The 256,042-nt window shown below is 40.4% G+C and overlaps 3 protein-coding genes, 2 long non-coding RNA genes and 1 other non-coding gene across 12 annotated transcripts; 2 read left to right on the top strand and 4 right to left on the bottom strand.

Annotated features, from left to right (window-relative positions):
* Positions 1-15,332: 15,332 nt before the first annotated feature.
* On the bottom strand, positions 15,333-50,193 carry MTMR12 (myotubularin related protein 12). The gene is made up of 16 exons (XM_075136897.1): positions 49,983-50,193; positions 40,698-40,752; positions 39,360-39,499; positions 37,472-37,544; positions 36,142-36,272; positions 35,390-35,483; positions 32,701-32,824; positions 31,434-31,509; positions 29,529-29,635; positions 27,235-27,359; positions 24,123-24,201; positions 22,414-22,484; positions 21,186-21,358; positions 20,289-20,456; positions 19,178-19,339; positions 15,333-18,140 (listed from the first exon to the last, which is right to left on the bottom strand). The coding sequence occupies exons 1-16, from the start codon at positions 50,040-50,042 to the stop codon at positions 17,565-17,567; spliced, it is 2,214 nt and encodes a 737-aa protein (XP_074992998.1). The 5' UTR covers positions 50,043-50,193; the 3' UTR covers positions 15,333-17,564.
* Positions 50,194-61,751: 11,558 nt separating this feature from the next.
* ZFR (zinc finger RNA binding protein) lies at positions 61,752-113,409 on the bottom strand. Of its 3 annotated transcripts, none has more exons than XM_075136894.1 (20): positions 113,225-113,409; positions 112,849-112,933; positions 89,534-89,816; positions 87,034-87,178; positions 85,977-86,195; positions 84,452-84,699; positions 83,249-83,440; positions 81,114-81,414; positions 79,985-80,178; positions 78,008-78,127; positions 76,884-77,029; positions 76,337-76,499; positions 74,532-74,737; positions 74,146-74,296; positions 72,641-72,782; positions 67,588-67,685; positions 66,672-66,767; positions 64,907-65,018; positions 64,699-64,796; positions 61,752-64,131 (listed from the first exon to the last, which is right to left on the bottom strand). In XM_075136894.1, the coding sequence occupies exons 1-20, from the start codon at positions 113,259-113,261 to the stop codon at positions 63,952-63,954; spliced, it is 3,216 nt and encodes a 1,071-aa protein (XP_074992995.1). In that variant the 5' UTR covers positions 113,262-113,409; the 3' UTR covers positions 61,752-63,951. The 3 variants fall into 3 exon arrangements, 2 of the variants coding, with proteins under 2 accessions (XP_074992995.1, XP_074992997.1); XM_075136896.1 differs by having other exon boundaries at positions 81,126-81,414; XR_012670899.1 differs by lacking the exon at positions 67,588-67,685 and having other exon boundaries at positions 63,985-64,131.
* LOC142076104 (small nucleolar RNA SNORA66) lies at positions 92,365-92,501 on the bottom strand. The gene has a single exon (XR_012671109.1). It is a non-coding gene; the product is annotated as a small nucleolar RNA SNORA66 (small nucleolar RNA).
* Positions 113,410-115,894: 2,485 nt separating the features above from the next.
* Positions 115,895-121,160, bottom strand: LOC142075674 (uncharacterized). Of its 3 annotated transcripts, none has more exons than XR_012670982.1 (4): positions 120,494-121,160; positions 119,015-119,240; positions 118,788-118,855; positions 115,895-116,222 (listed from the first exon to the last, which is right to left on the bottom strand). It is a non-coding gene; the product is annotated as an uncharacterized LOC142075674 (long non-coding RNA). The 3 variants fall into 3 exon arrangements; XR_012670983.1 differs by having other exon boundaries at positions 118,788-118,852; XR_012670981.1 differs by having other exon boundaries at positions 118,788-119,240.
* Positions 121,161-121,259: 99 nt separating this feature from the next.
* SUB1 (SUB1 regulator of transcription) lies at positions 121,260-136,247 on the top strand. Of its 3 annotated transcripts, XR_012670980.1 has the most exons (6): positions 121,260-121,355; positions 123,271-123,343; positions 124,982-125,101; positions 130,357-130,465; positions 131,937-132,040; positions 132,784-136,247. XR_012670980.1 is itself a non-coding variant. In XM_075137381.1 (5 exons), exons 2-5 carry the CDS (start codon positions 123,272-123,274, stop codon positions 132,861-132,863), a joined length of 381 nt encoding a protein of 126 aa, XP_074993482.1. In that variant the 5' UTR covers positions 121,260-121,355; position 123,271; the 3' UTR covers positions 132,864-136,247. The 3 variants fall into 3 exon arrangements, 2 of the variants coding, with proteins under 2 accessions (XP_074993482.1, XP_074993483.1); XM_075137381.1 differs by lacking the exon at positions 131,937-132,040; XM_075137382.1 differs by lacking the exons at positions 121,260-121,355; positions 131,937-132,040 and adding an exon at positions 121,840-122,384.
* A 90,096-nt stretch (positions 136,248-226,343) lies between these two features.
* LOC142075789 (uncharacterized) lies at positions 226,344-232,079 on the top strand. The gene is made up of 3 exons (XR_012671027.1): positions 226,344-226,513; positions 231,230-231,366; positions 232,006-232,079. It is a non-coding gene; the product is annotated as an uncharacterized LOC142075789 (long non-coding RNA).
* Positions 232,080-256,042: the final 23,963 nt, after the last annotated feature.

The following is a 256,042-nucleotide window of genomic DNA, read 5'->3' as shown; positions in this document are numbered from 1 at the left end:
GTACTGCACTCTCGTAATGTTTCTTTTCTTAAGAAGTGCCTTGTTTACAACCTATAGTATGCTTAATTTAATTTTTAGCCACAAGACCATGTCCAATGGCTAGTGCAGCCCCCCGGGAATATATCTCCATGTAGGTATGTATGTATATATATACTCACCAGCTAAGCTCCGGTGAGACTTCAGACTGAGGAGATGGAGTCCCTCAGCTCTGCTGTCGAGCATTTCAAACATCTAGCCCTTTTGAATATGGCACACCAAAAACTCAAAAAACTACTTACCAAGGCTAAACCCCATATATGTTTCCAAGTAGGGTATTTTATTGCAGAATAAAGGTGCTTGTGATGCAAGGATGGCCTTCACTTTTTAGTCCACAATTAGGATATTGCATATAGCCGTATTGAGATATATTGAGACATACATATATACTTTAGATAAAATATATAAAATATATGTAATATGTATCTAAGATAGAAACAAAATATTTATATAAGTACATATAAATATAGAAATACTTCATATACATTTGGTTTTTTTAGGTGCACCCTGTTTACCAAGAGCTCCAAGTCACTTTGTAAGTGCCTTTCGCCTCCGTTGTTTCCCACACCCGCAATTCTTGCAATATCTGCTAATGTGACTTGGTGATAATGCAAGATCGCTGATAAAAAAGAATAGCAAACCGACAAAACTGATCCCCGGAGGATCTGAATCGCTCACGCAAGTGTGTGCTGATCATTCCTCTTCTGTGTTTTGAGGCCTGCCAATTACTCACAGTCCACTTACTGTGTTAAACTCTGATTTTTGTTGTCTTTCTAGTTTTTTTAATTAAAATGTTTTGCTGTACGAGGTCAAATGCCAAACCAAAGCTTAAGGATACAACATCACTGTTACTTTTACCAAATAAACATTTGCATAAAGAAGAGGTACCACAATAGCATTACAAGATCTGGAAATGTTTTTTCTGAGTAGTAATTATACTCAAATCTTTATTAATTTAGTCATGTATGAGTGACTCAGATATTTTGCTGAGTGTTACAATCAAGATGACAGGCATGTAATTAACCTGGGTCATCCCTTTTACCTTCTTTTAACATAGTCACTGTATTAGCTTTCTTCCTGCTCTTTGGAACTCCCAAGATTTATTGAGAGTCATAATTAAAGATCAAAAAGAAGTTCCAAAAAGCTCTTTTAAAAACCTGCATGCAAGTTATCTTGGCTTACTGATAGAAATTACCTGGATTTACTACTGCTGTGTAAATTTCTGTTGAAGTACACTGTTAATGGAAAGTATTTCATGTTTGTCCTGTATGATAATATTTACCAATTTTCCCAGAATACAAAGCTGTTTATAAAACACATTTTTTAAAGTACTGTTAACAATTCTTACATTTCTCTTTAGAAAATAAAATAAAAAAGTGATATGATATTTTGTTTTCATTTCATTTTATCATTGTTAGAATTTGCCTTGCACCAACATTCAATTCCCTGTTTCTTTATGTTGGCATAAATTTCTCATTGTAACTTACATTTTTTTTAATTCCTAATTTAATTAACAAAGCAATATTATCTTCTCCTTTCTTATCAATACAATGCACTGTTCAGGCTGTGAAATTTATTTTCACTTTCCCACTGCACTAGTATGGCATTTTAACTACGTTTGGGTTTTGTCATGATTGCATTTTAAGAGTTAACTGAAAGTTCATTAGCAACTCCAATTATTTATATTTTTTTGGTTTGGGTCCTTTCCTCAAAGGCCTCAAAGGACTCATTGTTATTTTCAGTTTTGTGAAAATTGCTTTTTAAAAGTAGTAGCTAATTATATTACTGATTTGCCCACTTTTCTGTTTTTTTATTACAAAAGTGATCAAATTAGGATCACTTGTAGGCTAATAAGAATTTTTAATTTTGTTGATTGATTTAATTTGCATCAGGATGAGATGTACTATGAAGTTCCTTATACTTGGCAGTCACTTTTCTGACTTAGGAACTCAGGTGTTTGCACAAATTGAATGGTGTAATTTCAAACAAATATATTTTTTCATTATTAATTTCAGTTCTGATTCTTCATCTAATGAACCTAAACTAATAAACTCAGTGTGAATCAAATTAAGATTGCATATAATTGAATTTTGAGCCAATTAAATTATTTTTTTTTTACACTAGTGCAACGCTGATAGACAAAACCAAAGTTTGAATGAAAAGGATAGCAAACCAGACACATTTCAGCACGCGCTTTCGTTGGTGTTGATCCCTTCTACACAACTGAGAGCTGGTGTGTTAGCAGGGACCACTTGCCTTGTTGGATCTGCATTAGGAGATCCTAATGTACCGTGTCATAACCTTCTTACCTGCAATTTGTTTTACAGTACCAAGCTGTATTTGAAAAGTATTTCTGAGTCATATATGGCTTTATCAGGAGTTCAGAAGGCTGTAACCCCTGACACTGTGCTTTGTCACTGGCTGGTGCAATGCGTGCATCGTGTCATTTGAGTTGTCCCTGGGCATCTCACTGGGTACAAACTCTCCTTCCTCCTCCCATCCCAATGCCAGCGGCATCCAGTCTGAGAGCAGAGGCCCGAAATCTTTGAAACATTCTGTTAAGTAATAGTGCAAAAGCATGGGCTGTAGCCTATAAATAATTTTGTTTGGCTTGCAGTAAATTGACCTTGTAACGCATCCTTGTTTATTCTTAAGCCACATCTGGCAGAATTTCTGTTAACAGTTGCTGATGAGACTAAGTTATCTTTACTAAATGCAGTAGACTTCAAAAGTAGCTATGGTTTTTGAACTGCTGCTAGCCCACTGGAAGTTGAAATAAAAGGGAAAATAGCGAAGGCATGAACCTTAGACTCGTATTTTGTGTTGTGCTATTGGCAGTTGCCATGATTTACTTCACCATGGGAGCAGGGCTTACTTCAGTGATGACAGTAGAAAAAGTGATCGACAAACCGAGCGCAAATGTCTGTTGGGACAGCAGGTCAAGCAAAGAGTAACTTTATTTAACACCTGAAGCAGGAGGTCGCATGCTATTAACTATTGACAAATGTCTTGTAACTTGACATACAGCTGGTTAAAGCAAGAACTTGTAGAAGCCTCCACCTAACAGACGTGCCAGGCTCTGAAATTTAATATGTAGTAGACGAATCCTAGTGCTGCTGTCACAGCATCATAACAAGATACTGCTGGGCAGATTTTTCTCGTGAAGGACAATTAGATTAGTAGCATATGCATGTTTTGAAGTTGACAGGAAGAATACAGGAGTTGTTTTCTAGAAGAAGGCTGCTGCTTCTGGTACAGCTTCACCATCCCACGGTTTCACCAGTCAAGCTTGTTTACATTCCTGCCTGCGTCTTCCATTCCCTCCCAGTGAAAGTTTGCCACTACCAATTACGCCACTAAAAACAAGTATCAGATGGAGCTGTGGCCTGAATCCTTGTAAGGATCTGACTTAAAAACAACAGTCAAAAAAAAAGGTCACGTTTAATCTGTGTCATTTCAGGGATCTATTGACAGGGCAGCCTCACAAATAGGCAGCATATCATTACTGAAGGAGCACTGAGCTGGAGTACAAAATACGGAAACCCAACAGCCAGGAGTAAAGGGAGACAGGAATTTCTTAAGGCCAAACCATCTTTAAAACTATGTTGATTACAAATACGCTGCTTGAGCGCTAGAGTAGACATTAATGCCAGAAAGCCACTAGAAGGAAGAAACTGTTCTGAGCTTTGTTCTATCCAATATTATCAGCGTGATCTCCAAGAACAGCATTTTCACTGCCGGTGAGAATCCAGATGCTGAAAGGTACAGAATGACGAGAGGAGGAGGAGGTAAGAGATATGGGGACAAGAGAACTGAACGGACTAATGTGTGATACTGTAACTGGGAAGAAACCAGAGTCAATGATAACTGCCTGTAGAAATCATGTCTCGTACACAGTAGTCACGTAATATTCTCTCTTTTGGTTTCAGCTGCACCTGTTTTACTCGTACTGTTGTTCTAGTTACTAATAATAAATTTATTATTTAGTGCAGATCAGCTGGGATGTAGCCACTAAGTTAAAAATAAGATTTAACTTCAATGGGCTTTGAGTTAAGTGCTGCTTTTAATTTTCGTATATGCAAAACCAATAAATTGTCGGGTTTTAGTGACAGGCATTTTGGGAAGACCAAAGGCAGACATGTAAAGGTGTTATTCACAGATGCTCATTTCAAAAAGCTTTTCTTTGTTTCAAATATTTCCAGATCCTCTCTTTCACTCATCTCCTGCGGAGTTCAAATGATTGTTAGTTCCTGAAATCTTTGTATTGAATAACACCTTTCTCCATGTATCTGAGTGATACTATTCAGTAGCAAGAATCTGTACTAGTTATTTTAATATTACAATTATAGTTCTGAAATCTTAAGGACAAAAGTATCCGTTAAGGTGCTGTTTACAATATAAGGTGCTTTCATTTCTACACAGGTGTTCAGTTCAACCAGCATCATTAGGAAAAACGTGGAGCTTTCTTAACAGATGTTCATTGAGTGAATGAGTCCCATGAAGCCTCCACCAAAACTGTCACTGGCCTTTTGGCAAAATTTAAAATGTTTAATGCAGTGAATTTTATACAAACTTAGTTTTGAAAAATCTTTATTTCACTTCCTAATGTAACAAATGCTTTACTATCTGTTCCTTGTAAAGTATACAAATACTCATCAACTCATTAAAAAAATACATAAAGCCAGATGGCGCAAAGAAAATGTTTCCATGGGGTTTAAATTCACAAGATAAATAGTGATTAGAACAGCATTCTTGTTGTCTAATTAGAGAGTACTTGTGTTCATTCAGAAGTGTGTGTAGAATAAATGTCGATTACTTTTGGTAGGTTTACACCCTCTCGTTATGACTGAAGACCCACGCAAAGAGAATCAAATAATGAGTGGTAATTTTAGAACAGTAAAATGTGAGGCAAACAGAGCCATGTCAGTCAGGGAGAAAAATAAGGATTCCAGGAACTAGTGATCGTATCAATTCAGCAAAGGTATGTGAGCAGCTGGGACAGGGGAAATGGAAGAAAAAATCTAGAAATATTTGGCAGCAGCCATCTCTGAGCCTCTATAAAGACTGTTGTAAAGGAGATAAAGCTGCATTTTCGAGTTCCTGAGAAATCAGCCAAGTGCATTGCAATGTCTGTTCTCCTGGCAGAGGTTGCATACTCTGCTTGTGCTGAATGGTTTGTACTTCTGATGGCAGCCAGGAGGTTGTGATTACAGCGAACACCAGAAGGTTTTTAAGTTTGGCACAGATGATAATACCTTGCATATTAGCTTCTATCCAGGGAGCAAAAAACGTTCATAAACATTTGTAGATTAAACATGCAGACACCTCTGGGTTACGCTTCTCCCTGATTCATTCAAGACTCAAACAAGGATGGAAGCAAGTATAATTAGTTTATTACATTTAAAGTTGGCTTTGAAAACATGGAAGAATAAAATCCTGTGCGAGTCAAGTATTAGGGAGCATTGTGTCTCACTGTCTTGCTGTGAACTTCTTTGTATAGTTGTTGCCATCACGACCTGCTAGACACCAAAAATGGATTGATTATGACAAAGGGAGAAAATTCCAGAAGATGTATTTTGGAGGGGACGCACTTGCTCTTAACAGGGGGATTTCAGAAGTGAGACTGCTCACTCAGCAGCAGAGCACCCCACCGACACTGCCATTTTTCTGTTTTGACCTGTATTCCAGGTGCCTCCATTGATTGCAAGGCAGAAAGCTTGAGAATATTGTCCTGTGAACATTTTCCCATAGGGTTAAAACAAGCAAAATGTGGATTGATTTTCTTTGGGTTAATTCTGCACTGGATTATATCTGTGCAACAACATCTATCTCCCATATTGTAAAATGATATTATCACTAGATCATTTCTATGTGATGACTTTTAAAGAGATTTCACTGGCTAACACTTTACCATCCATGCAAACATTTATTAATACATTTGATGCAAAAGAGCTGTTATTCAAACTGAAAGCTCTTCATAGGGGAAATGCAAGGAATTTTTTGTTTAAATCTACACAGCAGACCACATTCTTAGTTCAACTTAAAAGTAATAATTTGAATTGTTGGGACAAAGACCACTTAGGATGTTACCTGCATAGTATAGATTGACGTGCGTTTGAGCATTATACACAACATTGTCTCTGAGGTTAGCCAGTTATTTAAAACCTTGTTGCTGTCCAGTTGAGTGAGTACATTTTCATAAGTACTGATTGCATTTAGGAGTTCATTAATGAACTATAAACATATAAGAACTCCTGCTATATACTTGTGTAGCACCAAACACAAGACTACCTGCACATGACTAAGTAAAGATGATGTACAGTATCTACCCATGAGACACAGAGTGTCTCCAGCTTTTTAATACTAGTATTTGTAGCAATCACAGCGGATTCAAACAGAGCAGAAACCTGACTAGTAATCAGGAACTATCAGAAAACTCATGATACAGCAAGAAGTTTACAGTCAACCTTGTACACCTATAGTATGCTCATGTTTCTAGCTTTTAGTGGATTTTTTTCTCCGTGAAAACTAGATTGAGGAAGAAGAGAGGGGATTTGGGGCTTCACTTTTGAAGCCAAAAAGAGCAAAAGCAGCACCAGAAATACACAGTATAGCTGGAAAGGTTATATGGCTTTTTTTCTAGGGATCCTGGAATGGGGAAAGGGGATTCACTAGACAAAAACCTCACTGACTCCTGCGTGAACTGGCAGCTGAGTACATTTCTCTGCATGCCCAGACATGCAGCAGCACTAGGAGAGAGCCAGTGAGCCTGACAAAAATAGCATTGAAAAACTTGGTATAAGAAAAGTTCCCCAAAATACTTTTCTGTACCTGGGAGGAAAAGGAAACAAAGTGTAAAAAAGTGCTTTCATCGCTTGTTCAGTTATGTGAACTGCTGTCTTGCTGATGGCCACTTACTTTTGCATTATCATCTTTTTGGTATTTTAAGGTACTAAGTTGTTGCAAAAGTTAGCTTTGAACAGGGCAGAAGAAGCTTCCCTTTTCTCTTGAATCCATCTACCATTAAACTGTAACTTCCAGCCAGGACATTGATAACTGTCTGCCTCAAAGCCTCACGCTTAGAGTAAGAGCAATGTGTGGCAAGTGACCATTAGATCGCTTTCCTGTGCCGATGCAGGCGGTTGCAGGACTAGCTACAAAACATAGGCTACCTTTTGGACCTTCCAAAAATCTGCCTCCCACAGCTACCGGAGGCAGTCTGATGCTCACAGCAATAAGCTACATCACTGAAGCCAGGATTAGACCTTCAGGATTCCGATGTCTTCCCTGGGGAGGAGAGAGAGAAAAGGATTAGCAGCTAAATTATCACCAGTCGCAAATTAAGATGGAAGTTAGAAACAAAAACTTAGATGAGAAACCCAGCTGATGGTTGGTAATAGAAATACATCCCGCAGCCTAAGAAGGTGGCCCTGGCTTGGTCCAGGAACCTCCAAACAACATAGATGCGTCTGCAAGGGAAGCCCTTGGCTGCAACAGGGAATGAGAGAAGCCGCACAGCATATCAGTATTTTCACCTGCATAGACAGTAAGTCAAGATCTCTGTCTGGTTTAGAAGTCATCTTTGGGAGAAAAAATAAATCTCTTTCTGCTCTTGCTGAGATACAACAAGTGACATCTGAGCTTTCCATATTTGACGCAGAATATATCACACTGATGAGTCAGCCATCTGTATCAAGGTGTTCTACGTTGGTATGTATAGTCTTTTGTCACTTGTTTTCCCTAATGTTTACTGAGGCACCAGCTTAATTCTCTTTGCCAAAGGATAAAACAATGATTTTACTTAACAGCTATTTATGACAGTTAAATCCTTCAGAGAGAAAATTAAAACAAAACAAAACAAAACCTCCTTAAAAAATACCCCAGAACTAAAACTAGTCTCATTGTTCATAGCCTAAGTTACGGAGCAGCAAATGCAACTCTTGTGTTTCAGCAGAACAAACACACGAACAGAAGACACTTAAGCTTTTACTGGCCTTAAGCGTCAAAATGCACCTGTGGCTGAAATCCAGCGAGGTGATCTCCCACTGCTTACAGTAGAAGAGCAGGACCGGGCACTATGCCAAAGCAAAGAAAGCACTCCCTATCCTGGAAGCATGGTCCTACTCTGAAATACAGCTCTGTAAAAAACAAATTTAGGACTTTCCTTCTTCTTTAAATCAAATGGGCTCTCTTTTCCTAGCTGCAAACTCAGCTTGGAACTGGAGAACCAACTTGGCACTTCACCGTGAGTCATAAACATCCTGCAGTCAAAACCAAAGCATTACTTACATCTGCACGACCCCAGGACTGTAAATTGGCCTCGGAGATGAACGTCATGTTTGAATACGTGTTCGCTAGTCATTGTTAAGACAAGGTTGCTAAGTGTTTCTAACATCCTGTTTTACGACAGGAGCTATTTCTGATGCTTCACAAGGCCACATTGCTCTTAGCTATACTACTGCAACGGAACTAAAAACTTCAGCAAATAATTTTTATGAAGGTGTACTCCAAGCTGGCAGTAGCAGGGACTTTATTTTGCCATTAACATCAGGAAATATGGCATGGAATACACAGGAGGACCAAAACTGGTTAACGAAGAAGATGCCATTTTTACCACTTTCCATTGGCAAGACTATATTGGAAAGATACAGTTGCACAAAAATAATTCTGAAATTTGAAAATACTTAGATAGATAAAACTACTTCAAAGTAGACTTTTTCACTATGTCACTTCAGCACAGCTGACAAAAATCAAAAAACAATCAAAATTCCTAATTCTGCTCCATCTGCCAGTTTCCCTTCCGCAGGAAGAGATCTTTCTTGATCTGGGCAGTTGGCCAGCTCAGAGTCCGATAGGTTACTCCAGTTAGGAATAAAGCATCTTTGATGCAGTTGGGTTTATTTACAAAAATATACAGCCCTGCTTCTTTGAGCACAGTGTAAATCAAACAGCTGGAGACAGTTTCTTTAAACACAGCTCTTTCAGCCAGCACCTGACCCAAGAGCCCTTTTGCAATGCTTCTCCTACCAGTTCTCCATAGAGCAATACATTTCATGCTCCTCACCCCCATGGAGTGTGTCTCAAAATCTAATTGATACCAGAATTACTGATGAGCTGTTAGGCAGCTATTGCCTGCCCCAAGGCGGGACAGACATCCATAGCTCAGCAGCAAAGATTTGGTGATAGCAGAGCTGAGATTACTCGCTTATTAATGCAACGCGTACCTTCTCACAGCAGGCTCAGGGAGACATTCAGGAGACCTGGGAAATAAGAATTACTGGGTGATTTTAACTCAGCAAGGTCTTCCTGCAAGTGTAGCTGTCTGGGTGGTAGCTACTGGCAAACCAAGAGTTAAACGAATTGAAGCTAATATAGATGCATGAAATACTTTTCCTACGCCTTTAAAACTCAGTCATACCTAAAGGGACTGAAAATCTCACTATAAAAGCTTTCCAAAAACTCACACAGCCAAACAGATGCTGGTAAAGGGTACAACTATTTTAAGTGTTTGTGGTGGGTTGACCCTGCTGGACGCCAGGTGCCCACCAGAGCCGCTCTATCACTCCCCCTCCTCAACAGGGCAGGGGGAGAAAATACAACAAAAGTCTCGTGGGTCGAGACAAGGACAGGGAGATCACTCAGCAATTATCGTCATGGGCAAAACAGACTCGACTTGGTGAAATTAATTTAATTTATTGCCAATTAACGTCAGGGTAGGATAATAAGAAATAAGAACAAATCTTAAAACACCTTCCCCCCACCCCTCCCGTCTTCCCGGGCTCAACTTCACTCCCAAATTCTCTACCTCCTCCCTCACAGTGGTGCAGGGGGATGGGGAATGGGGGTCGTGGTCAGTTCATCACACGTTGTCTCTGCTGCTCCTTCCTCCTCAGGGGGAGGACTCCTCACACTCTTCCCCTGCTCCAGCGTGGGGTCCCTCCCACGGGAGACAGTCCTCCACGAACTGCTCCAGCGTGGGTGCCCCATGGGATCGCAAGTCCTGCCAGCAAACCTGCTCCACCGTGGGCTCCGCTCTCCATGGTTGCACAGGTCCCGCATCCAGCTGCTCCGGTGTGGGGTCCTCCATGGGCTGCAGATGGGCATCTGTTCCACTGTGGACCTCCATGAACTGCAGGGGGACAGCCTGCCAGCCCCAACACAATGTTTCTTTTCCCTCACAGGTCCATGGAAAGAAGAGCTAATCCTCCTTTCCTCACTTAAACGAGTTCAGGTGTATTCAGGTGAATTCCTTTTCAGTCCTGTGATTAAATTTACTTTTTCAACTCCAGTTTGGTACACTCAGATATTATTTAACTGACTATAACTTTTCAAAAGAAATTCCTTGGCAGGGGAACAGCTGTATATAACGCTCCTCTGACAAGTGCAAAGATGTAAGTCAGCTTTTCCCTCGGAGTGTGCATCGCAGCTGCGGAGACATTTGCATTGTGAGGGTGGAGCTGGTAGGCAGCAGGTTGTATATTAGTAACTGAGAGGGAGAACGTTCAAGAAGGGGAAGGATGTCTGCCAGCCTAGACAGAATATTAATGTCAGCAGCCAGCACCAATAGGGCTATTATTACTTTAATAAGATCCAAAGATTATGAAGAAACATTTATGTTCGGTCATTTCCTGCTGCCCAAGTGAGTTTAGGTCCCTGGTAATTGTATTTCAGCTGTTTCCAGCATCCATTATTACCTGCAGATTTCCAGAGGCTTTGCATATTCATGCAACCTCTACTTAATACCAAGACATCAAGTAATGGTTTTACTATTACTGTATTTCATTTCAGTAACTAACCCTTTTTATCATTATCTCTGTCAGATAGCTATTCAGCTGCAATTTGAATCATAAAAAGGGCCACTGCCTTAGAAATGACACTAGGTGGATAAATTTCCCTGGAAAATTTGGGTCTTTCAATGAGAATGGAGAGAGCTCCATCGTACACCTGAGACAGATAATGGGCTGTGTATGGACAAAGCACATCACCTGCATTAAATCTAAATAAAAACAAGAAGTAAATAAGTAAAATATGCTAAAGGAGGGGGAGTAACCAATCAGCTTAGCTATGCATGACTGAAGCTTAGAAGAGAAAAGCAGGAATGCATCAGGAATCCAAAATCACTTTCTGAGCAATGGTTGTTTTCAGATTACAAGTCAGAACATGATTTTTGCTTTTCAACGGCTGCGCTCAATCACTGCTTCATCACAGCTTGGGCAGCATGATGGTATTTAAAAACTCTGCCAGTTGAAACCAAAGCAGCCTAAGGAACTACAGGCCTGAAGAGCATCAAAGTGTGTGGGGTGGCCATACATTGAATTAACTGTTTTTGTTTACCAACCTTCTTACTGTAGCAAACAGGTCAGATCCAACACAACTATACTTTAAATCACTGTGTAAGGCTTCCACGGGCTACCTCAAACCAAAGCTGTTTTGGGTTGTGGTTTTTTCTTCTTTGTCTTTTTTTTCTCAGAAGTGTTAAATAGCTGGAGTGAGCTGTGCATGTTATTTACAACATTTCAGCTAGCCGCACATTAGATGTGGTTCCCGGGACTTACCTCTTTTTCAACAACACAGCAGCTCAAGAGCTAGATTTACTGCACTTGTGGTTCCACCTTTCACCTTGTCTGCTCTAACTGGGGGTTGCCTATTGAAAAGGGCATCCCCAAACAATCTGCTCCTGTTGCTTCCTTGTGCACCCCCATGGGGTGATTTGGCTCAACAATCTGATCTGATAGAAGACTAATACACAAAAGCAAAATATGTGTTTTCATAAAATCAGCTGGTGGCTACATGCAACTAACAGCAAAGGTGGTGGGAGTGCAGCACTGGGCAGTGCAGGCCCTTTGGCAGCCGTCTGCGGTTGCCCCACGTCGGGTGTAACCCAAACCCAAACCCAAACCCTGCTGGGAGAACAGACCATCGTTCTTCGGTCGCTCATGACTCTCCGCTGCAGGCATCAGTACAGCGAAGTATGGAAAGCTACAGGAGATACACTGCACTAGAAAACACAGCTTGGGATTATCACCCTGCTTTTTCTTCGATGCAGTTTTCGTTTGTGAAAAATGCTGTGCAGGAGGATTTTACTTATTTAGAATAATTATTTTTTTATTATTATTATATGACAACTTCCAGAGCTGCCATGCTGCATATTGACAGGGAGGTGACGGACCTTGTACTTTGAAAAGGCTGCTTAAGTCATTTGTAGTGCTTCTTGTCTGGCCTTCAGATATTCCCACCACCTCAGGAGAACGCAAGAGGAAAAACTAAGTATAGATGGCAGAATGAATCTTTTCCAAACTTAAACAAACAGCCATCAGAAAAGCATCTCAAGAAAGATTTTTAAGAATGAACCCACAGTGGAAGGTCCGGAATGGGAACTGGAAAATGCAGGAAGTGGCTTGTAGGAGACAAACTGGGTTTATCTGTGTAGGGAATTTAAGGAGCTTGGTAAGGAGCATCCTGTTCTGATTTGTGAATTGAGGTCATAGTGAAAGTTGAAGTATCTTCTTGCACCATCACCAAGACATGAAGCGATGAGCACTTATGCCCTCTGCGTAAGATTTGCTTCTGTCACCAGCTTCATACATAAACATACTTTAAATCAATGCCTGTAGAAACACAAAAGGAGGTGAATCCCACTGACTGCAAAGTGAGCTAGTTAGTGAGTCCACAAAGCTCCCTAATGTTTAAAAGCTTACTCGTATTTATAAAATACTTGAAGATTTACACTTTTAGTTAGCAAAACTGTACATTAATTCTAGCTCAGTTAGCTGTTCTTAATTGGAAATTTTCTTCAGATGGGAATAAAAAGAATAAGGATTATAAGTGACCTTTCAGAAGTCATACAAATGTCAGCTGATTTCCAGGAAACACAAGAGTTCCCTAGCCTGAATTTTGGCTCCTACAGTATGATGAAAAGTTTATTCCAGAACACTAAACCAGACATTACCCAAAATCAAGAAAAAAAAAATGTTGCATTAAGAGAAAACTGGGATACCTGATCTGACTGTAAATAAGCAGATTTTCCTATCTGGGAGATGCCTTGCTTTTAGCTTGAAAACTGCAGATTTGAATCATGCCTAGTTTCATTCACCCTGATTTCATTAGTAACCACACAGGGCAGCTCGTCAGTCTCCTCTCGACCCACCTGCATCAAAGCTTTGGAAAGCCAATAGATAATTTTGATCATATTTGACAGAAAGATTTCAGAAGTTACTAGATTTCAGCAGGCAGTCTGGAGACTACATGGCGTGGCCACGCCAAGTCATGTCCATTTACTTGGTTCCTCAGGAACCGAGATACTGAATCTGGCTTGCCCAGCAAGTTTGTAGTGATGACAAACGGCTGATACAGCACCTGACTTAAGAACAGAGAGGAGATGGAGGGAAGACTGAAGGCGCGATGGTATGAGCAAGGGTAGGAAATGCCAGAAGAAAGGAGGAAGTTGAGAGAACTGTGGTATGGCCAGACAAGACAACACCATGGGAAATCAGTCTTCAGGGTTCTGCTGTTCACAAAATAAATTAACAAATGCACTTCCTTGGTGTATGTTATCTGCCTGCTTTAAGCACGCAGGCATAACATTAAGGGAAGTACCTATTTCATTTTACTGGATTGCTGAAATAAAAAAATGGAGAAACCAAATGCTCACTGGAAGTGGAGTAACATGCTGCAATAGAGCAACAGTCTTTACTGTTCCACAGGGTTTCCACATGAGGACAAGGTTTCACACTAGTCCAAAATGTGGCAGCATCAAGCATCCCTCCCCCATACAAACACTTGCCAAGACGTTAGCAGTCCTCTATTAACACTTTCTCAGCCTCCATAACGAGTTTAAAGCTAATACTCTAAGTCAAACTTACCTCCCAAGCAAGCCTCTTTGGGAGTCGGAACTGCTGACATTCTCTACCACATTATTCTAACACAGCCTGAACAACCCCATTTCTACTCCCTTTGTATTCAACACGGAGGTGCCCTCCCCACAAAATTGTTTCTCCAGCTCAGACTTCAGCTATCCTCACCTTCTGTGTCCCCTCCTTTCTGAGATAACTCTACTATCCCACCAGGTAAGAGTTCTGCCATCCTGCAAATGCTGACAAAAAGCATTTGTCGTAAGTTATCTTTACTATAAACCAAGATAAAGAACCTGAGACCATGACAAGAAGGGTTTTGCCCCTCCCATCCCCCCAACCACTAAATTCCTCCTGGAAGAGCACGTATAGTTCTGTACATAGCATGCTCTTTTTTAGACTCAAAAGAGTTCAGTAATCCATCCCCCCCATCCCAGAAAATGAAGTCCATCCCACATAATTTACAAATAGAGTTTTATGCAAAACTTAGCTCTTTTCAAGAGAATACCAGGCAATAAATACTGGATATGAAGTTTCCAACTAAAGATTAGAATGAAGATAATCTTTGGTGGGACAAAACCAATCCATCATAAGACATCTACAGCAGGAAGTATTCTACTACCTCCTGAAGAAGTTATGCTTCCATGCTTTGAGCATGAATGAAAAAAGCTTTAACTGGAGCATTCCAATATGTTCTACATCAATAACTAGTGAACGCAGTCTTAAATCAAAGCCAAGCGGTCGAAGTACACACGCTGATCTTTAGAAGATGTGGGTGAGACAGAAGCACGCCTTGTGTTACAAGGTGACCCGGCACTTCACAGCCGCTGCATAAGCGATTAGACTTCAGGAACAAGTCTGTCACAGTCTTGCAACATTCTCTTGAGGAATTACCCAAAGGGGCATGATTTTTGAATATGTGATTTGCACTAGTGCTGCTTTTGTACAGAAGCTAGTAATTTGTAATCTCTGGAAAAAAATAGAAGTTTTAAATTTGTACTCTACAGCTCACTGTGACCATCTCCCAATCCATGCTCAATACACACCTGGTTTGAGAAATACCCTGCTGCAGCGATTTCAAAAGTTGCTTAGTTTAATATTGTAAGAACAACATTCTCCCTTGGAATGGGGGAAGACACATACATTGTTAAGACCGAAATAAACAGTATTTAATAAACCCCCAAATACTGACATTCAGCAGACCACCTTAGTAACTTCACATAGTCATCCTCTTACACTGCACTGAAATTTCCTCTTCCTGAGCTGACAGCACCTCTCAATAAGTGTAACCAGGTCAAAACTGCACTGCTTCCTCCCCGTAACAGTCTGTAAAAACCCAGCACATAACTAGAAAAGCCTTGTCGCTGCAGATTGTCAGGTTTGCTATGATTTAAAGCATCATTTGCAAAATATGACCTTAAACATACATTCTCATTTCAGGACAAATTCGTCAAAGTATATTTTATTGACACTCTCCAAACAGCCCACTAGAGAGAAATGACAGTATAAAAAAAAACAAAATTGTAAAGCTTCTAGCTTGCATTCAGTGTAAAAACTTGGAGGTATAAACAGAAGCCTGGAGTAAAAATATTAAGTACATTTCCAATCCTACAGTGCAGAAAACCAACAACAATGGTATTTACTCTACATTAGAAGTCTTCTCATGTTCAATTCCACATATATGTTTCTCTTCTATATAAACTTCTGATAACTTATGTACAAATAAGATGTCCAACATCCATTCTTTAATATAAATATGTAATCTTCATGACTGAAACATTACAACAGTTTGATCAAAAGTATAGAAAAATCCGTTTAATTTTTTTTCCTAATGGCAGCGTTTAAAGAAAACCCCTTGAACCCAAATGACCTTAGAATGATAGGTATTTCTTTGCCATAAAAATGCATTGCTCATTCAACATGCAAAGTATTATTGCATACACAAGTCACTTGAACTACAATAATAATGTCTGAAGGACATGTGCTGGAGAGCCCATTCGAGCAAGTGCTAGCTGTAAGATCATATGTATCACAGAATAAAGCGTAAGTACTAGTGTATTTTTAAATAAAACGCTACAAACTCAAGTATTGTCCTCGTACTACTAAGACTTAAGGCAATCAAGAGCTGGGAAGCTTCAGTTTGGCATAGTTGCATTAAGCTCTCCCCCTTTCTCCATTAATAAATTTTAATATGTTAAAATAAATGTATTTTTAGAGGACTGCTGATAAATTTTTGCTATACATATTAATACAACTCAGTGTAAAGTGATTCATCAGTAAGTCAGTTTAATATCCCCGATTACACTGAGCTGATCCAATTTAAGCAACAGTTCCTCCACCACCTAAGTTTTCCAGCATGGATTTCTAAATTGGTATAAGAATAGAGAAAATATTCAATGTCTACCCTCTCAGTGTAACTGATTTTATGACTTGCATCCATTCTTGGGGTATTCTAGAATTTAAGGGTTCAAAATAGATTTGACAGTCAAATAATATTCAGCTTCACAAAGGAAGATTATTTGCAGTAAAAATGCTTTATATATAAACATACACACAGTAGATCAAAGTCAACAGGCATTTCTTTATGGCTTTTTTCACTGAGGTACTGTTATAACATCCAGCAACAGGATGCGAGTGTTCATATGGTATGAACGCCACATTCATAAGCTGTACCACCGACTCATGACAAGTGGCAACAGACTGCAAATCCAGCTTCACTGCAGGATTACAGAAAAAGAGTCTTCCCTTCCACGTGGAAGGTCTCAGTGCAAGCTACAGAAAGCCTCAAAGGCAACTGGGGAAAGTCAAAATGAAAGTCTCACTCTATTAAAAGGAGAAAAAATACTCATGACAAATTAGAATCTCACAATCAGGCCACTTCTTACAATTAAAAACAAGCAGTTGGGACTTAACATTCCAAGGCAGCAAGGGCGTATAGCACAGCAGCCACACAATAAGATTTGAAATGTGTAGTTAAACTCTTGCATCTGATCCTTAAGCTAAGTGCATGCACAGGCTTAGAGCAGCCAAGCTGCTACTATAATACCACGCAAGGTGAAGTGCTGCAAGCCAAACACGAACACTGTCAGAAAAGATGAGGGTGACAAGCATATGACATCAGTTGATGCCACAGTAGACAGAAAACCTCTGGTGACCACAAGTTTATTCCTCAGCTGTAAAAAGCTTATTTGTGAATGCACATGTAGTTGCATCTTTCCCTGTTTATTTTATATGGGGGGAAGGCAGATATACTGAGTTCCTAGTCACAGTACTTCCAATCCTAGTACTCTTAGCATAAGAGGAAGAGATTTTGTTAAGATAGTGATTGTTGCTGTATGTATTTAGTATTCCACCTTTACATCAGAAAATAATGGTTTTTTGTTGTTTCTTTTTGTTTTTTAAACAAAGCAGCCATATGGCTATTCCAGCCTAGACTTCTGTTTTTATTACACCTATGCTAAAAATGTGTTTCTGCAATAAATACCGTTAGAGTGAAATGGAAGTTCAAAATATGCTCAATTAATCATCACAAGTAGTTCTTTCCAAACAAGGCTTTTTCTTAACCCCCCAAACCCATTAAACAGGCTGCAGATGCTTGAGTGAATTCCTTCTTATGAGCACAACATTGAAAACTCAGAGCTTAGCCACACACAATTCATATTTTACTTTATATACACTTTATGACATATCACCACTTAGATCAACAAATTCATCATCCCTCTTGACCAAGTCATCTTCATCTTCCAAGTCTTTCCAGGTGCTAGTGGGTAAAGCTGGTTTGACAGACTGTCTCTGAAGTAAAGCAAATGGAAACAAGGATGACAAACGGGCAGAATTTCTCAGCACTGGAACAGAATGTACATCTCCAGAAATAGCTTGACTATGTTCTTCATCCATTTTCACCTGCAAGCTTTGCACTTCCTCCATCAAGTCCAAAATCTTGGCAGCTGTGGCTATTGTACCACCACCATGAAGCTGGGCTTCAGGAATCCATCGTAAATACCGTTGTGCCCAGACTTTGATTTCAGGGCCATCGATGCGAGGTAACAGAAGACCGTGGTAGTCAACAGGTTTACTATGCCAGCTATCATAAAATTCCCTGAAGCTATTAGGAGGTTCATCTGAAGAATTTATGAACTTGCCAATTCTTTTACCCAGAATGTTTTTAATTAAATGATCTGTTTCCTCCCTGAAAAATCCTCTCTTCGTGGAAGATTTTGTTTGCGTCAATGGCAAAGAAAGTTGCCGTTGATGCTTTAAGAGGAAAGAAAAGAAAAATATACTGAGATAAATATTGATGGGACTTTAGAAAACATCTCAAGAGGAAGAAGAACATAACTTGTATTCAGAAATACTTACAAGTAACAAAATCACTTAAACACAGTCACTGCTTTGCTATGTAGTCTAAAACTATTACTCTTCAATGGCTAATACACCAAATACTTCACACAGCATACTTGGTACTCCAAGATACCTTCCCTACACTGTAACTATAGCAATGAAGTAACACTGAATAAAGCATTTTTCTTTAAAAAAGGAGAATTCTTTGCATATATTGAAGTATTACAGACTTCCATGTTTAGTTTAAGCTAGCCACACAAATCAAAGAGCACTTGATTTAGAGGTTTTTATCCAGTGGTTCCTCACTGCACCCCACTGTGTAAGAGTTCTCTGATTAATGCTGTAGATCATACTGACAGCGTCTCACTTGAGAATGCGTTGTACAGAACAAAATTTAACCAACAGGGATATTGCAACTGAAAGAGGCTACTCCAAACAAACGTTTCTTACTGAATTTGTGCTACTTTCCAGTAATGAGGTGGTCCACCCATAATCCTTCATACCCTCAACAGTTTTTGTTGTTGTTGGTCCCCCTCTCCTTCCAAGTGCACACACACACACTCCAATTGCACTCAGACAAAATTAGGGAAGCAGTTATAAACCTGCTACGTATTTCAGTTAGGTACTCTGTGGAACAACAAAATAAACTCACTTCAAACACGTCAGTGCAACTCACCTGCATGTTAAGTCCCATGAGTTATCACTACACTTGCACAAAAGTACAAAGAAAAAAAACTAAGTTCACAGCTATGCAGAGCAACTGTAAAACAGTGATTTATAACTGAGGTTGGTGCAAACTGTATTCTTAAGATCCAGGCGAGTCTGAGGTGTACATGTGTTTTGTCAATTAAACTTTGCACCAATACTTCCATTGTGACTACGTTTGAAGTACGAGTTGTGCAAAATATTTTTATAATTTAAAAAAAATAGTTAAGCAGCACATATCTTACTTTGAATCGTGCAGTTTTCCGTTGACTTTTATCTGGTTTTGGCTTCTCTGCATAAAGAGGGTTGTTCAGGAAAGCCTGGGCCTTGGGGTCAAACTGCACAGACCAGTCCCACACAGTAAGAAGTCTGAAAGGACCACTTTGTGTCTTGAGGCTTTCACCACTCTGCCAAAACAAACAGGTCACAATTAATACTGCTAGAAAGGAATTCTGGCCAAGTCAAGGTGAAATTAAGAAACTGGCTTTTCACAGAAGAGGCCACAGAGTTGCAACAACACTCATGATTTCTATGTATTCAACAGCTCAACAACATTATTAGATGCAAGTACGTACAGACACAAAGGTTATCTATATATTATTCTCTGTAACTTTGGACAGTATATTATTTCAACAGTGCTATTAGACAGCTCCAAGAATGCATTTCGCAGTTGAAAATAAGATCAAATAATCTAAGGAAAAAATACAGTTTTGAAAATTGGGCAGGAGAGAGATACTTGAATTCTTCAAACACAGGGGGCATGTTAGGATTGTGGAATAAAGTCCTCCAAACTTCAAAAGTTAACTGCAGTTATGCAGTGCTATCAATTTCAATTTTATGATCAATGCTTTATTTATGTGCAAGATAGTGATCTTTACTTTTTTTTTAGTCTCTATGCAGCCTTGCAGAGGATACTCCCATTTCTTCTAGCTTCCTAGGCTAGAGAAACGCATGAACCAAATGTAAATCAACGTTCAGGAAATGTTGATTTTGGAATACAACAGAATATACTATACAAGAATTTTGTAGATAACTGTAGATAATTCGGCAGGACAGCAGGATATTTCTCTTAGGTTAAGGAGCTCCATTTTCATAGAAAAGCAATAAATATGAACCTATAGCCACACATTAGAAGTAATACATTCCTGAGTTATTTTCCTTTTGTCATCATAAAATCCTAAGTCCTGAACTTGACTCCTTACACCCAAAGTTGCACTCATTCACCCTTCAAGGCACTACCCTTCAAATAAGTATGGAAAACCGTGCTGCTAGGGTACTATTTTTTCTGAGTTTTCCTTGCTTGTTGGTCAAACCTGTTCTCCAACACCTTGCATCCACAGAATAACAAACCCTTACCGTATTAGTGTCTTTTTGATGTTGCGAGTTGAAGAAGAAAGTGCTAAAAATAGGCACATAGAGGCTGTCTGACAAGACAGTTAAGTAAGTTTCTGTGAACTCAAATGCTGGAGGATACTGTTGTACCAACTGCCAAACACAATTTAGCAGGAGCAGAAAAACAGGAGCCTAAGTAAAGAAAATATTGCATCAGTTTCAGAAAAAAGCATGTTGCACCATGCAGACTATTTATAGTATTTAGTGTCTCCAAATACAAATCTTAAGGAAAGCAATTAACTACAGAAATGCTGCTGCCTTTAACTTTGGCTGAACTCTGAAGTATCATCTGAGCTACCCTTGGCCAACTGTCTAACCTGCATTTGCACACATTAACTTGCTATGAAAGTTGTTGCTACGCAGCCTTTTAAAGTTGGCAAAGCAAAACTAGTTTATAGCAATTCTTGATGAGAACTAGTCAGTTTACACTTATGATTTCCATTCTGTATAGCAACCTGATCTACTCCCAAAATATAAACAAAAATGGAGAGGTGAGACTGCAACATTTAGCAAGATAGTATAAAGTTAAACTCTAGATGTGACAAGAATAGGCAATTCACTTGAGCTATTTCTATGGACGTTACTGCCATTTAACACAGTTTGAAAGGACATGAGATGCATGTCTTTCAAAAGACTCCAAGATTGAAAGGGAAATGTTACATTTGTTCTCTTTAGTTATAAAGACGTTACTGACTCTAAACAGCAAAAATAGTGACACTGTACAAAACATCAACCCATAAAACAAGACATAAAATTAAAGATCCTCACAGTAATTGGAACTTCTGGACTGACATCTCAATCCCTCCTTATGCCGAGTAAACTTTTAAATAGTAAGTAAGGAAAGTAATAAAAAAATCATACCTCCTCTTTGTCACTTTTATGTAAGTGGTTACAACGATCCAAAAAGCCATGTCCTCCAATTACCCACTCCTTCTGGATAAGGCTCTGAAACCCTGACTTTGTTCTGCTGTATGAATCCATCATCACTTGAACCAGACTAGAGATTACACAGCACAGATCAGTAGCACTCTCTTCTACAGCAGAGAACAGAAACCACATTGTCTACTAAGCCATTCCTAAAACTTTGGGTAAGAAAGCAAAGTATTGCTAGCTTCACATAAACAAAATTGTATTCCAAGATCAGAGAAGCGCACAATTTCTTGTGAGTGTTACAGCATCAAAGAGAAGTTAATCCATGTTTCCAATACTTCCCTTTGTAAAAAAATAGGGTTTCTTGTACATTTATACTAGGATAATACTTCAACAATAAAACCTGCAAAACCCAAGCTTTTACTACTATAACTTTCATGCCTACGCCTTCAGTGTCCCACAATGCACATACTGCCTGTCCTGCCCTATGCTACCAGGCCAGCTATCTGCCCCTGCCCTTCCTATTCTGCATGCATTTTTTCACAAGGTGTGAAATTGCTTCCTCATGCAACATGCATTCTTCACCCTTCACATGCCTTCTAGAAACATCTCTTCCCCAAATGGCAGTGTGTGGGGAAAAAACCCAACTAAATTACTAATCCAAAAATAGCTTAATGGTTTAACATTGACTTTGGTTTTCCATGTGATTACTTTACTTAATCTAGGAAACAAACAGCTTAAGATGTGTACAGTAAGTGTATTCTTTCATGTGTTTTTAACAAAGAGGCTACATAGTATTCAGTGTGTATCTAGAACACAAAAACGTCCTTTTAGAAAGTTTTCATGCTGCGTGTTCTTTGTGTGTAGGTGTGTCCCTCACACCCCCTTAAAAGTACAGCAAAAGGTCTAGGAGACCTTTAATAAAATAAGTTAGGAAACAGGAATGCATAAACAAGAAGTAGCATGACTCTCCTGCCAATTTATCAGCAGCTTTCTCATTCACAATATATTTCTCTTGGCCTGGAACTATGCTTACCACGTTTTTTTAACTACAGGAAGCTTTTCCAGAAGCGTGAAAGATTTAGGTGTCTGGTACTTTGAGTACTCTACGGATTTTACCAGCCTCTACCATAATTATAAACTTACAGCTTAAGCTACATCTAAAGAAATTCAAAAGAAATTTTAAAAAATATATAGGATAATATCATTAAATTCTTACCTATAAGGAGGACGTTTGTATGCTGTCTTTCCAGACACTCAGCAACTTCTATTGCTTTCTTCAGGACTCGCCTGTTGTGGTACAGGAAGAGATAAATGAACTTTTTCATTACATTAGTTACCCCTAAAAGGGGTTAGAATGTCATACTGAAACTTGACTACTCCTTTAAAACAACAAAAACCATGCTCAACTTGTGTAAATGAAGAACTGTTCAGCCTCAAGAGCAAACTTTCAAGAGGTATCTTTATTTGGCCACTGGTCATGCATTTCCAGTTGTTATCTTTGTACATTTGTAATACAATACTTTATTCTGGATCAGTAGCAGCCATCACACACACACACACACACTAAAGTATTACAATAGCTAAGAGCCAGATCTTTATCCTGGAAAGAGCCAACATCACCACACTTATGTTCTAATCTACCACATACTATATTTCTCCCATAATCTGGTTTTAAGAGGCAGAGGGAAGGATCAGCAATCAGATCTTGTAAACATGCAGGCAAAATTTATTCAGAGATTATCATAACACAAGGAAGACCGAGTGGAATTAAAGATCACATAAAACCAGATGTAATGCTGTTGGTTTCTAGACCTAAATCTTCATAAAGTTGGTTATTTTCAGCAAAAGTTCGCACAAAATTAGGCTTCTTGCAACTGCTTAGGTCACTAATACAAGCTGACAGTTTATTTTTTAAGTGTGGAGTTGTCAGATTCTTTGTTCTAACACCTAGAACAGCTGAGAAGGCATTACCACTAATTGCAAGAGCCAATGACAGCCTGATCCAGGAAGCAACTGGATCCAAGTATGGAAATGACCAGTCTCAAAACGACGTAAGGATAAGAACTTGGGGTAGCATTTACTTTAAACTACTTGTAATCTTGGTTATGTCAATACCTTTCTCAACATACGATCGTCACTAGAACCTCTCACTCAACATACATTTGAATTCTGGATTAAGGAATGAATAACTATCAATACTTATGGATTGTTATTAGGACTAGAAAGAACTGAAGCTGACTGTAGAAGACTTGCAGAAGCACTTCATGGTAACAAGCTGATCACAGAACAAACTGGCAGACAATAGAGCTAGCACAAAGTAACACTGAAAACAAATAAAACCCCTCAACATTCCACTATAACAAGCCTTAAGTTAGCCAACACCATTCGAACACTTACTCACTGTGAGAGAAGAAAAAAGAACTTGAGGAACAATCAGGAGAGGAAGGGGACAAAACTGAGAACAACTGTCATTTTATAAATCTTTGGTGGGCTAACATCTTGAATACTGCAGTTCATCCCGTCCTAAAGGATATTACAGAAGTAGAGAGTACAGAGAAGAACGGCAAGGCTAGTCAGAGACACGGAGTAGGTTTCATGCAAGAAACAAATAGGATTCTTCAATTTGGAAAGAAGGTGACTAAGTGCAAGAGGGAGATTACTGGGTCTATAGTTTTAATAGGTTTGCTGGAAGAGTGTAATTGGAATGATCTGCTGCTTCTCACATCCTTTAATGTGGGAGGCTTAACACAAGCCTGCACTGTAAAAATACTGTCTCAAGTTTTAGAAATAAGATATATAAATGGGACCATAAGTCTGTCTTAATTTTCTTTCCTACTGGGGGTCATATTTCAAGAAACCAGCTAGAAAACCTACTACAAATGCATTTAACAATTTTAAACCCAGAAAGTTACAGATATAGCAAACCTGATTATTTCCAGCCAGTTTGTGCTCTCCAGTAATGAAAACCATTTCACATCAGTTGCCCAGAAGTCTGTACTGTTATCTGCAAAAAAACAAAACCAAAAATTGTTCACATCTATATAGTGCTAATTAACAGCCATCCATTGTATTACTCTTCAGTTATGAGCCGTTATAAAACAACCAATACTAAGGAGTCAGTAAATCCTAATCGCTGTTAAGGTCAACACCCTATAACTAAATGAGGAAGTGAAGTAGTCCTACAAACACCAGTGAAGATTTATAGTACCATAGCCTTTCAGAAAAAGTATGCTGTAGGTTTATATAGCAACCAAACCAAGTAAATAAATCTGTTGACAAAATGGGAAAGGAAAAGAAAAGAAGTTTAATTAGAGGAGATGATTCTTGCAAGTTCCAGTTGCCTTGACTGTAAAGCATCACCTATATAAAGCTTAACATAAGGAGGCTGGGTTTTGAAAGTCATTACCATTAGAACCAGAAACACGAACGGGTTTTAAAAGGGGGTTACACAAATTTATGGGATGTAAGACTACCTGAAAAAGGTTTTAAGCAGTTTTCACTGCAACTGAAGAGGAATTAAAATACATCAAAAAGGCAATAGCTAAGATAAACCAGGAGGCCAAGTACAATACCACAAAGTCATTAAACTCTTATGGATTTCACTAGGATTTTTGTAGCTGGTTAAATGCAACCTAAATATCTATTGCTTTTATTTCTATCAAAGCCAATATTCAGAAACTGGAAAGCTCTCGCAAGCTGATACGGTCAATTAAAACCAGAACAGATTACCTTTACTGCATAAGACACAAACGTTGAAGCTCAATGGCTACAACAGTTCTACTATTAAGAAACAACTGAGATACATCACCCTTCCCTCCTTCCTTACTCTCCTTCCCCCGATAGCTTCAGTTCTGCATGTTTCTGTACATGTCTCTCCATACGCTGCTTCCAACAATGCTCACTTCTGTCTTGTTTTCTGCAGCTTGCATCTATGATCCTCAAGTGCAGTCATTTATCTATTTTGTTCCTGTAGCTGTTCTGCCTCCATGTCTGTTTATGCCCCTCATTCTGTTCATACACATTTAAAATAAAAAAATCTCTTTCCCTGATTCATTTCACCCTGGCCGTAGAAACTAGTTCTCCACAAAATAAGCATTAAGAGTGCATCTTCAAAGCTCCCTAGTCAGTTCTGTTCATATTAGATGCAGTTTTCTCCAATCTTTTCTGATTAAGATCTTCTAATTCACTTCCAACCTTTAAGTATGATACCCTTTAAAGTATGTACCTTACAGTACTTCAAGAAAGATACCCTTTACTCCCCAGTTTACCCTCTTTCCATCCGAGTTTTAGAATATCCCCTTGCACCCAAATCTCATGTTCCATTTAGTCTGCCATCACTATTTGAAAAACCTCTGTCCATTCTGAATCAAGGCAAAATTATAGTACCAATTTCTAGTCCTTCAGAACCACCCAAAACCCATGATACCAAGCAAAAAGGATTTCTGTCTTTTTTCCTGTAGAAATAACAGGCTTTCTTCTATAGTGATAACATTTATATTCCATACTGAAGTTTTCTTTAGTTCTCTTACATTATGGACAGCATAGAAGAGTTTTACTCCAAAAAGTTGGGTAGCCACATTAAATGTGGCTGTTTGGTTGTTTTGTTCAATCATGCTCAACCACAATTAGACTCAACCACTTGTATGCAGGCCTCTACAAACAATTGCTTGGTCTGGCAGTTCTTCCCCAGCCAAAGTCATCTCCAAGTCAAAACAGGAGGCACAACAAAACACTTGCAGCTTGTTTACTGCTTAATCAAGGTATTTTGATGCATCAATATATTTTCTAGGAGGATGTGGATCTTCTTGAAACCTTGTAATTTTATGCGAGCAGAAAAGCATAACACTTTTAAACAAAAGCCTTAAGCCTTTTTGGAGACAATGGCAATGTTATTACGCCTATGATCTTGCCCAATATTAATGATAGACATCATACCACAGATACAGAGTAGCTAGGCAAGCTGCTTTTGTGGTGCATTTTCACAAGCAACTGTTCTTTGAGCCCTTTAGGTTATAATGCTTAAGATAAGCTAGGTGTATCTTAACGGTGACAAATGCAGGGTGCAGGGATTTATAGGGTTTAGCCCATTTTGCCCATTTTTCAACTGTGCTTGAAAGCCTGGGTTTGCCTTTAGCATGTGTTGGGGGCCACATTTGGATAAACAATCCCCACACACATTTGCAGCATCTCATGCTCCAGTAATTCCCACCCAGGGGTGATGATCACCTCATTAAGCGAAGTAGGTAGCTGCTTGAAAGACGATTTTGATGGGGAAAGCTTGGATCCTCAATGATAATCAATTCCATTATGTCCAACATCAATAGCGATATGTTAACTGCTCCAGCGTTCAGCATGCCACTAGACAGAGGTTATTGCAACATTTACAGTTGCAAAGTGGTGTGGAGCTTTTTTCTGGAGGTGAGGTCAAAGTACTGTTTCATGACAGCAAAATAGTTAAGAAATCCCAGAGAAGAGTCTGAAAGCTTAGATTATATTTTCACATGGCTCCCATTTTTACTCCTTTCAAGTGGACTCACTATTTACAGCAGTCATGTTTAGCCCTACAGCCAGAATGACAGAATTTTAAGCAAGCTCACGCTTCATGTTTTGAGATGTGACTAGTTTGTTACAAAAGCTAAGGCAAAAATTAATTAGCATTTAGTCTCAGCTCTTTACATAGCACAAAGGCTTAAAAGGTTAACACTTAACATTCAATTTCAATGGACCACAGAATTGAAAAATCTCTCCCATAAATTTCAATCCAACTAAAATTTGAACTCCATAGTCACTCTCTTTAAAAGTCATTTTCAGATACTGTGACTGCTTAGCAAGAGGTAATAAGTCTAAGAACTACAAATCTCCATTAACACACCAGTCATAAGCACAGCCTTCCGTTACATATTTAAAAGTCTGCTTCTAACCACTGTCAAAAGCAAGACACCAATCAAGACAAGGACTGCATTCATGACATAAACCAGCATTGTTATGCTTTGCATCTCAGTCACTTTAGAGACAAAGAGACTAAAGTTTGACTTACCTATCAAAAACAGCTGTTTAAATCTTGTGTATGCAGTCTGGATATCTTGCAGAGATGGAAGGCTGCTTGACAAGTCATCTGTCTTCAGGAGTTCATAGGGAGGTTTGCTAATTGTCTTATAGATTCTAAATCAAATCATCGAGAGATTAAAGCCTTCTGCTTCACAAGTCAAATAGTGCACCAACTATTATCATTGAAAACAAAGTTAATAGGCATGGTTTGGAAAACAGCTGTAAGACGAAAAGATACACATCCTGGAAAGCTAACAGCCTCCATGCATTTTTAAATACTGGCTGGAAGCTGGCCTACAAGCTTCTGACAAGTTTTGCTGCTCTTAACTGTTACACTGATAAAATGCTATTTGTGCATATTTGTGCAGTGATGAATATTACAAGCATTACTTGATTTTTACTACTGCTTCTTTAGTATTGTCTTCACTAGACACACCAAAATTACTTTACTAACAGGCTATTTAGAGGTGAATCCGGAAAGAGGAGATGGATAGAAACACCCAAACCTCCCAGCAGACACTTATAATTTTTCTTGACTTTTATCAACCAAATTACATTCTGATACCTAGCTGCCAAGTCTGGTAATGAAACACATGAGTAAAAGAAAGAAGAAACAAAACTCAAACAAGACGGTATACCTGCCTTGTACTTCCCTATGTATCTGCTATTTTTTTCCCTAGGAGGAAAGTTAAAAATACCAGGCCAGATGAAGCTTTGGTTTGGACCCAGAACGTCCCTTCTCATTTAGGCTCCAGAGCTCAGATGAGCATCAGCTTAGTAAGTATCTCTGTTGTCATGGTGGCTTTTTATTGTCAAGATTTGGGAAAAGCTGCTCTACCTCAAATTTCAGAAGTGAAGCCTAGTGGGCACTTGCCCAGACAGGTCAAGATTACTTTGTTTCCTGTATGTTGTAGCACAGAAGCCTGCTTTAAAGTGAGAACTACAGGAGTCCACATCAGAAATGCAGGTTACTAGACCTACCGGAAAATGCATCAGATAAGAGAATTGAGGGAAAGCAATCATTTGTCAATTACAATATTTCTTCCAAATTGAAGTAAACAATTTGTGCTAGAAGATCTGGCTCTAAACAACTTTTTCAATAAAAGAAGCTGTTAATTGTAAACATCTGCTGTGTGCTGGAGTTCAGACTAATACAATGGCACGTTAACACACCCTTATGGACAATTTGTAGATATATTTTTAAATATTTGTGGTTAACCACCAGTAGTCTATAGCAAAGAAAACCGCCAATACTGCCCCAAGTCCAGATGGCCACAGACAAGAGATCAAAATACCAGCTGATACCTTGTTACAGCTTACTGCTAGTTCTACTTACTTTCACACTATGAAACAGCATTACAAAGAGCTGTAAGTCATGTAAACTTCCCATTTCAGGGGAGAAACGTTAGAGGATTTGCAGGAAGGGTCAAAAGCCTTTCCCATGCAAGTATAATTATTTTTAAAAACAAAAGAGGTTTTAAGAGCATTATCAAGATATTTCCTGTTAGTTTGGTGTGATTAACAGGTTCTCCACCTGTGAGGAGAAAGGAGGTAGCGGTGAAGCAGTACAAATGGCACATACTAGCCTGATCTAATAGCTTGCTGCTAAGAGAGAAGTTCTCTCCAGGACACCCAAAAAAGAGAGCAACAAGTCATTGCCATAACTCTCAGCCAGGCAGCTGTGCTCTTCCCCTTATGTTAACTTCAGCATTTTTCAGACTGCTGAGCTAATTCAGCTCACTAAGCTGAAGGAAAGTCCTGTCTGTCATCACAGCTGAAAGTACTAGCAGTGAACTGCTAGATTGTCTCAGTCATTTTAGGTCACTTTATCTAAAGTTATTTAAGAATACAAATCTAGTTCTGAGAAGACAATAGATTTCAGAGAGATTTAGAATTTGGCTTGCAATTTCATGTTTAGAGATGGAGTCTAGACTTCACTTCCTTGCAAACACAATGAGCCCATCAGCTAATGATACTTTAACTGTACTTTAAGACCTACAGGCTCTGGTGCTGCTTTCCCTAATAACAAGCCACAGTTTGTACAGAGATTCATCTGATATATATACGTATTTCCGCAAATAAGCCTTCAGTGATGTTACAGTCCTGCACAACTGACCGATGCTGCTAGGCCACAGGCTTTAACCCATTCCACTACAAAAAACTACTTTTAGATCTAGAACTTGTTTCCTGATGCGTGCAAGCTTAAAGATATAGCATATATGGAAAAAGAGAAGCAAGGTCCATACCAAGCAAAGTGTTGTGGACAGAATAGCTATTACTGACCCATCCAAGAAGGCTTTTTGCATTTGTGAAGTGCTGTCATCCTGTTCTTTGGGAAATGCAGACATTTTGAGAAGAGCAGCACCGTTATGGCAAGACCAACACCAAATCTGCAGAAAGACATATACCAGGTGATAAAAATTGGTAAACTGTTCTGTACAAAGTATTTGCTTAAGTGGCTGAGTGATTACAAGAAATTTTTCTACGCTGTGCTTTATTGAATTTTTTGGTGTATTCAATGAACCCATCAGTAGAAGCAAACTTCTACAACTGCACTGAAACTACATGCCTCAGTGTTATCACTTGCGAGTTTTAAGTTAAGCTTTATACAGGCACGGGGAAATATAAAATGTTAGATTATATCAGAACATTACTTTCTCAACTGTGCTTGTAGGTGAAAAAAATTGATCAAAATGTCTATGGCCAAATTATGTTGGAAGATACGCCACAGCAAGACAGCTCTTTTAAGTCATATATTAGCCCTCAGTTTCCCCACACAGATATAGTAGTGTTCTTCTTATAGTTCAGCCTTGAGATAACTCACAATATATACACTGTCACGCCTTTCCATGTGAGCTACACATAAAGGATCATCTAAGCATATGAAATAAGATATTAAACATGAACTCCACAACTAAATCAGATTGCGTAGTTAGAGGTATTCCTTGTAGCATGTCAGTCCTCAAAGCGTCTTCCTTCCCTTTACATGTAATTTCTTGACTCACACCTACTGCTTGAAGCTCTGAAGTTGATTTTTAAACTTGCTTTGAAACTGGGAGTCAGAATCATTTTCATCACGAATATTACACAAGTCAAATCAGGAAGTTAGAGTTCTGCTACCAATTTACAGCAGCCAAGAGGTGCACCTCAGAAGGATGCAGAAACATCACAATCATCAAAAGTGGAAAAATTGACTACATTGTCCTTTCATTGCCATCTCAAACTCATTTAATATTTTGACAGTAGCTCCCCAAAAAGGATTTGGAAATAATTAGAAGAGTTATACAAGGACTCTGAACAATGCAAGATGCAATTAAAAAAAAAATCACTTCTCTTTCTGTGTAACAGCCACTGTAATTTATCTGGCTGACTATCTGAGAAAAAGGGAACCAAACTATTTTGAAGTTCACTACCTGAAAGGACAAATTGGGCAGGACAGTACAGCACTGTCTTCTCCATGGAGTGAGTAATTTAAGAGCATGAAGTGAATATGGTTTTCCTTGGCAAACTTGATGGACATGGCAACAACTAAGGTAAGACCTCATAAGCGAGGTTACTTTGCTCCTTGTTTCTAATCTACTCTGTCTTACTGGTTCTTAAACTCTGGTATGAGGTAGGAAGCCAAAGCCAACTTGCTACAGGGCGCAAAACAGTGTATTTAACTTCATTTTCTGTTGAGACTGGTAGAACTAGTTTTTCTGCTAGGCTACTTACTTGGCTTTGTAAAAATGCTGCATCACCACAGCCATACTACTTACCAGTACCCAAAGCTAGGCAACTGAAGGTATTCAACTATACCTGCACATTCACCATCTTCACTTCAATATCCAAACAGCATTTCCAGCCCTACATCCTGCCCCAGCTAGGTGCCAGTCAGTACTCAGTCTCATGAAAAACAGGCTGGTGGGTAGACAGACTAGTATATGAAGACTACAGGACATTAGACATCTGATATAAGTAAATTGGTGTTGTGAACCCCCATTTTGCTTTACATTGTTTAAGGCGAATATAGAATACTTTGAGCACCTCTCCTTCCAGCATCTATTTCCCTTTCTATAGATGACTATGTATAAGTGTGAGCTGTTAAAAACAAGTTCTAAAAATAATATGCAGTAACATCTGAAATGCTCATTGAAATTATGGCTTCTCAATAAGATTTCTTACCCTCAGTCATGCATATATACTTACAGGAATGCCTCTGCCTTCATACTTCAAGATACTCTCTTCAGAAACGCATATGGGAACAACAAAATACAAAGGCAGCCTAAGATAACAAAAAAAGTTTCTTGCACTTAAAAACTGAACAAAGAGCAATCTCCAAGCTCCTTTTAATGACGGTGAGTGTTCTAGCCCACAAGCTGATTATATATTCACTCTTACAGCTACAGTAATCCTTCCTACTAGATAATTATACTGTCCTCAACACCCTCCCTTTATTTTCAGCTGGATAAAGTATTTTCTTCCAGTCTTGACTGTTCATTATTTTCACTGCAACATTCCCCTGCCTTTCCAATTAAGTCCTACATTTAATTGTAACATCTAAGACTGATTGCTAAGACTGCCTTGGTTCTCTCACTCTTCACTGTTTCAAAAGATACCCTTGTACTACTAGATAACCACTTCTGTTTCCATACCTTGCAAGCAGTTTGCATCACAATTCAAGGGTGTCATTTAATATACCATGAATTTCCAAGTATCAGCCAACACTATTTGTGTTCAAGGCCCACAGAAGCAACAAAGATAAGTACTTAACCTCAGCTTGGGTCTCTCAAGACAGAGTTGTAGAATAAATAGTTAAGGCTTCTTTGAAAATTGGTGTTTGTTTCCAAGGTAAAACATTTCAGGATTTGACTATTAAACAACAGTAGTACACAAAGCCTTGTATACATCCTAAAGGGTTCACCGATAGATACTATTTAGCTAAACTGGTACAACTCTTAATCTTCCACTAAAGGCAATGCAACTTAACTTCCACCAGCACATTTTGCAGACATACTTTAAACCAGTTACTCTTTCCCCACCCAGTCCCCCAACCAAAACAACAGAAAATCTCAAGTGCGTGTAACTGGAAATTTTACCAGAGTAAAGGTACAGGACTGAGAAAATGTTGTCCTAACCAGTAAGTATGACAAAAGTGTAGGTACCAGACCTACATATTTTCTATTCCATTTTAAGGTGGTTTATTCTCCACCCCTAGAGCTATTCAAAGCTTGACTGACCAAGGTCCTGAGTAGCCTGACCTAATGTTGAAGTTAACCCTGCTTGAGCAGGGGGTGTGTAAGATGACATTCTGAGGTCCCAAATGAAAGTATCCCATAAATCAAAATGGAAACCAGATCCTAAAAAAAAAAATCCTAAACAATTGTGCAATGCTCAGCATCAAAGGTAGCACTGATTTTTGCAAATCTTACTGAGATGTATATCCAAAGCTCACTATTAACCAGGGCAAACTTACTTTTCAGAGACTCTGTAGCCTTCGTTGGTAGTCACTGCTTTGTATTTCACATTCCCTTTGGTCCGCTCCAACTCATCACGCCAGTCCTCAAGGGTATCAAACATCACAGTTTGGTTTCTTCCATCTGTCAGACATCAATAATGTTAAGTTTGTAGACTATCAGGAATTCTAACACAAAAGTATTCCTAAATCAAGTAGTCAGTTTTCATTAAGGTAAGCAAGCAAAACCTCTTGTGCACAGAAAGGCTTGAGTGAAAGATAAAATGCCTTTGTATGACACACTGCTGCTGTCTGATCTTTAACAAACCTTCGGTCAAATACTGCTTTAACTAATAACTTCAGGTATAGTTTCTCTTACAGAAACTAATCAGTTCTTACAGAACTTCCATACAATTGAGGCTGTCCTCACATCCAGCCTAAACCCCAGGATGCTGTGCAGCAAATACCATTGTATACTAGTGCAGCTGACTGGCATCTAATAATATAGACTTAAAAGTAGAATTAAGAATCATACCAAAAGCCTTTCTGCAATTCAGATATTGCATTTCATTTGAAGTTCATTCTTTCGTCATGGATAGGAGTTTTGCACTGAACAGAACATTTCAGGCACTTGATAAGAGCAGAAAATTGATTACAGCAGAAAATTGATTACAGCAATTCAGTCTTAATCATTTCAACTGAGAACTTTTCCTGCATTTCTATTTAGCCACCTCAGCGACAGTTAAAACAGCAGATGGATTTAGCCTCAGATCCTGTATAACCACCATATAATTTACGGAGTAAGGCCAATTGTTTTAGACACCCGTCAAAATTAAGCATCCTGCAACATCAGCTAACGCAGAAATACCAAACAGAGCTAGAATTTCCACAGAAGATACAATGACAAGTTGAAACTCTCCACTGTAAGAAGATAAGGTAGATGAAATTATTTACAGCTGGAAACAGAACATTATTAATGAGCTCTAAGGGACAAGTTAAGATTTTTAAGAGTATCAGACCATAAGAGGCATAAAACCCAATTTCTGAAGTCTACTTGGTTTGTCCTGTAACAACTTCATAAAGAATGAGACCTGGGCATTTATTATTAAAGATAGTTATTAAAATATGAAAGAATTCTGGCACAACACTTCGAAGTTGCTATAAAGACTAGGCTTCACATTTGCTTAATCTCTACCTGGAAAAGCTTACAGTCTTTCTGATGTTTGTAGTTCAAACTGAAGAGCAGTTACAGATGAAGCCTGCAGAAACTACCTGAGCCAGCAACGTGTCCTTGCAGCAAAGGCGGCCAACGTATTCTTGGGCTGCATTAGGAAAATTATTGCCTACAGGCTGAATGAGGTGATAGTTGTTCTCAGCTCAGCACTGGTGAGGCCATGCCTGGAGCGCTATGTCCAGTGCTGGGCTCCCCAGTACAAGACAGGGCCTGCTGGACTAAGCCCAGTGAAGGTCCATTAAGATCATTAAAGGGCTTGAAGCACCTGATATGATGAGAGCCGGGATCATTCAGCCTGCAGAAGAGAAGGCTCAGCAGGGGCACACAGGAGCAAGAAATCTCTCCAGTGTGTATAAACACCTCACCGGGCACGGAAGCAGAGGAGGGGAGTAAAGAAGATGGATCTAGACTTAGGGATACCCAGTGACATGACAAAAGGCAGAGCACACAAGCTGAACTACAGCAAATCCCATTTAAACATCATAATAAACTTTTTCACTATGAGAATGGTCAAATAATGGTACAGGCGGTCCAGAAATGCTGTGGAGTGTCAGTCCTTGGAGACATTCAAAACCCAACTGGACAGGACCCTGGTAAGCTTGCTGTAGTTAACCCTACTTTAAACAAGCAGAGATGGACAGGAACACAACTAAACGATCTCCGGAGGTTTCTTCTAACCTCAATGATTTTGTAATTCCATGACATATTTTGATAAGATTAATACCTTGGGTACATCAAAACTTCCCTCTGTGAAAGGAACAAGTGTTCCCGGTACACTAAGAATCAGGTTCCTAGTTCAAAACAGCGCTATTACTTCAGTTGAAGTCTGAACTATGAAATGCTAGAAAGTGCACTGACAACTTTTTATCTTCAATTTTGCAGCTTACTATATTATTCAGCCAAGTTTGATCAAGTGGGGAGATTATGTAATAAATTAGCTATAAGAGGAAGTCAGATGTCCACTAGAATCTTGCTATACAAACCTATGCTTTTTCTGCAGTTGCCCGAGAGAAGCAGACTGCTTGCAAATAAGAGTAAAAAGGGAAATACTGTCAGATACCACTGAAAATGTAATAATTTAAGAATTAAGAGCAGGAAGTTTGGTTCACTGCAATAGTACAGAAAAAACATTGATAAAATAAGCAAAACATTTTCTAGATGAGAGCACTCTAGTCAGAAGCACATGAAAAGCATTTGCACATATTGATCACAGTAAGTTTTCAATTCAGTGATGGTATTCTTGCTTGGAAAATTTCTGTGCAACTACACTGAGGGACACAGAAACCAGCAGCAGACAACGTAGAGATTTTTAGCAATAAGTCTAACAATGCATAACAAGAAAAAAATGAATCTTCTGAGGCTATCTGCCAGCAGGGCAGAGTCACGAGCCAAGCACAAATTCAGCTAAGTGTCCCATACTGTTTAAGGAACTAACAGTATGCAACAAATATAACCCAAAAATAGAAAAACATTTACCTGTGTTGTTTGGTGCAGCTGATGCATAAGAGAACAGAAACAAGCGTTTAAGCAGCTTAGGAGTCTGGCTATGATGAACTATACCACTGACGATCTAGGAAAGGACCAAAAATTAATCCAAAGACAGACTAAGACTCTCAGTGTAAAAAACATGATTTTTTTACCCTCCTCTCCCAGGTTTTAAACAAAACTGTTCAATGGGTTCTATTCCCAACAGCTGAAAACTGACTTTTAGAAAGCCTTCTCCATTGTCTGCAAGACACTATACCTATTTGGCTTAATGAAAAGTATTATACCTGTTCAACTTTCAGAATTACTCTTATTATTTAAATAAAGGTGGTAGACTCCTAGTTTGGAGTTCAGATTAACCTGTGAAAAGAACCCAATTTATCAGGAAAATAACTGCTTTCATATGAAAAAGGCTGAAGTCTAAAATGTAATAAAATTGTATCACAAACAGAACAGCTTTACAAGTTTGCCTGAGCCGAATCTAATTTCATGTAGTACTCTCAAGCTCCAGTTTTCTTCAAAGAGCCAGAGCATCTGATCTTTTAATTGCTATACATAATGATATTTAATGAGTAAGGTTAGCTAGAAATCAAAGTCTTACTTTCTCTCTCCGTTGGGAATGATCAGAAAACACTTCAAGTTTAAGGGATCTCTCAGGGTGAATTTCATCCTTCCCTCCTCCCCACAACTAAACACCCAACACTAAGCTTAAAAAAGAAAACAAATTAAGTTACTATACTTACCCTTTTCACTTCCTCTTCTTTTGTGTATCTCAGGCAGAAATGAAATACTCTAAGGTCTTTACAGTAGATAATTAGCTTCTCTGGGTATTTTCTCAGTTGTCCAGTTAGAAGCTTCTTTTTCTCATCATAAACTACAAAATTAAAAAGTAAATATAAAACAGAACTTTGCCATCAGTTGATAAAGCTACCCCTGCTTGACTTTTCAAAATTCTCAAGAAACTAATTTAAGCCCAAGTTTTAGTAAGTCAAAACAAGGATCCTACAACTGACTGGCAAGCTCTTGTGCTAATACACTCAACTTTTTTCTTTTAAACCCATTCAAACTACTTCCTGCAAGGTAGAAACCAAACTTACAGCAAGCCAGCTGCTCAGTGATTATTTCTGTTCACATGCTGACTGCACAGTAAGTTCAAAGTTTTGAGATGCATAAAGAACTTAGCTTAGTAGTTTTGCCTGAGGGAAAGTCCCCAAACAAGATCATTCTAAGGTCCTAAAAAAAATATTTTTTTTTTTTTAACGACCATAAATCCCCCAAGAGAGCCCTTTGTTCACTTCTGTTTGAGGATGTATCTTTTCACAACTTCAAGTGCTGCCAGTTAGGCCATTATATATGAAACTAAATCGTGTTTCATAACCAAACTCCACTAGTCTGCCCCTAGTTCACTCCTTCATGAATCCACACCACCATTCATAAATACTCTGAATACTCTAACACTAGTCCAAAGTCAGGCTTCTCAATAAAGCCTTCCCCACTACTTACAAATTACCAGCCCCATTCTTGTTTACCTTTTTTAGCAATACAGGCATACCTGTAAGCCCTGCTGCAAAACACTCATTCATTTACTTGTAAATTAAAACCTTGTTTTCTCTCTCCTTTGATATTTTGAAGACATCATGAATGTCATAAAGCAAAGTTCTCTTAGACAAACAAAAGGTATTGTTTGGGAATTTGGTACCCGTACTGCCCTGCAGTGCCACTGCTCAAATGAAGTGAATACCTCCGAATTTATAGAAATAGTTGATACACTGGAAGATCTTTGTGCACCAATCTTAATCAGAGACTTTTCACAGTACACTCTGCTTTGAATCATGACATTAATTAAGATAATTAATCAAGCTTGAGGGATAAGACTGGGTTCTGATAGATCTCTTATGTCATTTCATCATTAAATATAACTGCAGCTGTTTTCTCCAGACTACCCAATCCCAGTTTCCAAAGTGACAAATCTATCAGTTTTCTAAAAAGGATGTACGTGTACAAAGAGCACCAGCACTATAAGACACTTAAAAGTGTAAGGCATGTTAAATGAAGAGGAGAAAGCTGACCTACCTCCATAGATTTGATCTACACATTGCAGAGTTATGTCATTTTCTCCTACAATCTTATTCTGGAATTGTGGCTCCTAGAACAAAAAAAATTATTAGAAATCTCACATTACTAAGCAGTAGCACCTTCTCACAAGTAAAGGATGTATTCAGTACCTATCTTAATATCAGGGTTACTTCTTATTCTTATAAGCTGTGTAAGGCAGAACACTGAAGAACAGTTACTAAAATACAGACAGCTGCAGGTTACACAGGCATCGTTTATAAACTGCAGATCCAGTTTTATTTCTCAGCCATGCTTGAAATGTAGATAGAATTTTTACTTTTCAAGTAGCTCCAAAGCATGCATTTCTATTCAGAGTCACTTTTCAAACTAGAATCATTGCAGTAAACAGGAAATACAGTAACTTGATGTAATCCAAGCCCTTTTATGACAAGTTTCCTTGCTATGGGAACCTGGCAGGAAATAGAAAGTCTCTTAAAAGAACAAGTATCCCAAGAATATTCCAACATAACAGCCAGATTTATCACTGGGTAAAATGAAGACACAGACAACCCAATTCTTTTATCTACTGTTTGCCAAACTGGAAGTGATTTGGGGCTCCCTTCACTTTTATCATTCCATGAGTTCACAGTTAAAAACTACATTTGAGTGATGCCACAATCAAACATGGTTATGTTAAATATTATTACCAGAAGGCTGATCTACACTACATCAGCAAATTACATTTTACATGAAGACAACTGGGAACAGAGTTAACCTCATTCAAGTTATTTCCAGGTCTGCACCACTCTGAATCAGGTGGCTAATACCGAACTTCTGTTAAGAGAAATATAGTTGACTTGGCATGCTATAAAGATTTAAAGTTACTGATGGAAGAAAGATTAGCATGGTCACCATTAACTTTAGCATAAATCTTACATGATCTGTGGAAAGGGCAGCTTTGTCCCAATTAATTCCAGAAGGTCCAAAAATCCATATTTGGCTGCAGAAGCCTTACTTTAACATTTAAACTCCCTGAAATTTTACTCCAAGAAACTTCCAACTACAATCAATGTGTGTCAAATCATATACTTCTCATTATTCTTTACTGTCAAGATCACCTTGCACTCGGGAGCCATATACTAGGCTCTCCTTCACTTTTATCACCTAGATGGACCAGACTGTTTCAGATACTTAAGCACAACAAAAAAGGTGTGGCATTACCATTCCCCTTTGACAGCTCAATTTGAGCACCTAAAACAAAGGAAATAAGATTCAACTCACTTCTAAGATTTGGGAACTTTTTAGCTTTTTTAAATCTTTGCAGTCAACATCTGACTTTGAATGGAATAATTCAGAGCTTTACTGAGCCACACAAACAATTACCTAGAGCATTTCCACTGAATATCACCTTACTCAGTCTTGTGCAGCCCTGAAATGGTTCTGCAGATGTAGCCCAAGGTCAAGCCAGGCAGATGTTATACAACATTAGAAGTACATTTGACATTCACACTTTTGCAATTGCTACTAGACAAGCAGTCAGAAATTGGGTTCAAACAAACTGCTAATTTAATTTTCAAAACAACTCATTCTTTTAACTTAAGCGTCACAAAATTACCAACTCACAAGATACAAAGACTTATAAACTATGTCTAATATAAGTGTCCACATACAGGCTTGCACCATTTTTACTTAAATTGTCATTAGAGCTTGAGGAAGGATCTGCATAGACCAAGCAGATGCAGACTGATTAAAATTAGTCTGCAGCCATTAAAACTTATAAATCTTATATAAAACTTATATATTCATTTTGTATCCTTATAGAAGGGAAAGACATGATTATTCAATCATAGATCACTATATGCCTTCAGAGCCTGTTTGGTCATAATTAGAAGACTTGTCTTCCTACATTATCATCTGAAGCAGAATCATCATCAAGGAAAGCAATCTTGAAGTTCGTGCATACAAGCTTCCCATAGGTGCCACGATTTGACCCATCTTCTTGTATATACTTGTATACCGTGCTTGCCTCGCAAAGCAGCAGTTCACCTGTATAAAAGAAACACAGACTTGCAACATAACTGACATTTGTAATTGAATTATTTCAACTTAAACTGAGTTATCTTAAACTCAGCATTAGTTTCCTGACAACTTCTCAACTGTATGCCTGAAGATATTTCATCACTGTTATACCAAAAGACTAAGAAGCAGCTCCTGGAATCAGTACACTGAGAGCCTTCCAGGTTATTAAGATTACTCAAGATGGACTGAACACTGTTCAACTACACACATTTAGGAGTTCTGTAACCAGAAGTACCTGTATCATGGCTTACTCTAAGCAGCAGGAGAACAACACGTGGAGTTGCAAAGAGCAAACATACGAGTGTGTACTTGAAAAAAACCGAAGCCCACTGAAGAGTAGTTAATACAGTCAAATAATTTGAAAACTGTCCCAATTTTCCTTACTGCTAAATTCTAAGAATGCTGAAACATTTGAGTTGATTATTACAAGTTCATCATAGTTAATTTTTCATAGCTTTGACTGGGGATGTTGCTTATTTTACAGGTCCCATGGCTATTTTAAAGTTCTCAAACACAAGTTTGCATAAACAATGGTCAATGAATTCCTAATCTTAAAATTAGCAGGAACTGAACTTCAAGTTTAAGAAAGTAAAAACAGGTTTTAATAGGTATAATCAGCCGACTCTTGGTCTTTCATATAAAGTGCAGAAAAACCAACAGAACAATACTAGTTTATTCTAAGCTTTTACTTGTATTTTATCTTCGTAACATCATCTTTCCCAATCTTGGAAAACATTTTTTAAAAAGAAAGAATTGTAAATTAAAAAAAAAATCTTAACAGTGAATGAGGCATCAAAAGACCTAAGTAACTCATAGTAGAAGCAAAGCAACTAGAAAGTAAGTTTCCACTGGTTCTTGGTCTTCAGTTCCCAAACAAACAAAAAACCACACAACTTTATATTTTAAGAAACAGGGCAAACTGAAGTATAGACAGTTCTCCACATGCAGCTTACCTGCAGATACCGTACAGGGTTCAACAACCCATGCAGATACAGATATTTAAAATATTTCAACCTGTGTGGGTTTTTACACCAAACCCTCTATTTTACTACTTGGAACACTGATGTCACATGAGTGTTTGCTGCAGACATGAGAATATTTAAATATTGTTTACATGATTAATTTTTTATTATTTAATTCTAATAATACAATATACAACAGTTACCTGGTAATAAGCGAGGATTTACTTCCTTTTCTATGGGTTCCTTTATGTGTATTTCCTAAAGAGAAAAAGAGTAATTATTACTTTGCAAAGATTGTACCTTCAACACATGCTGTAAATAACAGCACCCTCCCTCTTAAATTCCTCACATTCTAGCAAATAGGCAGATTAAAATTAAGGAAGAAACTTCCTAAACTAAGGAGAGTAAGTTTGCAATGTGCTCCTACTGACTAAAGGTCAGTAGTCTACTAGCTAAATAATTAAGTCCATGGTTTGACACCCACAGTGTCAGTTACATGCAGCCGTGAACACAAAAAAGGAAATGCGTTATTTGCGTTAAGTAACAGACAGAAATAAAGCATTACCAATACTTTTAAAGTTCTCTCAGCATATGTAAATGGATAAGCATAAACTTGGTATTATGACACCATATCCCAGAGTTCATTCATAAGCTTTTCCAGGTATGACTTAATATTTGTTTCTAATGTACCCTTCACAGTTTTTCAAGCTTCATCCTTCACTATCTGTTTCTGATTTTCTTACATGTATTATTGCAATCAAAGTACGAAAGTTACTTAACCAGTACTACCAAGATTTTAGGGAAAGGGATTTCAGAATCTCAAAGCCAAGAGGTAAAACCAGTCACAGGATATCCTTTAGCTTGGACCCAAATCGCACAAAACAAACCTATTAAATTCTCCGTATCACTTATTCTAGCCTGGAGGCACTGATAGTTGGGCTAAAATCTCCAGCCGAAAGACTATTAAACTAGAGGACATGCTACACCCTTCCTGCTCAGCCAGTTCAGAACTTCCTCCTCCAAGTTCGAATCACTTCACATATTGGAGTCCTTCTGGAAAACTATTAGTTAACTGGAACCCCCCCTGGGGCCACAGCAGTAAGCAAGCCAATTTTAGTTTGTCACTAACATCCAGAGTCAGATATTGCAAATCAAGGCAAGCAATCAAAAGGAGACATAAGCAGTAACAGTTTTGCTGGATTAAATACAGAGAAACAAAAGCCCCTGAGAGCTATAAAAATAACCCTCCTTTGCCATTCATATAAACATTTGCTCTCAACACTCAGAAGACCCAAAACAAAGCTTGAAGGCTGCATAGCAAAACTAAAACCATCAGGAAACCATGTCATGAGAACAGCAGAGACAGGTTGAAAAGAGACAAAGGTTATAAAATGAAAGTGGTGGTGGTGTGAAGAAAGAAATCTGTTAACTACAGCTGGCAGCTAATGCAGAAAACAAAACACAATTTGCTGCCTTTGACTTCTAAGTCTGGATGTTCTACAAGTAAATTTTAATCAAAGTTCATGCTTGTCAGCTAAATAAGTTACTATGCAAACATGGCTCAAGCCGAACACTGCTGCATTCAGAGCAGAAATGCATACATGTTTTCCCAATGTTGACTCTTCACCACTGGTAGCTCTAAGCTAAACTTTGGATTTACTCGTGCCTTTATAGCTATGCCTTCTACTATCACTATTTGTGTGCAACTAAATGCAACATGGTTTGCTCACAAACTACATGCCAACAATCACTGCTACAGAACAGTAAAGCAGTATACTAACTAGGTGTTTTCCCCAGTAACTTTTACTTTGGAAGATATCATAAGGCATGTAATAACTACTGTTGATGCATATATACACACTGCTTGAATGTTCGTACTCATTGCTATGAGTATCAGTTTATGCTAGTGTTGGCAGGTAAGACCTGAGGAAAAAAAAAAAATTTGACCCCAAAGAAGTTCTTTGAGCTTACACCCATTTGTTAAACTGCAATGAAGCTTTTATAGCAGGTGTCATAGAGGCAAATAATTTTGAACAAGTGGTTTGGGTTTTGGTTACAAGTTAAATTGGTTATCTTCCAAAAGGAATTAGAATTTTAATTAAACACCATCACAGCAGAAGAGAGACCTCAGTCAAACACTGAGATCAGCTTGTAAAATCCAGTTTCACTCTTCGTTGACCAAAACCCACAGACATTGAAGTGCTTACTATAGACAGAATTCCTATAACACACAACAGCTTCCAAGAGCTGAGCCTCCAGAAGAGTTCTATTTGAAAGTCAACATTTATATTCTTGTAATAACATCATAAATATTTTAAGGACAGTTTTCGTACATATGCACTAGGGATAGCCAGTGCTATGAACATTGCTATCCAAGCCATGAACATTGCTGAAGAATCCATGCTGCTGTGCTCATTTTCCAAGGGAGGATATTAAAATACATTAAATTTTACTAATGTCACATTTTGTATTTGCTCTTTTAAGAGAGAAGGCCAGATGTTTATGAAGAAAAGTTGTTAACTCACCATGAGTCAGTGCAAGTTGTATAGGAACCTGTAAGTTTAGCTAGCATCTCCACTCTGTTTCAACTTTATTTTTCTAATGGATTTCAGTTTTGGGGCAACACAGTCTTAGGACTAAATTAAGAACCCGCTGACATTAAAATGCATGCTCTTCAACACCCCTTTAATCAGTCGTACTGATACATACATACCCACCCACCCACTCCTCTTATCCCTGGATTTGTCTGGCTACATGGTGAGGTAATTTGGTTCATAAGATCAGCTGGAAAGTCTGTACTTGTGCTACATTTGGTTTTGTTGTTACTGCCTATTGTTAGCAGAACTGGCTCATCAACAGGTCAGATGAGCACAGAAACGAAAGGGAAGCAGCAAAAGCAAGTCCCTCCCTTTCCACAAGCTACTAAAACCACTCAGACCTCAGGAAACTTCACCCTCTGACCATTTATTGAAGTTAAGCACGCAAGCACTTTCCATATATGACCATTGAAAGCCACGCACACCTCTAGATAGATACTTCTTCATCTGTAGCTTCCCTGTTCTGAATGCCCCAAGCAGCATCTTGGCACTTCTTACTCAGACAAAACACCAAAAAACCCTGCTACCAGCAACAGCTAAAAGCACATACCCGTAGGACGCCATGCAAATGAGGAAAATTAACTTTGGATTGCCACAGAAATGACAGAAACAAAGACCTCAACTTTGCTGAAGGTTTTAGAAACTTCTTACTCAGAGATGCTTCCCACCTGTGCACTTACTTACCTTGTGCTACATTCCTTTTGCCAGGTTATCAGAGTGAACAGTGGTAAGCAATACAGCAACATCCCAAAATTATCAATTATAACAGTACAGAATACCATACCAAAACTGCAGGCTGACATGTCACACTATACTAATTCATAATGCATCATCCTTCCTGTTAGTTCAAATCGACTTCAGCTGGTAGCACTATGAAACCATGAAGTGCCAGGGAAAAGAGACACCATGCTCCTTGCGGATGCTCTGCTTCAGTAGTGGGGAGACAACACAACAGAGAAACTGTTTTTCTTAAGGGAAGGCTCACCTCTTCTTCTTCTCTTCTTCTTGGTCTTTACCCGAGTATAGGTAACAACTGCACAGTTTGCAATATCCAGGGACTACATTCAGCTCTGCCCCAAAAATATATTTAAAGGGGCTAAAATATATTCCCCAAGTCTGTCTGGGAAGACATGTCTTCCCCAAGTGCTGAAGCATAAAAGAGCCACCACATGTGAGGCAACATCGAGTTTAAGGCAGTAAGGTCAAGTAGCAGTTATGCTACATTAACAGGGTCCTAACACTTAGGGCAGGAGAAGGATCCCAAATGATTCCTGCTCTAGGACAAAGAGCTCTCACCACAATTGAGAGCAATTCCTTACCTCCCACTCCACAGGGAGGTAAATGACTATGGACAGAAAATGAGTAAAAAGTGAAAAACATTCCCTGCATGCTAGAATCCAGATTATTCTGACCTTGTCACAGAATTTGGATTTTTTTCAATCAGCATTGCAAAATATGTATAGAGGCCTATTGATACTGGACATTGCTCATCACTCGCAGGAGAGAGACAGTGCATAATCTGCTGCTGCAAATTATACGCTGTAAGCTCTGAACCTACCTTACCCTACAGTAATGTTTCTGTTTATCCATAGCCAGACATTTGTGCTAGAGGTAATCCCAACAATGAAAAACAAGACTTTTAGTAAACATACTGGGAAAAACATTGTTTATTAGATTCAAGTTATGAAGGAACCAGTTATCACTTCCACGGTTTCAAGAGCACTGGCTGAAACATACATTCTTTCAAGGCTGACAGAAAATAGTAGTGCTGTGAGAACACAGAATATTTTAACACGGTTATATAGTTTTCCACAAGTAACCTCTCCACAGGAAAGCTCTACATCATGGTGAGGCTTGCTGTGAACATCCATTTTTTCTTATTTACTTATACTTCACTAAAAGACTAACAGAGGGCTGAGATAGCTTTCTTAACTATACATTTATCTTTATCCGTTGTAAAAGTCAAACTGTATACTGAAATATTTGCAAGTTAGTTGTGGTGCTCCAACAAGTGAATACAGTATTCCTAAGTAAAATAAATCAAACTTATGTCTTAACAGTTCCACTGGAATTTCATGCAAAAGAGGAAATACCTGTGCACATGTTTAGCATATACTTTGTATTCAGAAACGAACCAGAAAACATACTTGGTATTTTCTGAAATACTATTTCTTGATCAAACAAGCTTAATCCCATGTTGTATGCCATACAGTCCAGAGGTGTGCTCCTTTTGGCTCGGATAGAGTTAATTTTCTTCATAGAAGCCAGTATGAGGCTATGTTTTGGATTTGTGCTGGAAACAGTGTTGATAACACAGGGATGTTTTAATTACTGCTGAGCAGTGCTGACACAGAGTCAAGGCCTTTTCTGCTCCTCACCCCACCCCACCAGCAAGTAGGCTGGGGGTGCACAAGAAGCTGGGAGGGGACACAGCTGGGACAGCTGACCCCAACTGACCAAAGGGACATTCCATACCATATGATGTCATGCTCAGCATATAAAGCTGGGGGAACAAGAAGAAAGGGGGGGGATGTTTGGAGTGATGGCGTTTGTCTTCCCAAGTAACCGTTACGCGTGATGGAGCCCTGCTTTCCTGGGGATGGCTGAACACCTGCCTGCTGATGGGAAGTAGGGAGTGAATTCCTTGTTTTGCTTTGCTTGTGTGCACGGCTTTTGCTTTACCTGTTAACCTGTCTTTATCTCAACGCATGAGTCTTCTCACTTTTAGCCTTCCGATTCTCTCCCCCATCCCACCAGGGGGGAGTGAGCGAGCAGCTCTGTAGTGCTTCATTGCCAGCTGGGGTTAAACCATGACAAGAGGAGATACTTACTACACTTCAATTAAATAACAGTGCTGAAAATAATCTCTCAATGCCTGTTTTCCTTCCTTTCACAGCTTCATTATCCAATAGCCCATTAGATCATAGTGCATGTTTTCCATGTCCATTTCATCTTTTATCCTTTCCTCTTTCCTTACATTGTCCTGTCCATCTCCTCTGACTTCAACGCCTGGCTTCCCCCACGTCAGCCCAGAGCCCAGCTGTCCACTTTTGTAACTCGTATTCCTTATGCCACTCTTCAATTCCATCACCCCAATTTAGAAGGAGCGCCATACTATTTTAAAAGTGATCACTATAGAACACACAATATTGTACCAAGATTTACAAGCAACAAGTATTTGCAGTGGTTATGAGTTAACAGCAATGCACGATTTGAGAAACAAAGCAGAAGAGGTATGAAAGTTCCCCTCACCTCTCAGCAGCTTGAGGTGCACTCCATATTTCAGGGACAAGCAGGATAAAGCAGAACAAACTCCTAAAATTTAAGGGCTAATACAAGAACTAATATCCTGTAAGAATTAACATGAAGTATTTAATTCTTAAGAACGCACACACAAAAAGAAACATTAAGCTTCAAATCAAGTTTAACACCTACATTTTTATTCAAATTAAGATTTTTAAGAAAATTATGATCCAGCTTGTTAGCCTTGTAAATGCTTTCCGTTTTAGAAATCATGAATTAATTCACTGGTTCTTGTTTCTATGTCTCCATAGACAATATTCCTAGTCTATGATCAGACATGTCAAAACATTGACTTTATACCCTAGTATTCACCCCACTTCCTGCAGGGTAGCCAAGTCTGTCCTGAGGGGAAGTGTGTCACTAATATCAACATCCTACGGTCTCGCTCTCAACAGACCATTGATTGATCTGTGGTTCCATATAGCGGAGCATAACTAGGTTATATTTAGTCAGATGTCAAAAACGCTGCTTTTCCAGACATTCTGGGGTTTCACAGCGGAAATCACTTCTGTTCCTTTAATAAACAGCATTTTCTGTTCACTCCTTACCTCTATCTTGCCATATATTAACATGAATAGAGTTCCTGTTTCTTTTCATATTCAAACAAACAAACCTTACAAGCAGTTTAAAGCTTACTTCATTTTATTTTTCTGAACATTACCTAGTGTGTCCCCTATTTTGAGGATGGACTAAACAAGCTGGCGCTAGAACAAAACTCAGCTCTGCCTGCTGCACTTTCTTATTGTAGGGCTCCCCTAACCTAGAAGCAGCAGCTAACTCAAGTTTGAGACTCACGGTCTCAAACAACTTTCCAGGCAAACAAGGACAAGCCCAAAGAATCTGGAGGTTGCAAGCAAGGGGGACTACAGCATAATACTGCTATATTGCTCTGTATTGCATAGTGGTTGACAGAAAATCTTACTGCAAGTCAGAAGCATAAACAGCTTGAAGGCAAGGCTCCACAAGTCCACCGACAAGTCCATCATTAACTCAAATGTTACCTAGATATAACCTCAAACTCATGAAGTCTCTGAACTGCTGTTTCCCACCTTTTGATAGGGTCTACCAGAGGAAGTATCACACTGAACATACCTGTCGCCTATACTCTTCTCCAGGCATCTGCTACTAAAAGAGACAGGATATTAGTCTGCCCTAGTATGGCAGTCACACTACCTTGATGAAAGGAAAGTTCCCAGTTGACCTAACTATTTTCCACATAAGGACTGAAGTATTTCCACTGTTCTATCGTCTCACCCCAATTTTAAAACTCAACTACATGGAAGTTAACAGGTACAGGAAATTTGTGTTCAGAAAGATTTTCGTCACATACAAACAGCATACAGTTCCTTGAGACATGCTCACTTCTGCTTATTTTAGGATATCTAATCAACATACTTTTTCCATATCCCCAAATAGCCTCACAGGTTTCATCATATGTCTAAGCTGTATTTTAAATCCTCATAAAAACCACTAAAGTCTTCAGCTTCCTGTGTAACCATCCCATTACAGCAGTCATAGGCTGTCAGAAAACAGCAATACCCAACAGAGCGAAGAGTTAAACTTGCTTTACTTGCTACTGGAATCAGACCTCAGTTTCACTGAGCTTTTGAAGCTGCAAAAGAGACATCAATTCTATGGCAGAAGTTGGCTCTATATTTCAAAGCTTCTGCTGCAAGAGCCCATGAAATTCTTAAATTTAAGTGCATCAAGGAGATGGTTAAAAGCAGCATGAATAAATAAAGACTAAATGACTGCAAGCTCTGGTGCATCAGGATATTTCATTAAGAGCTTCACCTTCCAATATTAAATACCTTCGTTATTCTTCCTGCAGCCATCAGGGGAGATAAGCCATACTTGAAGAGTTATATTACTGTACTTATAACCAAGTTAAAGGACTTTTTATTATTTGATATCTTACTGCCCTAGATATATTTGACTTGTACCTTTTCCCACTGGCCATTTTTTCCAGGAAGCTTTAATCATCCAGTATGCTTGTTTAAACGGTGAAGCGTCTTTCAGTAAGTCCAATAAGTGAAGTTTTTACCTTCACAAAATTCAGTTCCTTGAGCGCACACTTTTTTGTATATTTGTACAACATACTTTCCTAAGGTGAAAGACTTGACTTCACAGAGATCATAGAATGGTTTGGGTTGGAAGGGACCTTTAAAGACCATCTAGTCCAATCCCCCTGCAATGAGCAGGGACATCTTCAACTAGATCAGGTTGCTCAGAGCCCCGTCCAACCTGACCTCAAACGTTTCTAGGGATGGAGCATCTACCACCTCTCTGGGCAATAAAATATCTCCATTTTCACTGGGAAATACAAGGAAGATAGAAAGCTTTTGAAGTAAACTGATGAAACTACAAGTCACCAGGGCTAAACAACATATAAAACCAGAGTTGCTACTACAAAATAAGGACATACGTTTTAAACAGCACAGCTGACTTAAGACATAATATCTCTGCATTGTTATTTCAGATTCAGTGAAAAATAAAACCAGCAGATTCTCCAAGGTCCTATCAGTGACAAACTTTGTACTAATTAACAAGATAGACAAAAATCTCTTCCTTAAGAAGCTATCACTGAACAACTGAGAAGAACCAGTTTGACACAGATTACAAAAAAGAACTACGGAGAGGAAAAAGAAAAAAAACCCACAAATGGCTAGTTTTCATGAAGAGTGGTCTTCCTAGAAAACAACTGTTTACCGGGAATAAGAATGGAGGAATACTTAATAACAATACTGATCTAATACTATCCACTAACAATATGACCTCAGTAAACTGAGTCTAAAGCCACTTCAATCAAACTGCCAACAGAAGTTTCAATAAATAAGTGAAAGGACAACAGGAAGAACAATATGAAAAATGCACAGCCAAGAGTTCAACATCGAGCTGTTAGGGAAAGGGACCCAGCGCTTTACAGTGACAGAACTGAAAACACGGAGTTTGCAAAGACAGAGCAGATACTGAGAGCGAAGCGATGTTAAGGGACATTAAGAGGAACAGGTTCGGAAAGTCCGCCAGTCACAATGACAGCCTGACATCTGGTCACTGCTTACAAGAAACAATTCAAGTGAAGCACCAGAAAAATAATCAGCTTAAAACTGACCGGCCAACTGCATTTTTTAAGCTTTCTCCCGAAGGAAGAAGCAAGATGCTTCCCCCTCGTCCTGGGGGAAGCACCGTCCAGGCACCACTCGTGCGATCCCCGGAACAGCGCACCTAACCGCGCTCGCTCCAGCCACGCTCCCGTCCCCGTCCCACAGGCGCACCACGAAGCTCTTCACAACTCCCCGCGCAAAACGGCGAAACCCGAGCGAGGGGACGGGCAGCAGGGCAGGAGCCCATGCAGTTCCCCCCGGCCCCCCCACGCCGCTCCCGGCCGGCCCGGCGGCTCCCGCGGCCCTGACGAGACCCCCAGCCGGGCCCACGCCGGGGCGCGGAGGGCTCCCCGCCGCCCTACGGGCCGGGGTTGCGGCAGCCTGACAGCTCCCCCGCTCACGCCTCCCGCGGCCCCTTCCCTCGCGGCGCCTCCCCGCAACCCCCTCTCGCAGAGCGGCCGCGCCCGCCCCGCCGGCCCCGCACCTCCGGGCTGATGTAGGACACGAAGGAGGGCTTGGCCGCCTTCGCCCCGCTGCCCAACATGGCTCCGGCCGCCTCCCGTCTGCCCGTCGAGCCCGCGGCCGCACCGGCCGGCGGCAGCGGTACTGCTTCCCAGGGCTCCTCCTCAGGGGGGTCGCGGCGGGGGGGAGCCCGCGGCGGCGGCAGCGGCGGCGGCGGCGGCGGCGGCGGCGGCGGCAGCGGCAGCAGCGCGGGCGGCAGTATCCGGCGCACGTAATTGACCCCACCCCTAGCCCGGTGCCTGCCCGCCCGCCCCGCCGCCGGCCATTTCTAAGGCACCGCCTCCCTGCCGCGCCCATCCTCACTGGGCATAGCCGCTGTCAGTCATCAGCACGCCCTCCTCTTATTGGCAGCGAGGGGGCGTGCCTGGAGGAGGCGGGGCCGTGGCCGGGGAGGCCAATCGGGGCGCAGCCCCGGCCGCCGGGGGGCGCTGTTCTCGGTACCCCCGGAGAGCGGCGCGGGGCGCTTCGGGCCGGGGCCGGGGCCGGGGCCGGGGCCGGGGCCGCCGCAGGACTGGGAGCGGTGCCCCGCGGCATCGGGCGCTATTGGAGCGCCTGTGCCCGTGCGGGTGATGAGCACCCGCTTTTCGGGGCTTCGTGCCCGCGCAGAGTGGCAGCAGCGCGTGGGCGGGGGTGGGGGTGCAGCCGCTTCGCTGTCTCTGCCGGGGGGTATCCCCGCCGCTTTGCACGCTGCCGGCGGCCTGTGCCCGGCCAGAGTATCTCCTGCACGGCTCTTCCTTTGGCGTGTGGTGCACGGCTCGAGCTAACGGGGTTCCCACCGAATTTTCTCATTTCGGGGTGACCACGTCTTTTTTGCATCTCGCCTGCTCTCGCCTGTTCTTTGGCTGAGTTGTCCCTTTGTGTAAATCATCCATGGCACTGTTTCTTGCTCAGCTGCAAATGCTCGTGGTGTATCCATGCACGCTCCGGAGAAAAATCAGTGTTAAGTAAAAGCTGAACAAAGCATTGAGATGCCGAGGGCAGGAGATGTGCCAGGAAAATTACATAAAACGGGCTCGCCGTTAAAATAATCCTCTAAAAATCCTCTAAAACCTGACTGCTGATAGACCCCAAGAAGCCCTCTGCCCCACACCTATTAAAGTGTTACAGCCGTGGCCTCCCTGGAATGTTGTCTTTGGACACTGTATAATCAGAGCTGTAAATAAATACCAGGTTTACCAGGTATCTAGGTTACTTTTAAATGCTTAACTTTTATGCAGATACAGAACAATGCAAATACTGTGAACTGCCTGTGGCAATGCAGCAGGACTACCCAGTAATTTAAATGACGAATGGTAACCCAGACGACAGTTTGCGAACAGAATAGACTTTACGGAAATATTTTTTAAAGAATATAACATACTTTACAAATTTCAACAGACCATAGGATGTTAAAATCAATAGCTCCTTCAAATATTAGTGATAAGCACTTTTCATACCACTCCCCCTCTCTTGTTGTAATACTTCACTTTATTCACATTGCTGCAAACCCAGACCTAGGAAAACTAAAGAAGAAAGAAAAAGAGGTACATGTAGTCATAAGACAGCATTTATAAAAATAAAATGGAGGGACTGTTTTAATTCAGAAATAAATTAATTTCCCTATTTTCAGTCTCAAACTCAAGGAATGAGAAATCTTTTGGATTTAATCACCTTCTGCCTGAAAAAAAGAAAACTCAGAGATTAGGTTTCACTAGTAGTTTTACAACAAAGGCTATTCTGGTGTGGGATCCCATGCAGAAGAGCTTTCACCTTTCACTCCACAGCTGCTTCCACGTCATTCCTTTACATTGCATCTGACCTCAACTGCATAGGTCAAAAGTATACCCCACGAGATTACATTGGTGTAAATCTAGGGTGACAGGAAAATTGGGACAGCACCTCCATGCACTCCAGTGTACTAAAATACACAAAGAAAGAGAATAGCACCATAAAAAAAAAATATTTAAAGCATCTGAATTTACAGTGGCAACAGCAGGATTATCTCCAAGCACGCCCTGAAGTTTACAGCAGCGCAAGGCAAAAAGCAGCTCTTTACTGGCATAGCACATATCAGTGAGGAAGGGATGTTTTGACACCAGGCCAGAGTCTTAACTCCAATGGGAAGTGCAAAAGGAGCTTTAATTCCCACATAGCACATGGGAATTCATTCTTCAACATCTCATCAAAAAAAGCCCTACATCCCAAAAATCGGAATGTACTGCTATTCTGCATCAGCAAAATATCCGCATAGTCCCATGTCCTGTCCCTGGTAGAGAGGCAGTGCTCCTCCCTGGGGTTTGCTGCCAGGCTGAACCCATTGCGGAAGGGATTTGAAGCCCTTTTCCTGGAATTTGAGGGTCGGATTTGGATCCCCCCTTCATCAGTCAGCGAGTTCATCTTTTCTGGAAAGGATGAAACAAAGCTGCCACACATACAAGTTAACTTACCTCAGAAAAGTACATTTGCATCTGAAAAGGCCAGCTGCAACCCACAGGCACTGTGCCCCAACAGACTACGGAGCACCGAGGGCTTTGGTTATCTTCCCTTTCCCCAGGAAGACCTCTGTGCAGTCTTCTCCCTTTCTCTTTTAAAACCTCGAGTGCCTGTGAGGGGTACTCACAAAAGCCAAGTTCAGCCCAGCCACCTAATCTCCTGCAGACAGCGGAGGGAAATAGGATCTGTCTAAACGGGAAGTCTTGTTCCATGCTGCCAATGACTTTCTGTCCATTAAAAAAAAAAAGAGCTTATAAAATCATTTAATTTTGTTCCGTTTTAGATGTGTGTCGATGACAGTCATGCAAATGTAGAAGAGTAAAACTTTTTAAAAGTCGAGTTCTAGTTTGTCTGTGGTGGGTGAAGAACATACGGCATTTCACTGCCCCCATTTTATCCTGATATTTTGCATTCGTTCTAAAAATATAATCACCTTATTTACCTTCAAAGCTTTCTGCAGGAGGGAAAATCTCAGAGCAGCTCTGCTCTTCCCATGAACAGAGATTGCTTTGTTTAAAAAACTTACATGCCATAAATTTGAGTAATACTTCGGGCTGAATTCTCAGCTGTGCCCAGGCTTGGTGGGAACAGGTGGTGGAGGAGAGCCACAAAAGGAGCTGTTTGCAGCTTTCCTATCAATTTTCTTTCAGGGATCCTCTTAACTACAACAAGTTGTATCTTGTATTTTCCTTTGTGGCTGTCCTCCTCGTCAGGATTCACTTGGCTCTGGGAAATGAGTAGCCTTGATAGGGCATTATCCTAGGCAATATCTGGAGCACAGCTGGCAAAGATCACTGAATATGGCTTTATACCACATTTCAGCTTTTCTGAGCCTGGGGCTTTGTAAACCTCGGTGCTTTGGGGAGTCCCAAGGGTGCTTGGATGGGCAGGGGTGCAGGTCACTGTGTGTTGCTTTGGTGTAGGTTGAGCAGGCGTAACAAATTGTTGAAAGCCATTCCTGAGCGTTGAGCAAACTTGCATGACTACATCTGAATTTCTACTCCCTATTTCCTCATTTTGAAGAAAACAAAGGGAGGCTTTGCCCTGCCGTAGACCTGCAAAGGCACAGATGCATGCAGAACTTCCATTCCAGAGTGGTAAATGACTGGCAGGACTCTGCAGCTGTGCTACCCCTTTAACCCTGCACCACAGCTGGATCCAAGTCTGGAGGCTGCTTTTAGTAAATGCACTCCCAACAGTAAAGATTTTGAAGTAGCAGCTGGAAAGAGAATCCCACAGTTACCATTTGTAAGGTTTCCTGCTCCTCTTTTTCTGTCCTGAAAAGCTACCTGGGTAGAATTTGAAGATTTTTTCTTGCTTTACGCTTGCCTGGGCATTACCAGAACAATTGCTGGTAGGTGTAGAAATCTAGAAATTTCTATAGTGTATGCATAATTAGTTTGACATTTCCCAGAGCCTCACAGATGGCCGTGCATGCTCAGAAGGTAGCATGTTGGATTTACCCTGAGTATACAGAGATTGACCATGCATGCTGGGTCTGATACTCCCTGTTTGTATTGTTCAATTAAATAACTCAGTTTAGGGCTTAGTATATTAAACAGCATGAGACTATATTAAAGTATTTGAAATCAGTATGCAAGAAATGTGGAAGACTTAAGACTAAGCTGGAAGTCAGATTACTGGAAACTATCAAAGAAAAAATTGGAAATGAGGAAGGTACTGTGATGTCCTTTGGGAAAAGGTCAGCAAATCAGTCTGCCTATAAACGGCCAGCAGCTATCTCTGCTTTACAACAGGTTAAGATAATTTCCTACTAAAAGTCATGTATGTTAGCTTTATGCAAATTAAGACAATTCTATAAAAAAAAGATGATAAAAGCAGGGCTTTACTCTAAGATGGTGCTTTTAGCACTGGATTCACATTGACATTTTCATCTGCCAGTACTTTCAGGTGTCCTTTGGGCGTGTTTCAAAACTTGGTTCAGATTTAATCCTTTACAGCCTGGCACCTTTGTAGTGAACTCCAAGGTAATATTTAAAGCTGTGGAATATAACCATTTGTTTTCATTCTCATTTACTAAGTATATAGTCAGAGATTGTGTAATGCTGTCCTATATTAATTCTTTATCTTTTATCTTTGTTGCAGTGTTCTTTCTTTACTGACTGTATAGTGTGTTTCAATTTTTTCAGCAGGGTTTTCTATTTGTTGTTGTGAGAACCTAATTTCTTTGAGGAGGTTTTGTGTGAATCTCCCCCAGTAAAAGGAAAGCAGCTCTATCCCAGCTTCCCTCAGCTGAAGCCTCTGGCTCTGACTCCTGCACCATCCCGTGGCTCAGTCCTGGGACACGATGTGCCCAGTTCCTCACTGAAGGTGGTTGAAGAGATGCATTTTATTTCTTAAGTAAAGCCATCTGGGAGGTGCAACGTGGCCAGTTCATGACTCAGATGGCAAACAGCAGTTCCTTCAGCGGTAGCAATACAGACCATTGCAATTTTGTGTCCATCCCCTAATTACCGAATGTTTTTGTTCTACAAGGGCCTTCCAGAGCTAATGGGCAAACTGAAATTTTAAGTCTTGGTCAAGTGATAATCTAGATAGTAAAAGACTGTATAGAGGGGCCATGGGGGCACCTCACCACTTACCAGGAAGGTTCATCTGCCATTTGGGGCATATAGTGCCAAAATATGAATGCAGAAGATCGCAAGACTAAGTTGACAAGTACATAATGAAAAGTAGGACAGAGGCATTAACTGCTGAGAACACACCCTGCACCAGAGTGTTTACTTTAGTCATAGGGATGCAGCTGGGAATTACATGTCTTGAGAGCTGCGAAAACTGAGGGAATGAAGCACCTCACATCTGATAGCAAAACCACCTCATTTTCTCAGCTAGAAGGGGGAGAAGAGGAAGTGAGTAACTAACGACTCTACTCACCCAAGGAAGCATGGGTGTCAGAAACAAGAACACAGGAGCTAGGGAAGTTCTCCACCTTTTTTTAGCTCTCTTGAAAGCAAGCACAATTACTTGTTCATGGGCACACAGAGACTTCTTTGTTGTGTGGTGAACCTCTTCCTTTTATTCTCCAAAAGGCTGTGAACCCAAATTACTTCAGGCTGGAGACTACTTCTCCTTAACAGTACCCAAAGGGTGAGCCAAAGCCCATCCGTACCAGGAGGAAGCCTATGCCATGGCTGGATGTGAGGCAGAGTTAAATCAGGGCTCACCTCTCACCTTCAGTTCTTCTCAACCTGCAGTCCAAAGGGAGGTGCCAAGGGTCATGAGCTCTTAGAAAACAAGAATGATAAACAGTTATATGGTCCTCCTAATATCAAAGAGCTTAATTGACTCTTCTGTCTTGGAATGAAGCCCAGGAAAGAAAAGAGCAACATTCAGCTCCCAATTTGGATGCCTGAGTGGTGGAAAAAGCTGCCAAGGGGTCCTTGCTAGAATTACCGGGCGACACTGTTTTTTTCAGCCCAAGTAACTTCTCCAAACACAAAGCGGATGGCAAGTCCTTGGGGAAGATTTCCAGGTATCCATCACCAGCTGGGAGTCCGGTCCATCTAGTTAAATAGCCATTCCTTGCAGACTCTTCCTACTGGGCTTGAGGACTCTTGCTCTGGGAGAAGAGAAGCTAGTGAGAACCGTCCAGCATCCAAGTCACAGGGTACAGGACAGGCAGGTTCCAGCGTATCCATAGGGAGAAATACTCGGTATTAGGCCTAGAGAGTAGCCTCTTCTCTTTGTGAAGTACACACAGAGACTTGAAGCTTTTGCTAGCCTAGAGCAGTGTCCTATCTCTTCTGTTCTTTTCTTTCGCAGTGCAAATTGTGTCTAGTGCATGACTGCAGTAAGACATGTGCTTGTTTTACTTTGCCTACCAGGCCCTTGGCATACTCTTGGCTTTGATTTCTTAATGAAAAATGCATGTGTGAGTCACTAATCATGGATGTCGGGTATTGACAGAAGCCATCCAGCTAAATGCTCATGCTGTCATCCCCAGCTCCCATACAGCTGCTGTATCTAAAAATTCCAGCCCAGATAATTTAAGAAACAGGCACAAACCTACCCCGTAAGGAAAGCTACATGCTCTTTAGCAGAAGCTAATGGTAAAACACAAACGTGAGGCTAGAGGCTGGCTCTAGCTTCCCATTTTTGTCCCCAATTCCAAAAAGGCCTTTGTCTAAGGAAGGTAAACCTTTATTTGGCTAAGACAAACCACTCTTCGAAGCAGCAGACTTTGTAGAAGCAGCAAATCTTGTAAAAGAAATCTCACAAAACCATATATTCTCCCCCGTTAGCAACTGTCTTTGATTTGCTAGAACATTTTTCTCCAGAATTGCTGTGGTTTTCAACTCTGGGCCTTTGGAAAGTTTCTTGACCAAACTTTCTGGAATTGAAACATATTCGCGTTGATGTCTGCACGGGAGTTTGGCACGCCTGAATGTCGGATGCGTGTTTGGAAATGTTTGTCTCAGGGACTCCAGAACTCACCTGCGCTTCCAGAACTCCAGAAGGTTTTCCCAAGAAAATAAGTTATTTTAAATCTTCAATTCTTTTCTGATGTGTGGGTGACATTTGTAGAGGGACTGTTCCTCAGGGAGAATATATAAACCAGCAGAGGGTCAGTGGAAGTTTCTTGTGTGGACTTTGTTCCAAGCCCTTGGCTTTCAGGTCTGTTATTTCTCATTCTGCTTCACTGCTCCTTGGGAAACACTTCAGCCCTGGCTATCCTTGTAATAGGAGCTCTGAACTGGTCACACAGCTTGTGAATTGGCACATCTTATGCCTTTAGATACGCTGGAGAACATGTTGGGGACATTAGTTAAAGCATCCAGAATCCTGGTTTATGATTTATCACTGCCATATGAGGAATGCTTATCCTGAATCTATTGCCCTGAAATCACCCCTGGGAGCAGCTGCAAGAAGTTTCATAAGAAATGGATACAAGAAAGCAAAAATGCACACTATCTCCTCACACAAGAATTGCATCTGAAATGTCCCCCTCCTCCTGTTTTCAATGATTGGCCAGATATACTCTTGTGACTCACATTTTCTCAAATCTTCCTTTATAAACTCTTTCTCAGGTCACCCTCCTCAGCGGGCATCCTTACCTGGGAGGACTTCAATAGCTCATTTCTTCTTTGCAGCCCCCGCAGTGACTCTGGACAAATTGAATCTCTCTTCTCCCTTCTCCTATGCCTACTCCGAAATCTTTCATTTCTTTACCCCCAAAAGTGTTTACTTCTCATTATTCATGAGATAGTCCTGATTATGTTTCTAACCACTGCTCTGTTCTTATGCACTAGCAGAGACTTTATATTGGATTTTGCTGCCATGGCAACTTTGCTGCATCTTTTTTTTTAAATTTATTTTAAATTTTTTTAAAAACGCATTCTTTGGCAACAGAAAGGAACGCTGGAGTAGCTGAAACATCACAGTTTTCACTTTGCGTTTGTCCGAGCAAGGTGAAAATTAACTCTGCCTTTCCAAATGGAAGCTGCTGCTAAGGACACAGCGCTCTCTGCTGTTGTAAGCACACAGAGACCTTTCAAATATTAGTCCAGCTGAGCGTCTTGATTTGCTACGTAACACTGCATTTTTTTTTGGCTGTGCAGCATTCATTTTGATTTCCAAGTGTTTGGAGAAGTGTGCTCACGCACTCCCCAACACTCTCCTCTTCATTCACCTGTAAGGGAGCAAGGCATGGACACTAGATGTACAGTTTTGTCTGTGAGGTAGGATAGATGCACGAAAGGTCAGTCCCTTCTCTTCATCTTTCCCTTCACCTTTCCTCCCTGCTCATTTGCAGTGACATTTCATGTAACATTTATTAACACCTCAGCTCGGCTGGCCTCAACCATTTCAGTCTCAACCTCCTCAATCACCTGCCACTTCTTTTTTCTTCTATGTTTTTGTGGAGCACTGCAGTTGCTGCATGGGTGGCAAATCACGTACAGCACTGGGTCTTCCCTCTGCAAGAAATAGAGCCTTTCTCTTCATTTTCCCACACTATTTTTGTGGTGGACTGTTTTACTATTTGATGTAACTTTTCTTTCATTTTTGATTTAGCTTGGATTTGTAGCTCTCTAACGGCCTTCCTCATTTTATTTCTTCAGTTGGACCCATTTAATCAGTTCTGTTCTTCTTTCAAAAACCATTTTTCTTGGTTGTTTTTCCCTTCTCCCTTCTCAAAATCATAATTCACTCAGACTACTTTTCGCTGGAAAAATGCAGCTATTGAGATGATTGACCATCAAGAGGAAAAAGACTGGGAAGAGCAGACATTTTCCTGCTAAAATGTCTGTGCCCTTAGTTCTGTAAAAGACCACCAAAATCATGGTGAACTTGAAACAGGATACATTAGCGGAAACAATACATTTGCGAATGAAAATGTGTTGAGTGACATTCTTGATACTTATGGCCATAGAAAGCTGGTTGCTTCATATGAGAAATAAGGGGAAAGTCACATACACATTTGTGAGTTAAATATTTATAGCAGTGATAAATGTGTTTTGTAAATGATTAGAAATAATTAGTCCTCATGTGCTGGCTGAGCAGATTTCCTATACCGTTTCAGCAATAAGGACATGATCTGACCAAGGTAGCCACTGTATATTTAAAAAAGGGTTACTAAAATTGTTTGGTAGAGAAAGACATTAAGCAAATTCCTCCCACTTATTTGCAAAACATTGGACAGGTGCGAATCACTTACAAAACACGCTAAAAAAAATATTGAAGTTACTGGGAGAAATCGGGATGGCATTTAATTACCATAGGCACTTGGGCTTCCCCTCCGACTGTGATAAGCACACTCCATGGCTGACACCACAACGCTTCCTTCATGATTATCCCACCTTCTTGAAGTTGCAGTTTCACATGACTACATTGGCAACACGCTGGACCGCACTGGCTACAATTCTTAAAAGTTAAAAATACCTGCACTTTTCTCCCACGCATGTAAATAGATGTTAGTTACCGAAACTATGCCATTCTAGACGTCCTAAGGCATACTGAGGTACCCATACAGGGCTGGCAGCTACGGGCCTGGACCTCTGAGACACCCATCCCCTTTGGAGCAGCACGTAAAATGACAGTAAACCCCTGTCTTCAGGCACCTTCATCTCTCCCACATCGTTCTGACTTGCATTGTTAGCAATGCAGCCCAGCTTACTGTCGTAGTAAGAAAACATTAACTTGTATAACCAGCACATTTCTGGCAAATTTAAATGTATGCCAGACATTAAGCTTGTGATAAGGCTGTCTTACATATCCTGGACAGAACTTCCTAATCATATATGCATACAATTAATACAAACAAGACGCAGCATGCAGGAAAGGAAAGAAAAAAGCTTACTTAAGGAGCAAGGTTTGTGATTCTCATCTAGGAACAAGAGGCTCTTTGTCTCCCTTTTAGTGTTAAAGTAACCTTTTACTGTAGAAAAAAAGATTTATTTTCTCTTGGTCAGCTATTTCACTCTGAATCTTAGGTTTTTAAATATAGAAAACTTCAAAAATCCATAGAGGTTTCTTGATGCCATTCTATGTTTCTTCGGATTTAGGAGATCAACCTGAAATAGGATTGATGTAGAATGTATGTGAAAGTATTTAAGCTAGCCTGAGCCTCTAAAAGCTGATTGGCTTTAAACTATCCTGCAATAAATGAATCACTGGCTTCAGAATAAGTATTAATGGCCATGGCTTTGCAAAATAGTTTAAGAAAACACATGTATTAAAGATGACCCTTAATCATGACCCTTGCTAACACAGATATATTAAGGCTATGTTAAATAGGAAAGTGTGCACTGTGCAGGATAAAAATCCCCAGCAATAGCTGCCAATCATGTACCCATGAAAAACAATGATCTTTACCCTGGAACTTTACACTTGCCAAATATTATTAGGGCAGCATTTCTTAAAATGCAAACTGTAAAACATCAGAGAGCAATTCAATAAACAACAGCAAAATTCTCTTCGTACTAGGAATATATATGCACGTTTTCATAATCCAAGGGAGAAAGTGGAACAAAACGGGAGAATACAAATTAACAGATATTTAGAGAATGAAGCCTGATTTATTTGGATGTAAATCAAAACCATTGTGATAACTCTGTAGATGACACTCCTTGAGTTTTTTTTCCTCCCTGAAAGACTAGATGTCTTTTCATTTTAAAAAGGCTGAGAAATACCACACTGAAGGAAAAAAGAACTCTTGAGAAGATTTGTAAAAGAATCTCTCAGGAGAAATTTAATTTGCCAGCTTTTTTGGCTAGAAAGCTCTTTGGCTTACAGCTTTCAGAGAAAAAAAAAACAACAAACAGAAGGAAAACAGATGTTTTTGTTGAATCTATTACTGTACTTCGTAAACCTACAATGTAAGTGGAAAAAAACAGATTGCGAACTGTGCTTACTACTTTTTTCCTCCCCTCTATTATTAATGCTTTGGGTAGTCCAAACAAGTCTTTATTAAAGGAATGAATTCGGCATTGTGTGAATACTTAACAGACTAATGATCAGCAGATACTCAACCAGCAACAAGAATGTTAAATATGCACACAAATTGTTGTAGGAATATTTAAAGTTGATTCCAACTCTCAGAAATTTGCTAGGTACAACAATTTTAAGTACTATTAAATCACTTCTGAGTAGTGAAATAGATCTAAAAACAGAAGCAGCAAATGAACCCATTACATTCAATAGCTTTGTAAGATTAACAGTTCATCTAGAATTTCATAATAGGGCAAGAAGTTGATGGACTATGTCCAATAGACTTTAATTTCTAGCAATGCCTCTATACAGGAATCCATGTGAAACCACACTGCTCACAGACAGGACTTATAAACTAGGCAGACAAGTCAAAGTTCGAAAAAGCTTCAAAACAGAACAGCTCATATTTTCACAAACTGTTCCTCTAAGGTGAGCACTGCGGGGAAAATTCTTGCTGTGTACATTTCTCTTTCGCGTATGATGATTATGGTGTCTGGGATTTGAGAGTTAACACACAGCATTGCTGACTAAAAAAGGCAAACACTGCTTTTTAGTAAACCGCTAGCATTACCAAAATACAGGATATTAAAATGATTACTTGTTCATAAATTGATTACTTGGTGTCGTTTTTATCTTCCCAAGTGCACAGTGTAATATATAAAGTCAAAGCTAGCTCTGTACTTTTTAAAACCCTGTTTTTCCATTCTTCTTAGATTAACAAGAGTCAGAAGTTACCTAAAATAGCCCAGTAAAATGGGCAGGAAAACCAGAAACAAACTGCAAATTCATTCTTCACCACACAGTGCAAAAATCATGGTCACAGCTTCATATTTAATGTGGAATCACTTTAAGTACACAGTATTTCAAAAGATCCAGAAACTGGTTAAGAGTTAAAAGCCAGTAGAACAAAAATACAGGAAATCCAAAATACACCTTTGACTTTTTTAATCCTAAATTTTAGGGTCACATGCCTGAATAGACAAGTTTGCTTTATGAGGAAAGAAACTTTGGTATGGAGTTAAACTAGCCGCATGAATAGCACCTGTAGCTTTCAAAATAAATAGTAATGGCTAACTGGACACCATGGCAGCAAGATATCCTCTTAAAAAAAGACTAAGAACAATCACATGCTTGGAGCTATGCAACAAGGCTGGACAACAGAAACTAGTGTAATCCTTTTTTAAAATAACTTTAAAGCATTTCTGCTTTCTATATTTCTGATGCTGAAATTAGTAGGAAATCTTCCTACAATGAGAAAGCTTTCCTTTTATTTGCAAACCACTAATGATCACTCCCTTAAAAATTGCACTCTGATGCTTGAAGAACACTGTATTGAATTTTTTCTTTAAGTCTTTAGACTCCCTCTATTTTTCTAAAATATTGTATTTTTATTCCATAGGCCCATGCTGTTAGCAACAGGTGTTGCAAACAGAAACATCCCCCTACTCCAGGAGTTACTTATTAAAAGGTCAAAGGTAATTTCGACCTCAAAATGGAATAAAAGGTTTTTTTTAATAAATGTTACCAGAAATAACAAGTGATCTTTGTAATATGCGATACTCTCCTATAGCCATCGATAAAGTAGTTACCAGAATGTTAGTCTATGTTAATCTGTATTTTATGGGTTTGCAACAAAGCATAATACACATTGAACAGAATAAGTGAAACTTCAGTTTCCAGTGTATAATAAATTTTAGTCATTTAATAAATTTTAGTTTTTATTTGTGTATTCCACTGTAGTGCTGTGACAACAAATCACACCTGTGTACCAGAGCATACATCAACAGTATGATGTAACTTTACTTACACCACTGCTATATTTAGCTTTTTGAAAGAGACATAAGCATACACTATGGCCACATCAAATAATTTTCTGGTTTTTTTCTTTGATAACCTTCACTTTTTCAGTTATACTTCACTTTTAAAATTTGAATTGTTGAAAAAATCACAGAAAATTTATACAGGAATAGCTATAAGGAATAACCTCACAGGCACTGATATGACAAACATTTATTTTAAGGGCTGAGAGGCATTAATATCATATCGACAAAGTTGACTGAAAAGAACGACTAACTTTGTCTAAATGGGAAATGCCCGCTTTTGCTTCTATGTTGAGAAAAGAAATTCAGAAAGTTATTTTTTGGCCTTGCTATGTCACAAAGTCAATCATACAAAGACCTACGCATTTAACCTAAAATTATAGTTTTAAAAGCCCTTCTATTGAAAACAAAAACATCATGCAAAACTTTGATCAATTATGCAGCTGCTTTAAAACTGTTGCAAGACCATACTGTATATATTAGCTTTTATACTGCTAATGCACAACTAACAGCAAACTTGATTAGATTAACACAAATTTGTCTTAATTACACCGTTATATCACACTAAGTAGACAAATGCCACAAGATTGGCAAAAACATTTAATTCTGAGCACTCAAATGGCAGGATAATTATGTGTTGTAACCCCTTCACATTTAGGAAAAAACATAATCCTGCAGTCTCACTTTACAAAAAAAAGTTCTGTAAAATATTAATTGGGAGGGGAACAGTGTATACTATCTAACTCAAAGTAACTTATACAACTAGTGTCAAAGGCAAACAAAAAACCTTCTAAATAAAAAGTCAAAATACACATAGCAACAGAAACACAAATGCTGCATTAAATACAATCAAGGTAAGAAGACAACACACTTGTTAATAAAAAGGACAAAAACAAAAGAAGGAAAGTTACTAAAGTTAGCAACACATTTAAAGAAAATGCAACAAGGGAAAACTATTTTTTCCTATGACAACAGAGTTTCCATTTGCAGTCTTTCCATCCATAATTTGTCTGGTACAGTACATCCATTAAAATATCAGAATCTCGCAGAAGAGCTAGGTTGTTCTCTTCCAAATCTAATTCCCAAGTTGGTTTTGGATGTTTTAAACAGACATTATTATGAATGAAGTAAAAGCAAGGCAACAAATGGACTTTTTATCACCTTGGATCTTAGCACTGATGACAAACATTTTTAAAAGTTATCATAATCTTTTTTGTCTTTTTTCCCCTCTGCTTCAAATCCATCAACCCCATCACTGTCCCTTCTCCTTTTACGATTATTATGGATGTTGAAGCGTTGATTCATCTGTGGTAACGGATCCATTCCTAAAACTTTGTGTATTTGACGGAATGCAAGGAGTCTCAGTGCAAACTAGAAAAAGGGTAGAAAGAAGATATTTCTGTTAGAAACAAATGTCAATTTTGACTACTTTGTCAAACAATTAATGAAGAACATCACCAGCGTATGATATGATCCCTAGCTCTCATTATCCCCTCTTCCTTCCCACAACAAAGTCAACACAATAAAATGTGTTTGTCACATTTGCTGCTTCTGTACAAAGTATATCATCTTATCTTAAAAATAATGTACATGTGTTTTAGCTGCTGGATTTGCACTGAATCAGCCAAGGCTTGTCACATGTCCTACTACGAGTTAGTTATCTTTAGCAAAAGGATCAAATGAAGAGGTAGGGGCAGTAACCTCTTAAGCTGCAAGTGTGAATGGTCAATACTGTAAGTGGATACAATAAATATTAAAAATTAAACTTACACAGATTTATTCATAAAATATTAAATGCCAATGTAATAAGAAAGGAAAACTCATGTCCACCATATAGCTCCTTTTAAAAAAAAAACAAAATCAAAAACCAAACCAAAACAAAAAGCAACCCAAAAACCAGCCATCAAATTTAGTTACTTCACACATATGTTTCCTTACCTGTGCACTCGAAGTAATATCCTCTCGTTGCTGATCTGTCATTACAGCAAGTGTATCAAAAGGATCTTTTTCACAAGGGTCTAGAAGGCCAGGACCACCTACAACAGTTAGGCTAATTAGTAGCACATCTCTACCTTATTTCAACCAAGATTACAGATTTTACATTAGTTAAGCATAAGTATACAGACACTGATCAAATGCAACTTGCCTTTAAGGATGATTCCTGAAGATATACACTCAAAAACTCTTCTCAGTGCATCCCCAGGACTCTGTGGTCCAGTAGCGCTGCTAATTGCTTTTTCCACAAGCAACTCCATAGCCTAGAGCAACAATAAGAAAATCCAGCCAATTTAGAAGATGGATTAAAACAGAAAAAAGCTGCTACTGTTGTTCAATACAGAACTTTTAGGTTCTTTTTGAAAAGCTCTGGCATCTCTTTGGTTTGTACAGGCTTCTAGCATATAGGTTAGGAGAAGTTCTGTATCCAGAAAAATGTATTTCTTCAATCTATGAAATTCCACCTGTGACTGGCAGAAATTACATATATTTAAAATCACAATTTTTGTTCTGTCTTTGTTTTTATCAGCAAGACTTTGCCAATGGGCCAAAAGAACAGCTGACTACACAGACTTCAGTGTTGATTCATGTCACTGACAATGCATCAGGTACCAGGAGCAAATCAGGAATCACTTTTGGAGAGACCTGAGACACAGCTAGGCCTGACACACTGCTTCGTAACTCTCTTCCCTTCTGGATGTGCCTTAGAACAGATAATGTGAGAAATAAGAAACAATATTCCTTGTTCCTCATCTGTGTTGCAATGCTGTGTGTTGCAATAGTTCTAAGGATGCTTTTCTAAAAGTATGCAAGGGTTTATTCTTTGGCAACTCAGTATCATAGTGATATTAAGAGGGCACTTACATACTACTTAGCTTCTTTTAAGCTATATCTGTACCGTGTATCCTTCATGAAATGTAGCACAGAAACTGGCACTTTTTTTTTCACTTTAAATATTTAAAAACCAGAAATAACTGCTTAACATTTTTTCCAGAAGCAATAAATATTATCAGAAGTAATTTAATAAAGTTGTCTGCAGGCTTAGTACAGTTGTAAAACACTTCTCATTGAAGTAATGCCAACTGCTCAAACTGTCTTGACAATGTTAGTGCTCTTCCTGCCAAAACTGAAAAGGAAGCAGCACAGTGCAACAGGATTTGGTCTGTGAAACAAAACAGTCAGAGCTAAGTTTACTTCCACACTATACACGTCTCAGAGATTTTGTTTCAGATTAACTTTGTCTGGTCCACAGATTGAACATCTGTTAATATTTGGAGCACAAGCTGCACTCCTGGAGAGCATCATTTAAGATAGTCAATGCAAAAGGAATGCTCCAAGAACAGTCGGCTGTAAGAATTAAGAGAGGTAACCTGGTACAACCTAGAGATCTAAGTGACAGAGATTAAAATGCTAATGGTGACACATCCACAGACTGTACTGAAGTACTGTGGTATATCATCTTGTGGAAGGGACGTATTAATGGAATTACGATGATTTATTCTTTCAAGTAGCCTTTCTGTTATCACAGAACTATCTGGGCTCAGCTGACATTATTTTAAGTAAGTTGCATTAAACTTCAAGCAATTCAGAGTAGGTAGTTAGAAAAAATTAGATTCTTTTACACAGAGTAAAGGAAAAAAATGTTAAAATCTAGAATAAGAATGCTACCCACAAAGAATACAAAAGAACAAGACAATTCCTTTTGGGAAAAAAAAAATTCCAGCTCCACATGACAAAACCTCAGAAAATTAAATTTTTAGAGGGAATCTGGATTATTTGTTTGGAAAAAAACCCAAACAAAACCAGACATTACTTCTTGAAAAAGTCTAGATTTAAAAAGTGTAGTAACACTTTCCTATGTTTTACTTGCAGTACCATGTGTATTAAAAAGACTCGTTCAAAAGAACATTACTCACCCAGCTTGGAAAATCAGACCAAGTTGGAACTCGCTGACAGAGATCACGAAGAATACGTATGATAATCACACAGGACTGCAGACCATTAGCTCTAGCCTTAAGAGCAATACAAAATCAAATTAATTAATCCCAGCACCTACAGCAAATAGGACTTGTTGAAAGACTAAAACACCACTGTTCAATGGAAGCTCAGATACAAGATTGAAACAAATCATTCTACGACTTTATTCCATGAGCTGCCATTTACAGCAGTATTTTATACAGGGTTAGTAATTTAAGGCGGTAGAAGTCAAAGTGCACAGGTTATACAAGAATAACATTTCTTGATCCCCTGTACACTTTGACCTATGTTCACTTGTAACAATAAATACAGTATCTTTCTATATTAGAAATAAAAAGGATAAAGTAAAGATCTAAGAAATAGGTATAGAGACTGAAAGGTCAAGGGAATCTGTTTGGTTTCTTTATTGTGCCTTTGCCAGAATGCAAAGTCACTAAACCAAACAGTTGCTTCTCACCTTTCATTCCCTACACTTAATGCACTTAAAGAAATAGGAAAAAAAGTCTTAAATCTAAACACAAAGCCTTAAACACATATTCCATTATTTAAAGCAAAGTTACTCTGCAGCCTTATGGAATATATAACAAATATACAACATATGATCACCCCAAGCGAGTCAAGCTTTCAACATCGCCTTCTCAATGACCAGAAAAAAAAATCATGTCAAATGAGCAATAACTGCATAAAGCAGTTCCTCCATCCTCAACCTTCTACATTTGAATTTAGGGACCAGAAAAATATTAAGTATTATTAGCATGAACAACGCTGAGTGTTTTCACACAATTAAACATTTATATTGCAACTGAACTAATCTCTCATAAGGCTACAAGAAAAAAGTAAAATGATGTTCCGAACCTGGAACCACTTAGCGTGGCGTAGAGCAGCCAGAGCGTCAAGGCATTTTTGCCTGTCCAAGACGTCCGGTGGGTCTTTCACCATACCCGAGGTTACATCTAAAATGGATTGAATTGGCAAAATGCAGTGAGGAATGGGTGTTTGACCAGGTGAGCAAGACACTTCCTTAAAGTAGCTTCAATGTCACACATGCCATTTAAAGTTTAAACCCTTGAACAACAAACGTAGATGTTCAACAAAAGCCATTCAATTAGGATTAGGGCATCAACCCAGTATGAAGATCAAGAGCATATTACGCTTTAGCTCTGAAGTTATTTTCAAATGCATTGCGGATTATGCAATGCGTAGTACTTCTTTATTTAAGCTAACACTGGAAAAACACATATCCCCTAAAATTAAATACTGAAGGAAGGATGGTTGGACACAGTGCACCAGCACAGAGAACACAAGACAGAAGGAACACAAAAATCCACTTTAACCAAGTAGAAACATTCAAACTTAGTTTCTTGTAAATTTTAATGGTCACGTGTTATTTGGGACCTATTCTTAAAAGAAAAACTAAGTATAACAAATCTTAAAAGCACTAGATGTTTAGTAATGATGTTATTTTTATCATACCTTAAACTTGAAATTATTTTGCTTTAAAAATCTTGACTAAAGGAATGTGAAATGTTCTTCAATATTACAGAGTTCCGTTACTTTCTACTAACCTCTCTCTTACTCATAGAAGTAAAATTTGTCAGCCTATAACATATGTGCTCCAATATCATTTAGGATGCAAGGATGGATCTGAAAAGGGACTGCTTTACTTAAGATTCAGCAGGAAAAAGAAAAGCAAGGAATAGTTTAAAAAACAAAGCAGAATGTCTGACAGATAAAGAAAATATAGTATATCTTGTATATTTAAATGTTCAGAGAAGGATTTAATTACCAAGCTGATTGCTTTGTTGCCAAAAAGGAAGAGACCACAGGCCCTTTTGGAAGTGGTTTAATCAATGAAACTGGAACCACTGAACAATGTGAAATGGTATCCTCAGGTTACTTAAAAATTGTAGAGTTACAATGCAGGGATCAGCTTTAAAAGTTCTTTGTTTTACTAATTATGAAAATGGCTATTGTGACTAGTAACGAAGTATATCAGTAGCATAACTGGTGATACACCAGGTAAGATGAAAAAAAAAAGCCCTCACTCAATGGTACTCATTTCACAGGAGCTGGCTGTATGGAACAATACAGTTTACTCCAGCAAGATATAAATTTAGGTAAGTCAGATGATAAAATTAAAAAAAAAAAAAAAATATTGAGACTCATGAAACATGCCGGCAAGAAGAAGCTTTTAGGGATGCTGCAGAAAGACGGCTCTGAAACCACCTATTTTACACAAACGTAAAATAAATAGTAGGATACTTTACTATATAGAGAGCTAAAAAGCCATGAATGAACATGGTGGTACAACTTTGCAATATTTAATCTGAAGGACTACATTCAGATTTGAGTATTTTTTACAGGATAGTCCGATTGCTCTGCACAAGGCTAAAAGGGGGAGGATTTCAAAATAAGAATGAAGCTGAGAAGAACACAGGGATCTTCTCACAGATACTCAAACTTATGGACTATATGTTAAAGTGGAAAGATGAAAAACTGCACTAATGAGGCATGTACAGAGCAAATGAAGACATTTAAAGCGGTATTTCCTTTAAAACAAAACAAAACAAAACAAAACCCCAAACCTGAACCTATACAAGAGAGGTGCCAGGTAAGATAACTGATGAAACGAGTACAATCTGGATATAAGAGACAAGGAGTACATTTAGAGAAAACCCACAGCAGGGAAAAAAGTGGCAAAGTAAGGTTGAGAAATTAAAAATAAAAATATGGGTTTTTTGGCCTAGTAGCCTAATCAATCAATTATTTACATTCCTCTAAAACTAATATGCAAATAGGTGACACTGTGCAAACTTTTAACACAATAATTCATTACATAATTTGAAACTCCAATTAGTTCTAGCTCTGAAAAACTTCAATTTAGAAAATAATTTTACTAAAAAGAATTACAGTTTAAATGCACAGAAGAGAATCTTACTCAGTGCTGAAAATGTAGATCTAAAACGTGCTACTAACAGATATCATATGAATACCCTTGAAACTTAAAAGGACTCTGAAAGTCAGAAGCTGCCAAGGCACCTATTGCACTGAGAATACATTGAAAAAACGTATCAAGGAAACTCTTGTAATATTTAATCTGTGGATTTTTGCATCTGGTTCACATTTCAGGATTAACCCCTTAAAGACTATTTAACTAAATTCAGATGCCTAACCTACCACCCTGTTAAGCTAGGACAAAAAACCGAATTAATTTACAAAACACAAGCACGAATTCTTACCCTGTATAACTTAATTTATTACTAGCCTAAATATAAGGGGTTAATCTTCAGTTAGACATGCTGTGTCCACACTACCTCTTCATTAAAAGTTAACAGGTATATCAATTTCGGTAAGTTTTATTATGGGAAATACATTTTACCCAGTCAACTATTTCAAGACTAGTGTGAACACTGCTTAATTCTAGGAGAAAGACACAGACAAAAAGAAAAAAAACAAAACACAAAGTAACAGCAGATGCTAGGACTATGCATCCAAACCCCCTCCTTTGTAAAGCATGGCAGGTGTGACACTGAGCTTTAGAAAACCTTGGTCAAAAATCCTTCCGATGTCTTGGCAGCAACCCCTGACAGGAATCAAGTCCCTCTGCTAGAAGGCTTTGGACCGGGGCTGTTAGCTAAGGATAAAAAAGACACACGCGCACACATATATGCGTTCATAAGTATGTACACTTTGTTTGCTGAAGGAAAGATTCCACAGCAGGGGTTAGAGCACTTTGAATATATCAGATTTGGTAAACTGTCAAACGCACAATACTGTAAGGAACAGTAGCTATGCGGTTAACAATTTTATTCCACTGTATTTTTTTTTAGCCTTTTATCATGTAATGGGATTATTACACATCAAACATGATTCTACTCCACGTGCAAGTCTCAGTCTCATCTGTACTCAAACTGGTTCTTCCGGTAAAGCCTTCCTTATCACCTGAACTAGCTCCCCAAGCGGGCTAAAAAAAATGAAAACTTTAAACCATTGTTAAGACACAGAGCATGAGAAGCTGCAGTAAGAAAAAACACAAACACATACTGTTACTCTGCAGCAAATAAGCAGCAGTCTTCGTAATAAGGCCTTCTTTGCTGCAATAATTTGCAATTCAGTCTTCTGTTTGCTCTAGTTTCAAAAGTGAACTTTTCTGCACATCCATTTTATACTGCTCAGTGTCTTGAAGAGAAATCTAACTTGATTTTGCTTGCCTAGAGGCAGTACTGCATTCAGCAGTGAATAAACTCGCAATGATCATTTTAATTCAAGTGTGGGTCAGACAAAAATACAGATTTGTTTCCTTTAGGTGACATAAATTAAGGGATTGATGGCAATAATTTGAAATGTATTTTATTTTTAGTCCACATCATAGAATTTTAGGCCAGAAACCACTTAATTGAAATTGAGTATTGCAGCAGGAATCAATATTGCACTTTTGCACAGTATATTAAGAAATAGACATGGTGTTTAAGGTTAACTTCATTTAATGGTTAATCTAATTTAATAATCCAATCTTTTAAGTATTCCTTATAAGCTTAAATAACATGTGAAGTCTGTTTCAGCACAGACAAACCAAGCATCATATTACACTTAGATTGTTAAAAAACAAGTAAAATTGGTTGGGTGTGACAGTACATGTATAAAGCCTTTATAGCTAGGAATAATATGCACAGCTTAAAAATCAGGTACAAAGCACTCTTAAAGACTCTTCAGATGTCATCCAAACCAGAGAATGCATCTTGAAATTTGTCTTTCTGATTATGGAGGACGACTTTGTTAACACAGCTTGCTTACAATGCACTAGTCACAGCTACAGGACGTTTACTAATGCAATATAAAACCCTCAAGTATTTTAGAGGACATGTAATGATGAGATGAAATAAAAAAACCTCCGTGGCTTATATAAATACGTATATACACAAGCACATGTATACATACACACATACAATTTTTTTCAACCTGCATATGACAAATGTTAAGATTTTCTATTTGTAGGTTCACTGTCAAACACCAGAACCCTGTTTGCCATGATCTCTTTCCACTATGAAAATACAGGATTAAAAGGAAACAAAAGTTAATTTTATCTGACCCGTAAACAAAAAGAACCAATGTACTGCAGACATTAATCATGCTTGTTGGCTTAAAAGCTTTTGGAGCTTTGAAAGTGTTACAGAACAGACCCTAAAGCAACACTGCTGGCACCAGAGAAACTGTGGACTTCAGAAATGTAAATTGATTTACAAGCTCCACCTTCTGCTTCAGCTCAATGACAAAGCCATTTCTTATTGTACTAGTCTGGGTTTGCCAGTTGGATAGAAGACTGATTGTAATACCAGGAGCCTAAATATACTCAAAAAGCACTCCAGACCAAAAAGCAACCTCAGAGAGCTGGAAAAAATCGCATCGTCTTTTAAAGTTAGAAGCACTGTTACCATCAAAAGTATTATAAAAATGCATTTTAAGTGGTGCTGCTACTTGTAGTGTGTAAGTGATGGTAATACTGATCCAGTTTAAACACAAAAACCTGTGATTTGATTTTCTAAAATCATACAATCTTTCTCTTAGGGCAAGACTGCTCTAGAAAACCAGTTTATAGCCACTTGCTATAAAATACTTAGTTTTCCACATAATTTTAAAAGAGGGGGAAAAAAATAGTCAAGTTTGTACCTTTTCCAGAAAGCTGAGGTTGGACATAAAGTTAGAAATTTTAAAAATTAAATAAACGCGTCGTATAAGCATTTATTTTAACCAACTGTTCTCTACCAAGACTGGTTGTTGAAAAACAAGGTTTCGATCAAATACATGTGCCAGCATGTTGCCTTCCAGGACCTTAACGCCATCTTAAGCAGAATAGATAAACATAAAAACACGGGTGAGAAAGAAGTAACATCTTTAGCAACTTCCCAACCTCCATCCCTCATGTTCTCCTCCCGAATGACTGGAGATGTCAGTGTGATAGTAACTTGCATTTTTGGTTCCACACACGAATTTAAAATTATTGCTGCTTCTGGGACTGCACACTTGATATCGTATTTCTCAGGACTTATTACCTAAATATTGAGAAACAGAAATTTCCGTTAGCATGTGGCAAATAAAAGTATGGGGAAGAAAATGGATTTCACCATAGTCTTTTTAACAGTAAGACAGAAACGCAATATAATTATATGAAGCAGATACCTCTGTATTCAAAGAAACCACAGTAAACACAATTAAGATATATATATGGACTTGCATACTGTTTCCAAATCATTAATGAAAATAGCAGTCACCAAGCATAACAAGAATCTTGACAGTGTTTGAGACAAAGAAAAGCCTCAGTGCCACTTAAAATGTCAGCTGGATATGTTTCTTGTTGGAAAATAGGAGCCTTTAAAAAGCACAAAGATGCAGTGGTTGTTCTTCAAGCTTGCGCTTACAGGATGGGTAGTGCTAGGTACATTGTATACTTGGCTGTCACAACATGGTTAGAACAAAAGGCAGGATAAACAGCAGGGCAAAAAATGTAAGAGTAACTAACACGGTGGTTATTCCGAATTGCTTCTTGCAAGTAGATTTAATAATCCTAAATACCCAAACAGGAAGCTGTAGGCACCTCTGTCACCTTCTTCCACAAACTAGAGGGACAAGTGACTTCTCCACAAAGCCAGACCAAGATGTGCAGGTTTTAAATTTTCTTTTGCTTTTGTTACTTCAAACAAGAGCAAACAAGATTATTTTCTAATTAATCTGCTCCTGCTAAAGCTTCTACCATGCCACTGATTTTGCTGAACATTTTACCAGACAGTACTGAAATACTAATGCTGTGACAAGCATTCTATATTGATGGTGGACAGGCTTTGTTCAGCAGAGAGCAGAGACTTTACTCTATGCTTTCATTTCTTGTGGAAATACAGCAAATGGTTTATATGAATTCTGCTGAATGGCCTAAGACTGCATGTACTTTTTTTTTTTAAGAAAAAAAACCACACACAAGACAGTTAACATAACTACAAAGCACTGACACATACAAATTGGAAACAAGATGTTAAGTACAAACAGACTGGCAAAGAGAACTTAGACCTTCAGGAAGCAAGCTTCCTATAATACTGCACAAATTACCTCTATCGCTGCTGGTAACTGGATAATAGTCTTTCTTCTGTTCATTTCTATTTCCCAATTAAAGGAAATTTATTAAATGACGATTGATACTACACCGCTAGCGTAAACACCTAGACACTTGTATGGACACAATATACAGAAAGCAAAACATGCAGCATAATCCCTGAATTCAGGTGGAAACACTCAGAAAACGGAAAGAAACTGAACCTGAGCTATGAAACGTGGCACAGTGAGCCTTGCAGACATTTGACTTGAGGACAGACTTTTACAGTATTTTTACAAAAATTTAAATCCAAAAATTTAAACTTTACTTACTGCAAGTTGTTTGGGAAGACTTTCCGCAATACGACTGAGTAACGACTTTGAAGGCTTCTCAGCACATAACAAAACAAGATTGACGTTTCGGTCTCCACGGAGTAGCAAACCTTTAGCCAAAACGCCTACCCGTAAAACTCCTTTCAAAGCTCTGTGAATTACAGTTAAAAGTTACATTTAAAATAATATAAAAACCTTAAAACTAATCCTAACTGAGATAGAAAAGTGAAATAAAATAGGAGTATTACACATACTTTTGAGACCATAGTGACATATACTATATTAACACTCAAAGAGAAGAGAATCTCTGGAAGCACCGATAACAGCGTAAGGAAAAACTTCAGAAACAAATGATGAAGTTCTTAAAAAGTAATTAAAAAACACACCTGTCTTTACTGCCATCTTTTTTGTCATCTCCCTCTTTGTTCTTGCTTTTTTCATGATCAGTCATGTTGTCAGAAACAAGTTTCAAAGCACGCTCAGTAATAGAAACAATTTTTTGGACTGCTTGAAGTTCCTCCTCTGTTGGATATATAGCAGCATGTTTGGTCATCACATAGCGGTCATCAGAGGAGTCAGGGCGGCGTAGAGGCTAAACAGACGAAAAAGCGTATTTCTGAAATTTGGGTACACTTCCAAGTTCAAAAACGGTAAGTGACCAAAAACCAAACATGTGGCTAAACGACAGAATATTCAAATGGCAAAAACGCTGAAATGTAATAAAACATGAACTGAAGTGCCCTTAACAACTTATACTGGTCACAATCAATCATGTCTGAAAAAACATTAAATGTATCAAAATCCCAGGATCAAAAGTATCTCCCCAACATAAATATCTATTGTCTTTCTGTCAACTGGGAAATACTTGCATACTGCTGCAAAATAAAGTGTTCATGACTGCTTTCACAGAATCACAGAAGAATTCAAATAGGAAGGAGATCCTCTAGTCCAACCTCCTATGCAAACCATGGTCAGCTATCAGTTCTTGAAAATCGCCAAAGATGGAGGCTGCACAACATCTGTGTGAAAAAAGTTATTTCCTGTATTCAATCTGAACCTCTTTTGTCTCAGCTTAAGCTGGTTGTATCTCATCCTCTCATAACTGTAAAGAGCCTGGCTCCATTGTCTTTATAATGCACAGGTATTCGAAGGCTATTATGTCTCACTGAAGCTGTCTCTTCTCCAGGCTGAACAAGCCCAGATCCCTCAGTCACTCCTCACCGGGCATGCGTTCCAGACCCCTGACCATCCTGGTAGCCCCACACTGAACCTACGATGGTTTATAGTATCTTTCTTGTACTGTAAAGCCCAAAACTGAATGTGGTATTGCAGTTTCGGTCTAATGAAAGCTGATCACCCCCCTTCATCTACTGATTACGCTCCTGTTAATATAACGCAGGATGCTGTTGGCCTTCATTGCTGCCAGGGCACACTGTTGAACTCATGTTCAGCTTGCTACCTGCCAAGATCCCCAAATCCCTTTCAGCAGAGCTGCTACCCAGCCTGTCCCCAGCCTGTATCAGTGCAAGGAGTTATTCCTTCCCAAGTGCAGCATTAGGCATTTGTTCTTGCAGAATTCCATAAAATTCCTGTTGGTCCGTTCCTCCACTCTGCCTAGCTCCCTCTGGATGGCAGCCCTGCCCTCAAAGGTATCAACTATTTTCCCCACCCCAAACTGATTCAGTTTCATGCCAGCGGCAAACCTGATGAGCTGCATTCACTCTATCACCTTTCAAATCATTGATAAGGTGCTAATGAGACAAATCCCAGGATAAACCCATATGGTACTGCACTTGGTACTGACCTCCAGGTAGAGTACAACCCACCACTAATCATTATCCTCTGGGACTACGATCCAACCAATTTTTATCCATACATCTGCCCACAATTAGATAAATAATGTTGTATAATGCAATTAAATAAAATAAAAAGTAGTACACAAATCCAGAGTGACTTGTATTTCAGAAGAAACAATATTTGTCTTCAAGGCATCCTTTTGTCATTTCAGTGGATTTCTTTTGGAAGACAGGTCCACCTATACAGTTTCATTAGCATATTATTTCTTCGCTTTTCCAAATCCTTTATTAAGAAACACTGGAGACAACTGAAGTAGCACTGAATAATTTATTGTTCTTAACTGTGCCTCCTGGTAAGTATGATTTAATTTTTTTTCTCAAGTTAAGAAACTCACAGCTGGTCCTTGGGGCTGAGGAGGCATTCCTGGTCTAACTCCCAGCAGGCCTAGAGGTCCTGGAGGGCCATGAGGATATCCCCCATCCGGTATTCTGCGACGGTCATCCCAATGATGCTGTTCTTCCTCCATTCTCCTCCAGTACATGTCCTCTTCATACCGCCTGAAATGCATGAATCAAAGTGTTCTCTTTATATAGCAGTTACACTTGCAACCGTTCTAAATATATTCTTGTATGTCCTCACTAACTCATTTCTAGCAGTCATAAGCAAACACCAGTGAAGTCCAGAGGGAACTAAAATAAATGGTCCTTTTGAAAGTGGGTCTGAATTTATAGCAAAATACTTCTAATTAAGTCTGCATTCCTCAGAGGGATTGAACACTAACAAACAAAAACCCCAGAGGGATAATGACAACTTAATTTAAAACAAGACAGTACAGAGTTCCCAAAACAAGTATTGAAAATAAGTAACTACAGAAGCAGAGTTAATTTTAGATAATCTGACTGCAGCTTTGTCTCATTCATTGATAAAACAGAATGCATTACCTCATTTCCATCCTCCAGCGTTCTTCCTCTTCTCGCCTTCTCCAGTATTCTTCTTTCTGCATCTGTTTCCTCATCTTCTCTTCTTGAATTTTTCTTGCTCGAATACTGGGTTTTACTTCTACTTGTAAGTCTGGGTTTACTTTTTTCTAGTTCAGAAAAATAATACATGAAATGTTGTTTTTTCTCTTGTCATCTCAAGGTTACAGAGTTCTTCTGACACGTTTAACACACACTATTGTCTATGATATAATCAAGGGGAGTAAAATGCAGTTTTAGAACTGCATTGAATGGGTAGCTGAAGAAGGAAAAATCTGTGTCTGGTATTTTAAAGGAAAGAAATAGCAACATATTACAAATAGCATGAATTCCCTCTTCACTTATATCAGAACAAAGCAATTTAAGATTAAAATGTTACGTGAAATACTAAGTAATTTGATGTTCATTCTGTAGCAGGTTGACTACTCTACAGCCTGAAAAAACATTTCATCTGAATTACAGTGTGCTTCCTGATGCCCTGTTCCTGAAGGGTGCCTCATACAGGGGCATAATCATGAGTTGCTGAGTAAAATCTTCCGGCAACTTTTTCTCTTCTTGCATCCCTTTCATGATTATGGAGGTCCATTGTATCTCCTGGGACCACAGCAGATTTTTCCAATATAATCTTATAATAATCAAAATGCAAACCATATGTCAGTACAGGTATCTCTCCATTCATGACTAAACAATCTGCAACACTTGTTTCTCAAATGTCTCCACAAAGGGTTTATGTGGTTTATCCTGCCAAAACCATTGAGCACTACTATTTTACACTATTCCAAATTCATGGTAAACAACATAAAGAACCGACTGTTGCTTGCATATGTTGACTGTATTTTAATGTTGCAAAGATTGCCTGAAAGCAATGTTCAAAATGTTTAAAAAAACATGCAAACGAAAATGGAGTTTCACAGTCTGCATTACTTCTCTAAAGACTATACTACTTCAGAAATGTATTTCTCTAACTTTTTTAATATGCTGTTTACTCAGAGCACCTACTTTTGTCTAGTCTTTAAATGTAAGAACACGTAATCAGTCAGCTGACATCTGGCAGATTTTCAGATAGAAGCATTAGGATTTCTACTAACCTTATACTGAAGTCTGTGTCGCCTCCCTTTTAAGTGCATCTCCTTGGCATTAGGATCATTAAAACTGCATTCACAAAGTTTACAGTGAAAGCGGATCACCTTTCCTTCATCATTTCTTACCTGGAAAATAAAGTTATAACACATTTGGCTTTTTTTTTTTTAAAAACAGCTGATGTAAAAATTAATCTAATTCAGGGACACTGGATAATGTCTACCCATCTCAAAACATGCTAAAAACACAATAACTGAAAGAAGGCAGAGTAGAACTTTCAATTCTGACAGACACACCATTGTGCTTGGTAATGAACAAAGAACAAAGTTCTTCCATTCCAAAGAGTACACAGCTTTAAACTTGAGGCTGAACATATTGAGTTCAATTAATTACAAACCTGTGAATCATGAAAAAATTACATCAGGCTTCATCCACTTATCTCATGCCACCCACATGAAGAATGCCCCAGGGAGCATAAAAGAAACATGCACAATACAACAACGTAAACATACGCACAAGCCTTTCCAGGTTCAATGCCTTGTTATTCTTATCTTCAAGGAGGGCCCAGGGAATTACAGGCCAGTCAGCCTCACCCACCTGGAAAGGTGACGGAGCAGCTAATCCTGGAAACCACTTCCAGGCACATTAAGGGCAAGAAAATCATCAGGAGTAGTCAGCATGGCTCCACCAACAGGAAGTCATGCTCGATCAACCTGATAAACTTCTGCAATGAAATGACTGGCCTGGTAGATGAGGGGAGAGCAGTTGATAGTCTACCTGGACTTCAGTAAGGCCGTTGACACAGTCTCACCATAATATCCTCATACACAAGCTGTTGATGTACGGGCTGAATAAGCATACACTGAAGTGGATTGAAAACTGGCCTAACGGCCAGGCCCAGAAGGTGGTGATCAGTAGAATGAAGCCTAATTGAAGGCTAATAACTAGCAGTGTACCCCAGGGGTCAATACTGGGTCCAGTCCTGTTTAACATCTTCATTAATGATCTGGGTGATGAGGCAGAGGGTACCCTTTGCAAGTTTCCTGATGACACAAAACTGGGAGGAGTGGCTGATATGCCAGAGGATTGAGCTGCCATCCAGAGGGACCTCAGTGGGCTGGAGAAATGGGCTGACAGGAATCTCATGAAGTTCGACAAGGGGAAGTGCAAAGTTTTGTACCCAGGGAGGAACAACCCATGCACCAATATATGCTGGGGGCCACCCAGCTGGAAAGCAGCTTGGCAGAAAAGGACCTGGGGGTCCTGGTGGACACCCAAGTTGAACGTGAGCCAGCAATGCGCCCTTGCGGCAAAGAAGGCAAATGGCATCCTGGGCCGCATTAGAAAAAGTACTGCCAGCAGGTCGAGGGAGGTGATCCTTCCCCTCTGACTCAGCACTGGTGAGGCCACGCCTGGAGTCCTGTGTCCGGTTCTGGGCTCCCCAGTACAAGAGAGACATGGACATACTGGAGAGAATCCGACAAAGGGCCGCAAAGATGATGAAGGGACTGGAGCATCTCTTCTATGAGGAAAGGCTGAGAGAGCTGGGACTGCCTAGCCTAGAGAAGAGAAGGTTGAGGGGGGATCTTCTTAATGCGTATAAATACCTGAAGGAAGGGTGCAAAGAGGACAGAGGCAGGCTTTTCTAGGTGGTGCCCAGTGACAGGACCAGGGGCAATGGGCACAAACAGAAACACAGGAGGTTCCCTCTGAACATCAGGAAACACTTTTTTACTGTGAGGGTGACTGAGCCCTGGCACGGGTTGCCCAGGGAATTTGTGGAGTCTCCATCCTTGGAGATACTCAGAAGCTGTCTGGACATGGTCCTGGGTGACTAGCTGTAGGTGGCCCTGCTTGAGTGGGATTGGACCCCCAGATGACCTCCAGAGGTCCCTTCCAACCTCAACCGTTCTGTGATTCGGTTTCATGTTGAACAAATTTTCACTAAAATAGTTAAAAAAAAATACATATTTTCATAACAATACCTCCTCCACATAGTCATGGCCCACTGGCTGAACATCACTTTGCAAGGCAGCAAGAGTTGTGGGAGTCACTGGTTCAGCTGCTGTGTCTGGTTTTACTTCCTGTGTTTGTACTGTAGCAGCAGGAGTTGTTTTAACACTTTCAGCTGATTTCATTTCTTCCAGTTTAACTCCTGTTGTCTGAAGCTTATTGCCACCTATAAATCAAAAAAGTTAAATCATTAACTTTCATAAAATGAGTATGTGATTACACATGATGTGCAAACTGAAGACTTTATCTGCAAATATCAATGTTCTGGCCAAAGCATTATCAGTCTTTTAAAATTATTTAAAACTTAAACATATTTTAAATACAATTAAAGATTTTTGAAAATAAGTTTAACAACATTCAAGTTATTTAAACACTTAGGTTTTTATTTTAGCAAGAAAAACTTTTGCTTTATGTAATTGCAATTTTCATTATTCATTTTCATGCTTTTTCAAAAGAAGTGGGACTGAATGGGAATAACTCAGCAAATATATTTTAATAATCTCCTTTTTGACATCAGATAATTTTTTTTTTGTAAATGGATCCAACAAAGTACTTCAAAACCTTATAATGTTTTTACTAACAAAGGTAGTATACTCTCAGTGTTGCAACTGTGTAAGTTTTTTCTTCAACACCAGGATAGCTTATTGTGGAACAGCTGCTTCCCATCTCTAAATGTCTGTCATGCTCATTTCAAAAGTTTCCACTGTTAGATTTCACTGTTACAGGGATGTTTCAGTTGCCCAGTTATCAACTGCCAACCTACTGCAAGTTGCCTTAACAGCCCAGGCTGTAAACTGAAATTCGTACCAATTGGATTATAAACTGCGATCTCCAGCAGCTACTACATAAGAAACCAAGGGTGGGAGGCTTCTTACAAAGATGGGAGAAGCCTCCTAGAGAGGTCAGGTGGAGACAACTGGGCAGAAAACACCATAAATTTTGAAGCAAACCTTTTCTTTACATTCTTATTTTCACCTATCAGTAATTCTCTTAAACACAACAGAGTTATTCATGCATAAAGTTAAGTAAATACATCTGTATGTGCTGCACTAAGTCTTAAAAAAATTATAGAATAGGTTAGGTTTCAAAATAAAGACTGACTTCTGTACTTGCCAACAAAGTTTATTTTCGGTGTAGATATTTTCTTTACAGCTATATTAGCAGCGGTTGAAGATGTTTTGTTGTTGGACGCAGTGTTAAGTGGTGTGTTTGCCGTGGGAGTAAGAATTTTCACTGCAGAGGATGCAACAGAGGAGTTCACAGTACTGCTGCTAGTTGCTATATTTGAAGCAGAGGCAGTTGGTTTGGAAGCAGATGTGGATGTTGAGGAAGAAGCTTGGGTAACCACATTTGGTTCAGTTGAAGGAATGGGCTTGCCAAGTTTTGTGTGCAACTTTACTACCTATAAGAATAAAGACAAATTTACTACATTTTAGGAGTATTCATATTGAAAGAATTTCCAGGTTACCTAGCAAAACTGAAGAGATTCCTTAGACAAAGGTTTTCTTTTTTTTTCTTTTTTAAAAAAAAAGCAGATCTGCAGAGACAGTTAAGAAGGATGTGAGAAGCATATTTCACAGCTCTTTAAGAGGTACATGCTTATTCTTAGAAGTAATAAGCAGAGGCCTTTCTACAACATGTTTGAGATAGAATAATACTTCTTTTTGGTGATAGCTGACCGTCCCCTGAAAAAGCAATGCATGTAGTCCGTAAGAGCAAAACATGCAAAATCAAAACTAAAGACTGGGTTTGAAAGTAGCTGTAAAAAAAATACAAATCTGCAAGACATGCCTTTAATGCAAACACATGTACACAATCATGATATGCTCACAACTGTATACATACACTTGTTAGGTTCTTGTTCTTATTTTTTTAAGTATCTTCCCCATCAGAATATAGATATGTTAGTGTCACATAATACTATAAATTTAAGTTCAAGCAGCTCTTCAAAATTACTTTTTTCCAGTAGAATGCACAAGATTCTTTTGTGTACCACAGAAATAAATGGGAGTTCTTTGAGATTTCATTTTTACACTGATGACAACCTAAATTAGCAGTGGTTAGTGATTATCTATGAGGAAGAGAAAGCTACATCTAAATGTATAAGGATAACATATACCATACTCCGAATACTATGGTGTTAGTGGGCACAACCCAAAAATTGAATGGCTCAACTTATTAATGAAAGAAAGAACACTAGGCAAGTCTATCTAAATTACAATTTTTGCTCTTGTACTAACAAAAAATGATATTGGGAGAATTGTTTTAAATCTGCTATAAGATTTATTTATTTTAATAGGAACAATGTTACTGATACCACTTTGTACTGAGATGCAAAGACCTATAAAAAGTGAATATTAATACTGTATTTGTTACTGACATGAGATGCAAAGAGCTATAAAAAGTGAATATTAATACTGTATTTGTTACTGACATTAATCTTTCCAGAGTTATGAGGAAAATCTGTAATATCTAAACATTCTGAGATGCAAAGAGCTATAAAAAGTGAATATTAATACTGTATTTGTTACTGACATTAATCTTTCCAGAGTTATGAGGAAAATCTGTAATATCTAAACATTCTACACTGCCATTGCATTTACTATTGTATGGCCAAATTTAAAACACAGGTCACAGAGGTTCACAGTGCAGCCCACAGTCTTTATGCCAGAATGCCCACCTAACTGCACCCAAAGAGTAGGGAAAACATGCTTACCAAACATACTCGTTATAAAGTCTACTACAGGACATTGTTCCTTGCTCCCATATGCCAATTTTCTTTGCAAGAAATACAATGGAGTGATGGGGAACAGTCCTGTCCCTTGGCACTGACTTAGCTTACAGTGTTTCAAAGTGCACTGAAAGCTTCATGGCACCAGATGAGTAACACGAATGTCAAGAAAAGTCTTGAAAAGAGTTAAGGGGCACAAGCATGCTACTGCATGTCCTCATTGACTCTTTTCCCTATCTTACTCTACACCTTCTTCCTACAATTCACATACTTGCCCCAATACATCCTCTTCTCATAGATGCTGTGCAATATTTTTCCCCCTTTCTCCCAATGAGGCCCTTCTAAGAGTGAGCTTAAACATAAGTTTGAAACACAAAGCAGAACTAAACGTCTTCAAACAGAATAATTCAAATTATATTGTTTCTGTGTATTTTCTCCTCTGTAAGGTGAGAAAAAACTGATGGGAAGAAATATACGACTGATTTGAATAAGAGAAAACTCTTACTTTCTGATGCTTGGCTCCACGGATATGGGCAGCATAAGCATCTGCCCCCGTACAAGACACATCACAAAGCTCACAGCGCAACTGATTCTGAGTTCCACGAGCAGAAGTGCTGCTGTTATTGGTGTTCTGGGAAGCTTTTAAGGCTGCTTCTTTCTTTTTGTGTTTCTGGCCTTCTAAGTGTTCTTTATAAGTCTGTTCAAATAAACAATACACACACAATAAGCTGTCTTCATACTGCTTGTTCATCACTCATGTGAATACATTTAATACAGAACATAGCATAAAACACATGCTTTGTATAAATACTTCCTACACTGAACCTTTCTTCCACATGACATGCTTTAAGGCGTTAGCAGGCCGCTTTTAAGACCAAGAAATTTTCTTTTCCACCACCAGGATTCCACTTTTAGGTAACACAATATGGGCTTTTCTCCTCTAACTTCTCACTTCCTCAATCAAGTAGTGGTCAACAGCTACTACCATTCAAAACTTGATATGATCAGAAAACTGCAGTTTCTGGCATTGCATTCAATTATTCTTGATTTTGAATTTTCCTCAGACTACAAGACCACAGTGATTAAGTGTATCCAGAGAACTAAAAAAATCAATTCAAAAGAAGGTATCGCATAAATAAAGCTGTGCTGAAAATGAAATGCAGAAGTTGATTTTTGTTCCTATACCAACACTGGCAATCTAGAGAGCAGAGAGAGTGGGAAATAATGACAAGTTTATCTAAAGAGCAAGAACTGTTTAGCCAGACACACACATAAACACTCTGCATGAATTGGTATCTACTTTCTACACGCTTGTACCGACTGTGAAACTAAACTGGGATGCTGGAATACAATGGAGAATAAATTTTCAGGCTTACCATTCACAAAATTTATGTAATTCCATAGTTTTGAAAAAAGTATTTTCTAAGAAGTTTGCTATGCTAAAAAAGCAAATCAAATTCAAAGTTTAGAATATTTCAGAAGTCCAAAGCATAGCTGAAGCTTCTCTGTACAAGCTAAGGGGATGTATGTTTTTATCTTCTCATAGGAAATCTTATCTATAATAGCGCACATTTTCATTTAATTATTCCTTTAGCAGAAATATAGAATCAGATCTTTAAAAATTAAGAAAGATTCTTAAAGGGGTCAGTTTTTTAGCTAAAGAAATTATGACTAAAGTGTATAGCAGAATATTACATAATACAGGTACCTGTGGTCCAGCACAGCTGATCTTACAAACATCACAGTAGTGGATCTGGGGCGGTTTGGGAGGTTGTTTTGGTTTCAGTTGCTTATTTTGGAATGGTGCCTTTTTAGTAAAGGTGGTCCCTGTCCAAGCAGCTGTTGCAGCAGCAGCAGCAGCTGCTGCCGCTGCCTGTTTCTGTTGCTGCTGCTGCTGCTGGTAATAGGACGATGCAGCTGAATACACTGCGGCTTCATAGCCGGAATAAGAGGTACCTCAAAGATCAAAATAAAATAAATGTTACATCACTGTACATCATGTATCAATTACATAATACACTAATTCAAAACATGTTTCATAATAGAGTTGCAGGGGGCAGGGCAGGATATAAACGATTCATTGAGATCTTGTTAGACAGTCTGAATTTTTCTTGATGTTTCACAGTACGCAAATACATAGCTACCAATTGTATCAGGAATATATTTGATTTTAAACACATCTTTGCAGACACGCAGTTATGTTAGCTATATCAAAGCATCCCTAAAGAATACGTGAAATTTCCTGGTACATCTGGTAAGTTCGAGTATGATGTAACAAGAATTTTAATTTATCAAAGGCCACTTTAAGTAAGCAGTCTTCCAGAACCAGATTTACTGTTCAAGTTTCAAAATGGCAAGGAGGACAGACATTATGTAGAGGAAGGGGAAAAAAAATGAAGATAAAAGACAGAATGGCTAGTGCTATTACATTCTTTTTCACTGATTTAAGTTTTAGTGCAGAGAAGCTGCTTGCCCACTAAAACCTGGCTATGCAGTCCTTGATTTCTAGTATCAAAGTTGAATAAATCAAGGAAACTGGGCTTTCATACCTTTGAGCCAGTTTTCCCATAAACTTTCTACATCTACTGGTTCAACTATTTTAATCCTCTGACCAGGCTCTGTCTCAAGGAAGTCTTAAAATCCCTTTTTAAACAAAAAACAAAACGAAACAAAAAGTTCAAGGTAGCTATAATATGCCAGTTCATTACCATCTGGCCATAAAGTTAACATCTTTTTATCTTTAACTACTTCTTGGATTTCTAATGTTTGAAGGAAAGTCTTTTTTTCAGCACCCATTCTCCTCCCATTTTGGGTCAAGACAACCCAAACTTACAAGATTTATATTAGACTGCTCCTCCCTGTCTCTGTAACTGCTGTTTGACGGCATCAGGCTCTCTTCCAATTTCCCTGGGTAATATTTGTGTGGATGTGTTTCCTTATTTTTTCCATCCCTCATCTTTTCTCTCCAAACTTTAGAGTAAGTCACAAAACACCGTGCACGTAGCAATGCCAATGCTTTGTATATTCTCACATGTAGCAAAATAGGCACATACAAACATCAAACCTCTTTTAAAGATACAGCAAAATATTTTGCCGTTATAATGATTCAACTGGTTGATACTTCTCAGTAGACTATGATGTAATTGAACATGAACTGCTAAAATTCCGAGTATTTAAAGCCTCTCCTGTAACAACTGCAAAGATCCCAGCAACATCATATGCAAAATTCTTACCAGAGTAAGTAACCGCTGTTGTACTGTACGTTGCACTTTGAGTATAGGATGGCACAACGGTAGCTGCAGCTGCTACTGGCTGCACAGTAGAGGATACCGGATATATAGAAAACGTAGTTGTTGCTGGACTTGGGGTTGCAGGTTTTATAGCTGTCACTTGTCGTGTTTGCTGGGCTTGGGTATATTGAGTTGCCCCTTGGCTATATCCTGCTTTCGGAGCTAATTAGGATAGAAAATAAAAGTGCACAAACATTGATATGTTTTAGCTGAAGGAAATGCAAACCATATTAAGTGATACTTAATGACACGCTAGGGAATAAACGTGTAACAAGTGGTTTTTGTTTTGGTTTTTTTGTTTGATTGGTTTTGGTTTCTTGTGTTGTGGTTGTTTGCCTTTTTTACAGTCATGGTTATGCACTGTGTACCATCTACCACATAACTGTTTAATCATGTCACAGCTCACACTAGTAAGCCTCAGATTTATTTATTTATTTTTAACTGTGCTGCCATGTTTTTAAACAACCTTCTCATTTAATGGTTTTACTAGAGTACACTAAACGAAAGTAAACCTGAACTTTCCTATTATTTCTAATTAAAGTAAAAAAAAGTAAATAGCATTTATGCTTTGTAGCAATCATGATACCAATTACTAAAGTACTACATACATTATGTAACTAAAGAATTAAAAAAGGGAACCTTTCTAACCAAGTTATCATCTGAACCCACCACTGACTATTTGAACTTACTTCAGAAAGTTTTCTAGACAAATCAACAAGAATTTTGCCTAAAAGTATGTTTTGAGTGTATTTACTAACAATCCAAACCTCAGAGATAGCTACTTATGGCAAGGTCACAATAATGTTCAAGTTCTAGGTGCAGCAATTTTTTCTACACATTGACAGAGATTACATGACAAAACGAAAAAAAAACAAAACAAAACCAAAACCAAAAAAAACCCCAAACTGGATAACGTGAAATATTCAAAAAACTATTTTTAAGGTATTAAAGTAGTACACAGACTGTGTATAATGACAGCAGTTTTAATAATGCCACCCACCTGTCTGGTAGTACGATTCAGCTACTGAAGGTTGAGGCTGGGCAGCAGCAGCCACAGCAGCCGCAGTCGCTGTTGGCTGTTGGTAGTATTGTTTGCTGTCATAAGCTACAGCTGGGGCAGTAGATCGAACGTAAGAATAGGAATCCTAAAAATTCAAAATAGAAAAACGAGCAAATTTCTCCTTTAAGTATATATCTGGAGTAATAAAGTCATTAGCAGAGTCAAAGAAACAATTATTCTAGTCTACTAAAGTAGATTTAAAAAAAAAATTTACAGATACAGTATATAAAAATAAATGCATTAAAGAAATTAAATTTATGTTTACAGATACTTCAGGCCTGAAAACAACCCTAATGGTCTTTTTCAGACTTAATACAGGAATCAAAGTCATGCTATTAAATCATTTTCCCTACCAAATTATTTTTGTTCCTGAAAAGCAACTACTCTCACTAGTTTTTCATAATGACTGTATCGGATTACACTTCTGTAAAATATGAAGCGAAAAACCACCACAGATCTCCACAAAATATGAATTTCTACAAACCACAATAAATTCACAAGTTTACAAACATGACCCTACTCTAGCTTTAAAAATCCCATCATTAACAATATTTTCCCTGGTTATATTCTTTAGAGTACGAAAGTGATACTTTTAGACCTTCTTTACTTTTTGGTGTACCAACTAGTCCATTAGGGAACCACATCTAGTCTATAATGGCAAGGCAAGTAGCCCATTCGACACCTCTAGAATTCAGGAGATGGCTACTAAGCTTAGAAGGGGCGGGCCTGGAAGCCAATATATGTATGTACATATATTCTCTCATCCTCACCATATTTATAGTAAAGCGTAAAGAGTTGATCAACTGAGGGGTAGCAAGGCATGAACTACTCTAGCTGAAATGTACTAATGTATAAAAATTCTTTTTATTTGCAAGAAATATAACAATAAAATCTCTTACCCACCCAACCTGTGTAAACTGGAATTATTTTTATTTAGTTTAGAGGACTAACTTTTCTGCCCGAATGCATCTAATAATCGACCTCGTAATTATGAGTACATGTGCTACTGGAAAGCCTCCTACATTATGATTCATTACCACATGTAACACATTATAAAAGCTGTACAAAAGAATTGAGAACATGCAGCAATAGTATAGTCCTTTTAAACAAACCAGAATACTAATTAGAATCTAGATAATGCCTTGATAAGTTTAGGACTAAAAAGTTAAAAAATTATTACAAGAGACATACTATTTCAACATCCAAGATGAAAACAGACAAACAGTAACCTTTTGTAGAAGCCTGTAGCCACACAGGGTGTGTGGCTAGTAATCTCACAAAGGTAGTAATCTCACAAAGGGTACACAAAAACGATCCGTGCTGGTTTTGGCTGGGATAGAGTTAATTTTCTTCATAGCAGCTAGTATGGGGCTATGTTTCAGATTTGTGCTGGAAACAGTGTTGATAACACAGGGATGTTATCTTTACTGCTTAGCAGTGCTTACACAGGGTCAAGGCCTTTTCTGCTCCTCACCCCACCCCAGCAGCGAGTAGGCTGGGGGTGCACAAGAAGCTGGGAGGAGACACAGCTGGGACAGCTGACCCCAACTGACCAAAGGGACATTCCATACCATATGACGTCATGCTCAGCATATAAAGCTGGGGGAAGAAGAAGAAAGGGGGGGACGTTCAGAGTGATGGCGTTTGTCTTCCCAAGTAACCGTTATAAGTGATGGAGCCCTGCCTTCCTGGAGATGGCTGAACACCTGCCTGTCGATGGGAAGTAGTGAATGAATTCCTTGTTTTGCTTTGCTTGCACATGTGGCTTTTGCTTTAGTTATTAACCTGTCTTTATCTCAACCCATGAGTTTTCTCACTTTTACTCTTCCGATTCTCTCCCCCATGCCACCGGGGGGGGGAGTGAACAAGTGGCAGTGTGGTGCTTAGTTGCCGGCTGGGGTTAAACCACAACACTACCCAAAGGGTAGTTCCTCTCCTAGGGCAATCTTCTATCCTCCTATGTTTGGTACTAGAATGCCTGTGGCACCTAGGAATCCAACAAGGAACTATTTCTACCCCCACTGAAAATTTTTATTAGAACAGTCTTCTCAGCTACGTCAGTTCCATGATCCAGTTTACTGCATGCCACTCGAACATTTAAGCTAGCTGAGACAAAAGAGTACTCTTCTTTTCAGCAGTAGTTTCACAAAATTGCTTGGAGGGAAATATCAGTTCATTGCTTATTTTGTGAATGTCTAAATCTTAGCTCCTGCAGTACTAGTGCTGATAATCCTCTATACGGGCCATATGAGACTGCAGTCACTTCACATTCTATCAGTTTTCTACTAAGTTTGCTACTAAGTAATTTGAGTTGTATTCAAACTGTGATTCACAGAAAGAAAAAAAAATATCATCACATTCTCTTATCCAAACAGGCCTCCTCCTTTTAACGTTATCATTTAGAAATCATACAACAGAAGTAATTTTTTTTGGAACCCACCTGGTAATTCTGCGTAGTGACAGGAGGTGGTGGTGGTGGAGCTTCTTGTTGCCTCTGCGTATAACCATAATCTGTAGCTGTGTGTGCTGTAGGATAGCCTCCATACGCAGCAGCTGTTGCAGCAGCTGCAACAGCTACTGGAGCAGGCCTGGCTACTGCAACTGTAGCTGCTGCTGGAGCATAGGCTGCAGTAACTGTGTGCGCAGCGACTGGTGCCTGGTGGACAGTGTAACTAGCAACTGTAGTTGGATGGGAATAGGCTACACCCGAAGCTGGCTGCTGGCTATATTGGAAAAAGACAGTAAGTAAATAATTAGATTAATCCAACATACTAAGCTAATGCCCACACATTTCAAAATCCCAGATTTGATTAATACTTGTCTGTTCTACAAACAGATCTGGAGCAGCTATCTATCTATGGATACACTTTAATGGCTTTTATTACCTCTCTTCTACCCCCATTAAAAAGGCTGTATCATTTTCACGTTTCTGTGGATGCACACGTATCATGCAGGTGATGACTTCCTTAGCAAGGGGGGCATTTGTGTTGTTTTTTTTTCAAGCAGTGGAACACAAGTCTTTCATTCAAAATAATACAGAAGTCTTAAACTCTTATCTTTTCATGACGGACAAGTTTCTAAATGCTTTAGTAGTTCTTCATTAAAACTGACATACCTGTCAAATTAGGAAAAATACTACTTTTCTGTGACAGCTCATTACTGACCTGCACTTGCATGAAGTTTTTCAATAAACCATACTAAAGTAATGAGATTTAAAAGACTTCCATGGAAATTAGCTTAGAACTCTTACAGTTAAGGCAGAGACACTTTAAATACACACCTCTGGTAGGGGACTTCTCCCACAACAGTTTAGAATTATAAAAGCTGGCCCCATTCACTCGTACAGAAGCCCACTGCCTCACAACATGAAGCATCAAAAGAACAGACAGTCAGATCGAGCAAGAAGGCTGCTACCAGAGCTCTGGCAATCTTCCAGGCACATGCTGAGACTAATCTGCCCCTCTAAAATTTGCAGGTATGACATTAATATGTGGCTATTTAATAAGAATGAGTAAATATTAACAGTGGAAATAAAAAATTATGACTTCGAAGGTTTAATTATTTGAACAGAAACTAATATTATTGCCCTACATGGATGTGTAACTGTGCATTATGTTGTCCTATACTAATGTGTAACTGTGCATTATGATTAGAAGTTTAGAATAGTTATTTTGATTTTTAAACAAATACAGTGAACCAGGCAAAATACAACTATCTAGAACAATGGGATTGAGTGATTATTCTGAATTTTTTAGTATACTTCCTGCACTGTTAAGAATGGGTTTCACATCTCCATAGCATGATTAAAAGAAAATTCAAAACCAACGCCATGCCTATCAAGGAAGTAGTATCCCCTATTTTTCAGAAGAAAAATGAAAAATGAAATCTCAGTTGAAGCAAACATACACAGTGGCACAATGCAATTGCAGTATGGTTATGCTCAAAACTAGGAGGAACAAGTTACAGTATTTTTTCCTAAAGACTGCAATATTCTCTCTGACATAACTACCAGAAACGAAGGACCTTTTAACTATACATACTATTTTTTTTTTGCAAAAGACATTTCCATAACTCCCTTGTGTTCAGTAATTTTTATTTACTTATTTATTTTTAGAAAAACTGATTTTAATTACTGCAGAACCCATTAACTTCAATATATTTAAAAAACCACTCTTACAGCAGAAATGGAGAAAATTTTATTACTATTGGACTCCACTTTCTTCCCATCATAGGCCCCTGACTGCTTAAAAGACCACTTGCATTCCATTCAAATTTAATACGGTTGTGAGTTATACTCACAATTATGTTTCATTTTATTTTCAATTTCTTATCATAACATTAGAAGGAAAAGACCTAAAACACCACCACTGCTTGAAACAATTCCTCCTGCTTGACATACATAGGAAGATTCTCTGTTTTGTCAGCTTAAGGTGAGAAATCACGCTCCACCAGAAAATTCAGGAAGACTATTTGATGATGGTAAAAGTGAATCACAGTCTATAAAGTCAGGCTGCATTATCTATATAACTAACAGTACAGAAGTGTAAAACATCCACAAATTCTGAGATAATTGTCATTATCATATATATATACTAAAACCACATTAAATTGAGAAAACAGACGGCAGACTGTTTAACCCAGACTGCAGTTGAACACATCAACAGTCCAACACTGCCAACAAGGAAGGTCTTGCTCCACACTATCCTCACTCTTATTCTTCCCTCCTCCCATATACCAAACTTGGATATGCGATCCTATTCCATCCCTGGTGCTAGTTCTGCTACTTTTCAAGCTATTCAGTGCACTGATTTAACTCATTAATCTAGCAGAAGATGGTAAGAATTTTTTTTGCTGGGCTCATTTTCTAACATGATAGGGATGTTAGAAACATTTTAGCTTACAAAACAAGTCTGCTGAGTGCCAGAACCCACATAAGCTATACATAGAGAAACAGGGGGAAAAAATGGGAGGAGGAGGAAGAACACGGGCCTGTCCAGGAAGCATTAACTTGGCTCTTCCAAGTTTCATGAAACTGTGCTTAAGTTACTATTACAAAATACGATATAGTGCTCACAACACACTACGAAGTAACAGTACCAGTCAGTTCATCAACGAAAATGTTTTTGTTCTCAGAATATATACGATTAAAGCTACTTGACAGTTTTCAGTATTTAATGTTGTGAAGAGATTATGATCATCATTAGCAGGACTATTAACAAGATTCTGGTATAGACAGTTTCATTTCTTGTATGCTATTTTTGTATCGAAATTCCTTATCATGGTATAGAATTAACAGCCCCAATCATTTGATTTCTAAGGCTAATACAGTTCTATGACCACGTTTACTTTAGCAAACCTGTTCCCCTTGCTTCTGCAACATCATGCAGAGCTAGTGATCAGGTTTGCAAGACTACAAGAAAAATATTCTCGAATTGACTTCCTCTTTAAAAGTTATGTTACATTATGTTACAGAAATTCACGTGACATCTTTTCTAAATTTATGACATTCCTTTTTCTCCCCATGGTCTTACTGAAAACCTGTTAACATTCAGATGACCAGACATTTTCATGTAATTAATGTACATAAAAAGATTTTTGTGCCAACTTCTTCATTTAATTTACAAGAGTTTTTATCCTTGTTTGGTGATTAGGGCCTCATCACATTTGTTGAGATGAACTTACCTCCTCCTAGACTATTTTGCCAGACTCCCTATTCCACTGATCTTTCTTGCAGTTCATCTGTGCACCTATCCTAGTATTATCTATTCTTCTTTCTTGACTACAGATGGCAAGAACTGTATGCATCATTTCAGATGAAGTTTCAGCTGTGCTACCCGCTCTGCTCCAGACAGTGCTTTCTTTCCAAACAGTCTAGCTTCCTCAGAGCAGCTTCTTGTAAAGTTACCTGTGTATTGACAATATTTTCCTTGCATCAAATATCACAACATGCCATACTAATATAAATAGTAAGTAAGACTCAGAACCAATCCCTAGGGAACTATTTGATAATCACTCTTCTAATTCTACTAATCACCTCTACCAGCTCCTTCTCTACAATTCTTTTACTAATCTCTACCTTAAGTAATAATTTTCCATACTGCACTACATGAAGTATTTCAACTTAGTCCCAATAAGTAAGACTCCAAAAGATTTAGGCAGGTAATCAAGTTATTAGAGCAACAATGAAATACAGTATGTCAGCTGAGCTATGGTAATGAACCACATGCGTGTTCTTCACCACAACAAAGAAAGTAATTCAGTTTAGCTTAATCCCCCAACACAGTGGGAAACAGTTGAAGCAATTACTCTGTATGTTCTATGGCCTAAGGACTAACAGTTAGTGCAGCACAGCACAGCACAGCAGAGAAGCCAAGTCATTAAGCTGGTAACTTAGCCAGTTTTCTTTGTAGATCAATTCTTCCCTTCCGCAAAATAAAGTCTGATATCCTTATTAACATCTTTGAGTTCAAGGAATTACAGCTCTCTTCATATGAAAAGACACTTAGTCCAATTGGCTTTATTAACTAGGTGAAGCTTAAAAATCACAAAATAATGTAGGTTGAAAGAAAGATTTGCAGGTCATCTGTTCTAACCCAGTGCTCAAAGCACAGCTAATTTCGAAGTTACATTAGGTTTCTCAGGGCTTCGTCCAGTCAGGTTCCAATCACCTCCAAGAATGAAAACTGCAAGACTTCTTTAGAAAACCTGTTCCAGTGTTTGAGCACCCTCAGTGTCAATAATTTTTCCTTAGTTTATAAAAGCTTCAGTTTCAAAAGCAAATGAGCCCTAGACCAACACTTACATAAGGCAAACCCAGTTTGTGACCATTTAATTCAACGTAACTTTGTATTACAATTCTTACAGTGTTTTAATTTACTATCAAAATAAACATCATTGTTTTAAGAAGTTATGGGAAAAGGACTTGGCAGCTTCAGATCATACTCTGCTGTATTGCTATTATATTACCTCTTTCACTAGAAATTTTCATTCAAAAAGAACGTATTTTGTTCATACCACACCTGTTTCTTTAGCTGACTGTAGTAATAACAGTACCTTCCCACCAAGATGACTTTAATTTCTATTTTCTACGAACAACACACATTCTTCGATGCTCATCTTCCAGCTCAGATTTCTATTTCACTATATTTTCACTATCCCGGCCAGAGCCAGTTTACAGTCTGCATGTTGCAGACAATTGTTCTGCTCCAGGTTCTGTAGATGTATGTTTCAGTCAACTACAGAAGGTTATTTCCAGCACCTTACATAATCTGTTTTGTCTCTCCCTATCTGCTGTAAACTGCTACATGCATATCGGTATTTCCCCATGCTCTTTGCTTCCTCCTCCCAAATAAGCTTGCTTCTATTCAAAAGTTTTACATCCCAGTGTATACCTAGCTTGCCCTCATCTTCCACATGCTACCTAAGTAACTGTAAGATTGAGAGAATTAATTCTTTATTCACAATTATTGTATTACAGTGCATGACAGAAGTATTTTTTGTAAAACACCTTTGACTCAAACCTTTGAATAATACATATTCTAATTTCTACTGACACTAATAATGGGAAATACTCATGTTTCTGATGCATATGACAAGTGCCATATATTATGAAACAGCACTATGATATTAAACCTTCTAGATAAGACTGACTGCAGTGAGCTGCGACCCTGTATCTTTCTCCACACTCATCTCCAGCTCCACGTCAATCTGATTTTTTGGGGGTGAGGGGCCACACTGGCTCACAGTCTTGCAGAATTCATCCCACAGCAAAGGCCACAGCAAAAATTAGCCTTGTCCACGTTGCTGTCTGGTGTATGAAACTCCTTTCACTAAGTGAAAGCACGTTTTCCCAAGATAGGTGCGTGTTTTGCCCTGATACTTTGCAAGCTGGACATAAGACTTAATACTGCAGCTGCTTTCATGGTATCAACATTTGGTATTGCTGTGTATACTTAGAACTGTGATTCTGAAACAGGATAACATGTAAAAATCTTCTTCTCATTTGCAAAGTCTCCATTCCAAAACACTGAGGCATCAGAGAGTTATGAAGATCTCCCCGACCAATTCTACACCACAAAAAGCTATACTGTAGCTTTAAAAAAAAAGTGTAATTCTAGGTCGATGCTTAGCCAGGAAAATTCCAGCCTGAAGACTTACATTCCAGCCTGAACACTTACAGCCAAATATAAGTTTTTGTTGTTAAAACACCAGCAACAAAAAGTCCACACCCTGAGAACAAGCTCTCAAAACAGGTGTTAGCCATCACCACTCTATATTGGTTATTAAAATAACTAGATTAATTTCATAATTCTGTTGGTAATTTTTATTCTCCTTGTCAAAACCCAGAATATTCAAGCTGCAATTAAAAACCTTTTCTGAACTGCAAAAAGATCTTCAATAAGGAAACTGTAGCAGTGTTTTTGATATAGAAAAAGAAATATGGACTTCCAAAGTGAAAAAAAGCTGACAGCATGCTTAAAATTATTAAGTCAGAAGCTGGCTAGGAGGCAGAAATTGGTGATCAATGGCAATTAATGAAGTATTGTTGTCCACTAAGCAAAACATTGTTCTCCAGTTCCAAAACCACACAGGTTTGTGTAACTTAAATAGCTATATAATGTAGGTTTGTAAATGAGCAACATTCTCTCACAATAAAAGCTTAGATGAGAACTTGTGTTGTAACTATTAGATCTAATACAGCAGAACCCTCACTTGCTAGTTACTTTTATATAGCAACACTGATAGAAGGTCTGGATTTGCTGTGATATATCAGCCCAAAGATGATAGAGAATTAAGAGCAATTAAGAAACAAATACTGAATTCTCTTTTGTAGAACACTTGGCTCGTGTCCTTTTTCATTTCCAGCTATTGGCCTTTTCTAGTAAAAAAGCGTTGAGGCTTTTTTTGTAAAAAAATAAATTGAAAGTAGAAAGCTTCATTTATTTTTTGCACGTTAACAGTATCAAGAAAATACAACACTTTGATATAATGCTATCTATTTTGACAGGTAATAACTTCACATGACTTAAGATTGCAAGACATTTTATTTTCTACATAAAGATATTTGTGGAGTAAGTCATGCATTAAGAAACTTAATAAGGTATCTGTAGCAATTATTGTCAGAGGAATACATTTTCAGGAAAATGCAGCCTATTTCCATGTAAGATATACAGCATGTAAAAGGTATATATAGAGGAAGCACATAAAAGGTTCCCTATAAGCCTTGCTTTTCATCACACTGATATAATTTAAAAACAAAAATTAATTGTAACTCATGTGTATATTAGCAGAAGAAAAAAAAAATGCTGATCTCCAGCATCTGTACTACTAACCAACACACACCTACACACATTAACGCTGCTGCTATTCCAGCTCTCTTTAGGGTGCTGAACACGGAAAACTCTCTTCCTAGAGGCAAAAAACATCTTAAATTTTTTAGCTTTAGTTTTCTGAAGAGTGGTATTTTGATATAGACTTAAGATCAGAACTAAACCCGTTTTTGTCTCTATCCAACTACAAGCTTCCTCAGAAATTACAACTTCTAAAACATATTTCTTGCAGGTTTTTTTTCATTTAAAGAAGTGATTTTGAGGCTAGCTTAGTACAACATTTAAGGTACCCTTAAAATATTTTTTAAAATACAAATATCTTGAACTAAAAAACCCCTCTAATTAAGACTTATTTCTTGAATTCTGACTTTTAAGAACATTTGAACATTTTAGCATGAAGGAAAATATATTTCTTGAGACCTAACTGCCAGCTTTCTCAAAGTTTCATAGATTATTCTATTAGTAGCAGAATAGCAAAAAATACACTTTTGCAGTTTTTCGTTCAGGGATATGAAGATTGAAACAAATATGACCTAACTACAAAACCTGAAAGAACCACTATAATCTACTGCTTCTTCAGATCCTAACCTAGGAAGAGGCACTACTGAATAACTGGTCAGATGAAGTTTCAGGTGTATTAATGGAACCTGGGCAGAGCAAAGTAAAAACAAAATAACAATAATTAAAAAAAAAAAAATCAAGTGAGGTTTTTTCCTCCTAAACACACTTGACAATAAACAGCATAAAGTGGTAAAATGAAATATCACACTACCGTATGTTGTACTTTAGAAGTGACTTTACTTCTGTTCTTCTAGAGCCTGTCACTCACTATGGGCATAAAATTTTAATGAAGACTGAATATCTCTTTTTTGAACTTTAATGAAAATTATTATTTCCTATTATTACAATTTTGTGAACAGAACATTGTAACGCAATTCACTAAGAATCCAAACAAAGGCCTGAAGGCATGCAAATGTGCAATCCTCTCTTGAATTCTGTTAAATTTCAGCAGTTCCCAGTAACATATTCTATGGTTTAACTACAGAAGGCCTAAAAAAGACAGTTCTTTGTAGCAATTTTGAGTTTCCCTTCCTCTTCCTTGTTTCTAAAAACATTCTTGCGTCTTTCCATTACAAACAAAAAATACTGATTGCTACTAGAGAGCTAAACCATATACTATCAATAACTCACCTCAAATACGAATATCCTCATGTATTCAATACACCCTTACTGCTTTGTTAATCTTCACATTTAATCTCATGACCTGATTTAAATCCAATCAAATGCTACGTTTTCCTTACTGTATGTCACAACATGACCGCAAGTGTCTGTAACAGTGATGCAATATATGTTCTGTATCTACCCACCTTTACTCAGCTGCACAGAGCAGACAGCTCATTGCATATTCTGCTTTCTTCATTATCAAAACATTAATTTTATTCAAGTCTAGTCAACAAACATGTTCACAATGATAACATGCAAGATAAAAAGAACTGAGCTTGAGATGTTACATCTGCCTGAAAAAGTACAACTACTACCATTTCCCCTGTCAAAATCACAGAAATCACAGAACGGCTGAGGTTGGAAGGGACCTCTGGAGGTCATCTGGGGGTCCAATCCCACTCAAGCAGGGCCACCTACAGCTAGTCACCCAGGACCATGTCCAGACAGCTTCTGAGTATCTCCAAGGATGGAGACTCCACAAATTCCCTGGGCAACCCGTGCCAGGGCTCAGTCACCCTCACAAGTAAAAAAGTGTTTCCTGATGTTCAGAGGGAACCTCCTGTGTTTCTGTTTGTGCCCATTGCCCCTGGTCCTGTCACTGGGCACCACCTAGAAAAGCCTGCCTCTGTCCTCTTTGCACCCTTCCTTCAGGTATTTATACACATTAAGAAGATCCCCCCTCAACCTTCTCTTCTCTAGGCTAGGCAGTCCCAGCTCTCTCAGCCTTTCCTCATAGAAGAGATGCTCCAGTCCCTTCATCATCTTTGCGGCCCTTTGTCGGATTCTCTCCAGTATGTCCATGTCTCTCTTGTACTGGGGAGCCCAGAACCGGACACAGGACTCCAGGCGTGGCCTCACCAGTGCTGAGTCAGAGGGGAAGGATCACCTCCCTCGACCTGCTGGCAGTACTTTTTCTAATGCGGCCCAGGATGCCATTTGCCTTCTTTGCCGCAAGGGCGCATTGCTGGCTCACGTTCAACTTGGGTGTCCACCAGGACCCCCAGGTCCTTTTCTGCCAAGCTGCTTTCCAGCTGGGTGGCCCCCAGCATATATTGGTGCATGGGTTGTTCCTCCCTGGGTACAAAACTTTGCACTTCCCCTTGTCGAACTTCATGAGATTCCTGTCAGCCCATTTCTCCAGCCCACTGAGGTCCCTCTGGATGGCAGCTCAATCCTCTGGCATATCAGCCACTCCTCCCAGTTTTGTGTCATCAGGAAACTTGCAAAGGGTACCCTCTGCCTCATCACCCAGATCATTAATGAAGATGTTAAACAGAAAAAATGCTAAAATTGGCAAGTTCCCTATAAAAGGAAAGAAACTTTAATAGTATGGAAAATTATATTCAATTCTTAAAAACATTCTGTATTTCCTGTCTTAAGCTACTACTTTGCTTTTCTAGTACCAATAATGCAACTACACGTTAACCTACCATTGTTGCATTTTAGTAGCAGACAACATTTTACACATAATTTAACACCCCAGAGTTAAGCCTACAATCATTTGAGGTTACACCTACAAAGGACAAAACTATACCATTAACAGAAAAGTTTCCCCAAGTGCTCGGTTTCTAAAGGCATAAGCCTGCTGCAAATTTCAACTAGTTGGCAGACTTCCCTCCTGAAGATGACAAAAGCTCCTCTGATTAGTTAGGCACCTTTCCTCCCCAATTACCACCACCTCCTCTGTCTCCCCATCATTAGTCAACTGCAATACTGCACACAGCCCACGATAACAAACCCAGAGTCCTTATTGCCTTTCTAATGTTACCATACCTTCTTTGAGAGTGGGACCTCACTGACTTGAAAATAAGTCTATCAAAATCTTTTTATAAACAGCAGTAGCTTACTGGAGGCTTCCTGTGTACATTAAGTAAGTTAGAACAGCATGTTTAGGATAGCACTTAAGACTGGTGATTGGTTGAACAAAAGAGAATCAGCACCATGCAGCTCTATCATATTCAGTGAAGTCTCTTTTGCTAAAGATGCAGTTGCTTTAAGATGTGATGCAACTCAAGGTAGCATGGGCATAAAATTCACAGAAAGAAAGCATTTGGAGTTTTCATACTATGGTATAGGTACCTTCATTCTATGATAAAACTATGATTACTTTCATTCCCCGTGCATTTTAGAATGGGGTGCATATAACACAATACTGTAAGATGAATAAATGTTTTCCTTAAGGTAAGCTTAAGTCTAATAGTACATTTTCACTTCAGAAGAAGCTGTAAGTCCTACTCAGTATTGTCCTTATCTTCCTGTTGTCTGCCAGTACAAGTCTGAATTATGTTTAGCGATACTTTAAGCTTGGGCTAGTAGGCCTGTGTGAATTAAGCCCTAATGTCTCTGAAAGACTGAACACTTTTGAAACCAGTATCTAGTTGAAGAAGAGGTAACTGGGGCAGACACTGAAGACTATAGTTAATTAGAAGTACTAGCAAATGTGAAAAAAACACTCCACCCCCAAACAATTTTCAACAGCCAACTTACCCATCCACAGCATTTCACCTTCCTTTGCTGTTCTGCACCAGCCTCAAATATCCTGTAACATCATGCACTCCACCTGAATTCCAAACCATCTATAATTGCAAGAGTTCACTTCCATATAGCTGCCTAGAAGACTGCATCTTAACCTAAACTCACAGGCACTGTGGTCTGCTCTGGACCTGAGCTGCTAAAATTGCCTTTACCTGTGAAGGCTTGCCACACTTAGTAATATTCACGCTACTTGAAGGCAATTCAAAGCTAACAAATCACTCCTAACTACCCAAGAATCTCCCATCTGTGTCCTGACTCATTAGAGCAGGGACATGGTATGAATATCACTAAGATGATACTCAGACACTTAAAGATTCTTTATCTTCTTAACAGAAACCAAAATCTTAACACAAGGTTAATTAAATGAGACTACCACATTTGCACACTTCTCTGTCCAAACATTTCTCAATGACCTTATCTCTCCACTAGCATCTCCACATTTCTATCGGCCAACTTTAGAATAAAAGCATAACTGTGCCTTTCTCCACTGAATCACCACTGAATCAAGAATGTTAATATTTTTTACACATGAAAGCGAAGCCAATATTAGGTTGTTCGTTTCAAACTGAACAGACACACAGTGCTTCAGGTGACCTACAGAGCACACACACACAAAGAAAGAGGACTAGTATCACCCAAATCCATGTTTATTTCAGGTTCCTAAATAGATGGATTAATACAGTGTCCTGGTTTCGGCTGGGATAGAGTTAAATTTTTTCCTAGTGCTGTGTTTTGGATTTAGTAGAAGAATGTTGATAACACACTGATGTTTTCAGTTGTTGCTAAGTACCCTGCTAGTCAAGGACATTCAGCTTACACGCTCCACCAAGCACTGGGAGGGAGCATAGCCGGGACAGTTGGCCCAGCTGGCCAACGGTGTATTCCATACCATGTGACATCATGCTCAGTATATGAAGTAGGCGTGTTCCAGGAAGTAGGAATCACTACTTGGTTATCGGTCAGCGGTTGGTGAGCGATTGCATTGTGCATCACTCACTTTGCGTATTCCATTATTATTATTATTATTGTTGTTATTGTTGTTGTTGTTGTTGTTATTATTATCTTTATTTCTTTTTCTGTTCTATTAAACTTTTATCTCAACCCACGAATTTATTTTTTTTTTCCCCTCCCGATTCTCCCCGCCATCCCCCTGCGGGGGAGGGGGGGGAGTGAGCGAGCAGCTGCGTGGTGTTTGGCCGGGTTAAACCCCAACAGTCCTTTTTGGTGCCCAACATGGGGCACAAAGGGTTGAGATAACGACACATCTGACTCGAATGTGTTAAAACAAATTTGTTATAAGCATTCATTATATGAGTTTTCTGGTCACAATGTTGGTTCATTTGCTCTCAGAGTTTTTGGATCTGTTCTTGGAGTTTTGGTATGTTGCACCTTACTGGTTGTATATACTGCTGATTATCAGTATTTATGTGGGGCTTATCATCTCTGAGAAATGGATTAAGGTCATCGCTTCGCTATACTGTGTAACACTGGCCTATGTTATGATAAAATTATTGGTCAGGATACTGTACTCAGCACTGTCATCATTCCTGTTCTTCAGGAGCTATCTCTTGGAAACTATTAATAATTACACTTTCTACCTCTTTTCCTCAGAAAGCCAATTTACAGTGGAGACAGCTTCCTTTACCTTCCCCTTCTCCTCCAGGCTGATTGCAATAGCTCTTGAGGATTTTGAACACCCTTGGGATGTTCAAACCAGCATGTTCCTATTGCTATGTCTCCTGAATGTGTTCCAGGCTGTGTTTAAGGTTAAACAACTAGTTAAGAACACCACCCAGAGATCTGCCCCGAGGCTGGATAGTTATGAGTGGCAGGGTGCGTGGGATAGCACGGGCAAGTACCTAGGACAGTGGTCACCTGCAATGTTTTGGAGCTTCACTCCTGAACAAATGCAGAATCCTGAAAAACTAGTAAAATATTTGGAAAACGTATGCTGTCACCCTGGCAATTCCAGAGAGACCCAGATTACTGCAATGTGCTGGGGCCTGGCCCTTGCGTACCGAGCCCTTTTCAACACTATTCAGAACCCTCAAGGGGGAGAGAAGGTCTCTGGAGCTGATGACAAAACATCGGGCACTGCAGCTACTCCAATCCCCGCGACGAGCACTGCGGCTGAACCAGAGGCCCAACCCCCCACACCCTACTGATACGCTAGTATCAGTTGCCCCTCTACATAAAAGGAAATCTTGGAAGTGAAAGTCAGGATGTTTAGAAAGGGATGATGGAAAAGCAGGGCTACCACGAGGAGGGGAGGAGGACGAGGAAGAACTCATAAACGAGATGGAAACCACCCGATCCCTATCCCTAAGTGAGCTGCAAGATATGTGAAAATATTTCAGCCGTGGTCCAGGTGAACATATTATACCTGGCTGCTCCGATGCTGGGATAATGGGGCCAGTAGCCTGGAATTAGAGGGGAAAGAAGCCAAACAGCTCGGATCCCTTTCCAGGGAAGGGGGCATTGACAAAGCGATGGGAAAAAGGGCACAAGCCCTCAGCCTCTGGAGGTGAGTCTGCTCACTGCTGTCACGCGTGAAGGAAAGGTATCCCTTCAAGGAAGATGCTTTATATCGCCCAGGCAAATGGACCACTACGGAGAGAGGTATCCAGTACTTGAGATGGATGGTGTTGGAGGTGGTTTATAGTGACCTGGACAAGAAGCAAGTACCCAAAGATCCAGATGAAGTCCAGTGCACGCAACCCATGTGGCACAAGCTGCTACAGAGTGCACCAGTGTCGCACGCCAATTTGTTGGCAGTACTGTGCTGGAAAGAAGCAGCAGCACCAACAGTGGATGACGTGGTTGGCAGACTCCAGGAATACGAAGAAACTGTCTCCTCCTCCCTTGTCTCGGCTGTGGAGAAACTGTCCCAGAAGATCCAACAACTCGAAGAGGGTATGTCCTATTCTCCACCTGTACAGACCAGTATCTCAGCCATTAGGAGTCAGTGTTTTTCTGCTTGAGAGAGAGGATATAGAAGGTACACACCGTGGGGCTCCCTGTGGTTTTACCTGCGTGACCACTGGACAGGACATGAAGAAGTGGGATGGAAAACCTACTTGACCCTAGAGGCACGGGTATGTGAGTTGCAAGGAAAAACAATCACACAATGGGGTTCTCCCAGGACAATTGCTGCTCCAGTTTTCAGGAAAACCCTGTCCCATGACGGTCCAGTTTCCAGTGAACAGTTCCCCAGACAGAGTAGAAGGGCTGATCTTCCTTTGGATTGTAATGAAGAAATTCTGGACTCACGTTTGCAAAAAGTGAGGAACGGATACTATGACCAGAACTAGAAGGGCCCTGCCTCCAGCCAGGTGGAGGAAAGGAACAACCAGGTTTACTGGACTGTGTGGATTCGATGGCCTGGCACATCACACCCACAGGAGTGTAAGGCTCTAGTAGACACCGGTGCACAGTGTACCCTGATGCCATCAAGCTAGAAAGGGGCAGAACCCATTCATATTTCTGGAGTGACAAGAAGATCCCAAGAGTTAACTGTACTGGAGGCCGAAGTGAGCCTAACTGGGAACGAGTAGCAGAAGCACCCCATTGTGACTGGCCCAGAGGCTCTGTGCATCTTTGGCAGAGACTACCTCAGGAGAGGGTATTTCAAGGACCCAAAAGGGTCCGGGAGACAGAGGAAATTAAACTGTTGTCTACCTTGCCCAGTCTCTCGGTGGACCCTTCTGTTGGGTGGGCTTTTGGTGTAGCTGCCTTGGAAATGGAGGAAATTAAACTGCTGTTTACCTTGCCCAGTGTCTCGGAGGACCCTTCTGTCGTGGCGTTGCTGAGGGTTGAAGAACAGCAGGTACCAATCGCTACCACAACAGTGCACCGGCAGCAATACTGCACCAACTGAGACTCCCTGATTCCCATCCGTGAGCTGATTCGTCGACTGGAGAGCCAAGGAGTGATCAGCAAGACCTGCTCACCCTTTAACAGTCCCATATGGCCAATGCAAAAGTCCAATGGAGAGTGGAGACTAACAGCAGAATAACGCGGCCTGAACGAAGTCACGCCGCCACTGAGTGCTGCCGTGCCGGACATGCTGGAACTCCAACACGAACTGGAGTCAAAGGCAGCCAAGCGGTACGCCACCACTGACATCGCTAATGCGTTCTTCTCAATCCCTTTGCCGGCAGAGTGCAGGCCACAGTTTGCTTTCACTTGGAGGGGTGTCCGGTACACCTGGAACCGACTGCCCCAGCGGTGGAAACATAGCCCTACCATTTCCCATGGACTGATCCACACTGCATTGGTGCAGGGTGAGGCTCCAGAACACCTGCAGTACATTGATGACATCATCGTGTGGGGCAACACGAAAGAAGTAGTTTTTGAGGAACGGAAGAAAATAGTCCAAATCCTTCTGAAGGCCAGTTTTGCCATAAAACAAAGTACTGTCGAGGGACCCGCACAGGAGATCCAGTTTTTAGGAATAAAATGGCAAGATGGACGTCGTCAGATCCCAATGGATAACAGCCAAGTCCCCACCAACTAGCAAAAGGGAAACACAAGCTTTCTTAGGTGTTGTGGGCTTTTGGAGAATGCATATTCCAGATTACAGCCTGACTGTAAGTCCTCTCTATCAAGTGACTTGGAAGAAGAACAATTTCAAATGGGGTCGTGAGCAACAACAAGCCTTTGAACAAATTAAATGAGAGATAGTTCATGCAGTAGCCCTTGGGCCAGTTCGGGCAGGACAAGATGTAAAGAATGTGCTCTACACTGCAGCCGGGGAGAACACCCTACCTGGAGTCTCTGGCAGAAAGCACCAGGGGAAATTCAAGGTCGACCCTTAGGGTTTTGGAGTCAGGGATACAGAGGATCTGAGGCTACACTTCAACTGAGAAGGAGATCTTGGCAGCATATGAAGGGGTTCAAGCTGCTTCGGAAGTGGCTGGATCTGAAGCACAGCTCCTCCTGGCACCCCGACTGCCGGTGCTGGGCTGGATGTTCAAAGTGAGGGTCCCCTCTACACATCATGCAACCGATGCTACATGGAGTAAGTGGGTCGCGCTGATCACACAACGGGCCCAAACAGAAAACCCCAGTCACCCAGGAATCTTGGAAGTGATCACGAACTGGCCAGAAGGCATAGATTTCGGAATATCCCCAGAGGAGGAGGTGACGCGTGCTGAAGAGGCCGCACTGTATAACAAACTACCAGAAAACGAGAAGCAATATGCCCTGTTCACTGATGGGTCCTGTCGCCTTGTGGGAAAGCATCGGAGGTGGAAAGCTGCTGTATGGAGTCCTATACGCCAAGTTGCAGAAACTGTTGAAGCAGAAGGTGAGTTGAGCCAGTTTGCAGAGGTGAAAGCCATCCAACTGGCCTTGGACATTGCTGAATGAGAAAAATGGCCAGTACTTTATCTCTATACTGACTCATGGATGGTGGCAAATGCCCTGTGGGAGTCGTTGCAGCAGTGGAAGCAGAACAACTGGCAGCGCAGAGGTAAACCCATCTGAGCCGCCGCACTGTGGCAAGATATCACTGCCCGGGTAGAGAACCTGGTTGTAAAAGTATGTCACGTACATGCTCAGTACCCAAGGGTCAGGCCGCTGAAGAACGTCAAAACAACCAGCAGATGGACCAGGCTGCTAAGATTGAAGTGGCTCAGGTGGATCTGGACTGGCAACATAAGGATGAATTATTTATAGCTCAGTGGGCCCACGACACCTGAGGCCATCAAGGAAGAGAGGCAACATATAGATGGGCTTGTGATCATGAGGTGGACTTAAGCATGGACGCTATTGCACAGATTATCCATGAATGTGAAACATGTGCTGCCATCAAGCGAGCCAAGCGAGTCAAGCTTCTTCAGTATGGAGGACGATGGTTGAAATACAAATATGGGGAGGCCTGGCAGATTGATTATATCACACTCCCACAAACCTGCTACGGCAAGCACTCTGTGCTCACAGTGGTGGAAGCAACCACCGGACGGTTGGAAATGTATCCCGTGCCCCACGCCACTGCCCGGAACACCATCCTGGGCCTTGAAAAACAAGTATTACGGCAACATGGCACCCCAGAAAGAATTGACTCAGACAACGGGACTCATTTCCAAAACACCCTCACAGACACCTGGGCCAAAGAGCACGGCATTGAGTGGGTCTATCACATCCCCTACCATGCACCAGCCTCCGGGAAAATCGAACGGTACAGTGGACTGCTAAAGACTACACTGAGAGCAATGGGTGGTGGGACATTCAAGCATTGGGATACACATTTAGCAAAAGCCACCTGGTTAGTCAATACCAGGGGATCTTTCAGTCGAGCTGGCCCTGCCGAATCAAAACTCTTACGTACTGTAGATGGAGATAAAGTCCCTGTCGTGCACATAAGAAATATGCTGGGGAAGACAGTCTGGGTTACTTCTGCCTCTGGCAAGGGAAAACCCATTCGTGGGATTGCTTTTGCTCAAGAACCTGGATGTACTTGGTGGGCAATGTGAAAGAATGGGGAAGTCCAGTGTGTACCTCAAGGGGATTTGATTTTGGGTGAAAATAGCCAATGAACTGGATTGTATGATGTTAATTACTATATAATACTGTATGTTATCACTTCTATGGTTGCTATCAATGGTATAGCAGTAAAAATCACGCAGATTAATGAAGAATGAACTCCGATGAAACTAAGCAAAGTGCAACTATGATAGAACCGGACGAGCGCAGCAATAACAGAATCAGAACTGGCTTCAGGATGCAACAATCCAACACCACGCACCATCTCTCTTGCCCTGAAAGACTGTTATGACAGATGGAGCCCAAAGTCATGGACTAAATGAACTCAATGGACATTTTAGAGGGAGGGCCCATAGACTAAGGGAATGATATCTCTGTGTGTGTGTGTGTGTGTGTGTATTGAAAAGAAAGGTAGTGGTGATTAATTGGAATGTATTAGAAAATGTGAGACCTAAGCATGATGTAAATGGTATATAATAGGGGGTGGATACTGTCCTAGTTTCAGCTGGGATAGAGTTAAATTTTTTCCTAGTGCTGTGTTTTGGATTTAGTAGAAGAATGTTGATAACACACTGATGTTTTCAGTTGTTGCTAAGTACCCTGCTAGTCAAGGACATTCAGCTTACACGCTCTACCAAGCGCCGGGAGGGAGCACAGCCTGGAGAGCTGGCCCAGCTGGCCAATGGGGAATTTCATACCATGTGACGTCATGCTCAGTATATGAATGGTAGGCGTGTTCCACGAAGTAGCGATCACTATTTGGTTATTGGTCAGCGGGTGGTGAGCAATTGCATTGTGCATCACTCACTTTGTGTATTCCTCTCCCCCCCGCCCCGTTCTATTAAACTGTCTTTATCTCAATCCACGAATTTTTTTTTTTCCCCCTCTCCTGTTCTCCCCCGCCTCCCCCTGCGCGGGTGGCGGGGGGGAATGAGCAAGCAGCTGCATGGTGTTTGGCTGCCTGCCAGGTTAAACCACAACATACAGTTACTTAAATACGTAACAGATGAAGTTTGCATTGCATGCAGGTTTATAACCTTAGGCCGTAATACCACCACTAGCAGAAAGCACAAATTGTAAAGGTACTGCAATATTCAGAGAAATTTCCTGTATTGATATTTGCATAATCTAATGCTTCTCTCATTAAGTCATGGTATTATTACTGGGTAGTGCACACAAAGAATTTTGAATGAGCAGGGCAGCAGGAAATTTTATGCAGTGACAACACTGAAAGGAACAAGAATGCTACTAATCCATTATTTACAGGTTTAAAGGGCACTTAGCTCTTTTGCTGCCTTTGATTAAATATGAAATGAGTCAAGATTTCAAGTGTGTTTTATGAAAACTAGTATTTATGAACTAATAAAGACAGACATCTATTCCCTTTCTTATCTAGTCGATTCAGGGAACTATACTGCTTACACTGTTACAACAGAAAATACATTATCAACTCCTGCACACACGCTCATGAATTTCCCAAATCCAAGATCTAACACCTAAGCAGCTACCAATCTAGCATTTATAACTGCTTCAAATATCAGTATTTAATGTTAAGACTATATTCCTTGGACAAATTTTAATTTATCCTTCATGTGAAGGATGAGAGACTATTTAAATGATCCACCATGGCCCACATAAACGAGAATCACAGGAAGACACGGTGATTTCTATGCCAATAATAGCTTCATCGTCTTTTCAGTTGTTGATTTAAAGAAGCTACTTCTGTGAATCCAATAGTTCTAATATGTTGTCCCTTCACTGCTATTAATGCAAATTAGAATATTGTCATTTTGAGAAACTGGAATTCCAACAGGGTTTATACCGGTCTCCAACAAGTCTAGAATTAAATACAAAAAACTTTTATCATAAGCACCTTTCAAATATCAGCTAGTTAGTACAGTAGATTTTCTCCCTTGAGTCCTCAGAGTGGGACGACCACGACTGTGGGAACAATGATTTTCCATTTGTAGACACTGAAATTGTAAGGGACCAGTTGTTTTGGCTGAATGTTCTTAAGTTTATGGGGCCTGATGGGACTCTTCCCAGAGTACTGAAGGAGCTAGCGGATGTTACAGCAAGGACCCCTCTCGATCATCTACCAAAGGTCTTGGGAGTCTGGGGAGGTCCCTGCTGACTGGAAGCTAGCCAATGTTACTCCAACTTACAAGAAGGGCATGAGGGAAGACCCAGGAAATTACAGACCTGTTAGTCTAATCTCAGTTCCTGGAAAAATTATGGAGAAGATCATATTCTGAGCTACTGAAAGGCATTTAAAGAACAATGCAATCATCAAGCACAGTCAACATGGGTTTACAAAGGGAAAGTCTTGTTTAACTAATTTGATATCCTTCTACAATAAGGTCACCCACCTAGTGGATGAAGGGAAGGTGGTGGATGTAGTTCTGGATTTTAGTAAGGCTTTTGATACTGTGCCTCACAGCATCCTTCTGGACAAGCCGTCCAACTGTGGGATGAGCAGGTTCACAGTGCGCTGGGTGAAGAACTGGCTGAATGGCAGGGCTCAAAGGCTTGTAGTGAATGGGGCTACATCTGGCTGGCGGCCCGTCAGCAGCGGTGTTCCTCAGGGCTCAGTTCTAGGGCCAGTTCTGTTCTGTATTTTTATCAATTACCTGGATGCAGGAGTTGAACGCACTATTAGCAAGTTTGCTGATGATCCAAACTGGGAGGTGCTGTTGACTCTCTTGAGGGACAAGAGGCCTTGCAGAGGGATCTAGATAGATCGGAGCACTGGGCAACCATTAACAGCATGAAATTTAACAAGTCCAAATGCTGGATTCTGCACCTAGGATGGAGTAACGCTGGGCACAAGTATAAACTGTGAGAAGAGTGGCTGGAGAGCAGCCCTGCAGAAAGGGATCGGGGGGTGCTGGTCAGCAGCAGGCTCCGTGTGAGTCAGCCGCGTGCCCTGGCAGCCAGGAGCGCAAACCGCATCCTGGGGAGCATCAAACACAGCATAACCAGCCCGTCAGAAGAGGCGATTATCCCACTGCACTCAGCGTTGGTACGGCATCACCTTGTGTACTGTGTGCAGTTCTGGACCCCACAATTTAAGAAGGATGTGAAGGTCCTTGAATGCGTCCAGAGGAGGGCAACAAAGCTGGTGAAAGGGCTAGAAGGCATGTCCTATGAGGAGTGGCTGAGGACTTTGGGCTTGTCTAGTTTGGAGAAAAGGAGGCTGAGGGGCGACCTCATTGCTCCCTACAGCTTCCTGAGGAGGGGAAGTGGAGAGGGAGGTGCTGGTCTCTTCTCCCTGGTATCCAGTGATAGGACGTGTGGAAATGGTTCAAAGCTGCACAGGGGAGGTACAGACTGGACATTAGGAAGCATTTCTTTACCGAGAGGGTGGTCAAACCCTGGAACAGGCTTCCTAGAGAGGTGGTCGATGCCCCAAGACTGTCAGTGCTTAAGATGCATTTGGACAATGTGCTTTATAACTTGCTTTAACTTTTGGTCAGCCCTGAAGCGGTCAGGCAGTTGGACTAGATGATCACCGTAGGTCCCTTCCAACTGAAATATTCTATTCTATTCTTTGAAATTGATCAGAAACTATTTAGACTGTTCTTTCTGATGCAAAGTTAGGGTTTTTTTTAAATGCATGTCTCCAGCTGAAGATTTAACAGTTTCATACTTTGAGATATTCCAAGAAAGGTGTGCATCTTAAAAAGAATTGCACAGATTTTTTGCACTTACCTGAAGTAAGTGCTGAAATCAACAAGATTCTATATATTATCATTAGGGAGCATTGATGGAGATTCCTTTAAAGTTCTCCCAATACATCAGAATTTTTTACAGCCATTTTGTCAAGAGAGAACCCCCAGAAATGTGACCAATAATGTGTTTATTATGAAAATTTCTGTTACTTGCTATAAAAACTACAGCATCAGGACTTCTAAATGGCATATATCAAAGAACGAAGGACTTCAATTTCAAGTGTCTGACTTGTCCTCCTAAAACAACTTGCTATTTTGAGCAACTTTTTTAAAATCCATGGATTAGTCCTGTGGCTAGAAATTTTTTTTTGGTAGATTTATGAGGCTCACCTATGTATCAACTATGCAGATAAACATCCATTTATTTCTCTATTATCCTGGTTTCTAAGAAAGCAAGAATTTTCAAATTCAAATTTCAACTTCAAATACTGGTAACAATCTTACAGAACTTGTTGCAATATTAAATCTTTTACTATCTTCCCCTGCCACCACCATCTCTTTCTCAAATATACTGGAGTGGAATATACATCTTGTAGTGCTCTGTAAACAAGATACTAAGGACCTGCCAAGTCTGCCTCATGAAGGTAAGCTCCCTTTTAGACATTTTAAGTGACTCCTGTGTTTTGTGCTCAAAATATTAAATTCATTCTAATGAAAGGGTTGCTTTAACACTGATTGCTGTGTCTCTTCACTTTCAGATGTGGTAAATATACAAACCATTTATAGGATGTAGAGTCTTTTACTGATAACAAATGAAACAGTATCCTGCACTGGTGATAACAAAGGAAAAAGCTTCTTGCGATCAGTTTTTCCATTTTCTCAAGAACACATTTAGGATTAACTATGAAAACAAGTTTTGAACTTGAACGTTATTCCAATTATATGTTTTTACATTCCAATTCAAAAGGAAATTTCAAACGTGTTGTTCAGGTTCGTAAGTCTAGAGACCACCTCAGCTCCACAAGAAAAGGAATAATAATTTTTAAAATTCATGTCCACTTCAAAACTGCAGACATATGGATCTCACTTTATTATTCACTTAGAGATGATTTGTTTACTTACAAAAAAAGGATAAAAAAAGAAAATCCTGTTTAGAAACTCCTTCATACCCCATGACAACTCACTTTCAAATTTCACTGTAACTGTCAAGTAAAACATAAACATACTGTGAGCACCTAATCGTAAAAGAACTAGAAGATGAGCTAAGTTTAATCCTCTCCTTTAACTATTAAGCATTGGAGTAAATGAAATTTAATGTACTTTATGTCCATTTCTAGGAAAAAATAGATAGAAAGACTACATTCCAAGATCTCCATAAAACTGTGTATTCCTGAAACTACATCAGGTATGCAATTTTTATTAGCTAGTTAACAGTAGCACACATTTGCATTCATTTGTTAATAGCCCCTTATATATTTGCTTTATTCTTCTGTTTTTCCCATTAGCCAAGACTTAGGAGTCAAGGACGGTCTTTATTACAGATTTATGAAACCAGTAACATAGATTCAAATGTGGACTTTAAGGTGCTACTCCAATACAAGCCAAAAATGTGAAGATATTCCTTATTGTATCTGTTTTTTGCCAAATTAAGTAACCTGATTCCAGAAAACGTGAGACAATAGATGCTACCAAGTATTTTTTAACACTCTGATACACAATTTGGACAGGCAAAGCCTACAAAGATACAAAGACTTATGGCAGTGTGTCTATACAAACGTAAGGCCCCTGAGCTCCACTAGACGACCTGCTCCTGGTCTTAGATATCGAAGTAGCAAATCTCTTCAAAAGGTGCCTGGCCCTGAAAGTACTTTCTCTACTTTCTTAGAGACATTAATTATAACATTGCTTCAATGGAATGAAGTCCCCTGTATTTTCTGCTGTGCTTCAGCTCTTTCCTTATCCATCCAGCCTCCCATAGGTTGGGTACTAACCTATGTCAAAAAGGACTCTGTTCTCCCACACTGACATAAGTGAGGGCAAAGCCTTGGGGAGCAAACCCCATCTTCTCTGAAGCTGATGGAGGAGAAGGGCCCCGGGGGCAGCAGACGGTAACTCACTGGTGATGCTGACTGCAAGTGGCCATTTTAATTTAAGGGCCTTGAGACCTGATGCTGCCGCTGATTCTCCTCCTCCCCTGTGGTGCCCAGCTCCACCTCCCCACCCTCACACCACTGAGGATACAGCGAGGCCCTTACCAGGAGGATAAGAAAACACACCCGCGGGCGGGGCAGACAAGCAGAAGGGTTCCAGGCACAACCATCCCGGAGGAGCGGGGTGCAGAAGGGGCCCCGGCACGGGGCGGGGATGGGAGCAGTCCCGAGCCCTCACCCCGAAGGGGCGGGGAGCTCCCGGTCAGGGACAGGGGACCGGAGGCGAAGAGGGGAGAGGGGGGCTGCGGGCCCGGACAGAGGGAGGGGCGGGGCAGAGCGGGGAGGGGTCGCGGTGATTACCTATACTGGGCAGCAGCCCCGCTATGGGTGAATCCAAAGTAGTTGCCGGTGGCCATTTTGGCATCTTCTCCCAGCCGGCTGGGCACTGTGGCGACGATAACCAAGAGGCGGCGGCGGCGGCGGCGGCGGTCGGGGCCATGACAGGAGGCCCGGCAGGAGGAGGGGGGGAGGAGGAGGCGGAGGAGGAGGGGGAGGAAGAGAAGGGGACCGACAGACAAGGGACAGAAAGAGCGCGCGAGCGCCAGGTCAGACACGGCGCCTCGGGACCCCCCCCCCCTCCCGCCCCGCTCCCCCGCCCCGCGCGCGGGCCGCATCCCCTCCCCCGCCGCCTCCCCGCGCGCGCGGACACACGTACACACCGAGCGCCGTTACTTACCATAGGTGAACGAAACTACCGGGCATATGGGAATCATGAGTCCGAGCTGGCAGCGACAGCGGTGGTTAAACTCTCAACTCTCACCCCCCCCTCCCTCCTCCTCCTCCTCCTCCTCCTCCTCCTCACCGCCGCGCTCGCTCCCTTCCCCCCACCCACCCACCTACGGCGACAACGGCGGAGTGCGGCCGGGCCGGCGCCGTGCGCACGCGCGGGATGTGCGAGGGGCCGCTGGGAGTTGTAGTCCGGCCCGTGGCCGCGCCCCCTACCGCCGCCCGCAGAAGAGCGCGCTGGGTGCCGCGGGAGCAGCCGCCGCGCTTGAGGCGCGGGTACCCAAGTGCGCATGCGCGGGATGTGCAAGGGCTCTTGGGAGCTGTAGTCCTCTTCCCTTAGGCCCAAGCGCGATGGCGAGGCGCTCTCAGGGGAGCGCTGCATGTAGCGCTCGCCTGTCCTCCCTCCGTTATCCCCTGTTCCACAGCCACACCACACCCCTACCCGCGGACTCATTGCAACGACAGGGTCGGTTTCTCATTCTTGCCTGCAAAGGCACAACACAGAGCAGTAGGTAGCTCCAGTAACAGAAGGCCAGGTGAAGCGGGTCTCCCCGGCCCGTGCCACCCACTGGTGTTTGTCCCCACGCACATACTGCATGCGTCAGTACCGGCTTTCCCACGCAAGCACATGGTCGGCTGAAGCCTGGCCCACACAGCAGGTACCTAGTTAGCACTCTTGCAATGGAGCTAGAAGGCGGCAGCTGCAGTTACCGCACGCGTGCGGAGTTCACAGCAAGACCTCGGACTTGTCTAAACTTTAAACCAGTTTTAGATTCACCTGTGCCCCCAGCTGCACCACCACAACTGCACATGTGAAGAGCAACGTCGCTGTCATCCAACTAAAGCCATATGCACATCGTCTGACTTTTCCCCAAGGTGCCACAGCTGATATGTCCACAAATCAATTCTGCCTAGTTCCTATGTGCTTATCGTACACGTGAGGTAAAGCCTCACCCATACAGGGCCCATTCAGCTGGAGTTTCTACGCATTAGCAGTCCATCAGACTGCTCCTAAAAACTGTTGGGCGGAACATTACAGTCAGTGCGGTAACCTCCTGTTCAAGTGACTGAATTTCCTTCTGTTTCCCGTGACCCTGTGTGCTGGTTTTGACAGGGATAGAGTTAATTTTCTTCACAGTAGCTGGTATGGGGCTATGTTTCAGATTTGTGCTGGAAACAGTGTTGATAACACAGGGATGTTTTCGTTACTGCTGAGCAGTGCTGAGACAGAGTCAAGGCCTTTTCTGCTCCTCACCCCACCCCAGCAGCGAGTAGGCTGGGGGTGCACAAGAAGCTGGGAGGAGACACAGCTGGGACAGCTGACCCCAACTGACCAAAGGGACATTCCATACCATATGACGTCATGCTCAGCATATAAAGCTGGGGGAAGAAGGGGGGGGGGGACTTTCAGAGTGATGGCGTTTGTCTTCCCAAGTAACCGTTATGCGTGATGGAGCCCTGCTTTCCTGGGGATGGCTGAACACCTGCCTGCCGATGGGAAGTGGTGAATGAATTCCTTGTTTTGCTTTGCTTGTGTGCATGGCTTTTGCTTTACCTATTAAATTGTATTTATCTCAACCTACGAGTCTTCTCACTTTTACTCTTCCGATTCTCCTCCCCATCCCACCATGGGGGAGTGAGTGAGCGGCTGTGCGGTGTTTAGTTGCTGGCTGGGGTTAAACCACAACAGTCCTTTCTGGCGCCCAATGAGGGGCACAAAGAGTTCGAGATGACAGGTTTGTTTGGAATGTGCTAGATAGAATTTATAGCTGTTATTGCTGTTTAGATATTGATTGGCAGGCTCCTGTGCTTGCCATGGGGCTTGCTTGCCTCACTGTATATTAGAGCCTAGTGCTCGTTAGTGGCTGCTCTTTGCTCTCGCTGCTCGCTGCACTGCTGTGCTGCTGATCACCTCACTGTGCTGTGCCTGGGGACGTTCTGACAACAGCAATGGGGATGCGCCTGGGCTGGCAGATGGCCAGGGCATCGCTGCTGCTGCTGTGCTGCTGTGCTGGACGGGCTGGAACTCCAGTGTGAACTCGAGTCGAAGGGACTGTGACCTGTGGATGAGTCCACGTGGGAGCAGGACACCCTGAAGCGTCTGTGGCCGTGGATGAGTCCACACCAGAGCAGGTACACCTCGAAGTGTCTGTGGCCATGGTTATGTCTGTGCTGCAGCAGGTATACCTCTGAAGGGATTGTGGCCCAAGGATAAGTCCACACTGGAGAAGGTACACCTCAAAGCATCTGTGGCTGTGGATAAGTCCATGCTGCAGCAGGTATACCTTGAAGCATCAGCGGCTGTGCATGAAGTCATGCAGGAGCACCTCAAAGCGTGTGGCCATGGATAAGCCCACGGCAGAGCAGGGACTGCAGCCATGGGTAAGGACATGCTGGAGCAGGTTTACTTCTGAAGGGACTGTGGCTGTGGGTAAGGCCACGCTCGAGCAGGTGTATCTCTGAAGGCATTGCTTATAAAAACAAAAGCCCTAATCATGATGTTATCTACATGTCTCTCAGGAGAGAGCTCTATACAAATCTTCTACAGAAGAACTTGCAGAGCATGACTTCTGCCATGAGAATCTCAATGGACTCAGGATGTATAAAGAGAGATATCTATACTCTCCCCTCCTCATTTTTATTAAAAATTTTTCATAATTGGATCACTGGATGATGGTACTTGGACAAAAAGGAAATGGAAGTTTTCTTTGTTCCACTGTCTTTCAAGTTTATAAACTTTCCAATACACTGATAAATATATAGTATTCAATACACATTTCATTAAAATATAAGCATCTATATAAACATGCAGACATTCACACACCTTTTAATACTGTAGAACTAAACTTATATTTTGCAAGTGGGTAGACCTGCAATTGTCTATCGTTTCTTCATTGATGAGGTAAACCTGGAATATTTACCCTCTTTTCAAGCTTTGGCTCCACAAGCTGAGGAAAAAAAAAGCTTTCTTATTCACAATATAGATTTCTGTCTTAGGTTTCATAATTTCTTTCGTCCAAGTAATTTCTATAGTTCTAATTCAAATATTCCACCCCGTATCTTGTAATTTCAGCCCTGCATATGTCTGAGCCCATTTAGCAGCCCAATTCAGCTGCAATTTCAGCAGAAGTTTCAGATTACTTTTCTGGGTGAATGTTGCATATTGAATCTTCAGTGCACATATCACTTTAAAAAGATTACAACAAAACAAGATTGCATCTCTGCAAGATGTGTATCAGATTTGCTTCAAAATGAAACAGTAATAAATTCAGATTAGATCCTTTAGGGCATTTTGAGCTTTACTGATTTCTGTATCCTTAACTGGAAGGAAAATAAATGGATTGATAAAGTGCAAATCATGTGGGCGAGGGAGAAAGGCAGAAAGGCTTTAGTGAAACATTCAAAACTGCAACATTAAAAACTCCACCACCCAAACCCAAGCATAATATGAAATTATGCAAGTGTTAATGCAAAGTCAAATTACACATCATATTACACACTTACTAAGTGTGACAGAAAAAAAAATCAAGAAGATTTCTCATTTTCTTGGGAAAAAAACCCAGTGGTATTATACACGTCTTTCCCTCAGCAGTTTCCTAATAAGAACCTGATGCTTCCTGGTGACTTTGTGCACCATTACATAACATCTATTTATGTTACTACTAGCTCGCAGGATCAGATTCATAGTCTATACTTAAAAAACCTCAGTGGGTTATAAAACAAGATTGCATCTCTGCAAGATCTTTATCAGATTTGCTTCAAAATGAAACAGTAATAAATTCCGATTAGATCCTTTAGGGCATTTTGAGCTTTACTGATTTCTGTATCCTTAACTGGAAGGAAAATAAATGGATTGATAAAGTGCAAATCATGTGGGAGAGGGAGAAAGGCAGTAAAGCTTTAGTGAAACATTCAAAACATTTTTTTAAATAGGAAAAAGAAACTTCTCCATCTCTGTTCCTACTAAGATTACAGAAGCATAGCCAAGAATTTCCAAAACGAAAACATACACTGGAACGCAAAACTTTTGGGATTAAATAGTACAGCTACTCTATTTGTGCAAAGTTCAACGCATCTAAAAATATCACAGATGAAAATGGCAAGCTAGCATTCAGAAAAACAAATCTTTGACCTTCTTTTGATCTATATGAAAGGACATCTCCAAAATATGATGAGAAGAAGAAAGCACCATATAACATGAAGTGTCATCAATCCTACTATTTTACTTTAATGTCCAAGACGCACATTGCTGCTGCTACAACAGGACTGCAAAACTGTAGTTGAAACACAGTGGAGAAAACTCTAAATCTTTTGCACCTTCTCTGTCAACCACTAAAAGTGAGCAAATATAGACCTTTTTTTTTTTTTTGGTAGCAGATGGAGGTAAGATTTCTCAGAGGCAACCTTCCAGTTCATTTAAAAACAGCCTCTCGGCCGGCCATTGTGTGTGTGACCACCAGAGGGCAGGGCAGGTGTAGCAGAGGATTACAGCTTTCCTACACAGTGGAGTACAGACCACGTTAACAAAAGCTGCGCTTTTATTTCCTGAAAAGGGAATTTAATACTTAGTACTCTCTTTATAAAAGCCCTGGATAGGAGGAGGTTTTAAAATCAGTATAAGGAGTCCATGCTCTCTTCTCACCTGGAAATTATTTCAGATAGCTTCACAAAGATAAGACGTTCATCAGTTTATCAACCTTCTTATTTTAAATTGAAATTACATTTTTTAAGCAGTGAAGACAAAGACCAGATGTTTTGACCAAGGTTTTAAGAGATTAAAGCAAAAAAGTGTTATCTTTTAACAGCAAGTTTTAGACGTTAAAGTTTTAGACAGCGACCATAACAACAGAAGTGTTAATAAAATCAATAGAAGTAATTCATTAAATCATAAATGGAAGTTATCAGTGTTTAGAATTAATTACACATGATATGCACATGAGAAACAAACCAGTTACAGTACACAAGCAAAAATACCGTCTGGCAGTATCCCTTACTCTTTCTTTCCTGACACTTCAATAAAGCTAGTGTCTATATTATAGGCTAACCTTCCCTTCCTCAGCCAATTTCCTCATCCACCTTTCAAACTAGTAAGTATTGAATACTAAAACTTTAAAGAGCTGTCCCTCATTCTGCTTGGCCCAAAATGTGTTTCCTATCAGCTCTACTATTTGTAACTAGAGGAGTCAATAATTGCAGTTAGCAATTGCTACTGTGATCAGAAGCATGAGCCTGTATTTTTCAGCCTTCCTGTTCAAATCTGCATGCTAAAATCTCTTTTTGAAGAAAAACCTAATGCTTCAACATTCTTCTCAGCCAAAGATATGTGTGATATGAAATGAGACAATCAAGCAGTAACTAGAAGAATTTAAGCCCTTTTAAGGCTGCTACAGAAGGAAAGTGTCTGATGAGGGAACAAACCCATTACAAAAATCTATTTTAAGAATCCAGAAAGTGAACTATACCCCTTGGGGAGGGATAGATGACTCACTCAGAAGGTAATAGCAGAAATTTACCTTGGAAAAATTAAGGTTCCTTCCCCATTTTTCTAAAGCCAGCATCTTTTCTTAGTATCTTCCTTCTTCTTTTTAAATAGAATAAAACATAATAAGGGTAGTTTACCAAAACGCTCAAACAGCCACTATACTCAACAACCAGAATAATTCTTAAAGAAACCTATCATTACTGAAAAACAGAATATGAAATCCCCAGTTGTAGCAAACACTCTCTTCCCCTCACTGACCTGTTATTTTGGAATTCAGCTGTAAAAATAAACTTGATGCTTGCTTTGGAGGAAATGCTGCAGGTAGGAGAAGTTAACTCATTAAGATCCAGCAGAAAAATATCTTTCTTTTAGTCATTTTGATTTATTTCAAGGCTGAAGGACTTGATTAAAAGTGCATAAAGAATTCTTGATTTGAATATGATGCTTCTAAAATCTTAGCATTCTTTGTGTGCCAGGTGTTGACCTATAAGAAAGCAAAGCAGATAGGGATTACAAAGACCTGAACTGCTGTTACTATTCTAATATGAAAAGTTAGTAAAGGCTGTGAACAGAATGGCTATGTTTTTTCCAATTGATATTTCACACGTGGAGTCTATCTTTTGTGGAGTAAGTATTTTCTTTTTTTTTTTTTGTTGGAGTTAAGCATTAAGTATTAAAAGATCATCTGTTCATCTTCCACAATTATACGGCTTGACAAGCCTGATATTTGTGCAGTGGTGATAATTTCTATATTTGCATGCATGTGGTTTACTGTGCTTTGATTCTGTATAAACAACCATAGTTTTATTTTCCAAAGGTCAGGCATGTAGTAAGAACTGTATATTTTTCTGTTTTTCTTTTTGTTTTGCAAGATATATAACAACATTATGAAACAGCCAATTTCCAAGAATTAGTTAAAAGAGTGCACTTCTAATTTCTGGTATTAACTTCCTGTTTTCCTGCTATTAAAAAGTGAAAAATTGGCTCTCATACTGAGAGCCAGTTGGCCTCAATTCATGGTGAGGCTGTATAGACCTCATGGATCCTTTCTAAAAACCTCTTCGCCCGCCTTCTGTAAGTATTTTTTTCAGAATCACTGCTTAGGACTTGCAGCTGCTCATGCTGACTTTGTGGGATTATCCCCTCTTGAAACATGTTGTTTATCCTTTTGGCCCATGTTAATGAACAGGGATCTTTGGAATTTAAAAAAGCCCAAGACTTTTGATTTTAAACACTTTATTAATAGGTGTTTGTTCTTGAAACTACAGAGGCCAATCAGCCACCACCCACTCCACCTGTACCAACAACAGCTTTATCTGGAAGCTAGGATTGCGACGAGTGTCCACTTCCTATTTGATAGTTTGCTTCCACTTTTTACGAAAAGCTTGCATTGTCAGGGTAGCTAAAGCACAGGTCTAGAGGTAATAGCAATGAGAAAAGGACTAAACTGAACTGATAACGGGTATCTGAAGCACTGGCATCCTGCCATGTGTACAGCACATGACCCATCAGTGCAAACAGTGATAAGCAAAAGTAACAGGCTGTGTTAGTTGTATTGCCAATGATAATATTTTAATGTTAATAAATCTCATCGTAAACTGAAAGTGCAGGCTCAAATAGGTAACACAATACGAAACCACTCGTGCTCTGACAGCACGCTTGGCCTAATGCAGTTTGCAAAGGCTACTAAATCTCTTCTCCTTCCACAAAGTTGGGGGCAGAGGACCCTTTCCCCACCTGCCCTCCGAATCAGTGTCACTTTGGTTTATCTCAGCAGCCATCGCATACGTGTTTAGATGAACTCAGCCTACAGCCCCTCTTCAGTCCCGACACAGGAGACGGCACCAGCGGGGCTCTTCGGATGCAGCCTGTTCTGCTGTGAGCACGCTACAGGCACAGGCAAGGTTGTCAAATTATGTTTTCAACGTGGTTTTTTTTTTTTTTTGCTTGGAGGGCCATTAAAAAGGAGGTGTTTAAAACAGGAGGCGGGATTGCTTCAACCTTCAGTCCGCAGCGCTTCAGCCCTGAGCTAGGCCAAAGGTGACTGCCGTGACGGGGGCCCCGGCGCTCACCGCGCCCCCGCCGCAAGGCCCCGCAGGAAGAACAGGAAGCCCCAGTCACCCGGTGGAAGAAAGGGGAACCGGCCCTTTCCTCAACAGCGCCGCGGCCGCCACCCGGCGCTGCGGTTTCGGTATGCAAAGCCGCCGCAGTGGCACTGCCTCGCGGCCGGCGGCTGGTGAAAGCCCGGCCCCGGCGGCGCCTCCCCTCAGCGGGGCCGCAGCCCCGAGCGGTACCGGCTCCAGGCTGGGCCGCGGGGCGGGCAGGGCCCTGCCGTCATCCCCACGGGTTTCCCTCCGGAGGGCGCGTTTCGGCTCCCTCAGTGCCTGGTTGACGTGAGGAGGCGGAGGCCGGCCCGACAGGAGGGGTTCACTGCCGCCCGCCCGAGCCCCTCACCGGGGCGGGAACAAGCAACAACTGCACGCGTCCCCTTTAAACACCTCCCCCCGCCCCTCCCACGTGGTGCAGGGCAGGGGCGGGGATTCCGCCGTGCGTCACTTCCGTTTCTCTCGTGGTGCGGAGGAGCCGCGCGGAGTAAGACGTGAGTGTTGGGGTCCCCCCCTCGCACCCCGTCGGGGCCGCCGCCATTTTTTCCGTCCCTCGCCCCCGTCGCCGACTGCCGAGGCCTCGGACCCTCCCAGCCGGCGTGGGGGAAGCGCGCTGGCCCTCGCCGTGTGGCGAGGCTTCCCCTTTTCCTCGAATGCCCGCTGTGCCCTGCGGGAGGGATGCCCCGCTGTGGAGCGGGCCTGGGGCGGGAGGAGGAGGCGCTGTTGAGGAGAAGCTGCCATGTTGGGGGGGCAAAGAGGATTTGACTGAGGGAGAAAATGGCGGCGGGGAACCGCCCGGCTCCGTCCCCCCCGCGCCGGGATCCGACCCTGCCCGCTGGCGACCCCCGACCCTTTTTTTTTTGTCCTGCCTTTTCTCTTCGCCGCCGCCGGTGACCTGCAGCCCGCTTGCTGCCACTCTGCCCCGGGAGGACCAGGGCGTCCTTGCCCGCGCCCCCCTATTCGGACCCTCGCTCCTTTCCCCTGGGGGGCAACACGAGCCGTGGAAAAGAGGAATAGGGGAGGAAAATGGCGGCTGGGATCCGCCTACCTGGTGTTCCTAGCTCGTCCTGGCTTGTCTTTCTCCTCTCTCTCTTCCTCGTCCTCGTCTGGCCCGTCTCATTCCGCCCTCGCTCTCACCGGTGCTTCGGTGTCTCCTCACGGTCTGCCTGCCAGCCAGCCTCTCCCGAGGGGCACCTACCACCCCCCATTTCTTTTCCCTCTAGTTTCCGCCCCTACCTTCCTCCATATTGTCACTCCTTCCTCCTGATGCGGACCCTGGGGTTATCCCCTGCTGGTGCCCGCGCCCCCCGCGTATGGGTCTTTTCTTGTGCGGCTCCCCGATTTCATGTCATCGCTGTGCTTATTTTCACATTGTCCCATTCCAGCTCTCCTCTGCCTCCATCCTGCAGCGTGGCTTATGTGTGCTTCCTCATATCCTGTTTCATTTTCAGTGCTACAGCTTCCATTGCTGCGCTCCAAGCTGTTACGACAGAACTTACCCTACTTTAGAACCACGTTGATCCGTTAGCATTATTCAGACTCCGTTTTTTCATTTGCATATGTTTTTTTCACTGCCGGTTTAAAAACACCGCTATTCCTTTTTCTTTCCTGAGATATGCTTGTTTAATCTTTTCTTAGTCTTTTCTAGCTGTAGTTTGTTTTATACAGTTTCTCTTTGGGATGCTTATTTTTATCCTGAAAGAACAAATGAGCTATTTATTTGTTACAAAGAGTTTCTAGTAGCAGGCAAGATATGCAACTGCTATATCTAACCACATGTTTGCATACTAGAGAGATACAGAAGCACACCTGGCAGCGTGCATTCAAGGGAAGTCAGCTTGTCTGGCAAATGAATAGACTAGTGACTGATGTGTTGAAGCTGCAGTGGAAATATTAAATGTGATACTGTAGTTCATTGTAACTGACGTGTTTTTCTGACTTTTGTGTTATTTGTGGGAACTTTAGCTTCATGTATGACGATTATGCAGCATGTTGCTTGCAAATCCAACTGGGCAAAATGCCCATGTAAGAGTATAGATAATGCTAGGGCCTTAATAGTTTATATTTGTGAATGTAGTACAAAGAATTCAACTGGAGGACAGTATTGTATTGTATTTTTTACGTTATAGTTTCTGCCATATCTGGTGAAAAATTGTCCCTTTGTAAACAGTTTAGAAACTAAAACACTGCATTTAATGCAGTTGCAGCAAAAAGGGGAAGAGATATAAGAGGGAAGAGTGTTTGAGAATGCATCTACAATGTGTATTAAAGCTTATATGAAAAGGCAGGAAAGCCTTCAGGAAGGTTTTGAATAAAATGAACCTTTGCAAACAGGTTTGAAGATGGCTTTCCAGCTGTAATGGGACGTATTCCTTGTATAGTATTCTCACGTTACTTTTCTCCTCCTAGAATGCCTAAGTCGAAGGAACTTGTGTCTTCAAGCTCATCTGCCAGTGATTCAGATAGTGAAGTTGACAAAAAGGTGAACATTATATGCAGTTTATTACTACTGTATTAACTCTTATGTTTCAGGCTGGGGTTAAGGAATCAGGTGAGCATTATGTCACAATGTGCATGTCATTCCCTATGATTTAGCAGACACCCCAAAACACCCTACCCTGTCTCTCCCACCAGCTACAACAACAATAAAAAAAACATATCCCAAGATTAGGGTTTGGGTGGATAGAACGCTTTTTGTCTTGCAATATACTTTTTTCCTCTAAGTTGCATTTTGCTCTCTTCAGGGTTGTCCATATGAGATATCTAACCGCAAGCTTCCTGGAATTGTTTGCTGCAGAAGTGATAGAAAGCTTCTGTGTAAGCTGCCCCTGGTGGCAAGAATTTGGACTAATTTTGGGGGCAAACACTGCCCGCCTCCCATTTTCATATCTGGATTATTTGTCCACAACAAAAACCTCCACTTGCCCTGTCCTCTGTGTGCCACTTGCTTATCTTGTTTGCGTGTTCTTTTTCTCTGTTTCAGATTCTTATATTTACTGTAATACCATCTGCTAGTTTCTCACTTAAAAGCTGAACCAACCTGAGTGTCTTTTAGTTGATTATTTTTAACATGTTGACTGTTTTAAATGTATAAATTGAGTGTTCCCATTTATTTTTAATAGTTATTTAATTTATAAGTCTGTATAGATATACCAGTCATTACGAACAAAACCAAAAAAACCCAGTGAATTTATCTTTTTAAGAAATGCTACATTGTAACACAGACATCAAGTCTTTTAATGTAGTATGTGAAGAGACTCGGTCTGCTTTACTGAATTGGTTCAAACGTGACTTGGTTGCACTTCGCAAGTTAGGCGTTCTGTCAGACCTTAATAGAGAAAAACAGGTTATTTTTTCGATAGAGAGCTGTATTCCTGAAAAGATATAGCATAACAGTCTGCTTTAGTGGGCAGTAAAGTGTTGTGGTTTTTTTTCCTATTATAACCTCCCATATTTTTTTGAACTCTTTGTCTTTAAAAGAGGTTATCCACAATATGATTCTAGCAGGTGAGACTAATTTTTGGTATCTTTGTATTATTCTTTTTTTGGGGCGGGCATGGTTATTATGTAACCATGAGTAGAAATAGTACCTTTGTAGCATCTGCGGGTAATCTGATTTGCAGAAGATACTGTTTGAATGTTTTAAAAACATGTTAAATTTATCATGCTATGGACAGAGATTGGACGCTGATTTAAAAAAAAAATTACTTTGATGGAGGTGATTTCCAATCCTTTCTTCATTATCTCATCTAGGTTTTTTTGTGTTTTTTTTTAAGAAGAGTTGTAAACTGTCCTGCATTTTTTGTTGCACTCAGTGGAAAGGAAGTTGAAACTTTCCATCAGAAAACTACTGAACCGACAGTATTACTGTGCAGAAAGAGTAGGATTCTCTTTGAAGCCAAAGTATTATGGTAAACTTCACTGGGAACAGAATTAGGCTCATTTGAAGATTTTTTTTTTTTAATTCCGGTCTAAATGTACGGTATTGGATTCCTGCCTTCACAGAAAGAAGGTGATAATGTGCATTGCATAATAGTAGTTTGTGACCTAATGGAAACTTTTCTCTAACTTGTAGAATGAGTTGTGGTTCATGCTGTTCTCTTTTTATTCTTGCTCCAAGGCAAAGCGGAAAAAGCAAGCAGCTCCAGAAAAGCCTGTGAAGAAACAAAAGACTGGTGAAAGTTCAAAAGGTGCAGCTTCTTCTAAGCAAAGCAGTAACAGAGACGAGAATATGTTTCAGGTAAAATTGATGACTCTTAGAGCTTGGTTAAGGTAACATGTTACGTCGTATTCAGTATAAATTTTATGAGGTGATCTGAGTATCTTGACAGCATAGTGCTGGGTCTCCTGAAGCCTTGGCCAAAGGGGATTACGATGCTAGCATGCAGATGAGATGCTCAGAAAAAGCGTTGTCAGTTTTCAGCAGAGTAAAGGAATCTGAGTTGTAGCAATTGATCTGACCCGCATGTCTTTGCCCATGGTAACTCTGGGTAGTCATTTTGTCAGTGAATACAGCACTTACCATGAGTATACTGTAAGTATTAGATCAGGACTGTCTACATGGAAATCTTTTTTAGTCAGGGCTCTTGAAAGAAAGATACTTGGAAACCAAAGTATGGACTCTTCATTCCTATTTAACTAGGTCAAGGGCAACGTCGCTCCTATATTATGAGACAGCGCCTTGGAATAAGTTTTGCTTCTTCCTTTGTTTCATGATGTAGGTTTTTCTCACTGAACATCCAGAAAGATGATAATTTTTGACATTGTCCTTGTTTTTAAGGTGGGATGAATGTACATTTTTCAGTAGCAAGACGCATTTGTGAATGGGTATTGCAGTTCCTGGGGTTAGCTGAGGTAGTAGCAGTGTGTGCTGCAAGCTGTGTAGCTCAGAATTACCTGTTTTAGAGGTGTGGATCAAGACTTATTAAATGTCTCTGACTAGCTGGCTGGAAAGGAACTTAAATTCTTAGAGACTTTGATTCTTAAGTTTGCAAAAGGGTATGGGAGAGGTGCCTAATAAGATGACCCCAACACTGAGTAAGGCAAAAGAAATGGTTTTGGGCTGTAGCTGTGCAAAGTAATATGGGGAAAAAATTTCTAGAGAGAAGACCTGCTTAACTGATACTGTAATACAGGGCAGTTATTTTTAATGTATCACTTCTCACTTTTCTCTTCATGTATAGTTGGGAGGGAGAGCTTCAGTTGAAGGCAATGCCTGGACTTTCTCCATTGAAGGAAGAATATAATATTTTTAGTTCTGCTGGGGCATGCTTTGAACCATGTAGGAAGAATGAGATAGTGTCTTGTACACCTTTTGAGGTGAACTGCAGTTAGAACTCAAAAAACCTATGTATAAGCTTTATGCTATGGTTGTAATAAGTTCAGAAATTCCAGCCTTGGAGAAACCTGTTAAAATTTTTAATGCTCCTCTGATGCAAAAAACCCCGAACCCTTTCAAATAAAAGCAAAAGTATTTGCGTGCTCTGATTTCTTTCAACCTTTTTGACCTAAGATAATAAAAAGTTACTAAAAACAGACAGTAGAGGACTCCTATTAGTCTGATAAGAACAGGATTCTTCCAGTGTTGAATATAATACAGAACAAATATTTGAATATCACCTTGACCTAAAACATCAGTCTTAGTCTCTGCCTGCCTTTTAGTTAATCAAAAACAAAATTTTTTTTAGATTGCTTATTTGTTATGTGAGGCATTGTGAGTTTTTTCATGCTACATCAGCTTAGGTGCGTTAACGAGGATGCAACTGTTTCAGTGTAGAAATAGCACGGTGGGTCTGAGGATACTTCCCCGCTCTCTGCCTTTTCCAGGAGAGCGTGCTAGAAGATCTAGTTGCGTGTTAATTTTTTAGGTATGGTTTTGTTTTTTCTAGGACTATTAGTAATACTAGAAACTCTCCTTTCTGCTTTACCATGGCAGTAAAATGATCTCTGATGTGCAGGTGACTTTGCAGTATAACTTACATGCGTGGCTTCAGTTGGTGGAAATCAGGCTGTAAAACCTGATTCATAGGATAGTCAGAAATTCTGTGGTGTCTGTATTGTGTGTGGGAGTGGCAGCAAAGGGTATGAAACTTAGAGGCTTGTTCTACACCTTCAGGCTGTGTTCTTAAGGTATACAGCTTCCCTTAATACAGAGATCATTGTGACGTTTTATTATTTTTGTTTGAGACTGACATTCGTGTAATGGTATTCTTGAAACTAATTGTGAAGAATAGTATAAATGTAAGTAGAAGGGAATTAATTCAGTGTAAGAGACAAATGTATTTTATTTATTTCCATGTCTTGGCCTTTTTAGGTTTTATGGGTAGCCTAGTATGCTTTGGAATTTGTTAAAGGATTTGGGTGCAGTTGGGGTGCGGAAATTTATCTTACTCCCATTTGTGATGTATTACTAGAGGCCCTAAGGACAAGCATTATTCATGTTAATGTGGAAGGGTTAGTGTTGATACATTAGATTCCTGTCTATGGCTTCAAGCCAATGTGAGCTCTGCATCCTGTGCTTTGGTTAGTTTGACAAATCCTGTCATCTACCTATGCCTGATTTGGATAAGGTTTGCTAATGCTGTCAGGGTGCAGTATTAGTGACTACCCAGAGTGGAACCACATCGCATGATCAGGCGATTTCACTGAAATTGTTACTTCAAAAGTAGTCAGTCTGTGTGTTGTACCGCACCTCCCCCCCTTTTTTTTTTTTTTAAAGTTTGGGTCATATTTGCTTTTTGACTTGTGAGAAATAAGTTCTTTGGTTTCCCAGTGTAATGTCTTTATCTATCATAGGCTCCTGAAAGTAGATAAATATAAAAGGTTATGATGCTCCGGAAAGGTGATTGGTTTAGCACATTAATTCTGAAACTTGGGTGGTCACCGATGCATTTCACAATCAGTTTGCTGTGCTGCAGATCTCACTGTTTACAGAACTCTTCATTGTGCTTCTTCTAATGGTATACATAATAGTTATCAGCTAAGAAGGAAGGATGCTTTTTTGCTGTTTCTGCTTCCGCAGTGTGTGTACAGTTTAATCAAGGCAAACTGGAAATAGGAGGAAAAATGGTGAAAAAGGTGGTTGCTGAAACTCATACAGGAAGTCAGCTGTGAAAGGAACCAAGACACAGCTCAGTGCATTTTATTCTAAGAAATGGAAACCTGGAAATAATGCTTTTAATGTCTTCTGATTTAGGTAATTCAATAGAATAGTATAATCTAAGGAGCTGTAATATTTAATAAAAAGCATATGAACTTGTCTGTGAAGGTTGAACTGCAGTAACTACACTGCTATAAATCAATACAACCCTTGGAACACTACTGTGGTTACAGAGATACAAAGATGTCTTAGATCAGCAAAATTATTCTAGGACTATCGGCTGCTGTGTGAAAAAAGAATTGTTCAGAAATGAATCTGTGCCAGAATTGCGGGTAACTGAGCATCAAGAAACATCAATTTAGTTAAATCTAGATTTTGGTTGAGGTTATAAACCTTAGATGTTAATTGAAACTGTACTTTAAAAACCTATTTAAAGCTTTTACCAGTGGCAGCTTTTGCATAGAGTTCAACTAAAGATTCAAAACTTCATGTGAACATTCGGCTGAAATCTAGACGGTGATGTAAAACCTAACTTCATGTCAGCATTTTCATACAGAAGTGTTTCCATTTAAGGTAGACTTACTGATTAAGTGAATGTGAACTTTGCATTATTCGCCTTACTGTATTTGAATTAAGACATACAGTCTTATCCTTAAAACTCAAATCCTAAACTCTCTTACTGTATTTGCAGCTGTAATCTGCTATATTGTATCAGATTTTATTTCTTAGAGCAAATCTGGAATTACTTGGCAATGCACTAATATTCTTTGATAGCCCTGGGGAAAAAAGGTGTTGTGGAGTATTACTGCTTGAAGCTGTTCTTAGAGGTGACCTCAAAAATCACTGGAGTGTTGAAGGGTAAACCCAAGAAATATTGTTCATGTAGGCTATTTGGGATATTCTTTGCCAGCAGTGCTGACGGACCTGGGTAGCAAGTTTGGTCTGAAAGAACTAAGCTACCATGACATCATACCTTATTTTCGGATGTTAACTTTGTAGTACTGTGAAAGTATTTAATAAGTCAATCAAAAGTACTATCTTATAAACTGTAATGTCTTGTTCATTTTAAAGGATGCTTTGAAGTAGGAAAACTGCTTCAGGCTTACAGTATCTAAAGATGTCTTAATTGTTTTAAAATTAATTTTAGAGTTAATTTAGCATGATCTGCATAAAAAGAAAAATTAAGTAAACATAAAGCATTCTTGATTATATCTATTTTGTGAAATAACAGCTTGTGACTTAAACATCTGTGGATGATTTTAGTTGATTGGAAAGTTGTTCAACCTTTCTGGTCAGACTTAATGCTAGTAAGATCTGTCTGGGCCCTTGTTAAATTGTATCAAAATGCAAGATGCATAAACTAAGGAAGTTGAAAACTAAAGTTAATGTTTTATCAGGAAGGAATATTCTATTTTAAAATTGTTTGCTTCAGAATGTGTTCTTTCTTCAAAAAGTGCATCCAGAAGGTGCATACAGAATTCTAAGAATTTCTTACATGAATTGTACTTGATTGTGGTTTTATCATCTAAGATTCTCAAATTCACGTTATACTTTGAATTTATGTGAACAAAAAGTTTTTATCAAATTTGGAAAGATCTTTGTATAGTGTAATGCGTAGTTGTCAGCGTGACTCCTTCCCTTCCCCCACGCTCCCCCCAACCCCCCCCAAAAAAGCACCCTCATAATTCATTTAAGCCACTGTGGTGCAGAAATTATGGAATACTAAAATAATTTCGTTCTATGTTACATGCTGGTAAACTTAAAGGATTTAAATGTTTTTTTTAAACACCTGGTACAGTGAGGTAGTCTTTTAACCACAGTTCCAATGAAGTGCCATGACGACTTGGGAGCTGGCATGGGAGCAGCATAGTTGGTGGCTAACTTTCATTTCCGTCTGTATTTACTGTATTTAAAAAAAGAAAAAAACCCCACAATTTCTAGAGGTTTTTTATCTCATGTGAATATCTGCTTTCTGTACATACGGAATGGACTAAAATTTAGATTTGGGAGTAGAGCTCCCTCCTTCCCTGTTTGTTTACAACTACTGCAAACCAAGATGGTTATAACAGAGGCAAAATTTTATTTCAGAAAACAGTAAATTAGTGGCTGTTGTAAGAAGTAAGCATGTTAAGAGTTATAGGTATTTTTATTCTAGGAGAGCTACTTCTGCATTGAGCATTGAATGCTCAACTCATTTTAAGTCGTTCATCCATTTATATTGTCATTACTTATTAGCCTACTGACTACTCTGGATTAAGCTTTTGATCTAGTTGTTTCTCTGGTGTCTAAAATAAGCTGCAGTGTGCAATGTCACATGTCCGAGTCTGATACTGCTGGGAAAAGTGAATGCTGTAATATGTAAAATACCTAAAAGACCCTTATATGTGTTTTGGCAGATTGGCAAAATGAGGTATGTCAGTGTTCGTGACTTTAAAGGGAAAGTCTTAATTGATATTAGAGAATATTGGATGGATCAAGAAGGTGAAATGAAGCCTGGCAGAAAAGGTATTGTTCTGCTTCATGTTATTTTGCATTTAAAATGTTGTCTGCAGTTTGCTGGAGAACTTTGCGTATCATATTGTTATTCTTCAGTGCTACATTATATTTTTAGAGTAATATTTTTAGTTTTTTATAATTTATATTTTAACAAATAATTAGTTTTATCTGTATCTTGTATTTTGTATAAACAAAGTGGGTTCATTGGTCTGAGTCTGTTTTCCTAAATGGATCCTCCATGATTTATGGAAAACAAGGTATCAAATACAAGCAAATTTGGTATGGGAGTTATGAACATAGCCATACTTTTTTTTTTGCCCATACTGATTAACTTAATCAATGCAATTTCTTTCTTTTATTACAATTGGATTTCTTATTTCAAAATTCACTGAAAAGATTTAACTTACTCATTTGTGGTAAGATGTTAATTTCTTTAAAAGAATTATGTCCTTCAATTTCTGACAAATTTTGAGTTAAAATAATTAAAACATTTAATGTGACTAATTTTGGAAAAAATATGTCAAGATTTTAGTTGAGGTGAAAATACCTTAGATCTTCAAGTTTTGGTACTGTGCTTCTAATTTGCAGCACAGCATAAGGCATTGTACCTTTAATTGCTACTCCCATACCTGCTTTCCTGCCTCCACGGAATCATTTTCAGAACTTTGCTGCCAGCAAGATGAGGATGTGAGGGTAGTTGCAGCAGTAGTGCTTTGCTTAATGTCCTGTTGCTTCTGTTAGAAAAGCCTACTCTTAATTGGTTTTCATATTGTGCCAAGGAAAGAGGTAAGTATGAAACATTCTGCCCTGGAGATTGGAGGCATTTATCGTACAGTCAGCATAAGGTTTGCTACATTCTTTGCTACTTAACAAAAAAGATTGCTGTAACTTCTAAGGACTTTAACCTGCTGTGTTTTGAGGTGGAAATCAAAAGTATATGCAGTTTGAGTGGCAAACTACAATGAGATTTGATGGGTAGGCCAAGTGATAAAAATTACATGATGTAGACAGAAATGTTTATCAATGTGGCAAAAAGATTTGAATTTTATTAGGATGAAATTAATAATAATCTGATACAGTACGTGAATTTAATGTTCCGTTGACACAGGAGCCGCTTATCTAGCTATCCTAAAAAACAGTATAGGCAGTTGAAATTGTGGAATAAAAAAACAGAAAAAAAAAATCCAACAGTTTAAGTTACTGTGTCAGGTTGCTTCAGACAGCAGGTCTGACCTGTGTGCAGTTCATCTGGTGTGTGGTTCAGGGACATCTTGATGACATTTGGTCCCCTAATAATGGTTACCTAACTTTTCAAAAGAAACCTGCCCTCTAAAAACTGGTGGAAAAACTGCTTAGAGTAGCCCCATGCAGACTGCTCGCCGCTCAAAATTATGGTGGTGCTCTGGTAAGACAGTGATGGTAGAAGAAAAAAAAGGCGATGAGCCCCAAAAATGGAATTCAAAGTTTCACCTGTTTTCAGGTCCTGCTCCACCTACAGGGAGAAAGCAATGAAGGAAGCCTGGTCACTGAGGGGCGAGAGTGGGGGTAAATAGTAGAAGAGCCTGACTGTAGAGAGTATGAGAGGTAGGCCTGTGAGTCTGTACTTTAGCATAGAGTTGGCATAGAGGTTGTAGGGGAAGAATGAGGAGACTAAAGCACAAAGGAAACATGTGCCTGGACTTGAGCTTGAGGAAGTACAAATTTAGAACTGAGGAGGTGGGTTGTGGGGCACCGAATTATTACTGATTGAATGTCACTAGAAACTATAGTGAACTTGAAGTGAAAAAATAGCTTCCATGTTGGTTTGTGACTGCTAGGGAGTGGAATAGAGTCTCTCCAAAATAGTATGTGTTGTTATTGTTATTAACACTTACAGTATGTGTTATTTACAGTGCTTTTAGAAACAGGAGGAAAAAAACTTTAACAAGGCATACAAGTTGAGTCCACAGAGGTATGGCTTTTAGGAACCAACAGGAATATGAATGATTTCCAACATCTCACTTAGGGCTTTTGTGCTGCCTTCTATCAAGGCCAAGGCTTTATTTCCCTTCCTGTGTTTAGCGTAACACTTGTGAATGAATTTGTTACACTGTATTCATTTTCTTTGTAATTTGAACTTGTCCAGAGATAAGATGAAGTCTAAAGTTAAACTGAAGTTTTCCAAATGAGTAGTTTCACTTTGTAACTGAGGTGGTTGTTGAAGTAGCTCAAGCATTGATAGTTACAACGTAGACTTTCTGCATGAAACCAGCCTTGATAGTAATTGTGCAAGATCCTGCACCACAATTTTCTTTTTGTCTTAAGTGTTTATTTTTAATGCATTTCAGGTATTTCTTTAAATCCAGAACAGTGGAACCAGCTGAAGGAACAGATTTCTGATATTGATGATGCAGTAAGAAAACTGTAAAGACAGAGCCATACAGAAACTTTTATCATTTTAGTTGTTTTAAGCGGTCTTTTTACATTGGCTTTTGTTTTCTAAAATATTGTTTTCCAAGCTATTGTATATTTGGATTGCAAAACGATTTGTAAGATGAATACTTTTTTTATGTGCATTAAAAGTGTATTCTGAGTGAGGCTATTTGTGTATACTTTACTGAAAGGAAATGTGTTGCTTTCACTTCATGGTGTAAAATAAACAAATCAAATAGTATGTAAAGCATACTTGTTTATGGCCTTTTGATTGAAGGTGTTTACTGATAAGGCCACCTAATAGCTTTAGTCTTTGCTTTAGTTTCAGTTTAGTTAATACGAATTTGTTTTCTGAGGAGATGTCTTAAAATGTCTCCATTTAATTTTTTTTCTTTTATTTCATACTCTTTGGTATTGCCCTGACAGCTTTCTGCTTTAAGACTTGATACAAACAGTGAATACTTGGTAAAACACATTTTTGTAGATAATTTTAAATACTGTATTTGCTAATTTACCCTATTTATTCAGATGTAAACAGTCCTGAGTATATAGACTTTTTTGCATTACTTGCATGAAGTATAATGCTAAACAATAACACTTGAACACAAGCCACATGCTATTTCTTCCCATTTTTCTATAGGTTGCTTGACTTAGAAGATACAATAGGCCTTTTTTCTTGGACCCTAGATTTATGTGATGCATAAACTTTTACAGTAATAGACATATACCTCAGAGTAAGATAGTATTTAAAAGCTCCAAATGTGGTTTTTGGTTAGGTAACCTCTTCAAGCTTTGCATTAAATTCGTTCTTGAACATGTACTAACTAGTTATTCTATAGAAAAGAATAGTTGACCTGTCGTTATAGGGCTTTTGTTTGTTTGAGAGTATTGCGTAAACAATGATGCTTAAACTAGGCTGTAACACAGGTTAAACAGTCAAACAGGGTTAAAATTACTTCAGCCAAAATGTCTGGCTATCATGCTTCTGCCCTGTCCACACCGCCCAAACCACTTAACTTGGCTTGCTTTGTGTGGCTTACCTGTGCACAGCTGTTTTATCTCTTGTACAGAAGATACTTAGCGCTTAAGTGAAGCACTGGTGCATAGTGGATCGTGACTGCAGCGAACTTCGCTTGTCAGCCGTTGCACTATTCTGGTAAGAGAAGCTTCTGTCCAGTGGAAGCTCTGTTAGACTAGATGCTACCCCAGTTGAAGGGCTTCTTGGTAGTGTCACGAACAATGGAATGAAGAAGGGAGAATATGATGTTTGTGTAGAACTCGGAGAGATAAGGGGCACGCAAGTACGAAAGTTAACGGTGGAAGATCAAAGTTAGCTGACACATAATAACTACAGGGAAGAAATGTACGTTAGTGGAGTTGGAGCAGAGTTCATTTTCTGACTTAACTCAGTTAATTGAAGGAAGAAGATGAAACAACTTCATGAAAATTGACATTTCAAGACTATGTAGTGAATGTACAACTTAATTGGTTTGGCTGTAATTTTCCCATTTGATGTTAAGCTTAATGTATTTTTTAAATTTTGTATAGATAAACAGGATGTTTAATTTTGGAATATCTTAATATAATTGTTTATATTGCAGACATGCATGGAAGTGCCATACACAGACTGTTCCTGTGCTGCAGAGTCTTTAATTCATTATAAATAGGTATTGAAGAGTGAGGAAGGGTGACTTCATCAAATTAAATACATATTACTTAATTTAAATGTTATGTCAGATACCTCCACCGTCTTGTTAACCTGCCGATTGTTGACATATTACAAATAAAGTTAAAATCTGGTTTTGTATAGCTCAGGAAATCTGAGTTTTTGAGAACTTCTGAATAAAAGGGTGAAGAGATGTGTTGCGGTAGCAGATGCATTTTTGGGCACAACATTCTTTTTTGAGTGATTCTTAAAGGCATGTAGGGATATTTGGACCAAATAGAATAAATATGGAATATCTGCTAAAATTTCACAGATGAGTGAATGAAATAAATTGCTTCAGATCACTATTGACAGGTTCTAGGTGGTTTTTATTTGCGGTATGTATATATGATTTTTTTCCTTTAAGTTTGAAATTTTGCAACCAGGTTTCACCCATTTTACCTCAAAACTTTCATGTGGCTACTTTAAAGTGCATGATTACATTAGAGGGAACATTGTCCTCACTTGGATTACTGTGGGAGTAGGTCATTGACTGGCAGTTGTGTATCAAAGTAGAATATAATTGTATTCAGGAAGGTGGAGAATTGAATTCATTCAGTTGGGGGGAGTAAGTGAAAAAGTTTTAATACAGTGATTAGTTCTCTTGTGGAAACTGATGGTGGAGGTGTTCAAAGAAATCAGTATTTGTTAACCAAAAACTATTAGTTCCTCTTACAGATAACCCCCTTGCTGAATTTGTGGTGATAATTACTGGAGTTGTTTATCCTGTTTCACTTGATAAACTTGGGGCATCTTGATTTTGCTTAGCTTGTGTGTTTAAAAATAGTTTTCCATCTGCTAGTTACATTTCTGCCTGTAATAATGATAAAATATCATGTATTTTACCTGAGCCAATCTTAACATCTGCATGAATGTCCTACAAAAAAGGTAACTGAATAAACCAGTCAGTTTCACAAATGAACTCAAAATGGGATGAGTTGAATTGTGAGGGAATTCATTGCACCTCAAATGTGCTTGTTACTTGGTAAAAATTTGACACATTCAATGTTATTTTGAGATAAGTAGTTGGTGGTGATTTGTCATGTAATTGCCTACGGCTGTAGGTCTTCTAATTTGAGAAGAAAATTTTGATTTTTTTTTTTTTTTTTTTAATAAAGATTATTTTCTTGCAGACAAAATGGTAGTTAGGGTACATGTAGAAGTGTCCATGGAAGAAAATTGTGCGTGTATGAAAAGGCTGTGTAATATGAGATAAAAACACTGGTCCCTTTCCCACTGAAGTGGCAAAAGAAAGATGCATTTGATTCTTGATGTTTATGCAGGGCATGTTAGCAATATGTTTTATAAATTAAACCTTCTATGGAGTGTAGGAGGAAAAATGCATCAGAGTTAGAGCTGCCAAAGTACCATACGTGTGATAAATCAAACTGTCATGTACGATGTTGCTCTTACGTAGAGATGTTCATATTGAAATTAAACAAATGCAGTACTAAGTTTGATATTTCTGTTAAAGGAAATGCCCCAGTTACGTACTACTTATGTGATCTGTTAGCAAAAAAAGTTATGATTGTAATTCTGGTAACTCAAATGTCATGTTGTTAACCATGTGGAATGTTTCATGTTTTGCTCTGGTGAGATCTATTGCAGAGAGAGCAATATGAGCCCTCCAATTGTAATTACATTAATGTTCAAATAAAAAATAGTTAAATGGCATATGTGTAATAACAATTTGAACACTTGGAAATAAATGAAGACTTCTGTTGACATAGTGTTATTTTTAATAGAAATTTAGCTGCACTGAAACTTATTTTTTCTTAAACTATTATGGAAACTACTGTTTGTTTCTTGCAACTGTTGTAATTTGGAAATTTGAAAACTTAATCATCTTATACTTGGTCCATGTTTGTGGGTGGGGGATTGATTGTGTAGCCCGGAGGGATAGAGGTTTTTCACTATGATAGAAGAACAAGTGTCATGTAAATATGGAAGCAGCGGATATAAACACACTTTCACACATCACACAGAAGGAAAGTGCCTGATAAGTCACTACTGTTAAGAAAATCTTTTTTATCTTTTATCTTTTTCAGTGGAGCTTCTTTTTGATCTGACAATAAATGGAACCATGGATTAGATAGAAAAAAGCTTCTCACCCATCTATTTATTGTCATTGGTCAGTTAGGTTAGTGTGGGCTTCTTCAGGAAGGATATTTGTTTTTTACATGCTTGCTGTGACTGGTTTTTAGGGAGTGAATTAACTGATCGTAGCCTTGAACCTAACAGATTTTTCTTCAAGTAATTTTGATTAGTTTAGCAATTTATAGCCACAGAAACAGAAATTGCTGTGGCTCAAAAGCAAGAAATGGCTCCGAGTGTCATCATGTCCTACCTATTTGTCATTTACTGCCATCCACTTATAGGATTCATCTTTGACTGTAGCTCTGGTGACTTATGTATGGAAGAGCCATCTGATGGGCAATGTTTTTCCTATTGTGAATCAAGCCTGTGTGTCCCCTGCTCTCAATATTGTTACATGAAAGTGTGAAGACACCTGCTGAAGAACTGAAATAAATGGTCCTTGGCTTAGTGATGGTTTATCAGGATGTTGCTGTCTTGTGAGTAGAGGGACGTGCCATTAATCATGGGGATAACTCAAAGGCTGAGAAGTTGGTGACAGCTGTTCCTTTGATATTGTGCTTCATTTAACAAAAATCTTACAATTTTTTGTAAGATCTGCTTGATTTGGTTTTCACTGTACTTCCTTTTCGCTTTCAGTGAATCCATATACTCGTCATTGGTAGGATGGCGAATGAGGTAGGAACTGAGGTTGGGTTGAGGACTCAAGTTTGTAAAAACATTATCCTTTGGAAGGAGGTGGGCTTTCAATCCTAAAGGTGAATGGAGCTTGCTGTAAAACTCCAAAGTTGGTGGAATGAACAGACTGTTCTTGGAAATCTCTAGGTGTATTTGATAAGGCTAAATAAGAAAAGCATTTTATGCCTTCTTGGCCAGCATGCCTAGTAGACTACTGTTAGTTACCAGTTCACTTGGGCAGAAGGTAATGAGATAAAAACTGCTAAAGTAAAGAAATGATAAGATTTTACATAACCTTGTCCTTGCGTTGTTATCTGAAGAACTGTTTCACACCTTAAGAGTTTAAATGTTTTATGCTTTTACTAATAGGCTAATGTGTCAGAATAATTTTCAGGCTGTTGAAAATAAAGCCCAGCCTTAGGAATAGAAAGACCTAAATTGTTCTATTCACTAAAGTATCATTGCACAATATATCTGAGGGAGAGGTGAATGATATTGTATATTAAGAACAAACTTGAGATTGACATGACCCTAACAATTAACTACTTGAAATTGAAAGTTAGGTGGTATATAGCAATAAAACTCTGCAGTCTGTTTGTGGTGTTGATTTTATGTAATCTTTGAAGCTTTTTGCTAGCTATCTCAATGTGAAATGGCTCTGCTGTTTCCTCTGCTTTCCATTTGCCATCCCTTATTGAGACCTGCAGCTCCCTTTGCATTTCCTCTATTATTTGTATTCTGACTGAAAGCATCCTTCCACCTCTTGGAACACAAGCATCTCTGGCTACACTCATGTTATCACGTTACAAGACAAGGAATATCTTAATGATTGGATCCTAATGATAGTTGGCCGATACAGCTGCTATTGCTGATACAGGCCAATTAATGGTCATATGTCTTTATATATTTTTTTTTAGCATTGTGATAAAGTATACTTAAAATAATTGGATTATTCTTGCTAATATGCATACTTCCCGAAGGAAGTAATTTTCTTCCATAGCTTGGATTATTGTTTGCAATGAAAGTACTGGACAAGTGCTTTTTCCCCTGAAGTGATTATTAACAACTTGGAAAGTACCACAATGAGACAGTTCCTGGGGTAAAATGAATAGAGTTATCACCTGGTGCCATAAGCTTGGGTATTTGTAATTGGAATGGTTTGGTTAATGGAAAGAAAACTCAGTTGCTTGGGTAGCCTGAAAAGTTCCTAAAGCGCCATGTAGGACATGGGGAGCATTTATGATGATGTAAAGACCGCGCTCCTGTCTGTTCAAAGAAACCTTTGAACAATATTAATTTGCAGTGTGCTTATCCCTACATATATCCTACTTTTTTTATCCTTTTTTTTTTTTTTTTTGAGATCTGTCGGTGTATGTTGTGTAGTCCTGTTTCAGCAGTAGGAGAACTAGTTGGCCTGATTTACTCTGACTCAGTCCTCTAAGACTGTGTGGGGAAAGTGCATATATTATTCTTGTTTTCATACAGCATCTATTATATTACTATTCCATAGTAATGTGCCTTTCATGTATCAAGACAATTTTTTAGTAACCTGTGGCAAATGTTTGTGGCTTATCTGTTAAAATGTTTGGGAACAATTTTTTGTAAAGAAGTTATCTAGGTATTTCCCCTGCTCCCCCTATAAATTTATTCATGCCCTAGTATTTTAATTTTGTGGCACTGTTTTGCAGGAAACTGAAATGATTTTTTTCCTATGATCATTAAGGAGTTTTGCAACTCCTTATTTTTAACATGTTCTAGTTGCAGCTTTTGAAAATGAACTTGCAAAGGTCATGCTTGGATGCATTTCTTACTAGATTTTGTAAGATTCCTAGATTGTTATCTGGCTGAGACTGTTTGCTCTGTAGTCTGAGCAACTGTTGAAAAGAGATAGAGGTGTCTGTCAGGAGTACAAAATTGCAAGCTTGTGATATGCCATGTGAAAAGGTGAGGAGAGGAAAATGTGCAGTTAAAGAATTGAGTTATTTTCTGAACTTTATCAAGACATGTTCCAGAAACAGTATTTTTCTCATTTTGAAGGTAAAAACTAAACCCAAAACTGTTAAAACCTGCTAAGCTTAAATTTGCAACTGCTTCTGTTAAAACATGAGTTCATCAGGCGTGCCCTTTTTTTTATGCAGTATTTTTGAAAAAATTACAGCAATGATTTTTTTTAAAAGAAATCTGCCTAGATACACATTATGTTTAGCACCATAAAAGCTTTAAAGCTAATTGAATCTATGCCAATATATAGTTTTTAAGTGTTTTTATTTGTGCTTTTGATACTTAAGTGTTCATCTTAACTGAATAGATAAATTTGTATGAGGCTTTGTGAGAAGTTTGGAGCCTTCCACAGGTGGAGGTTGCATCCTTGGCTGAAGGAAGAGACCTGTTTACTTCTTGTGTGGAAGTTCTTGGGCAAAGAGGCTGCTGTGTACTTTGGGCAATGAATTTGATCTGCTTTAGGTCAGTATTGCCTCAAAGCCTTAGTATTAGCAGTCTGCTGTATTAATGAAGGGCACAACTGAGTTTTTAGAGGTTTTGGTGATTTATTCTATTGAAGTCAAATTTGGATGGGTACTGAGCTTTATTGATTAAACTTTCTATTTTTTGTGGTTTTGTCTTCAAGAGGATTGAGATTAGCACATGGTCAAGAAATTCATAATTCTGGAATTGATACTAGATTAGATAATTTACAGTTCTGTTTTGCAATTGGTTACATTTCTGCTTGAGTCGTTGCTAATGTACTTCCATAGGCATCATCGATTGGTAGAGCATTTAGGGTGGGAGTCCTGGTGCAAGGTGAGGTCATACTGTTCTGTTGCCAAGCACATCTTTTTTTCATTTGGATCTTTTGAATGTAACATCTATGGAAGGTGTAAAGAAGTGCAATAAAATAACTCATATCACTGCTTTTCACATTAAAAGTATACAAGATCTGAATTGAAAACCTTCCTATAAAACAGTTTGACAATCTGTTGGTAAATCTTCAACAATGTATGTAATATTTCAGAAAAGTGAGATTATTTTTTTTTTTCCTGGGTAAACCTCAGTAATTACTTCTTAATAATTGCCATATTTTCTCTAACAAATATTCAGGCAAATCTCTATGTAAGTGGCTACTAAATGCAAGTTCTGTGCTGGCAACAATAGTTCAGTAATAATTCAGTATAGATTCGTGCAGCATATGTGTATCCTGTAAGTTTGTGAAAGGTACTGTGACGGATGCCCCCTCTCTGAGTGAGCAGTGCTTTGGTCAGGCATCACCGACCAGCAGCCTGGCGATACCAGCCCTGCCGCGCAAACCGTGGGAACCGTGCTTGGCTGCGTCTTCTCAGGGACCAAGGAGCCCAGGCCATGTCTTATCAGGAGATAACAGCACCAGCCCGAGCGGGGACTAGACAAAACTAACACTGCCACAGCTGCACACCTGCGCAAACACTGGAGGAGGGGGGTTTGACTACGAGTCCATCACTTTATGCTATAAATGCCTGTAGCCTCCCCGAGCCCTTTGAGCTCTGCTGCACGGCGGTGATCTCCCCCTTGAGCAGGGACGCCTCTCAAGGTTACCCCTCGAGGCTGAGAGACCCTTTACCCGGCATCTGGTATCTACAGCGAGGTAAGCGGCACTTTACATTCGGCCTAAAAGTATGTTGTGTGCTAGCGACATTTTTTAGATATATATCTCCAGCTATAGCTTGATTATTGGAAGTGCAGTAAGTAGCAGAGTGTTTAACTGCCATCTAAATAATTTTTTAAGTCATTGTCAAATCATTGTCAAATCACTGTTTAATTACCATTCAATTATTGCTTAATTATAGTTTGATCATCATTTAGTCATTAATAAGACCCTTTTAGTTAACCCCATAACAATGACTTCTCTTAATAAATCACCTGCAACAGGTACTAAGTCTCAGTCCATGCACTTGGATTTCTTGGATGTTGTAGAGTAGAAAGGTCATTGCAAGTGTTTGTTGTAGAAGAACTGGAAATCTACGTGTGTGTGGCCTATAATAACACTGCATTATTGGATTGGAATCCTTCACTCTGAAAGTGTTTCTAAACCTCCTAGATACTTTCTTGGTCTTTTAGAGGTCAGCCTCCTCCACGTTTTGTGGAGGACTCTGTTGTGAAAAGAGTAAAGTCAGCTCAGAGGGAGTATTGGGTTATGACAGCAAATAGTTGTGAATTTGTGTTCGAGTGCTCTGTACTGCTGGCTGCCGGTGGTGCCGAGGCACTTGCAGCACTTAGAAATGAAACGTCTGTGGGACTGCTTTCCGCCACTTCTTGGCACACGAACCTTCAGTCAATACTTCGACTGTGGTGGGACAGAGGTTTGACTCATTGTTTTCAAAGTAGTGAGACTTGAAATTAAAACACTGTCTTAAATAACACCCTCTTATTGTATTAATGATGGGACTGGGGATATTAGAGAACAGTTGTCTTCAGCCCTCAGGAAAAACATTCCTGTATCAATTCCATTTGATGACTTAATTGGCCAATGTTTTGCAAATATATTTTTGTCTTGGTATGACTACTTTGAGCAATACGTTAAGACAGTGATCATTGTTCAAGATATTTCGAATAACATATGTGTTTACTGTTGCTAAGAATTTTGTTTCAGCCTGTAGGAAAGTTGCCAGAACAATGAGATGAAAACCAGCGCAGATCACATGGGCCACATAGTGTCTTTGTTGCCTCAGGACTTCGCTGTTTCAGACAACGCTGAGCATTTACTGCTTTAAAATATGTGAACATTTGCAAAATTTGTGAAGATGGATTACTGCATGTGGACTTCTTGGCTCGTCGTCTGACGAGGTGGGCTCTGCTCATACCTCTTCTTCTGGTACTGAAATACGGTATTTTTTGTGACATGAAGTGTGAATTCATCTCTCTACTACATACAGGTTTTTCCAAATGATCAGCAATCTTGCTATGATCCTACCTTTTGTAATTTTCCCTAAACTGTCTTTCACCCCTGTCAGCTTCTCAGTGCAAGTGGGCATACCTCCTGGGATACTGGTAGCAGCAGCAATGGCACCTATGAGAGCTTGCTGCCTGCTTTGTTACCTGTTACCTCCTTGGCACCTGGAAAACGGAGAATAGCCTGCCTCCACCAAAGTCTGCTCTGAAACGAGACAAAGTACAGCAACAGTCTCTTTGCACTCTTCTTGGTGGGAAAAAATAATGCAAGAACAGCTGTATGAAGTTTATCTCTAGTCCAATACCTTGTTTTCAGATGAACATGTGCCTTCTGTCACTAGAAAATGGCACAACTCAAGTTCCAGCGTGACGAAGGTTTACTTGCTCATCTCTGGATTATTTGTTTTACTCCTGCACCAGGTAAGACGCAGGATCAGCCTGTGTTCTTCTATCACCAAATGCTCCTCTAACAACCAACATTTTGAGAAAATTTCAGACCAACTTTGCATAACTCTGAAAAGAGGGAACCATCTCACAGTTTAGTCAGTATGTGAATGTATAGAAAGCTTGCCAGTCTCATCTTCAAGGGCCTGATGTTTAAATTATACTGGAAAATGTACATGTGCTGCGTAAGCAAGGGGTCTGTTCTTGCTTTTTAATACATCAGCAGGCAAATGCAGCATGGGAGGGCATTTGTTGGCGATGTATCTATTTAGATTTTTCAGTTTTCTGGCAGTTAAAGTGAGCAGAGCTGCAGTCCAGGGCCAAAATGAGATCCATGAGAATGTCTTTGCAGAACTTTCTTATAAAGAGGTTCATCCTTGTATAGCTTTATTTGATTTGTAGCTTATAGGTCTCTCAACAAAAAGTTCACTGTCCAGGTAAGACAGGACATGACACACTTAATCTTTGCCCTGGCCAGGTTTCAGGCTCTGCTTTGGGTGTCTTTGGGATCTCTCAGAGTCTGGCTGCTGCTTCTGGGTGTGTTCTCTTTGCATATATATCACTTAAGACATTTCAACCCAGAAAGTCTCCTCCCTGCTCAGACCAGGAGCAGTAGTGCCGTAGTGCAGAGCCAGCCAGCAGCCATGTGCTGCGAGGAGGGCTCTTGGCTGGCAGTGAGGAGCAATTGGGGTAGGGTTAGTATTCAATGTGCCTCACTCCAGCTCATCAAATCTGACAATTTTCAAGCATCTGATATTTCTGGAAAAGTCTGGACTCTTCTTTATTTCTTCAGTTCCAGTTGGCTGCAGTCTTGGCCCCATCAGCTTTTAATTACCTGGCTTCTAATTTCTTTTATCCCTTGGTAATTTCCACCTACAAAATGGGAATAATAGTATTTTCTTCCTTTCCTTTTTTTTTCCCCCCCATCCTTTTTTATTTAATTTATGATCTCTGCAGAACCAGGATGCATTTTATTTGTTTGAATAGTGCACAACTGGGAGGGACATGACGCTTCCAGCTGGAGCCTCTTGCCTCCAAAGGGTCGGAAATGATGCTGGACGCACACAGACAAATAGCTTTAAGAGCTGCACAGACGTCTATGAGTGCAGCCAGCCACTAGATGTCAGCATTATTTTAAATATTAACAGCTGAGATACCAATTGGCCATTCCTGCTTAAAATGTGCTGATGTGAAGTTGATTTCTGACATGAGAATTGGTAACTAGTACCAAGAGGCTACAGGCTTTTGTATTTGTGAAATGCTCAGTGAAACCCATGTTGCTAGCAGCATAGCAGGGTGACTTTTCCTAATGATTTCCCACACTTTAGTCCCCATGAAAAAGACATTGATACCTGCTAAAACAGCTAAGAACAAAGTGAGATTTAATAATACGACTTTTGAAGTTCAGTTGTGCTTGCATTCAAGCATGGATCCATCAAAGAGGTGAGGGAGGGAGCTCCCTGCCAACAAAAATGCTTTTGCATCATGGAGGCCCTCAGCAAAGCTGTAGACCTTTTGTGTGCAGGTTAGGCCTGCATCTAAACCAATTCAGTGGCTCGTTGATGTAGAAAAAATACAATCCTATTCCCCTCTCCATTGCTCTTCAAGTGGCTAATCTGGCAGAAAAAAAACTCATCAGGGACAAGCAAATAGTTTTCTTTTGGGGAGAAGATGATCTCTCTCTCACCAGATGAGTGCCCGCGTCAGCACCACGGGTGAGACCGTGCAGCTGAGGGCAGGAAGGAAGAAAGGCAGAGAGGCAACTCTTTTTGACAAATGCGAGTCGTCAGGTTTATCCTAACTTCTGTTTGCTCTCTTTGCCCAGGAGGCACAATATCTACCTGTCCTGTGCGAGACTCTATTTCCGTCCCCTCTGGCTCCCTTTGCTTTTCATGGCTATTCCTTCCTGTTTCTGCCTTATCGAAGATGCTGGGTAGAGCTCTACAAGCGTCTTCTGCAGTTCTCTCTCTACTTTGTGCCAGTTTCCTTGTCCTCAAGAGAGGACTAATCCATTGTTTCACTAATCCATCTCTTCCCATTCACAGCACTCCTAAACATTTCCTTTTTCTGTATTTCCCACAGTAGGTGATTTGTAAAAGCACAATTAACCGTTTCTGTATTTCTAGTCTTGTATCATTTCTTCATTGTTTTTTCGTGCAGTCATTGGGTTTGTGTTGGCAGATCTCTTTATCCATCTTGACATTAGGAGTTTGAGAGGGCTTAAGAGTTGGCTGGAACAAATGGCAGAGGGCCTGCAAGTGTAAATCCATTAGGACAAGGGCTCTCTGGTGAAGAACTGAATACAATATCAGTGCTTAACAACTAATAAAGAATAACATGATAATAGCTCATCTCAGGCTCTGCTTCATGTCAATGCTGAAACTACCTCTGCTGACTTGCAAAGAATGTATAAACTCCCATTCTCTTCCTTTTTGGTATATTGTTATGGTTCCCATGCTGCATAGTTACTACACAGTTCATTATTTTAGCTGGTTTATAACATTTTGGATTTTATGTGGGCTTTTGAATGCTTCTGCTAGGCAGATCTTTTGCTGAACTCCTATTTAATCTATTACCATTATTCATTCGAGGTAAATCCCACTTGAGTTTCTGGAGGAAGGAAAGAAGTTAGCCCCTGTGGCTCCTGAATCCCTTTGTGTCAAATGTATCCGAGATGAAGAGGTTTTGAATTGTGATTGAATCCTATACTCCCTGAAGCCCTTGTATGTTTTGCAAAATTGTTATGTTTGGTAGAATCCAGTAAATACCAGACATATAGTTTATTCTGAGTTGGGAATTTCATATCCTTCTGGAACAAAATACTTTATTTCCCACATGTTTTGACTACATTATATTGGCGCCATTCATGTCACTCCACTTAAAATTGTGTCAGCGTTCTCATTATAAGTTGTTTTTCAGAGGTTATAACTTGGACGTAAAAATTTGCTTCCACTTAGAAACTTGGTCTCAGCCCAGAAGTAATTGCAAAAAAAAAAAACCAAACCAGATTTTTCCATATAATTTATGTTGCTGTTTTGGGAGGGGAAGGGAGAAGAAAAAAAATTAGCACTGAAAAATGGCAAAGTGTACATTATAATTTGTTCTACTTTAACCAATTAAATGACGGAAAAATTCAGAATTTGTCAAACTTGTTAAGCTGTAGTAAACTGCAGTATCTTTTTTAGTTTTATAGGTTTGTTAGGTGGAAAGATGGAGAGAAATAGATCTGAATATGTACGACAAGAAGCACCTAATTCCTACCCCAATGGGTCTGCAGGTACAATGCCTTCAGCATTTTTCAAAAGCTGGGAGGATTGGACATGATGAGAGTCCCCACCCCTATTCTGAACTTTAAATCCCATCAATCTGAAAGTGCCTCAGCCCCTGAGTTTATTAGCTCTTATATGTCTCAGAAGTTACAGTGCATGTACCTTTCCCTGGGGTGCGGGAAGACATTATGTAGAACCAAGGTTCGGTACAACTAAGCAACTCCGTTTTTTGTGATAGGTGCATGTGAACCGGCTGCCTGGGGGGAGCAGATGGACAGAAGAGAGTTGGGGTGCCCCAGGTGGGGCATCTCCCTGGGTCAATTGTAGCCGGGAGATACTGTTTGTAGGGCTTCGAAATACATCTATTTTGTTAGTGATAACTGGTTTACTGAAGTTCCAGTCATTCTTGGGTTTTGTAGGATCAAAGACAGGAAAAAAGAGCAAAAGGATTGTTTTGTTGTTTGGATTTGTTGAAAAAGCCCTGCAACAGTCCAGCTAAATCAATGTACCTCTCACCATGTATACGTATAGAAAACTTCAGGAAAAAGGCTGGTTATAAAATACAATGGGGAAGCCAGGTGAATATTTCCTGTAATAGAAGTGGGAAGGCATGTTTCTTTAATAAATCTACTACTAAAGTTATTTTTCACTATGAGAGGGGAATCTAAGAGCAAACTTTAACTGCTTGTTAAGTTAATCAGGATTATGTCAAAGATGCATTTCAGCAAGCAAGTATTCTGCATACTTAGGAGTTTCAGCAGTGGTAATTGCTGAGGATAACTGGGCAAAAACTTTTACTGACCAACAGAGATTTTAAGCTGAAAAAAGATGGCTATCTGGTTATAGTGAAATGTGAAAAAATAAAGCAGACTCTCCTCACATTTAAAACCCAATGATTGTAGAGTGTTTTATGCTTTCCAGCTTGTATAGAATTTAGGGAGATAAAGGGAGACCTTGCGTTCAGTGTGAGGTCTCAGACAATATTGGGTCTTTCTTTCCAGTTTTCTAAACATAAGGAGGTGCAAAAAAGAATATCCTCTAAAATTGCCAATCTGAAAAATTCACCATCAAAAAAATGGTGAAGTTAAGCCTCATCCTGAAGGAAAATCTGTTGACGTCTGTGAAACAAAAAGCTGCGTGTTCAGGAATGTGAGTAATAGTGGATGGAGCTGGAGAAACCAGTGTGGAAACGTGCCTGCCTTCCCCTCCATGGAGTTCTGGATTTGATGTGCACGCTCAGGTGATTTGTTATGCCAAGGTAGTTTCTTTGGATTGAAGCAAGATCTGGGATGAATTGGTAAATACCTCATGAGTGCCCCAGTCCAGTAAATACACTGGCAAATAACTCTGTACAGCCAGGACCAGTCACCTGAATTTTCAGGGTCTCAATGAGAAGAGGTGAGGAACTGAGATCAGAGGGAGGGTCAGTAATATGGCTTTGCTCCTGATGACGAGAGGCTTTATTTGTGACGGCAAATGGTCAAGGGGAGTGGTCCTTCCCCTTCGCTTGGCACTGGTGAAGCTCAGCTGGAGTGCTGGGTCCAGTGCTGAGCCCCCCAATATGAGAGAGGTGGACTTATGGAAATGAGTCGAATGAAGGGGCACAAAGATGATGAAGGGACTGGAGCATCTGTCCTGCCAGGAGAGGCTGAGAGGTCTCGGTCTGCTCAGCCTGGAGCAGGGAAGGCCTGAGGTGGGATTATTAATGTGTATAATCCCTGACGAAGGGGAGTAAAGAAGGCAGAGCCAGACTCCTCTTGGAGAAATGACAGGAGGCAATGGGCACAAACTTGAAATACTGGAAATTTTATTTAAATATACGAAAACTTTTAATCCAAGGGCAATCTAACACTGGAATAGATTCTTCAGAGAGTTTGTGGAGTCTTCATCCTTAGAGATATTCAAAACCCAGCTGGGCATGATCCTGGCCAACCTGCTCTATTTGCCCCCCTTTGGGGAGGAGGATTGGACTAGTCGATCTCTAGAGGTCCCTTGCAACCGCATCCTTTCTGTGAAACATTGACTCATTGAGAAGTAGATCACAGAGCTGAGGCCAGACAAGCCCCTTACGAAAGATTTAACAAATATAAATTCCTACTAAATATTTAGTTTCCAGCAACAGTTTTTTGAATCAGGACACAAACCAGCCTGACTTTTACCATCTCAGCATCAAAGGGAGTGAAAACCAGGCTTAGAAACCACGGAGAGTCAAGGATCCCCAGTGTCATGGTGTCAGTAGTTTTGCAAGTTTGGCCTTGAAATAAAATGTTCAAAGTGAAGGCTACTATACCAGGTTAAGAGGACAGTTTTGCTGGTTACACTACAAATAGTTTTTCTTTAGAAATGCATTTTACAGAGTTTAGTACAAACAAGTTTTTTTTAAGTTTAAAAACAAATCCATAAGAAGTTTATTCCAGAATAGAATCTGACCATAAACGTATGTCCCCAAAGAGTCAAATCCTTGTCTGGGGAATCAAATATCATGGCTCTGTTCTAGTTCATGAAAATGTCAGCTATGATTCAGGCCTGGCTTCGTTCATGAGTGAAGGTTATGATGAGCTGAGGCTGATCCTAAGCTGATCTGCTGGGGAGCAGACAGCTTTTAGTGGGGGTAAAGAGGTGGCTGGTAATGAGGAAAAGAGAAAACTGGTGAGGGAAGCATATTGCCTTCTGAGTAAAAAGATGGGGAGCATGAAAGCCTGGAATTCACTGCAGAGAAATCTGGGATATGAGCCTTGACTGATTGACTGAGTTGAAGAGGAGGGATGTCTTAGGGGGAGAGATAACTAAGGCCCAGCTGCAGGGAGGAGAGAAGACAGAGGTGAAAATACACTTAAGTGCAGTCTCTTAGGCTTTGATTTTGCAAACTGATCTGTTCAGGCAAACCCTTACACCCACGCAAAGCCCTGTTGAAGATAATGGGAGTTTGTGCAGGCTCACATGCATCAGCTTGCAGGAATGGGGCCCCGAGTCCTCGGGAGGAGTTTACATCGAGTACAAGTCACACAAGAAATAGTTGGAAACGGCACATCTCAGCAGTTCCTGATTTTGAACCAGAAATTGAGAGAGAAAGCTGGTCTTATGGAACATCCAGGCAGATAGAGTTGCGTTTATATTGTGCTGTCAGTGCTTCTGTTATAACCTCCAGTGGAATTTACATTTGGTATCGTTCCCCCCGCCCCCAAATATCTTTCAGGCTAAAATTTGGCAGATGAGCGTTCAGCCTGGGAGGCTGATGTCTTCTGAAATGTGAGTGCAATTGGTTTAGACATTCGGCTTTGCAGGGAATCTGGAAGGGAAAAGATATCAGCTGGTTTCTCATTTGCTTTGAAAAATAATATTCTACGCTAGAAAAGCAAGGTGATGCGGAGAATGTTGTTAAGGTTTGTCATTAAGCTAAACTAGATTATTCCTTGCCACAGATCCTGTCAGGACATTTGTGACTTATTTTAGAAATGCTGTGGACTTCATTACTTTGCAATCCCTATGCTGTGTATTTGAATCTCAGTGACAATTTCCAGTTAGAGGACCTTTATACATTACATTTTACTGTGATTGCATTACCTAGCAGAGCCTGGCTGTTCTGAATGCCTCGTTAGGCCCAATTGCAAAGGTCTAATGTGACAAGGTGATGACTGAGAGATCTGTATTACAATTTGATTGCTCCCAGGGCAAGGCTAATATTTGAGTATCATCGTCTTTGACAGCATAACTCAGCTCCAGGTAGGCAAGGGACAGCTGTTCCCACTGACTGTGTTCCTACTCAGCTTTCCCAGAGTTTCTGTGGAAGATGCTCTAGCCTCCTGTTTTAGCTAAAATTCATCTTGTCTGTGCCTAAGAGCATAAAAATTCTTTCAATATTGGTACTTTAGGGAAAGTCCATAATTAGGAGTGATGAATTTTTTGTATGCTATTAGAAAAAATATTTCAAAGACTCAATGAGATCTTAAATATTTACCTTTCAAACCTTACACCTTATCCACTCTTTATCTCGGTTTCATCCTGAATATAAGTTTACTGTAATGAATCGCAATTCCTGCTTATTTCTTTTTGCCACAAACCATGGAGTTTACTAGTTAATTCAAAGGCAGATGCTCTTGGACATCTAGATAGATCCATGGTGTTGCTGCACCTGTGTGAGGCCCCAGCAAAGACTGGGACTCCCCAGTCTGTGGGGAGATGGCTGAGGAGATTTACAATTAAATCTAGGAAATCTAGGAAGTGGTGGATAACTGAAACGGAGGATTGCTGTTCTCACAAGTCCCACAACACAAGAACTAGGTAGCTCTGGGTGAAGTTAGTTGGAGAGAGTTTTAAGACAAGGAAGGGAAAGCACTTTGGGAGCCTACCGCCACGGGGGTGGTGGAGGCATAAAGGCAGGTGCATAAAGGGACTCTGAAAAAGACAAGGAGGAATGTACTCACTAACATCCCTGGTTCTGGATGCTGGGGAAGGATGAAGGAAAGGACAGCAGAAAGTAGTGCGCTTATGAAGCCATGCCCTAAACAGTGTCTCCTTTACCACTGCTAGATATATAATACTGGACTAAAAGGACCATTGGTCTGACTCAAGAGGCTGTTTTATAACAGAATCGGGTCTGTTACAGATCCTGTCTCATACCTTCACGCATTAATAAAGCAGAGAGGCAAGGTCCTCTTGTGCAAGAATCATAGAATCATTTAGGTTGGAAAAGACCCTTAAGATTGAGTCCAACCATTAATCTATCACTGTCAAGTGCACCACTAAACCATATCCCTAAGCACCGCGTCCACACGTCTTTTAAATGCCTCCAGGGATGGTGACTCAAGCACTTCCCTGGGCAGCCTGTTCCAGTGCTTGACAACCCTTTCAGTGAAGAAATTTTTCCTAATATCCAATCTAAACTGCTCCTGGCAGAACTTGAGGCCATTTCCTCTCGTCCTATCACAAGTTACTTGGGAGAAGAGACCAACACCCACCTCGCTACAACCTCCTTTCAGGTGGTTGTAGAGCGCGATGAGGTCTCCCCTCAGCCTCCTCTTCTCCAGGCTAAACAGTCCCAGTTCCCTCAGCCGCTCCTCATAAGACTTGTGCTCCAGGCCCTTCACCAGCTTCGTTGCTTTTCTTCTGGTAACTGGCAGGTCAGACCTATGCAGTGACAGAACTGAAGTTTCTTTTTGAGTGGCTGTTAAAGCGAATGAACTTGCAGGACAGTAGATAGCACCAGAAATGTGGCTCGTTGCATTAGTTTCTAGTTTTGTAAGACGTAGATACATGGCTGGCAAAGCTGATGCAAAACTTTCCAAATGTGATTCTATTGTGGTCAGTGTGATGGCAACAGAGATTAATTTGGCCCTGCGTATCTTTTCTTAGCTTATTGAAATATAATTCTAAAATATTTTCTTTTAGCTTTTAATAATATTTTCCTTATTTTTGGAAGATCTGCAACTTAAGCAAGATATGACTGATTGCATATAAACCTGCTGTAGCTAGAGAGCTATGTCTTAGTTCATTCTTAAACAAATATTATCAAACAAGCATCAAAATCTATCCTAAACATGAAGATAGAATAATGTTTAGATGTATATTTGCCTTTCTGTGGCTTTGCTTAAAGCCAGTTTTAGGTTAAATCTCTTTTCATTTGTCCGAGTGTGTCTTTGACTCTTTTCCGACTGCTTCTTGTGCAGAGCTGATCCACAGATCCTGTGGAATTTGATCACTGCTAATTTGTGTGATTTTTCTTAGATGATTTCTCAATAAGTTTATTAGCTGTGTAATAATCTGATCCCTGTGGATCTTATGTGTCAATTTTAATGTTGAGTATAGAGCAATTTCTTCCTTTCTTCAGTTACAGAAGGTACATAATTAAATAACCTGGGTCCTCGAGCACCACAGTAAAAAGCAGGGATTTAAGTTCAAAGTTCTGTCTCTAACCCGTTATGATTTTTGTGGTGCAGCTTGTAATCCTACAGACTACATTTACATCACTGTTAGTGCAATTTACTGACATAGCCAGGAAAACAAAGAAGAAAGAAATATTTTCTGGTGAAGGAAAGGAAGAAAGCCTTTTTGGGGTATAATGGGTAGGAAATTGCCATGGCCTCTTGGGGCAACTTCATCTGTTCTGTGTTTTCACATCACAAAAGTCAAAAAAGTCCCCATATTTCTTGCTGCATTGAAGTTAGTGGACACAGAAATATTTCCCAGTCATGACACAGAGATGGAGCAAAGCTGCTGTAGGGCAGTGCCCAAACCCCTCTGCTTTTGGGAGAGGGAAAGGTCATGTGGGCATGCTGGGGTCCAGACCTTGGGGCATAACCAGCGTGCATCTGCTGCTCACCCCGAATGCGCCCGGTGCTGCAGGATCACTTGTGTGAAACTGGGAGGATCACAACTCTCTTCCAGGCTTTGTAAGTATGATGGTAATTGGCCTTAAGGTCTGCAGGACAAGGATGCTCTCTGACTTGGTTGTTTACAGTCAGTGTTAACTGGCAGCAAGCTTTTCTGCAAGGCAATGATGGAGGGGTGGCAAGAAGAAAAAGAAGAGAAAGGGCAGCTTCCCCTTGTGGAGCAAAAGCTAAGTGTGCTCAGGGTAGGAGATTTATCACAAAGATATGCTGTCAGTTGGTGGCGTTTTGTACCCAAGCATAATTCTGCAGGGCACAGGCCAATGCGTAAGGGATAGTGGGTAGGAGGCAGCTTTCCTTGGAGTAAGGTATTGCCTCCATCAGAAGGATGTTTGAAGCAGCTGGTATTTGAGACAAGATGTTGAATTAGAGGTCATCGGGCTGATCCAGGCTGGGAATTAGTAGAAACTAACCCTAACTGCAAGCCCGTTCAAGCTGAAAGGAAGGCAAAGAATAGTTATTTGGTTAGAAGGAAATAATATATTTTGCATGATTTCTGATTCAGGAGTAAGTAATTGCATTAATAAAAGTGATAAGGAAGCTTTGTGACACCTTTAAAAATGATTGATGTTTTTTCAGGAAATGTAGACTTAGTGTGACAATGGCACAGTCAATTCTCTTCTTCCAGGCTTATATGTTACTGAACATACAGTATGTGACCTTTCACCCCAATATCATATAGCATAAGCATGACAAAGCATAGATAAGGCTGCCCATAGAGGAAATAAACTTAAAAAAAATCTTTCTTCCAAGATGTAGTTCAGATCTCTTTTTGATCTTTTCAGCCCTTCTAACAACTTTTCTGCTTCCTCTGTTTCCCACAGGAGGTACAATTTGCCAACATCTTTCACTCTTAAGTTTGCTGGGTAAAATAATGGCTTTTTTACCTATAAAGTTACTTTTCCTAAATGGTGGACTTGAAGTTAAGGGAAAAAGAGAAAGAATTTAGTCTAAATGGCAGTATCTTCATTATCTCTTAATAATTCAAATTATTTTCTTTTCTTCTGTGAAATCAATCAAACTGAAGGTAAAACCTCTTCTTCCAGCACCATTTTATTTATATTCCTACATTTCTTAATTAGTTAATGGTTAATGTTGACCATCAGTCTTCAAATGCAAAGGGTCAAACACTGAAGAGTAGGAAATGGCAAAAATCCTGTTGACTTCAATCTTATTGACTCGGTCAGGCCATAATCTTTACTGGCAAGATACCCAGGAGTAGTGGCATCTCCCTTCTTTACACAACTGAAAATTTAAGCACTGAGCTATGCTCGTTGTGTGTCAGTGCATACTTCTGGGGGAGCACAGAGAGAATATAATTCTCTGTCTATAAATAAATTTAATAGGTATAAAGTGCATTACTCAAGCTGAGCAACGTTTAGCATATTCTCATTCCTTTTTTTGACTAGTACAATATATCTGTTGCAAACGGCCTTCTCTGTCTCTTCCTCACCTCTGTTCCAAGGAGCTTCGCTGGCTGCTTTTCTTCACTTCTGTTTCTCGTGCATTCAGCAAACTGCATTTCTGTGCATGCTGTGCATAGCGCTCTGTCTCTTTCCTTCTGGCAAAGGATTTCCCCTTCTTCGGGTTCCTGCTCTCACCTATTCTCCCTATCTCTTGCACTGTCTTCAATTTGTATCCTGATCTCTCTTTCTTTCCTTTTCTTAGCTCACTGCATCTGGTGTGATAGATATTCTTACTCATCTCCTTCACCTCTTCTGTGTTCTCTGACCTTGTCTCTGCCTCTGACCTTGTCTCTGCCTCTTTGGGAGTGCTGGTCCCAAAGCATTGCGCCTGCAATGCAGGATCAATAGTGGGCTCCCAGGCCATCCCAAGAAAAGGATGAGGGGTTAAGATCGGCTTCAGCTGATCTAAATCTATAGAGCTGAAAACTAATCTTTTTTTTTTAATTTTGGGTGGTGGGATGGGTAGTATTCAGATTATTTCAGTGTGTATCTGCCTATTTATATAGCTGTGGAGGCTGAACACAGGGGAGGAAAGAGCAGGAATGTGGACCTGGACATGGGGTGGGGAGTGAGATCATCACCCCTTTTGGTAATGGTGTAGACATAGTTCAGCTTTATCTGATCATGAAACCATATCCTGAAGTTCAATCGTTTAAGGAATATGAAGGAGGGGTAAAACCTGACTTTGTCATAGTGTATTTTGAATAGCTAAAGGAATAAAAGCCTTTAGAAGGAACACAGTAACCTGCAAAGCGAAGTTTTTTGGTGGTTTATATCTGACTGAAGTTCTGTTGTCCCCGTGATAATGTGCATCTAGACATCTCACAATCTTTTATCATGTCTTTATGCTTGTGAAATACGAAAAAGCAGAGAAACAATAGTGTGCTTTCTTTTACTCCCTCTTCTGCACGGTTGGTAACCAACCTCCATCACATCTCAGATGTGTGGGAATCCGCTCGTGGACTCAAGTGGGGATGAGAAAGAAAACAACTATTCTTTCAGGCAGACTACTTTGGTGCAACGCTAGCCACATAACACCAGCTACCCTGTTTTAAAAGGATGGTCTTAGGTCAATGAGATATTTCACAGACACTAGAATGCTAATCTTCAACTCCCTTATGACAGGACCTTAAGGAACTTTTTTGCCCAAATCTCTCTGGCACTCGCTGGGAAACCAGCATCCAATTCACTGTCTGGTTTGGAAATTACAACCCTCATTTGTTATTACATTTGTAAAGTAACTGACTCACGTATGATTCGTTTTGCTTTTTCGCCTGCTAGACGTGTGCTAGTTAAATCTGGTTTCATTGCAAACAGGAATTGGGAACAGTCTTTAGCAGCTTTTTGTTAATGTCTAGAGTTTGTATCCCAGTGAAAGGATTTATCCTTCTACTTATTGCTCTGCAAAGAAAGGCAATTATTTTTCTTAACTTTTTCCAAAGTAGAAATTGATGGGATCAGAGCTGTTTTTCTTATTGCTAAAAATGAGTCTCCAATTGCTTGATTTCCTGTTGATGCTTGTAATATTATTCCTTCAAACAAATCAAGAAACTCAGCATACAGGTCTGCTGCGTTGAATTCTAACTTAAATCCTACTGCTCAATGACTCAAACACTGCATTGCTGCAACAGCTTCTCAGCGATCAGAGCTGTTTGTTCATCTTCTGGCAACAAGTGTTATGTTACTTACTTTGAAAATAGGTCCTATTTCAGCCTATTGTTTTACATAAACAAAGAAACCAAAAATCTGCTGCAGTTCCAGGGGGAAAGGCCAAAGCCAGTGTCTGATCAGCTATTCCGGTCAAATGGTCTTGAAACAAGAACTTGTTTTCTCAGTTGCAGCAGTTTTTAACGTAACCTCTATGGGCTACATGAATCTTCAGGAGTCAGTGACTGATGGTGTCTCACGTAGGTTATTATTTTATTTTCTCTGGACTTCAGTGCTGCTTTGGGGACAATCAACCAGGCTCTTTGGAAAAATGCCTGCAAGGGTGCAAGGTTGTCTGAAACGCTGGTCAAGTGGCTTTCAGCTTTCTTTAGCCGAGGTTACACTGAACTTTACCTGTGTCCAGGCTATGTTAGGTTTTTTCCCAGCTGCTAAGACTCAAGATGGATTTTTATCTTGGAGTCTGAGACCTAATCAGAAGTTAAATTTATGCAAACACCTTTCTTTGGTTCATGTTTATATGATAAAATTTTATGCTTTCTGAAATAATGGCTGTACCTTTCTTTGGTTCATGTTTATATGATAAAATTTTATGCTTTCTGAAATAATGGCTGTGCTGTGCCAGCCTGTGATGTGGAGATAATTAGCTATATGGCACGTCTCATTGCTTAGAGAATACTAGTGCTAGAAAACACAACAGAGTAACTCCTCACTGATGGGGGACAGAAATCCTGAAAGCTGTTTTTCCTTTGTAATGCCTTTCATACTCTACCAAACTGCCTTCAGAACATGATTTTATTCTACCTATTTAATATATATTTCTGAGAGACTATAGCTCTTTGATCTCTTGACACTGTGCTTGCTTTTTTAGGCCCAGCATATGAACTACCTACACATATGAACCTGCAACAAAATGTACATTGTTCCCACATACACGCTAACGCTGTTAAGAGAGGAGAATCCTCATTAGACCACAGTTACTGTAATTGAAATACTAAGTAATCTGAGTTGTCAGAAGAATGTAGTTACTAAACTTACTTCAGACTCACATCGCTGTTGCTGAGAGCATTTGCTTGGCTCTACTTAGTCTGTAGCATTGCCTTGTAGCTGGGACTAGAGCTAATGCATTGGAATTGCATTGCAAGAAACCCAGACAGGTTTAATTTCCGAGATTCTTCCTTTTATTCCGGAGCCCAGGCTTCAGGATCTTTCCTGCTTCTCCTTCCTGGGAAACCAGGCTTTCAGGTTATGTTTGGCCCAGGGAACACAGATACACTTTTGAACTCTGACGTGCAGGCGTGTGCCTCAGTCACATCTCAACGCTGCACTGATGCGAGACCCATAGTTTGTGGCCAAAAACCAGATGCGCCAGCCAGATCTTCAGTCTTAATGACCAAGAAAACAAAAAATTAAGACATGCTTCAGTGCACCCTTCACTATTCACTCCTGCATAGGCTACCACACTTGCCTGGAGAGGGATAGATCTGTCAGATCAGATCAGCAATGCGTGCACAGTAATCCTGGCTAACGGTAGCCCACCAGCCTGCCAGCGGCAGAGACACAGTGAAAGCACTGCCAACAGCTGTCATAAGTTTGCAGACACCCTTGCAGGCAGAGATTTTATTATACTGTTATGGTGTCCTCAGTAACTTTTAAATTCCCTTTTAAGTTGTAGTGTCTATCACGTATCTGTTCCACCATAGCTGTTTCTGTGGTGGCAGCAGTGTGCAAGCCCGATAGTGTCCTGTGGGCTCATGAGGATCAATGAATTACTTTGTGATGGAAGCGGGGATCATTTCTGCCTTAATATATCAACTTGAGCATGCCTATGCTTGAAATTCAGCAGGAACAAAACCTGTACCCATGCACAGGTGAGTGTAAGAGGGGGAATAGCAGGGCTAAGCTCCAGCTGCACTTGATGCAGCAGTGACATTGTGCCCTGAGCAGGGAGGGCTGCCCTGTGGTGGTGAATGTGATCCCAGACCGTGCAGAGATGCAGAGACTGGTGGCCTTGAAATCCCCCAACACCGCTAAACCATGCAAATAAATTTCACAGCTGAGATCGTGTGTGCAGTGTTCAGCTTGCTTTCCTTTCCTTTCGCTTCCCTTTCCTACTGAATGATGGTGAGGGGAGAAGGGGCCTCCTTCATCTCTTCAAATTATATTGAAAGAAGGAACCAGAGCAGTTGACGAAACATTTTTTTGGTGGGACACCTTCTTGTAGGAAAGGTCAGGCAGTTCAACAGCTCTCCTCCCATCTCCTTCTGCTGTTCCCCCTTCAGTGCCTCCCACCAGCGAGGAGGAGGAAGGAGGGAGTGCAGAAGAAGCAGAGATGAAGGAATGGTATTTGGGAAGAGATTTTAGAAGCACAAGAAGCTTGCCTGGAAATCTGCAGCTCCACAAATCTTCCCCCTGCCCTCTCTTTCAGTGTGCCAGGCAGTTCCCACAATGTACCCTGTCTGTCGGCAGCTGAAGGGTTTTCTGAAAAAGGAGACACAGCCTGGCTGTGTCAGAGAAAGTCAGTTTTAGGGGTGGGGTGAGGCATCTGCTTCTCCCCCAGATTTATGGCTGCAGTGGAAGCTCCTGTCATCCCTCACTCTGCACCTGTGTCTCCAGCCGCTTCTCCATTGTTGTTATTTCCAAGTGACGACTGATTTAATCTGTCTCCTAATGCAGCGTGCAGGCTGGGGCTCCTCCAGGTGTGCGCTCCAACTCTATGAGATGTCCACTGGCCACGGAGGACCCACTGCCTGCAGACCTAGACACGTTTGATTAAGAAGGACCTGCCAAAAAGTATATTGTTCTGTATTGTTTGAGTGTTTATGTTCTATTTTTTTCAAGAGTTCCTGCCAAATAGCAAGATAACAGTAGATAGCATATGCAATGTGTTTACTGCTGATGTGAAGGGGGCCAAACAGATGGAGAGCTGAGTCCTGAATTCTGGCTACTGCACAGGTTGTGGAGGGGGAGGTTGTTTCTTAGCTACAACTGAAGGTGGGAGCTTTGCAGATGGTTCCCTTGTTCTGGCATCTCCTCAGTCCAAACTCGGTTAAAGAGTGTGAATTTTACGGGAACTGGGACATTGCACTTGTGTATCTGGATATAATTACAGCTGCCTGCAATTTTGGATTAATGCAGTGCTCACCACCCCATGAAGTTTATATCACTGTCCTACAACTTGCCAGCTAAAGCAGCTCAACTCACAGTGAAAACCAACCTCTGGTGAACCCTGTAATCAGTTCTGCTGCAGTGTAATTGTTTGCTCCAGTAAGACTAATCATCACGTGAGCAAGATGCCTTTGCTCTTTGTTAGTTTTTCAAGCCCCAGAGCTCTGTCCTGTGCTTATTGGTACTGGAGGGCTACCAGCACAGCTCGCTCAGCTCGATGGCCAACTTGAATTTGTGTGAAGGAGGTCAGACCCAGATTCTGAGTGCCTCGTAACTCAGGTCAGCTTTGAGGATGCACCCAGAGAAAGCCACCGTGTCCCCTGAAAGACAATTTAGTAGCAATCCCATGGCAGACCAGTTGCTACTCATTTTTATGCTTAATGAACGAGCTACAGCTCCTTAGATATTTTGATAAATCTGCCACTCTCTACACAGTCCATCTAAGATTATAATTAGCTTTTACTTTGCAATACTATTTCAACTTCAATTTGTCTGCCGCTTTATGTTAATGGTCACTCCCACCATCCAAGTAAGGGTTTAGCCAGGCCTAAGCCCTGGGACTCCAGGACAACCTAAGTGTGGAGCAGGCTGAAGTTAAGCATGCTGCTGAATCCCTTCACTACGCATACCTCTGTCACGTAGAACAAAGAACAAATAAAAGGAGAAAATTTGGGAACTCCACAGAATTCAATGAACTGTTAAGACCCTATTAACAAAATGTGACAGAAATGCATTGTGCAAAGCAAGACTCTTTTCCTTACAGCTTGTGCCAAATGGCTAGTACATAGATACCAGAAGGCAAAGCTGAGATTTAGGAGATGATAATCCATTGCCCTGAATTTTGCGTAGCAGTTAAAATCTCAACTTAGCTTCAAATGTTCACTATAGTGTGCCATAAAGCTCCGGAGAATGGTTCTGCTCTTGTTGTTTGGGAGATCAAACAATAAATAAACTAACCTATCTGGATCCGTCTAAGCTTGCTTAGGAAGTGCTTAGTACATCAAAAGATGAAGCAATTAGAGACGGAGTTAGGCTTTTAAATGTCCTTAAAAATAAGACCCAAAGTGTCTGATTATTTGGGCAGTGTTGGGGCTCAACCTCACTAGAAGTCAGAGTCATACTAGCAAGATTTCTAATTTATGTGTGTATTGATATACTGTCACACGTAGAGACGTGTCCTTGAACCAGGCCTGGCCAAGGAGAGAAGACTGAGCTGTATAACCAGGGCGTTATAACGTTATAACCTGCTGATTTCCCTCTGGCGGGGATGGGAGACAAGGGTTCCCCTGTGCTTACTGGTGTCATTCTGGAGGCTACCTTCTTGCTGATAACACCAGTTTTCCTCCCGGATGAATAGTCTGAACCAAGCAGTGCTCTGTCAGCGGTGCATGGCTGCTGGAAAACGGGTCTTCGTGCTGGCTGGCAGGCACAGGCTCTCTTTCTCCAGCAAGAGAGGGCATTTCAAAGGAAATTAGTATACATCGCATAGGACAAAATATTTTTCCCATTGTGCTGGAATGTATCTAAAGCAGGGAAACTACACTTGGGATATGAAAAAAAGGGGAAATAACAACACGGGGCTGTCTGCAGTGCAGTAAGGGAAACAAAAAACACCAGGAGAGGCATCGTGAAGTATGCTTCCTGCATGTACTGAACGCTTAAAAACATGGTGCTTTTCCTTTCAAAAACAGTGAACACACTGGCATTACAATCCCTTATTTTTTTGAGTTGAGTGATACATTCCAGTCTTCGTAGGACACTTCGCTTCAGCTGAGATGGCATTTGGCTGCGGTTACTATGACAAACAGAGAAGAATTGGCCTGTGGTGTGCTTGGATGAATATGCAACCAAGTTTTGTGAGAAAAATATCTATAAAAATGAATCAGATACTGCCTTGCCATCTATTGCATGTTCAGTGGTCCGTGGTACTGAAAATAAGCAATATTTATAAACATTTCATGGGTCATTGTAAAAACACACAATATTTTACTTTGTAACTTTATAGGATGTTTTTCAGCTTGTGTTCCTTTATAAGAAAAAGCTTTCTTTATTAATTATTTATTTTCTTCTGGTGTGGCAAATGGTCTCAGGCTCACCAAAGATGAGAACACAATACAATATTTGATTAATATTCTTTATTATTGTATCTTGTTTCTCCAAGATGAAAAATGTACTGTTTTTCCCAGAACTTGGTTAGAATAGCAAACCAGCCTCTGCAGGGTAACCCTGAATCAAGCATCTTCTTTCATATACCCAGTCTTCAGTCAAAAGGAGGGGACAAAAACAGGACACACAGTGGGGCATATGGCATTAATGAGGTTTCTAAGGACAACACATTATTCTATTATTCTTAGTAATAATATTTCTATTTCTTTATGTCTAGAAGCCTCAATCTAGATGGTGGGCTGAGGGCACAGTAGACACATTCCTTACATGAAATAAAAGACAGTCCCTGTCTGAAGAATTTTGGACTGAGTAAAGCAGAAAACATGCAGGGAAGAAGAGTTAAGGATCCAGAAAAAGACACAGAGGATAAGTGCCTAAGAACAAAGTTCTTAGCTTTTTTGCATGTCTTTGTGAAATTATCTCCAAATCTTTTAATGATGAAGTAGTGATTGGTTTTCAGCAGAGACTGCCAATTACTCTTTGATTCTAGACATCTTGGTACTCTTTCTGTGAGCAATTAGGGATGAACTGCGGCAGCACAGACCATTGGTTTTCATGAAGAGTGTAGGTCAGGGAGATGTTACGGCTGTTACCCTTCACAGGTAGCATGACTGAAAGACATGCAGTAAAAACAGAGTGGGTCAGCATTTCACAGACGGTTACTTACATGGCAATTTAGTGTATTAGTCATGTCAGCAACAGAAAACACTGCAGAAATGTTATGTGGCATTTTTACAGTGAGAAAAGCTAAAGGAAAATTACAGACACTTCATTCCTCCAACATTACCAGCATGTCATTAGTCACATTGAGAATTGTACTAATAAGGCTGGTGGATTGTCTGGGCCGACTGTTTATAGCATGAGATAATGCTCTTTTACCATGATTTAATATCATGGGCAATGTCTCCTTCTAATTATTTACCTCAGCAATGTATTAACTTACTAAATAGAATTTGAGATATGATACGAGGCCCATGTATGACACAAGCGGATGGCTTCAGTATTCATTTGTGTGTGGCAGAACCAGACGTCTCACTACGTCTCTCCAGATCGCTTACACCTGACCTCCGTGGTGAGCTGTAAATCTGCTGCTACCCATGAGAGGTGCTCCCTCCAGGGAAGACATGTAGGACAAAGCAATTTAAATTGCAGCCATTTCAGTGTCCACCTCTTCCGCATGGAAAAGGCCAGTGGATGGAGCAAAGATGGTTTAATTCCACGATATTTACTTGTGTTCAACTGGAAGTGTAGGCAAGCAACCTGTTACTGTTGCGATCAATAGGTAGCAACCATGATTGATATCTCAAATGATGGGAAGACTGACCAAATTAAGACTATGTAAGTGGAAAAGATAGAAAAAGATAGGAAAGTATCCTTGGAAAAAGACACAAAGTAATATAGCAGTCAGGGGAGGAAAAACAACTGCTGAACTAAACAAAAACATTACCAGTCTCAAGCAGAAGTCTCAAAAAAAACTATAAAAAGTGAGCAGAATAAAGAACCTGTGAACACTTTGGATACATGAACTTTAGAGCTGAAACTACAGCAAGCCTTGCAGTCTCCAGCTTCCTCAGACCTGCCCAGGGATTGCATATCACTGCGTAGTTTTGCATAGTTGTGTGTATATCCAAGGCAGCTGGCTTGTTAGATGGTCTTTTAATCTTGGCTGCCAACTGCCGCTCAGTCGTGCCCTACCTGCACTTACCACTTTGGCAATCACATGCCCACATTTTGAAGGTTCCTGGTCCAGGCGTTTGAGATATTGCCAAGGTGCCATCTGAAAACACTGCTGCTGCTCAGAAATAGATGCTGTAATAGTGGGCGATAGCTAAAGACTTGTTTTCACTTGTAAAATCTAGATAGGATCCCAGCCTGCAAACCGAACATTATTATTAATTTCTGTCAGCATCTGCCACATGCCAGGCATTTTACAGACAAACAAGAAATGATAAAATTTTGTGCATGGTTAGACAGAGAAGCAGACAGCTGCAGGGGTGGGGGAATAACAACAGATAATTTCAGTGTGAAGTTAGCACAGGCCTCTTAAAGCCGGGAGATTGGAGCGAGTTTTCTAAAACTACTTGGAAAAAGGTGCAGAGGTAGTGACTGAAGAGACAGATGAAGGAGTCTGGAAAGATGGGGAGGCTTACGGACTAGACAGTGTTTGGGATTGCTTCAAGTGCTATGTGTGCAAGAAGGATGGGACCAGTAATATAAATATAATCAGAAAGCAGATGGTCAGCTTTTTTGCGTTTGGTTCTGTAAACCTGGGAGGTAAGCACCTTGTCTAAATGTGGGCAGATTTTGGTGTTGCCAGCTACACTAACAGGATACACCATTTGCGGTTTTACACTCCTCTGCAAGAATTCAGCCATCTGAGGTCACATTTTACGGGACATTTGATCAGATCTGAACCTAGCCTAAGCTAAATTGGAATTGTAAGTACAGATAAATATGGTTTGGAAGCTCTTGTCCACAGCCTTTCTCTAATGGAAACAGAATGTCTTACGTGGAACAGTGGTCTTACGTGATTCACTCACTTATCCCCACCCTTAGAAAAAATATATTTTGGATGCTTCTCTTTTAACCTGTCTTTAATTTTCATGAAAACATGTCTGATAGCTTTGGAGACAATATTGGTATGTTCTCTACAGAAATTTTACTAGCTTCTTTTTTTTTTTCCTTTGGCATCAACTTGAAAGAATTGTTAGAAGATGATGCCTGCTGGAAACGTTTATCCATTTCATTTTAAGAATGTGAGTAATTGTGTAGTGTATGTCATGCATATTGAATGTTTCACTATGAAAACAAATTTTACTCATTATTGCTTCTTATGACATTCCAATATGTTCTCTTAGACTAAGCTTCGCTTTCTGCCATCTGACCAGTTCTGGAATTAGGATGCAGGACTGATCCAATACTTCGTACAAATCTCAACGGTTTTAAGATTAGGCTTTGCAAGAATGCATTCCACCAGCTCTCCAGCCTGGAACCGGCAGCAACATAAGTATGTGGTGGCAGGAAGGGACGCAGCCCATTGGAAGTTTTGAATCTCGAGATCTAGTGATGGAAGGGCGTTGCTAAGTCTACTCCCTGGCATACAGATTGTCAGTGTAAGAAGCAGCTTAATCCAAAGACATATCATATGGGCATTAGACTGGTTGGGCGACCAATTTTTATAGAACTTCTTTTTTCATTGAAATCTTAGATTTTTTTAGTCCCTGTGCAGGTCTTGTTCTGAGCATGAGCAAGTACCCGTAAGACAGCAGAAAGGCTATACAAAGTTATAGTTCAAAGACTATATGATGTTATAGTTCAGAGGTCCCAAATGTAGAGTGACAGACAGAAAGCATCCTTACGAATGCTATGTCATGCAGGAATCACAGAAACGGTGGTGGGGAGAGACCTATGGAAATCCAGAGATCTGGCCCAGCCTCCTGCTTAGATCAGGACTATTGCCAACACTAAGTCTTATTTCTATGTATCAGTCTAGGTTAATCTTGGAAACCTCCATGGATGGAGAATCCACAGGAGGGTAAATAACAAGGTAGCAATAAAAGAAACTGCTGGACAAGAGGAAAAGCACTTAATCAATCTAACCTGGGGTTAAACTAATAAAACAATAGTGAGTGAAGCTTTTAGACAAAAGATGTGAAAGGAGACATTGGGAGGTCACGTCGGTGAAGAATGCTGGAAGACGGTAAAAGCAGAGAGGAATTGCTGACCAAGGCCAAAATTAAAAATAAGTGTGTAAAATAAGCACAGCTAGTACCAAAAGGGAAAGTTTAAAGCAAGGTGGGTTGTTTACCTGGGAGGGAGAGAAAGGAACTTAGGCAAAACAAAGCAGCAGATTAGGGCTGTGCAGGGACATCCCCATCAGTCAGACCTGTACATGATCACCGCAGTCTGAAGCAGGACAATCAACCATTTGTTCTCACCATGCATCATGCATCTGCCCCGTTTGAGCAGTCAAGGGACCTGGGGTCATTACCCCAGAGATGATTGGAGATAGACCCATGGTATTGTTCAGAGAAGAAGGAACATGAGAACTGGAGCCACAGCTGGAGAAGAGGCTTTGAACACTGTTGCCAGAAGGGGAAATTGCAGCATGCAGAGGGATTTTTCCTGGGTTATGACAAACACAATTTCTGTTGTAAAGAATATGGCATGTTTCGAGGCAGCTTTAATTTTGGGGAAGGAGGAAACTACCTCCTTCTCACCCGTTTCTCACCCTTTGTGACCAGAATGGATTGAAATGTGTGAGCCCTTGAGGAAAAGAACAAAGAAATAGGAAGCTTGATTGGGAGCTTTTAATGAAGTTTCAGTTCCTTATAATCCTATGAAAACAATGGAAAATACAGAGGGCCACAAGCTACTACAGTATACATCATCCGGGTTCCCTGTGTGCAGCATGCAATGCTTTGGAAGGGCTGGGATACTTTGTGCCAGGGCTTTGGGGTGGATAGATATATTCTTGCTTTGTGTTCCTGAAACAACTCCTGGAAAGGCTGGTGGGATTTTAGCAGGCAAAGTACAAGGACTGTCAAGGTACAACCCAGAAGACTAACCATAGAGTCTGGATAACTAAGTGCTGGAATAAGTGAGACCTGTAGGAAGATATGGCAGCTGGACTTCCACAAGGTTGGCTTTGCTGATGACTAAGCACGTGTCCTATAATGAAGAGGTACCTGATTTCAGAGCCCCATCCCCAGTTTATGCAGCCTGATGTAAGAAAATAACTGAAGAAACCAGTCCATTGTACACCTTTTCTGGGAAAGCTGAAGTCCAGGAATGAATTTCAAGCGTTTGAAATTGTCACACTGTCACAGTGTCACAGTTAATAAATAGTGTGATTACACTAGAGTAACCTGTAAAAATAGGTATCTAAGAGGTTGATGTGAAACAGGGAAGCAAAACAGATTTGTCAGCTATCACAAAAGATCTCAAAAGCATGAACAATGTAAGTTAACGATACAATAAATCAACCAGATTCAGCGTCATTTGGTTTCAAATACTATTCCCAAATCTCACCAGACATCAGCTGTATGTGAAAAACCCCAATTTCAGCTACTGGCAGATTTCCCATTAACTCCAATAGGAGCTGAAGATAGTGGCACGAATGTGCAATCCTGGCTCCGTGCCTGCTCATTTCAACAGGAGTTTGGTGAATGTTTATTTTAGAAGGTAACCTGGATTGAAGAGGTCTGATGTCCCTGTCTCCATTTAAGTGCAAATAAATTAATACAGCTGTCAGTGCAGATGATTGCTGCTTGGGATTGTTGCTTGAAATAACCTATTTCTGAATAATAATTGTTGCAAGGTATATATGTTTTACTCTGTTCTTGCAGTGTTTTTTACTGGTTGTTAAGCTTCTTCCTTTGTCACTCCTTTGCCAAAATCCTGTTTAGTGTCCAACACTAACACGTGGCTTTAAAGGCTTATGAAAAGGGTCATAAACATGATTTCCACTTGTGGAATTACTTCTTGTTAGAAACAAAACAAAAAGCTTTCACATAAAATCTCCCTATGTCCCATGCCCAACTGGCCCTGGGAGTGTAACTCTGCACTCTTCCAATCGTCGCCCATGTGTTGGTAAATTCTTTTGTAAATCTTTATTTTCTTAATGAAGTCACTCATGGGTTCTGCACCCTGTCTTCATCCAAAAATAGCATGAACCTTACCTGACCATATAATGTAAGTAATATTTCTTTCTCTTCTAGAGTTTATAATGGCAGATCTGGGATTATACTTAGACAGTAAGAAGAATGAGCAACTACCTTTAGTCTGTGCTCGTCAAAGTATGAAAGAGTTAAGTCAACTATATTTAAATCCTTCTCCTTACCTGTCTAATCTTCTCCTGTGTTGAGGGAGTGGACTGTGCTGTGTTTATTACATATTAGCTTCTTCCTTCTCCATGGAGTGAACTGCTGCTTTGCATCCATCCAACAAGAGCAGAGAAGAAGTCGCAGCTCTTCATGAGTGCAGTGTTACATTTGTAACTCATCCTGCTGATGTTAAATGCGCTCACTAAAGATAAATTTTTGTATTCCTTTCCCCATGTCCTGCCTGCATCCATGCTCAGGTGATTTCTTCAAATGCTCAGATTGCTTTTTCAACTCCGGCCTGGTACTGATGGGCTTCACCAGGGCCTCCAGACCCATCAAAGACTGTCCCCACCCTTCTTGGCACCCAATGGCCTGCTAAGCCTCTCTCTAATGGTTCGACCACCCAGCTGCCAGTCCTCCCAATTTTGCCTTCCTGGGCTTCGTGGCCTCTGGGATGTCTCACACTCCTCTGCTGCATGTTTAACCCCATCCTCGATCACCCACCTTGACTTAACACTAGTCCTCTTGGATCTTTGTTTTAGGCACCACAATAATTGAATGATCTAGGTTTGAAGGCACCTCCGAAGGCCATCTAGTCCAACCTCCACTCTAATGAAATCTGATTAGATTAGGCTGCTTAGGGACTTGGGTAGTCAAGTCTGCAAGGGTGGAGAGGACAAGGATGTATCTTCCCAGCTGGAAAATGAAGTATTCAAACCAAGCAGCCAAGAACAAGAACTGCGGGTAGATGTTGCTGAGAGACTGCCTGAGCAGCCAGGCATAGGTGGCAAGACCAGCAAGGCTTCAAGTGCCATGGAGACAAACTGCAATCGGATACAGGTATGCCATGTACTGTAACATGGGGCTACATATTGAAGCCATGTATTTCTGATCTGCCCATACGCTGGATGCCGTGTCTGATTCTACATTTATGTATCTGAGGGAGAATAGGATGCACAAGAAGGTGTCAAGGAGCAGAATGGCATGGTGAAAGACAGTGAATCCCATATCAGGAGTAAGAAGAAATCTCTCTCTAATTCTTCCAATGCAGGAGGCAGATCTGGCTTTAAGGGGCAGTGGAGAAAGTGGAAGCAGGTCAGGAAAAGGGCGTTTGACTATAATTGAGCCACTGCTTGGGAATGGCCTCTGTGGCACACATCGTGGCAATTCCATGGCTCTGAAGCCACAAGTGGCTCTACATGAGTGGTGGCTTTGCCACCAGCTGGGCAGCTGTGCTGGCGCAGACCTGCTGGGCCGTGGCAGTCCCTGGCTGCAGGGGGCAGGGAGCCAGCAAGTCTTCCTATGTCCCCACCAGCAGGTCCCTTCTTCAGCCAGCTACGCAGCTGTGCAAGACCCAGACCTTGTCCTTAGGACCTCCCCAGAGTTAGGCTTCATGGGGTCGGTCAGAGGCTAAGGGTCAGGAAGGCTGGCTCCCTTTGGCATTTGGGAACAGTGGCAATGAAAGAGCTGATGTTTGAGGATGCGGCCCCACTAGCCTGAAATGTGTCCATGTGTTGGGAACCCAATCACTAGTAAATGCAACTGCCCTTTTAAAAGATTTGTCCTGAAATACAGCAGCTCCTGGAAGGTCCTGATGGTGCTGGAAGCCCGGCTGAAGCCTTGCACATACATCTTGCTCCTTTTCAGCTCCAGCCTCCAAAATTAGTTTACTTTTTTTATTGAAGATTTGACATTATTATGAGTGCCAACACAAGTTCTTATTAGTGAGCACCTAAGTGATGTCCTTTTTGGTTCCAGATAATTAAGATCTGTTGTGGCTGTTCTTATTATAGCTACGGCAAGCTCTTGAACACTGAGTTCCCAAAGTAAGAGAATTGTGTCAGCATTATTACCCAGGGTGTCACAGATGATAAGCAGAACTGCACAGCCTGCAGATCAGAGTTGATGGTAAGGTGATACTCTGAAAAGACTTATCGCATGTAGGCTGTTTTTCTGCAGTGCTCAACCACCCTCCTTTGTAGGCTGCAACTGCACAGAGCAGTTCTCCTCTGAGGTCTTGCATTAGAGGGAGTAACACCGAGTCTCCAGAAAAGAAAACCAGCTTGAAATTTTGTGGAATGTAATATTCTCCCTCTGTCACATCAAGCCTTAAGTCCCTCCACATTCCGAATGCCTCTTATCTGTATCCCAAGTCTCCAAGGTCAATATGAATATTTCTTTCTTGCACCGACCTGTGGGAAAATATTTGGATGAATGTTCTTAATCCCCTTGGTGCCCTGCATGTCTAGGAGATGTCTACAAAACAGCACGCAAGCAGTGCTTGGAATGAACATAATGAGGCAGGTTTGATCCAAATAACAACGGAAGCCTGTCACACACCTAAATAAACAGGCGAGCGTGCCAACGAACACAGGGTGATGTGGTATGAGTAGCACATTGCTGCCTGGATAGTCAGGCTGAAGGCTCTTTAACACACAAATGACAAGAGTTGTTCTGCTGGCCTCAGCTGCCAGACTCTGGTTTTATTCAGAGCACCGTGGAAGAGCTGTGGCATTGCTATTGATCCTCTTCAGCCTCTCCAAGCACTGGACAGACACTGACCTCTGCTCCCTCGGCAGTAAGATACCGGCTGATTTCCTGTTCTGCAGGTGGGGTAAGGAAGCACAGCTATGCTGGCTGCTTTATAAACAGAGCAAAACAAACAAACATAAAAATCGCAACAGCTCTAAGGTGGACAGAGTGAAAAGTAGCCAGAACCAGTAGCAAGGAGTCAGCGACTCTGCCACAGCAGGACACAGGCTGTGGGACCTCAAGTGTACGTATGTGTGTCTGATAGCGTCTTGTAACGCTCACTGCTCTGAGTTGGAGACTTTCCAAACAGAAAGCAGCAGAGGAAACACGACCCTAGGTGATTTGTACATTAGCTGTATCTGCAATTTAGCTAAGGATCTAGGAGCTGACTCCTAGCTTTGTCAGGACCTACCTGGGAGAGGTTGGAAGGAAGATGCCAACTCGAACTGAAAGAGGAGAAAGGGGTGAAGATGCGAGCAAGGTGTGGGTGCCCTGTTGCACACAGCGATCAGAGAGGAGCAGCATGAAGGGGACGGGGAATCATGCCCGCTAATCCCCAGTGCATCTGGTTCCTCCACAAAACAAGGCAAAGCCTGGGAAAACCTGGTAGTAGAGTATAACCACCAGCACTCTGACTTGCTCCTGGGGCGTATGCAGAACGTTTATGCATGTAGCCTAAATGATCTGTGTGCATTTGCCTTTGCCGCTGTATCCAGTCTGGAGAAGATGAGGGTCTACTACAAATTGTCTGAGCAAGAGCCTGGCTTTTTATCACCCTTTTTCTCTTGCCATGCAAAATGGGGCCTACCTGTGCCTAGACAGCTCTGCAAGCTGTCACCTCAAAGTCACAGCTGGATCTGAAGCAAGCCGAGAGCTCATGGTGGACCTTGTGAGAGTGTCTTGGATGACCAGCAGTTTCATTTGAGCTATATAAATAAAGGAGCCAACTATAGCGAGACAGACCTGGGAAAGCAATAACATGGGATTCACCCCTAAAAGAGTATTTTAAATCAATCAATTAAAAATCTTTAAATATAAAAGTGTAATATGTTTGGTATCAGCTCAAAAGCAGCTTTCGTCTGCAGCTGTACATTGAATTAAGGACTTTTTCTATAATAACTCAATCTATGTTGCTGGTCAATCAGATACAGCACCTGCATGTTAAACGTGTATTTCCTGTTGTGGATTTTTGCTTCCAGCCCTATTGTCCTTCAGTTATCTCTTCTGGACTATATTTTATAGCTGCTTGGTCCAAACACTTGGATAGATTTTCACATCCTTTTGTATCTTAGCAGAGACTTGCTAAGTCCAAATAGCAATCCTGAAAACCTTGCTTTTACATTTGTGTTATTTAGTTACACAAATCAAGAGGCCAGGACTTCTTAGTGATTCTGTACTGTCTTTCAGTACTCTTATTTCATATCTACATCCTCTTTGTTAATCTACATAATTCAATCAACACCGACTTCAACCTTCACTCTTGAAAGGCATTGGGCAACTTTACCTGTGTGACAGCTGCAGATCTCTAGGCAGGCGTTTCAACCAGATATCCTGAAATGTCCTTAAAATTTTTCAGTTTTGAATAGCCGAGGCAACATGGCTACAAGAGCTATGCTTTGAAAAACACCCCATCTGCATGGCCTAAGCCCTTAGCGTGGTTTATAAGCGTTCTGTCACAAGTTAAATCAAACTAATCCTTTCACTTCCCACTACATTCGTGCTACTGGGAAAATAAGTTTGTTTACCTAGCTCTTAACAACTTTTACAGGGACCATGAAATCAGGAATTTATGCAATTTTTGTGCTCCTTCAGCACCTTCTTTTTTCAGGATCACAACATGTCCCCTGGCTGGGTTAAGGAAACTTCCTGTATTACTTGCATTTAATTAAATTACTTGCTCACCGTGTGCAAGTAGGAAGGCAGTCCCTGTCACTGTACTCCTGTGCTCTTACACTGGATTCAGCAACTTCAAAAAGCTTCGCAGTGCAAATCCATTTAGAAACTTTGGTGGTGTATTCCTTTAATTAGTTAAAAAACCTTTAATATTAAGTTTTCCTTTATTACTTTAACAGCTTAGGAAGAGCCCTCTTTGCTGCATATAACCGTATAAAATCAATGCCCCAGAATTCAAGCTCTCAGCACCTTGATTTCACATTTCTCTCTGCCCATTGCCCTCTGAAGCTGTGGCTCACTCCCCAGTGTGAAAGCAGCAGAGGAATTAGCTTGATGCCCTCTTTCATTTATTGTCCTTTTTAAAGGGTTCCTCTTGTCCACATGAGGATTCTGTGTGTCTCATTCCCAGCCGTGCTCCTGCCTATGTGCTATTCTCCTGCAGTTAATGATCCCTTTGAGCTTTAGATCCCAGGAGTCAGGATTTCCTGGTGCTGGCTGCAGACAGATTCCTGACGCTGCAGCACTCCGTGTGAGAATAGGGGAAATCGATGACTTCTGAGGGATAAGTTATTGCTTTTTGTTTACTCTGGCTTTTGTTTGTAAGCCACGCAACGTGCTATGCATTTCTTTAACTCTTCCATCACAAGCTTTCTGGGCAATGTGAAAGGTGCTCACGTCTTCTCAACTTGCCTGTTCATCATTCTTGATGTGATGCTCACTGCAGCGCCGCTGTTGATCTGCCTGCAGGTGAACAGCTCTTCTGCGAGCCTCTCAGTCCTGAATCTGGACATGCATGAGACCAAACCTTCCCAGTCTGTTACTCAGTGCATCTGCTTGGTACCTCAAGCAGGAGAAAGCCCCTAAAAGAGGACCAAGGTTGTGTGGTGCTATCATTCCCACAGCCCTCTTTGCAATCCCTGCCATGCTTGTTGTCCCTATGAATAACTGAATATTCTGTTGCCCCAGAATAACTGAAATCCCACATAAGCCATGCACTTCCCACCGCCCCGTCCCCTGCAAATCTCTTATCTGTATAAACACTTCCTGGGCTACCTGTGCTCTCATACTGCCCAAGAGCTCCAACACAATTCAACTGAACAGACTACTGAACTGGGAGATTTATGATTTTTGTGAGTGAGGCTGCAGGTTGTTTTTGTTCCAATTAAACAGTGGAAATAAAGAAAAACAAATGCTGCTGTTAAAATAATCACAGAATCCATGTGATACGGGGGACAGAAATGAAGTTCACCACTACTTTGCATGTGTTTGTATGCTCCACATCCCTGTATATAGATGCAATACCCATGACAAAAAATTAAATGTATTGCTTAATCATCAAATACCTGGGGTTGCACTACTTGCCTAGACTTTAATCTAAGTTCTAAACCCCAGGTTTTAAAAGAGAAATTGAACACCATAATTTTTTTTGTTTTAAATTTTATTGTAGTGCTATTGTAGCTTTTAAGCCCACTGTCCCAGGTTTTGGGAAAAAAAATTCAAGGCCATCTTATGCTGTATTGCAATAATGGCTTTCACTTACAATTAAACAAAAATTGGGCCAAGCTTTCATTTAACATTTGTATTTGCCTGCATTTTGCTGCCTTGCCTGTGTGTGGCTGTGAGTGTGTGCTTGTGCTATTGTTTTTTTCTAGCTGTTTTGCAGACATCTTCTGATGTCTTCTGGCCGACTGGGGTACAGACAGCTCCAGCTGGGACATGCTGTGCTAGGCCATTTGTAGAGAGATTTTTAATTGTTCGGGGATTTGTTTTGCCTATCTCTAATGAAGTTTGTTTAATGGGGCAGGGGTAAATCAGGTACCTGCCTTTTCAGGCAAAGCAATAAAAGAAGCAGTACCAGTAAAAGAGATTCTGATAATTCACAGGGCCATGCCTGTTTAGGACTTACCTGTAATATACAGGAGATAATGTAATGTATGTCTACAACGTATAAAAATATCTCTGCAAAAAATTTCTGATCTGATCAGATGAGTCGTGCAAGAAAACAAAACATTTGTCTATACAAAGAATAAGATTGGTAATGATATTAGGATCCAGATTTATCCTACATAGCACTGGCACTCTGAGGGAAAGGTCTTTATATGATGAATGGAGGAAGATGGGTCTCGTCTGAGCCTTTTGCTGAGGTTCATCTCTCTCTAATAACTGTGTAGAGCCTGGATCACTCCTAATTTAAAAGGGATGAAACTGATCCTTTAGTGTGACTAGGAAGTTCATCAAAGCAGCTGTCCTGGGTCAGCCCAAGGTCTCCTCCAGCTCGGTATCCTGTCTCCAGCAGTGGCTGTAAGTGATAGACAGGGAAGAGCAAAGCCAGGAAAAGCAAATAGGATGCTTCCCTGGAGCAGCCTCCTAACCTCTGTCTTCAGCCTGGGAATTTCTTCAGCTGGTTGTGTTTTCTGTGTATTTAGTAACCCTCAATGGATTTCTCTTCTATGTGCTTGTCCGGTCTCCCCTTGAGCTAGGCTACATTTCACACGTGTCCCAGCATCTGCTGGCAGTGACTTCTGTGGGGGCACCAAGCGCCACCTCCAGGTGGGTGTTTTAAACCTCACTGACAGGTGATTCTTCTGAGGTCTTTAAATCTAGTGACCCAAAGAGATGTATGTGAACATAGTCAATCCCTCTCTGCCCTTTCCATCCCAGGAAGAAGCTGGAGAGGTGCCAAGTCATATGTGTTGTCCATGTGCTGTGTGCACCAAGGGGCTCTGCAGTCTCGTCCCCATCTCCTAGGGCCTGGGATGCCTGGGCTCATGGCCAGCTCTCACCTGATGCAAATGGACAAACTGGGATCAGACCGCTGAGAAAAAAGTCAGTGTGAAAGAGCAGTGAGAAGCCTTGCTGGGGTCTCCTCTGCTTTGCCCAGCAGCCACAGTCAAGCTCAGGCCCTTACCCTTGGTTCCTTTCTGAGCTGTGTTGCGGGAATGCCAGTGCCCAGCCTCGCACCTTGCTCATCCTCACCCCAACCCGCTGACTTGCCTTCTTAGCTTGGCCTCAGCTCTGCCTCGTCACTGTGGACCTGTCTGGCGATCCATGGGCTGTGGCTGACCCTGGCTACCATCCATGGACTTGTGGGATCGGGCTGTTGGTGTTGTCACCTCCCTAGTGGCCTTGTGTCACCCTTGGCTCTGGCCTGCCATCCCTTGCAGAGCATCCAGCTCTGACATTCCTTCTGGTCTCACCAGTGCATTATCATCTCGTCAGGTCATTCTGGATGGGCAAGCAAATCTACATATATTATAGCAATGTCTCCCCTTCCCCTCCCCAACTTTACTGCATGTACAAGACCTACACGTCAGTCGCTGGTCAAGCTGACAGTTTTAATCCTTTACAAGCCTCTTGCTTTCATCCCATTGTGCCCTCTACATGAATGACACAGCCTGACTCGTATGGCTTGGCTGTAAGCAAGCCTAATAACTTCAAGGCATAAATAAGGAAGTTTTAAAATACAGATATTCTTTCAGTTTCAGCATATCAGAGACATAAAGAGAATGGTGATGACTGTGAAGAAGTGTGAGATTTATGGATCTGTTAATGTTTACAGTAATATTATTACAATATTGTATTAGTTCTCACTGTGGAAATTAAGGGCATGATAAGGTGACAATCTTACTTTCTGCATGGAACTACATACAAAGCAATTAGTCTTTCAAAAAATGTATTTTGAATTGCTGTTGAAAGCTATATTTTCTTACAGTTCTGATGAATTGGTAAGCATATGAGTTTAAGGAGTTCTTTTACAGTTATTGGATTGAGAGCACCATTCTTTTTTTATCCTTTTACAAGTTCCTGTCTAAGCTGTAAAGTGCAACGAAAGCATGAGATCTATTTGCTAGTTTGAAATGCTCTGTCCTGCTAGCTCACTCTAGCTCCCTGTAACAAATCCTCCGGCCCTGTTATGGGTTGCTAGGCAGAAGGGAAATAATGTCATTTGTTAAACAAAGCAGACAATGTCTTTCTTTGTAGACTTCCCGCATTCTTTCAGTGGTGTGAAATCCATGTTAACAATCAGCTCCCAGTGAAAAGGCCCCAGTTAAATATTACCGCAAAAACTGTGAGGTTTGTGTACCAACTGAGGGCATAAAAAATGCCATTTCCCAAAACTTCACCTGGATCCTTAAACTGGTCAGTGAGTTTGTTGCTAAGGTTTTCTGACCAGGAGAAGCAGGAACATGAACCATGCTGTGTGCAGGAGAGGAGGACACAGGACAGATGTCTCACAGGGAGGGTGACACAGGTCCAGCCTTCCACTGGGCTAATTTTTTCTTCCCTTGCCCTCTGTTTGAGTTTTGGCAGTGTTTTTCTGGGTATTTTAGATTTTTTATTCCACTATAGTTTGGTAAAGGAGAAATCCTAGCTGCGCTATGATAGCTCCCCTGTGCCCTCTGAACATCACTTACTGCTGGGGTGCCCTGTGCAGTCCCAGCGGATAGATGGGCTTCGTGCTTTGCTGGAAGAGATCTTCTGGGACTGGCGGAGAGGAAAACTGTAGAAAATACCTTTTTATAAAGTTCTGTCTTTTGAGTTTTCTTTCCTTGCTGAAGCTTTGCCTTTTCCCTGCCTAGATTTCTTTGGAGGGAGGCAGTTCTTTGCCTTTGAAGGGAACAATTGCAGGACAGACATACATATTTAGAGCACTCATACCTCAACTTTCAGAAGGGAAAGAATGCAGCTCTTTTACTGAGACTCCACCGTGCCCAGATATATCTGACCCCAGGCCCTGTTACGGTGAGCAATTATTTACTATGTGCTGACACCATCATGTGCAGGGAATGTTGCATCTCTCTAACAGCTTCAGCCACACCAGGGTGTGACAGCAGAAAGGAATTTGAATAAATCCTCCACCTACATGACTTCTTAACACCTAGGCAGCAGCGTAATCCCCCTGAGATTCAAAGATATTGCTTCAGCTTCAAGCATTAGGGGCTAACTAAGCAACTTAAAACCAAGACCAACCTCTCTGCATTTTTGTTGCAGATTTATAAGACCAGAAAGTCTAGTCTTTTAGAGATCACTTAGTTTGATCTGTTTAAAAATTCCCTGTATTAATAACTGGTTTGAGTGGGTGTTCCTGACTTAGAGGCTATTTTTAAAGAAAAGTCAATTTTGATTTACATTTCCAGGAACACAGAATCCACCTCACAAATATAGCTGCTTTGTATTCATCATTAAATCTTTATTTCCATTTCCAGTTGAAGCTGATTTAATATCTATTTTCAGTAACTGGGTCTCATTCTGTCTCAGCTAGTTTGAACAGTCCTCTCTCAAGTGCACACTTCTTTCTTAACACTTGCAGCTATAGACTGCAGTGAAGTTTCCCCAAGCCTTCTGTTTAATAGGCTTTATAACTTGGTTTGGTAATCTTACAACAAAGATCTCTTTTTATTTCACTGAATCATTCTCCAGACATTTTTCTAGATGCCTCCATCATCTTTCTGGGTTGCAGGTGGCACAACATCTCATTCCTGATCTCAGCAGTGTCTAAAATAGGCCAGTATGATGCCATTGTTCTAGTTCATATATTCAACAACTGAGTTAACCTCATTGGTCTCAGATTTGTGCTGGGAGAGGTGATTTGTCCATTGGCTAAAGGGAGCTTCTCCCTTGTTGTTTTTAGTCATTTCTTGCCAGAAGAGTCCCCATTTTATTTATATATTCATACAAATATATTTATATGTATATCACTAGCTAGCTCTCATGTCCTGAAAAGGAAGACTTACATATGTGGGAGTAGAATTAAACCCATGGCAACTTGTTCACCTTAAATCACCACGCCAAGCACCATCCCCCACCAAAGTGTTTTCCCAAGGGCTTGGTGTTGTACCATCTCTTGGATTTCAACACATCACTGTTAGGAAGCCAGGCAGTACCGGTGAAACCACTGGCAGAAGGATTGCAGATCACCTACAATGCTGTTGTACAGTTATTCTCTACTGTATGCATTAAAGTGGCCAATGAACTTACTCTCTCATCTGTTTGCTGCTGGGAGACTTCCCCTCTCAAATTCTTTAATCTCTGCAAGTTTTGAAATTGAACAGGATTTTTTTAATAAAAAGCTGTAGTTCAGAGCAGGATGTTGAAGCAGCTTTTACACATTAACTTTTCTGTGGGGTCAATGGCTGCTTTTTCTTATTATGGCCATGCTGCAGCTTCTCTAGCTGCGATGTGTGGATGCAGTCCAGGCCTGGCCAGATCTCACTTTTCTCTGAAGTAGTCACAGCCACGGTGTTTTGTCCTTCGAAGCTGACTTTGGCTTTCCTTGGAGTGTGAAAAAAACTCTAACACTGCTGCCACTGCATCCTGGAAGAGACTGTACGCATATGTATCCATGTTTTTCCTTGCAGCACACCCAACTGGCAACACAGGAACAAAACCAACCCCATTCTGATCACCTTTGTTAACCCCCATTGGCACTGATGGGGGAATGTGACAGTCTATGTACAAAGCAGATGACCATTAGCTACTGACCATCTCCTGGGTCATTAAAGGGACAACTCAGTCATCAAAGTCAACCACTCACCAGGGGAGAAAAAAATAATAAAAGCAAACTGAAAATAGGAAGACAGAGCAGGTATGAGCAGCCACTGCAGGCTTCCTGGCCCCATCCTGTGGGTCACAGCAAGGTTGATCTCCACCACACTTGGCATCTACATTTCATGTGTTTGCAGTCACCAGAGTGGCTATGTTCCTTCTTACAGGCAACAACAGGAAATTTTCTAAGAACTGCAAGTAACCTTTGCTGTTGAAATGTTCCCCAGGAGACTGGGTGGTGTGTGCCAGGTGAAGATGTAATCAGTGGTGTGATGTAGCTGCTGTGCCTACTCTTCAGCAAAACAGTGCCAGCCATGTCTCTCAGCAAAGCTTCATCCAGGCTTTGCTGGGAGATGGCATTTCAGTTTTTGCTGCAGAGATAAAGCCAGCTCAGTTGTGAACACAGCAAAAAGGCCACCCTAGCGAGTGTAAATGCTAAAGACATGACATATGTTCTCAAAAGAGCAGACAGACTCTCAACTCCATAGGAAAATCCTTCAAGATATCTGACTGCCTATCCTCAGCCTCAAAACCAAAGGGTGGCCTTTGAAACCTGGGACGCAGGACTGGAATGAGGATCAGGCATACCAGTGCTTTCATCTCATTTTTGATGGAGGAGCTTTGAGCTGATGTGGAAGTCATTTGATCTGCCTGACCTTTTGGAGAATAATTGCTGGCTTAGAACTTACAAGTTGTTAATAATTCATTTCAAGAGAAGGTGCTGCAGCAGCAAGGCAACATTGGAGCAAGGGGAGGGTTGGGTTTGAAATGGGAAACACGGCTGCCAAGGGTAGAGTTACTTTGGATACCATTGGAGAAGAACAAACTGGATTAAGGAGGGCAAAATAAAAGGAGTCATCCTCTCCACCTTCAATCAATTTCTACAAGCTTTGAATCTTTTTAGGATCTGGAAACATTATGATCCATTTTTAATCAGAATAAATTATTCTGGTTTCCATGCTGATCTCATGGTATTTTCTAGTCAGCAGAGGAAATACTGAAAATCTTGTAAGAGATCCTGTTCTCATAAAATGCCCAGCCCAATTTTGTAAATTCAGGAGGTTTTGGCTAGGCCAGATAAGCTTTGGAGAAGCATCTGAATATTCACTCAAGCTGAACCCACACTCCAGACTGTGGTGTGAGCAGTTTCCTGCACTTCTGAGCTTCTGATGCTTTGAAAAATTTTACTGACTCTGGAATAATGAGGACAGTGAGGAAAAAAAACTGTTGCCCCTCTGTAGTTAGTCTGCTGGATAAAGAGAAGCACAGATGGTTGCCCAAAGGCTAATGGATAGGATAAATTCAGCATGGTTAATGTCCTCTCCCCAATGGCATGCAAATAAGTAACCATGAAAGCCTCCCAGGTCCAGAAACCTCTTGGGAAATAATAGTTACAAAGGCTGCTTTGGTGGTGATGGTTTAAGGTAAAAATTGCCTAATAATTACTGCCACTCTTGCGTATATAAGACATGTCTCCCACAAGAAAAAAAGTGTCCCCTATTCAGCCTCAGTGCTTGTGTAGTTCCCATCACATAATATTTGAGCACCTCCCAAGCAGTCAAAAATAACCCAAAAATAAATGTAAGAAAAAGGTGTCGTTTCCTCAGCCTGGTAAGAACACAACAGCCTTCCAGGCTGGCTCTGACCTTGTGCTGGTATAGCCGAGGGCAGGATTGTGTATTTCTGTGCATCTCTGAATCAGTATTTTGACAAATTGCCATTTGTCTCTCTGGCCTACCCAGTTTGCTGACATGTTGATAGGCTCTCTGGTGTCAGGGCTGATAAGGGATCCTGTCAACCTGCTCAGTAATGCTCAAAGTCTCCTTCGCTTATTTTGGACCCATTCAATGCAAAGCAACATTTCCCATCTGGGAACTGTTAGCGTATGCTAAGCAGTAGTTAACGTATACTAATGATGTCTGGAGGTTTTCAAAGGAACCTTGAGTGACCAAAGCGTGCAGAATGGCTGCACAGGAACTTCTGAGTCAGCCTACAGGTCTCGGCAAGAGATTTGAGACACCAAGCCAGACTCCTCAAACAATGCCCAGTGGCTTTACAGAGGTGCTTGCTCCCTTAATGGAAGTCTGTAAGGCAGAAAGCAATGGCCTTCAGAGGGACTGGCTCTGGATCGGGGCCACCAATGAGGCTAGCGATGTGTGTAGCCACTGCAAAAGATCTGAAGAAAAAGAAAGGGGCTTTTTTCAGAAGCAGCAAGTGGTTGAGACTATTCTTGTTGCATGGCAGGCTGCAGAAGGTAGCAGGGCTTGATGGAGGTCACTCTTCAAGACAAGAGTTTTGTGCTCAGTCACTGAGGTAGGACACACAAACATCCCACGGACAGTCAAACAATGAGAAAGTCCCCTTCATGTGACTGCTACAACACTGAAACACCAGGTTTTCCCTTTGTTGTAAAATAATTTCTTTACTATCAAACATTAACTGTGCTATCAGCTTTCATATGTTAACAAGTTCCTGCCATTAGCCCAGTCTCCACAAGTTTGAGGCATGGGGTTGTCCTTAGCATCCCCAGTCCTTGTCTTAGGAAACAGTGTGGGTGCCCATGGCAGAGCCATTAGCGTTTAGCAAATATAGTACAAAGAACTTCAGGCAAATACATGTTGAGGTCTGTAATGCTTCCTTGTGTCACCACACAAAGGTTGATGGGTCAAAAGTTCTTTTCCAAAAATCTTAGTTAGATATTTCAAAGTTTTTTTAATTTGCAGAAGCCTAGATATTTTCTGGTGGAAATGCAAACTCCTATAAAGTGAATTTAATTCTAATGATATGATGATAGATGTTCTTCTTTTACATACCTTTCTAAGTACCCCTGAAAATAATGTTTGAAGAAAATGCTATAGAGAGAGTTTCCCAGGATAACCTCCTCTTTCAGAGTAATAAGCTCTTTTCTTCAGTCCAAATCAGTCTTCTAGAAGATACAGTCTAGTCTTGCTTACCTTTCTGAACAACTTCTGCCCCAGATTTTTCATCTCTAAATAACCAGTCCCAACACCAGATCCTAACTTGTATTGCTATCCATGCTTGTTACTGTTCTGCATTTTGAAGCACAAGCTGGCATATGCAGTCAGTGCCTATGGACAATGCCAACACTGCCAAGAAAACCAGACAATAAAAAAAAGACACAAGCATAACACCTGACTTTGACATCTTAACAACAAACAGCTAAGGAAATGCTGGAATTAAAGTTAGCTGTGGAATTTCAACTCTGTCCTCTGCTATAAAATATCTTTTTATTATGTCCCACTATTCAAGCTCTGCCCTAAAACAAGAGTTATCCATTTTCTACTGCACTTTTTTTTCCATGGCACTCTGTCTTTATAGCCAAGCTTTCAGTTATAACTGGTCTTTAATTCATTTTTACAGCATCATTCAGAGGTGAAGGAATTGAGTCCCTTTTTACTGAATAGCTGTGAAGATTAGTGTAAAGGATGCATAATCCTTTTGGTGTCTGGGTTGAGGCTGTGCATTTCACACATTAGATGTGGCAGGCAAAAATGGGCTCTGCGGCTCGTTCCAGGGAACCAAGTTCTCAGGTGAGAAAATACTTCTCTGTCCTCTTCCTCTCCTCTCCTGCTTCATTTCATCCATCCTCCACAGCCACCACGTCCCCCTGTCTCCCACCACTGCTCTGTCCTTCACCTCACCCTGCTGTTCCACATCGCTGTGCCATCCCCGTTCCTGTCCTTCTGCTTGTCTTGTCGGAAGGATTCCTGAGTCTTCCCCTCCCTCATCACCACCCACACGTCTGGCTCTTCTCCTTTCTGCATTTCAATCCAGGAATTTTTCTCCTCCACGTTGTCTCACCCCAACGAATATCACTGAGAGAGCAAAAGAGACAGACTCCTGGCTCTCCTTTCAGGTGCCTGGCCCTGTCGCAGGCTGTGGAAGTCTGCAGCTGAAACTGCAAGTGAAGCCCTGCTTGACCTGAGATTGAAACCTGCTCAGGGAGGATGAAAACTTCAGGGGTTCAACTGGTAAAATGAAAGGAATCTCTTAGTTATCCACTGAGCATGTGCAAATTCAGCTTTCCAAAGGCGTGTAACGTAGCCAAATTTGGGCAGATTTTCAGGAGGGCAAAAGGGATACCTCTGATGAAAGGCAACCCTCTAACAAGTTCCTGCTCCAAGGAAGAGGGGTGCCAGAGCTTTTCAAAGAAAAGGTCACAATTGCTTTTTAACTTGGACAAAACAATGAATTTTTCCTTACCCTCATTATTGGAAACGGCTGAGTTTGTGGACGTTTTCCAAAAACTTCAGCCTGAGGCAGATACCTGGCATGGAAAATTTCATTCCAAATGGTTATAGTTTGGCAATGTTGTAAGTGCTTGAAAATAGGGTCTTACAACGTAAGGGATCAAGATTTCACTGCAGAATGAAAGGCCAAGCCACCGGTCCTACCTCCAGTCACAGCCCAACACCTTGCTTCATCACCCGTACTGCAAACAAAGCAGTGATGCACATTCAAGGCTAGGCTGAACGCCTTTGCGGGGTTTGTGTTCTGGCCAGAAGGAAATTACTGGATCAATACTGAAGAAATGGGTTAAGCTGAACACTCCGTAATGTAGGGGGGTTTCCTAGCCCCTAGAGGGGCTTCGGACAGCACAGCTTACAGAGCTCCTTTCTGAGTTCTGCTTGTCTGCATTTACACGCATTCATCCTCTTCAAATAAATGCGGTTTTCAGTTTTCTGACAAATGTGTTAGTGACAGCTTATCCTGCTTTGTCCTGCTTTCCAACTAGCTCGAGTTGGTCTGTCATTACCATTAGCTCAGCCATCTATTTCCTTCTTTTACCACACCACCACCGCCACCTCTCCCTTGTCATGTTTTGGAGGAATGAATGCATAGACACTGGCAACCCCCAAGCAAAATCAGAGCAGCTGGCTGCTGATGCTGTGTAGCATGTGATTTTCCAGGGATAGCCCATCAGTCTCCTCCCAGTGGATCCTTTCCTGAGTGCCAAGCACAGTCCCTGGCTTTTTGGCTGCATTTCACACACCATGACAGATGCATGGACCGTATTCTGCAGGTATAGACCAGTTCCTGGAAAAGGCAGAGGAATCATGAGTGGCTAATGAGCTCCAACTGAGTTAGAGATATTTCACATCTGCCATGTATGAATCAGAACACAGTATCTGTCCCCGTGGCCAGACGGTTGGCAGCTCAGAGTACCTCAGGACAAATGAACCATGGCAGAAACTCGGCCATTCTCTGCTGCTGTTGTGAGATCTGAGATCACTTCATGTTAGTTTTTCACCGTGTAGGGACACGGTCATCACTGAACACCACTGCATTGGATCCCCTTGGAAGGATGTGTCTCCTTTGCACGAAGCCCAGCACGATGGATGTTACGGCAGGGCACACTGCCTATGTAATACTAGCTCTGTTTGCACAGGTGTTGGATGGCTTTAGAGCCTGGATCCTTGGATGATGGGAGCGTCCAGGAGGTCTTCTGTGGCTTATGGAGTCTGCTGGGAGATGAACGCTTTCAAAATGAAATCCTCTTTAGAACTGCTGAAACCTTTGTGAATAACAGTCCTCATCTGCATTAAAAGGTTTTCTTATTGTTAAGTTATTTCACATATTCTTTTTGAATAGTGGCAGAGAAATATCAAAATTTGAATAGATGATCCCTTCTTTATTGTCAGCTTATTGGGACATCAGAGAGGAGACAAAGGCAATGGGTACAGTTGTGCTGTCGGTGAAATCCAGGGCTACCTGGATTGCCTGAGGAATGAGTCTGGCCACTTATTTTTCTAAAGGTACTGGAAACTACCACACAGGAGCCCATGTCTGTTTTGTGAAATGAACAGTTATATTTTTTAACAGGAAGGTCAAAGGGAGGGGAAAGCTGGCTAATGGCATGCAGGTAGTGAGAAGGGAGTGGGGAATATTTCCAGTAGCGGTGAAAAGAGAATTAGAGGCAATTGCAGCAGCATCTGACTAAAATCAGAACTGATTAAAATCAGAAAAAAGGAGAGAAGCAGGATGAATAAAACAAGAATGGATTGAAAGTATAATAAAGCACAACCAGTGCAGAAACACCAGCCTTTTATCTTGCGCCTCGAGTGAAAACAAACCTGTTTTCCAGCAGAAGGAGTAATAACCAGAAGTTGTTTTGGGAAGTCCATGCAGGTTGTCGGGCCCACCACCACGGTGAGCATCACCCGCGGCAGCGCAGCAGCTAGATGGCACCGCCGGCTGCGCTATCGCCCTTCGCCTTCGCTCCCAGCAGCGCTTGATGCAAAGGCTTTCAGTTTGGCTTGCCCAGATACTGTTTTTGCTAAAGGCTGTGGCTTTGGATTGAAAAATGAAGAAGATAAATTTTACTCAGAAGATTCAGCAGGACTAAGATCCCAAACGACCTGGTGATACAGCCTGAGAGCTCACCGACAGGTTCATTTTTCCAATCTTTGTTGATTGGAAATTTCAGTGCTCTCTGGACCACAGGTGTTTTCTAAAAGAATTGTAAAGATTTAAAAAGAGACAATGCTATTGTGAAAAATGTTTTTTTCCCCCTGTGGTGCTATAAGGATAAAAATTTGCTTTTGTCCATCTGTCTGAGGGACGTTAACTGCTCCCCACTCTTTTTACATCTTTACATCTCTACTTAGCTGTTACTACATCAATAGCAGAGTAACAGCAACAGCTCACAAACTCACTAGGTGACCCTTCCAGCCATGCTAAAGTCCTGCGTTGGTCCACTGAGGTAGGTACAGTCTCATCAATGTGACTGTGGAGTGTGTTGCTTGTGAATGTTTTAACACTGCTTTCCATCCAGGCACCATTTTAATCTCTAGGAGCTTCAGACCTGAGACTGAGCTTTCCCGGGGTGAGGTTAATGGCCAGATGACATGAGGATTTAAAAAACTATCTCTATAACAATAAGATCAGTTGCTAGAGTGAGAAGCAAAGAGAGGATTCCTGTTGTATTTTGGGTTTGTAACTGTCAGAAAAGCACAGTTTGCTGTGCTTCTACATTCTCTTCAAATATGTTCTGCAATTTCTCTCAGTTACTTTCCCCCCCAGTTCCCACTCTCATCCCCAGCATGCGTTTTCTGTAGGGAGCTACTAGCAGGAGCCAGTTATAGAGATCCACAAAGAACCTGGGTAGTAAGAACATGTGTCCAAGTGCCATCTGGGCACCTTACCTATTAGCTGTTTCTCATGGGTGACGTGCCTCCAGACCAGCCTTTTCTCTGTCATGCATGCAGCCTGTCTCCATTCTCCTGGGTGCCAAGCCCATAGGGCAACTCTTGCTTCTTGGTCCTCCTAAACAGGATGATATTAGGGAAATGGCCTCTATCCTTGTCTCCATCCCCTGAATCCTCTCAGGGCCCTGTGGGTGTCAGGGAGGTGCTGTGGGAGGTTGGTCAGGGTCAGTAAGGCTTACTAGTGCCCTCAGGGACCTGACAGCTGCCTTAAAGAGTCAACTGCTGTCTACAGATACTGCAACAGCTTCAGGGACCGTAGGGATGATTATTTTTCTTAACTGTGGGAGAGCGTCAGAAAGGACCCACATGGAGAAATCCCCAGCAAAAAAGACCCTAAACCAACCCACAAACCCTCAACCCTTGGCTTTCCTTTTGGGACCTATTTTGTTCAATTCTAACATGAGAAATTCCAGCGATAGCCTGAGTATAAGCCATGTTGCAGAGCCATCTGCTGTGTGCAAAATGCTGTCGCCCACCCATGACTTTTAGAGAAAGGGGCAAGAAATTAATTATGGGCTGAGTGAAGCCAAAATGAGACCCCAACGGTCTTTGAGTAACAGTTTATTAAGTATTGTGAAAAATGTAACATTTTCCCTCTCCCACAACTCCACCCCCTTGAAAAAAACCCTGTGGTACAAGCTACATGCACTGCATGGGGAAGTGCTGAGGGGTCCCATTCTACCACTTATCAGGCAATTATCCAAAATGCACACCCACCCCTCCGAGATAGGGCCAGGATTGTTACACAAGTGCAATAAAATAAAACTGAGCTCCAACAGAGGAAGAATCTGGATGCAATATGGTCCAATACCAAACAAATAACTATTTCTCATCTTTTGAAAGATTTCCTTGGCGATGATCAACAGACTGAAATATCCTTCCTCCCTTGTACTCCCCAAACCCTCTGTGAACAAGCCCAAACTCATCGGTTCCAGGCTGTAGAAGAATGGTCACTGCTCCGCTCTCCGCAGCGCTGGCAGTGCATCCAGAGGAGAACAGCTCTGCTTGGGGAGCTCAGGGAAGACGCTTTGCAACTGTGCCATCCCTTGCCAAGACTGTCTTGCTTTTCCCTGTGGTTTCCAGGCAAAGTTTCTGTAAATTCATGACCATAGAATCATAGAATCATTTAGGTTGGAAAAGACCCTTAAGATCATCAAGTCCAACCACTAACCTAACACTGCCAAATCCACCACTAAACCATGTCCCTAAGCACTACTTCTACACATCTTTTAAATACCTCCAGAGATGGTGACTCAACCATTTCCCTGGGCAGCCTGTTCCAATGCTTGACAACCCTTTTGGTGAAGAAATTTTTCCTAATATCTAATCTAAACCGCTCCTGGCACAACTTGAGGCCATTTCCTCTCGTCCTATCGCTGTTACTTGGGAGAAGAGACCAACACCCACCTCACTACAACCTCCTTTCAGGCAGTTGTAGAGCGCGTTGAGGTCTCCCCTCAGCCTCCTCTTCTCCAGGCTAAACAACCCCAGTTCCCTCAGCCGCTCCTCATAAGACTTGTGCTCCAGGCCCTTCACCAGCTTCGTTGCCCTTCTCTGGACACGCTCCAGCACCTCCATGTCCTTTTTGGAGTGAGGGGCCCAAAACTGAACACGGGATTCGAGGTGCAGCCTCACCAGTGCCGAGTACAGGGGCACGATCACCTCCCTGCTCCTGCTGGCCACACTTTTTCTGATACAGGCCAGGATGCCGTTGGCCTTCTTGGCCACCTGGGCACACTGCCGGCTCATGTTCAGCCGGCTGTCAACCAGCACCCCCAGGTCCTTTTCCTCCGGGCAGCTTTCCAGCCACTCTTCCCCAAGCCTGTAGCGTTGCCTGGGGTTGTTGTGGCCGAAATGCAGGACTCGGCACTTAGCTCTGTTGAACCTCATGCAGTTGGCCTTGGCCCATCGATCCAGCCTGTCCAGTTCTGTGGAGTTCTGAGCTAGCAAACAATGTCAAATTAAAAGGAAAAAACAGAGTAAGCAGTTCATCTCAGCTGGGGAAGCTAAAATATCTCTGCAGTGGGATATACTCATGTTTTATTTGCTATGGCTACCTCACCTTGGGAGGGAGCTGCGTAAGCCAGGGTGTGAAATCCAAAGAGAAGGCAGTGTTTCCACATGCTCTTTGTCCCTCCTCTTGCTGCACATGTGAGCAGTTCCCCCTCACCAGCTTCACCCTCACTCTTCCCTCCCTCATTTCCCTTTGGCTCAGAAATCTCCCTCATCTCTGCAGTTTACTGCAGCCCAGCTTCCTTCCCCCTGGTCTGAACCCTGACTCAATCATTCTTCCCAGAAACCCAAGAAACCCTCCTGTACAGGCTAAAATAATCCTCTAATCTAGGCTGAAATCCTTTCTTGATCCTGACTAGAAATAAACTCAAATCCTTGGTTCAACAGACCATCCTGTAGGGCTTCTACAACCCTCCCATTGTTGCAGCCCCAGCAGTGAGTGCTCTTGTGCCCCCTCCTAGAAGACACCCCATGGCCTCTTGTCCTACCAGCCCTGGTCAGTGATACCTGCCATCCAGTGACGTCCTCAGCTCAGAATGAGATCCTGTGGTTTGAGCTGGAAAGCAAAATGCAGCTTCTTACCAGAAATCCTGTGTGTCATGCTCTTATTACATATTTAAATCATAGGAAACTTTTATCACTTTCAGTTGGTGGACAAAAAAATGTTCATTCTAAAATACCCAAGAGATGTGGTCCGGGCAGTTTTGCATGAGGATATGAATAAGCACTTTTTGGAAAGAGGAGAGTAGCAGTCCTTTCCTCATCCTGCACCTTGACTCGTTACTTAAAATTGCTGTTTGAAGCTTCTATTTCTGCAAACCAAGCTCTTGTAGTGTTAATGTCTTACACAGAGATACTTAAACCCTGGACTCCTTGCTCATTCTCTTAACTAGGCCAGAGAGACACTGTGAGCGATTCCCCTTGAAGAGGGGAACTCCCTGCTGCTGGCGGCGGCTCACGCGCTTATTACAAGGGGAAAAGGGTGCACGTCTGCGCCATGGCGGGGGCAGCAAGGACTGTAGCCAAGCCCAGTTCTGTGTGCTGGGCCCTCCAGCGTCACAGCTGTACCTCATACCAATGACACAATGCTCTCTGAGCACAGCAATGGGATGGTGCAAACTTGCTACAGCAGCCCTTAAGTTCTCTGAGCTCCAAGACTCGCTGTTTTTCTCCAACAATTGCTGAAACAGATCCAAATATATTATGAGAAGTGATGTTGCATCAGTTTGAACAGATTGCTTTTAGGGTAAATGTTCATTTTTGCATTTAGGCTGTTTTGGAAAACATGTTTGTGTCGTTTTTTTTTAAAGTGTGGTCCAGGGTGAAAAATAACTTTTTTTGGTTATTGAATGAAAAGGCTCTTAGTATCAAGGGATAATTGTTTCCAATCCATGTAGGTCAGGGTTGACATTGAGTAATTCTTAGCTAGGCTAGTTAATGACTCTGATATGCAAAGAATTTCTGTTTCCAAACCAATACAAGCCAAAGGTTCTCCTTAGCAGCATCATAAAATCGCTATGACGTCCCTCAGAGAAGAAAAGGGATAAACGTGCATGTAGACTTTATTAGTTAAAAATTTTTGCTTCTCATTATGATTTTCTTTTTTTTATACTGGATTGCAAGAAAGGCAAGGTCTCTTCTTGTCCAATCAGCCTGTACAGAGATTTCCCCATTTTGAAAATCCACAAAACTTTGTGAAGTTATTTTTGGGTATTAACCAGATCTTTGTTTACTGCTTTCAAGAGTGACCAGCCTGAGAAAAAACCCACAGATGTTTAACTTACAGTTCTGCTTTGCTGTGCCATTCCGACAGCTCCATGAAATACTCTCTCTTTTTTTGTAGATAAGCCACTTATTGTTTGTTCAAATGACATTTTGCCTCTCAGTCCTTCTTTCAGTTGCCATCAGTGCTGGTCATGTTAAAAAAACTCAACAAAACAAAACTTCCCCCCACCTGAGCAATAATTCATCACCTTCACTGAGATGCTCACCTTTCCCTCCATCTGCTTAAATCTCATCAAAAAGCTAAAAGGAAGAGCATGGAGGGAAAAAAGCTATAAAGCTGCGTTGCTTGTCCCAGGGCCTGTATGGGGTAGGAGCTCTGTGTTTGCTGGTGGTGGGGTGACCAGCACCACAAAGGATGGAGCTGTAATGAGGAAAGCCTTAGGCATGGCTTGGACACTAAAATACCAGAACAAATTTTGGAGATCTGGACCTGCTCTCAGCACCCATGAATGAAACCACAAGATGCAAAATGGCTGGCCAGCATGTTTTTGTGGAAAATTCATCAGTGAAACCTTGCAGTGAGGCATCCTGTGGGTTTTTTTCTGCATATATTGTGCAAATGTGTATTTCACAAGTTTTTGTACAATAGGCAAGAAAACCTTGCTGTGGGGCAATGGAGGAAAGTGGATAGACTGAACCCAACTCTGAGGAACCAAACACAAGGGAATTATATGAGCCCGCTGAAGAGACCATAGCCTGATCCAATAGCAGTAGATAAGGACCCGTGGACAGGGGAAGTGGAGCGTTCATTGCTTTTTTTTGTATTTCTTCTATACGTGCAGGTTGAATAACAGCATTTAGTAATATTTCTAAACAACTGTTTTAAGGTGCAACAGGAATGTATGGTGGAATGTGCTTCGCTGTTCTACCTTTCCTCATTTTGAACCTGAAAGATTTGTGTGAAAGTAGTCACTGCCACCCTGGATTTCCTTGGGAGTGAGGAGGAATGGGTAAACATGTTTCTCAGGCTGATGCTGGGGCTGAACAGGTTGGAAAAGGAATGGGGATATGAAGGGGTGTTGGCTATAGCTCCATAGGTAATTGTCCACTGGGTGTCTTTCCAACACTTTGGTCATTTGCTCCGGAGCAGTTTGTAACAGCTGGATTTGATGCCAAAGAAGCAATATGAGTCACAGTGAATTTCACACTTCCTACTTTAAGAGAATTAAAGTTGTCCCCCATTTTCAGCGTGGAGCTCTTTCATGCCATCTGCAGAGGGTCAGTCTGTCGGGGAACATCAATGCAGCTCGTTGCAGAGCGCCTGTGCTTGCAAGAGGAGGAAAACAGGGAAAGGAGGCGCGAGTGCAGGAACAGGGCTTAAATGTTTTCAAGCTGGATGGTTAAGGCAGATGTGTTGCTCCTGGAGGTAACTCCTAGAGGAGAAGCACACTGCAGGCAGCTGGGAGATTTCTAGGAATCCCACTGAAACATCAAAGATCATGCATAAGGAAATGGTATCAGGATTGTCCCTGCGGGAGAGAAGGGCATTTCCGTTCAAGTCACTGAGGTATTTTGGAAGGAAAGGAGTGTTATCCATACAGTCCGCACATCCCATGCTAAAAAAGAGCAAATTCCCTGGGTGAGGAAATCTTCCTCTGCTTCTCTCCTCTGTTCAAGCATAATGTGACCTTTTCTTTTTTCCCTTCAGCACGGAGAGGCTCAGAGTTCCTAATTAAAGCAAAGCTTATTGCAGTGTTTGGATTATATCACTGTATATTGTGAAACTTTCTCTTTAAAATAACATCAGCCCAAGACTGTCATTGAAATAGGCACTGGATTGTTGGCAAAGGTTTATTTTATGCTCTCAAAATTTATTTTAAATGCTTAGGTTTGTGGTTGTGTTTACTTTCAGTGAAATGCATTTCAGGTGTTTTGCTGTTTTGCAGTAGTCAGACTTCTGCCCAAAGGCTGTAGGGTGGTCTTCTTTTAAGGCTTGAAAATGTTTGTGAAGTAAATTAGTTTCCTTTAAACACCATACCTTTGTTTACCTTCCCCTAGAAAGTCACTCTCTTTTAAAGGATGATGTGGTTTGGGTACTGCAGATATATAAAAAGTATAATTGTGTAATGCTGCAGTTCCTGCGCCTTCCTTCCCCTCTGGACCTGCCATGATATTGCAGGGTCTTGCTCATCCCACTGTGCCCGCAGATAGCGGTCACCAAGAGTATGCAATACCGATACCTAACGAAATGACTAAAATGAAAGACGGAAGTGTGAAAGTGGTATAAATCATTGCCATGAGTTTATTTTTTACATAGAGAACCCCAAAAGAGAGGTACTGAGAGTGTCTGCTGCTTGCTGTTAGATGCTGACCCACAAGCAAAGAGAAGTGCTGCTTTCCTCTCTCCTTCACACAGAAAATACTCCACACTAAGTGCAGGGGATACCACAGTATGCAGTAAATAAACTGCCTGCCCAATGCTGATTCCCACCTCTCCCTGGTGCATAGAGAAAAATGGATTGGAAATACTTTTCTGCATAACCAGACCTTGGGCTTTGATTTTCCAGTGGGATGAGAGAAGTGAAGTCCATGAGGAACACAAAAAAATTAATGAGGTGCCTTGGGGTCGGTCAGTCTCCCCCTGCTATATTACTGGTACTGGTGTGGATTAGGACAGAGGTTAGAAGATGAGAGAGACCTTCAGGAACGGCTACCCCAGAAGGGCAATGGATGTACTTGTTGGGAGAGGTTGACCCTGATCTCTAGGCATGACGTGTGGACCAGGAGTGTGCTTTTGAAGCAAAATTTCCTGTTTGTCCTCTCTTACTGTGCTTTGGTTTGCGCCATGGAACAGTCTTGGGGTGTATGAACTGGGCTCCTTTTAGGTTATACCAAGCTGCAAGAGCCCCAAGTGAGCTGCAGGCACACGTGGGCATTTGGTCCCTGGGACCAGACCAGAGCTAGTCCTAAGTAAAGACACCTTGAAGGGTGTATAGTGCAAATGTTGGGTCCTCAGCCCCAGCTCCTTCACTTTTCCGGATCACTCCCTAGTATAGACATGGCCAGAGTGCACTTCCCTCCTTGTCTTTTATTATTCCCTGTACCCAATGCCAAGGCTGTCCCAGGGACCTGCGGGTGACTCAAGGTTGACCCTGCTGGGATAGCACTCTTGGAGGTTACTGTCCCTGTGGGAAAGATGTGGTTGGGGCTAGAAACTCAAAGAAGAGAAAAGGAACCTGGTGTGTGGTTATGGCTTGACTTGTTACCAAAAAATTTTACTGGTGGATGCTGAGTAAGCTCATCACTTTGGTGACCCCATTTGCAGAGGGCAATGGCTAATTAAAGGATCTTTTCCTTGCACTTGACTATTTTTTCCCTATCTAGCCATGGCCTGGGGAAGGTCAACCAGGGAAGAACTTAGAAACGAGGTGCAGAAGATCTTTAAATAGCCACTGGTTTGGCAGACTGAGAGGCTTCAATCTCAATAATGAACATGTTTGTGCTCTTTTTGTTTTTATTTTTGTTTGTTTGTTTTTGCCCTGAAAGGTGTCAGAAAGCTTTGTATTCTCCTTCTTTTTTGTTTTTCTTCTGGTATATTTTTAGCATTGAGGAAAAACGAACTCATGAACTTCTAACCTTCTGAGACACCACAAAGAGGAGGGATTTTAATCTGTTTCAAATCTTGTCAATGACCGAATCTAGCAGGAGATAACAAACAAACTTGGGAGAAGGGAGCTGTAAGAGTTGCAGGAATTCCTATTTGTTCCACCAAGAGCAGAGAAACTTCACAAAGTATCCAGCTTAGTAAGTTGCAAGAGCTTCTACACTCTTCCTTCACAACATGGAAGTCAGTCTTCCCATGAAGAGGCTATTTACCCATATTTGATGCTGAAAAAAATATACACAGTGCTGAAGAGGGTCATGGTCTCACTTACATGTGAAGAAAGAGCTCTTCTTTTTGTGTATAAACAGGGAAAAAGTATCTGCTGTATTTCTATAAAACTCATTCTAGCATGGAGGGCACTGATGTTCACGGTACTTAGAAAACACTTTCAAGAGTTCAGATTATCTCCAATACACTTAACAAAGACTTATTATAATGTCTCAAAAAAGGCTCATAAAACTTTATGTGACAGCTTTCCATATGGTTAAAGAGCCCCAAATACACTCGGCTTTTCTGTTTGCATATTCTTCCACTGAAGATTCCCCTAGGAAGTTTCATTCCTTAATTTTGGCAAAGAGGATTAATTTTATGTCCTTTCAGTTTGTCCTCTGAGAAACAATGATAGACAAACATGATTTTCATTAAAATTATTCCATCCCAGTTCTCACACTTGATCGCATGTTTCTGATCTTCTTTCACAACATACTTTACTGATTTCTTTGAAATTCCTTGTTTACAAAACAATAACTCTTTGGAACAATAGAAAATCAAACATTTAAACTCAAGTTCAGGCCGAACTTGTATTCGATTGAAGGGAGGAGTGGTATCTAAGTGAGTAAGGAGTGACTCAGTAAGTTTTATGATATATTTTACACAGTGATTTACAACTGATGGGAATTAGTTAATATATCAACCTTGTAATATCTGGGGGTTATATATGAAGAAGAGGGTTATGTGTTTTTGAAGGAACCCGGTATCTCATGTAGAAGCCGACTCATGAATACTGCTGGAGCATCACATACATAAATATTCTCAGCATATTTTTCTTTAGTTTTAAATGAGGAACACAACATACAAAGCATTTCTGCCAGGATTACATGCTGCTTTTTGACAGCTAGTCATAGCTGTGCAGACATACACAGAGCCCTGGGAATGAATGTTACGATCTCCTTGCTGGGCTTCAGTGTTGTGGCTGCATTCTCTCCCCACCGATCTGGTCCTTGTGCATGCAGGGATGTCCTTGTTTGCTTTAACCATAAAATATTTTGAACAAACAAACAAACTTGATACCAAACAGATACATTAGTACAGTCCAAGAGCTGCCTAAAAACTTCCTGGCAAGATATTATGATTTGAACTTTTGATACTGCCACACTGACAAAAAATATTTAAGACTCTCTTAGGAAAGCTGCAACAGGGATTTTTTGTTATTGCTGAAATACTGAAGCTTAGTATTTGAGAATTTTCCTTACTTAGAAATCAGCAAGTTTGGTGCCATGTTTATTGTTTGTAATGTTTCCTAAGGACTTGAAAGAAGCAAATAGATATAGGACATTTCCTTAAAAAAAAAAAAATCAGATTTTTAATCAGCCATGGACACATTAAGAGATTCTTCTCATTCAGAAACAGAAACTTCTTAAGAGTGAACAGTTTCTCTAAAAGAGTGAAATTTGCAGTCATTTCTTGCAAGGAAGCTTGAAACTCCAAATGAATACATAGTTAACTTTTTTTACAGCTATTGTCTCTATGTGGTATTTTTGCTGCTTGGGAGTTATTATTCAGCTACTAATGCAAAAAATTGTATTAAAATATGCCTTTTCTCTCTTGAGAGAAGCAACCACAGAAGATGCTGCTAGTTAGAAACCATATTCATTTGCATCCTATGTTAAGAATTTTCCAGGCTATTAGACTTTTCAAGCAGAATTTTCAGTCTATTTAGGGTAAACTAATTATAGTTATGATACTTAAAAATGAACATGAGGCTTGTTTAACAAAAGAGGAATACATTCTTCCTACATGTGAAGGGAAGACAGAAGAATTTGAATGTAAGGAGAAGACATCTGCTTCTGGACAGCGGCTACAATGGCAGGTTCTCTCTCATGATCCATTTTGTTAACCTTCAGATTTCAAAAAAGCTGGAATCTGAGAAATGGGACACAGTAAAAGCTTCAGCTTGGCTTGAGCAGTCAGACATCAACTAAAACCAAAGTTTCTTCTCAGGCAGACTGTGGAGCAGGGAATTAACTCCCCAGCTAAAGATTGTGCTTCTTCAAAGAATCCTTTAAACTGTCAATAATTCTGGGAAAGAATCAGCTTTTCTGAAGATCAGAGTGATCAGGAACCTCTCCTTCTCCAAGAGCTTCTCTGCTCTTCTTCTGACAGGCCCCCCAGAGACCGCTCAGAGAGCTGGCATGTGGATGGAGTCCACCCAGCTGGCTCCATGCCAGAGAAATTGAAGAAATCAACACTTCTTGCTTCAGATTCCACCAGGAATCCCCTGAGTTTCAAAAGAAATACATACATGCTCTTGATGGGGAAAAAAAAAACTTTTCAGAATACCGAAAAAATTAAAATTCCAACCTTTGTCCAACAAAACCAGTTCGTGTGTGCAGCAAATCCAGTGTGAGGAACACTGTCTCATTTTGTAATGTTATCGTACTGAACTCTTTGGATGGAGTTATTTTAATCTAACTTTTATAATGTAAAAATGTTCAACTACACTGGCAAACAGGAATACTCCTTAGCCTTGAGCAGTAATTGTTATATGACATTACCTTTTTAATCCTAGAACAGGATTTGAAGGAACACTAAAAGCAATTGTTAGTTGTTTAATGTGGTGTAATGTGGTGTATGTACCACCATATCTAATTATGCGTTGGAGTCTTTTCTTTTGTCTAAGAGATCTGAATGTGAAATTGCATCTTAGTTTGCTGTGGAATTGAATATTACTTGAAATGTCATGTAGCCCTTTGGCAAAATTTCATAATCACATTTACTTTGGGAGTTAAGCATGTTAGTAGTAATGATAATTGACTTTATGATTAGTCTACTTCAGTTGATTCATAAATATCTGATTTAAATTTTGGGCTCCAAGCAACTGACTACTATTTACTGTCATTGTTGAAGACACTCCGATATTGCTGACTGCTAGTCATTGCCAAAATATGAACAGTAAAGTTGTACAAAATCAAATACTTTTCAACTCATTATTCACTTGTTTCCCTTTGGTAGGCTGCATAACTCAGTCCATGTTTTACTGGCTTTCTTAGAATCAGTAAGTGCTATCAAGTAAAAGTAAACAAGTCATTCAGCAATGCCCAAATGTATGAAAGAGCTAAGTGGGAATGTGAATTTAGTTTCAGAGTAGCTATTGGTAGCTCCATTGTTTGCTTATGTTTTCCTTCAACTTGTCCAGTGACAATTATTTAATTTGATATAATTTTTACTGGTTATGAACTTTTAAATTTTGGTTTGGCAATTTGAACATTATGTGATCTGAAATATTCTCTTGCCTCTAGATATACTGTCCCAGTACAGATTTCACTTTAAAGAGCTCACAGTAATATGGGACAAGTCTGTTCCTAGGTGAGAAGATTAGGAAACACTGCCTGATTTGCCTCTGTATCTGGCCCCCGCACCCCCAACAAATCTAGGTGCAGGCAAGCAGGCCAGAACTGAAGGGAATTGGAGGTTTCTGCCTACAGAAGAAAAGGAAGGATTACGGAAGGGAGAAAAGGAGGCAGCCAAGTGCTTGTGAATCGCCTTGTCAGCAAGTGCTCCCTATTCATCGTCACATTTCTAATGTCTGTCTCTGGGAACCAAATCTCCTGGGGATCTTCCCTAACGCTGCTTGCAAGGTGGTGAGAATATATCTGACTTCCTTGAGCCCTCCCAGGGCAGCACTTGCACAACAGTTGGTTTGAGACAGACCCACGGGGCTGATACGCATTGCTGTGGTTTCAGAGCAATGCCTTCCTTTCCTGATGCGTACCACACGGCTAGCTACCCTACTCCTGTGATGTGCTATTTGTTTTAGTGCTGTAATAATCTGTTTGCATCAGTGGGTTAAAACCTTTGATAAAACGTTTTAAAACCATTTCAGGAGAGGCTCTGCTTCCCCCTTTTGTGCAACGTTGCTGCCTCCCCCAGGAGTTTCCAGCAAGGCAGGCCTTTGCACGTATGGTGCCTATGTATATGAAATAAAGGAGCAAAAAAGCCCTTAAGGGAGCCCTTAAATGCTCTCTTTTGAAAGGCCCTGAAATACTCTGTCAGCGGTCTCAGCATCCTCCCCCCCAGCAGCCTGGTGGAGGGCAAGCTCTCACTATGTGTAAATGAAACACATTCACTTCAAAATGACCTGCCTTCGTTTGCTGCCCCGCTCCTTTGGCTGGGCGCTTTCTGCTCGTGGGGGTGGAGGTCACCCAACCCCTGGCCCTCGGCGTGGTGCAGAACAAGGAGGATCATTCTCCCACTCCCTGGGCTGACCTATGTTTCTCAAAGATCAGGATGCAGAGTGATTTACATTCCTAAGAAGCAAGTCATGTTTTTTGAAACTAGGATGTGGGCTTCTAGCTTGAGAGCAATTTTAAGAAAAGGCCACATTTGTGTAGCTTCTGAGAAAGGGGAAGCAGTTCACTGGGGACAATGTAAGCGCAGCCTTTACTGATTCCCAAGCAAGTCTTGCACAGTGGCTAAAAGCTGATCTGTGACAGGCGTTAGCACAAACTGGCTATAAAAATCAACCTCTTTGCCTGTGTTTACTCTGCCAGAAAATGCTCATATTTTAGGCATTTAATCTGCCTAGATCATTTAATCAAGTAGCTGAGCGCTCTTCTAGACATCCTGGTCCTTTGTTCAGTATTTGCAGATGATCTACCAGACTTGCAACCTATCTGCCATGCTTTGGGGCAGTGTACACATTTTAATGATAGTAAAACGTATATTTGCAGGCCTACTTCTTCTCCTCCACAAAGCGTAATGATATCTAAATCTAACTGTAAAAAAAGGCACCATTTTTCATTCATGCAGTTTCAGTATTTGTTGTAGACACAACCATTTTCCTGCCACAAATTTTCTTCTCCAATATTATCCAACGATTCAGCAAAGATCTCTTGCATTTGTCCTTCCATTGGTTTTCCAAGATGCTAAACCAGATCAAACATTTATCACATCTCCAGGTTTCCAGTCATTTTGGATGTACCTGCATTCTAGAGTATCCTTTCTTCCCATGCTCGATAAGATTCCAATTCTTCACTGAGCAACCTGCAAAAGCTTAATCTGTTCTCTCAGTGCTACCAAATCTTGTGACAGACGTTCTATTTTAAATGATTACTTAAATTCATGTGATCGATGAAACTTTCCACAAGATTTACATCTTGCGGATTTTTAATAGCAGTAATGCAGCAACAATTTTGTTTTGTTTTCATACAGGCTGAGCTCACTGCCTAATTATTCTTGTTACAAAATACTCCAGGAGTTGTTCCAGTCGTCTTCTAAACACCTCCTAGAGCTGGGAGTCCTTACCCAGGACTTTAATTGCTCAAGCAGAGATTCTTTGACGAGGTTAAATCACAAAAAGAGCAAGGTTAATCTTGTTTGAGTGCAGGCATTGTTCTGTATTTCTTACACTTGGTTTCTCTTTTCCAAATAGTGAGTTAAATAAAATGGCAAACTGTGCCCTGAACTGGCAGGAATGTTTCCAGTTTGCCCACAGGCAGTGGATTCTGCCCAGCAATATGTAGCCTACTGGGAAAAAAAAACGTGATTTTTTTCCATAAGCACACTATAATAGTGACATAATTAGTGAAATTCACATTTTTTGCTGCCTGTGTAGCTTATTTCTTTATCAACAGATTCCTTCTATTCTTTCCACAGAAATAACCCTTTCAGTATGATGCAAAACACTATAGAAGTTTGATTTCTTAATATCAGTTTTTAGCCAGCAATTCTTCCACTGCCCAAATGGCTGTGTTGGAAATTTGGTGAAATATGATGACTTACCATATGCAGCCCAGCTAACTAGGTTCAATACAATAGGCTCTGAAAATTGCAAACCTTGTTATAAGATTGTGGGTTACTTTTAGCTTTACTGATTCAAGAGCTGTTTGATCTCAGTGTGCAATGACTTCTGTTTCAGTATCCTTATGAACAGCTTGCATACTCTTTTATACCCCTCACTTATGAGATGAAAACAAAAGCCATCAGGCACATCTTAAAAACCAGGACTTATTACTGGAATCTTATAAGCTTTGCAGGGGTCTGCCTTTTTCAGATTTGATCCTGGAAGCCAATTTGTGTAGGCACTGAGTTAGTGATATATTATTATATGTGCTTTGTCCAAGAATGAACGATAGGATGCTTCTGGAGGAAAGGCAAGATTATAAATAAGAAAGCAAAGAACTAATTCTCATGCTAAAAAAACCAAGAAAACTTACATTTTAAAATTTTAATGTAGTCTCATGACAGCTTAGCTGTTTCTTAGTGTAACATAATGTTACCTTTTTTAAGCCAAAGTTGATACCAATGACCATCAGGAAAGGTTTGTCTCTGTAAAGAAGATGGCAGGGCAGACTTAGTGTGAGTGCAGGCAAGGTGCCCATGAGCAAGAAGCCAATGCACGGTGCTGCAGCAAACAGGGGAAATCTGATCTAATCCATATCAGCAGCTCCTGTGTCAGCCACTTTATTCCAGCAGTGACATCCAAACCTGCAAGCCATGCCTGTGCTGCCTGGTGCAGCACCCACGATACATGTGTACTTGCAACATGAGCGTCTGATTCCTGTACATTTGTTCTGGCATTTTGTATGCTCATTTCCAAAACCAAAGGCGCTGTGTATCCTGGTAAGGCATTGGGTTTGCAGGCTCTCTGTATTGTCATCTGACTTCATCTGTCCGGACAAAATCAGCATTTTTAGTTACCTTCTGCGACACAGTAATGGAGATTTTTGTGGGACATCACTTCGGTCAGTCTGTCAGTAAATGCAAGGTCAGCTACAGTGGGATGTTAGCTCAAAATGATGCAAGCCAAATCCTTAGTGAACCAGTTGGAATTTTAAAATTCAAACCAGAAACTTACTCCAAATATATGCTAATGATAACTGACTTTTGTCCATAGTCTAAAGTCTGCTTCAGCTTTTACTTTATAGGATTGTTGCTGTCAAAAACACATAAATGTTAGACTGAAAACACATAAATGTTAGACTGAAAATCTGAAACAAATTACCATATAGTTCAATAGCTGATATTTCATATCTTCATTATGTTGCTGTTTGAACTCACGTCATATATGAAGCTTTTTCTGTGAAGCACTTTACCACTTTATGCATCTGTTAAAAGATTTAGAATGGAAAAATTCAAGGTGTGTCTTGTGTGAAAAAAGCCCAATAATAAATTCCTGCTGCTTCAGCACATTATTTTAACAAATATATTGAGTGGAAAGACTGGCTGAAGATTTAACATGCTACTTAAATTCTTACCACCATTATTTTCTGAACTTTCAAATGAAAGCAATGCAATATGTATGGATGGATTTTGAAATATCCGTTGTTGGTTCAGGTGTTCAAATTAAGCTCTCCTTTCAATCAAAGCTTGGCACTTAATCCAAACTTTCAAACATGAACTAAAAGAGTTTTTTCTCTCCTTTTAAAAAAGTGTATATATATATTTTTTGTCACATCACAAAACACTTTACATAATACAAATATAACTTGTTTTACTTTGCCCTAGGGCAACTTCCATTTTGTAGTAAAAGTTACTTTATTATCAGAAAAGCACGGCGAAAACTGGTATTCAGCTGAAATACTGAAATGATGCGTAGATTCCCAGCACAATATTTGTGACTTTCACAGCAATAATTACATTACATTTAAGAACTTCCCTTGCATTTAAAAAGGACTGCAAATAAAGCCATGTAAGATAAGCTTGAACAGGGTGGCCACAGAGCCTAGAGAGGAGAGAACAGTATTCACCATGAACTTAGACTGAGAGAAAAGAGTGTTTTTGAAGAACTTTGTAGGCACGCTCAAACTTCCCACCGTCAGTGAGCGCTGACCCGGTTCAAAGTCAGGTTCCCGACGTGATACTGCCATTGCCACTTCTGGGGGGAGGCTTTGCAGAGCGCTGCTTGCAGAGGGTAAATAATTCCCGCCAAAAGCCCAGAGGCTGGCCAAGTAAATCCAAAACTTAAACAGTGAGGTCAGAATGGCTTGACTCAATGGACTTGAAATTAAAGCTTGGCAGCGAAATGTTTTTCCGTCCCGCAACCCTTTTATTTTTAAATATTTCAACATATTCCTTTTCTACAGTGGGATGAAACCAAGACCATTTGAAGCTTTTTTGAGAAAAAGAGAGAGAGGAAAACACTTCTCTCCACGCTTGTTATTAAATCTCCTGCTTATGAGGCCTCTTTGCCTGTAGGATGCTTCTCTCTCCTCCTTTGGACATGGTCATGCCTGGAGAAGGGCAGCCATGTGTTCAGGAAAAACAAAGATTTCCCCCCATCAAAAATCAATTTCTCACCTTTCACGTCTGCTGGACGGAAAACTCCAGGCTCGCGGGAGTGTTCTCTGGGTACTTACCATGTCCCATTTCCTAAGTGAATCTGGATACGAATGTGAGCGTGTCCCCCCCTTACAAATAACCAGCTCTTGTTTCTGGCAGGTCTTTTGAGATTCAGTCTGTGTGTGGGAAGTATATCTTTTTGCTAACATGGGTTTAATATTTGGTATTCAACTTTAATCAGCCTCTGCCTGTTTAATATGCCAAGACTTCCTCAAAGGCCTGGTATTCTGAAAATTTTCTTCAATTTTCTCCCTAAATTATTCTTTGTATAATTTGACCTATTTTAGTTTGATTCCTTAAAAAATGAACCTACATGATCATCCTTCCCAGCCCCAGAGATTATGATGATTGTAACTCCCATTTCTCTCTTTTTAAAAGGTTTTTGTTTCCTTACTCATTGAGTCCTCGGGTAGAAACAATTCTGTAATTCTCAAATGGTTTCCAGTGTTAAATTTGATCTTATGTGAGTTCAAATTAAAATTTTGCAAACATTCGTATTAGCTTTTCTTCATCAGTGCACTCACAGAGCCCCAAGCAGTATCAATTGCTCCTCTAACGTAGTCCTCCTAAAGCCATAGCTGGCATCTCCCATGCTGAAATTTAGTGCTCTGGATTCATGTTCTAGAGGGCAGACAGGCCTGAGGAACAGGCTCACCCTTCCGCTTTGCATTTACATTTTATGTATTTGAAGGCAATTACCACGTTTCAGCTGCTCTTCCTTTTCTCTGGACAAGCAACCTCTTTTTCGTTTCTTTGTGTGATCGGTTGCTCTTTCCTATGGGAATTCCTTAGGGCTCTAAGCCCTAAGGTCCTCTAAGCCCTCTTGTCCCACCAGTCCTCTAAGCCAGTGGCAATTTAATAACAATGATCTTTTATGCTCCACTGGCCAAATCACTTGTGAAAATGTCAAATCAGTCCCCACTTTGGGTGTATTGGCCGGGAGTCCTGCTTGATTCTTCCTTGCAGTGAAAAAAGGAGACCTACCTGGTCTGGTTTCTACCAGTTTAGCACCCACTTCATCACTGATTCATCTAGAAAATGTTTCTTTGGTTCACTTTTGAGAAAGCCTAGTAAGGGTTTTGACACTGCTCTGTGTAAATCAATATAAATGACGTTTGTGGCTTCTCTCCACCCACAATGCCTGTTATTGTCATAAAGAAAACTGGAGTGGTTTCATGTGATTTGTTCTCAACAATTCCATGTTGCCTGTAATTTATTGCCTATTTATCTTGGAGACAGTTGTTTATTTGTCCTCGTATTTATTAGTAACTGGAATGAAGCTGACTGGATTCTCTTTTCTCCTTTTTCGCTTTTCCTCCCTGCTAAACTACTGCACTTCTGCTTTTTCCAGTTTTTGGGAATCCCTTCTGTCCATCAGGCACTTCTATCATGTGAGAGTTGTTAGCAGTTCTGCAGCTGAACCATCTCACTACCTAATGTGAATTTCATCAGACCAATGCATTTAAAAATAATGTATTTGCTCCTTATCCTAACCAAAATCCTACCCCCAAATCCCTAATGCTCTGGTAATAACTTGGGTCACTTAGACCCCGAGACCAGTGGCAGTGTGGTGTCAGCTCTGGTTTGGCCTCCACATGTAGGGTCGATGCCTTGGCGACTTGTATAGCCGTTCATTCTTTCTCATTAGTAGGTCTACTGTTGCCAAGTCTTCCATAAAGGCCTCTAGCTTTGATGAAAAGATCGCCATGTCTCTGGTTATCTCTGGTAGATCTTATCTCCAGTTAAGAGATCAGGCAGATCGGGGATTGTGTTTTTCCAAATCCAATGAAAATCCAAAGAAAACTAAAGAAATACAACGTTTTCCCATTAAGTGATGCCTATACTGTACTTCCAAGAGTTTTAGCCATTGTGAGCATATGTGAATAAACAGGGTGAAAATCAGACACAGGCTGCATCTTTGGCAAGGGTGTAAGATCACATCCTACTTGAGATCTTTGGTGAAGATCTTGGGCCTTGACTGCAGAGCGTCTGAGGGATATGATGTATAGTTATCCCCACTAAAGCAGCACTCTCCAAGCTCTTGTTCTCAGGCAGAGCATTGCAAGGTTTTCCAGAGCCATGCATCAGCTGGTGATAGATTTTTTTTGTATAAACGGTATTTTTCTATGTCATTTCTGCAGGGCCTCTGCAGCATTTGCTGGCTGCATTGAGTGAAGGGAGGATGCTGAGAGCACGAAAAGATAAGCGAACTTAGCAAGTGCAGGGAGAGGAAACTGTACTTCCTCCAGACCATTCTCAGCACTGTTTCTAAGCTGTTTACTTCCTATTTTGATACCTAGAGCAACAAGAGACAAGGTTTCCAAGCAGGTTTTGATTGGCCTTGGACACTGTTTAGCCTCGCTTCCTTTGAGGAAGCAATTGTGATAAGGTCTGGGACTTTGTTCTGGGAGGTTTTTCCATCCATAGTGTTGGGAACACGGTACTCCATTCTTCTGCTGGTTTATGAAGAAGTTTTGAGGCATTAAGTGGTTTTTGAGGTTTTTGTGTGCTAAACATGGAGGTTTCAATAAATACAGTACATATTCTATCTGGCAGTCTCCGTATTTTCTGCTAAAAGCATCATCTTACCGCTGCTGGCAATGCACAGACAAGTCCTAGCCCTCAAATACACGTTTCCTGGGGTCCGACTCATGCTGATGTTCCAGCTGACCTGAAGACTCCTGAGCCCTTTAGTAAGAAAAGTGCTTTAAACTCTGCTTATGGGTGCTTCTGTCCCTCTGTGCAAGTGGCCTTTGCATGTGACCTTAAGAGTGTTTCTTAAGCTACAAAATCCTTCCCAACCAAAGCAAAAAGATGAAGGAAAGCTTGGGTGCAGGCAGGCAAAAGTCACTGGTAATTCTTCTTTTCAGTGGATTTTCTATCCAGCTACATCTGCAACAAGAAAACCAGTCCCCAATAAGTAGTAAAATGAAAGGCAGGAATAAATACGCAGTACAGAAATACAGAGAACATACCCTTCACAGTCTCCTGCTCCGGTGCTTTAGCTGAGATGTGGAATGGCCATATTCAAGGGTAAGATGATACCTTTTATTTACCATGTTCCATTCTTGGCTATTTCACCAGCAAGATTGCCAAAAAATATTAGCCTCCTTGCATGGATATGAACATACTGTATCAACTAATACTTGTTCCTCCTTCCTCTTTACTGGCACTAGTATTGTTGAGCAGGAAAAGTGGAAGACAAAAAACTCTGTGATAAAAGGCAAAGTTTCTCCCAAGATTTTGACAAAGCCTTGAGGTATCTGTGATGCTTGAAGAAACCTTTTGCACCCTCCTTGCTGTCTTGCACAGTAGTCAAATGTATTTCTGGATTTATATCCTATCAGTGTGCTAGTTGTGCAGTCCTTGTTTTCTGGCGTCTCCTGTGTTTTGTAACTCTCCCTTTCACCCCCCAGTTGATGATATTTTGATATTTGCTTTGTATTTGCCTGTGTTTCACTGAAAAATAAGTATTCACCCATTGCCTTTTTTACAGTTCTGTTGCTGATGCCAGACCAGTGCCTTTCGTGTGTACAGTAATTCTGTTCAATTTCTCAATGGTCTTTGAAAATGATTACTTGGGACAGGATTTGGTTATTCCTTCCGTTTAATATCTGGATACCTTAAACAGCAGGTGCTGCTGCCGTTCCTTAGCTTCCTTTCTTCAGATCCTTGTGTAGGACCTTGGGCAGACCACGCTTGGTGCACTCGTTTCCGTGGAAAGGCGCCCAGCCTTTTGAATTTTCTTCTTGACTCTGGTCATAATGCTGAAATATTACTGAGTTGCTCGACTTTTACAGACTGTTTTTGTTTCTCTGCAAGAATTAGAAATCTTCACACTGTCTTAATGTAAGGAAAACACATTTTGGAGGAAATATGCTCGCAGGCTTGCTCTGTAGTTGATAGATTGCCAGCATCTTTTTGGCTCCATTTGGAATATGTGAGAAATGATGTGACTTTCTGTTTAAATGGCTAGAAACTGTAATGGTCTCCCGGGGTTTCATAAATGAATAGGAAAATGTCAGGGTAATTTTCATTAATATTATAAATTACACATAGGAGATCATCTAAAAAGTGTACAAATAACTGAAAGGGGGGCCTTATTTGTTCTTTTCTTTGCCAGCTGCACTGCAGAAATGAAAGCTGTAGGTAGAGCTGGGGCTTTGAGTCCTTTACTCTGAGGAAGGAAAAAGAAGAAAATATATGTATATATATATGTGCATTTGTAATTTCATTTCAGCAGAGTGGCTGTCAAAATACTGTTTCAAAACAAACCTCTCTTTAGAGAACATGGAAGTTAGTATTTAAAGAAGGATGTTAACTGAATGGGCACTCAGCTGATTAAAAATGCAGGTTTACATTAGTCATTTATACTCGCTCTCCACCCCAGACCTGTACCCACAGGTGTGACAGTGGGAAGCCCAAGAAGGGCACAGTGTATGTTGGTAAAGGTGGGATCTGTGCCTCTTAATGAGCAAGATTTTGCCAGATGGCTGAAGAAGCAGCTGCAAAATATCTGATCTATCAAGCATGGTTTGGACTATCAGCACTGGCAGCACTGGTGGTGCAGCAGCAGATATTGTAGGAAAGCAGGATGGGATCGTCACTTCCATGCATCCAAAGAGGATGACTCAGTTGTCTTGAAGACGCTGTTCTAATATTTAAAACTGTATATATCTAAAAAGAAAAAAAAAAAACTGATGGTTGGTAGGAAACTCATATGAAGTTTGTTACCAACATCTTTCTTTTCAGGTAGGTAGATCAAGAAAGCACAGGCTTTGTTGCTTCTGGCAGAAATAAAGCCATGACCTACTGACAGATTAGGAATACAGAGGCTGTTGAGTAGGATCGTAACTTTTCTTTTCAGTTGAGAATCTGCTAATTAGTCCTATAGCTCATTAGCCAAGCACAGCATTGGTACTGCTGCCTCTCTCATTTCATGTGCTGTGGAGCCAATTAGTGTAATTCCAGAATTTAAAACCTTGTCTTAACTTGCTTGGTAGAGGACAAAACCGGTCTCAATACAAACGAGAAGCATGCCCTTCGGTGTAATATTTTTACATGCATTTTAATTTGTAATCACGTCCATCCAAATCCCTGGATGTGTTTCTAATTTAAAACGTTTTATAAACAATGTGCTCCCAACAAACCAAACTATTATTCCCGCTGCCTCCTACTGACAAATGGCCACCCAGCTATTGAAAAAATCAGAGAAACAGCATATTAAGCAAGTACTTTTTGCATTATTTTACTTTAAATCTGCCAGACCAGGGTCTGATGGAGCACAAAAACATTGCATTTGAGCCAAGAGTAATGATGGGGAAAGGCAGGCCCTTTAACTTAGCTGGGTTCAAGTCTAAGCAGAATTGTGTATTGCAATCAGCTTCTTTACTACATAGAAAGACTGTTTCTGGACTGTTTCTCTAGCAGATTGTGCAGAGGCACTAATCGTGATAATTGCAATAAAATCTGACAGATATGATTGCAAGGGGACCAATGGCATTTTCCTCACGTGTGTAATATATCAAAGGTTTCTGTAATGAATTGAAGGGTCATTTATAACATTGTCCTAAGTGTTTCTGTTCTGATCATTCTCTCTCTTTTTTGGTAGACTTCAACTAGTTCATGATGCACGAGAAATAAAATGATTCAACTATTTTGCAGGCCTTATTTAGAACATGTGAGGACTCAGTTCTTCCTTCGTCTTATTCAGACTAAACATTTAATAACAAGCCACATAAAATTCCTACTTGGGAATTTTAGCAGGGGAAGTTGGTTTACAATGTCCTGCTTACACCTTATAAAGACATAAGTTAAATCTTGTAAGGCTTGATCCACTGTGCCTCATTTGTTTATTTTGTTTAAAGCAAGTGCATGAATGTTTGTTTGTTTCTTAGCTTTATAGAAACAAGCACTTCAATTAAATTCTCTGTAAAAAGAGTTTACAATCCTTGCATCATTTTATATCTTCATAATTGGCTAAGACCATCTGAAAATTCAAAGCAGCTGAGGGAACAGACTTGCAGCCAGAAGAACTAGAGAGACGGGACTGTGGTTCCCTTCTGAGGCATGTTGAATAACCACAATAATTAACTTAGTATTTCTCGAGTTATTTTTTTTTAAAGCCTACAAGCACTGGGGGGAATAACAATCACCTGGAACACATGAGCATTGAAATTAAACCATGGACGTCAGAATGGGAGATGGGGTGTCTTCGTCTTTCCTTTCTCAGTGCCAGAGGACAGACTGTACATTTTGCCCAGAGGTCTTGGGGAGGACCTCCCTTCCTACCAAGTTCTCCGCAGAGTCTCCTACGTGATGAGGTTTGGCTCCACGCCCCTTCTGCTGGAAACCTGCCCCCAGAACTAGAAAATCCCGAGGCATTGTCGGCCAGTGCCCTCTGCATCGCCCAAGCTGCATCCTGCGAGTCCTTTCTGGCCATCGGGTTGATGTCTGTTGGATGCTCTGTGGGAGTGGTCCAAACTACTGCTCCATGGTGCATGGTGAACAGTCAGCCCTCTCCATAGTGGGAGGAGGACTGGGTGGTATAATATACAATGTATAGCTGTAAGCCAGTGTGGGATAAGCTGGTGATTCCTGGGGTGGCTGCTGATGATTCTTGCATAAATCTGCCCTGTGCTGCTGGGTAAATCTGGGAGAGGAGGGGAGGCGATATAGCATAATGATGCTGCATGGGCAGAAAGAAAGTGGCAGAGAGAGGCACACAGGGTGGAGATTGGGCAGGTTCACGTGGGGAAGACAGACTCCCCGTATGCATAGTTTCAAAAAGAATATAAACATGTATGTATGTTTATATATTCTAATACATAACACATTCTGAGTTGTAAAATTTTATTTAGGGGGTGATTTACTGCTCCCCTTCTGAATCGGGTTTGGAGGTCACTGTTTCCCATGCCTGGCTTTTTCCTGGGAATCTACTTCTTGTCATTGTGTTGCAGCCTATTAACTCCTCTACCAGCGCTGGAGGGATCTTGGGAGAGAGAGTGTAGAAAACTTGCACATTCAGCCTTTGCAAAGCCTTCTGGGGCCAGGAGTGAACAAGTTGTGTTCCCCCATCACTCCATCTACCAGATCCTCCTACACCCAAAGAGTAGGACGGACTGAGTTAGGAAGGCAGGAATTACACTGTAGAGACACTAAACTCTCTCTGGCAGAAAGAAATCATCAGTATTGAACTCTGAAAGAGACAGTGCATGTATATGCAAGGATATATATACCATTTCACTGTCATTTTATTGACCAATGCAAACAATAGATCTCAACTTGCCTGATATAGAGAAAAACTTTCAGCCATAAATGTCAGTATTAGCTTTCATTTTTATCAAGTGGGCCATAAATTTTGAAGATATTAGGACTGACACATTCTCTGTGCTTGTACTAGACCGGTTAAAGCTTCTTTACTAGTGGTTTTTGAAATTCCTTATGAAGACTTACTGTAAGTTAAAGGCGAAGCATGGATAATATTTCTGTCAGCAGGAATAAAGGTTTTCAGAATTGCAGGTCAGACTGAAGCATCCTGGGGCAAAAGGGAATCATGTGGGGTGTTGAATGAAGACTGCTGCCTTCAGAAGTGATCTTCAGAAGATGAACTTTTACACCAGACGTCCTCCCATACCACGATGTGTCAGAAAAACACTATAACGAAGTGAAGTCCCTGCATCAGAAGACTAAAAGATACAATTCCAATGTGATTTTGGAAGAGAACAGAAGCAATCTGGACCATCCAGAGGAACTGCTCTGAAGAGATGGCTCATTTTTTCCACAGCAGAGCAGAAGTACATAAGCCTATGGCAGGGAATTAAAGGAATGTTCAGTAATAACTGGGACTCAGTATAAATAATGAAGGGGTGTAAAGAATGTATATGACTGGAATGTACAACCGTAGAATATTTTAAAAAAACTAGAAAGAAAATAAAAGCCAATACAAATTCTTCAGGGAGTACATTCTTGGCACCATCCTCTAGAGGGGAAGTTAGGAAAGGAAAACCATTACACGATGAGGAGGGTAAGTAAAGGGGAATGTAGGTATTGAAAATAAAAACAAAAACTTTTAGGGATATGAGCTAAGAAATATACACAAGAGCTACAGGAAGAAGGAAACATTCAGAGTCAAATGATTGTGGTTTCTCCTTCGTCTGGAGAATTATACAGCATTCTTCTGACTCCAAGTAGGCATCGCATCAAAAATGTTAATAGGAGAGACTGTGTTTTATAGGTAGTTAAGCATTTTCTTATTGGGACAATAGTGGCAAGGACAGGTTCACTGATGGTTTGAAACAACCTAGAATTTGTAATTTTATTCTAGAACTGCTGGGTTAGAAATAATCTCCTATAAAGGCATGGGGAACATGTATTTGGCCTTTGCAAAGAGGATAAGGGGAAGTATGCTAGGAGCCTTTCTCTCCTTATGTATATCACGAGGCCAGGATTGTTGCAGCTCATCCGCTTTCTTTCATGTGGCAATTTGTCTGAACAGGAGCTGGACAGGCTCATGGTTTGCCGGCTGCCAGTCAGCAGTAAAGACTGTGTGCACTGTCCCAGCAACTGCCTGTAGGGGATTCAGAAAGGCCAAAGTGCTTTGGCATTGAGTCTGTGTGCCTGAGGCACATCTTAAATGTCTCTTTTCTTAGAAAATTTGCCTGCATGAAATTCAGCTTTTCCCTGGAGCGGGATTCCCGGATTTCACAGGCACAGTGAGGACAGTGGTGGAGCGTGGCTGTGTGCTGCCATGGGGGTCCAGTCTAGCTGCCGCTGCATGTTTGTAGGTTAAATCTTCGTAACCTGTCACTTTATCTCCTGGACCAGACAATGGCAATAGTTTTGCACCATTTGAACTCGCATAGCTCTGCAATCGGTATAAAACCCCATATGTACATTACCTTTATGAACCAAACCAGTATATTTGCAGTGTTTCAGCAAAATATTCTCTTTGGCACCAATAGTGCCAGATTACAAAAGTGTTTAGGAGCTGCAGGTTGTAGATAAACACCAACTGGGATTTCAACAGTGCTGGTGTTGGCCTGGTGCCTAAAACCCAACTGGCTTGAATTGCTAATTACCTTTGTTATATGGGCCACAGGGCTTTTAAAGATCCGTACACACAGTAGGAGAGAGTTTCCGGAGTGTATATGCTGCCGTTCAAAGTATACCAGTTCCTGGGCAGAAATTGTAGCTTCAAATAAGTGCAGTTGAAAGAAAGGTGTAATACATATATGCAGGAAGACTTTGTGCAGAGTGCAGGTACCACTCTATAGATTCTGTGACTTGCTAATTACTGGTTTTGTTTTGCTAGAAGTTTACACTAGAAATGCAAAAGCCAAACTAGAACCTGAAAAGAGGAACAGCTGTAAGGTATAGAAAGCAATTGCAAAAACAGACTGAGATTCACCATTTGATTTTGATGGCAGGGAGAGAGCCCCATGGAGGAAATGGTCCAAACAAGCTGGCAGATAGCAACTGGCTAAATTCTAAGGCAATTTTCTATTTACAGATAAATCCTGGGGTCTAAATTGTTTTTACCAAGACCAGATTCTATTCCCATTGTTCAAAACAAATATCCGCTTCTTCCTGCATACTATTTGTGGAAAGCTTAATTGGAATCAATTCTGGCATCAAATGTGTACTGCAGTGCAAACGGAGGCACAAGGCTCGGCACCGTGGAGAGCCTGTATCTGCTTGTACACCACCATGTGCTGCCTTTTTATTTTTGCTCTTTCCCAGCAAATAATGTGCCACCTCATGTCTTAGGAAAGAGATTTCCTTTGGTTTGTTTTCCTTTTGTTTATAGTTTGCTGTTATCATAGATTACCTCAATGGGTGAAAAAGTGAGTTTTTCTTTCAAGGGTTGTGTTGGAAAGTTGTCTGTAGGAAGTACTACAGGCCTTGGTGTCCTGCCAGTTCAGCACACTGAAGTGACTGCTTTCTCTTCGATGGGAAATCCTACTTCTTATTCCCAGAGGGTTGCTTTAACACTTAAACTTTTTTTTTTTTGTTTTACAAATCTGAGAGTCTGAATTATATCCTTGTGGTTAGGAAAAAAGACATTTTACTAGGGAAGCAACTTGTAATGACCTTAGGTAAAATGCCAACTGCAATAAAAAGTACTTTCAAGTGTCATTTATATATTAAGCAAGATTTAAAGAGACACTAAAAAATATCTGACTTGTTTGCCAAAATCTATACAGCTTTTTATTTTCAGAGATAATGAAGTAAAATGTAGTTTGTCTCTTTCAGACTAATGGCCTGATGTTTGTGGTCAATACACGCTTGGTGGGAGTTTTTTCAATTAAGCATGATAAGCTCGGGCTCTAAAATCAGACCTGATTATACTCCAGAGGTTTTTCTAGTTTCTGTCCAATGCAGAAGCTGGATCGTGATAAGCAAGTTTCACAACAGCTTTCCTCCATTTTTCCCAAGGAGTTCACAAGGTGTTCTCATTTCCATGGAGGGTGGGTGGGAGAGAAATGAATGAAATCCAAGGGAATTCTGAGGATCCCAGAAGTGTGTCTACAGGGAGCATGTATTGTTTCCCCATCAGCCCCATGGAGACCACAGAAGAAAATAAGGATTAAGGCTTGTTTGCTCCCCTTCTGTTGCAAAACATCTTCTTTTTAAATGATGGTTGTGGGCCAGTCATTGCTACAGGGAGTCTCTGGTGTTGCCCTGCAGGAGCAAACGCTGAGGATGTTCATTCCCCGTTCTCTGAAGATTGGCAATGAGACTTGTTGCCTTATATCAAGAAGTTTCAGGAAATTCTCAGCTGTATTATAAAACAATTAAAAATCTCCGAAATATCTCTTTTAAGCCTTTCTTTACCTTACACCACTCCCAGTCTCTTCTTACAAAACTCTGTCCTGATTTTCATTGCACATCCTTCTACCCCCAACAGTCCTGCTGTTGTTGCTTGAATGACACAGGTGTTGAGGAAGCCAGAAGTTGCCCCATCAAGCTTTCTGTTCTGAGTCTGAACCTGAAGCAGAAGAAACAATGCAATTTTAAACCAGTGAATTTTCTTTTTTTGAAGACTTCTATTATTTATTGTATATTAAAATGGATAAATAAAGAGGAGGCTAAGAAACCTGCATGCTAACAGCACTATCTGCAGTCTAAACAAAACAGATGTCAAGTTATATTTATCTCTCCACAAGAAAAAAAATTGCTTTGCCATTCTGTTGTCTAATGCAGTCTTATGAAAGATGATGAAGCTTTTGAATGATACATAAACAAGCTAAGATGGGAAGAACTGCTTTTGTATTTTTTGGATCTCAACTTTGCTACCTGTTGGCTCAGCAAGAAGGACCAAAATAAATAACAGTTCAAGTCCAGAAATACCAGAAAGGGGGAAGAGGAAGGAAATGCTGTTGTTTAATTATGTGTTTGTCCCTTTTCTTTAACACTCCTCACCCAGAAGCAGGAAGTCAGTTTTAGTTTGGAAGCAAGAAATCCTCAGGCATAGTTCGAGGTCATGACTATATAATGAGACATCTCTTCCTCCGCATGCTCCCAGCTCTGGAGTTCACTTCTCCCTTTGGCCTTTCCAGCCATTTATAAGGTTTTTCTCTGATTCCCCTTCACAGTTATTCATCCAAAACCCTGCCTGAATTCAAGGTCTGTTCTGTGTTTCGACAATGGCAGTTGTAAGCTGCACTATGCACTGAGTTACATACAGGACACTTATCTTTTGAGGAATTTTATAATTAGAAATCACTTAAGCTCAGAAAGTAGGCTGGGGAGTGGCTCTGCCTCTAATTAACTGAAATGTTTTTCTTTCCTTTTTCACATATAAGGCAATTTTCATTCACCTTTCCTCACACTGACAGAGCACAAACTCTTCATGCCAAAACACAGGATTTTTACCCATTTGTCCTCAAAGATTTAACAAAACAGTCAAGGCTCAAGGAGGCTGGCATACAGGCACTGCCATGGCACATTACAGAGCCAGCTCAAAATGTTTGCAAAGCTGTGGAGAGAATAAGGGCTCATTCTTGGCAGAAGCTAAACAAATTCTTTGGTTTGGTGATTAAATAAAGCAGAATATACAACTCCTATACTTTTGACTGAAAACTGTGTTGGCCTTAGCTGTATTTTCAGCTCTCAGTCTATGTGCTAAAAAACATAGAAAAAGTAGGTCATATTGCATCAAATGGTAGTTGATGAGTGTATATATTCCATTATTAAAAGAAAAAAAAAGGGGGGGGGGGAACGAAGAAAAGAGAAAAGAGCCAAAACACAGAGGTGGGAAGAAACAGATTTTTGCAACAAATGCTAGTGAAAGTAGTAGCAAATATCGCAGCTGAGGCAAGCAGGATGCATTTGAAAGTGTTATATAAATGTGTATTAGCAAAGATGTACTGCAATTAGGAAGAACAAGCTTAACAGGAAGCTTAACACATCCTTTACAACTTTAATTTCTCCTGGTCCCATAAATAGAAGACTTGGGTTACCTTTATACTGCTAAATAAAACAGGATAACCGTCTATGCTCTGGCCCTGAGATCACTACAGACGCACTTCATCCGTATGTCACTTGGCTCTGTATCTCTCTGGGTCCCCCATAGGGTCCTTCCAGCCTTGAATGAACATAGTTATTATTTTGTCTGTTTTTCCCTTCCATCTCCAGATGCCTAAACTAAAGTGAGGGCTATGTTATGGGCCACTGGTGGGATATTCTCATTGCATGAAACCACGGGTGTGCATTGCATGTAGGGTGTGAGGGCATCCAAGGTGCTTCAGGGTGCCGAGTCCTGCAGGAGAGCATTGGGGGACTTTGTCAAGGCGAGGGAGCCACATAAAGTGCACTTTTACCCATACTCTTTCTGGGAGGTGGCAGCTGGCCTGGGTTGAGATGTGTTGACAGTGAGACAGCCTAGGTGATCAGCAGTCTGGCAAGCAAGCTCACTCCCTGACCGTTTTTTATATAGTGATACAGACGTGGCACAAATGTCTTTTAATTGCAAAAAAAAAGTCATTGGCCATTTTACTGTACGTCAAAAAATCACTCATTCAGTGAATTACAACATGTCTTTTTTGGCAGTTGGTCATGACAATTCAGCATGAGGACTAAGAGTAGAGATGGTTCTTGCTGTTGCATTTATGTTTGTCAGCAGCAAAGGCTTGGCAGATTAAGGGAGAAGTCCTGTGTCATCTACCCCACTGTCTTCATGTGGAGCTGTCCCAGCAGCCCTGAAATGTTTAGGATGAATTTTCCCACTGACTCCAATAAGGTTGGGACCAGCCCCTGTGCTCTCCTCTGCATGTGAAATGCATTTCTTGTTCAACAAGTGTGTGTTTTGCTAGTCTCAGATGAGTAAAACCATAGAAGAAACGCAGGTTCTGTTACCAGAATAGACCTTGATAAGCATGGACACAGTCAGTCAGCGATCAGCCTTTCTTAGCAAGACGTTCTTTCCATACATAGCTTCTCTAGATGAGAGCTGATCTATGGCTCTCCATCAAGCAGATTCTGTGAGCATTCAGTTCATGTGCATTTTTCACACCTTGCAGTGTGAATGAAGAAAGTATTCTTTTCAGCTGATGCAAACACATCATCATTTAGGAAGGTGTTTCTTTACATGCAAAGAGAATAGTTTGCTGAACAATGTGAGAACGGTATGAGCAAATGCTGATGTGTTTCAGTGTATGCATCCTCTTGTTACCTTTGGCATGAAAATTATTCCAAGAGCTGGAATGGAGGCCGGGAGAGGAAGTGCCTTCCTTTGCACGATCGCTATTCCCTGACCACTGTGTTCTCTGATAAGGAGGGATGTTTCAGAGGTAGAATCAGATCACCACTGTTGGTAGGACTTCACGATGCCAAAACAAACAAGGCTGGAAAATTGCTAAAATCAGCAGGATCTTGCCTTAATATTGCAGGCAAATGCTTGTCAAAAGTCCATGTCTGGTAGCGCTGGAAGTGAAATGCTGTGTTTACCAACACAACAAATGAAGCAGTGGAGGTCAGGTGTATTTCAGCCCTAATGGGCTCTGTAGGGTAAAGCCTGACAGCTCCTCCTGCTGAGACTACACTCAGAGCTGCTACTTGTTTTTGTGGTCCACTGAGATTGGGACAGTGATTGCAGGATAAAGGCCAACAAATCTATGGTGCAGTCACTGCCAAGTCAACAGGCTATAAAATGTGAAAAATGAATGCTCCTCCCTGGCTCCTGGGTGAAAGTCAGTGTGGGCACATTCCGCATACCATCACAGGTCAACATAAAAACCTCCTTTCATTTGAAAGTTGAAAACTTGAAAAATTGAAACATTAAAGAAATAATGAAGGCTTTATTGCCACCTCCTTGCCACTGTTCAAATTACTCCCAATATGGTCATCCAACACTGAATCACTGCAATGAAGATTTGGTTTTTGCCCACTGATGCAAAACATCTTATTATAAGAGATTCATTCTGGTTGATGAGGCTTATTCCCATTGTCAGAAAAACTCTGGCAGATTTGTCCCCTGAGAAAACAGAGTTATTCTCCTCAGTCATGAAAGTAAGTTTTGCAAAATTTGACTAAAGTACAGTGAAGCACTTTAGAGTTAAATTTTGTAATCAGACAATAATCAGACTAAAAAAAAGACGTTGACAAAATGTGCATTGTAATAGACAGTTACTGTCAGTCACTGCTCAGAAATAAGTAAAGCCATTATGGCTGAGTAGCAGAGGTCGTGTGTTCCCACTCCCAATTGTTACTCTGAAAAGGAGCTGTCAGTGTCACATGAAACTTTCTTTGAAGTTGCTGGGTTGTAATTGCCAAGAAATGAGAGACAAACATGTCAAAAAAAATTCATATGCAGACAGGGTCTTTATGTGATGGGCAAGGCAGAAGGGCTGTGCGTCAGTTGGCTACAGCCCTGTCACATAATGTGGGATCTCAGTGATAACAGTGGGAATAATGACTTTCCTTCTTCTTAAATCCATGCAGGAAGGACATTTGGAACTATAGCATTTAACTATGGCCACTTTCTTTGGCAGAACATCAGCAGCATTAAGACCTCCTGTCAGCAGGCTTGGGGACCTGTGAATACAGGGAGGGGCAGGGAAGGGAAAATGAAACTAGTGTGATGCTGGGTCCTGGGACCCACCATTGCCTGGTCCATATCACAAGGGAAGGGAAAAGTGGGCAGCTAAAGTCAGTTGCTTTACCTGTCTGAGAGTCCAGGCTGGGTTGTAGCCACCACAGGCCAGGAGAGGTTTGAGCTCCAGACCTTTGCCATCTGCTGTTTGCAGGTCCAGGCGGTGCAGGACATCTGAGGGATTAATTTGATTTGACAAGTTAGTTTATAGACTGTAGTTTTTAGTATTTAAAATCTTGTATTATGATTATAGAAAGAGAAGAAGTAGGGAACTGTGCCTTTGAAAAGTGCTGGCATGCACTGGTTGGAACTGGATGTTGCGTTATGCCGAACTTCTGCTATGGGATGCTGACCAGAGGACTGCAATATCCCGAGAAGGAGGTCTCTGTGGGCCCCCTTGGCTCTGGCTGGGCACAAGTTTCCCATCACTTTTGAAACTTGTAAATTTCCCAATATTTGCATGATTTTAAAGCACTTTGTCTCAGTAAATCAGGACAAACAGTCACACTTTTCTTGTACCCACAAAGTTCCTGTTCTTTCGCAGAACAGGAAATATAGTTTGAAGCTTCCCATTATTAGTAAGTCTCTCGCAGGACCCAGTGCAATTTATTATATGAGATCATACAAACCCACCAGCTGGATGACAACCAGACTACCAAGTGAGGTTATTGTCTCGTACATGCTGATATGAGCAGATGATCCTAAAATTACTACGAGGTTGGCAAGCAAATAGTATCTGCCTTGGAAAAAATGACACATCTGTGTACAACTATATGACTTTCCGAGTGCTGTGTGTTGTCCATCTACTGCTTGTTCCTTGTCTCAGGTTGTCATATACAAAGACTTTCAGATGCTGCCCTTTTATCCTGAGAAAGCTGATTGCATTCCGATGTCATCTGATGCAGCCTTTCTGGGTCACATCTTGCATAGCAAAATTTTTCATGGCTTCATTTTACCAAAAGTACATAAAAGCAAAATGCTTCATCAGTCCATCATTGCTGGCTCTGTCATAGCTTGTGTTTTTCATTGAGAATCCTCATGACATTTTGATAGTACAGGAGGCAGAACTGGCAGCTCTGGTGCCATTCTTCTCCCATTCCCTTCAGCCATCGTCTGTTTTGAAATTCAAGCCATTGCCCTGTACTTTGCATCAATGCAGCTCTCATTACAAAAGTACATAGGATTTGCCTTTTTCTGACGGATTTATCTCATGACTTCAACAATGTCACAGACTCTGCAAAAGAGACACATGGGTAACTATTTATTTACATATCTTTATGAACGGAATAAGGTGCTTGTGTGAGGGTTGGCTGCAAACTAGGTATTGAGTCTTTAGAAGTGTTGGGCCTGCCTCTCTTCAGATCTTGGAGAAAGTGTTAATTTCCCTCTTGAAACATATGCTGAAAGGCAGTTTTTTTGTTTGCGGAGGAGGTGAGCAGGTCAAGAGAATGCCAGCTATTTTTTGGGAGTGCAGAGCCATGCTAACGCTTCTAGCCACCTGAGGAACCAAGCACATACATCTGTTCTGGCTACGTGTACATGATGTGTGGAGTGTAGCAAGGGAAATAGTTCCCTCCATTGGTGCTCCAGCACCTTCATGTGACAGTCACTCACCTCAGTTCTGTCTATTCATAACAAACATTTTTTTTTGGTTCCTATAAAAAGAGAGAGAAAGCAAAGGTGATGTAGTGATGAATTTTGCATTAAAGTGGATGAATTTATGGAAGAAAGCTTTCTGTCCGTTCAAACACACTTCAAATGTGAATGGCAGATTTCTTCACTTGCCTGAAAAACTGTTCTGGAGATGGAAGTCAAGAATAGTTTTATAAAATTCCCTGTTTCAAATTATTTATTTAACTGATAAAGAAGATACTGAGTTTGAAACGCCTATACAGGTTCAATTTTTTGCGTTATTTCCCAACATTTCACTATTATATGTAAACAAAATCAGTTAGTATGAAGAGTAAATGCATTACCTGCCCAGAAACGAGACCAAATCGGGCTTTGACAAGCTCCCATGCAATTCAGTGGCAAAACTCCCACTCATTTCAGCCATGTAGGACCAACCCCAGAGACAAGAGAGCAGCAAAAGGCTTTTACAAAACAATGGAAATATGATGAAGAGAAATATCAGGACACTTCAGCTGGTCTCTTAGTGAATGGAACAAAAACAACAAATGAAAACTTAATCTTTCAGGGAAAAAAGTCTGTTTGGAAAAGGATGTCTTCAGCGAAAGATATCACACTCAACAGGAGAGAGCTGTGCATTCTGGAAGAAAAACTGTCTGCTGAGAGTTAGCAGGACACCAATATCTGGGAAGCTGAACTTTGGAAATGAGTGTGCAATGCTCTGAACACTTCCTAAGAGATACGGTGGAGCGGGCACTCATCTTTTAGGATGGAGTCCTCTGTGGCTTTGGGAACATGTCAGGTAGTGCCTGGGAAAAAAACAGGAAGCTTGAGGAATGCAGCGAAATTTGTTTTTTTCATATCCTGTAAGAGAATTTTTTTTTTTTTACCCTGGTTGTTTCTAAGGTCTGTTAAGGCTTGTTTGTTGTCAAAGAGTTTCCTTTGTTCTGCACCTTAAACAACCAAAACAAAACTCTTGTTCCTTTTGGGAACCTATTCTCCTCTCAGTGCAAAGCAGTTGTGGGAGTCCAATTTCTGCAGACTTCCTAAGTGGTTTAAAACAGCCCCAGACATTATGATCCTGGGTATGCTTTGCCTTCTACATTTTAGAAGGGGGGAAGGTGTTATTATTGCAGACAATTTAAAACCATAACAAAATGTGGGCTCCGGTTTAATTTGAGAACGGAAAGCAAATGGTATTGTAAAGCTTAATGTTTATAGGAAAGAATGCTTTTCCTTTTCAGCCTTTTTCTTAAGTCTGAAATTTGTAAGAGGAAGTTCAAAGAGGATATACACATTAGTTCCTACTTGGTTATTTTCCATATGTGAGGTCAGTAGATTTCAGCAGATTAGTCCAGGTTCCTGAACAGCTGAAAAGTTTCGAAATCACCTTCCTGAGATTTTAAAGTAGGGTATTATAGTTTGCAAAGAAAAAGATCAGTTTCAGCAGGCTTCCTGCATTGCCTGTTTACTAAGAAAGTGAGAGTAGAGAGGTCTAAAATGGGAGATGAGTGTAATCAAAATAATTTACAACATCTTCTAAAGCATATCCATTATGGCAATGATTTAAAACTCATCAGGCTTTTTAATAACCAGCATACCTTTCAATAGCCTTGAGACACTACCTCCTTCTACACTGCTGATTATAGTTGAAACCTTTTTGGAAGAGGATGATTTATTGTTTCAGGGCAATTTTCAGTATATAAACAAAAAGCCCACTTTAGTAGAACCTGGTTTTGTAAAGAAAAACAGACAGAAATAAATACATTTAAAACCAAATAGACTGACATTTTTATTTCAAGCTATTTTATACATCAACATGTAAGTTCTTCAGTACTACATAGTATTTTCTCTCAAAAGCATAGTATTTTCTCTCAAAAGCAGCACAATCTAATGTTGTGAGATCACAAAGTAATTTCCTCACAAAGACTTTGTTCAGGTTACTAGAATTGGAAATATTCACTATTTGGGTTCAAATACGCATTTCCCAGCTTCAGTTCAGAAGTGAACTGAAGTTTAAGTGAAGGGTCCTGATTTGATATTTACATTGGTTTTTTCCTCCAAATCTGTAAACAGAAATACTTCATATACATGGATATGATGGAGATGTTCTCAAGGGAAGCTTTGAGTTAATGTATCAAATAGTGCATTTCAAAATAATTAATCTGAAGGTTTTTGAGGATGCTGAGGCTGGCAGAAGTTCTGGGGATGTGTTCTGTAAATCAGGCTGTTCCCACTTGAAAATATTTTTGAACTGACCTACAGAGGAAAAGGTGAGGTTTGAAAGGTGCAATTTGGGTTCGAAATAGCTTTGAGTGCTGAGCAGTGTCTGGTTCTGCTCCAGGAAAAATAGGTGCTAAGTAGCCTCAGTTATGAGTAGTTGGTTAGGAGCACTACGTTTATTACATTGCTTTCTTTTAAGGCCTGCAAATCCCAATCTCTATTGCAATTTTCTTCTGCACGTTATTCAATTTCTTGTAAGTAATTTTTTGAGGTACCTGACATTCATTGTGCTGGTACACAGCACTATATGCTGAATATTTGTAGAAAGAAATGTACTAATTTGCAATTAATATTGTATTATCTTATAATTAGTTTATTTGTTAATATATAAACAAAGGAAAGGAAATTTAAAAATTCTTGTTAATCTTTCATTTCCACCCAGCAGCACTCCTACGGATATACCTAATTCGAAACCAGTAAGCCTACTCAAGGGCTTATTGTTAAACCTGTAGTTGAGAATCTTTCTGGACCAGGGTTTAGCTTTGACAGCAGGAACCGTCTTTACCTCTGGCAAGCCAACATTCTTTATGACCAGCTGTGCAAATTTTCCACCTGCACAGAAGTCCCATCTGATGTTCGCTACCTCCACAGCACAACTCCTTTGAACCTATATAGAAGGTATGGCTAAGGACAGGGTTTGCTTTTTAAATGTCATTAATATACAGGTTTATGCATGTCTATGAGCAGTTACATATAAGATACAGTTAAGCATCATAAGGAATTTTATAAATAATTCACAAGTTGTACTCACCTCAAATCAGAGAATGTATTATTGGTGTTATATATGCATAGGCATCTCAGTTCCATATGAGCTCTAGGCTACTCTGTGGTAATAAATTGTAGTTTATTAATTGCACAGTACAATCCAGAAATGCCATTTAAAAGAGTTCTTGAGTTATTCAAATTTCTTCCTAACAAGAGTTCAAATGTACAGTCTGTAGAAAGCAAGGGGCAGAAATCCAGGTATACCTCATTCGGCAGGGAAAATTGCAGCTTATTCCTTGTCTTCATAGGATAAAATGTATCCCCCAAATTCTGCCTTCTCTTGTGATCGTGCAGTTCATTTAACTGTGGACAGAAATTGCAAGAATTTTCATGAATTTATGTCTTTTGAAGAAGCCTTAAGTCTTACTAAAATCTCAGAGGTTTTACACAGGAATTCAAATTCTACCACTTCGGTGGCAGATTAAACAATCCTTTCTCATGCTGGGTTTATTTGCATTGTTTCCAGTGACACTGCTAAACTTAGGATCGACTCTGAAAATGGAACTAAGAGATGACAGTGGCCCTAAGTTTAGTCTTTTTTCTTTTTCTCCTGTTCCTTAATGACTGCTGCTGAAATGCTCTTAGCTCACAGGTAAAAAAGAGTTTCCTTATAAGAGCCCTGCCAGTGTGAAAAATACTGCAAAGGCAAATATAGGAAGTCATGGGCAGCATTTACCTTCCGTGCTTATGTTAGAAGCTGCTCTCCCAGGCTTGACATGCCTTCAGTGGAGTGAGAGGAGCTCCTTCAGGTAGCGATTCACAGCACCTACGCTAAGACCTTGCTTTGTGAAGCTTTCTTTAAGCTCTTGCTCCTCCTGAAGGAGGAGCCTCCTTGTTTCCAGGAAAAATGGTGATGATTGTCCCACTGTCCAAACTTCTGTCCACTTTCTTCCAGCAAAGGAAGTGTTAGATGACAAAGTGATCAGGAGCATAGAGCAGATTTGAAGCCTGGAGCAATGTAGTAGTGCTGCTTCCAGTGACTGCAATCAGCATTGGATCAGGCCATGAAACTAACCCAGACAAAACCTCCAGGGTTTTGTCTTTGTCCAAGCAACATTTGAATTGGCTTCACTCACAGAGGAATTAGGCAGTTGGTTTTCCAACATATGTATTTGGAAACTTTTCTTTGAGGTTAAGAGATTAATGTAGAATATCTAAACCAAAAGAAATCAATTTCCAGGTCAATGTAAAAGATATAAAAGTAATTTTCTTCCCAGTTCCCAGCTTCATCTGTACAAATGTCACATCATTGGCCCAGACAGCAATTTGGCCAGCCCTAGCACAAAGCTGTTTTTTTAAAAGTGTACTGCCTCTCCACAGTTTCCATTCTTGTCATAGAAGAGAACAGGGTTTTTGTGTCATTGTTGTCATCAGAGGAAATGGCACCGAGCTGCAAAATTTATAAGCTAGTTTCATTGATTCGGTTTTATCAGTCCAACAGCTGTCTCCCAGCCCCACTCTCCTCACCAACGTCAGTGCTCCCGTCACTCCAGTCTTCAAAGAAAGATAAAGATATCTTTTTTCTAAGTAAGCATTTTGTTCCAGGGGATGAGTGTGTACATAGGATTCTGTCCAATTCAAATCAAGGTTTCACCTTGCATAGGATTGGCTCATCTGTATAAACGCAGGTGTCGCTGAGAGAGAATAAAAAGTACTCTATGGAATATGTCTTATGAGAAAAAGACATTTCCCAGCATAAAAGAGCTTTTAAAAAATGTTATTTTTCTCCAAAACTTCTTCATAGAGTCAACAAGGAAAGGCAAGTTCAGCACTAATACTCATGAAATTTATAGCCTTCTGTGTTCTTAATAGTATATTGAAAAATACAAAGCTACTGGACTAAGTTATCCAGATTAAAACATTCCTGGATAGAGTAAGTTAAAAAGACTGATAATTAAAGTTATGCCACTCAGCTATGAACTATTCTAAAATGCTGCTCTGTTTTCTTTGGAATATGATTTGCAACACCAGTGATGTATGATCATTAAAAGAAGATTTGACATTTCTCTTTCCACACAGTTCTGTTGGATTCCAACAACAAGTCATAGTGTGAGCACATTTTGAACCTTTTTTATGAAGAGAAAAGCTAGATAAATTGTGCACAGTTATCCCATCTAATACAAGTGTACCAGGCCAGCTTCTCCTCTAGTTATAATAGATGCTACATGCCTTTATTTCTAAATGGAGGACTGGATGGAAGAGACTTAGGAGGATTAGGTCTACCTTAAGTTAAAAGATTTCCTCCTCATGATGGAAATGTTGAATGTTTGTGCACAACCAAAATAGAATTCTCCTAAGAGTGAATCTTTGGGTTTCCCTCCCCGCATTGGAACTTAGGCCACTGTAATGTAGAGCTGTACTGTATTATCTGTTATGTTGAAAGCAAAGGTTCAATCTAAATAAATTTTTCCTATAATTTTTGAAATGAAATTAGTTTGTGTGGAATCCAAATCCAGAAAAAATATTGCTTAGGGAAAATAGACACTTTTTGTACACTTCTTTCTTCATAAAACTCACTGCAGATAACAAAATTTCGTTGTCTGTCTGCATTTTCAAAGTGCATTAAAGTATTTCCTGCCTGTAGTTAAAATGTTGTTTTATTACTTTTAAACTTTCTATAACTTCTAAATCTTGATTATAACTTTAATTTCAAACTTTGTTAATTGTTTTAGATAGTTTTTAGATGCTCTACACAACCACTCTGTTACAAACATTTAAATCATGTTTACGTGATCTACTCACTCCACATACAGACCACTTTCATGTGAAAATTCTTAAATTCTTCTCAATGGAAATTAAATATTATCTTTTGTGTTGTTTCTTTATAAGGTTTACTTTTTCAAATGTTTAACTACTGCATATGGTAATAATATAAACCATCATTCACTTATCACAAATGTTCATGGAAAATCTGATTCTGTGCTGAGCTGTATTTTGTCAGAGACTTTGGTAAATGTTAAATTTTGTTTTTTTAACTGTAGCCAGGAAAATTAATGTCCACTTTAGAAATTTATTTGGAAGATTTGTTCCATGAATTATTTTTTTTTGTCAAATTTCAGACATTGCAATTAGTTACTGATTAAACACTGCTATGCTACTCATATCGGCATTTAGTATTTCAAACAGGCTAGAAAAACACAGTGAATTTATTTTAATTAAAAAGTTAGCTTGACATCTCCCTGTATCTGAGGCCAGAACGCACTAATATACAGACAATCTGCCAATACTGATTTTAGTAATAATTGGTTTTGATTCTTCATGTTCTCACAGGGAGACATGCATATGAACTAGGGGCAAACTCTGGTTTTTTGCATTGACAGTGTTTAGTACGCATGTTCAGCAAATAATTTTACAGCTTTTGGTAAGACCTTGGGAAGTCTTCCCCTTGTATGATATCCTTGTGCACAAAAGCAGGCTCTCAAATTCAGTGGAACACTTGTTTGTATAAAACTTTTTGGGAGCTTGCCTAAGGGGAATATAAGGACTAGCTACAGCCTGATAAATGCAGTAGCTTCAGTTTAATAGCTCATCCTTTGACTGACTTTTGGCAAATGTGATTGACTGTACTTATTTTCTTTCTTAGGGATGCTGAATTCTTCACCAAGAAGCTTGAAGAGCATATTTTGGTCTTTAAGGCAATGGTAGCTTACAGAGCCCATAGCACCACTCCTTGACTGCTTGGAATCTGCTTAGGGCAGTGGTGCTTTACTCCGAATAAGAGCAGCTGCTGTCTTGTTTTCTCTGTCAAAAGTTGCATGAGGAATGATACACCTGTGAATAACTGCTGCTGATGGATCTGTCTGCTGGAAAGCTACAGGTGAGCGGTGAGCAAGAGATATTTGCTCTAGCTTCAGAGGACAACCATGTGGATGAGTTATATCATGCTTTAAAAGGGACTGCTTGGGCAAGGGCATGAGTACACTTCAGCAGTGTTTGCTGGAGAAATTACTTTTTCCCTGCTCAGAGCTGCTCCTTCCCCCTCCTACTGCAGACAGTTGTTGCCTTCCCTTCTCTCTGCCGGTGGCAACTCTGTAATCTTTCATTCAACATAGGTGAGTTTAGCAGAAGACCTACCATTGAAAGTACTTCAGCCTAACCCTGATTTTCTGCCTCTGTAATCTCTCCAACTAGAGAGGGCTATCAGCTCTCCCAGTGAAAGTTCCCATCTCAGTTGTGGTGTTTTGTCAGGATCCTTCTTCTCATTAATCTCTGGAAAGATCTTGCTGGTAGTCCCATGTTTTTGTTTGACCAAAATTGGGAATTCTTACTGAATAGCTGGCATCTCCTTTTTAGGTTTGACTGGAAATAGAAAGCTAATGAAATCTATCAGCTGTATAATGGAAGTGTTACAATTGGGGAAATTAGACAGCTTTTTATTAAAATAGATTCAGAATCTTAGATGGGTATTATTTATTGTTATTTATAGACCTAATGGATTGACCAGTTACCTCTGTCCTTGGAGAATCTAAAATGCACAAAGCTGTAAAAGAGCTGTCACATTTCTCTCTACAGGTAGTTGCATTTCAGGTGATAAATTCTTTTAGACAAGGACTTGATCTTCATTACATGTATTTGTGGCTGTGCAAACAACATGCCATAATTTAATCCATCTGTTTTGTGGAGTGTTTTGGAAAGCCCTTGTGAAGTGCCTTAGTATAAGATGATTTGTTTTTATGGCTTCAGTGATGTTTATTTTGCTGCACAGGGGCTGTGTGACATAACGGATGTCACAGGCTCCCTTGCAGCTTTGTGAATCCCTAGTACTAGCCACTTCCTCGGGACCTGTATGACATAAACAGGAAATAAAGTAAAGAGCTCATTTTGGCTGGAATTTAATTTAATTAATAACATTAAACATATGAATAGTTCTCTTGAAGTGTGTGGAAATACTTCTGCCGTTAAACTTGTAAACATGCTTAATTACCTCGCTAAAAGAGTTACGTTACTAAATCAATTACTTTAATAATTCTGTGTATCAGGAATAAAAAGAACAGTGAAGGTGCCCTTTAAATGGATCATGTAGCACCACTACATGTGGAAAAGACGGGGGAAACAGCCAGGCTGAAAATGTAGCCAAAGACAAAACATTCCTCTGGTGATGTGTGGTAAATGTTAGCTGAAGGTATTCAGCACCTCACAGGATCAGGCCTTGTATGATTAAATTGTTCTACAAACCCATGGTAAGAGATCCTTAAATAATAAAGTGAAAGGGGAGAAAGGAAAGTTGGGTGGGAACAAAACTAACTCAGTGCATTAGAAAGTTTATTGTTTGAGTTCCCAGTATTTAACAGCTGGGTTAGCAGTGCGGCGACTGAATTCAGCAGCGGTGTTGTTCTGGTCAGTTATTCAGTGGGAATGTCGACCTGAGCAACAACACCGCAGTACGTACAACTCAGGTCAGACACGTCTCTGATTTCTGACCACTTTTTCTCTTGGGTAGTTTTTATTTTCTTCCCAGAAAATATGGTAATATTTATTCAATCTTGTGGCAGTCTTGTACTGCTTATTCTAATGCCTCTTGTTGAACCTGACCCACACGTTATCCCTTCGTGTAAATAACTTATTTAGACCTAAGCTCTAAACCCTCTGTTTAAGGCTGAATGAGCTGGACTGAAGGAAAAAAATATGTCCTCACATGGAGTGGAGCACAGAACAAATGTTCCTTGACCTCGAAGCAGAGCTTGCCGTGCTGGGTAGCGTTGTCTCTAATGGGAGAGTGCACGCACAACTCGTCTCCTGTTTCTTCTTTTCCAAGCTCCTGCAAGGAGGAGCAGCGCCGTGCCAGTAAGCAGAGGGCTGGCAGGGCACGTGGAGCTTGGGTTTCTCTCCTGTTCTGCAACATCATGCCTTACATGTTGGCAGTGAACACATGATGTTCACCTTTTTCTAATGTTTTTCTAACACGTGGGCTCATGAGATGGCAGAGAGTGAGTGTGACTCTTCATTTCATTCCTGTAGGTTGTTGCTTATGTCTCTGAGTAGATCTGGGTGTGAACTGTTGGCATAGTCCTTACACAGGGACAGCCATGGACAAACCACTCCATCTGGGAGTTTAGCAAAAAATCAGAAAACAAGGGACTTGTTTCGAACAATCTACAGGAAATTTATTTGTCCCCTGTCAAAAATACAATCTTTGTAGAGGGGATGGATGATAGGTATTGCAGTTTGCGTTCTTTCAGCGAGAGAGACTTTTTTCCCCACAGAAATGTAGAAACAACCTCTCTCACAGGTAAGACTTTTTTAGAGTAGATACAAAAAGAAAAAACACATTACAACCATTTTGCAGGTAAACTTTCTTCCCTGTTATAAACTGTAACTTTTATCAAGCCACGAGCAATGCAAGTTGGAGACACTGGGCCAACGCCCTTCTCAAAACCTTCTCATTTCTGTCATGGTGGGCCAGCCTCTGCTTTCCTTGAAGTGAAACAGCCTGCATTCAGGAGGAAAGCTGCTTCCTCTGCAAAACCATTATCTGCAGCATGGGATCTTTGGGATCTGACTTACCTGTTTTGTTCATTTTTTTAATAAGGATTTTTAAATGCACCACACTCCTCGCCTCTGGACCAGTTTGGGGGTACAAGGACACCCTTGGAGGAGCCCACAGAGCTTAAGCAGCCCAGTGTGGCATCGCCGGGAATGGTGGGGGCCAGTGGGGCCCTGCCTTGCTGCCGCGCTCGGCCCCGGCTCCCTGTCCTTCAGGGACAGGCGGCTGTGGGCCCCCGGGATGCCCCTCGCTGAGGGGACACAGATGTCAGGGCCCCATTCGTTCCCCCTCCAGAGGTCTGGCTGCTGAGGGTGCCCTGGCCACTAAGGGTGGCCGTCATCCCACTGGGGACTGGGGAGAGGCCCCAGACAGGCAGTGGGGAGGCTGGGGCCATGTCCTGCCTCATCCCTGGGGAGTTGCTCTGGGCTGAGCAGGATCCTCAAGGCCCCCTGACACCCATTCGTTCCTGGTTTTCCACCGAGGGAATTGCCCTGCATGGGAGCAGAGAGATGGGATGTGGAATAACGTTTATGCAAAGCAGCCAGCTGAGAGGTTGGGAATGTGCTGTGAAAGAGGGGAGAAAAGTGTCTGGCATCATGGTAACCAGAGTGTCCTTTCAGTTGGGAAAAATAGCAAATACAGGAGGCGAGTGGTAGGGCAGAAGAGGCTTTTCTAGAAACATCTGCCCTGGGGATGCGATGGCCAAACCCGAGCGCTCGGCCCTCCAGACCTTGGGGGACACGTTTTCCACATGGGCAGCGGTGGCCACTGGTTCTCTGGTGAAGTGGCTGGGTGGAACAGGGCCTGAGGTGTACCTTTGGAAAGTTAGTTATTTATGTCTGAAATAATCACTCCGGGCTCATTTTCTCACCAGTTCCAGATGCTGATTTATCTCCTCCTGGGTTAGACATTGGGGATGAACCACCCAGAAGAACTAGCTCTTCTACGCTGGCTTGTAAAAGGCACCTTCGGCAACAAGCCAAGAATTGGAGGCCTAACCCTGAGCTGCCTAAGTCGAGATGAGGAAAGTCCCTCCGCAAATGATGAAACCAGAGCCTCTATCCTCATTTGAAACCGGGTGTGGATCTGCTTCGGCAATTCAACCCAAAAATTAAAAATCAGCACCAGTCTTAAGACATGGAAAACAGGACTAAAAGCTGTTGCCCCTAAACTTCAGAAGCATTTTTTTTCAGCTCTCTCCTTCAGCATGGGAAGACACCACCTCCTGGTTTTACTAATGTCTCTTTAAAAAAGCAATGAGTGATGATAGGGATAGAAGGGGAAGAGTCTGGAACAGTTAAAATGTCCTTGGCTGCCTTTCTGCCACCTGGGTAAATTAGATTTTGCCAAGCGTGATGCTCCTGAGACTGGAATGATTCAGATGCATCAATCAGTGTATTTAGAGCTAGCCTGGGTATTTCTGTACTATGCTGGAGTCTGGAGTCCAGATGAACATGCAGCTGGGCAAGGTGGAGAGGAGTCACACTACGGTTTATGGCTTAAGCCTCTGCTATTTTTGCAGGCTGGCCTTATGTGTGCAACATTAAAAGCCCTAAGTAACAGCTCTCAGAATCCCTGAGGCTAAAGTTTGATTAGCTAACTTGCAGGTTTTCTTTACAGAGAAATATATTTTCCATTTTTATAACTGTGGTCTTAGAAGTTGTTTTACAGTTAACTTGCACAGATGCATCTTTTAATATGTTTTCTTTTCCAGTATGACAGTTCTGGGGAGGTGGAGGGTTATAAGACATGACAAATGCTTACTATTTGCAAATTCCAGAAAAAGCAAAAGGCGCTATTTGACTGTTTAATAGACTTGGCAAATACCTGGGAGCAAATATCAGGAATATGCTCACAAATATATATGCCTAACATTTCCAGAAAAGTTTTTTTTATTTTCTCAAATGAAAGGTGCATTTTAGCCACAGAAAAACAAAGACCATAATATAGTTTGGGGAGTGGGAGTTCTGGATAGGGCAAGTGAAACGGAACAAAGTCCACAAAGTTTATCAGCTAGCCCAACTGTTTAAAAAAAATTTCCTGAAAGATTTTATTTAAACAATTCATGCCATTTGACTAATCCAGCACTCCTATTTTCTGCTTTATCTAAAGTATGTTAAACTGAAGAAAGAAAGATCTTCAGGGAAGATTTACTGAACAAGTTTTCAGAAAAGACCATCTGAGAGAAATGATTCACCAAAATGTTTCAAATGCAGGCGATACATATTAGGTCTGGTGTGCTGTTTATGGAAAGAGTCTGTGCTCCTCTTGCTCTATTCATGCAATAAATGCATTTCTTCAGGAGAAAAAACAGAAGTATATACAGAAGCAATTTATTTCCTAAGAAACAGTTTTATTTTTAAATTGCAAATCTTTTTGAGAAATTTGATCACTTTGAAACAGTGAAAAACATCCTTTTCTCAGAAACAAGAGGGGTCTGAAGAAACTTCCATAAGAAGTATTTTAGCAGATTTGGTAGAAAAGTATTTCTGTTGTTCAGAGGAGGATAGGAAAAACTACAACTTTTGTAGCCTCTGTTCATTGAAACCAGAGGCAAATGAAAGGGATGCATCTCATTGAACTTCAGCTGTCTGGGGTAATGTCCCTTGTTCTGACAGGCTTATTTAGTTTTAGGGGGGCATTTCTTTCTAGGATCTCTTTATGATGTCCCACCTCAGGTTTTTTAAAGGGTTGCTGCTTAAGTGAAAGAATATATTTGTTTTTTTACCAAACCAGGACAAGCACCTAAACACAATGATCTTATTTTCAAAATGCAGATGAATGCTGAAGTACTTTTAAATCCCAGGGCATTATTCCCTGCAAGGAACTATTGTAGGCTGAGCTCTGATGAACACATTTCCAAATGCGCTGGAAATGGTTATTTAATCAGTCAGGTCTTGGAGGCTGGGGAACTCCAGGAAAAACTAAAAGAAAGGTTAGCTGTAAAATGCATCATCTATTTGGCCCTCTACCTATGTTAAATTTTCATAATTCTTTTAATTGCTCAGATATTGGTAAACAGTACAGTGGCAGAGGACCCTTCTAAAAAAACCACATGAAACTTAGGATAAATACAATGATTGCTGTTTGTTGTCATATTAAGATGCTTGTCTGTTTCTCCTCTACTTTATCTCACCAAAAATTAATTTAAGGGGAATGTCTCCAAATTATATTGCAAAGTTTTGAGAGCTTTCAAGCTGATTTACTTTATGCAAAAAATAATTCTACCTGTTTGTTCTGTCTGGTTGCTTTACGAGTGCTTTGCCCTCTGGACTTGCTTTGTTTTTACTAGTTTCTGAGATTTATTTAGAGACTGATTTTTTGTGTTCCTGACTCATACAAAATTGAAGAAACAACAAACTAGTTTTAACAGAGGTTGTAAGAATTTTACTAACGTGAAGAATAAAGACTATTCTGTTAACCTGATTGCGAAACTGATTGGAAGAGTTCTCCATTCTGTTTTGGTTGGCCTGAGAAAATAGCAAGCTATGCACTACAGATGATCTAAAGATTGAAACTAATCTCTATTTGCCTGATTGGAAAATACATTTGCTTCTCTTTACATCCCGTGTAGGGTAAAAAATGTATCTTTGCTTTGCAATAATTCTCCTTAACGTTATTATTAACAGAGGACATAGCTCTGTTTCCCAGCAATAGATGCTATTGGACGAAGGCCTAGATCCACAAAAGGCCTTAGATGCTAATGTGGGATTTGGGTGACTAAACACAACAGTTAGATCCTCAAAATCCCTATTCAGCTGTTGCCTAATCCTGTAGGTGCCTAAAATCTGTAGGAGCCAAAGACACTAACATTAAACTTCCCAATACCTACATCTCTGTTTACTTGGAAGTGCATCAGATGGTGTTTATCTGCTTCCTGGTCATGCAGCCATTCTCAGAACATGTTTGCAGATTTCAACTCCACAAAATGCAGCAGCTTCTTTCTCCCAGAGTGGTACAGTACTCCTTATGCAGTAATTCAGAGGTTACATTCCAGGGAAGAGAATGGAAGAGGACCAGGTTCAATCCATCCTCTTCTTGCTGGGCTTCAGCTCCATACCCCGTTACCCCCAGGATAATGGCTTACCCAGCATTCTTGCTGTAACAATTCTGGCCATGTGCTTTTCTACTTACTCACCTATACTGTTTTCTCTTCCAGCTACATCATGAAAGAGAAACCTGGGCCTGGGTTATTTATTTGAGAAGAAGGATATAGCTGCTTCTTATGGCTCCTTCAGGAAAGGTCTAGGAATCTTAAAAGCTGTGGTGGTCAGAAGAATCTCCTTGTAGACATGGGTGAGTCACTTGAAAGACTCTAGGTCATTGTGGATACATGTGTTAAAATGCCTATGGACAAAATTTAGATCCGAGGACTTAATTATTACTTTCCCCATAGATTCATAAATATACTTTTCTGGGATTTGGTAAATGACAGTAATCAGAATGTAATAGCAAAAAGCTGGATGGTGAAAATACCAGGAAATAAACACAATTGAATTAGAAACTCTAATTCTTCTATTGTTGCTCAGTGGGAGTTTCACAGTAGATTCTGTATGGAGGGAGTTTCAGGGGTCTCCCCATATTACACTATTGCATGTTTTCCTTCTGCTGGAGCATCAGTAAAAATGTCTGTCAATGTAAAATCCAGTCAATTTGAAAAACTGATTTAACTGGGCCATCTCAAACACTAGAATTGCTTAAAAATGAAATTCAAGTTCCCTGTTACTCTCCTTCACCTTGCCAGTCACTGAGCTGGTTCACACAGATATCTCCAGTAAAAGATATTAGTGAAGTTGCAAAGTCAGACACTGTTAAGGCAGGCAATAATGGAATTAGAAAAGGCTATGAAACCTGAGGCTGGTATTCTTGTGGGTATTCATTGTGAGACAGTCTTTACATATGTGACCGGGAAGTTTTTTTTTTTTCTTTCATCAGGAGTGCCATCTGCAGTGCCAATAAAATTCACTGTAGAGCAAGTTCATGCAAAGTTGCAGTGTTCAAACTCTGAAGAGCAAAATGGTAGCGGTGACAGTATTGCCCTGTCTTTTTCCTTCTAGTAGTGTCTGGCTTTTATACTTCATGCTATCGTGATTTGGAGAAACAATCCTAATAACTTGGGAGGTTATTTTATTCAGTCTCTTGTGTGCATGTGTTAGAAAACCTGTAGTTTCTACCAGATACTCACAGCCAAAGCGAAGGAATACTTATTAACAATAATGTCTTTAGAAACATGTCTAACCTCTTACTTAATTGTCAGTATCTGTCTACGCCACATATAGATACACTTCAGATTTTAGTTTCTAATCTGTGCCTATTTTTGTGTTGAGACTAAATATTAGACTAGATATGAGACTTGGTTTAGTCTCATATCTAAAACTCTGCCTTCAAGAGCAAATGTGTTTGTGAAGTGGTATTTGTTGGTGTAGGTGTTGAATTTAATGGTTAGCGCAGTGTTTTTTACTATTGCTAAGTATTTCCATTGCATTATTTAAACTGTTGTCTATTTTGTAACCATTTTTCCAAGTTAGTTTAACATTAACCTATTAAAAGATTTTTTTCCTCTAATGCCAACAACCAATGTGAGTCTACCTTTTCAGTACCCTTTTCTCCCCTCTTTCCTCTCTGCTGTCAGCTGTCTCCTGACCCTGGCCTTGCAGAAATGATTGTCTAGTGTGTGCAACTCTGAACCTACAACCAAATTGCTCATGCCAGTTTAGAAACTATTAGGGGAAATCTAACTGGTTGACAACCTCCAACTACTGGGTTAGCTAGGGTAAGCTCTTCCACTTCTATGAAACATAAGTCTTGTGATGGCAAAATGAAGTACTGAAGTTGTTGGTGTGTAGGTGTGGTGGTATAGCAGTGTTCCGTCCTTATACTGTGAGATAATATCAGAGGACATTGACTCCTCCTGCATTATAAATACTTCTGCCAAAGTACTGAAAAAAGGAAAAAGAAGCTGGGAGGTCTTTTATACTTCTTTAGGGTGTTGTAATCATGGATGCTTTTCCTTTTAAAAGTATCAGCTATATTAAATCTGATCTCTCCTGTTTTCCCTAAAAGGCTGTTTGGAAGTCCCATATGCATATTATGAGCTTTCTCAGTCTTCCATTGAAATGCAAAATGGATTAGATATTTCTCCCAGGTGTCTCTCAGTGTTTGAGTTAAGTAGGTGTTAATAAAAATAACTCAAAGCATTAAACAGTCCAAATAACAAACCACTTCACCTCTCTATTAATTAAGTTTTACTTACATGCTACTGTGGTGATAATTTCACCTGTTCTCCAGCCATCCATAGTCTTCCAGGAAAAATTCAGTAGATTTCCTCATGTAAACAACAGGTAGAACTCCCTCTTTGTTTTTTTTCTTCTTTTTTAAAATAAGATGTATTTTTATAAAGTTTCTACTTTGTAGATTGTAGATCTTTAAAACCGACCTTGAGTGGTGATTCCAGGTGTAACTATACCAAGAACTGTAATTTTTTCTTCTAACAGGGGCAACTTAACCTTCCATTTCTTTGCCATCAGTGAAGTGCTAGGAGATGACTTTTTACACAGTCATGTGGCCAATAATAACAATAATAGCACTTTATTGACATGGAGGGTCTTCAACCCTTCCTTGATGTATTGTTAACTTTATTCTGCCAGCCCTGCTTCACCCCCCATAAGACCAAAACGCATTTTGTACTAGGTTTCCAAGAAGCTGGAGGTAGGGAGCTTTTCATAGCAAACCCTTTTCTCTGCAGTTTGCTTTACCTACAATTACATCAAAGCCCAGATTTTCCTTATTTGGAACATATTGCAGAATATCTTTGTCCCATCATTAACTGTGGATTTGTAATCATGGGAGTTGAATCCACTGGCTATAACTATAACCCATCTTTGTCCTTTGAAGCCACTGTTGCCAGCAATACAGAATACTCCTTCAAACAGTGTTAAGATTTCCCAAGTGAAGGCCCTGTAGTGCTCCCAGATATTACAGTTCGTAGAGCTCATTGTAAAACAATAATATGGACACCAAGGCAAAGCATAACATTCAATTATTATTGAAAAGTATTCTTTTAATGCAGAAATAATAAAATTAAATAATTATGTAATCTTGCCATTATTTAAAATGAAATAAATCCTCCACTTTTTTCCTCTGTCTTGTGATTAGAAAAATACTCAAAAGGTCAGTTTATATCATATAAGCTGACTATGCTGGAAAGGACTATTTTATTTGGTATGTGAATATATTATTCTGAAGAGTTTGTTAAATTGGCTTGTATGTATGTACTTCGCTGCATCACTTCAACTACTCAACCTTGTGAGAGTCTATACTTGCAAATTTTTCCCGGTTAGTAGACTCTGTATCTTTGTTCAACTGTGACTGTGTTAGTTATTCTCCCTCACTCTTCAGAGTTAATGATTTTTCATCAAATATTTTTGCTGAGTTTGATATTCATGGCAACCAAAGGACTGAATACACTGCCCACAGCCTCGCTAGTGTGAGTAGCATTTCCTTCACTCGACTAAATCCGCTCAGCTTAGTCACAGGCAAAAGCAGTGCTAGGCCTCCTCATTTGTCCAGATTCAGGTAAGAGGTGGAAAAGATTTGTCTTTCTGGCTTTGTCAGTGCACATCTTGCATCTCACGCTCCTCATACATGCCATACCAGGTTGTTTTGACATTGTCAGTTGGGGATGTGACCTGTGTGATCAACAGCAAGGTGCCAATCTACCTTAAGTTCCCTTGTACAGCCCAGTATAACAAAAGAAAGCCCTACTAGTTTCTACTCGTGAGTTAGGTAAATCCATAAAATAGTGGTTAATGATACCCTTAGGTGATTTCTCTGGGTTGAGCTGTCCATTGTTTTAACAGAGTAACAGTCCTAGCGGAGCAGTAGCAAATAAATCATCAGGTAATTTGTGGCAGTTTTTTAAGAGTTGCCTATCCTATGCATAACCCCTATGTCAGTAATCTGTATAAAAACCTCCAAAGTGCTTTGAAATCATTCACATTAGTGTGAGAGCTGAGGTTTGAGGGAATGGTGTTGATGAGGCGTGTTGGTGTTTCTGTGCATTTCCCGCATGCTTTTCTTGGATCTCTAGGGGAAGTATCTGGAAAGGAAGATATTTTTTTCTCCTCCTCAAAGCTGAGAACTGGTAGCGGATTTACTGGTAGCTGAGTTAATTTTTCTTATGTGCAAAACCATGGGGTTGCAAATGTTCCCATTGGGAACTCTTCCTTCTTCTGGACTAATGCCCACTTATGAATCCTGTTTCTGCAAATGAATTCCACTTGGCTTGTGATTCCGGACATAAGTGCCCTCAGTTTTGTAAAATAAAGCCTACATTTTGTGCTGCAGGGAACTAAAAGATTCCACAGGGGTCAGAGCTTTTTCTTTTTAACTATTACAAAAAATATCCAATCCTCTAAATAACTTAGGGGAGGCTTTCAGGGAAAGGGGATAAGATCCCCTTTTTCTTGATGTATGAGGTATTTTCACTGCTAAAGTCTAGATACTGTAGTCCATGGATCTGGCATATTCCAAATTGCTATTATAGAGGTTTCCAAGAGGGATGTCTTTTTTGAATTGCCCAGGAGGGATGTCTTTGCCTAACTTCACAGCTTGTTCTGTGAACATTTTTGCACATGCTCAGCTGGCCCTGCCGCTATTTTTTTTTTCTCTTGGAGGCCAGTTTCTATGGATTAAACGAATTTTTTTCTCGCAATTGCACATGTGCATTTTCCTCCCAATCGCTCTGTGATGCTTAATGATGTGAGAAAAATCATATCACACAGGAGTATATTTTGAGATACTGGCGTGCAGAAGTGTTTGAGTGTCCTTTCTAGTTAGCTTGCCAGTAGTTGTGAATCTCTGCTTCCTCATTGCTCCACTGGACTGGTCATCCACATCATGTCATGCAGAAGCCATGCTATTTATCCTATGTCATCCCCTCCGACCTCTAGATTTTCTGGGAAATGGCCAAAGACTCTGAGATACTGTAATATATCCAGTAACTCAGCAAAGCTGTGTGAGGCAAAGTTCCATTTAATTTTAGACCTAAATATAAGGAGGTAATGAAATCCATGCAAGTAAAAAACCAAAACAAACTGTCATCTTATCCATCTCTTCCCAAATGAAGTGTACTCTCTAAATTAATTCATTCTAATTTACTTCTCTTACAGTCCTTATTAGTAAAATAGAAAAATGTGAGTGGTTCTATGTGAAAGAAATGAAGTTACTGCTCTACAGCTCTTTGCAGGCAGCACAACTCACAAAAGGAATTTCAGAAGCAAAGCAAGTCTTCACAAACTAAACACTGATATGGGCATGGCAAGATGCAGTGGTTGGGTCTTATTTTCACTGTGAGCGCAACTAACCATGATATTCTGAATTCCTGACTCTTGAAACTGAGATAGGAGTTCTCCCTGGAACAAATGCTCTAGCTCCATCACAAATTAAGGTCTTAAGGCAGGAATTAGTAAGTGAAGTTTTGTCCTACACAAATGTCAGAGTACCTGATCATAACAGTTTCTTCAAAAGTTTAAAATCTGCCACTAGAAGACTGTTCTATGCAATCAAGGAACATGCTTTCGAAAACTGTATCTAGTGAAGAGAAGCACTAAAGCTAAACTAATTTTCAGGATGTCATTTTTACCTTGATTCCATTGTTGTAATTCACGTCACAACGGGACACAGGCTCTCAGTTACACCACAGCAGCACCAGGCAATTTGTGTAATACCTGCGTCTATCAGTCATGGGTGAACTAGTCACTGCCAAAACACACTCTCTGGAGAGAACTTTGTTATACAAGCATAGTACTACTGAGAACTGGCAACATAGTATTTTTGAGAATAAAACACAGAGAGACAGGTAGGTTCTCTGCTAGGTTCTGCTAGGTTCTGTATTTTCACTGGTGGCTGGATGTGAAGCATTCATTTTAAAACCTAAGATACAGGATTTTAATTGATCATTTGACTTGGAAACTCAATGGAGAGACTAGTGTGGGCCAGAGATCCAATTTGGGTTGAAAAGTTTTGCATGAGCTTATGGGATTGAGGTGTCCACCTTGGCAGACAGAAACGGTCTTTAGAGAAGACTTGTCACATTGCTGGACTTGTCTCAATAGTCTCCTGACCTCTTCCTCTACTTTTTATTTGGCTTTATATGAAGACAGAGAATCTTGTATATCATTTCCTGTACATCATTAACATATAGAGAGAGGTGAGAATGATCATGGTAGATCCAGAAGAAAGAATATCTTCTGATATTTAAAATAACGGACAGATACTGTGAATTAAAATATGGAAAGAAAATTTTCCCGAGTTCCAACCTGTAACATCAAATCAACATTTGAACCCATCCAAAAATGTTAAATTTATTCCAAGGTTTTAAATGGGGGAATCATGACTATGTTGTGTAGGAAGACACTGCAGGAAGGGATCATGAAATCTAGTTCCCTAGCTGTGATAGGGAAAGACAGAAAAGAGCACGTAATCAAACCCTATCTGGAAACTAGTTACATTTTTTGCCTGATTCTTTCTTCTGAAAGGTTATTCCAAAAGCTCTTTTAAAGAGGATGTTTAGATTCAGTCATTCACTACTGGCTATTACCAACTGGTTCTTTTGGTATGTCATCATATAAATACTGCAAAAGTTGTCTTTCAGTTTAAATACCTTTTCTCAACTACTGATGTCTATCCATCTGTGTGTTTGCAGAGAGCAATACTACCTCCTTTCAGACTTAGCAAAACAAAACCTCTTCCATTTCACACGTTTTCTTTTGGATCCTCCTGTTAGCTCTTCACTGAAGCTCTTCTGGCTTCAGTTCATCTGTATCAGACATGAGGGATGAGAATGGCACACAGTATTTCAGATTAGTTTTCTTTTGTGTCTTGACGTGAAAAATGACTAGCTTTTTCTTCAAAGGCTCTCATGTGAAATCAAGGAGACATGTTTATTTTTCTCCAGTTCTTGTTACCCTCTGTGTGATAATAAAAAAGTCCCTGACTCTGTAAGATGTTATAAAGGCTAGAACTGTACTGCAAGATATTTAAAATGTAATGACACCAAAAGTCAAGATGAATGTTAAACTCAGCTCGCAGCTCACTTTAACAAATAGATTTAGAAGCTGATTTTGTTAGGATCACAGCAATTTCCTCTTTGTCACATTCAGAACAATTTAAATTAATTCAGCTGAATAGAGGCATGGCATAGGACAGAAAATAGCTACCATCAGCAAAGAAGAAGAAAAAGAGAGAATAAGGCTAACCAGTAGTCAGCTATCAGTAAAACTGGATCCTTGAGTTACTTAAAGCTGTCTCCTTCTACTCTTCCTGTAGTAATGCATATAAATAAGCACATACCATGCGGCTGTGCTTTTTTCAGTCTTCAGAGCACAGGTAAATTTTGCAGAAAGGAAGTGTTTCTCTCAAGGGCATTCGAGGCAGCACGGAAGAAAGCATGGAGAGAGGTCAGTGGGTAAATTGCTGAAAATTAGGAAGTAGCACTTATACCAAGCTTATAATGAAAAAAAAAAACCAAACCCAAAATGTACTCCTGCAGTATTTTTTTAAACTTCAGAATCTGAAACATTTTATGCACATTTAAGTACAATATGATCCATTGATAAAATACAATAGTGAATTGCTGTGTTTTTCAGCCTGCTTTCGATGTTTTCTTTACCTTTTCACATAACTGGCTGCTGAGATTTAGACCCACACATTACCACCCACCTTCTAGGTTGGTATTGATTAAAACTTAAGAAAGGAATCTTTGGTTGAGAGACCAAATTATTTCCTTTACTGGCTCATCCCCAATGAGGTGCCTGCAAAACATTCCAATTAAGTTTTAGGCACACAGTCCATGTTGTGATATGTATGTGACAATCTCTGGTTCATAAAGATGGCATGAATGTCTATTACTGGATGAAAGGAACACTTCTGTGGTCATTCAGAATGCCACCCGATATCAGAAATCTAGTCTCTCAGGCATCTAAATAAAGTTCAATGTCTTTGCATCTTTCAAGCTCCAAGGAAAAAATTGACATTTTGTCTCAGTTTTCTGGCTTACTCCTGAAATACTAGTGAACTTAGTTCTGAATCCCACCATCCCACTGATAGCAAAAATCTCAGTAAATTCAGTAAGAAATTGGACTTTATACATTTTTGTCTCCATGATGCTGGAATGTCTTAAGTGTTGCCTACTCTCACAGCTGGATTGTGGACTTGATATTGCACTTCTTTCTATAGCCAGCTGCAACAGAAAATGGACACCACAATCAATTCAGAGGTTTATCAGTCATTCAGAGGAGTTATTTATTTTTGTCATTTTGTGCATCAGATACATCAGCTTCCCTGGTAGTAAAGCAGGCTGGGGATGAAACTGGTTGTAGAGCAAGCAGCCTCCCCTTTCTCTTCTCAGTGATGGACATGAACCCGGAAAGCCGCCACATGAGAATGAGGGTCCTAGATGCCAACGACAAGGTCCAGAGGTGAGGTCCAAAGTCCATTTCCTTCTTCTTGAATTTTTGCTTGCTTGCCAAAATCAGTGCATGAGGTAACAAGCCTTTGAGTCCAGCCCCATTCCTAACTGCCAGTTCTGCCATAATTCAAGAGCTGCTGTAAACCAAGAATCTCTGTCCCTGTACCAGAACGAGTGTATGTTGGGTGGAAATCATTGTGAGGATATGGTTGTTCAGCACTGTTCCACAGATTGTATTTTCAGTCTGGGTAGAGCTCTATCAATCCCAGAAATGCTGTTTTTGGAACATTATGCAAAAACTGCCCTGTAGGGGACAAGGTATAACTTCCTTGTATAGCTTTCTCTCTGAATTGGAGAGAGATGGATTTGATGGATGGACTGTTTGGTGGATGAGAAATTGGTTGGATGGTTGTATCCAGAGGGTAGTGGTCAATGGCTCAATGTCCAGATGGAAATCAGTGACGAGTGGTGTCCCTCAGGGGTCCGTACTGGGGCCAGTACTGTTTAATATCTTCATCAATGACATAGTGGGATCGAATGCACCCTCAGCAAGTTTGCAGATGACACCAAGCTGAGGGGTGCGGTCGACACGCCTGAGGGATGGGATGCCATCCAGAGGGACCTGGACAAACTCGAGAAGTGGGCCCGTGTGAACCTTATGAGGTCCAACAAGGCCAAGTGCAAGGTCCTGCACCTGGGTCAGGGCAACCCCCAGTATCAATACAGGCTGGGGGATGAAGGGATTGAGAGCAGCCCTGCCGAGAAGGACTTAGGGGTACTGGTGGGTGAAAAGCTGGATGTGAGCTTGCAATGTGCGCTCCCAGCCCAGAAGGCCAACCGTATCCTGGGCTGCATCAAAAGAAGCGTGGCCAGCAGGTCGAGGGAGGTGATTCTGCCTCTCTACTCTGCTCTGGTGAGACCCCACCTGCAGTGCTGCATCCAGCTCTGGAGCCCTCAGCACAGAAAAGACATGGACCTGTTGGAGCGGGTCCAGAGGAGGGCCATGAAAATGATCAGAGGGATGGAACACCTCTCCTATAAGGACAGGTTGAGAAAGTTGGGATTGTTCAGCCTGGGGAAGAGAAGGCTCAGGGGTGAGCTTACTGCAGCCTATCAGTACTTAAAGGGGGCCTATAAGAAAGATGGGCACAAACTTTTTAGCAGGACCTGTAGTGATAGGACAAGGAGTAATGGTTTTAAACTAAAAGAGAGTAAATTCAGACTAGATATAAGGAAGGCATTTTTTACAATGATGATGGTGAAACACTGGAACAGGTTACCCAGAGAGGTGGTAGATGCCTCATTCCTGGAAACATTCAAGGTCAGATTGGACGGGGCTCTGAGCAACCTGATCTAGTTGAAGATGTCCCTGCTCATTGCAGGGGGGTTAGACTAGATGATCTTTAAAAGTCCCTTCCAACCCAAACCATTCTATGATTCTATGATTCTTGTAGCTGCAGATATCAATTTAACACCTTGCAGATTTCATGGACCTTCTGCTGCATGCGAGTCTCTACTGTAAGAGGCATGACTTACTAGGTGGAGTGCGCAGAGTCAGCTGTTTCCTGTGATAGCTACTATCTTTTTGAAGAACTGTACTTTTGGCTAGCTCCTGTGAAAACTTCTGTGTTGGTAAGAGATCTTTGGGAATTGTGACTCTGTAAGCGCTTTTGTTGAGTTTTCTATGATGTGAGTTCTGAGGAGCTCTGATGATTTTGAGAGGTCCCTTCCAACCTCAACGATTCTGTTATTCTGTTAAATACTTTTTTGCAAGTTGCAGCTACAACCAGAACAGTCAGTGATTGCCCTCTGCCTTCTTAGTTTCTACAGCTCTCATGGACAGCCTTATCTTACATCAGGTTCTTTCCATTTGGGAACTAATAGGCTACCTAGAGCTTTTATTAAAGGAATTGTTGGATACAGTATCCTGTAGAGAAAGGCAAGAGTTTTAGGCACTAGGTCTGCCTAATTTCTAGTCTCAGAACTGATGGAAAAGTTCATGACATGGATAGAATCACCATTTGCCTTTTCCACCATGACTTACCTCAGAGAGTTTGGGAAAAGAAGAGCAGGGGCACCCTCTGTAAAAGCTAAATAAATTCATAAGGAAGTCTTCCCTTCGAAGCATTCCCATTTCTGCAAAATTTGGGCGGTTCTTTAGGGCAGCTGAATGGCAGCTGCACTTTATTTTGTTTGTTTGTTTTCTCCCCAGTTAAAAAAAAATTACCTTTTGGTGTTACATGTGCTCCTAGGGTCTCCACCTCCAGAGTCACTGTAGTAATAGTACTGGCTTTAGGAAAGGAGGAAATTTACTTCTCCTTTCCTGGCTGATTTTTGTGGGGCTTTTTGGTTTTGGGTTTGGTCTTTTTTAAAATTGTTTTCATGGGTGTGTACAGAAAGAAGTCTGTGGAGAAGGCATGGGGAGATATGGTGCCTTCAGTGTTTTGGATTTGGGACAAACACAGATGCGTGGTGACACGCTTATCAGTCTGAGAACAGGTCCTGTCAGCTGTAAAGACCCATTTCATAGGATTATTAACTGGAAACTAAAACTGTGCAGTAGGAAAGTAATGATGTCACAGTAAATCCCTAGTTTCCTTGGGGACCTCTTGAGACTTCTGGTCTCCTATCCATCCATTTTCAAATGACCAGTTCAGTGAACAGGTTCTTGCAAAGTCTGATGATACTGTTTCTACTGGACCTTCCACCTTGCTGTTTCTCCCACAATGACACAGAAGGATTGAGTTATTGGCAGGGATAGCTTTTATACCTGACTAATTCATTTACCACTGGAATTTTGTATTTTACTACTAAAGGGGAGTGCAAACTTTTGGCAAACTCAGCTGAGGAATTTGCTCACGACTTTGCTTTGCAGTGAGCCATCTCCTACCTTGAACTGCAATGAAAATACCACTTAGGCTGATAGAGAGGGAACTCATTTGCAGTTCATTTAAAATGCGTTTTGGTATTTTTCAATGTGTTCTCTGCTATTATAAAGCTGGGGATAATATAGATGTTGTGTTTCCAAGACACACAGTCTTCCTGAAGGCTCTGAAGAGCTTATCTTCTCAATGAAATTACCTGAGTGCCAGAGCATAACTTCTGTCAGGAGCATGGTTGCCACAGTGATAGGATAACCCAGTTTTGTCAAAAACTGTAAGTATCAAAATAATCTTAATACATCCACTCTTATTTTGACCTTCTGACTTTCAAGGGTTTAGTGGATTAGTGTGCTCAGTTTGGGTACCAGTAGTGAGCCTAGTGAAGCATGATAGATCTTCCAGAAGGAGAATTGTTCAAAAGATATTTTCAGCCTCAAGTCTCCAGAAGTTTGAATAGTCTGGATGAGCTTCCATTACACATCTGAACACGCTGTACAATTCATACTGCCTTCCTCACTTACCCTGTTGGGAAATAGCAATGATGCCTCACAATATCTCTATACTTCTGCTCCTTCCTGGGTGCTTTATTGTGCAATGTAGATGTAATCCAGACCCTAGCTAAATGCACATGCAAACATACAAGAATTTGGGATATTAAAAAAATTTTGTTAAACAAAACAAAGTGCTTCTTGGTTCATTTAAAAATAATCATGGTGCTTGATTTACATATACTTTGGAACATCCTCACGATAACTGTTCCAAATCTATAATTTCAGCTACTGCATCTGGCACTGTAAGATTTAATTGGGTTAAAAAATGTAATCCTAGAAGTATAAATTCTAAATCTTTGCACATTCCTGGGATTCCAAAAACATGCATACTTTTATAACTTAGCTGCAGGATCAAGCCCTGAGTGCCTTCCTTGCCTGTGGACTTGAAAAGAGTTGAATGCCCTTATCATATCAGCAGAACAGAGAACTGAAGGAATTCAGGGCAACCCTGGAGAACCATTACAAATTAATTCATTCATTTGCTTCATCTCTAGAGATAATAATAATTTTTTTTCCAATTAAACTCCTTCCAGCTTCAAATGATTACACATGATTAAAAGACAGAGTTAATTTTAAAAATACGTATTTAATTGACAAGAATATCTATCAAAATCTTTTAAATAAAACTTATTTTTGGTTTGTGAAGCGCTGTTTCATCGCTATGGACCTGCCCATGGAAATGCATGGATATTGGTGGAAATGCCAGGGTATTGGCAAAAGTGAGTGCATTACAGGAACAGCCAGGAGGCTAATCGTTCACCTCGGGGATACTGAAGTTCTCATCTCTAATTAGCTACATCACCATTTCAAAACTACAGTATTACAAGGCACGGCCACCTCTTAGTTCTATTGTCTTCAAATCTGTATAGAAAAGGGGTATGCACTTATCAGCTTTCTAAAACAGATATTTTAGTGCAAAACATGATATAAGTTACCCCTGACCTGGCTGTGGATTGAAACAGGAAGCTTAAAGAGTTGATTGTGCCCTACAAAACCCCATGACCACTGTATTCCCCAGTGTTCATTCAGGTTTGCCAACCTTCAAGGTACCCAAAACTAATATGGCTAGAGAAGGGAAGTTGAAGTATGTGTGAAGTCTCAAGATTTCAGTTGAATATCAAAACTGACAGTTTTGCTGCATTTTTAAATTCTTCCTCTAAGTTAAAGCTTAAACATGTTGCATGTACTAATTTATTTATAGACCATTTATTAATGGTATATATATAATGAGTGAATCGGAAAGTTGATGAAATGTTTTAAGGAGAACTGAAGTCATGGCCTCTGAAGTACTGGCACACTACTAACACTGGCAAATAAATACTATACTGGCGAACAAGGCAGTTTCACTGGAAATGAGGTGGTCAAACACTGGAACAGGCTTCCTAGAGAGGTGGTCGATGCCCCAAGCCTGTCAGTGTTTAAGAGGCATTTGGACAATGCCCTTAACAACATGCTTTAACTTTTGGTCAGTCCTGAATTGGTCAGGCAATTGGACTAGATGATTGCTGTAGGTCCCTTCCAACTGAAATATTCTATTCTTATTTTTTTGCAACAGTTTTCAACTTGATGTAGAAATATACCTTTCACATACACCTTTCACACTTCTGTCTGACCCTTTCTATTTACCTGCCTATATGACTTTTTGTAATTATCTCTGTTTCTGCTATCCTGAAATTGTTGCCAGACTCTGTGACTTTCACTGTCTGCAATGTCATTGATGCTATAACCTTTGTGTAGATCATTCCCCATAGGGGTTTATAAAGCTGCTTACTTGAGTGCCATTATCAGGCTGACAAGAAACCAAATACCTCAAAAGTAATAGAGCAGAAGCTCTCATAGAACAAACAAACTGTTTGCTCTGTCAGATAAACAGTGGCTTCTCTTGTTTTTATGTGGTACTTGACAGCATCATGACACTTCTTGAAAAATCATTATCATAATAATGATTAATTCTAATAAGACTAACATGGAAAGAACTCAGCTTACTATTATATCTTTAACAGTCCAAGGGAAGTGATCTTCCCTGTTACCATTGGAAGAAACTGAAAATTACTAATTAAAGGTGAATGAGATGATAAATAATTTTCTTTTCATCAGTCCTTTCTTACACAGCATCATGAAATAGCAGAACTTCTTGCTTAACTCAATGAGGTTTAGCATATTTGTTTAAAGGAATTCAGATGCAGCTGATTTTAAGGCAATTTAAAGTGATATGTATTAGAAAAAGTGCCAGAATTGAAAGTTAAATCAACTAAAAACTGAATGGAATCAGAATATTACTTAAATCTTTTTGATTTAAGTATTTTGAAAGGAAACAGAAACATGGTCCTAAATATTGACATTCGCCTATGATAATGCCCCAGCCTCTGCCACTGAGTCTTCATCCTTCATCTTTTAGGCCTTTTCAGTTCTTTGTTTCTCAGCTAAGACTGCTGAATGCCAGTTACTGTCAGTCCTGAAGGTGGCTGGATTACATTCTTAAAACATCTCAAAAGACCTTGCTTTTCACTAACTCAAAAGACAAAAAAATGAGTTTTTGTATATGAATTCAATATTTTGTATGAAAATGTAGGCACTTTCTCTATTTTAACCACAATATAAATCAGCACAGAAAACAATGTAGGTTTTGGCATCTGTGTCATGTTAGTTTTGAATGATGAATACATACCAGGTTTGGGAATTACAAAAGCTGCTTGTGTGGTATGTTACAGTTTTTCCAGTGTATCTACAAGTACTTGAGCTTTCCATGTCCTAAATTCTCTGTTGTGCTCCTTGGCATAGCCCATTGGGATTTCCCACTAAGCACAAGGAATCTTCCCTTGGGATTCATCTGCCCAGGAGTGTACCACAAAATGATAAAAATGAAGGGCTATAGGGAACAATGAGAAATCTTCTTATCTTAAAGAGGGTAGATTTAGATTAGATATTAGGAAGAAATCCTTTACTGTGAGGGTGGTGAGGCACTGGAACAGGTTGCCCAGAGAAATTGTGGATGCCTCATTCCTGGAAGCGTTCAAGGCCAGCTTGGACGAGGCTTTGAGCAACCTGATCTAATGGAAGGCAGGGGGGGTTGGAACGAGATGATCTTTAAGGTCCATTCCAACCTGAACCATTCTATGATGCTGTGATTCTATGAACCAGAACCGTTCTGAAGCAGATTCAGATATCCTTGCACGTACTTGACAGATATTTTTTGTTCTCCAAGTTATCCAGGAGATACCACAGCATAGTGAAGTATCCTATTCCAGTGTTTCAATGCTTTTTGATTAAACATTTTCCTTAATACCCAACCAAAAAGTTTTCTGTAGTCACAGTAAGAGTTCTTCTTGATGTTTCTTCTGTGTGCATGAAAAACAACTTTTCATTATAGTATTTACATTCTTTTATATATCAGAGGGCTACAATCATGTCCTTCTTGGTCTTCTTTCTTCTAAAGAAAACAAAGTCCTCAACCTTCTTTGAATTTTTTTTTTTAATACTCTCTATTCTATTCTTCTCTGAATTCTCCCAGGTAATCTACATCTTTTCAAAAATGTATTGTTTAAAACTGGATGCAGAATACCATCTCAGGCCTCTCGATCCCCTCAAAGAAGGTGGATTAGCCATCATTCAGCTCTGTGTTGCTTTGAATGTACTGCTTCTTGTACTTAGTTTAGCTTATCTTATGTTGCCTTGGATGTGTTTCTCCCTATCCTTAGTTTAGACCTATTCTAGTTTAATACTGAGTACAATTGTAAAATGCTGTCTAGTCTTACTGATCAGTTAAATTTAACAGCTTCTCTTTCACAGCAATACTTTGTAAAGATCAGATTAATCACACTAATGATATAGCCAAGTTAGATAATTTCTAATGCAGGTAGGAAATGATATATAAAAGGAAGTGAAAAAGTTCTCCATTCTTTTTTTGAATCCTTCTCACATAGGTTCTCCCATTTACTTCAGTGGGATTTTTTTTTTCCTTTGGATCAAATTCAGGTGTCTTTAGAAGACTGCCATGACATTTTTAATAGTCTTTACAGGTGTTAAACAGGGTTCATAGTTGATAAGAAACCAAGCAATTTGTTAAGGATTTTTGGCACAATCCCATTAGAGCACACAAAAAATCACTTAATCCAGTATCTTACCTCCATGCTTACTGTCCATGAGCAAAATCTTGAGAAGAATCTACAAGAAAACCATGAAATAGAGAATTATGGTAAAATATGCCCAAAGGGAAATTGCTTCCTAACCCTATTTCTTGGTGGTTGCTTATTTACTGAGGAATGAGGTCCCAAAACGTAATCATGTTTTATGCAAGAGAGGGTATTTGTATAATTGACATAATGTTTAACCTTTCTGTGAGTCCTATAACGGTTTTTTCCTTCAGTTAGTCCTGTGGTAACAGGTTGATAATATATAAGGTGTTATTATTAAAAAAATACTTGTTTTTATGTATTTCTTACTTTCAACAGCTTTAAATTACTTGCCTTTTGATTTTGTCAGATGTCCCCTTGATCCTATATTACAGGAGCGAGTAAACAAACAAACAAACAAACAAATTGCCTTCCCTGAACTGATCAAATGTGTTCCTCTTTGCACAAAAATCACATCCAGTCATGATCTGTTACCATTTTTTTTCCCCTTCTATTTTTGCTGTTTCTGTTTTCATTTGGAGGTATATCATGTTATTTGAGAGCAACTTGATGTCAGTGATGTTACAGGCATGGTACTGTGTTGTTGCAGTACACAGTGTGAAGTGAGGGGCAGAATATCTTCCTAGTCCAAACTGGTGGGAAACCCTGATACTCACAGCTATTTAAAGTCTTTGTGATGAATTCTCAGTCTAAAGAGAAAAAGTGAAATGTCCCACAAGCCCTAGTAGTACAGCTCACAATTGTTGCAACATCCCACAATTTCTACTGAAAACTAACCCAAACATTTAACATGGTCATTACAATCTGAAAATTTTGATTCAGAATTTTTACGTTTAAAGCAGTTGTTTTTCTCCTATTTTTCTTGTCTGCGCCCTGTGACATTACCTCTCTCCTTTACAGGATGTAAAGCTAAAACCCAGATGCTCAGAGTCCAAAGATACCAAAAAGTTGGTTTGGCTCAGGTGGTGGTGACCACATAAAAGCTTTAAATATTCTCTTGTTTCATGTGGCTTTTTAGTAGGTTGGACAACAAAAGTAGTAGGATGAGGCTAAGTAGCGCATCCAAACATCATTAAAAAAAAAAAAAAGGAATGTATGATAATGAGAAAAAGACTGAGTATAAAGAAATGTTCAGCTTATGATCTTCTAAGCATAAATAGGGGTATACAGAGCCTCAAAAGAGTATGTACAGTCAATAAAAGTAGCCAACTATTGTTGCCAGTTTTATGGATATAGTTTTCAGGAACAGCTTCAGCCTAAATAACTACCAGAGATGAAAATTTATTGGTAGCTAATGTTAATTGACAAGTATTTTAATTTTAGTTTACATGACTGCATTTCAAATGTGATAATTCCTAGCCAGTAAATCTGTGAATCAAGAACTGGTAATAGGGCTAGTAGATGTGTGGGAATCTGTGGTCTGAGCAGGCATACTCAGTCAGACCAATGTCATCTAACTCTTACACGCTCACTCCAACAGTGGCCAAAAGCAGATGTGTAGGGCAAGGTATATAAATTCAGCAAAGAATCCCTAGAGCAATCTCCCAGCCTGTCACAACATGTGGCTTCCTGATGGTGTGTGGAATATATGTAACCGTCCATGGATTTCTCTGCCTTAAACTTTTCCAGTCTCCTATTGGGCCCATGTAAAGTTTTAGCATCCACAACATGCTGTGGTAGAAATTCTGTAACCTGCCATGTTCTACTTCATTTTGGTTGGTCTGTTTGTTGTTTGTTTCTTGAATAATTTCTAACAGTAAGTTGCTTTCTGTTGTAATTATAGAGGGTGAAGTTCTTCACCTCATTCAGAGGCTCTTCAAAGTTACCCGTGAGTTTTTTTCCAAAGTATCAAGATCTGCATAATGACCAGTTTAAAGTATGATAAAGTGTTTCTGTGCATCTCAACTAACTTCAGACAGAGTTAGGCTTGTAGTCTAAACCAGTTGCCCGAGCTTCCTTTACTATCAGTGGAGAACAACAGAAGCTTCTGGGTGGTGATTCATCCCATTTATTTTAGGCATCCATTTTTGGCTGGAGTGAGTTGCCTTTTGGAGGGCCTTGTCCCTCCCTGAAGGAGGAGTCTGGATGGCCAGTTTAGACAAGCTGCTCCACTTTTACAACTGAAAATAGGTGCCATGAATCCCAGTCTAAGAGCTCATGAACAGTATTTACTTTGAACTCTCAGAATTTGGAAAGACATTGTAATCTGAAAGCAAAGGAGGAATAACCTAATGAAGTAACAATGCACAAGCATATTAGCACACTCTTCCAAGGGGCTTCCTTATTCCAGTAAGTAATTGGCAGCAGAAGCATAGACCTAGAACACAGAAAAAGTCTAGCTGGGGTCTGCATGCAGGTCAGGCTCAAGTAGTCCTCCAGAGGGTCGTTCAGGTCAGATATTCTGCTAAGAGAGGAGAAACATCAAAATAGCCACAGCCACAAAATTGGGCAGGTGAAACATAAAACTTTGTGTTCCCACCATGCAGCCTGTGTCTGTTATCTGTAACATGGAGATCTGGAAAGCATTGTTTGCTATAGCTTTCACTGCGTAGGCTGCATGACTTGGGCAAATTCTAAATGTTTGCTTGGTTCAATGACTTCTACTGATATGGAAGCTAAATGCTCTGAAGTATCAGGCTAAATGCAATGCAGACCTGTTTTCTTCTGGTCCCATACAAATTGTTCCTTCACTAGGGAATAGGCTTCATTTTCATTTTGATGCACTTAATTGTGTTGTATTGACCCAAAAATGTCGGCATGAGTTTACCAGAGGGACTAACAGGGATTTAACTCTCCCATTAGCAGTGGCCCACACGTTCTCACTTTTCACACGTGAAGCTATCATGCAGCTGCATTGCTCCAGCTTCCCTGTTTGGACTGGTCTGTTTCCATCCACGGATTGCATACGTTTTTTATATGTATTCTCACAGGTTCCCACACTGTGGTTCATGAATGAACCACTGATGGTCCACTTGCTTGTGGTGTATGTAGAACAAGTTTGGCTCTCCTTGTTTCCAGCTGCTAATATAGGTATTTAACTGCTTGCAGAAAAAGCCTGGGGGCCTGTAGAAGCAGCTGGAAACAAAGGAGCACAGACAATTCAGCCTTTTCATCCAGGGATTGCTGCTGCACTGGAGCCAAGGCTCACTAACAGCAGCTGCTAGGAAGGTGATGGCACTCAAGACAAACTCTTGACAATCATGTAAATATGTCATCTCTGTTGCTCATCCCTGCTCACCAGTCACTAATACTTTTTCAGGCGAGTGCTTTCCCTGTCATGTTTTTAGCCTACATATCAAAAATCAGTCAGATGTTTTCTGTTTCTACTAACTTTGATAATGTCTTGTTATATATTTTTCCAACTGATGTTTTAAACTGAATTCAGCTGATACATATTATCCCTGCAATGAACAAAAGCTAGGTCAGGAGTATGTTGCTTCACTTCCACTAACTGAGATGAGCTTGGTTGAGTGAAGGGTTGGTTGAATACTTTTTTAGCACCGTGTATAAAGAAATGTATCAATGAATATGTGGGCAGAGAACACCCAGTTTGAAATTTTCAGGCAAAACTTTTTTCTTCTTAAACACCATGCTTTTCAACAATCCAGACATGATCAATGTTTCAAAGTGATGAATCATAGTGCAAAACATGAGCCATGTAAGACCTCATTTCCCAAAGAACAGTGGAAAACCAATCAGAAAAAAAATTTCTAAAAATTAGTATTTTCAAAGAACTGGCTACTATATGCACCTCAAGATTTTAACATAAATGTTGTGACATGTTTTGCTTGTGTCTGTGCGCGTGTGTGTTTTATCCTCATCCAACAAGTGTTTTGATGCTATTAGGAATAAAAAGAAATAATGCTGTTTAGTCACTAAACCACATGTCCTCTCTACAAAGACAAGAAGTATTATGACTTGAAGTTTGAAAATTTACCTAGCCACGTTAATATCTAAATCACTGTTGGGCCTCTCTTCCTTTTCCCAACCAGCTCTCCCTCAAACACACAGAAAGCTTCCAGTTCACTTAGGTGGGCATTGGATCAAACCATTTGTTGATTCCTGTTTTATGATAGTACCGCCAGTGAGGGTTGAGCACTGTTGATATTGGGTCTGGGTAAATTTCCTAATTTCTAGTGGTTTACAACCTGGTGCTAAAATTTTTATATGGCAGGAATGTGACCCTGAAGGTAGAAATTTGGGATGAGTTTTTAGAAACTTTTATTACAAGGAGAGCTCTCTGAAATGTTCCTCATGACCCTACAAATCTCTTTCTTCTTTGTTATATTAAGGCAGGATGCAGAAATGGGGTTTACAGAGGATCACCAATAGCTGATATTACATGGGACAGATGTACTTCTTGTGGCCGTAGCTACTAGAGGGATCAAGCAAAGGTATTACGAATGCCCTATGCGTATAATTACAACCATAAATTAGTTTTATGTGCCAGCATGGCTCACTTCTAGACAACAATATAATTGAGCTGATGACACATGTATTTCCAAATTCCACTCTTTAGCTTTTACCTCTTTCTTAAAAATAATAGCAAGACAGACATTCTGAATAGAGCAGAAATCTTCAAAACAGAACTCAGAAAAACTAGGCTTCATTTCAAAGTTAATATCCTGGCGAGACTTAAGGGAAGGCTTGACAGGGTTTGTGCATCTAGCTCAGCCAATTCATGCTTCCAGATGGAAACTCTGTGAGACGTTTTTTGGTTTTGTTTGATGACCTCGGACAGTTCAGAAGTAGATAGTTTATCCATGTTTCGCACCGTGTTCTGGTTTCATTCAAGCAAAAGGCTGTCAAAGGCAACAGAGCTATGTAAAAAGAAACCAGGAGTACAGATAACTACAAACTGGAACCAGGAATTCATCCACCTTTATTGACAAAGCTCACATACAGAGCTTGAAAAAAAAACAACGTAAAATTGTAGTGAAGACTCAACAGCCACAGCTCCATTTATTGCACACCTTTCTACTGTACTCAAGACTACTGCAGCTGGGCGTTATTAAGTACAAACCAGTTGAACACATCTGTGTCAGCACAATATTGGGAATTTAATTGCTTGCTCTGAGATATTTGTAACCTTATGGAGACCGTTTGCCCAGGAAGGTCACAAAATTTCCAAGCCAAATCTCCAATATATGTTCCATGTCCTGGAGTGGATCAGCCAGCTGTGGTGTGTTTTGAACTGAAGGAACTGGGCCTTGGTAAAAATGCAGCTTCCAGCTACCATTATGCATACCCTGTTCTTTCAGTCTCTGTCTTCTGCTCTCAGTTCCTCCTACATTACAATGCTTTCTCAGCGGCAACTTGATTGTGCTTTCTGTTTAATTTATAAGCAGTATCTTGCTCTTCATCTGGGACTTTAGGAGGAGGATGGCATTTGACAAATGCTGAAATTAATAGCAACTCTGGCTCATGCATGTGTCCCATAGAGGACAATGACATTAACAATAGCTACAGAAATAGAAAGGGAGAGACTAGCTGGTGAAAATCTCTTGGTTTAGCCCAGGACTTAGGCTGAAGCCCAAAGCTGGGAAATATCATTGAAATATATTTTGCTATTCTTTGTTTTGCTGGCAAAATGATGTAAATTCTCCTTAGAAAATAACATGTGAATGACTAGTGGACCCTGGATTCTTTGACCACAAAAGGGCTCCAGCACATAAAAGGTTTAAGTGAAGTAATAAACTCCTATAAATCCACATTAAAGGGAAACGATGGCATATTTGGATCCAGTACAGAGAAACTAGATCATGTGTAAAGTATCTCTCACCACTGCTCAAAATGAAGAGATAGTAGCTAAGATATGAGGGTGTTTCAGGTTTCCTAAGGCTTCTTGCACTGACAATCCTGCATCTATTGCAGCAAAGGGCTCCTGTCTTTTTCACAAAGTGTCTTCTCTCATGTGAGCAGACTCTGCCTTCCTGTCACATACCTTCTACAGATTCACAAATTATGCTCTTTTTTGTTGGTTTTTTTTGTTTGTTTTTTGTTTTTTGTTTTTTTTTTAAATATCAGCAAATACTTTTCCTCCTGAAGGGGCTGGGATAATCAGGACCCTGGTTTGTCTGTTTACTTAACCTTATTTCCTCTCACCTTTACACAACAGTAAACTTCAGGGCTAATAGCAGTTCTTCATGTGGTCTCTCTCTCTGAATAAACAGTTAGGCCTTTCTGGTAATGTCCCACCTTTCCTCTCTTCCTCAAAAAAGAACCTCCCTCAGTTTTTGCCCTTCATTTTTCCTTTCATACAAACCCTGTGATTAGCTCTGTACTGCCTTTGTCAATCCAGGCACTGGGGTTGCAAGTTGTGGGAGATCCTGTATTTCCCCCTGTAAATATGATTATTGGATTGGCCAGATGGCTTCAGTTTACTGGCTATATGGTTTCCAGTGTCTGAGAGCAAGGGACACTGAATACACAAATCCATAGCATGGCAGAATGATAGAGAAGAAACCGTGTTAGGAGCTGCTTCTGTTAAGACCAGCAGAAGGGTGGTCTCTAGAAAATACCTTTTACAATGTGTCTTCAGAAAAAGCCAATTCAGTTGTTTTTCAACCAGCTGAACCAGAGATTAAAGGAGTTTTACACTGAAAGATAAAAGAATATGTGGACTTAAAGCAACTGATTTACCTGTGATGCATGCATCAGACTCATTCAGATTATCTTCAGACACAGAAAGAGAATACCTTTTGCAACAAAGATCCTTTCTTGATTTCTAATCCTTCCTCACAAAACAACTTCGCTAAAGACAACAATACATTCCTTAAATGACTAAGAAGAAAACTCTTAGGATATAGATGGGTCTCATGCTTACTATGATGTTTAAGCACAATCCCCTTTTACTTCTGTACCTGGGGAATTATTCACTTTGTAGCCTCAGAGCAATTGTAATTGAAACTGAAGCAGAATTGCCAGTGTGTAAAGCAACTCTTCAAGTACCTCTTGCTCTATACCGGTCTGTTATTTGCTCACCTAGCAGGAAAACTTCCATTTGATTTTGCTTTCATCCTAATTAGTAGGACTGGGGGTGCATTTTCAATTGGAGAGAAAAAAGATAATAGACTCATGTCAACTCCTCAAAATTTTAGTTGGTTGGTTTCTCTCTCTTATTAAACTGTGTGCATTTGTCTGACCCCAGCAAGTGGTGTGATGTGCTTTCACCATACTACTGCTTAAACTAACAGTTATCTTTGGCAGGTAGCATAACAGCTCAGGCTTTTTTATATGTCTGGGGTTCTTACTGTGGTCAGCTCTTCAAGTATAGCCCAACCTAAAAGATCTGAGGAGAAAACATGGAAATGAAATTATTTTTTCCAGCAGTGAACAAATGGGCTTAGTAGTTATTAACATTTTAGAAGCATTTGAGGCTTCCATTAGAACTTTGAAGCAGAGCTGCCATTGTTAACATTGTTGATGTCTTCATTGTAAAAAAATAGCCTTTAGAGTTTACTATTTGGCTCCTTGAAACTGTATTCAAATCTAAGTTCATTTCACATTTAATATCTCTATAAAATTGTTCTATATACATTTTTACAGTGGCATTTGGGATTGATCTCAGAGTCTTTTGTTGCTACTGCTGCTGGACTCCATAACATCCCTTTTAATTTTAAAAAAAATTAACCTCTAAGGGGTTGGTCTTTTAAAAATAGAAACAATTTTTTTTTTTTTTTGCAAATGGTTAGTCTTTTTACAACCAAAACATGGTAACCCTTTTCATTCTAGCATTTTAGACAGTGTCGTATTAACATTAACTCCTCTTGGACTTCTTGTCATCATAAAGCCTGAAAGATAACCTCAGCAGAAGCGTATGACCTGGATTTGTCAGTGGTGATTGTATCATGACTAGGTGTCATCGGGGGCACTGCTCCCACTAAAGTCAACAGGAGCTTCATATGCAACCTCCAGCAACAGTTCAGTTCAGTATAACATGTTTTTCATAGAGAGAACTAGTATATGAAAGCCTTTCACACTTCTTCCTCTGTGCCAAACTCCAGCCCTGCGAAATAAGTGTCTGTGTACAAGCAGTTGCTTCATTGCACGAATAACCCTAGTAAACAGCACAGTTCAGTTTAGACACATTTTATGCAACAGAAAAGTTGCACAGGAAAAGAAAGAAATCAGTAGAGTAACAAGAAAGGCACCGTCATTTTAGAAAGCAGCTTGCTGAAAAGCTGATCGTTTGATGGTGGTTTCTCTTTTAAAGAGGGAGAAGAGATGATTCAGAGCCATAAAATATTTTTTGTCAGGGATGCAAAGAAGTAAAACTACAAGTCAGATAAGGCCCATGTTAGTATGATGCACTTATGGTTTAAATCAATTAGACAAAAATGTATCCTGACCCAGTTGTCATGAAATACATAGAAGCCTCATTTTGAAAGGAATTGAACAGAACTTAAAGAAGGAAATAACAGATATTCCTGTGCAATTTTCTGAATCCAATGGGATTCCATAAATAAAGCTGGCCTGGACTCCTTTGGTACTCAGCCCAGGATCTGTGCTGCTGTCCTAAAAGCAGGTAGAAGCTAAACACTGGTTTGCTGAAACCAGTATGGTGGGGTCATTGTCATTAACCATACTGAAAAATTCATAGACCAGCATTTGCAATCACATTGCATGTGATTGTAAAGTAATTATTTTAGCTGCAAAATGGTACCGATGTAAATAACAAAGGTAAAAGACCTAATAAAATTTTTAAGTACTTACTAGTGCTCTGCTGAGTCAGGGCCACGTTTCAGATTTATTTTCTGAGCAGTATTTAAATGAACGATTACTCTGTGAATGTAGATAAGATATGATTGAATTTACCTGCACAGTGCACAAAAATTACTTAGATCAGAAAAACATCTTTGGACTTTTCATGTACACACTGAAACAAACAAACAAAAAATCCTCTTTGTGGAAAAATACTAATAGCTAGAATGATCT

Source organism: Calonectris borealis, chromosome Z (genome assembly GCF_964195595.1).
Source record: "Calonectris borealis chromosome Z, bCalBor7.hap1.2, whole genome shotgun sequence".
Classification (NCBI taxonomy): Eukaryota; Metazoa; Chordata; class Aves; order Procellariiformes; family Procellariidae; genus Calonectris; species Calonectris borealis.
The sequence above is the reverse complement of the archived record's forward strand: the minus strand, read 5'-3'. Positions and strand labels throughout refer to the sequence as shown.

What these genes read in the sequence shown, in the direction of transcription:
- ZFR (XM_075136894.1), bottom strand. Translation starts at nt 113,261, where the DNA reads ATGATTCCCATATGCCCGGTAGTTTCGTTCACCTATG. An exon ending in TCACTACGCAGAATTACCAG is followed by an intron (nt 87,179 to 89,533) that starts GTGGGTTCCAAA and finishes TTGAATTTTTAG; the next exon opens with GATTCCTATTCTTACGTTCG. An exon ending in GTGGAGCCAAGCATCAGAAA is followed by an intron (nt 81,415 to 83,248) that starts GTAAGAGTTTTC and finishes TTATTCTTATAG; the next exon opens with GTAGTAAAGTTGCACACAAA.
- MTMR12 (XM_075136897.1), bottom strand. Translation starts at nt 50,042, where the DNA reads ATGTTGGGCAGCGGGGCGAAGGCGGCCAAGCCCTCCTTCGTGTCCTAC. An exon ending in CAAAAAGCCTTCTTGGATGG is followed by an intron (nt 27,360 to 29,528) that starts GTCAGTAATAGC and finishes GATTTGATTTAG; the next exon opens with AATCTATAAGACAATTAGCA. An exon ending in GGAAAACTGCACGATTCAAA is followed by an intron (nt 18,141 to 19,177) that starts GTAAGATATGTG and finishes TTCCTCTTAAAG; the next exon opens with CATCAACGGCAACTTTCTTT.
- SUB1 (XM_075137381.1), top strand. Translation starts at nt 123,272, where the DNA reads ATGCCTAAGTCGAAGGAACTTGTGTCTTCAAGCTCATCTGCCAGTGAT. An exon ending in ATAGTGAAGTTGACAAAAAG is followed by an intron (nt 123,344 to 124,981) that starts GTGAACATTATA and finishes TCTTGCTCCAAG; the next exon opens with GCAAAGCGGAAAAAGCAAGC. An exon ending in AATGAAGCCTGGCAGAAAAG is followed by an intron (nt 130,466 to 132,783) that starts GTATTGTTCTGC and finishes AATGCATTTCAG; the next exon opens with GTATTTCTTTAAATCCAGAA.